The sequence below is a fragment of the Patagioenas fasciata genome, chromosome 13, assembly GCF_037038585.1.
Source record: "Patagioenas fasciata isolate bPatFas1 chromosome 13, bPatFas1.hap1, whole genome shotgun sequence".
NCBI classification, from domain to species: Eukaryota; Metazoa; Chordata; class Aves; order Columbiformes; family Columbidae; genus Patagioenas; species Patagioenas fasciata.
The window spans coordinates 19240580-19458404 of NC_092532.1; the positions used below are offsets into that span (position 1 = coordinate 19240580).

Genomic DNA, 217825 nt, shown 5'->3' on the forward strand with positions numbered 1-217825 from the left:
GACTGAAGCCGTATAATACATACCTCATGTCTCTTCCCCTTGGTCGTTCTACTCTCCTTCCAAAAACAGTGATTTAGGAAAGTTACCTGCATTGTATTAAATCTCAGCAGAAAATAAGACTCCATTCCTTAGAAGAAAAACAAAACAAACATGTTTTGTTTTATGTTATTTGCTACCTAGAACATCCTGTTCTCCCATCTCAGGATTTGAAAGAATGAAACTTCTGCACTATGCACAAATTAAACTCATTTGCAAGGTGGGTACAGCGGCAGCCAGTTGACATGCCAGCCACAGGCACACTTGGAGCAAGACCAGCTTTACTGCACACATAGATAATTCTGATTCTTTCCGCACTGCGTTTGACTCCGCAACTGAGATAATACAGACGTAGACCTTAATATCAGAGAGCAGTTCAGAGCATTTCCCTCTAAAACAACGTTTAACTGACCGTTACAGTCACTTATCTCCCAGTAGAACGTCTCTCTATGGTCAAGAACATCCTCTCTCATGTCCAAGGCCTCACTTTGCACTTTTGGCATCTTCAAAATCCCCGTTGCAGCAGATTGGGTGTACGAGAGAGGCAACACTGCAACACGTGATGGGATTCTGCACTGGCCAGATTCTTGGTCAAAAACCTAGTTTAAATCTGCCTTGTGAGCACACCAGAAGCACAGTAAGGGCTCTCAATCTTTACTCAAGCACTGAGCAGAACAATGTGCTGCTTCAACAGGAAAAACTCAAACCTGCTGAATGAGACAAAGCAAAAAAAGCACTTGAACACAAGCATCCCCTGTCCTGTTGTGTCCTTGCACTGGGGAGGAGGGAGTAACCCCAGTCCTGCAGTCTTGCTCTGAATCCAGCCAGTGTCTTTCTGAATGACATCCAGCTGTTGACAGTCCCAAGGGCCCTGGGGACATCTCCTGTCCCTCACCTCTGAGGCTCAGCTGTGCATCTCCACCCAGCTCCCACACACTTCCTACTCCTGCTCCTCGTGAGACCTTCTGTCTCTCCTCAGGCTACATACTAATTAGCCAACAGTAACAAAATTACCTAAGAAGCTCTTTTTATTATTATAAAGATTTAAACCAACTCAAATTCTCTCCCATAGACTTTCATTCACCTGGTAGAAAATACAGGAAATGCTGATTTATCAGCACAGAATTTTTTCTAAGTTCAGCTTGATCTGTTTTTCTGCTGATTATTCCCCCAAATTTTGGAAGCTGGAACATTGCTGGCTGAGATGCTCTGTGACCTTCACTTGGATGGGAGGGCTCTGGCTAGGCAAAGAACAACAGACAGAATTTGTAGGTATATGAGTGGAAGTATTTTATAGACCATAGAATCAGCTGTTAGTCCAAAGTAATTACACAGTTTCCTATGTTAAAATGTGTTAATACTATTTGGGTTTTTTCATTGAATTACTATACATAAATCCCTAGCATTTCATCATTGAAAGATACATGTGCTGCCTCTGTTTGACACAAGGGCCATAAGTCTTTAATTTGGAATTAAGATTACAAGGTCCCTTCAAAGTAACAGACCAAACAAAAGCATCTGCATTTGGCATTTTCATCATGAAACAATTTTGAGTAAACTTTCCCTCAAGCACCAAAATGTATACTGCTGTATTGATCTTCTGGATCTTGAAATAAAACTGTGATTTTCCCAAAGCCTGCTTGAACTAAATTATTATAAAAGACAAGAAAGGCAAAGCATTGCATTGCCTCATTACCCTCCCCATTGACTTTCACTTCAGAGTAAGAAAATCTAGTATAGTCCAAATGTGCCCATCAGGGATCGGACAGTCTCAGGTAACTTCTCCAGCTATTGACTGATCTTTACAAAATTTTACAGTTTTAATTTTGGGGGTGTTTTTTTTTTGCAGCTCCTTTGTGTAGACTATCATTGTTTCATTTAAATCAATCTGCCCATCTGTATTTATAAGTTGCTGCCACAGGAACTATTACCTCATAAAAATGTATTAAAACAGCATTATCAAAACTGCTTGGAAGACTTCTTTTTAGTGGTGGTTTTGGTTTGTTAGGGTTTTTTAAGAATTAGAGGCCAATGTGATGATCTCTGTAATGTTTCTGTAATATCTCTGGCAGCCTGAAAGAATCCATTTTTGTATATTGCAACATATTGCTTTCCTTCAATAAGTGGAGACTTCTCGATGGCTCTGAGTCTGTTTGATCATCTATTGGTTTTGTTGCTGCCCCACAGCCATGAAAGCACAGTACACACCTGTCTGTGTTCCTTTGCATAGTGCCCAGCACCATGACTCCTTGTTTTCCTAAGAGTTTTTTGCACTTGTGCTACATAGAAAATGTGATGTGAGTGCAGTTCAGTCATGGCTGATTGCCACGTATAAGAGAAAAGCCACTAACCTGTATTTTCTTCTTTATAACTCTTACTAGTCAGTGTGATAGATGGACATTTTTGTTTATTCTAAATAAGTTTTACAGAAAGTGCTGTAGTGAAATTTTACAAGACTGGGTTTAGGACATGAATGTAATAAGCATCACTGCAGCTGTTACCCCAGCAGCATTACAAATGTTACTCTGGACACAACTGAGAACAAAATTCCTCCGCATTATTCATGATTTATTTGCTTGGCATTACTCATTTTCACATGCAGAGCTTTTCGCTACAAAGAGGACTGGCACACTGGCTGTATTTTGAAGGGCAAAACCAAAGGTGATTTCTACCACCTTTGAGAGCAGAAGCGTGGGAAGAAGCTGATGAAGTCCCTGTACTATGTCACAGATTTCATCTAACCGGCATGTATGAACCTGTGGCCAATTGCACACTGGAAAAGCATCACTTATGATGCAAATCCCCCATGGTACCACAAATTTACCTGAACCCTTGCAATATATTGTACAGTTATAAAGCAGAACATGTTTACAAATCTTAACTTTCATTACTGTCTACATAATATGCTTTCCACCCAGCACATAACAAATCCCCAAACAAGCTTATAATATGCTTATGTAAATATTTTCTCAAAAGATTAATGCCTTCAGGTTTTTGCAGATTATGATTCATATCTTCACACTGATTTAAAGTCAGATTTGCCACTTTTTTGGTAAGAAAATCCTCTTTAATTATTTACTGTTTATATGGAAAGCATTTTCCACTCTGAGATCTTGCATTAAAATTTTAAGCCACTGGTTTACAAGGTCTGCATTTTGTCGATGATGAAGAAATTGCTCTCTCTTACACAGGCACATTGGAGTTATCTGAAATTAGTTCTTTCAGGCTTTGCATGAGCAACATTTCCTTTTTCTGCTTGAAACAGTCCTACCCTCTGTGCTAGGAAAGAAAGACCTAGTTCTTCTGATGCTGCCCTCTAATGATAGAAACCACCGCTTCTTCAGCTTTCCCTTTCTTACGCTGTTCCGTTGTGTGGCAACAGCGGGTCTACGAGGGCCGGGTGACAGCGCGGTTGCCATGGAGCTCTGTCTGCCACTACGGTGAACTTGGTGGCGTGGCTGTTCCTGGCCAAAAGTCACCCGTGTTCCTGCCCCAAAGTGCCTCCCAGGGTCAGCCCTCAGCGCCAACTGCGGATGCTGCGATGCACAACCTCCTACTCATACAAACCACTCATCTCCTTTGCATCCGACTGGAAATTTAACTCAGCTGGCTCCTGGCTCCAATATAAAACCAAAGTGATCAGCAGCTGACCATCAGATTATCTACCCCAGCTCAGGTCCCGTGGGTGCAGCGCTGCTTTGGTTGGGTCAGAGCGCTGATGGTACCCAGTGCCCAAAGCCCGCTCCCCTGAGCAAGATCTAACCTGGGGGCTTAGGAAGGAACGGAGGGGATTGTGCGACAACACGCTAGAGGACAGAGAAGAAAAAATCAAGAGCTTGTGAATCAGCAAATTCAATTATCTTTTGAACTGTAAAAAACACAGCTATTTTACACAATGGCTCTCTCACCAAAAGAGAAAATACAGCGTTTCTCCCAGGTGGTGGAAACTGTGTCAAAAGTACAAAGAGCCCTAAAGATGTTATACAATTCTTTGCCTTTTAATGAATCCACTAACTTTTTTTTTTTTTCTTTTAATGGGTCATATTGACAGGGATTTTTCAAAGACTACCAGTTTGATAAGAGTGAGACGGGGTTTATCGCACACATTCTGCCCTTGTTTCTGGAGCGTGTACCTGTCCGCGCTGTGCACGGCCGCCCCATGCTGGCAGCCTCCTTGCACAAGTTACACTGGGCACAGGTACCTACAGAGTGATTTGGATGCATGTGTGCCAATTAGGGTCAATGAGATTCAGCTTGGGCAACAAAAATAATATCCACAATCACCACCCTCTGCTGCCTCTAAATTCAAGTATCATCGTCTGGTTTTAACTTCACTCACAGACGTAGATGTGATTTCTTAAAAAAAAATGGTTATTTGCCCTCTCAAAAACTTTGTTTTGTTAAACTACCCTTTATTTCTGTACAAGTTTAAACTATTATGAGGGCAGCTTCAGTTGGCTTCCATCAGCATTAGCAGTGTTATTTTAATTTGTGCTAAGGAGATTCAGAAAGGAATCTCAAAGAACTTGTGTGGTTTAATTGCGTGCGTGTGTGTGGTATTTCGAAGCATCCTGTGCTTCAGGTGGCATCTGTCTGCATCCTTGAAATAAAAAGGCTCACACAATTTCACTAATGCGGTGCTACAGCTGTGCCATTTTTTTCCCCCTTAAGCCCTGACAGGCGTCTTTGTTTGCATGCAGGGGCTCAGTTTGAACCATTGCCTGGTGTCCTTGCTTTGTCTGCTGGCAGGAGAGGTGATATTTTTGTTTTGCTTTCATTTTCAGAAGATGTGATAACTTTTTTGCTACTATTACTGTTGACAGCAACAACTCTTCTAGTCCAGGCTGGCATCATATGACAGCCAGAGATAAAGAAAATAACTGGGTTCTTCCTGGGATCCAGCGCTGGGGAGACGCAGAGCAGCAGCATCACCCCAGGATGCTGTCGGGGTGCAGCAGGCAGCCTGCTCTCCTCCAGCCCCAGCTCCCTTCTCCATGAATATATTTAGCGGTTTATACTGAATACCAGGAGGCATCAAGAAGGTATAAACCATAGCAGCTCCAGTATTATGACACAGTAGTGCTAATTTACAACCTGAATTCATGTGTTGTTTTACTTTCCACTAATCGCATGCACCCTTTTCATGATAACACCCATCCCCTTTTGCATTGCATGGAGTAGGGCAGAAAACCAGTAACTTTTGTTGCTTTCTCAAGACTGAAAAAAGATAATTTTCACTTGTTTCCAAAGATATAAATAATAGAGAAGGAGAAACCTCTCCAGGCTCAGCTGTCTTTCTGAAATCACATCTTAGGCCATGTCAGTACCGTCCAGCGGCTCGGGGCTGCGTGCAGCTCCCTCACCACGTGAGGTTTTCCCAGTTTCACTTTTCTGCACTAAGTATGGGAAAGCAAATGTGAGTCACACTGCAAAACGGGCCTGATGACAGGCTGACTAATGGTGCTTTGACAACACCCAATAGATTTCACAGAGATTAAGGTCTCGTCAGAAATTTGTCAGCAGTAGTTTAGGAAATACTTACTGAAGATTTGCAGAGTTAACAACTCTGTGGGTGTTTGCTGTTTGGCTATCTACATAAACAAACAGCTGGCGCAGCTGGAATAAAATCAGCAAAGTTGTTACTAATTTAGACTCTTCGGGCACGTCTGCTCCAGGCACAGAAATGACTGTGCTGGAGCGCACTGGTACCCCAGCTATTTTTAAACCACCTGGCTTGGTACTGGAGGAATCCAGCTACAGCAGCACAGAGCTCACGACCAATCCATTTACCCTGCTTTTTTGGCTCAAATATTATTGCCAAAGAGATTAGCTAAGCCCTTTTAAAATCAGAGAAAGGAGATACAAAGGACTTGATTCAGCAACAGTCTGATTCAAAGAGAAAACTTCCAGTTTGCTGTGGTGGACAGTGAGGAGGCAGCGAGCCAGTAACACAGAGACTGCTGCGGGAAGGATCTGGCCTTCACTGTGAATCCTTTGTGTCATTGCAAACGGAAAATGTCACATGGAAAAGAAGGAGACTCCTATTAGTAAAGAGTCACTAGGGTAACGTGCAGTACAAGAGGAGGAGGGGTTGTGTCTGGACTTGTTTATCTGCAAAGAGCTTTATGTGCTGTGAGAGCTCTGACTTGCTGCTGCTGGAAGACTTTTATAACTTCAGTGTCAAAGTTCAAGGACCTTGTGACATCCCCAGAGCTAGCTGGCAGAACTGCCCCTTTGTTCGTAATAGTGTCTTCTGAACAGTGACTTGTTTTACGCGTGTCACTCTTGCTCATTAGGGGCTGGTCAGACAAGCAGGACGGGCAATTGCCCAAGGCGGCCGAATGGTCACCGTGTGATAACTTCTGGCTAAGAGGAAGTACATGGCCCCACTAACCTATTGACCTAACCCTAATCTTAGATTTATTATTTGCACAAGCTCGAGACTCAGCACGATAAAAAGTGCAATAAACAAAAACATAAAATATGAAATTAAAACATCCAATAAAGCTCAAACCTCCACCACCAGCCATACCGCCTGCCGAGATCAAAATCCATCAGAACAGGTCTAGCAGATAAAAAGAGTTTCTTGGAAAAGATTACCTTCTTGTTCGGAATATTTAGGGCCACAGCTGAGGCACGGATCAGAGCTACGTCCTCAAAAAACTAAGGTGAAGACTAAAGAGCCATACGTTAAGAAGCCTCCTAAAGCTATGCCAGCCGAGCCCAAAGGGTACGACAGTAGAAAATGTATCCAACTATTATAATAACTGGAGAGAAGCACAGTCCCTACAGAGCAGTGAAGAAAGAGTGAGCAATGCCATTGCCACGGCACAGCGCAAGCCTGCCAGACTCTAATGAGACAGGCTGACTAACGGGGGAAGGATATGGGAGATGTTCAGCAGGAGCAGGCCTCGACCTTGGAACTGAGCCCAAATTCTGTAGCAGAGAGCAATAACGAGAAAGGCAAGATCAGAGGAGACAGCACTAACTAAGAAGCGAATGGGATCGGTAAAGACACGCGAGCACTTACCAAGTGCTCGGCTTCTCAGTCCGCTGCTTCGGGCCTGACCTCGTGTTCTCCCGACTCTCCCATCATCTTTGTAAGCCCGAGCTCGGTGACAGGGACATCCCAGAGCTGAGCTGGTGCAGCGCGCTGTATACAGTGCGCCTGCTTGATGCATTCACAGCCATTATGCATGGGTAATTTTTATTACCCAGGGGCATTCTCCTTTACATATCCCTAGCTACAATTTTACTGAAATCATTTTCTTTTTTATTGGCCTTTTACATTGTTAGAGTGCCCATGATTTCCCCAAGGTTAGATGATGAATGACAACACATCATACAAAGACAAAATACAGGAATTTGCCAACTATAAACCAGATATTTTCATTTGATATGGTTCCTTTTCTTGTGCAACAATGATAAGCAACCTTGATGGGATGAACAGTACAAACAGAAGTTTAACAAGCTCTCTTTTGAACCTAGGATCACACAAAAAATAGATTCAGTAAAGATATTCGATTTCTACTAACAGGATGGACCTTCAGAAAATGGATTAACCATTTTAAAGACAATTTCAACTATAATTAGCTGGGGTCAATCCTGCAATTAGTTGTGACTGGGCAGCCAGCTGGGGCCTTGAGAGATTCCAGGGATTTCAGCACAACCAGTGGGCGTTTAGAAAGACATAACCTTTAATGTATACACAATCAAACACAGACCCAGCTCCTCAGCAGCTTAGGGGTCTCCTTTCCCCGTTCCTCTTCCCCAAGCCCTCCCTCAGAGCAGGCAGCACAGACACAGCATCCCCCTCCCCAACACACCTTGAGAGCATTTGATCGCAGCAATAGCTCCCGGCCAACCCCGTGCTGGAGGCGGCTTTTGTACAGACAGTATTTTCTGTTCAAACAGGCATTCCCAGCTGCTCCTGGGGAACAGAACATGAATATCATCGCTTTCCTGGCTGAGGCTATGTGATCTTAGCCAAGCTTCAATCTGACCAATTGGTCTTTCCTCAAAAAGCCAGGGAAGAAGCAAGCAACGTGTGGGTGTCTGCAGGCAGGTACCTGGTGTGAGAGAGCTGCCGTACCTGCGGACGGAAGGGGGTCAGGGATGCTCCACGGACAGCATTGATCCAAACGTGTGAACAGACCTTTCCTCTAAAACACATGCAGACTCTGTGGGCAGCAGCAACTTGACCTTAAAAAAAGAAACTTGAAGTCATATTAGGAAAATAAAGTAAAATAGAGATGATTGACACTATTTTAATATGTTAAATATTTCCAAAAAATCCAATTATCCAAGTCTCCGAGTGAACATTGTTAGGCTCACTGGCCTGAAGGTAAATATTTTGGTGGCAGAATGGTAAGATATAGGAATACCAAGTGTCCCAAACACTACAGAAATACTTTAAATCAAATACTATACATGTACCTATGCATACCTATATGTCTATCTATCCACACAACACCTGAGGGAGAGCAGGTAGCCCATTTTATCTTGCTTTCTTCAGTCGTGGCTTGTTGCCTAAACACGCATGCCCAGGTGGATGAGCTGTCACCTCAGTTACTCCTATCCCCCTTTTTCAAGACCTGATCCAAAACTCAGTGAAGTTCACTCAAAGAGTCCAACTGACCTAAGGCACCTGTTGACCATTGTACCCTAATTTCTTCTATTACCAGGATGGAAAAAGAGAGATTCTGTTGTTAAAAAAAAAAAAAAATTACCAGAAGAGAAAAAAACTAGCAGAATGGAGTTTCAAAGCATCAAATGTAACTAACAGGGTTTTAAAAAGGAGGATTAAGTAGAAAGCCTAAATAACATGTAACCCAAAAAGAGCTTAGAAACAAGCTATGTGCCTGAACTTTTGAACTCAATCTTTCCACCGTACTATCATATATTGAAATGACATGACTGATGGACTTGAAAGCTGCATTTCAAATTTTGCAAATCAGATTAGAGAAAACATCCAAACCATCCCTAATACAATGGAGGTGTTAGATTGATTATACTCTTGGATTAACAGATGGTAATTAGATACACAATGACTTTTAAGTCTTCAAGCAAAGAACCTTCAGAAGAAATAGCTATTATTTGGAAAGGCACTGGAGCAATCTACCTCATAAAACAGATAAAACTTACAGCGTAATATTGTTAAGGTTTTCAGCCAATGTACATATGAAATGAAAAATTGAGAATCAGATTGCTTAAGGAATAATGGAAAGATAAAGGGAGCGGCAGTTTTATTGTGTGAGGCACTGGTTAGATGACACAGACACTTCAATCACCAAAATGAGAAAATATTTCCACTATACCAGTAGCGAGCAGAGAAGGAAGAATGTAATTAAGAGCGTGCTCAGATATGCGGTGTCAAACCTCTGCTGTCACTTGGAAAAGCCACCACTAAATCCAGCTGTTCCAGGCAGGGGCCGAGGCACCGAGGCTCCCCGAGCACGGCACAACTCACACACCAGGAGTGGGACTGGGATGACTGTGTCGTGCAGTATTTGTGCTCTTCATTAAGACCCTCTGTGGCATCAGGCTAGCACAAAATGCATAGTGAAGCATACAAATACCATGTAACCCTTTTGCTAAGTTTTTCAGACAAGTTGCTAATGGGAATCCCCAGCATTAGGTGGCAAGTGAAAAGGATGCAAGTGTAGTAGCTATAAAATCTCACGATTGATCTAATGTTTCTGTGCTTGAAGTAGGTTTTTGTATCCAAAGTTCTGCCAATCATATATAAATTGCTGACAAAACTTTGAAAATCAAAACTGATGGTTTAAAAAGCCAGAGTTTTTCTTGAGCGATCATAATATTGATAAACAGATGGGCTGGGTGATATGAACGCACAAGCCTCCCCATACCAGGTGCAAGATTTCTGTTCTTGCCTACACATACATAACCGTGTTCATTTGATTAAAACTATTTATTTGGTATTTTCTAAGTCTTAATAAAAGCAGTGTATATGCTGTGGAGAAGCCAAACGATCAAAGTATTTGCAACAGCTACTACCTTGTGTAGTCTTGGAACAATAAATATTGGTCGTGCTATGATCTGGTGTTACCAGATCTGTGACCTATGCTGTGAGAGCTTCAAGAAAAGCAACGTTGGATGGGTTCTCAGAGCCAACAAAAAACAGATGCCATTCACTAGATTTTTTTTTTTTTTAATCTACAAAATAGTGCATTTTGTTCACATACAGCAGTGATTAAGAAATATTAAATCTTGAGCTGTTCGTCACAAAAATGTTACGTGATTTCCAAACCCCGCCCTATCCCTTGCATTTGCAGAAAAGGGAAGTCTGCTGCTATTCAACAGCTTCCACTGAAACTGGGAATCCTCCCGACAACCTGGTGGCACAGGAGGAGCAGGAGCACGTACCAAGGCTTTGTGTAGGGTAAGAGCAGCTCCTCTCCCACATGCGAGCTTTGGGAGTTTGGATTTGAGCACGGCACTGATTTGTTCATGCATGGACAAACGTGGGACCTGTTGAGAGAAAGCTGCCTGGAATAACAACTTAAAATAAGACCCCAATCTTACGTGCCTCAGATGAACCTCTTGTACAAGGGAGATGAAAGTTCAGACTCTTTTTGGGGTGAAGACACCACCACTTCACAAGAAGAAAACTCAAGTGGACGGCATCTTCCTGGGGACAGCCCATGGTAGCAGAGGACACCCGCGCAGACCTCGCCTGTCCCTGCAGTACGAAACTGTGACCCACGGTGAGACAATCTGCCTGAAAATCCTCCCTGAACACTCATTTCTTCTCGGATCACTCCGATCAGCTCCAGTCATCGCCGTGAAGGCCAGGGAGTTGGGCACACACTGCTGCAGCCTCCTGGAGAACTCCCAGTGAAGGACAGGGAACTGCTGGAGAGGGTCCAACATAGGGCAACAAAGATGCTGAAGGGAGTGGAGCATCTCCCGTGTGAGGAAAGGCTGAGGGAGCTGGGGCTCTATAACTTGGAGAAGAGGAGACCGAGGGGTGACCTCATTAATGTTTACAGATATCTAAAGGGTGAGTGTCAGGAGGATGGAGCCAGGCTCTTCTGGGTGACAACCAATGATAGGACAAGGGGTAATGGGTTCAAACTGGAACACAGGAGGTTCCACTTAAATTTGAGAAGAAACTTCTTCCCAGTGAGGGTGTCAGAGCCTGGCCCAGGCTGCCCAGGGGGGTTGTGGAGTCTCCTTCTCTGCAGACATTCAAACCCGCCTGGACACCTTCCTGTGGAACCTCAGCTGGGTGTTCCTGCTCCATGGGGGGATTGCACTGGCTGAGCTTTCCAGGTCCCTTGCAATCCCAAACATCCTGTAACACTCAGCGCTGAGCCCATCTGTCCCAATGATTGTCACAACATACCGCTCACAACTATGGCAACAGCAAGCGAAACACCTCCTGCTTCATATAAGTGATCTCAGCTCACTCCAGGGCCTGTAAGCACTTTGAGATGGAGCAGAAAAAAAGAGAGCTCGTTTTTATAAAAACTGCAAAATTTTAGTCCTAGCAGGCTTGCCACCAGGACTTACAATAAAAAACAAAACAAAACCCACAAAATCTTAGATGACTGAAACCGGTGCTTATTTTCAGTGTTGTTTTCCTGCCGAGTTGTCATTTAAATATGGTCTTAATACAATTTTCTCCCATAAAACAAACTCATGGTCTGGAAAATAAGGAACATTCTCCTCCTGCTTTATTGCTAAAACCAGACTTTCTGGAGACAGTTCTTACTTTGCAAGAAAAACCCATGTTAACATTGACAAATAAGACAAAGATCAATGTTTTATTAAGGACAGACTCCTGTTACAACCTGCACAGATTATTTTAAATCATAGCCTTTGTGTCTAAATTACAATTTTCATTTGAATAGCATTTTTGGATAGAAAAAGGGATTTGTTCTCAGTGTCTGAAATCCCTGTCAGAGTACCAAAAATATAGCAGGAGCTGTCAAGAAAGTATGCATTCTTATATTAAAGCTATTATTCTGACCAGAGCCCTATATGCAGCACAATACATATACTTGTAGCTATCTTTATTTCCATTTATATGTATTCTGTAGCAAAAGCAGCTTTGTCCTTGTAGTTACTGCAGTAGCATTGAAGAACATTTAAAATGGGACCAGACAGAAAGGATTTAATTATTGCTACTTCAGCTGCGTGTTCGCACATTTCTCTTTTGAGAAAACAAAAATTCTGCACGTACAGTTGTTTGCAAACTAATGCTTTAGACACATTTTTGAGTAGAAATTAATTTGCTTGCAAATCTATAGTAAATTTATAGCCAAACCTAAGTTTGGATGTCTTTGAACAAAGCAGCATGATTGAGAGAGACATCTATATCTGAAACGACAGCAGTTATTGAGTTCTGTGCACTCATGCTGTATCAGAGGGCAAGTTGTTAGAGCAGTCTGCTCAGTAGGAACCCATTCAACACAACATTGTACTGAAAAGCAGCACAGATTTCAGAGCCTAAAACCAACAGATATTTCCATTTGGATTTATTTCTAAAAACGCACCTAGATAACTATGTTTTAATATTTTGGATGCTAACTCTTCATGCAGTTGGCAGCATCAAGCCTCTGGTCTCCCGGTGCAGCTGCACTGCTTGCCTGAATGGGGCGGCTGAAGAACTGCCCGCAGAGCAGCTTGTGGTTTATTTTGGGAGATGGACAAAAAAAGGGGCTCTGCAAAAAAATGAATCATCCTCGAAGACAGAACATTTCACGTTCTCTGTTGTACTGCTGTACAGGTACCAAAACAATGGAAACGGCACAAACAAGGGAGACAAAAGGACCTGAGGGGCTTGGGGATGACTGGTCTGAAGTGAAACTGGAGTGGTTGCGTGGGGTTGTGGGGCCACAAATCCTCACTCAGCAGCAGGATGGAGTTGGAGCTGATGACCGAGCTGGAGCCTGGGCTGAACTCGTCCTTCGGCCAGTGACACAAGACGGCTTTTGTTCAAACAGCACAGAAAACGCTGGGGAGCAAGGCCATAGGAGGCCTTTTGCTCTGTGTGCAGATACAGCCACCCTGCCCTAATAAATAGGTGAGTGCATGCAGAAAACCTGGGAGTGCTGAAGCATCACTACAGATTATAAAAGCCTGGTTGCAAATTCTATCAGAATATGGAAATTACATGCATAAACTTAGTTTCTCTGCAAAAGCAACACATGCTGCAAAAGCCTCCTATTGACATGTTTTCTGTACTGAATTCTCTCAATCTTGGAAAAATTAGCACTCCCAGCCACAAGTTTCTGACTTCCACTCTGCTATACATGCTAAATTTGTGTAGATTATCATAAAAGAAAATTAACATTTTCAGAAACCAGAAAGATTGCATTAAGGTCATGCAACGGTATAACAACCACCAAAAATAATCACAGACTGTGACATTATCACACTCCTACTAGTCGGAGTGTGGAAAGTGGATAATAACATGGTTAAAATGTTCTCTGTGGAAGCTCTGAAGAGAGGCCAGAAGGACAGAGGAGGACGGTGAAACACAGATCTGAAGGCACAGCACATCTCGCTGTCTCCCTGTGTGAAGATTAGTGGCCCACCATGCCCCAGTGGAATTGCTTCCCAGTTTTATGCTGCACTAGGAGGCAGAGAACAAAGAAAATTAGGAAGGAAAGTGCCATTTGGATTTGTATAGTAGCAAATAATAAACCTCAAAAAGTTCATGAATTCAGGCTATAGTTCCACCTTGGATTATGATCATATGAATAAATAGTTCCTTCTGATCTCTCATGGATTTAAGACACCTCCAGCCAGGCTCTCGGGGGAATGAGATGCTCAGTGTGGGCAGTGAGGGGGTGTTCCCAGCTCTGCTGGTTATATTCTTCATGAGCTGCTTCTCCTTCCTTCCCCAGCGCCCCCACCCCCGTTTTCTCTCCTCCTTCATACATACACATGCAAGACAAACTTTCTTCATCCTCTCTCCATGATACCACATCGTTTTGCTACTTCTGTGGAAAGATGGAGGCCAAAAGTTTAGCTTCATTCCACAGCACAGAGATGAGGCAAAACTATAAATTTATGGCAAATCACGAAGAGTTATCCTGCAAACTGAAGAAGGTGCAAAGCGGAGCCATCTGGCAGTCTCTCCTTCCTCCCTCTGAATTGCTGTCACATTTCAAGATCAGCCTGTGTTTTCCATCAAAAATCGGGAACCCATAGGCCACAGGCTGGGAAATATCTATAGAGTAGGTGGAACATGGGGGCAGGAATCTTGAATCTTTACTTGATACTTTATTTTGTGTTGACTTCCTTCCAATCTGCTTCTTCCTCTTCTCCAAGGAGAGGGAGAGGAGCTGGCAGGCAGTGGGCAGGCAGTCGGTCGGCCCTTTGGCCACAAGCACCAGTGCTGGAGTAGTCTGGAAGCAGGACTGAACCCTGAGATTTCCTGGGTATCCTTCACTTCTGCAAGGTCACAAAACCAATGCACTGAGGCTACTGCAGGAGACCCCCCACTATGGGGAAAAAAAAATCATCCTTGCCCCACAACTTGAATGCTGCAGCTATGTTGACATTTAGCTCCATATCACTGCTTTTGAGCAAACAAGCTTCTGCAGAGAGATGGAGAGGAGCATGAGGACAAATTCAGCTCTTTTGATGGAAAGAGAATTTTTCTCTGTGTAGGTATGTGATTGTTTAGGCCACATCTGAGCAGAGTTCACGGATAAGTGTGGGTACCCATGACAACAGAGCGCACACAGGCCTGGATGTTCTGCACGAGAATAGATGGGTTAGGGCATCCACAACAAGGAGGATCTTCCAAATGAGGGATGACAGCAAATCACTTCCATCTGTGATGTAAAAGAAAACCTTGCCATTTCATTCTACATACTTGATCTCCTCTCAAGTACTTTCCCATTTGTCCTATAAATAAATAATAGCTTTACTTTCAGAATGCTGCTCTCACAGGTAAGTGGAAAAGGCTTGTTCCCTTACCAAGCAGGAGAAACGTATTGGCTATAGGAATGACAACAAGGCAACATGTGTACGGCCCAACAAACCCTGGGAAATAAAAGAAAAATAGAAAAAACTATAAACAGAGTGGCTCTGAGTTTACTTGGTTTGCTGTTCTTATTTTGTCTGCTCATTTCCGTTACCAATCCAAAATTCTTGAATCTTTAGGGGTAAAGTACTGGCTTAACTAGCAAAATAAAACTACACTGCAATCACAGTCCTGACCCAATTATTTCACTCTGCTGGGCAATCATGCCCTTCCATAGGTGAGGACTGCAATGTAAAAGAGCAGTAGTCTGGAGTGAACAAACAGCATGAGGACAGGATTACGCCCTTTTCCTGTATTTTTTCTTTTCCTATACATGCAACCACCAGAAGAACTGTTGTGATACATCCTTTGGTCCTTGTGAGGATACAGTACATGGCTTCATGTACTTCCACACATTTGCTTATGAGACTTCATTTATATCTTAGTTCCATATCTCTTCCACAGAAGGACTTTTTTACTTTTAAAACAAAACAAAAACCATAAATTCTTGATCCAAGTATTGTGCCTAAGTGGGGCTTGCTCTCATGTCAGAGACTGCATCATAACATGCTATGGAAATATTGCCCCTTACAAAGGTGCACAACACACCAGAGAATGCAGGATACACCTATGTCTCTTTTACTCATACTGAGATCTTTGAACAGTTCTACGGACCATTAGCATTTATTTGATTGAGGCAGTATTTACTGCAACATATTCATGCTAATTTTCAGGCAATTGCCTCAGTCCTATTTATGATGTAATTTCTTTTTTTTAAGCCATTCGTGCAGGCTTTTCATTAAAGCAGAAGAGAATCTATAATAGATCCAATATGTGATGTGAGGATTAGCTTTGAAAATAGACTTATTTCTGTCTAAGTCATCAAATATTACATGTACATGAGTCTAAGTTCTGAGAAAGCCAAGCGAAATAAGAAGCTGTTTCTTAAGATGATGATGTAGGTGTTGGGTATTAAGAGAGATTTTCTATTTGTACAAAGTCTCCTTTCTACTTCTGTACTCAAATCTTCCTTCCCAAATCGGTACATCCTCCCCTTCCACATCCTGCAGCCTCTTTGCCACCTCTGCTCCCCAAGACACCTTCTCCTTTTGGTGACCTCGTGTCCTCCACCAGGCTTGCCTAAGGCATGTGAAATACGGTATGTGGCCTTCCAATATTTCTGCAGCATCAAAACTGGTAACCAGCCAAAAACGTTCATCCTCATTTGGCAAAGCTTCCACTGAAGTTAACAGTTAAAGAGTCAATAAGCGATTTTGCCCGATTTGGCCTTAAACACTGTGTATTTTAAAATGGAAAGGAAAGCAAGGAGACACTGCCAGTTAGCATCCCAGTATTTGGGTACAAAATTAAGACTCAAAGTCTTTTCTCAAATCAGAGCAGACATGAACTCTTAAGAATAGGCCAGACCCTCTCAGCAAAACATACAAATGAGTTCTCAAAAGCTATTTCTATTAATAATGAGCCATCAGTCCATCTGGACAAGATTTTTAAGTTATCAGGGACATTTACAGGTTAATAACTAAACCAAATTGGGTAACAAGGAGATGAAGGAAAAGAAATCTTCAAGGCATCAACTACAGTGGAAGCAAATGGCAAGATATTCACATAAATTATTTTTCAGCAAACTGTTTGATATGAAGGATCTGCCAAGGGCATAAGGTGAAATCAAGCATTTCAGGAGTAAACCAAACGATGGCATACATCTATTTGGATGTCTAGCAATACGTAACCAAAATGAGCAAATTCAAGACGAATCTGAGTAGCTTAATAATTTGGCCTACAGAATTTCAAGGCCAAAACAACTTGCACCAGCGAGCCAAGCTAACGCTAATTAAGTGTAGTTCTCTAACAGGCTACTACAGAGGACTAAAAAATTGCTTGATTCATATTTGACAAATACTTGATCTGACAGCCTTTTGTTATTTATTTGGAATAAGGTGTGTAATGATTCGCCTTCTTCCTTCCCATCTTTTTTCAGCTTATAGAGCCGCATAAATAACTAATGAATATATTCATCGAACTTTTTACTGGATTGATTTTTCAAAAACGCTCATAGACATCCAATGTTTCTCCCTTTTCATTTTCTTGCTCATGCCATCCCGCTACACTGAGAGTTACAGATGGCCAGGAGCACAGGAATCTGAGCCTTGGGGAACCCTCAGCCTTCTTGGTTACAAACAGCAGCAGCAAGCGCCTCTTCATTAGCAGCCAGGAGAAGACTTACAACACACTGGCGGCAACTCTGACTCCATCCATCAGGACCATTCCCCTCTTACCCTAGGAATACCCAAACCACTTCAACACTCTCGTGAACAAGAGAAGTATATTTATATACTGCCAGAGCCTGAAGTCTTGTAGTGACTGAAATTCCAAGATTCTTAATGCTTGGCATTTATTTTCAATGCAACTCTGTGTAAAATCAGAACTATTCAAGTTCTTTCTGTAAAGATATCTCAGTAAAAGCCTTGCTGGTAAGATGAGAAGATGCCTGTTGTTTAATCCCCCATATCTTTGCAGTATTTTGCCTGCTGTTCTTGTTGCGCTTAGTTCCTTTGCTACTGGCTCAGAGCAGAGCATGATGCTACTGGTTGTTTAAATACATTTGAGGGAAAAAAGCAAACCCCCTACAAAACCCTAACTAACAGGATTGCTGTAAGCCCCGAGGAGCTGCGGCGTTGCCTCTGCACGTAGGTGGCCCGAGCACATGGTAAACACAGCGAAGCACCAGAAACCTAAATACTACCGCAGAGTTGAGGATCAAACTCAGTCCAAGTGTAAGCAAGTGTAACTACATCCAAGTCAGTAGCTGTGTCTGCTTTTCCCAGTACGGTTTTCTGCCAGAAGCGTGTACCAGCAGCACATCCCCGCAGCCAGGGCTGGCCAGCCTTCCAGAAGGCCCTGCTGGCCAACAAGGAGGGCCTGTGCTGGGCCAAAAGCTACCATTTTACAAACATTATTGTTCAGCAGTACTGTTATTGCTTCTGTTCATTGTGGGAAAGAGGTCTGTACTGCTTGGGAAAGGCTCAAAACAATCAATTAATACGCAAGTGATGTGTTTGCACGACATGGTTACATGTCACCTTCCCTCTGCAGGAAGCGAGGCGAGGACCAGATTAGAAGCTGGAACTTCAGTAACGAGCAAGGTCCCCTGAGATTCCCCTCTGAAGCCCTAGCACAGCAGGTACTTCATACAGAAGCTTGCAGGGTGCAGAAAATCAAACAGCAGTACAAACCTTATCAAAGCCCAGCTCAAAATTGGTGAAGATTGTGCCATGCTATTTTTTAAAGCTTTCTTTTCTACATGGCAGAGATTACAGTGATGTTGGGTCAAATCCTGAAGCAGATCAAAGCTCAGACTGACTGTTCTCATGCATACATACACCCTACTTCAAATAGAGAAGTCTGAGAAGGGGAATAAGTGATAAAACATGCTCCAAACGCCAAAATTCATCCTCTGCCCCCTGCTACTGCTGAGCCAGAGGCACAGATTAACTTGCCATGACACACAGGGAGCAACAGCATCACCAGGACAAGCAATCCAGCTTCGGTGTTTGATGCTGCTTAATCATCATGAAAGATGTTCGGCCCGTCTGCCATGTGTCCCCTCAATCAGACATTCTTCACACTTTTACAGCAGGCTTAGTCATCTTTCTTCCTAAAACAAATAATCTCTCAGTCTCATTGTAAACCGCCAGTGACACTTAGTATTCTGACCACGCCATGCAAGTCCACCTGGTATATAGTGTTTTAAATCCACGCGCTGTTAGGGCTATGCATTTTCACTAGCTTCATGGTACAACACAACAGCTCTGTTCAGTCAGAAGTAAATCTAAATTCCAATCCTCAACTGATGAGGTTTATATAGTTGGGTTTTTTTAGACTTTTACGCATCTTGAAACCATATCTGTCAAAACACATTAACTAAACAATGGGACACTTAAACACTCGTTGCAGTATCAAGAAGCTTTTTCTTCCTCCCATTCCACTGGTTACAAACCTTTTTGATCTTAAATGGTGACAAAGGATCATTGAAAAAGTCCCCACTGTCTGGCAATGTCTGGAAAACACTATTTATCCTCGACAGTTTATCAATGCATCATTTGGCTCAAGAAGATTCTAAAAAGGGATGAAACACATCAGCTCCAGAGAGACTTTCAGAAATCCTGACAACACCCCCACTTGGCTCCTGGATTGCCTGCCCCCACAGCCCTGCAAAAAAGGAGGTTACCAAGGTTCCTACCCTGCTGCCGTACGGGCAGAGCTGGGTGATGTGCCCTTTTGCTCGGCAGGGGATGAAATCCCCAACCCTGCTCCCCGAGGGTGTGAATGGGGCCCCCACACCAAGAGGGATCAAGAAGCACAGAGCACTTTAACCGCAAAGGGAAGGAAAGCACGAGGTCTGCTCCAAGGTCCACTGGCATCACCTGAAGTTTCTGCAGGGACCTCAAGTCCTTTGTGAACCTTTTTGCTGTTCTTTAAGCTGAAGTCATTGATAAAAGTGGAAGGATAGATGTGAGCCCAGGTCTGCCTAGCTGCCAGGTCTAAATGGTGTATTGATAAAACAATAATAATTCCCTGTAATCCCAGAGGCTCTCTTTACACCTAATTTCTCTCATTTACCACTGTCCGGCTGTCCTGGTTGTAGGTACTGCCCATACTTTCCCCATTAGCCTGTCTAGCAAAGAGCAAACTTTGGTGTCACATAGCTCCTAGGTGTGATTTATAAAGCTATCTAACTTGTTTTCTTCCTAGTGTATCTCATGTAACCTATTTGTCTTTTTATCACAGCATCTTATCTGCCCCTTATTTGTTGTAGCTATTTATCAAAGACTTACAATAATACCTATTCCTCTAACATTATTGATGCGGGTGCCTCCGCAGTGAAAACCTCCGCTTTGCCGGGGGCTGGAGAGCAGCAGCACCCTGAGCAACAGTCCCACAGGGTAACTTCACACACCTCCCAGCTCCACCTGGTCAGTTTGTCTGTGCACGGGGTGAGGCATCCTCAGTTTGCTTGGGACAGCAACAAGCACGGTGCCTTCTCGTTGTCCCCCACAGCAAACTGAGCAACTGCGAGTTTCCTCTCTGAATCAGGGTGTTGCTGAACCAAGTCTTTTCTATCTTCTTTTTCTGATTTTAAAAGGGTTTAGCTAATCCCTGCCCAGCAGGGCAGCCAGCGTGCACCCACCAGCGCCAGCGTGCACAGCCAATGAGGGTTCCCTTTGACTTCTGGAGACTGACTCACGCTCTCTACCTTCACTTGTCTATTGTAAATGAGCTATACTGGTATTTTGCTGCATGACAGAAGATTTACAAAGCTTAGATCATGCAGTATGTAAAGCCCTCTAGAGATGTGCTTAGTTTTATTACTCTATTGCCAATGCTATTGCTGTGATATTTGCAGTTATTTCCAATCAAATACCCTGCTGTTCTGCATCAGTCAGCAACAGCTTTTTGTGGTTGATTTTGGGTCTAATATGCTAGTTAACATCTGCTTTAAAGAGGTAACAAAAAGCAAAACGGTAACAAAAATATTTATGTTTAATACTCAAAAAAAAGTAATAGGAGAAAATGTTTCTTAGAATGCACGTATGTTTATATACATGCGCACGCATCTGAGGGTGGAGAGATGTATCAAGGTGCGTGGTCAGCAATGCATCTTCCAGTCAGAACGGCTTTGAGATGTGCACAGGGAGCACAAAGCACAAACTCCTTCAGAGCCTTATCCTGTGTGTTTAATACCGTGAGTTGTATAAAACTAAAATCCGTCTAGCTGTGTGTTCTCATTAAGAGATCCCTTGAAGCTTCTCTGAAATACAGAGATGCCAGTTTTACCATCCTGAACAAAGCCAACAGGCACGTGCAGCCAGGCTGCCCACAAAGCCCTACGGTCTCCAAGCAGAGCCTGCTACCAGCTGCTTATTTCACAGCAAAACTCCCTCCTCTCAGTGGTCATGAAGCCAGGGGGGTTATTTCTAAATTGACACACATGTTTATAAGTATACCTTAAGCACACATCTTACAAATTTCTTTTATTAAATCTTCTCTAATGGTATGAATTCTCATGGGTCATATAAATAAACTCCTCATTCCTTTTCCCATGAACATCACTGTATGTTGATACCCAAAGGGAGCAAGTTCAATGCACTCACAATGTATTGTGTTAAAAAAATATATTCCTCACATTATTGTCTTTCAATGCAATTTAATATTCCCATGTCCTATTATTAAAACAGTAATAGGAAGAAATTTGACTTTGAATTCTGATTTAAACATCAACTCCTACTAGTTTTCTTCAGAACTAGCTAGCCTTGACCTTCTGACCCTGTCTTCACACAGAAATTTATTTAATTATTAGCAATCCAATTCTCATTTACCAGATCTATCAGGTGCAGAAAAATCTTAAAATGAGCAAGTCACAAGCATGACAGGAGTAATAAGAACAAAAATGAGGTGGAGGGGTTATAAGTAAAGAAAGGTACAAGAGGTACAAGGAGAAAAGGTCAGGGTGAGAGTAGCCGCGCATTGTTAGTTGTAAAGGTTTTATTCGTTTTTTCCAGCTTGGGGACCAAGTAGCAGAAAGGAGACAGTGGAAGTAAAATAAAAATCAAGATTTGGGAATGGATCCTGGTCAAAAGAGCTTGGAAGTCCAGAGGAGGAGGAAAACATTTGTTAAAGAGAGGAGATTATGTTGTACCTCAGGGAAGACTTGGGTCCGGCTGCCCAGCAGACCAAGGTCCTACCCAGGGTCCAGGCGCTCCAGGCCAGCGCTCCCCGAGGAGGCTGCTCTTGGCAAGGGCAACGTCCCAACCACCTCCTCCCCCTTCAACACATACATCAAGAGTCACTTGTGGCCTAATGCTGAACCACGGGTTATCCCACAAAGAGAAGGGCTCCTGTAGGATGAACATCACTGGACTTCTATGGTGAACGCTTGCTGAGTAAATGGCCTAGTGCAGGCAGCAAACGCAGGCACAGCAATTCCAGAGCACCTGCCAAGGCCTGCAGGCTTTTCCATATATGTAAGAAAAGAAGTAAATATTTTATTTTTTAAAAAGTATATATATCAAAAAAATCCCCCCCATCACTTCCCAATCCATTCCTATAAGCCCTCAAGGACCAAAAGCCCATTTCAGTCTTGGGATATAAAAGGACTGACTCCCGTGGGAATTGGCTGCAATGCTGAGGGTGGCTCAAATATCGTCCAAGCTGAACTTCCCCGAGCAGCGCCAGCCAGGAAAGCTGGGGACTGGGCCGTCATCAGCACACCTGCCCTCTGAGGAACGCGATTTCCCACGCAGAGGGAGGCAGGGCTCCCATGGCAGATTTGCTGGAAGGAAGACGAATCAGACCGAACTGGGGCACTGCAGGAAGGACCCCGCTGCAGTTGTGAGAGGCCAAGAGCTGCAGGTAGAAGGAGGGTGTCAGGACCTGTGAGATTGTCTCCTTTAAATCCTCCACAAAGGCTTCCTCATGCACCAGCTGAGCCCACAAAAATTGAGGTATCAGAGAGATGTGGATGGCAGGGTAAGAGGAGAGGTCAGGCCTGAACAAGGGGAAACAAAAGGAACCATTTTATCTGCAGCAGAAAAGCAGCGGGATGCTTCAGGTACCGAGTGACCCAACCGGAGAACACAATAAGCATTATGAAGTCTGCAGTAAGGAGGCAGAATAATTCCTTCTTTTCAAAATCAAATTCAAGTAGAAGCAGCCTTAGCAAAAGCCACTTTATATAAATTAACACCACTCTTCCATATATCACAATGACCGGTTGGGCCAAAGGACTTTCATTGTCTGCAATTTCCTCCCAGCTGCGGAGCTTTGGCTCCGCCAAACACAGCCGCGTGCGACAGAAGCCCAATGGAGCAGCTCAGCATGAAGACAGGGGCTGTCTGTGATATTTACCAGTTGCCTTCTGCCTCCTAAATGCTCAAATGAGGGCCAGATCATCTAATTAGTCTACACTGGCTTAGCATAGACCTAGAACAAGGGATGGATGTGGCTCTAAGAGACAATTATGTCTGTGTGATGGCTGAGCAGCTCCGGAGCAGCAGGAGGGAGGCCAGCCCCAAATCCCAGTGCACCCCCAGGGCCTTTCCCTGCGCTCCCAGGCATTACAGAGCACCCAACCCTGACAGGGCAGCACTGACAAATGGCAAAGTGGGCTGGAGCAAGGGCCATGCAATCACAAAACTTGGTACAACTAAGAAATTGGGCAAGTAACTGAATAATTGGAGGAAAGCCCTGAGGGTCATAGTGCTGCTTGGCAGAGGTGAATGCTGATGATTTGGAGGCTTTCTTTTGAGCAATAATCTCCATCACAAGGTCAACGCCAGTGTTGTGGTGTCAGAGGGGATAGAGTTAATTTTCTTTCTAATAGCTGGTATAGTGCTGTGGTTTGGATTTAGAATGAGACTAATGATGATAACACAGCAATGTTTTGGTTGTTGCTAAGGAGTCAAGGAGTTTTCAGCTTGTCGCACTGGTCTGCCAAGTAGAAGGTGGGGTGGACACAGCCAGGAGAGCTGACCCCAACTGACCAAAGGGATATACCATACCATACCATATGATATCATGCTCAGTATATAAACTGGGGGGAGTTGGCCAGGGAAGGCAGTTGCTGCTCAGGGACAGACCGGGCATTGCTCAGTGGGTGGTGAGCAACTGCATTGTGCATCGCTTGTTTTATATATTCTTTTATCGTTGTTATTATTATTGCTTTTCGTTTCTGTCCAATTAAACTGTATTTATCTTAACCCATGAGTTTCACACTTATTTTTTCCCCTGATTCTCTGCAGGGGGTGGGGGCAGGTGAGTGGCTGTGTGTGGTGTTTAGCTGCCTGCCAGGTTAAACCACAACAACCATGTAGATGGTTAACAATTAATACCTATGATGGAAGTAACTATCGCCATCTACATTAAGGGAAAAAACAAAACCAAAAAAACCCAACACTAAACCAGACTCAAAGGTACTTAGGTCAGTCAGCTCTTTCTGATTGCTTCGGCCAACTAGTTTCTAAGGTAAATAGCCTGTAGGTTGTTAGGCAGAACCAGTCAGGGACATCATTAGGAGTTCACCTTCGAGAAGTCACAGAGGACGCCCAGGACAACTGGAAAATGACAGTGCCCCTGCTGAACATGGGGGAGGATGGCGGAGTGAGGAATGAAAGGGCAGTCAAGGATTCTGGAACAAATAAACAAGTGATTTGTAAGGCCACGGAGGACGTGAAGGAGATGAACAGCACCACACATGATCTGTCACATAAAAATAATGTCAAAACAGTATCATTTACTTCTGCAACAAAGTAGGAGACCTTGTGGCAAAGGGGGAAGGGTAAATGTCATATTTCACCTAGTAAGTCTCTGACACTGTTTCCCGTGCTATTTTTGTATCAGTTATGGACACAGAGTGCAGCTGAATCTACCGTAGGTGGATGCGAGAAAGACAGGGTGACTTAAGCAGGGAGGACTTATTGATTGTTTACTGTCAAATTGGAAGGATGCTCAAAACAAAGGTATTCCTTGGGGATTTGTCCTGAGCCAGCGCTGCTCAATGCCATATTACAGTGACCTGGAAGGTAGGATATAGAGTATTCTCAGTACACTTGCAAATGACCTCCAGCCAGAAGGGACTGCAAATGTCTTGGAGGATTGGATCAGAATTGCAAATGGTCCTGACAAGCTGGGGAACGAGCACAAACAATAGGGTGCATTTCAATTAGAACATGCAAAAATATTACACTGCGGAAATACGGGATGGAGGAAAATTGATTAGCTGGAAATTCTTTAGAAAAGGATCTAGCAATCACACTAAATTAGACTGAGTAGGAATCAGGAACACCACAGTTTTGAAAGAGACAAACATTCATACATAAACAAGGGGATAGTTGGCAAGTTGCGCAGAGCAACAGGCTTTTTTTTGGGAAAGTTTAGCCAGTCGGGGCATTGCCCTTCAGGAGAGACCTGGACCACTTGATAAGAGTCTGAAGGAGAGCAATGAGAAAGGGCAAATTCCAGGAAACAGGCCTACACGGAAACTGTGAATGAGTATTTTTGTTGAGCCCAATGTTGTGGTGCAAAGACAGAAGGAATCAAATGCTCTCTTTGTCCCCAGCTGACAGCAGCAGTGGGAACAGCATCCCCAGCTCCGCACAGAGAGAGGCAGCAGAGCTGGCTAACACAGCGCACAGGCGAACTCTTCTTCGAAGAAATAATAAACAAAAAGGGAAATAAAGAACCCAAAACCCTCCGATAATCTGAAACTAGTTTAGCAGGTGCTCACAGAACTACTTCAGACTTCAAATCATCAGTCCTATGATGAGAAGAGCATAGCCGAGATCAGCATACAACGATCAGGGAGTGTTAACTGCTGAGTAGTTGAGTTCAAGATGTGCCAGTCAATCAAGGGGAAAAATAATGAAAAACATATCCTACTTCATGGATTAAAAAAACCCCATGATTTCTATGTTCAGGTGATTGCAGTATTATCAGAGAGGTCATCACATTGAATATTCATACATTGCCTTAGGTAAGGGCTTAAAGTAGTTAGAGAAGTCTCTGACTGCCCAGCAATATTATTTTGTTTGTTCTTAATCAAATTTTAGGGTCAGACAAGCTTTTGCAATTGCACTTAAAATGCTCCTTTGCTGGACATCTAACCTGTTCAACCTCACCTCTTATTGTCCAGCCTTGTTTCTTGGGGATTGCTTTAGCCTTAGCTGTACAGAGCTTACTCCAAAGCCTACAGAAGACAGCTTCTTAAAGCACAGGTAGTGGCGGGGAGCCCTTCATTGCCATCCAGAGCCCCTCAGGCTCCTGCAAACCAGCACTTGGAGAGCCATGGTCTCCAGCTGACGCAAACCAGCACCCCGCAGCTGCCAGGACCCACCTCCAGACCCAGCGCCTGGGGCCGCAGCAGCTGCCAGGACCCAGCACGAGCGTCACCGCTCCGGAGCTGTGCCGAACCATCAAACTCGTCTCTACCAAACAAACCACAAAGCCTGGTTCACAACCACCTTGCTTTTCACTGCTCATAGCCATAATGATAATATTCACCCTGAGAAACTTCCACATCTTATTATGACAGCAACACACAGTACTGTAGCATTAATGAATTAGCAGTAACAGAAAACTGCTCATTTGGAAGAAGCTTCTGGAGCAATACGAAGCTGCAGGAAACCTGCTTGATTTGTCTTTTGGCAGGTGCTGCTACTAGCTTTAAATTAAAGCTGTGTTATCAACTGATTCTCTATAGGAACTAGTTGAGTGAACCTGAGCACACTTGTAATTGCATGTTAAAGTTACACGGACCTCAGGTTTTGTCTTAGAACAAATTAGGTTTATTTTTAGGTTTCTGTCTCCAACTGAATCCAAAGCTCCAACCACAACATTGTAACATTAAACCCACAAAGGTCAAAATTAGAAGAAAACTATTGCAGCAGTCCTTATGAAGTGAAACATGCATTTTACAGAGCTCTGCCAGTAATGTTTGTTCTCCTTCTCTGTTCTTTCACAATGCTCTGTGCAAAAAGACTCTTTTGATACTGGCACCATGTTGTGTGAGTGGTGACTGGGAACAACTTCAACTTACACAAGCTTTTAAAAATGATTATTTTTTTATTTATTTACTTTTTTTTGTATGATCTTCATCCCTCCCATGTCAACTTAGCAGTGATGGGAAAGGCTAATGGAGTTCTTTGGGTTTTCCTTACATCTTGAGTGCAATAACTGAGAACTATTTGTTTTGGCAGATTGGAGTGGTTTAAGAAATATTACAAAAGCTAAGGAAATTTTAAAGTTATTACAGCCTCTATAGTCTCAGTAATAGAGGATGAACAGAAGAAAACTTAAAAATGTGATAAAAGCTTGTAGAAATCTGACAACCTTAAAACTAAAATGAATAACTCATCTAACATTGCCCAAAACAATCTGGAAATCAAAGTTAACAAAAACTCTCACCCCAAGGTATCCATGTCTCTGTCACTGTCAAAACCTCTAAGGTATATCAGAACTTCCAGTCATCTCTAATTAAGAGCATTTTGGACACGCAGACAGAACTTATTTCCTCCTAATACTGGTAGCACAGATTCCATGCTTTCTCTCAGCTTTTCTTTATGCATCAAACTTTGCTGTTTCACCTACCAGCTTTGTGGTCCGCTCTCCCAGGCCCTGCTGTCCTTTGTGGACTCTTCTGGGGCTGGTGTTCACCAGAGCAGCCTTCAGAGAGCTTCTACTCCCACCGCCAGACCCACCCAGTGCTAAAGAAGCAGAAAATGGGGCAACCATGTAGATGTTTTCAGCAGTGTCTCCATTAGCAAGTAATTTGGCTCAGCTGCAGTGGGTCCAGTAGACCAAAGCAGCAGGTCCTGGTCTCACATCTCCAGCAGGTGTGGATCGTGGGTTTACTTTGGATTGGATTTAGCTTGATCACCTAGAACAAATCTTCCCATTGCTCAGGGAATCAATGATTTCTGAAGTTAAAAAGCATTAGGTGCGCTCTAAAATAATCTTGTCACCCATGGCACAGTTCGGATCCCAACATCCCATAAAACACTCGAGGCCATCAGAAGGCTCACCTCAGAACACACTGCTGCCCTCCCCAAACCACCATCTTGAACTACTCTCCTCTGTCCCAAACCCTTGGGAAGTTTCTTAAGGTAGTTTGGTTCATTTCTGGACAAATGGTGCAGATGCCTTGAAAATGGGGGTATCATGCAAACCTAACAATCTCAGTTATGAAGCGCCTTAATTATGCTCCACTGCTCTGCATTACATAGGTCTAATTCACATTTGAAATGCATTCAGCTTCCAGCACAAACATTAGATTCAATTACCATGTGATTTTTAAGAAATTGTAATGTTGCCAACTAGCAGAATTATACCTGAGCCATTTCGGCCAGTTTTGATTAAAGCAACAGCGCATGTTTCCCTTCTCTATGCATTACTAACTTCATCTGCTCCCCCTTAGTTACAAAGTTGACCTCTAAAGAGGCAAAATCCCCAAAGTTTACACAGAAAACCACCTTGCCTTATAATCTCAAGATATGAAGAAGTAAATTTCCAGTGTAGCGAGTTACCCACCCAGCTGCAGTTATTATACATTAAAACTCCCTGTGCACCAACCAGAAAATTTGCCCCTAAGCATTTTTAATTCTTTTTCCCATTCTGCAAACTGCCAGAATACTAAACAGATTTTTAGGAAATTGCTCTCAGTGGTAAAAATTCACCATCTGATCTCCAAACAGAATTATAAGCCTGAAACACAGAGGCCAGATACAGCCCTCTAATTAGGAGCAGGTAGGGACTTTCTGGCAAAACATGTTTTGTCAGATAATACAAATCAATGAACTTCCCCCTAGCTCCACCCAAAAAGGAGAATTTATCTATTTCATTGAAAGGCTCCCTGAGAAGAGCTTGGGTGCCAGCATGGACCTTTCCCCATGCCCAGCTCCCAGCAGAAACGGGACCAGGAGGTGTCTGGGCACCCCCAGCCTCCCATTCTCCCATGTGCCATTTACCAAATAATTAACTGTCCAGTGGCCCCAAGAGTCCACAGGGGCAGCCCAGCGGTTCTGCTGCTCTTGGAGGAGCAGGAAATTAGAAGGTTGTCTCCTCTCTTGCCCTACTTATAAACAATAGGGGCTGGGTGCTTAATACTGGTGAACTGGTAGGTGGCTCAGTCCCAGCATCCTTGCTGTGAAAGGCCAACTCAGTGAAATTATTGTAAGTCATCATGAGCTTTGACTAAGTACAGAGGGTAGCTTTGGACTATGGCGAGTTATTTTAAGCCAGTGAATAATACAGATTTGTCATTTCTTCTGCAAAACGTGAGAAAGGCTATCTGCCAATCTCTCCCCTACTCGCAGCACTATCAATATCCCACTCTCTTACCTCGACTTTAGCCAATATATCACAAACTGATGCTCATGGTTGAAATTCATTAAAAGAGATATGTCTGGGTGCTTCTTCTCCAGAAATGAGATTTTCCTCTGCAAACTGAAAGATGATAAAAATTCCCTTTGTACATACGAAGGTTACTTAAAACTTTTCCTTCTAATTTTCTTTTATGAATGCATTGGGGAGATTTTGTGGGGGGTGTCTGAAGGGACGGTTACAGCATGGGAAATGGCAGAAATGTGTTTGTTGTCTCCTGAAGAAGTCCACTTTTCATGGGAAAGCTAAAAACATTTTAATTTTCTCCAGCTCTGAACTGAAAATATTTATATTTGCAGCTTCTTAAGGCTTCTAGAAGAAATCAAAATTTTTCTTCCAAAAACTAATCATTTTGCCAAAACAGGCCAGTGTCTCCCAGAGGAATGAATAGCAAGCTGCCTGTTACTCACAGCTGTGCCTCTCAGCCATGCTCAGCAAATTCTGCACATCAGAAAGAGAGAAAGATGTGAGGAACTATTGATCACTGCTCCTTAAATGCACTGAAATTCTGAATTTAACAAAAGCAGGAGCTTGACACTGGAAACTTCTGTATGTTCACAAGACAAGCGAATTATAAGCATGTCATGTTGAGACTTGTTCACGGTGCCCTAAGTTTAGTTATTTTCCCCACAAACAAACCTGCCTCGATCCTGCTGCAAGTTATCTTCAGGGCCATCCAAACAGGCTGTCAATGAATGTTCAGCTTGGAAGACTTTTATCATGTCCATAAAGAATTAGATTGTGGCCACTGCACTCGCACACTGAATCAAATGGGAATGACTGAAAGGCTGAGGGAGCTGGGGCTCTGGAGCTTGGAGGAGACTGAGGGGTGAACTCATTAATGTTCATAATTATGTAAAGGGTGAGTGTCAGGAGGATGGAGCCAGGCTCTTCTGGGTGACAACCAATGAGAGGACAAGAGATAATGGGTTCAAACTGGAACACAAGAGGTTCCACTTAAATTTGAGAAGAAACTTCTTCATGGTGAGGGTGGCAGAGCCTGGCCCAGGCTGCCCAGGGAGGTTGTGGAGTCTCCTTCTGTGCAGACATTCAAACCCGCCTGGACACCTTCCTGTGGAACCTCAGCTGGGTGTTCCTGCTCCATGGGGGGATTGCACTGGGTGAGCTTTCCAGGTCCCTTCCAACCCCTGACATTCTGGGATTCTGTGATAAACAGTCAGAGCAAGCGTGAAGTAATACCTTGCTAGTAACCTAGCCGTATTCTTTTGATTCTCTCTAAACCTCTGTGCTCATGGAAATTCCACAAGAAAAAACCTAAATAAATGAATCATAATTATTAATGTTGTTTATGTAATTGGTAAATGATGCAGAGATAAGTGAGCACTGCTTATTCTTACACAAACACAAATTAAATATGGACACTGAACCCAAGATCTGCCCTCTAGTACTCCACATTTACCAAGGTTCAAAGACTAAAATCGCATCCCGCTCCTGTGATTTGCATCTCTTTCTGTCATACCAACACTTTCCACCCAAGCGTTCAAATACACCAAGGGTCCCAAGCTGGAATTGTGGATCAGGTAATTTCAAGAAAACATAAGAACCGCATTTTTCACATTCCAAGTGAGAAAGGAAAGGGCAAGATAATCCATCAGCAAACTGACCCCTTATGGGGATCATAGGCAGTCCCATTACTGCTATGACAACTAGCTCAGCTCTGTGCCAAACGCCTGGAAAAGGCCAGCCAAAAACCCATCAGTAAAAACTCATTTATCACCGCTAAAGGCAAACCCAATGCTGCCATCCGAGGCCGGCAGCCGCGGAGCCGGCCAGCCCTTCCTGCCACGGCCGGGCTGCGGAGCACAGCGAGACTTGGGGCTCCTCTCCGAGCTGCTCCCGACTGCAAACAGCCGTGTCTCTATTCAAAACTAAACCCATTAAAGCAGAAATAATTAGTGCTGGGCACGGTAATTTGCAGGGCTCAGAGGTTAGCGTGCTGTTGCTGAGTCACTCTGAGCCTGCCATGCAGCGAGGACCCGCAACGCATTGATTTTAATATTTTACCAAACGAACCTCAGGAATTCAGAAGATGGATTATTTGGAGGAGTGAGGAAGCCTATAAATACTAGCAAGCAGGTTTTTTGAGTGCATCTTAGCATTTTTTTCCAACTCTGTACTCCAAGGAAGCACAACGCATCTGTACCTTTCTTTAAAAACATCTTTTTCGGGGACTTCAGTGCTGGTGGAGGCGCTGGATTGACAGCTCCGGAGATTCATTCTGCTGTTTACCCACCAAACAGGCATAACACAGGCAGCACAAAGTTCGCTGAGCCTGCCCTACCAATGTGCCGTTGGCAATTATTAAAAAATTTAACACCCTCAAATACATTGTGTGCATTGCAAAGGGAAGCAGGCTGGAGTGCGGAGCGTCACAGCTGGCAGCAGCGACCCCTTCACAGCAGTGCTGGACACAGACCGACGTCGTACGGGATATCGTACGGGATATCGTACGGGATATCATATGGGATATCGTACGGGATATTGTACAGGATATCGTACAGGCCTCAGTGCCCCGCTGTGTTCATGGGAGCTCACAGGCAGCTGGAGAGATGCAGAGATACTGTTCCTCAGTATCACTGGTGTGTTGGTGTCAGTGCTAACGCACCACCAAGCCCCAAGGAGGGTTTTGGAGCAGTTCTTTGTTTGCATCCGACTAAGTGCACTGCAAGTTCCCCCTCCACAGACAAGGCTGGGCAGTATTCCTGTCCTGGGGAGAGGCAGCAGCGTCTCTTCCCCACTTGCCCAGACACGGAGCACAGAGGGTGCCAAGGGGCAGTGGTGGGATGTGGCCCCAGGCTGGGGGAACGGGCACCCGGCCACATCCCTGCCCCTTGTCCCCTCCTGCCTCCCGGACCTCTGCTCCCCACGTCACGCTGCTGCCAGGACATGTCCCAGGGCTGAGCAGGACAGAAGGACACAAAAGCCACGCAAATTCACAAGTCTTCATTTTCAGCAAGAGACCCACATCTAGCCTCTTTAAACTGGTGCCAGGCAATTTGCCTGAGGGACCCCGTACACAGCAAATTCTCAAATTCGCCATTTCTCATTTCAGCAGAAGACTGGCAGTCATTACAAAAGCAAGACAGTGATGCAGGAGCTGGCAGACAAGAGCAGGAGATGGAAGTCTGCTGTTTAAATATCCTCTGTACACTGTGTAAGCAGATAGAAGCTCAGCTTCCTCAAATTGCTTTACTAACCACATTAACCTCCGGGACTCCCCTTTGTTTCCTGGGGTGAGCGAGTAATAACTCAGGGATACAACAGTAATAGCTGAGCTCACTTTCTAGCGAGTAGCGTATGAGATGACTGGTACAGTATGCCCTACATCTGAAGCTGTGGATTTCAGAAATGATGTATTATTAGCGCTGCATCTGAAATAACCCAGTAATTGCTTAATGTTTTATATTTACACGGGCTGTACATTATGTTTGCTCTGAGAGAGGGAAGGAGAACTAAGCAGGAAAGGAGTTTGCAATAAACCTACAGTAAGCAATAACGAGCTATAAACGGTAATCTGTCAATAGCATCAGCTTCGCTGAGGGCTTGATTCAGGAAAAGAGAAGCATCCTCAGGTCCCAACAGATCTAAAGCAGCCCAAATTGGATGTCGTACCTAGCAGGATTGAGCCCTTCCTGAAAGATGAGCTATTAAATTTAAACATACATAAAATCTTATTTGAAAGATCATATTCATTATTAATAAGAGGAAAGATGATCTTTCAGATAAGGCTCTGCTGCGCTGGGACTCTGCAGTGAGCTCCGGCTGTGCCACAGATTCCCTGCTTCATCCTGAGTGACGTCCTCAAGGTCCCTGTTCCTCACATCTTTATCCTCTCAATGGGGATAATTCCTCTCCTTCCCTCTCCGTACTGGGCTGTGTTGTCTTTCTACGACCGTGTACAGTTCCTAAGTAAAAATAGGCCCTCCAGTTCAGCTATAAAGTAAATAATGATTGGTAGTAATAATCTGTGACTATTTCTTATTTCTTTCCATCTTGGTAATTGTTTCCTAAAATACTATACATCACAGTAATATTCTCTCACAGTCGACTGGATTTATGTGGAAGGAGAAAGGGGCAAAGACCCATTTTATTTCATTTGTGTAGTAAATTAATAATTCTGCAGAGTTCACCATATTCTCTAAGAAAATAAGACTAAACCAGCTATTTGCTGGGTCTTCATTTTGATCACAAAGTTGGTCTCTACTGATTTTGCTGGCTACATTTAAACCTCTGTCCCTGATAAAGGGCGAAGAACAAAGTCACGTACACTAACTTGCAGGTGTTCACCTGTTTTAAAAAGCAAAACTTCTGCAGATTTTAGTAGCAAAACTGCACTGAGAAACAACCAAACTCTAGTAAGTAAGCAAGTATGTGTATGTAGAGTAGTGGGAACACAAGCTGACAGCAGCAGTGGATAACCAACGTTTGCAATCTACTTGTTTTCCAGGTCTTCAGTCTTCAATTCCTGTTGTATTGAATGCAAACTGAAATGGCTCTTAGCTGTATAGAGTGGAGAACGCCTCTGAAGTCAGGTAGAATAGCTAAAAGCTATTAAGCTGGCGATTTTCAATGCATGTGCAATGTAGGAAAAACCCACCAGAGAGAGTACTCTGCATGAACCAGCAGCTGTGATGAAGGGTGGAAAGGCCGGTTAAGAAGAGGAGCACTACCCAACCTCCCACCACCTACACACTGCCATATGGTGTATGGTACCGCATAGAGAAACTGGCAGGTATGAGGACATAGGAAAACTGGGAGCTATAAAAGACATGATACAAGGATTACCATGTTATACATATTGCAGTCTACCATGGGCAAAAAGAAGATTTAAAAAAACAAAACAACAAGCCAAATACAACCCACACCACAAAGCTAATTCCCTCAATTTGCATACAGTTGTGTCTTGCAAATAAAATATGAAATTCAGCCATTCCCATCTTGTTGTTATTCCAAGAGAAAAGCTGCTCAAGTGGTACAAAGGTTGTGCAGGGGTGAGCAACAACCAGAGCAGAAGTAGTCCTGGTAAAAAGAAGAGTCTGGGGTAGGAGAGAGCGACGGGCACAGAGCCAAGGTTATAAAGCCCAGGCAGGTTTTGCTGACAATTGGCTCCTCAAGGGCCTGCTGCCTGTACAAACTGCAGCTGGGCTCCGTCTCCAGTGCTGCTTGGTGCTGGGACAGGAGTCTGCAGCTCACAGCATCCCTGCATCCCGGCGTGGTGTGGGCAGCACCCAAAATACACAAGCAATGAGCACGGTGCCAGGGCACAGCTGAGTAGCCCAAGAGTGATTCCTCGGCACTGGCTCACCTACTCTGGGGTTATCTCAAGGTACAAACATCCAGGCAAAATAAATTTTAAAACAAAATCACTTTAGTCCTGGTCTTTGCAGGGAATCTCACACTGATGTGCTCTCACCTCCTCTCTGCACCCTGCATCGCTGGAGGTGGCTCATGGGGGGTGGCAGCAGTCTCACACCTCCTCAGTGCCCAAGGGGCATGAGCCACCAGCAACACCAGCCAACACCATGCCATGGCCAGACTGTCCTTTGTGTGCTCGGGCAGTCCCCAGCTGAAATCCAGCAGGGAACATGCAGGACTTTGGCAGTACCAACCAGGAGTCACAGCCCTGACTTCCCGCGCATTGGCCATCAGGATAGGGGTGATAGCCCAACTGTGAAGAGGAGCTCTTCTCTACACCTTTTTAATAATTCACACATATGATGATGTCTACATAACATCCAGGGGAGGTGACAAGAGCCCCTCCTATGTGATCATGTGGAAGACTCCCACAATGACAGCAAGGTACACCACAGAAGGTAAGAAACCTTGTAGGAGATGCCACCATACCTGGTTACTAAAAGAGCTTTATCAAAATTATGGGAGGAAAGATTTAATGAGCAGTGAGTGGTAGGAGCAGATGAACTCTTTAAAACGGAAGACCTTGCTTTTATGCCTGTGGCACCTTGATAACAAGGAGAAGGGAAAAGAAATATGGAAAGTACGTGAGACTGATGAGAAATTATTTGAAAATTCATAGAGCAGGACTGGGCATTTAGTTACAACCACTGAACAAGAAATGTGTTAGCTGCTCCATCCCAGGAGCCACTGCACAGAGGAGCCTCTCGGGCTCCCCAGTGCCTTTGCTGGGGCAGGGGCTTTCTGCAGGTTTGTAGCGCAGACAAGAGGGACAGAGAACGGTGCCCGTATCTCTCCTTGCCAAGTTGACAGTAGCTGCAAATACCATCCAATGCTCAGGCAATGAATGGGAAACCATACCTCCCTGACAGGTCAAACGAAATCAATCTGAGCCCTAATAAAGTGGACCCCATTACAAACCACCCCAAGCAGCAACGAACAGAAAGCAAAGATCTCACTGACGTCAGTGGGAAACAGGCTGAGTTCCAAGTGGCATTTGCCAGAGGCAAATGAAGGAATATTTGCTCAAAACACCTCTTAGCAGAACAGTCAACAGGAGCCTGCACACACAACTGAAGGGGAAGCAAATCGGGGCCTTCATGGTGAGACAGAAATGGCCATATTGAAAACTTGCCTTCCCAGAGGGCTTTGGACCTTCACAAGGCTTCCTGACAGCAGTGGGTCAATCGACAGCAGTGGGTCAATCGACAGCACTGCAAACACTCAAGAATCTGGCTTAACAGAAGAGTAATTAATTATTTTTTTTTTCAATGAAAATAAAAAATAAGCCCATCCCACGCGAAAAAAAAAGCTGTAAAACAAGATACTATTAAAATAGCTTGAGGGAACATCTTCCAGTTGGTCAGCTCAACCCATGGATCTGAGTAGTCTGAAAAGTCTGAATATATTTAATTTATTATTTTCACCATGGAAACGCTCAACAAAACTGACCTTTTCAGTTTCAATAAAACTGGCTTTTCCTGTAGGTCCCCTGTCAGCCGCTGCAGTAATAAGTGGAAGCGCTAAAACCTGGAGTTATTAAAAACCAAAAAGGAGTAAAATGGCTCTCCAGCCCCGCCGCTCCCGGGCTGGGTCTGGCCACACTCCGTCTGCCAGGAGATGCGTATTCTCCTTCAAACGTTTCAGAAAAGCCAATTCCATCTGTGATTTTGCTGATGCAAATATAGAGCATCTGCTAACTTCCATGAAGTTAATCCTGGCTTGCTGGGTCCCACTTGGAGCAGGATAAGGCCATCGCATCTCTACCGACATGCTGCGGCTACTTTTATCTAAGGCATGTCGTTTATTGGGTACCTTTGGTACTGCTGATTATTCTGGTGTATTTATCCTTCCCCAGCGGGCTTTTCATTCCCCTGTTCCTATGCAGAGCACTAATGCACGGTCTGCAGACCCTGAGGAAGATGAGTCTTTGCTCTCGGAGATGCTGCTTCCCTCTGGCTGATCAAGGCAATGACGGATAAGGGTGCAGGTGAGGGACTAGAGCAGGATGGGTGGCAAGGGGGAGATGGAGAGGGGCATGGACAGAGATTCACAGAATTAATTCAAACCCCAAAGTTTCTTGTGTTTTTGCCAAGGAATTTTGGCATGCCTTTCCTTCAGACCACAACCAGTCTCAAGAGTGATATCTATAAAATATGGCTAGAAAAATATTTAAGATGTTTGTTAAGACATGTGCTTTGTTAAGTAACTATCATTTGGCAACAGTTGAACACAGATTATTTCCGCCTTGTGTTTAATGTCCTCCAGTGGCTGGGCAGCCTGTCTTTGTTTAGGAAGGTATCCTGGAGCCTGATGAAATCCAGCAGTTCACATCTAAGACACATCCTGGAACCAGGCGGTTTTGATGCATTCTAATCTATATTTCACATGTCACATTTTTAGTAAAATATAGATATGGGTGGACAAAATGTAAAACACAGCAGCTTTTAATAACCCTCTCAGATTCCAGGCAAATCGCGTTGTTAACAACAGCTACAACCATCTCCTGCCCCTCTGCGTGCTGTATTAGCTCAAAAGGCTATATTTTCTCTCGAGACTCAACACGAGTTGTTAACACACCAGGTGTACCTGATTTAGTTATTTCCTGTGTCAGACAAACACCATCTGACTCCAAACAGGAGCCACCGCACAGGAGCCTGTGAGCGGGGCGAGGAGTCGCTGCACGGCCGTGGGTGGCAGGGTCCCCGGGACACGGCCCGGTCCAGCAGCTCACGGGCTCCGTGTCCCCTTCCCCGCTGTAACACACATGAGGATGCATTAAATCAGAACTGCTATTTGCTATGCTTTCAGCAAAATACTGCCTGGCTATGAATGCAGTATATTACACGGACGAGATACAGCAATTACCAGGTATTAGCGATGACATTTCCATTTGAAGTGTGCTTTGAAGCAGGTTTCCCTGCACACTGCTTGCTTGCCTAGAAGAAAGATGCAGAACTGGACTGAATCTTTTTTTCTCAGCAGCTTTACAGCCCCTTTGGACCTTCCAAAATACGAAATCGTGCAAGTATCTGCTCTCACATCACTTTCCTTTTGCTTTCTGACAGAAGTTTTGGCTCTTCCCTCTCCTGCAGTGGAATTAATCCCTGGTGCCCCAGCCTCAGCTGAACTTTATTTAATATTTTTTGGCTGGGGCAGCAACAGCAGAACATGCGGCTCGTAGTGAGGGCAGTTTTCGACGGTGCCACCCTGCCCTCCCTTGTGCAGTGGCACGACAGGAGGAATTCCCGCCTTCTGCTCCCAGGTACCATGGCCTGGCCGGTCATGGAGCACAGCTTTGTCCATATTACCCTTGTCTCTCCTCGCTGCCTCCTGATGTCCAGGTGTCCTTGCCCTCTTTAGGCTGGGCACCCCCAGCTCCTGGCCAGGACCTGGCTGGAGCAGATTGCTGCTGGAGACAAGAGCCCCGGCAGGCACTTTCACATAGGGCTCTGCTCTTTCAGCTCCTGCTCCACCTGAGCATCTCAAGTTCAGCCTCTGCCTCAGTGCGACATTTTTTCCTTGGCAGCATGAGTAAAAATAACTTTTGTTGTTCTGAAGACTATCAAAAGTAAAAACCAACAAAAATAAAACCCCTTTTCCTATTTTCCCCACTGTCATTTTTGAAGAGCTTTACAGAAAAATGGCTGAGGCAGTTGGCACGGGAATAGCTTTCGGCGATGCTATTGCCTGAATGTCATTGTCCTGTCGCCTGTTGTGGTTACGTAGTGCACGTGCTGCAGCAGCTCCTAGAGCTGCGCGTGGGGCTGGGGCCACTGGGCAGGACACGTCACGGCTCCGTGGGATGAGATGGTCCATGCCCTGGAGAACGTGCAGCACGATGGTGTGAGGGCACCCTTGGGGCTGCTGGGAACCTTCAGGGAGGTCTGGCTTCAGAGAGGCCCAAATAAAAGTAACTTTTAGCAGCGTTAATTAAAAGTTTTAAGTTCACCAGAGTGAGTAGCTTCACACTCCCAGCCAAGAGCCCCATCTGCCAGCCATGGCTGTGCTAGAGAGCCAGCAGTGCCTTCGGTGGGGAGGCTATAAGGTTTTGTCAATACAGGGCAAAGTACCAAGGTAAGGGTTTAAATTATTTATTTCATACCCCCTAAACATAAAGAATATTACTGAAAACCCATAGCAAAGTCAGTTGAAGAAATAAGGAAATAGAGCAAGTGAGAAGCTAATCCTACAGTAAGGGTGAGCCCAGACACAAGCTCTGAGTTAGAACATTTTATTTTAGACCCTTTATCTGTTTTTTTGTTCTGTTTACTGGAGCTTTAGACCTTTGATCCTACCATTGCATTTGCTAAAGGCAGCACGGATGATTGCACCTGACACGTTCCCTCTACCGGTGACATTCAGACGCCTCTCGGCCGCACAACCAGCGCAGCTGCAGAGCAGGATGCATTAGGAGATTGCTCATCCTCTCGGAAAGTCCGCCTGGGACAGCCACGTGTCGCTAAAGCTCGCCTCAGATGGAGAGACCAGGCCATTTTCCACAAATCAGAAACTGGGTTTGATTGTCACGGTTCACAGCTTGGGCAGGCAACCCAAAGCATGAGGCTGGTGGTTCACACTCTGACAAGAAACATAAGAAACAACCCAGAGGTTTTCAAAATAGGCATGGCACCCCAGGCGAGGTCTGTGACAGAGATGTCCCGGCACCACATCAGGCTGTGTGCACTCAGAAAAAGGTTTATTGAGCAGCGCCAGCCTCTCTGCCTGGCAGAGACGTTAGCTCTGAACTACCTGCAGCAATCTAGCAAGTGAGTCAGACCTAATTTTAAGCCAAATGCTTGGGGGGGCGCGCGGAGATGGGAAACCTCTTCACAGTTTATTCTGCAGAAATGAAAGGTCTGACACGATTCTTTGTTTCAGCCCTGCTCGGTAAACACAGCATCTTCAGAAATAGGTTTCTTCATGCACTGGGCCAAATGCACTGCTGGTGCCACCCCACTGCCCCATGGTACCCAGCGGTGGATGTGGCTCCGCTCCCCCCCCGAGGCAACGGGCTGACTGCTGCCTTCCCAAGGCAACTTTATGCAAAGCTGGGCTAAAAGGAACCACACAGAATCAGTCTGCTTGGGGGAATTACACAAGCCCCTTTCTTCATTAAAACCCAAATCTTAAGGAAAAAACCTTGTGCACTGCAGACAGTCTGTTTCACAGTGCTAGTTCTTCAAATTACACATGTTCAAATACAAAAGGATAGCAGTAAACATTGCTTCATAACAGGTAGCAGATGAGATGTCATCCATACCATGCAATGCCATAAAATCTAAACAGATTTTCCTTACATTAGTTCTTCTCTTCCATTCAAGAAAAAGAAGGCCCCTATTTGCAGCTTGTCGTGGAGAGCTCTGAACACATCAGGACTTTTCCTTTGAGTTCCTCATTATTTATGTAATTTTCTAAGCACATTCCTTAAGAATCATCCATGGACATTTCTAAGCTTTTATATTTACTCCAGTTTTTCTCAGTCCCTGTATTCCCATAGGAATTAAAGCGCCTGAACACACAATCCTCATAGTTGATCTGTTTTGGTTTTGGAGGGTCACAGCTCTTTGTCCAGACAAAGAAGATAACTCCAGACCTTTGCTCTGCAAGCTCGTCTTTCTAACTCCTCTGTGTGGTCATTAGCTTGGCTGTTCTCTACTCCCTGGGTAAGTTTACCGTGCTGCACGGCCGTGAGGAGCCGAAGAGAGAAGGTTTATGTGAAAACACACATCATTATCGTACACAGGGCAGCCAGATTCACTGGGGCCAAGAGGAGCCCCAGGTGAGGAAGTCTGAGCCCTCAATAAATCCCATTACAGCCACTAACACGTGCTGCAGAAAAGACCCACACAAGGTGTCCGATGGTTAGTATTATGGGGTATTAACGTGTTAGCATAATACTGCCTCACCTATGCAGGGACTGCAGGGAAAGTCTTCCCAAAACCCATTGCCGCTGGGAGAGCTGCTGGCAGTGCTTGGCATCTCGGTGCCAGCCACTGTTGGGCACCCAAGCAGCCCCTGCGTCTGCAGGCACACACCTTGATGGGAATTCAGAAGCGCCCCAAAATGAAAGCTAACAGCTGCTATACCTATTTGCTGGCCTAGTGGCCACTGCTGTCCCGTGCCAGACACATGGGGTTGGCTCACTCAGACCTCACTGAAGCTTGCTGCCTTCTCTGCTTTAGCTCCACTCCTTCATTAAGCATGCCAAGGAAAAGACGCTTTCTTTTATAAATTAGGCTATTAGTTCAGATTTGCTTTTTCTCTTCACTTAATGAAAAGCAAGTTTCTACAGCATGCCAAATAAATAGCCTCTAAGTACAATATAGTTAAGTTCTTTCAACATATTCCATAGAAAACAGGGAGTTCTTACGGTAGGTCCAGCCTTGCATTTGTATCACAGTCTTCAGCAAAAGGACAACCAGCATCTTTGCATCCTGGTAGAAAGCAGCACCACCTCCCTCTTGTTACCAGCTTTCAAAAGCACCTACTTTCAAAAGTACTTTTCCTTTTTCCCCTTCAATTTACTTTTAGTCTTCCCCTCTCGCTCCTGCCGTTGCTCAGCCCAGCAGGCAATGCTCGAGCATCACGTCTTGTTCTGGTTCCCAGAGAGTCTCATTTTTTGAAGGGATGTGATTTCCTGGCATCCTCAAGCCACTTCATGTTTTCCCTTCTATTTTCTAGCATATGCTCTATCCCTTCATTCTTGCTCACCACTCTTAGCCCCTTTACTATTTTTACCCCATTTTTCTATTGATCCATTTTTCTCTTCTCCCTCTTCCCTTGAACTCTCTGCTTCTCTTTTTTATTCCCTGCCCCATCCCACTGAGGCTTTCTGGCTCGATGTATTACCTACTGTGCTGAGGGGAAGCAGTGCATCTGAATTCATGTTGCACTATACAAGAAAAGCAACGCTATATATACCTACAGAAACAGCAATACATAGTCTTACTGTTCTCCCCTCCCCATGTTAAATTCCCAAATCTGGAAGCCTCCCGTTATCAATTTTAAATACAGCTAAGGAGATAATTATGGAAAATAAACTGGGCATTTAATGCTTGATTCCAGAGCACTCGGCTCCTCTCACTTCAATAGCCATACCGCACACCTTTCATCAGGCTCCGGCTCTGCAGAGGTGTCTGTATTCACCTGCGTGTTCCCTGTTCTTCCAAAGATGATACAGACACCCTGTATTGCCAGATAAGCAATATGTGTCACTCTTGCTTGCCTAAGATTAAAACGAATATGTTAATTTATTTTCTATTACAGGCTGCAGCATGAACGAGAGCGGGAGAGGGAGCGTATTCTGCTCTCAGCTTTCTGCTCAGAACCACGTGGCGCCGCACAGACTGATTCCGCCTCCTGCACACACTTGGTCAACCAGTCCCTCGCTTCCACGGTAAACCCATAAAGTGGGTGTCAGTAAATAGCTACTACCCAAAGATTACACTGTTTTGTGCTTTTAACACCTAAAGCAAGTGAATCCTAACCTGCCTTCCACCTTCCATCCTTTTAGGACAGACCCCCACTGGCTGGAGGGGGCAGAGCGCATCAGGAGGACATGTGTTCCCATCGTAATCAATACAATATTGTCTGTCAAATAAAAGTGCTTTAATTGAAAGCTATGTCAGAGAGTGATGCCAAGAGGATCCTTTTTTTCTGCCCTAAAGACAATCATGAGAAAAATGTAGAAAGCAGTTGTTCAGAGGGTGGAGGAGAAATAGCTATAAGGAGATAATACTACAAGTTTATACATTCTTTATATTTTCTTTCCATTTTAATGAGAATCATTTCTAAACTGGCTGTCACCCACACATGAATTATTACATCAGGCTTGGGAGGCTGTAGATACAGAGACTAAACACACATGCATTGCACCCATGCATGCTGACACAGAACTCTGTTCTGCACTGCCAAATGGATACATAGGAAGTAACAATGAAATGGGTCTCTCACATTTAAATTAAAAGTCAGAAAAGGGAAGTCTTTTCCCCAGTGAAAAGCTCCATAATATTTATATATGTGTTCATATACATGCATACACATAGATGTACCTATACCTGTACACACACTGCAGGAGGGAAGGACGGAGAATGAGATACAGGAAAAAAACATTGAGACCTTCCCGCTGCCACCAAAACGCAGTAGTCCTGTCAATACGAAAAGATCAAACCCTTGCATACATGCAGTCTCTCAAGATGCAGTCTAACATATATCTCTTGCTTTCTATTTAGATGTACTCTTGAATTACTGAATTACAGATTTAAAATATGCAGAATCAGTGTAGGAAACTGTGGGGAAAAGCAAAAATAGGTTCCTCCCGAACACTCAGTTGAATTAGTCTGAAAAGATTAATTTAAATTGAATTCTCTTTTGACACAAAATCTCCTCTTTGGTAGTTCTTGGGATGTCTATTACCTAGTTCCCATTAGGAGATATTATAATCCATAATGAAATAAACTCCAAGGACCCTGTGGGATCAAACAAAAAGTTTACTGTATTCTGAGAGCAGCAGCAGCGAGGTTACAATGCGAGCTGGCATGCCTAATGAAAAAGGGTTGACATATTATCACTGAGTTCCCATCAGTGATCTGTATCATTGCTTTCTAAGGTACAGAATGGCAAATGATTGGGTGTTGTGTTGATGGCAAAACAGCTTGATTTGCAAAGTGACAACCAAGAGTCAGGTCTTCATTTGGTCTCTCAAAAACTCTGGGGAGAGGAAGGGATTCATTCAACCCTAAGAGTAGCTTTGTCACTAGAATATGAATTATTAAAGAAGAAAGGTCATTGACATCTCCAGCACACGGCTGTGCTTTAGCTGTCAGTATGTAGGGAAGCCAAGTAGGTGATCCCCTGTATTAGGTACACAACTGAGAGCATTTACATTGCAATCGCTGCTTCAGGTCTGCCGCGCTGTAAAATATTGCTTTGTGCTTTCCCGTATCATGCTTGGAGCCTAATGAGACATTCGACATACTAAGAAACCATCCAAAACGAACACGAGGGCGGAGTCTGGCCGTAGAAGTTATAAAGGAGAATTTCAGTGCAGTGTTAACAATAGCAAAAAGAGTCGCCAACCGCTTTCCCTGTACAAGGAAAATCAGTCTGAGAGAGACAGAGCAAACATTATTTGTCTTTTATTCCTGCACATTCTCCTTTTCTGGCAATTACAAAGACAAAATTAAATCCCCGGTGCCATAAGCCTTTGCCCCAGAAGCTGGCACTCGCATCAAAAGGAGAAGTGTTTGTGTGTTGGCTGTTTGGGACACCGCAACAGGGCCCACAAAACAGGTACTCGCCACATCCTAAATCTGTGCTTCCAGCTACACAGCCAGCAGCCTTGTAATGGAAACTTAAAATGTAAACACAAGCTGCTATTTTAGTGCAATCACACAAACGCAGCAGCTTGTGTTCTCTCCTCCTTTATTTCCAGAACGGACAGAAGGCTTGAATCAAATGATACAGATATCCCTTTTTCTTTTTTTCTTCTCCCTAAGTGCCTGGTCAATTAAATCTTGCTCACGCAAGTCATTCTAACTCGCCTTACTCCTACAATCAGAGTTGACAGTGTTCAGAATAAAGGATGCCAGAATCTCTTTTTCCCTAGATAGTAAAAATACAAACAGAAATCAAAACCAAGCAGACTAATAAAGGATTATAAGAACTGACAATGCTCTGTGAATTTGAAAGGTTACATTGCTCGGTTCAAAATAAAACTGAAACCCTGATTCCGCCCTGAGCTTTTTCTTCCCCTTTTCACAATGCTTAAAGGCATTCTTCCCTTTGTCATATGGATAGTTGTTCACAAAGGAGTTCACTGACGTCGCCTTTCTCAGCCAGTCCAGATGGCCAAAAGTGATGAAAATCCAAAGGTATTCCAGGAAGTGACCTTGGAGGTGCTTTTGTGATTGAAAATTTGGGGAAGACTGGTAGCCTGATTCTGGAAACATCACTGCTTTAGCTCTAAAGAAAACCGGTGCACCTAGGCAGCAGCTGATTTTTACAGGACAACAGCAGACTCTCCCCAGTTAACAAGACATCTGCTACAGTATTCCACAATCCCCAATTTACAAAGGAAATAAGAGCTAGTTTGCATCACATATGTCAATAGCCAGGATTTTTGCCTTCTTACCCTTCAGATTGTGTTACCTCTAATGAGATGAGAAGATGATGCCTGTTCAGAAATGAAAACCAAGAAGGAAGAATTGGGGAAAAATCTACAGGCCAAGGATAGTTTACTTATGTTTTTCTCAATTGATCTGCTAGCTTTCCTCTAAGAAGTTGGCCAAACTAAGAATCCTGGGTCTGTGCTGCCCTCGCCCTCTGTGTGTTAAGATAGATAGCACTTCTGCCCAAACCACAGCCAGCTCTGTGAAACAAAAATTAAATCAACAGGGTTTTGCCACACAAAAGCCACTGTCTTGCTTTTGCTGAGTACTGTTTGAAATAAAGATGGATCATAATGCAAGTCATTTATCTCTCCCCTCTGATGCATTCACACACACGCCTACCACTGCAGGGGGATTGAGAGAAGTGACCTGAATCTCAAGCGCCCTTGGGTTTGCAAACAAAACCCAACCAATGAGGTTATGCAAAGCCAGAACTAAATCTAAGACTTCCCCTTTACCTCCCGTTTTTCCCCTCCCAGTATTTCAGCCAGTGAAAGTACAAGAGAAACAAGACACAGTATAATATTATTAAATTGTGTATCATATAGCAGTGCCAGACTAAGATATTCCCATTTCACAGGAGGTACAGTCAAGTAAGCAGACTAGGTGAAATCCCAGTGGACTGCAATACTTGTAATTATTTTAATTGTTTATTGAAAACAGCACAATAGATGCAAAAGAATGATAGAACAAAACACATTGCCTTTGTTCACAGGCTCAGCCCCCTTCCGCATGAACCATGCACAAAATCAATTCTTCAGATTATATGTTTAAAAAAAACGCAAACAAACTAGAACTAGTAACATGAGAGGGAAAAGAAAGCGGGGAGATCGGGTCAAAGGCGGTTTTGTGTCTGCAGTGGGTGTGTGGATGGAGGTGCAGGGGCACGTTCCCCGGGGTGAAGGAACAGAGGCAAAAGAGACTGCAGAGAGAGAAGGTCCATGGTGAGGCAGCAGTAGCCAGGCCTAACCTGGGGCTAGGAAAAGCACCGGTGATTACACTTTGTAGTTGTTTTGCTTTGGTTGCTCCTCGGAATGGCTCTTCGGGAACAGGCTTACGTGCCTGCACTGTGCTCCCTCTGTGCTGAGTCATCCCACCAACGTGCAGAACACAGAGCGTCAAGAAGAATGAATGCAAGTGTCAGGAGATCTGCCCCTGTTCCTGGCAGCCTAAAAAGGAACTTGCTTATGTCACCTCTGAAAGAGCTGTGACACACTTCTTCAGTGGTGGAGCGATCCCACTAGGATCACTTTTGCTGGCCAGCGTTAAGCGTATTTTTGTCCAATTCATCTTTCCAGTATGATTAATTCCACTCATCCACTTGGAAAAACATGCTCAGGGTCATCCCAAATGCTGCACAGCAAATCCATCACTATACTGATAGATCAGGGTTCCATTTCGTGCCCAAAGACGGACAATAAGGAGCTGCATACAAGGTGCACACAAATTCTGTCCATGAGCTTCACTGTTTCTGGAAATGACAAAGCAAATCCACCCAGGACATCCAAGTCACTCCTAAGGAGCCCCAAGCTCCAAATGCCAGAACTGGGTTGGATTCAAATACATCCCATGGAGACCCAAAGTTAGAACAGCGCAGCATTTCACTTATAACAAATTACACCTTAGAGAGCGACACTTGCCCAACAGAACCAAGCCCTTCAGGTTCAGTCCTTCAAAGGGCCATTGGAAATGATCCATCTCAACCACTGTTCTTTGGGGACAGACAAAACAGGAGCACCTTTATATTATATGTTGTTGTGGGAAGTATCTCAATGTACATCTTTGTATGTCCTGCTGAAACAAACCCTTCCAGCACCTACTGAGCGTAATGAGGACAAAAGCTACAGCTTCTGGTTACTTTCCAAAGGGTAGTTTTGAGGGCGATTTTTGGATTCTGAGTCTGGCAGGTCTGGTTGTTCTCATTTAGACTAAATCAAATGCTTCTCAGGCTTCCCTGTCTAAACCAAAGTGTTCCTTCGGGCCTTTTGGCTATATTTTATGAAATAACTGATGTCCTCTGTCTCTAGGGAACAATTTGCTGCTGCTACCAAAGGATGAACTATATGATCTAACACATCTCTTCCAACCCTGTCTTTTGAGGTTTCTGTATTTTTCCAGAGCTTTTTATTTTGTTCCCAAATAACGGTTTGTGCACCCAACAGTTTGTCCCATAGATATTGCCTGGTCTGATAGAGACACGGCCTCCCCATACAAACCTTGCCACTCCTGTCTTTCAAATACTACACGAGCAGAAGCATTGCTCCAGGAGCAGAGCACATGGAATGATTTCATATTTGCTTGGTTTTAGTTAACTCCCAGAAAATTCACTCTTCTCCTGCTTTCTCCTATCCCTAGCACTATCTATCATTGTGCTTCTCCCTCTTCCACGACCCGAGCCTGACACTGTCCTGTTCCCCAGCCTGCCATGCTCACACTCACCCTCACTGCTGGCTGCATTTAGAAAATGATCTAAAGAAAGAGAAATTTAACTCTAGTCCAAGCATCTACATGGTTCCAGGTAGTTGTTCGAACCATAGTTTTACCAACCTGTAAACACCGATTTCAGCTGGGCATCAAAATGAAATGAGTTTGCAAACGAGTTTGCTCCCCTGTGTAGTTTACATAGGGGGCTCAGGTCCAGGTGCATCAGCATCCTGCTATGAGCTACTTTTTGTGGGAAGGAGCCAAAGGGAATGAAGGATTAGAGATCTGGGAGACAATCTGACCTAGATTTGCTTTACACTTTCCTATAAGGCTCTTAATTTGCTGCTTTGTTGCACTATTCTGGATGTAGCACTCCAGGAGCTTTATTCACAGGGTCTCTGGTCTTTCAACAGCACTGGGGATGAGGGGAGGAAAGTGGAAGGAAAAAATGAGCACTTGGGTTTTCCTGGCCTGAGGATTTGCCTGATCTCAGGAAACCTACCACATTGCAGATAAACATTATATTGATATATATATATATATATATACACACACACACACACACACATATATATATACACTTTTTTTTTTTTACCCCATAAACCTCAACTGCTTTTGCTGCTTCTAGAGGAGGCTGATTTTGAAACATCCCTTCTAAAGCTGGGATGGACGTTTCCAGTGTTGGGGTTTATTAAATTCCTATGGCAGCTATTTCCAAGGCTGCTTTGCTATATATTTCTTTGCAAGAGACTTTAAGAATGGTAGAGAGGCTTTGCAGATAAGGATTTGAATTGCAACCTTTACACTAGAAGTGTAATGGGAACATCAGGGAATTAAATAAAATTATATTTTTCCTAGATGTCTGCTTAAAAAGGAAATTCAGGATTTTACGGATGCCCCAGAGAAAAACTATTACATTACACTCCTTGCAGCTCTTATTTGAGCACTGTCTGTGTGAGCACCTCAAATAGCACAAAATCATTCATAAAGAATGGGCAAGAGAGACTGTGTCCCATCAATATTTCAAGCTTGGTTATAAAATCAAGAGAAATTCATGAGTTCTGCTACAGCTCAACATTTGCAGGTTTGATACCATTGTTTGACAGTTTAGGGGTTTTTCCCTCTGTATTCTCATTGTCTTTAATATTTTATGTAATCTTCCAACTGATGCTATTGTAATATTTATTTTTTTTACTTGGCTGCACTAACCAGTTTTCTCTTTTCTCTTTCAGCAGGGAGAAATTCACACTCATTTGCTATTTGTGGGGTGATGACATAGTGTGAAGAAGCAGTAATGATGACTGACTGATAGAAGACACCATATGTTCTCTTCATTTTTTCCTCTGTGCTATTTTCTGAGAGATGAATGAAGACTCAATATAAGATGAACTTTCCTACTATATGTATATATATATATATATATATAAAAATTTTACCTTTTTTTTCCTAATAACTGGCAAGATGGGAGAAACAATCTCTTTCCAAAGCATTCGGATAATATTGCTATAAATATCAGCTTCCAAATCACAGAGATAAATAATTTCCCATCTTTTTCACCAGAAATATTTTACATGTGTTGAAGCACCAAAACCAACTTTATGATTAATTTCACCCTCCCCCAAATGTTTTCCAGCCTTCTGTAGCAAACATTCTGAAAATATATGCTGCATTTGCTTATGGTTGAAAAAAGGTAAACAATTCCTTCCAGTTTTTAAAAAAGCAGGATTATATATAGGATTCTAAGTGACAATTTGTGATACACGATAACCAGCAATCTGGTTGTAAGCACAGTACTAGTATCACTAGATCAAAACAACAATACTAGTTTATATGCTGGGATGTTTCTTTACACCCTGAGTGTATGAGACTGCGCAACTAATAATACAAAAGCCTCCCGACAAGAAAATATTGCATTGGCTTTACCATGTTTTAGTCTCAAAATAATTTGAAATCTCATTTCATATGAATACCGGAATGGAGATCTTTTATTGTTATAGCATAAACAGTTACCAAAAATATTATTTTCTTACATTATTTTTTTTCATTCTGTCCTCTTATTTCATTCTACTCTCTAAAAACCAAGGCTTTTTGATTGTAGCTCTTCCTCCTAACTTTGTAATAGCCACTAACTAGCACCAGACCACAGCCAGAGCCAAACACTTATCTGCCCACGTTATTAAGCAGTCAGGAGCAGAAACAAAGAAGTAAACAAAAGGGATTCACGTTGCCTTCTGTTCCACTGAAACAGACAGAGGAAGGAGAAAGGAAAAAAAATCAATCCTCCCAAACACAAAAATAACCCCCAGAAATCATTATTTTGATATCGCTTCTTTTTAAATTTCTAATAATGTTTTGTAAGTAATGGAGACAAAAACTGAAGAAAAAACATAATTGTGAGTCCTGCAGGGAGAGGGGCAGAGAAGTCACTATAACCGGACCTAGTGTCAGGACTCTTATTTGGGCTTTGTTTTCAAGGTCATTCATTTACAGCATTTTTCATAACACAACCTGAATAAAGAGCACAAGGCCACGTTCTGCTCAGCCCGCTTGCAAAAGTGGCCACCACAGATGTAGCTGGAAAGTTTCCTTATACCACGCGAACAGGAGCTGGCCCTCGGAGTACAGTGCTCTCCCAGTCACCTACCATAGCAACAGATATCGAGGAATGCTTCACATTTATAGTAGGTAACTCAATGCACTTTCCCCAGTTAGACTTATTTACTTTTGCTGTTAAAGCCTATGCATCCTGCGTCACAAAGAATATGACAGAAGGTGCTCCAGTAAAGCAATGATTGCAGTTTTCATGTAAGGAATGCGTGCTATTCTTCCTTTGAATTCCAACTGTCATGAATGCATCTCCCCCTGGAAAACCGTACCACGTGTGCTTTTTTTTCCCTATGACAATAGAATTATATGAAGTCTGATCTCAAAACTCTCAATCAAATATTCCATTCATCAGCAAAGAGTTGGCTTGCTTAAAGACTATAGGATTGGGTCCCTAATCAATACTTTAATAAATAACACCTACTTAGTTGGAACAATTGATTGCTAGGGAGCAGACTAAGTATAATGTATTTCTGTTAATCTACACAAAGGATAAATGCCACAGTTTATTTATAAGACACACCTGGAACCATTCAGAGGGTTGTAGATAGGATCCATCCTGACATGCATTTAACACTATATGCACACAATGCCTTACGAAAGGTGGACAGTGGGTATGTTAACATAACGTGGCTGGCTTTGTCAGCAAGCCCCGCTGCCGCTCCCTCGGGCTGCCAAAGCTCAGCTCCATGATTCCCTGGCAGAAAAGGCAGCTCCTGGGACCCACTGCTCCTGGAGCTGAGTCGGTCCAGAGCACAGCGTCCCTCTGCGATGAACAGGCTCTGGGACACTATTTTTGTCTGACTCTGATGTTTCCTGATTTTATCCAGTGGCCAGTTCATTACATCCAGCAACAGCCAGGTATGCCACAGAGCCCTTTCTTGGGGATTATAGCCATACCTGGTTCTGCCGTTATTGGACTGTTCATCCTGCTGCACAGTTGTAGGATAAAAGCCTTCTGGTATTTTAGGGTGGAAAATAGCCAGCAGAGAGTGCAAGAGGCACCTTCTGCGCAGTTACTCCACAGTTCACATTCCAGGCTCTAGACAAGGCACCTTGGTCTCCACCATGCCCTGGGTACAGTGCATCTGCTCTGGTTTGAGAGCACCAGTTCTCTTCCCATTACTTCTACTTTTTCTACCCCAGGGTTTGTGTTCACAACAACCTTCTTTTGGGAGTAAGTACGGGCCACCGATCTTCCCAACTGCTCCCAAAATACATATATTTTCAATAACGCTGCTAAATTGCAGACCGGAGGAGGACATGCCGGCAGGATCCTTGTATCCACACCGAGGATGTGAGAAGAGCCTCCCTGCCCCGCTCCTCCCCACAACCACCCGGCAGCAGGGACACAGAGGCCTCCCCAGCGCCCTGCCCGGGACCTTTCCTCCCCCCGCAACTTCACATGCGGGGGTTGCGATATTTCGGTCAGCGACGCCCAGGCACAAGCTCACGATGCAGCTTCCCGGCAGGAGCCGTGTGCGCGCCTGTGCGTACACACACAGACACACACGCTTCTTTCGGCAGCCCCCTGTTCGGCACGGCGGTGATTTGCCCTTCAGACAATGCATAATTCAGCAGCCTTGAAGGCGGCCGGGGGGGCGGACGGCGCCGTGAAAACGTGTCAAACTTGAGAAGCGAACGGCACCTCTGGAAAAGGCGGCAGCGGCACCGCCCGCGCTCTCCCGGTGCCGCGGCGAGGGATGATGCGCCGAGGGCGCAGCGGGGCCGGGCTGCGCTCCCCGCCGGAGGCGGCCGCACCTGCTCCCGGAGGTGCGCAGGGGTGCGGGGCGGGGGCCGCGCTGCCGCCGAGCGGGGCCGGGGCGCGGCGGCGGAGGGGGGCGGGAGGCGGGGAGCGGGGCGGCGGCCTCCCGTCTGCGGGCGGGCTGTCCCGCTTCGCTCTCTCCACCCCACGGAGGATCGCCGGCGCGGAGCCGCGGCTGCGGCGCGCAGAGCGGCGGCGGGCGGGAGCGGCGCGGAGGATGCGCTGAGCGCGGGAGGCGGCGCGGGCGCGGCACAGGTCAGTGGCGAGTCGCCCCCGCGGGCCCGGGCAGGGCTACGTCCCGCCGGTACCCCCGTGTCCCCCGGCCGCTCCCCAACTTTTCTCCGCACCACTTCGAGAAAGTGCCCAAACTTGCGGAGGGGCCGCCCTGGGGTCCCTCGTCCCGTGTCCCCCCCTACCCGCTCCCCGGCGGCACGACCCTCTCACCTCGGGACTGACCCCCCCGTCGCGGCAGCGAGGCGAGCGGGCGGCGCCGTAATTAACAGTGCCGGTAATTGGGGTGTGGAGGGGCAGGTGCGGCGCTCAGGGCCGGCTGCCCCGGGGTTACGGCGCGTCCTCCCGCCCCGCTCCCTCCGCAGCCGGGCGGTGCCGGCACAGCCCGCTCGGACACGGGGCTTCGCGGGGCGCCGGGACCCCAACTTCAGGTGCGGGAGGGAGCCGGCGACTCAGCCGGGCTGACTGCTCATGGGTGCGGGTCTGGCTTGGGTTTCCGTACCGAAAATAACGGGATCCAAGGCAAACTAGTTGATGTATGCCAGCATCTCCATAGACTGGAAATCCAGTTCACCCGGAGTTCAGTCTGTGCGCGAGCAGGAGGGGGTATTAAGGCACTTTGTCATTTTTGGAGTTGATTTGTAGGGAAAGAGAGGTTTGCTTTAGGCACTGCTCCCCTGTAGGTGCGCTTCTTGGCACGTCCCACGTTCGCCTGCCCGGTGATACTCGGACCTTGCAATGCCCCTTACATCTCACTCAACCCTTATGAACGTACATATTGAAAACACCGCAAACATACGGCAAAGAGTAATTTTGTACAAGTGTGTTAGCGGTAGTGTGCTAGTGATGGGCAACCACACAGCTTGCTGACAGCTGGGATTCCCCGGCGTTGGCTGTGGAAGTAGCCAGGAACAATGTGATACTCGGTCATAGCTGCGTGGTTATTTTTTTAAGCTTTTTGAGGGGCTAGAAAAACCCTTTATTATAACTGTATTATAATGTTGTTTCTGTCTGTAGCTGACTTGTGGTGTGCGTAGATTAACATGCTTTAAAAGAACCCACAGATGCTAATTTTTTATGTTAGATGCTTACCCTGAAATGCTTGTATTTTATTGCAAGATTTAAAAGTTGCAGCTCTTCAGAGAACAGGCTGCATATACAGTACCAGTGAGGGAGAATGAATGGAAAACCCAAATGGCTCAGAAGTGAAAATCCAAAATTTAGTCGCTAAATCTATTTTGTTTATTAATGATGCCCACCATTTGATAAGAAAGCTATCCCCAGTGTATCCTGAGAAGATTTCATTTTGTCAGATGCCTGGTGTCTCATCAATTCCTTTCATGTCCCAGGGATTTTCTCTTTAGGCCACAGCAGCTCTCTGTGTTGGGGATAACCGTTAAGCTCTTCTTTTGAATTCATGAGCTTCCAAATTAAACTTCTGCTGACACCTGCTACCTAGCCTGGTTGAGCAGAATGACAGCGTCACCCAGGCTACTGGAGCTCTGCCACCAAGCAAAGTAAATCACAAACAAAAATAGGTGTAAAGTGCCTGGGCTCAGTCACACAGCGATTTAGGGGAGCTCTAGGAAACTGTGGCTACTGGAAATCTAATCAAAGTCTGCTTCTAATGGAGCAAACTTTCCAATGGCAATCGCGGGCAGGAATTAAATCCATAGAGCAGACAGCAACCGAGATTAATAATCATCATCAGTTAGCTGATGGAATCAAACAGAGCAAAATGAGGGTAAACAAAAAACTGGCTCTCCTTTCCCCTTGAATCTAGTCTTACCTTTATTTATCCAGTGTCAAGGATCTCTCCTGAGCGCTGGTTTCAAGTGCCAAAAAAATTAGCAGGTGTCATAACATAAGGTCAAGACTTAATTATTTATATGGAGACATCAATCATCGTGTGGGGATGATTTATTTATAAATCATCGGAGCTGTAAAAGGAGACAGACAATTCAGATTTTCTCCTGCTCGTTCCTGAAGGGGACTGGGAAGGTCCAAGCTGGGCTGAGTGACCTTTGGAGCCTGTGGAAGTTCTGCCTGGTCCCGCGTGGAGGAGGGTTTTGCTACGCCTTTTAAATCCTGTAACCAAAACATCACCAGGGAAATCTCATGCATATTTGCTGCATCTCAGTAATGAACATTTACTGATTATGGATTATCTGGAGAATATAGCTTTTTAAACATTATTCAAATTTTTATGTTTATGTAAGCTAATAAGACTGAGGAGATTCAGTAACTACTCTTTGCCTTATGGTATTTGAAAAGTATGTCCGTTGGGCTTAACTCAGCATCTTTGAGAATCACTTTAAAATACTAAAATAGAATTTTTCTGCCTGAAAAAAAAAAATCCCCACCAACCTATCTGTACTCAGTATAATGCTCTTTGCTCACAATTAATGCCAAAAATCAATTTGCTAACATGCTTTTTATGTTTCTGCTGATCACAAACAGGATGGCACAGTAAAAGCTTTTATTGCCATCTGATTAGTCCACAGTGGTGGTAAGTGAATAGCTTGGGCTAGTACGGCTGTACGACTCCCGTGTTGAATGCAGCAGGTACGGGGAAGAGCACGGGGTGTTGAGCACCAGGTGTAATCCTGCTCTCAGAGTCATTCAAATAAATTTATTATTATCAACCATATTAGCAGAAGCAGGATCAGGCCCACAGGTCTTCCAATAGCTGAGCAAAGTAACGAACACGCGTGCTTGGGACATTGCCAAACCTCCTGCTCTGGCTTTCTGATGAAGGGTTAATTACAGCCAGGGGTCCTCAGAGATTTTTCCATTTATTTATCTGTTAATAGAAATGGTGCTGCTGATCTTATTTACACGATTGCTTTTCAAACAGGGATGTGATTAACTCGGACTCAGTGAAACTGGTAAAGAAAAGGCAGGTTAAGGCAAGAGGGAGGTGGAAAGTTATGGAGAAAATGAGGAGAGCTAGGAGGGGAGGTTTCCTTTGCTCTCCTATCTCTATCTTGTAAAACTCTGTGTAGCACAAACCCATAAGCTTTACCATTAAAAAGGACTTGAAAGCATGCAGAGTATCCAGGGCAGCTCGTGATCCTTCTGAACTTCATGGCAGGACTCCATTTTGGCAAGAGCGAGTCAACAGGCTCTCCTGCACATCCATTATGCTGTTCCCACTCATCTTAGGTCCATTTATCACCACTTTTCAGTGACAGAAATACTAAAATAATATTTCACCGGGTTTATAAGAGGATGTAAATTATAGGTAAAAGGATGGATGAACTGGCAATATCTTCAAAGAACAATTAAGACATTAAGAGTATGGGAAAATATTTTTAGACACCAACCAATCGGTGAGAAAATCAGAATTTAAGACCTGATTCAGTTACGAGATGTTCCTCGAGCACCTTCTGGATCTTGCCTAGAACATGTGAAAAACAAAAGATTAATAGTATTTCTTGTAGGCAAGACCAGGCAGCTGCTTGTGTATTTTTATGGTATACTGGGTACATTTATAGCATTTAGTAATGCTAGCGATGTTCTATATAAAGAGTAACAGATGAACATATCATGAAACAAGGCACTGGCAAGGCAGGTGGGAAATGATTTCCAAAATATTGCAGTCACCAGGCTGGGAGAAATGTAGTAAGATGGTAAACATAATATAATAGACTTAGGGGGCTCTAACCAAAGCCAGGGTTAAAGGCTCAGGTTGAGTCTCACCGATGCAAGACTGAGCCCTACCCACACGTTCCGTAGCGGGGGAAGGCTGGGATTGCTGCGCGCGAACCCCAGCAAAGATGCCTTCAATACCGCTCATCCCCGTCACATCAGAAAGCAGAAGTGACGATGAAATCACAGTTGAGTGCAAAGAGGAGAAAATGACGGGAATGAAATTGTATTGGCTCAACTGCAAGAAATAAATAACATATTTCCCTAATCAGACAGATGATGCCTAACTAGGGCACAAAGTGAACCACAAAGGAAGGTGGCAGATTTCACAAATTAGTCATGGCAAAAATGGTGAATTTCACAGCTTGACGTGAATTCATGTTATAGGATGAAACAGCACAAAGTGATTAAGAGCTCTAACTGATAGAAGTAATAAGCATGTGAGCCTTAGTCATCACACAGCAGCCAACATTTCTCCCTGGCTTCAGCTGAGCCACAGGAGCAACACCTTCATCAGCCTCCTCCTGTTTCTGATGCTGAGCAGGAGCTGGTGGGGACAAGCACAAACAGATGAGGTCCCACAGGAGTTTTCCATCTCTGGGAGGCACAGCTGTGGCAGTCCAGCAAGAGCTGGATCACCACTCCACGGGGAGATGTTCTGCAGACACCGTGTCTGCTCCCCGTGCCACCGCTGAAACCTGGAGCCGTGGCTTCAGTGGTCAGGAACGTGTCACGAGCAGGGCAAGCCGGGGGACAACAGGGTCTGCACAGCATGACCCCACCAGTGAGCGGCAGAGCGAGAGGATGGCTGGGAGAGGTAGGAACAAGGGGGGACACTGCTGCAGCTCCTCCCTGTCCTGCTGGGGACAGCCTTCCAGCTCTGGCAGTGCCACTTTTGGAGCCATTAGGTGCTGGCACATGCCACCTCATGCTAACCACGCCACAGCACGTGTTCCTAATAGCAAGCAACCATTAAACATGCTATTCAATGGCTTTCTTCCAAAGGCCACCCAATTTCCACTGTTTCAGGGGATAAAAAACCAATGTCACAAGCCTCTCTCACAGGTGCTGTGACATGACTTCTGCTGGCAAAACATTTCAATAGCTGTTACAACAAGTTTTCAAGGAAAGCTCTGTTAACAGATACTGGAACTTTACCTTACCATTTGTATCCATGCTTACACGAAGACAAAAATCTGGAGAGAAATGCCACCATCGTATCTTAATTCTTCTGTTTCAATGTACACTTTTCTATTGTAGTTATTGAAAATCCATAGAGCAAAATGAATGCAAGCAAAGTGAGCTAATACCAACCAGGATGAGGCCGCCCCGGAGTATTCCTCCTCCAAACCCTTCCCCTTGGCACGGGCTGCCAGCCCCCGCCGGTCCCCGAGCAGAGTGGCTTTGCAGGCTGCCAGCAGGGTTAACAAACCCCGGCGCTGGCAGACGGAGCTGAAGCTGCAGCGGAGTCGTGAACCCTTCGGAGAGCCGAGCGTGCCAGCTTTCCTCTGTTAATTGAGGGTGTTCCAGCAGAGCCGGGTCCGCGGAGCGCAGCTGTACGAGCATCACGAGATGGGAAGCTGTGGAAGTTGCCAGGACCAAAGCCATAGAGGAATGTCATGGGGCAGTGCCAGTTCCTTCAAATCCCACCTGGCAGTTATTAGCCATCCGCTGGAGGCGGTAAAGCACCTGCATCCCAGAACATCAAATGTGCATTGTCTGCCCGGAGCCCCGCTGAACCTCTTCCCGACCCAGAGTGAGCAGGAGAGGATTTTAAATTGTACATCGAAGAAACACCCTAAGAGGAATTGATCACTCATGAATGAGGATGAGAAAACAAAGTTTGAAAAGAATTAGCATTTCTGAAGGAATGGCCTTGGACTCCTGGTAGGGAACTAGAAAGACTTGAAAAAAGGTGGGATGGAGGGAGAAGCTCTCTTCTCCCAAATTGATTTCAAAACTTGGCAGATTTAAGAAACCCTTCAGTAACATTTTGCAGGTCGATGCTAATTTGATGCATTGGAGCTTAGCACTGTGCCAATTCATTGTCAAACTGATATTAACTAGGCACTTTTGAGCATGTTTATAGCTCAAGGTCCATTAAATATGCAGACATGACAAATATTGCACCTCCCTTCAAATACTTAGTTTGCAATGTGTAACACGGAATCCATAAATGGTCTTTGACTCTCCATCAGAAGGAAGGCTCGCTCGCTCGGAGGGGCGAGTGCTGTGGGAAGGGGCTGGAGGCGGCGCCTGGGATGAGGACGGAGGCGGCACGGCGCTGATCGCCGCCTTCAGTGCTGCCAAAGAGCAGCACAACCACGATAAAATCTCCCAGGGCGTGATCTTCACACCCGAACATGCAGCAACCAACCTCGGGAAAGTCAGTTAGTGCATGTAAATGGCGCTCGTTGAGAGAGCAGCAATTACTCATGTTGGGAAAGGTGGCGGGAGCAGTTACATAAACTTTCTGAGTGCAATCTACTTATAGCCAGGAGCTAAAAACAAACTTGCTTTCTTTTTTAACAGTTGCTAATTTGAGCCAAAGCTGAATCTGGTTTTTGAATTGGATCCCTTTAACACCTGAACAGGAATAGTTTGAGAACTGCTGGTTTCTCCTATTCTGTGCAACCCTCAAATGCAAAAATTCTCTCCTCTGAGCTGGGAGAATCAAAGCAGTAGTTGGCTGGTCACATGTATATTTAGACGACTAACTAGGCACCTATGTTTGAATATTTGGTTTAATATGCCTTCATTTTTATATCCTGAAAGGGGTATACTACTTAGCTCCAAGAAGATAAATTAATTTTTCTGTTGCTTCTAAGTTCTTTAATGGAAGATGTTACATAAATAATTATTTAATATACTTTAACAGGTTGAGGGGTTTTTTTTGCATGAGTTGCTTGATCTGCTGAAAGCATATAAATCAGTAAGAGCTGAATTAGTGAAATAAATTCAGAAATCTAAAGGGTGCGTCAGAAATTAGACTAGTGCATAAGAAGGAATAAAAACTACGTTGTTCTCATTTGGCAAGAACCCCAAAGATTGCTGTTTTGTGAACCTTTGGACACCCCACTTCCTAGGGAATCACAAAATCCATTTGGGAAAAGATCTATGAAATAAAGTAACATCCTGGTCAATAAAATACACAAGTCTGCAGGCACACACATGGGAGGATGCTGTGAATCTCCTCTTTGTGTTGCGGTTCCAAGGACCAATTACTTTCTTCATTTTAGCAGATGCCAAAGGCTCAGAGAAAGGAGAACGCACAGCCTGCCCTTTCTTGCAGCAGAAATGTATATGCCTTGTTTCTCAAGGAAGAGAAGAGATAATCCTGTCCTCATCTGCAGTGACCAAAACCTGTTCATCTGGGGGTTATCACAGCATTGGGATATAAAACAGAGCATGACCAAGTGTTACTTCATCCTTGCATCTCCAGAACTTAGTCCACCCAGCAGATTTCCACACCTGCCAGCTCTAGGGAAAGTTCATTCCCTGCCATCTCAATAATGTTTTACAACTACTTTCTTTTTGTTCCAGCTTTCCCCAAAAGTATACTTGCATCCAAAAAAAAAACCCAACTCTCCAGCTACATAAGCTAATTCATTACTTTTCTGGCTTTTCTTCACAACAGCCATTCAGTCACACCGCATTGTTAGTGTTTCTCACTAATAGCACCTTCCTTGGTCGCAAAGCCCTGCAACGGCGTTTTAAAGAATCAGTTATAACTTACTAGCAAATTGTTCACATCTACTCATTAGTTACGGCTGTATGATCCATCTGAGGAAGCTGCTGTCCAATAAATTACTACTCTCGCCTGCCTTTACCAGCCCTCCCAAGCCCTCCAGCATCTCTCCACCGCCTTCCGTCACCTAGGTTAGTGCCAAGTGGAAGGAAGGCAGCTGCCTCAGCACTTAATGCCAGCGTTCTTCCTTTGCAGACAAGAGCGGGGCGATTCGCTTTCAAGCTGCCCCTTTTCCCACCGAGGCTGACAATAATATTATCTCGCATCTCTAAATACGGGTCTCAGAGTTAATGGTGCGACAACAAGATGCAGAAGCAGAGGTTCTACGTGTACGATACAGAAAATTTACATGGATCATTTCTTTTGGTATTTTTTCAACATCCAAAACCTAAACTAAGTTTTCTATCCTTAAAATGATGAATTCATCCTTTTCTCATAAAAAAACCCTATATTTCTTTAATGCTTTGGAACAGCCCTGCTCATATTGGTTTGTGTTTGCTGCAACTTCTGGAGAGCTCAGCATATCCCCACAGCATTCGATATTGTATATGCACTTAACACATGGGAGCCAATGCCCAAGGAGCCTATAGCTCATGTGAGGTTCTTCTAATTCTGCACCTTACCTAGGAGGTCTACAGCACTGACGGCAAGTCTGCAATAGTATCTACAAGTAATAAATCATCGCATTTACCTGCATTTACCTACATTGCTACTGACCTCCATTGCAGCATTTCTACTTCAAAATACTAGAAACAGCTTGTTGTTCAAACTTTGGTTTACACCGGGGAAAATCTGAGCTTAGGTTAATGCCAGGAGTTTATTTGAGGTCTCTGTTATAATACCAGCATGTAGCTAGCACAGAAATTCATCTGGTTTTCATAAATATTTGATAGGGCTCTATCATCATCCTCATCATCATTTTGGGCTGGTTGGAAGAGGATCCCCCCGCTATTACAACCCATTTCCGAGTTGTCATGGCAAGTCAGTTGGTGATACTTCAATCAGAGTGTTCTTATATTAAATTCCATTCAAATTCTGCCTGAAAGGGACTTAAGGTTTCATCCTGCTGCTTAGAGAATGATATGCTAAATGCAGCTTCCCGTGGGCTTGGCTGCAGTCCAGTGCTTTGTAATTTATAGTTCTCCTTCCCGCTTCTGGCTGTGACCTTGGGACCTATCTCTGAAGTTCCCCCGGCTGCCCGGGCTCTCTGTGAAGATGCCGTGGCGGAGCTCCCGGCGCTTCCCACGGAGCTCGTCCGGCAGCAGCGGCGGCGGCCGGAGCGGGGCAGCGGATCGCGCCGCCACGCGGGAGCAGGGAGCCGAGGGGAGTGCTGCCTTTCTCGCTTTTACTAATAGGAGCAAATCACAGAACAATGTTCTTAAGTGACAGAAATTATTAGCTAACTTCAAAGCATGAAATGCATTTACAGAGGAGGTTTAAATTATATTAGCCAAAGGCATTTTCTGGAGAGAGACACAAAACAGCTCTAATTGGAGATCTCCAAACAGCTGTTGTGCCCTATGTATTTATATTGAAAAAATAGCTGGAAAGATTATGTTAACATGTGATTTAAAAAAAAAAAGTTTTAACATCATCACTGATATTATTGATAATATACTGGGGGTGCCTAAGATGCTTTACTGAGAAATGTGTGTGTCCATGGCCAGAGGAGCTGACAACCTGGATTGTAACATATCCCATTTCTAACAGAAAAATTGTGTAATTGAGAGAAGTTATTGCCCCTTGAAGATTACATTCATTATATATTGTAACAGAGATATGTCTTTAGAATGGCTGTAGTTCCCTTCAGTTAAATAGCTATTCAGAAATATGATCGTTTGAGCTTATGTATGTAAGTGCGGATTGTTTTAACAAAGTTATTGAATGAAAGCGACTTTGGGGAAGGTGCAGCAGCCCCACGCAGCTCCTCTGTTCCCTTATTCTTTCCAGAATTTTCAAGGACGTATCTTCTGGAAATACTTGTTTGCACGTACCTACCTGGATTCCTTAGGACGGGGAATACTTTTAAAATAAAAAGCGTGACTTTTAAAATCATTATTTTATAAGTTTTTTATATTTGTTATTTCACTAGTAATTGTTAGGGATTTTCAGCAGCGAGTGATACAGATTTAGCTTTAAAACAAATAAAAGCAAAACTTATAAATGTTTTTGGTCTTCAGAGTACTGCATCTGATATTTTTAGTGCCTGGCGTTTACCATAAATGAACCTTCTCTGTAACCCAGTCAGACTCCTAACTCTACATAGATCTCTTTTGAAGTGCTGCTTCTATTACTTGTTATGAAGACATCAGAGAATCATTATATTAAGTAGTTCTTTGTAAATAAGAAACCAACAAAACCAAGAAGCTCCTTCTGCAAGATGCTCGTCACTAAGATACCACCAGCAAAACATTCATCAACTCTCTACATCTAAAACGTGGTGACTCTCAACTGGAGAACTTCAGCATAGATTCATTAGGCTTTTCCTCTTAACTGATAACACAACTAAAATTAAACTATTAATAAGGTACAAAATTGTTTCAGGTACAATGTTCCCACTCCAGTGGTGCTTCTGGACTAGCATTAAATACGCAGCAGGCTCATATTCACTGTCTCCTGTTTGCTTTTGCACAACGTGCTGCAGCCCTTGGTGCCTCCCCAGTCGTGCAAGCACTGGCAGCAGCTGCCAAGCAGCGATGCTCCGGGGGGACTTCACTGCCAAGGGAACACCCAGACAGGGGGGTCATGCAAAGAAACGTCTCTTTGGCAAGTTAGGGGCAATGCCCACAAGTGAGGTTTGTGGAAAGGCCCTTAGACAGCAGCAGTGCTGGGTGTGCAGATATCTTTGCCATGGTTGCCCCAAGGGAAGGGGCAGCAGGCAGTATTTGTGCAAGGTTTCTATGTAAGAGGTTCCTGTGCTGTACGCCGAGTGTTTGTTTTGGCAGTAGCTCTGCAATTGTGCTGTAAACCACCCTGGGTACTGGTTGCTGTGTACCCAGGAGTTTGACTAGATGCCAACCAACAGCGAGCTCTGTGAGAATCGTGTATCATTTTGCAGCGGCAGCCCCATGCCCACGGGTAGCAACAGCCCGTCCTGCATCCTCCCACGCTGCTCCAAGCAACCAAACTCCTCTCCAGGGTACCTGCTGAGCTGTGAACTCATTGTCATTCATTATTAGCACACCTCACAAAGTGTGCTCAGCACACGTTAGGAACACCTTTCTCTCACACGTTATAAAATTGGTATTAGCCTGTCTCAGACCCAGCTGACCCCATTCCCTTGCATTTCCAGGGCAAAGAGAAGCAACAGGGAGAGCTCCAGAGCTCACTGGGTCCTACTTACTCCTTTCTTCCAGGAAAAACCTTCTCTTCATAAAGTCCTGCTCTACCTTGGAAACGTCCTCATTTTCGCAATGGAGACCAACCAGAGGTGGCTTTTGAGGTGCTCTGAACAGAGGCAGCAGTTCGTTCCAACTTTTCAGTGTTGCAGAGAGTGTTTTATGTGATTATTGGTATTATTCATGCAAACCTCCAGCTCCTCTGTCACTGGGACAAAAAGCCAAACTCTGTAAGAGGGGAAGGCATGGAATCCACCCACGTTTGGATGGGAAGGGGGGTGCATGACAGATAAAGGAAACGTGTAAGAGAGAGCAGCAGCTGGGCTGGTTCAAAGAACCAGCTCTGCCGTGTAGTTCCACGTCGCGCTGTGTGACATTCCCTGGAGCACAGCCCGCGAGACCAAGCTCTCCTTCAGTCTGATCCGCCTCTTGTGTGTCTGATTAAAGGCCCTCTCTCTGTTTTCCAACGATATGCCATCGCACTGGTTGCATAAACCTGGCTGTTATGCTACGCTGAGCACTCTCCCTGTTTGGCTATTAAACTGCCCCGTAGCATTCTTTTTTCAGGGCTTCTTTTCCCCCCCAAATATCTCACCTAAACTTTTTCTTTCTTAGCTTCAGGCCATTGCTCCCTGGCCTACAATTTTCTGAGACTGTGAATAATTCTCTCCCTTCATTTCTGTTGTTACCTTGAAGGTATTTATAGACTGTGATCATGTTCCCCCAGAGCTGTCTCTTTCACTGGACTCTATGAATTTAGCTTTCTCAGCCTCTCCACATGTTCTCTAATTCACGTATCATTGCCCTCCTTTGTTTTCATCTTCTTCTTTTGAAGGTTGGTTACTAGAAATACATAGCACCATGGTTTTACACAGCCATTATTTGTATGGATTTACATGCACTTTCCTCAGTTATCTGTATTTTCTTATCCACCAAGAGCTATTTTTGTTTATATTGGTTTACTGCATGAAACATCTCTCTTCTCTCCAAATTTAATTTTGCAAATGAAAATATAAGAAATAACTCTCCATTTTGCTGCCAAGTTAGAAGGAGGCAGTAAGGGTAAAGAAGGCAACTGACTGTAGACTCCTAAGGTCAATTTTTGTTCGCTACAAAAACCTTGTTTTACTTAAGTGCAGCACAGGGCAGCTGCTGCTGTAGGAGGAAGGATTGTCCTCAGAATGATGCCTGTGCCTCATGTTAGGGCCTCGTGTCTGCCATTTTGGAAAGTAAAATCACCTACCTGCCCCCAGCCACTCAGTTCCTCCATCTAGCATGGTTTCCTCCCCCTTATCGCTGAAATACAAAAACTCCAATTTTGGTTTTATTTAAAATTAAAAGTCTCAGTTTCAAAACTTGTCACGAAATACAAAATTCTTGGGAAGGAAATGCAGTTTTGGGAAAGTAGAAATGCTCCATCTAGATATTTTTTACCTACCCTGGGCGCTATGATTGGGCTGCACTGATTCTCCTTGTAACCTTTCAGCTTGGTGCCCCATAGGAGCTGCGGTCCCAGCCCACCCCGTCCCCAGCAAACCCCGTAGATTATAACAAATCTACAAACTACAAATGTAAAAAGCAAAAAGCCTCAGGAAAGGGTCGTATCACATCATGGAAATGGAGACCGCGCCTAGGAGTGAGACCTTCATACAGGGAAAGAATTACACTTTGAGCTTAAGTTTGTAAAATTAGGCCATATTAAGATTTCTAACAAAGTCAAAGTACTGGAAGATGGAAAAAACCTCCTGTGCTGTGGCTCCTATGTGTGGCTCTGTGGATGTGCCCAGGATTGGATTTCTGCACATCTCCCATTCACTCTGATGCCTGTGTAGAACCCGACACTAATGATGTCCCTTGTAGAACAGAATAATCTGTCAAACTAACCAGTACTTCTCCACCTTCTTCCTTTTACTTCCCTTCACTCTCTACCAGCCCTTTGGTTTTACTTAATTCTTCATTTTTTGTCCTGGGCTTGTACTGGATTTGCAAATTAGGGTTTCAGTTCTGAGAGATCATGAGAAAAAAAAAGACCTGCAAGAATAATAATAATACTGTGTTTAAAATAACTAATTCTTAGTTCTCCATTAGTTTATTGAGAAAAACTCCTCCAATAAGTAATATTAGCCATATATATGAGGAGTGCTGTCAAGCAAGACATGACAAACTTTCTAAAAGACCTCCTGTCTTTATACGGTACAAATAGTTACTCTTCGCAATACTGCGGATTTTACTAGCACTTCACCCCGCTGGTACTCGCTCATTTTAAAAAGAAACCATACAGTTCAATTTACAAACATTTTGTAAATGAAAGAACCTAGCAAGCTTTAGCAAGAATTACAAGAAGTTATAATCTCTCGCCTTTCAGAGAATCAGTGTTTTTAATGGACACCAAAATGCAATCTGGAAATAGGCTGCTGCTTCTGTCATTTAGTTAATTATTAAATTCAGAATGTTTGAAATATGCATTGTAGGACTACTTTATTTTAATTTTCCCAGTAGATACATTGACAGCTCTTGCATGATGCTGCACCGAACTGTCCTCTTTAATGACATTTTCTCTTTAATAATCATTGATCCACACAAATTTGTCAGTTCCTAAGTAGGAGCCCATCACTCACATTGTTTGCGAGAGCCCTGTCAAGGGCTGAGCGTGGCACAGAGGAACCCAGCTATGCGAGTCTGCCATGCAATCACATGATAGGTCGGATATGATTTGGATCCTAATTTTTTGTGGCTGTTCTAAATACAACAGTGCACCAAAACACCACGGTTTTTTGTCCCTGTGTGCTGACAGCATTCAGAGAGGAAAGGTAAAATCCCACGATGGAACATAAGCAAAATGAACTAATTTGGAAAGCAGCATGTCCTGCCTGTCCCCAAGAACAAGAACCTCTTCTGTCCGTCTGTCCAGAGCTGGTGGAGCTCTGTGCCTGTGGGGCAGGAGGGCTCCTCTGACACGGGCAGGGGAGTCAGAGAGCACACGGGCCATGGCAAGACACTGATCCAGTAACTGGGTTTGGTTCTCCTGACCTCCTGTCACTGGACACTGCTCTCAGTGCAGCCAGTCCTCTGTCCCCTCCTGTCACTGGACACTGCTCTCAGTGCAGCCAGTCCTCTGTCCCCTCCATCACTGGACACTGCTCTCAGTGCAGCCAGTCCTCTGTCCCCTCTATCACTGGACACTGCTCTCAGTGCAGCCAGTCCTCTGTCCCCTCCATCACTGGACACTGCTCTCAGTGCAGCCAGTCCTCTGTCCCCTCCATCACTGGACACTGCTCTCAGTGCAGCCAGTCCTCTGTCCCCTCCTGTCACTGGACACTGCTCTCAGTGCAGCCAGTCCTCTGTCCCCTCCATCACTGGACACTGCTCTCAGTGCAGCCAGTCCTCTGTCCCCTCCATCACTGGACAGTGCTCTCAGTGCAGCCAGTCCTCTGTCCCCTCCATCACTGGACACTGCTCTCAGTGCAGCCAGTCCTCTGTCCCCTCCATCACTGGACACTGCTCTCAGTGCAGCCAGTCCTCTGTCCCCTCTATCACTGGACACTGCTCTCAGTGCAGCCAGTCCTCTGTCCCCTCTATCACTGGACACTGCTCTCAGTGCAGCCAGTCCTCTGTCCCCTCTATCACTGGACACTGCTCTCAGTGCAGCCAGTCCTCTGTCCCCTCCATCACTGGACACTGCTCTCAGTGCAGCCAGTCCTCTGTCCCCTCCATCACTGGACACTGCTCTCAGTGCAGCCAGTCCTCTGTCCCCTCCATCACTGGACACTGCTCTCAGTGCAGCCAGTCCTCTGTCCCCTCTATCACTGAACACTGCTCTCAGTGCAGCCAGTCCTCTGTCCCCTCTATCACTGGACACTGCTCTCAGTGCAGCCAGTCCTCTGTCCCCTCCATCACTGGACACTGCTCTCAGTGCAGCCAGTCCTCTGTCCCCTCCATCACTGGACACTGCTCTCAGTGCAGCCAGTCCTCTGTCCCCTCCATCACTGGACACTGCTCTCAGTGCAGCCAGTCCTCTGTCCCCTCTATCACTGAACACTGCTCTCAGTGCAGCCAGTCCTCTGTCCCCTCCATCACTGGACACTGCTCTCAGTGCAGCCAGTCCTCTGTCCCCTCTATCACTGGACACTGCTCTCAGTGCAGCCAGTCCTCTGTCCCCTCCATCACTGGACACTGCTCTCAGTGCAGCCAGTCCTCTGTCCCCTCCATCACTGGACACTGCTCTCAGTGCAGCCAGTCCTCTGTCCCCTCTATCACTGAACACTGCTCTCAGTGCAGCCAGTCCTCTGTCCCCTCTATCACTGGACACTGCTCTCAGTGCAGCCAGTCCTCTGTCCCCTCCATCACTGGACACTGCTCTCAGTGCAGCCAGTCCTCTGTCCCCTCCATCACTGGACACTGCTCTCAGTGCAGCCAGTCCTCTGTCCCCTCCATCACTGGACACTGCTCTCAGTGCAGCCAGTCCTCTGTCCCCTCCCAGACACGCCGCACTGACTGCAAAATATACGGAATAAAATCAGGTAAAGACAGCACAACGTGCAACTGCTAAAGGCAAGTAGAGAGGGATCTGGGCTGTCCAGAGCCTCTGGTGAGGCAACAGACAGGAGGCAAAGGAGGGAGAAGTGTGCAAGGAGAAGGTGTGAATTTGAGAGCAGGAGCTGAGACTTGAACAGAGGAGCTGAAAAGAGACCTGCCATCCATGCCCCAAGGGATTCATGAGACGGAGAACAGGAGGCTGCCCGGCAATGAACATCTCTTTTCAACAAGGGGAGGGGAACAGTTTGCAGCCATTCCCGGTGACAGGGACACAGGGTATTTGATGAGTTTCCCACAGTCTGAACCTTGGATCAGTCAAAGCATGGCAAAGCCTTGCTTCTCCCTCTCGCTGCCCTAGGTCTTGCCCTAGAGTCATCTTGAACATTAGAAAGCAAACACCTGCTGGAAATTAAATTGTAACCAGTGGTATAAGAGCACACATGAAGCCCTGAAAAACCATTGCTGACATTACACAATCATATCTTGGAGGGTCTGGTGCTAAGGAGCAACTGGACCTTCCAGCTGTTGCGCAGAGCCTGTGGGGCAAAATCCTCCTTTTTCTCTCTTCCACTTTGCCCTTTACAACTATGGGAAGGAAACAGATCAACACCGTAATGTGACTTCTTTCCTGAGTCCTATAGGGAAGAGAGATGGGGACTAAAAGGACTCTCAGTCCTTTTCCAGAGAATCCCCATGATTAGGAGAGAAGACTCCCTTAGGATAGCCCTAGAGACCACTCTTGGTTTTATTCCTTTGCCAGCAATTCCCCATAGTTTTCACAGGTTACCACTCACTTCCGCACGGTACTGTTTGCAGACACACAATGCTCCGTTTTCTCCTGTTCTTTCCCTCAGCATCTCCCCGAGCAGGAGGAAGGTTACAGCCCTTTCCCCCGTTCATTCTGCAAGCTGTACCCCGATCTCATTCTCTTCTGCTACACAAACAATAAACCAGGCACCGGAGCATGGCTTATCTTAGTAATATTCCATTTCTCTGTCAGTATTGAGGTCAGGTGGTAATTTTGGGTGAGGTATCATCTGCAAAGACAACAAATGCAAGAAACAATCTTTCTCCCAGCAAAGGATAAACTAGATGACCCAAGTGACTTTGTCTGTCACTACTTCCTATGTTTCTATTATGGAATAAACCGCTGGACAAGGAGAAGGATTAAACACTTTGGCTGTAGTGATGGATACTACCAAGATGCTCAGCTCAGTCCATCTCTTCGCTGCCTGATGAGGGGCAGCAGTGTCCAGCAGCACAGTGGTATCTGTCTGTGCAGAGATGATCTGCAGAGCACAGCGTGTTCCCCCTGAAGGGTACCACAGATTGCAAAGATGCTTGGCTTGGATGGCTCAGGTGTTGAGTATCTGTATGAACTTCAGAGGTAAATTTCGGCTTTCTTTCCTTATCTTCAGTCTTTCTGTGACATATTTCAGTCTGGAGCAAACTCTTAGGACTTGTGTACTCCCCATACAGTTCTAGAAACACTGAAGTAGGGAGAGGAGGGGAGAAAGGCACAAGTTACAGCATCTCCCCTCCCTGGAAGCCTGAGGATCACCTGAGCCCGAAGCACGTTCAGAGGCTGCCCCAGTACCAATCTCAGGACAGGAATAAAGTCAAACAGATGCCAGCAGAATACTCCTCCACCAAACAAACTGCTATTAAGATCCTGTTCATTATATGGCAAAGATCTTACAGTCAGTCTGTTGTTTTACTTTTCCAATGCGAATACCATCAGCCAGCTCCTACCAAAAGCGAGCTACCAGCCCTCAGCCTTGTGTATTTGCTTTTCTAGGCAAGTGAAGAAAAAACCTTTCTGAGTGGGTTTAACAAAGGGAACTGAAGATAATTATGCTTAGAGTTTATAAACGCAAAGGTGCCTTGTAGGTGTTTATGCTGCCCAGACTGAGAAATGTTGTTTAAGGGAACAAGATGTCTTGATCCTATAGCATCCTATTTTTTTTCCGTGAAGTGAAACTCCCCAGTACCAGAGCGTAAATAGCTGCATTATGCCCCTCAATTCTATTAAGAAATTCTTGAATATTATTTCCCTGCCTCTTTCCCTTTTTTTTTGTTCTGTTTCCCAGATAGAAAAACGCTTCACTTAAAGCTCCATTCTAGTGAGTGAGTGTCTCCAGCTGACACTGGATAACAATGTCATTATGATTTAGGGTTTCACTCATCGTGCTTTATTATTTTTGTATTTTGCAGAAGGTTTTAACTCTCATTTTATGTGTTCATTGAATTGTTTAAGGTGAAGGGGCTCTCAGTCTCCATGGCCATACTAAAAGGAAATAGAGGAGAGTTTGCTGTTATTACCGTGCAAGCTAAAAAGTCTGAACAGTGTCTCTTTTAGCCAGATGTAAATTCACAATTATAAATCACCACGGGAGAGGGAAGGCAATGACTGCATTTTAATTTATTGCCACATACTTTTCATATAAATATACTGACCAGAACAGGGAATTTAGGTGTATTTTCTGTGTCTTTATGCAGTAAACACATCTCTTCAAAGCACCATTTGTGCCAGAAGTCAAAAGAGCGTGTCTGAATCAGAACTACTCACGGAATAAAGACGACAGAGCCAGGATTCTGCATAGCAGAGGCATAACTGTGTAGGGCTGTATAATTTCTACATTACTTGTGTTCACGTAATGCATAAATAGTTTCCCCTGCTTCAAAGAGAAGGCCTGTCCTGGGAGCTACAGGGCAAGCAGAGTTTTAGATCCTAATTTTCCAGATTTCTGTGGTATTTTCTGCAAGTTATTTCATTGTGCCTGAATTTCTTCATCTGTAAAATAAATCCTTCAAACACAATTGGATCAGCTTCATACAGCAAATTACATCTGATGCTGAATCATGTCTTTTATCTCTCTGTCTGCGTATTTTTATTGTGAGCTCCTCAGGGCAAAGACGATCACTTGAAGTCTCATATATAATAAAAGTGTCTTTAGCACCGCAGATCCCATTCTCAGGGACTGGAAGCTTACTGTAATAAAAATAAACAAATGTGATCAGCTACTAGAATTAAAATAAAGCATTCAAACCAAAAGCAATCTAACTTATAACCCCCTCTCATGAATATACTGGCCCCCAAACCATATATACTGGTTAGGTGCATCCCTGGACAGATGAAAACCACTGGCTACACTTCAGCCTTTGGCCAATTGGAAGCGCTAAGAAAAGCTTTCTTGCCACAGCAGAGCCATCTAGGAATAAAATAATGAAGACTGTGGGCTAGGAAATGGCACTCAATAGTTCAATGACCTTAGCAAGAGGCTGGGAGGGAGCATGAATATTCCTGAACCGCTGTTTTCATTTGTGGGAACAGGTTGCCTAGTCTAAACAAACCCAAGCTGGAGTGCTTTCTTAGAAGATAGATAGAAGCTAAAAATCTTGTTCTTACTGAAAACATCATCTCCTCATACAGATACAGAATAGAGATACAACCCGAATAGGAATATGACAGGGATTGGGTCTACTGAGCAGTTTCAGAGCACGTTTACCACACTTCACCTGGTCAAAAAACTGAAGAATGGCAAAGATGGAAATATTGTCTCTTTTAATGCCTAGATTTGTTAGCTCTGAACGTTAATTAAAAATAAATACAGAGGAGATAGTGGGCTATGGAATCACTCCTGAAAACCGCAGCAGGCGCTGGATCGTTGTGGTCGGTCCCTTCAGCTTAACCGCGACTTTCTGCCCACACAAAACTTAGTGTCTCCCACCAAAGTTTGGCTGCAAGTCCTGAGCCCAGGGCTGTGCCCTAATGATAAGTTCATGATACATTCCTTGCTATTTTTCATACATATTAAACTCATTTTGTTCATAGAAGAGGTCTCTGGGGTCAGCAAATGCCTCATAATGCTCGTTCCCTTTAATGGCATTAACACCTCTATGTGGCAGTCATTTCTGCACCTCTGCTTGCATTTTAAAGAACATTATTTTACTTTCTTCCCCAAAAAACATTTCAGTTCTTGCAATCAGTGCTCATTTTTGTAAATTAAGGAATGAATTGTGCCAAATTGTTCTCCTCTTTTTCTCTCTTCCAGGGTTATTTGCAATGTAGCTTATGCTACTGTCTGTATATCTACTGCGTGCTTTACAGGAAAATGAAATCATTACACACAACACAAATTATGAGACCTCTTTCATAATCACACACTCTTAATTGGAATGTAAGCACTAAGATCACTGTAATACATGCAGTAAAATGTCTCTGACTCATTTTTTTCTCCCAGGTTTAAAGGTCAACGAGAATATTTTTCTTTAATTCGACAGGCACACAAGAAATAATGCAAGACTCATTTACGGTCAGGTAATGCACAAAGAAATCTATAAATCAAGCTAAGGGGAATATTAGATCATGCTCATATCTGAACCCATCTGGCTTAGTTCACGAAAGAATCAATATGAGGCAGAGAGCTCAGTATTACTCGTGATTTATGCTCTTGCATCTAAGGGGAGAAACATTTGCAATTTTTAAGTCGCTTCATCTGAAACAAACGGATATGAAAAAGAAACTACAGTTGACTATTAGAATATATGCATTAGGCAAGTAATTTGATGACAGATTATAGCTGCTGGAGGAAGGAATGGTTCTAGTGGTTCATTCCACTTAATGACTCAGCACATTGGTTTAGTGTTTGGATTTTCCTCCCCCAAGGTGCACAGTTATGGAGCCGTTAAGAAATAAAATTAGCCAGATTTCCATGTTTTATTTTTGTAACTAATTTGCAACTGATAGTTCTCAGGCACAGTACTGTTAGAAAATACAGGGCATCCTAACATACAGCTCTCCTTCATTACCTTCTTTCAAATACCACTTTCACCAATAAAGCCCACACCTGAAAACATATTGTGGCCAAATATTAATCCCACCCTATACCCTATCACACAAGTAAGCTTTTGATCCTGTTGTGAACATCCAGGATTTACGTGAAAGCTTTCTACCTATACCGTACATCTCTCAACTAAATGAAGTCTCCAGTTGGCCTCAAGTTCAGGCTCCCAAGAGGCAGGATGGAAAGCGCTGGGCTGCGGTGCACAGCGCTGCACCAGGGCCCAGGGCCGGCAGGCAGAGGAGGAGCGAGAGATCTCACAAAGCAATTAGAGTACAGAAACCAGATATTGCAGTGATGGGTGCCATGAAAGTATCAGGGGAACTGAGGCAAGTAAAACATCCATTTCAGCTACAGTGATTTGTTTTACACACGGCACTAAAATCCTTCATACAAATACCGAATGCAGCTTAACTTAAATCTAGAAAGGCATTTAGACTAAAGGGAGAGCCTGACTTATTTTTCTCCCAGCTAATGTGTACAAGTAGAATCAATAATTTTCCCAGGATATGTTGATGAATTATTACATCAGACATTATTGATCCAGCCAAAGAAGGAGGAGGTCAAAATAATGGAAAACAGATGGTTATGATTAGAAATGCTTGGGATATTCATTTGGAAAAGGTTGATAACTAAAATGGTCTATGAGCTTTACAGTTATTGATTTCATAAACAGAATAAGCCTTGCTGATCCAAAACAAGGTTGCTTGTATAGGTATTGCAGGGGGTTGTGCTACTGAAAGCCAGTCTATATGTCTTCTGTATGTGTTTGAATGATAGTTTAGTTCAGCACACTGAAAACATTCATTTTAAACATCTGTTTCATTCAGCCATGATTTTCTACTGCATTTTGCTGCTGAGAACCCTTAGACTTCATTCTGGTGGTAGGCTTAGTCCTCCTTCAAGTATTTACTTAAAAGGTTTTCATATGTTTGTGTCATTATGAATAATGAATGCGTTCATTAATTTACACATGCTTTACAAACACTGGGCAGGATCCAAGAGCCTCCCGTGTGAGAGGCAGTGTGTTGAGGCTATGCTATCGATTCTTTCATGGGTATATCCTTTTAGCAGAGAATAATACATCGGTGTCGCACCTTTCAACCCACAAGACTCCAAAATGTTTTCCAAAGGAGGAGGGCAGTGTGCCTGCTAGCAGAGATCACATCATCCATCCCAGGAAGGCACCAGCTCTGAGGCATTGTACGCAGCAGCCTGGCAAAGAGCTGCGCAGGCAGGGAGCAGAGATTGCCGTATCACTCGCTACACACAACAAAGGGAAAAGATAAAGAGGTAGAATGTCATTTACCTGAGTGGGACATGGTCAGGATACAAAATCCACAGCTTTCTCCCTGTTTGTCTTCATACCACTGGCATCCCTTCTGTTCCAGGAATCCCACTTGCCTCTTTGTTTCTTCCCTCACCAGCTTTACTGCCCAGGCACTCACTATTCCCCACCTAGGGCTCGGCTTCTCTTTTGCAATCACAGCCTTCTACTGCCACACTTTTGCTATTAACGTGGTCTCCAGCTGCCTCTTCCCCATCACACATCCCCCAGCCGGCAGCCCCCTACTCGCGCTTCCCATCTCCTTGGGGATGAACCGACCCTCCTGCTCTCCGTGCTGCCGTCTCTACCTCACGGCCTCAGCCAGTGTATCAGAGGGACTGGCCACAGAAGAGCTGCAGCAAAGACACAGAAGCAGCTTCATCCCACTCCTTGCAAGGGCTTTGAATGCTCTTGATAAGACTGATAGCAACCCGCTGGAGCTTGTAAGGAAGGAGTGGTGTAGAGTCTGTTTCACCTGTTCTCTCACAGGCGGCATTTTTCCTGGTACCCACAGGAGCAGGCTGGAGCACTGCCGTTGGGAAGGGTAATTTAACTGAGCGTATAATGCAAGTATTATTACCATAGCCCTAAATTACAAAAGAGAAGCAGAGCTCCACAGCATCTCTGGGAAGCGGTGGGGGTTGGTCACGTCTCATCAGTTTCAAAAGTCCTTCTAAAGTATGGTAACACAGGAAATGTGTATGTGCAGATATGGCTCATTGAAAGTCAAAAATTCTTATCGCCGTTTCTCTCCACGCTTGGGATTTTTCCAAAGTTTCTCTTGAGCATCAGAAACCACATATGCTTTCCTTAGAAGTCTTCAGAAACTCCTTGCTCTGGTTCTGGCATAATGAATACCAACTGACTGTTGAGTTGACACTAGTTACAAAGCCTGGGCCACATGGGATGGCAGCACAGAGTGAAAAATGAAAACATCCGTACGTACTTCTCATTTGCTGTGAGTAGAAGGTGATCCTGAAAATGAATTCTTTCTTCCCAATCATCCTTCACTGTGACCATGCCTAAAAAGCTGTTTGCTTTCCCCTGGCAGCAGCACATCTCACACTCATAGCAGCTGCAGAGGAGTTATATTGCAAGGGTGACAAAAGTCGTCTTCTAGACAGGTAGAAAATGATACAGGCTCCATAGCACATGACTGGATCTATCCTACCCGCTCTGCATTATTTAAGGGTATAAAAGCACCGCATAACAAGTTCTATTGGCTAACTCAGTACAGCAGCAGCATCGCCTCTCTACTGGGTTATAGTTATGAATCTCCTTTGGACAATACAATGCAACTGTATCTTCTGGATAAGGCCTGTTGTATTTGTTACCAGCTCTATAATAAGGCACCTGGACCATCATTCTGCACCAGCTTTATTGGTTCTTCTGCCTGACTGGATTCTGTCCTCCTACAACTCACCAAAATGAGCAGTGTTAGATGAGAAGGGCTGGGGTGAAATGGGAGAGAAACACTAGTTCCCCGTTCCCGTGTGTGCTGCAGCATGAAGGTCCTGAGGTGCAGCAGTGGGACGCGGCAAAGCGTTCTGGTCCTTTCTAGACAGCCCAGACTTTGCTGATGCAGACAGGGCTGTAAACTCTAAGACAGAGGGTGCTCAAAGGACCATTGCTAAACATTTCCTTCCCTTTCCAGGCACTAAATTCAGCTTTGGACATTTACACACAACAGTAGTTCAGGAGGAGATTAAGAAGTGCTTCAGTACCTAGGATTACACCCAAATTCGAGGAAGTCGTTTCAGGTCTCTGAGGAGCAGTCAGAGCCTAAAGCAGAAACACAGGTGTCCTGTGCATGGTGAGGTGCTGAGCACTGAGCACGTACAAGGCAACAGAGGGTAATTTGGTGTCCCTCACCTGAAATGAGATACGATTTCTCCAGCAGAGAGTCTGGTATTTGTACTATATTCAGGTGATAGTGTTTATGTATCTCTGTTAAAATGGCATGTTATTCCCAATGCTGATATCTTTTTGGCCACAGAGGCTAAACTACTATTTCTTGTTCATACCTTTTATTTATTTTTTTCCACTGCAAAGCTTCACTTCTTTAATGCTTGTTATTTAGAAACTTTGTGTTATGTAAATAAAAGCTGTGACCTTTGCCTTTCCAGGGACTGGAGCTAAGTTAATGTAGAATAGTGCCAAGAGACAGTCGGAGCAAACAGGGTTAGAGCACATTTAAAATGCCATTTTCTTGCTTGTAATTTATTCTTCCTACCTCTAGCGTTCCTCTGCAGAGATATTTATAAAAATAGGTGTTCCATGCACTGTATATCACAGGTTTATTTAGGAGTGTTGTTGAAGATTTACACTGCTCAAAAGAGCAGTCATAGCGGATAATTCCATTTGCAAGCTTCAACAGAATGTTCCAGGGAAAGCACTGTTATCACTGTGGAGAATTTTAAAGATGGCAGAGTTTACAGACAACTTATTTGGCAAACAAGGCTGCAGCAACAGACACCTCAGCAAGTCCTTTTGCCAGTGGTGGTTTTCTGCTTGTTGCTGCTGCCTGTCAAACACACTTTACATCTGCCTCCCAGCCCGCTCCAGAGACTTCAGAACTGCGCCTATCCTGCAGCACTAACCTTGCTCCTCATAAAACACCTCTCAGGAACTCATCCAAAGAGGCTGCTGAGCACCTCACAGACCCTGTTCTGTTAAGAAACTTCTTGTTATGTAAATAAAGGTTTTGACTTTGCCATTGCAATTAATAATAACTTTACTGCTCACATATTATGATGCAAGGTGACTACGGGAGAAGCTGGGTTAAGGTACCTTCTTCTTTCTAGGAGATGCCTCATTCACTATTACAATAAATTCATATGGTGCTTTAGTAATCTGTTACCAACTGTTGGAGGGAGTGAGGAAAATAAGAGCTTGCAAGCTGCTAAGTCCCCTCACCTTACAGTCCTGCCTGGACAGAGACCCTCTCTGTGCACATTTAGATCTGCAGGGACACTCCAGAGGGATGACAGTGATATCCTTGCTATATACTGCACATAACATATAATTACCACGTGCCATATATTTCACATAATATGTAGTAATAATAAAGCACTATATACTGCACTTTTCCAGCTTGGATTCCTTTCCCTGCAGGCAAACTGCTTTTCTGTGCCACAGCCCTGACAACACCTCGGAATCTGCTCCCTTGGCCACCTTTCGGTCTCCAGCTGCTGGTGCAGCCAGCTGTGCCACCATGGAGAGACACAGAGCGAATGTACGTGGCCTTCCCCGCACAACTGTTCACTGGCGTCTGCAAAAAGAAATCTGAGCTACTCCCTCTCATATTGTTCCTTTTCAGCACATACATTGTGTTTTGGTGCTGCCAGTCTGACACCCCTTCATTAGCACCAGAAGAGCTTGTGACCGTAATCCTGTGTGTACTGCACTGGAAACCTTGTAAGACACCACACTACTCCCCAGTGATTTTTTTCCTTTCTCTTGTTGCTTTTATGTTGTCAGCTAGAACAAAAGGAGTTTCAGTTAATTATCTGTGTATTTGCTGAAAGCACTAACCTACATCCCAGCTAGTGCGAAACAGTTGCTTAACTGAAGTTCTTGGCAGATTTGCACGCCTCCTGGTTGTAAGTTTAAAAAATCTATTCCTGTTTTCAGATTTGCATATTCAATTTCTTCTTATAGAAAAAATTAACATTTTACCTTTTCCATTATTCTCCAGTAACTAAGGAAAAGGAGGAGGATTCGGTAACTATAACGTTAACCTGAACTGTGGGAAGCCCAAACTTAGCCTCTTCTTGCCCACAGATTTCCCACTTCTCTAGGCAAGTTCTTCAGGTTTCTCTGCCTCAGTTCCTCATTTGTAAAACGGGATCAAAAACATTGTTTTCACATCTATAGATTGTGAAAATCTTGGCTATTACAGTGACAGGGACAGTGCAGGTGACTAAATAGATAAACTGTACTGCAAGAACAGAACATGGAGGGGTTTAATCTGATTTAGTGTTTTGAAAATATATTTATCTCCATAAATACAATTTTTTTTCAGTGCCATTCTCTTTTGATGGACCGTTTCTCAGCTCAATCATTTTCCTCAGCTCACTTCACTACTCAGCTCAAAGACATTATGTCAATGTAATGCAGCAGGCAGGACGAGACAACCAGAAGTATTAACTGCTCGAGTTGTACCGTAACCAAACAGCACATCACAGCCCTAGAGGTTCATGAATCATTGCTTTTTGCACAGTGGCACATGACATGGCTGGAACTCAAGAATGTTTCCACTGAATTTGCATGGAGCTGTGACCTTGCATACAATATCCGAACAGATCACATGCAAAGTCACAGCCACCTCATTGACAAATGGAATGTCACCATCTATGCACCCACCATGTTGTCCTCGCCCTTGATGGTAATTAAATGTGATTTTTCTCCTGCTGGGCAAAAATTAAACATCTGCAAGATGTGGAGATTTTATCATGGGTGTGGAGGGAGAGGGTTCAGATGTCTCTCTTCTTGCAGATAATTGCTCAGTTTAATGAGGAAGTTTTGCAGAATGTTTAACCATCGCTTCTGTGCCTTGTTTAATTATTTGCATATGGCATCATCAAGTTAAAAAGAGTGTGCATATACAGCACTTCTTCTCACTCCTGTATTAGACATTAATGAAAGGAAGCATGAGGATAAGTTTCTCACTAATGATGATGGAAAATTAGTTTCAAAATCCCAGAGGTGTCTTGAAAGACACACCAATGATATATAAAGGTCTAAGGAGAGAAATTCAGCACAAAATATTGCCTAGGCCCTCTTGGGCTGCTTCTCCAAGAGATCCCATTCCCACTTAGTTTTGTAGTTACGGGGGAGGGTGGCAGAGAGTAAATACGGGAGGATGCAAGGGACTGCAATGCACACAGCGAGTACGTGCGGCTGATAAACACAGCGCAGAATAGACACCGAATGCCACGATGGCATATACAGGAAAGGTTACATGCCTGGAGACCTACAGCAAAGACAGATTTATGGCTTCTTTGTTTTTAAGTCTCAGGCTAGTGAAAAGTTGAGTGTCTGGAGATGAGCAACACTTTATGCATGAGTCATAACATTTTGAAGGGCAGCAAATCCACAGTCGGGAGCACAGGGTGGGAGAAAACCAGTTGCTAATTCTTTTCCTCTCTCATTCTGCGAGATGCAGGCTCCAGCATCTGTCCGGCATCTCAGCCAAGCAACAAGAAGCCAGTTCAGAGAGGATCACGCTCTACTTACACTCTGTGCTAGCGGGTGGTTCAGCAGCTCACTTGCAATCTTGTGTATTTCTTCTCTGGTACGACTGTGTGAGTTTTATACTGGTTTTCAGAGTGCGGGGAGAGATGGTGTTGATCGTTAGGATTTAAGGGTTTAGTCAGTGGTAAGCAGTCGGTCAAGTAGGTAACACAAGCCCCGTTTAACAGCTTCACTCCTTCCTGCAGCTGAACTGGGAAGAGCTGGGGGAGTGAGGCTCAGGTGATGCTGCTGGCACAGCTCAACCCCTTCACCACCTCAGGCATCTTCATTTGGGGGGTTTGTTTATTTTCCCCATTGATAGACTCCTGTTTTTTTCCTAAGAGTGCCTGAATCCCTCTGCAGATAAGTAACTCTATGACAATAAGGCTGCTTTTCAGATACTTTTCAGAACAGTTTAGAAATAGCCCACGTACACTCGGCTTGAAAACTCCTCCACCAAGCAGTCTGCTCTCTGCCTACGGTTCCTGTTTGTCTGTGCTGTCTCCCAAGTCCCCTGGGTTATCAGTTTAATGTCTTTGACATTAAAACACTTTAACAGGAAGTTGCTGATTATACATGGGCAGAATAGCAAAAAAAAAAAGGGTGAGGCAAGCAGGAGAAAAAGATAAATGAAGGTGGCAAAGAAACTACCACTAATGGTTCAAGCCAAAACAGCTTGTTTGATGTTTCAGTAGGTCTCTAAAACACAAATACATCACAACCGTTGGCCATCAGATGCACAGTTTACTTATGTTAGTCTTGATGCTCTAAATTCATTCTGTTTTACAGATCTCTAGTAATATTTTACACACATTTTTGATATCGCGGTTACAGTATACTTATGTGGGAAAGAAGTGCTTTTAGTGCTTTCTTCACACAGTGTGTGCTGGAAGCGTGTTTAAACCAGAGCTAATGGTTTGAAGAGGTCTCAGATCCTCCCTGTATTGCAATGCAGCATTTAATAATACTGTCGTGATGCTGAAAAGAGATGCAAAAGTCATCTATAAAAATAAATAATAAAGAATATTAACCATTTTTTAAAAAGTAATAGAGCGGGCTGGCTGTAAGCTGGGAAAGTCCAGAATGAAGTCTAAAATGGCACACTTAATCCCTCTGTTATACCCGGGTATTTTGGGGTTCTAACACTGCGGTCCAGCCACTCTTGGGCACACGCAGCACATCGGTGTACGGGCAAAGCTGTAATTTTCACTTTGGTGGATGTACATAAACTCCAGTCACTGATAGCCCTGACGAGGGCTGCGGAGCCGAGACACTGCTGTCTGGAACCACAGGAGCTCCTCTAATGGCCTCTCCAGTTCGTCAGATTAAACTTTGACGGCAACACGTGAGACCCAGAGTGGCACAGCCACGTCTCAGTTCTAACCACAGCGCATTACGAGCGATCGGCCCACACACCGCTAATTACAAGAAGGACAGAAATAATGCGCAGCCTGATTTGACTTAAAAAATATTTTTTCCTCAAATCCTACGCTGTTTTTCCTCTATTGGAGTCACACAACCATGAGCTGTCATCTGATGAGGCAGAACACACAATCATTACAAAAAGGTAGATTTCGGTATCTGGATATTTCCCTCCTCCCTCGTGCCTGTCCCCGGGCACCGCACAATGAGCTGTCGGCCGCGGCTGCTGAGATTGGGAGGCATAAAATCTGTTGTGTATCCAAAATTGTTCAAGCTAAAGAGTAAGTGGCGACTGGGCAAGATCTGGATCAACCAAGGGGAAAATTAACAGGAAGAATATCCTTCCTTCCTAAAAACCAGACTTCTCTCTGCTGAGAAGTATCGTGGTTTGTATTTACTGCACCAAGACGATATAGCTCCAGGTTTTTTCCTGGAGGCTGGAGTCCTTATGAGTATTTTCTATGGATAGACTGTATTTCATGCAACACATGTATGCATTATAAAACTATAGTAATATTCACAGTATGAATTTGGCAATATAAGACACAGAACTTAACTTTGTCCAAGAAAGCACCTCTTACATGACAAAATTATGACCCAAAACCACATTTTCTGAAAGGTGCCATTTTGCTAAAAAGCCATTTTGGCAATGAAAATTGACTTGCTCTAATCAAACCCACAACGCTATTACAACGTGAAATAGCAGAGAGGTGACCATACTTTAATGGGCATCTGAGCGTAACATGGTGGAACAAGATCACCTGTGAAATGAGGGAACAGAAGGGCACGTGCTGTTACCTGCCCACTTGTCCACCCACAGAAGGGAGAAATCCCACTATAGAGCACCTTGTCAGGTACAGAAACATCGCACGTCATTTCATTTTTCTGTTTTACTGATTTCAAGTGTTCAAAATTCTTGAATGACGCTCTCCAAAATAATTAGGTTTAAAAATAGTAAATGTCATAAACGCTTTCTGGATTTTATTTAATAGTCAAAGTAATTGCAACACTGTTCAAGGTTAAGTGCCTCAATAATATTAATTATTCATTAGAGATGATTGAATTAAGGTCGGGCAGCACTCACACCAGTGCTGCCCACACTTGCAAGCTGGCTACTACCACATTCTTAATATAAGTTGCACAAGTCGGCTGTCTCCAGGGACTCCAGCAAAACATTAGCTTTTGTAACATGACTGGAAAGTCACCAAGTGTGGGTTATTTTCAGTTTATGTGGGAGTAAGTTCCAGAAAAAGAGCTGGTTGGGGAATTCTCCAGCAGAAGGATTTTCAGTAACAAAATGCCCTTTTCACGGAACTGAAGATTTTCTATGTGGAAGAAGAAAGTTTGGAAAAACACTTTTTTCCCTGGGAGAATCAAAGGAAGGCTGGCCCGGCTGCCGCACGCTCCTCAACTCCGCTTTTCGGGTTTAGCAGCCGCTTTCCCGGCTGGCTGCTGGGGGCTCACGGTCCCAGCCCTCTGCCCTCTGCCCCCCCGCCACAGCAAGGGCTGCCAGGGGAGAGCAGGAGGGTGCAGTGGGGGATATCAGAGCCCTCCGCATGCCTAGAAACCCCCTGGCAGTTCACACGCCCGCTGCACAGCTGCCTGTGTGGTTAGCAGCCAAGCACAATGAAAATGCCACTTAAGGGCTCAATATATTATTTTTTTTCTAAAAATCCATTTGGACGCAAGTCTCACTTTGACATTTTGTCCTGATTCAATACACTTCTTTTCCCCAGGGGAATGGGCTTCTGTTTGCAGACAGTTCTGTCCCCGGGCTCTCAGGAGTCCCCCGGCCCCGCACTCCCGTGTGTTGTCACGAGGATGCTCCACTGGAGTCACCTCGCTGGCCACGGCTGGAAGGGCTGTCCCCGAGATGAGGCTGCCAGGGAGATGCTGGGGTATCTGAGCAAGTAATTAGCAAACAGGCCTCGAGATTATCATTGAGATCAGAAGAAAAGCTCAGAACCCTCTATCAACAGAGCTATGAAACGTTCGTTCCAGCCGCAGCAAAGAAACGTGGTTTTAACGGCACTTAAATGAATTGGCATCTTACAGCATTCCTGGACATGAATATATTTGCCTCTTTGCTTAGTCGCAGGAAATTGCAGTGATGGATTGACACCATTTCATAATTGTATGCGATGCACAACCAAAACACAGGGCTCAGGCTGTGAGCTGCATTCTAACTAAATTCTCAATATTTGTTAATAACAAAAGTTCAGCTAGCGTGATATAACAACGGCACGTATAGGATGAAATATTAATTTACTATGCTTCAGTTGAGGTTTTTAAGGTAGTCTTATTTTCCTTGAATGCACGGGTTTATCATTATGAGCCTGAACACAACTAGCACTCTTCAAGGTTTCTTGCTAGAAAGAAATTGAGCGTGCAAATACTCTTTCATCATAATCACACTGGCTGTGCAGGGTAATTCATAAAAAAGCCAGAAATATATTGAAATTCAATATTGTTTTAGTCCAAGTCAATATTAATAATTGTTTGCATTTTTAAAGTGCAATTTAAAATTGAAAAATGTACAGAGATCAACCCATAGTTGCTAACACATCAAATTTTCCTATTAAACTTAAAGGCAGAGTAATTTTATTTAAAAATGTTTCTTATAAAGCAGGGGAAGGCATTGATCTGTGAAAACAGCTATCTATTATTTATATGCACAACATTAGAACGGGTTTTAATTATAAATGAGCTAAAAGGTCAGTATCTATTTTATTTTTAAGGTCTTGATTTTAAATTTGGATAGCTTAATACAAGAATTTACGCCCTGTGGGCTTAGCAATTTATTTCGGTGGTGGGACAGCTCACAGTGGAAAGTGCCCGGCTGCATCAGGCAAGGTTAATTCTCAGGAAAGCCTCAAACCTTCCCATCTGCTTCACTGGAGAACACTGCATCTGTGAAATGCTTCTTGAAAGGGTATGAAGTGAAACCATGAAGCATTAGCGGATAGTGCAGGAAATGCAAATAATCAAAATTAAGCTTCAGAGGAGTTTGCCAGTGTCAGAGTTGGGCCTAAGGCGGCTTAATCAGTTTGTAAACAGACAGACCTATGGTTTTGTAGGAAATTCATGTTAAAGAGAAAGGTTTACGAAGCACCAGACTGGGTCTAAGGTGGTTTTCTGGACCTGTGGACATTGACATGAAAACTGAATTTGATGGAACCAAGACTTAAAATTTTGTCGCTGTGTTTTGAGTGAAACCGCTGTCACTGGTGTGCTGATGGCAAAGCTGGAGGCTGCTGGGCTCTGCCTGCTCCTCGGGAGCTCTGGGTCATGCACGCCCTGTTTCTTTATCATGGAAATAATTACAGAGTGATAAAAGCAGAGAATATTATAAAAATGATCATTTCTTTATGAAGTCCTAGGAGGCCATGGAATCTCTGTGCTGGCTGTTTCTGTGGGCAGGTTAGTGAAGCATCTTTTAGCATTGGTTTAAGTGCAGTTGATGTAGTTTATCCTGGAGATAACTTACACCGTGGGCAAACCAGAAGAGCTCAGCCCCACTGGCACTGTTTTCCATTGTCTCTTTGTAACCATTAGCTGCTGACACTTAAGTTTAATGAAAGCTAAAGGAGACCCTAGATCTGAAAGTGCAGATATTTAATTCTTCCCTATCAAACTGTGCATGTAAGATGATAAACTCACACAGCCCCAGGAGCTCCGGCACCAGAGCTACAGAACTGCACCTTGTTTGGTTTCTCTGGGTAACACTGCTGAGGGCAAGGAGTACAAACCCATATGACTGAGCAAGAAAACCATTTAGCTATGTGCTATCATCGGAAAATTAAAGTCCAAACGAGATATTACAGTGATGTAGCCAACAAAATCCAAAGCTAAGCCGTGAGACTAACTTGAACCATATCTCTGCCAAACACTGGGAAGAAAGGAGAAGAATTAAATGTCCTTTAATTGCTACAAGAGCTGCAGCGCTCAGGGGGTTGCAGATGTGGAACAAGTCCTGCAGCATATGGAAGCACCTTGGTCCTTGTCTCCAGCCTTGACTTTTTGCTGGTCACCTCTTATATTACTGTAGTATTTGCCGCCTTTTAACCAAGGTTCCTCAGCCTTTGTAAAATTAAGAGTAGATCAATAGCGATGCTACCCTAGTAATACTACTAGTGGGAAATACTCCCCTCAGATACACATTTTGCTCTATATGGGGTTTGTATTTAAAAGCCAAATACTTGATCAAGCTTTTAGAAAAGCATAAAAAATAGTAGTTTAATTTCATGTGTCACTAATGAATTCATGATTAGTTTCCATCTGTGGCATGAAAAGCCAGCATCAGCTACTGCTTTCATAAGAAATATCCCGAATAACTTCATGCAAATCACATAATTCCCTGTGCAACAGTGCATCTATATGTTAAATAAAATACAGAATCAATGCAATTATTTCTTGCCATTCCTCGGTGTTGGAATAACCCTGCCTGGTACAGGGCTAAACAGCAAAAGATCCCTATTTTATATTATCTTTGCTGTTCAGTTATCTGAGCGTAATTCATCAGTACTAACATGCTGGTAAGCGTCTCATCAGCAGAGGCAGAGCACTGGTGCTGGGAATACCAGAACACCCTTTTTCTTCCTCAGGAGGATCCCTCTGTGTCACAAATACTCTGGCAATCATTGCACCTCCTGGAGCAGGCACCATTCTGCCTGTCTACAGCAAAAGAGGGAGTAAAGAACAGAAGTTTCCAGGCTGTGTCTGCCTTCCCCTCACTGAATGCAGAAGCTGAGAAGGGATGGAATTACAAACTGAATCTGATGTCAAATGCATCGAGTCAATAGAGTATATCCATTCCTACAGAGTATCAATGTAACAACAGGAACTTTCCCAGTGACATTTAATGATCTCCGATATTTACAGCACACAAGTATGCCTAGCAGCTAGTTGCCTTATCTGTTCTTATTACAAATCTGACAAAAGGTGCTTAAAAATAATTGAATAACAGCAAACCGAACAGTAATATTCTCCCACTCTACCAGCATTGCAGAACTGATTTTAAAGAGAGTTCATGCCTATTCAGGATTCTTATTACAGCTCAATATTGAAAATCTCCTTCTATTTAATAGGCTGAGTGGTTCCTCTGAAATCCATGTGTTTCCTCTGGCTGCTCTGAAATTTGGAGCGTCTGAAATTCTAGTGCATAGTAGCATACAGATAAGGAAGAACTAGAAGTGCATTGCACACAGGCATCCCAGTGCCGTGTACAGTGACCATCACACTGGTGTCTCTGCTCCTGTGTCACTGGGGACCTTGGTTCCGTGTCAGACAACCTTGCACCTCCTTCCTCACCCGGTCTTGCAGGTACTGCAACCAATGAAACAGCCACAGTTCCAAGCACAAACTGTGTCTGTCTCCTCATGCCTCTGTTGCCAGCTATACCCTCCTGTCTTTTAAAGCATAATCGGACTGTGCTGAAGCTGCAGGTGGTGTTGCAACCCCTCCCCAAAGCCGACCTTGCTTAAATGCAAAACTTTGGGAAGCCAAGGAGTGCAAGAGTAGGGTAAAAACTCACCACCCTGTGTAACAATGCTCCGCTATCACACCGATAAACACACCCCATGCTGCCTTTGCACAGGCACCGTGTTCCCCAAACTCTCGGTTGCTTCCCCAGGAAACTCCCGACGTGTCACAGCTCTGCCTCTCTGCAGCCCACCAGCTCCAGTGTGCTTGCCCTCAGTCATCACTACACAGAACCACTTCACACCAATTTACGTGACAGCAAAGCCCCCAGATATCTCTCTTCCCTAATGCGCACCCAGGAGATGTCCCAGCTTGCAGAAGGGCTTCTTCCCTTTGGTCCCGCACTGAGCTGGAGGGGCGCAGTCCCTGTCCAGACCTGCCAGCCCATGCAGACGGTGGCGAACCCCGCAGTGCCCAGCGCAGCTTCCCTTTATGTGCTGCAGCAATGCCACCACTGAATTCAAACCAAAAATCCTACTTCGTTTTGTTTAGAAATTGCACTTCAAAATAAAATGCAAATATTTGTTTCAGTTTGCTTTGCAATACATCCTGGGGGAAGGAAAACTGGAAAAAAAAAATCTAAGTAGTATTTTAGAGAAGAATAAAAAAATAGTTCTCTGCTTCTAGAATATCTCATTTCCATTAGCTGCTGCTGCATTTCAACTGCATAAATCAAGAACAAGAGGAAATAACTTATCTCTGATATACAGGCATAGTCTAAGTGAAAAAGTACCTTGACTAAACAGATGGTGATCTTTCATTAGGGAGAAAGCATTTGTAAAATTTCAATAAGAAACAAATTAGTCATCATGGCTAGAAGGATTAAGAGCCAGTATTGGGTGAAAACAGTCAGATGCACACCATTACAAAAGTTGCTTGAGTCAATAAAGGAACCCACTCCACTGTCACAGCAAAATGTTCCATTTCAAGGTTACGAGGGCTGTTTTCTCCTTCCTGAAGTAACCATAGTAGCACCACAATGAACGAGACACAGTGCGCGCCAGGAGGTTGTTTTCTTTCTGCTTTTGCAGAAATTTTGCTGTTTTGATTCCTCAAATGCAGAATTAAAACCACCCTTACTTGTGACAAAGGTTTTTAATTCTGAGCTTACAGGGACCTTTTCACAGTATTCTTGTTTTTCTTGCTTGCTTACGAGTCCTAGACAAAGAATCTCCACTTCAAATGCTTTTATCTTTTAGGAAAAGGAAATAGCATTGAGGAATCATGAATCTCCACACCGTATTACATGAACCGTGTTACATTTGGCACAAAGTCAAGCTGTAACGTTGGAGGACAGGGCCCCGTACCTATATGTACATAAAGCTGCTCAGAATTGTTGTTATAAATACTACTTAAAATCTCATTATATCAAGAGGTTTGGCATGTGAATAGAACTTTTACCCAATGGCTAGCAACATACTGTTTAAGTTTATATATACATATGTGTGTGTGTATATATATATATATATATATACGTATATATATAAAAGGAGTTCATAAAATCTTTAGGTTCTGCCATCTTTTTCTCCTTACCACATCTAAAACTGCACAGCAAATCCAGTTTCTAAAAGCAAACTCCAATGTACATTTGCTTCATACTGACATAAAGGAGAGAATATGTCTGGGGTAATTACTTGTTTGGTACCTCTGGAAGTCCAGCTCACTCCAGCTGCATCGTATCTTCTGAAAGAAGCTGTTTTTATTCAGAATAGCCAGGAAACCTACAGAAGAGACAAATGAAGCACCTTCAGGGATGTGCAGCCACCACCGTCATATGATGGTGCAGTCATCTAAAAAAAACCTTTGAAAATGTGATCATTACTTTAAATAGAACAGAGATTAAGGCAAATGGAGGAAGAGGGCAGTGATCCTTCCCCTGTGCTCTGCATTGGGGAGGCCACACCTGGAGTATTGTGTTCAGTTCTGGGCCCCTCAGGTCAGGAAAGAGATTGAAGTGCTGGAGCGGGTCCAGAGAAGAGCAACAAGACTGGGGAAGGGACTTGAACACAAGCCCTATGGGGAGAGGTTGAGGGAGCTGGGCTTGTTTAGTGTGGAGAAGAGGAGGCTTAGAGGTGAGCTCAACACTCTCTAGAACGACCTGAAGGGCAGTTCTAGCCAGGGGGGGATTGGTCTCTTCTCCCAGGCAGTCAGCAACAGGACAAGGGGGCATGGGCTTCAACTCTGCCAGGAGAGATTTAGGCTGGATATTAGAAAGTCATTCTTTGCAGAGAGAGTGGTCAGGCATTGGAATGGCTGCCCAGGGAGGTACTGGACTCACCGTCCCTGGAGGTTTTTAAACTGAGATTGGCCATGGCACTTAGTGCCATGATCTGGTCAATGGACTGGAGTTGGACCAAGGGTTGGACTGGATGATCTCTGAGGTCTTTTCCAACCCAGTCCATTCTGTGATTCTGTGATTTCAGACTGGGCTCTCACTAAAACCAAGTGGGCACCTGAAAAAGTAGGAACCTTTCCACTGTATTTTACCACAGAGTTCACTGCATTCAGCAGAATTTACTGTATGAAATACTGTAAGTGGGACAATACCCTATAAATCCGGCTGCCAGGCAGAGCCTGGGAGAGCCGGGCTTTCACCGCACAAGCTCTGCCATGCAAAGTGTTGCCTTCTGCTCTGCTGTGGAAGAAAGCCGGACACGTTCGTTCCTGACACTCGCTATTTACACTGTCACTGTACGGCTGCTGTGAGATGTTAATTTGAAACAAAGTGAAGGAGACTTTTTTCATTTCAAATGCAAACTGCTTCAGAGATTATACTTTAGCTTAGGAATAGCATTATAACCCCTCGAGGATCTTGGAGAGGTGTGTGTATTAACTTGCTAAGGAATGCTGCAGTACTGAGGAGATTAGTAACACATGACTCCTGCTACAATTTGCACCCAGAAAGATAGGAAAGAAATCTTCTCGACTTTGAAAGGATTATTTTGGTTATTTACTGAGTGCTGTCCCTTTTGGTCTTAAATTGTAGATGAAAGTGGAAACCAGGAGTGCCCGCTTCCTATTGTACAATGTGATGGAAATGAGAGGAGCAGCTTGAGCAGCTTTGCCGGGGGTTTTGGAATGGGAAAAGGGGTCATATGTTATCACTCTGACTTCAAGCACATAAAACAGTATCATAGCTTTTTGCAGTTATGCTAAAATTCAGGTTTTGGTACGTTATATGGGTGAATATACCTTCTGGTGTTGTGCAAGTACAAAGCACAAAACTGATACACATAACAGAGTAGAACTGGACCCACTGATACCTGACAGAACAAGTTTCCACCAGAATAAAAGAAAGCCTGTAAACCCCCTTTTCCCCACTTTTTGCAGTAAATGGATTCGCGTATGTGCGAGCAAAAGAGGACCCTATAATTTTCAGCACACTCTTCATGTCAAGAAATCCCCATTTTGCGTAATTGGAGGAGATGCTGCAAGCCAAAATGCATAATGACTTCAGAGACTGGAGAATAGGGCTGTTAAAAGGCAGTAAGTTCTGCTTAATTTCCTCCAACACTGATGGCGTGCGTTGGGTGGCACGTAATGTAGGTGGTCAGCTCAGCGTGTTCACCCAGGATCGCTGGGACACAGAACAGATTAATTAAGCTGCTGGGAAGAAGAGGCGCCAGCTCATCAGGCAGGGCAGTAGGTCCGATCCACCCGAGCGTCACAATTCCTGCCTCCGCGAGTGGTTCTTGGGAAAACAGAGAGCTCAAAGTGGCACTGCGTGAAATCACACGGGGCGGGTGTGCTTTTGTTTCTCAAATTCAAACTGATGAACTGGTCTGTGCACGCGGCAGCGCTGACGGGGGCTCAGGACGTACCCATTGGAGCTGCTGGGGCCGAGGGTTCACATCAGCCTTCAGACACGGGCGGTATCACAGAGAGGTGGGAGGGCTGAGCCATGTCTCTCCATTCAAGTGCTTCACTTCTGGTTTCCAAGGATTTGTCAGAGTCAGAGGAACCTTTAACTTTATTCGTGACTTCATCAAAACAGGTTTAATGCTTTGCCCATATGAAGGAAAAATATGAGTCCAGATTTTTTTCAGGAAAGAATTTTGGAGAGATTTCAAGGCCAGGGCATTTTGAACAGACACAAAATGTCTTATTTCAGCCTTCTTCAAAATACTTCTTTTTTGTTATTACACAAAGAAGAACATAATTACATATGAACTTGAACTAAGCCAGACTAAATATTTTGATTTGAAGTATCAGCTGGGAACAAATTTGTTCTTTCCAAAATTCAAAGAAAAGCAAAGTTTTTGTTCTACTGATAAAGGAACAAGAATACAGTGACAGAAACCCCAGCACCCAAAGATGAATGTTTGGTGAATGAAAACAGCCACAGGATGAATAGTTTCCTACTTCTTTCTATGTTGAAGAAGCCAGGGAATTTGGGGCATAATCTTTGGGATTCATTTGCATTTCCTGTTTCCAAGAAGAAGTGCTGACAGATAGAGAATAATATGACTTCTAGTATCTCCACCTCTAGTACAATACCTGCATTTGTAAAACTGCTAGAAAAAGTCAGTTTTCCTGGTGAATACAAATAATGTTTATAAACCCTTTTTTCTTCTGTAAATGTCATGACAAGACTGATGTAGAAGTCAGGGATAAAGCAGAGAGTGGACACTTGGGCGATGGCAAACTTAGTGCCCTGTGTTTGGGGGCCTTTTGTCTCTGTAAGGGCTTTGAAGCAAGGAAATGCACGTTTGGCTCAGCTTCAGAGATGAGAAGCAGCTGCTGTTCACACAACTCACAGAAACACTAATGTATCTAGGAGTGATCATTTCAGTAATAATAGCAAATCTTTTTCTAATATTCTTCTAGTAATAGTGTTCCCACTTTTTTTTTCTATTCAGTTAATTGCCCACAGTCACTATCCCAGTCTCTAATGATATTACACAATCTAAGTAAAATTATCTTAATAACGCATAAAGCAAGTGCTCCATTATGGCACTCTTCAGGAACACACAAAACAAAATCCAGTAGAGGACAGAAACCCATCAGAGCTCCCAGCTGCCAACAGCTCGTGGTTGAACTTCCCCAGATCATCTAGGGGAGTGCTGAAATTTAACGTGTCCTTTTTATTTCTATCAGGTAAAGATTGACTTATAAAAACATGTTTGCATTTGTAAACATCTCTCTCTGAACTCACAATACTGCCAGTCAACGCATGCTGTTAACTGAGGACAGTTTGCCAAGACAAAAGCTATGGGTGAGGCTGTGCCCATGCAGCGCCACGTTTCTCCATGCAGAGCCCGGAGAGGCCGTATTGCCCAAACCCCCCAGAGAGCTTGGCGGCACCACGCAGACATCCCGGTTTGCCTCCCGAGAGTGGAGTAACCAGAGCAGCAGGAGCTCCTGCCCAAGATAATCTCTGCTGCTTAGTGCCTGGTTATTCAACAGCACACAAAGCGCCCGGTGGGAACGCATCAATCCCTGCTTTCAGGAGGCAAAGATACCTGCGTGGTGCTGCCCTCCTTTGAATAAACGGGAGGCTTCGACTCCACCCTGAGCCGGCAGCCTGCTATCAGCTAAAGGAACGTCAGCCAAAGCTCACACAGCATGAGAAACGAAGTTTACTGTGTACATGTGAACTAGGCATTTATATTCATTCATAGGTGATTTGTAATTGTCCAATTTAGCAATCAGTAGATGTATGCAAACAGTTTGGTGTTTTGTTGACTTGCTGATGTATATGGTAATATGAACCTGAATCTGGTATTCGTTTGCATTCCTTGATTCCCTGGGAGTTGCACTGGCACCATTCAGTGAAGCCCCAGGAAGGGAGAGCATAAAGATACTCTGTGGTGTCCAGGAGCCGTACAGGGTCTCTGGCCCACCTTGATCCTTCCCTTGCCCTGGTTCCACACAGGAAACCTCTTCTGTTCTCATCTTGGCACAGTTCCTTTCATCTTCAGGCTAATTTAGCTGGGCTGTTCACCAGTGATCTGGGGGAATGAAAGCACTGGCACCCAGTTGCACAGGGGGTCGAGTAGCCTGGGTTCTACAGGGTCTCTGTTAGCAGCCAACAGAAAGAAACAAGGGGTGTAGCCACCTTGTGCCCCCCGATCCCCTCATTCTCTGTGAGGGACCAAGCTCTTGGGAAGCAGTTGCTGGTAGCGCTGTGGAAGCAGCATACCCTGACATCATGTTTTCCTGAGACAGCCAGTCTCCGATGCTCTACCCACGTAAAAAGAAGGTGACCTCAACTAAAGACTGACAGACCTTTGCCTGGGGGAGAGTTTTCTGGGGGAGAGTTTTCCTACCACTTTGCTCTGCGAGGGTTTTTTTAATTTTCCTTTGAAGCAAAGGTCACAGAACAGGTCATCCATCCTCAGTGCCATCACGTGGCACATACAAGACAACCAAGCGATCAGGCCCAGTCAGCACGGGTTTGAGAAAGACAGGTCCTGTCTGACCAACCGGATCTCCTTCTATGACAAGGTGACCCACTTAGTGGATGAGGGAAAGGCTGTGGATGTTGTGTACCTAGACTTCAGTAAAACCTTCGACACTCTCTCCCAAGCGTTCTCCTGGAGAAACTGGCTGCTCATGGCTTGGACAGGCAAAATTTTTACTGGGTAAAGAACTGGTTGGATGGCAGAACCCAAAGATTTGTGGTGAATGGAGCCAAATCCAGTTGACAGCTGGTCACAAGTGGTGTTGCACGGGGCTCAGTATTGGGGCCAGTTCTGTTTAACCTCTTTATCAATGATCTGGATGAGGGGATTGAGCACTCCCTCAGTAAATTTGCAGATGACACCAAGTTGGGTGAGAGTGTTGATCTGCAGGAGGGCAGGACTGCCATATAGAGGGATCTGGACCAGCTGGATCGTTGGGCTGAGGCCAGTTGTATGAGGTTTAATAAGGCCAAGTGCCAGGTCCTGCATGTGGGTCACAACAACCCCAGGCAGCGCTACAGGCTCGGGGAAGAGTGGCTGGAAAGTGCCTGGGGGAAAAGGATTTGGGGTTGTTGGTCAACAGCAGCTGAACATGAGCCAGCGTGTGCCCAGGTGGCCAAAAAGGCCAACAGCATCCTGGCTTGTATCAGAAATAGAGTGGCCAGCAGGACTAGAGAAGCGATCGACCCCCTTTACTCAGGAGGTTGTAGCATGGAGGGTGCTGGTCTCTTCTCCCAAGTAACAAGTGATAGGACAAGAGGAAATGGCCTCAGGTTACGCTAGGGAAGGTTCAGATTGGACATCAGGAAAGATGTCTTCATGGAAATGGTTGTCAGGCAGTGGAACAGGCTGCCCATGGAAGTAGTGGAGTCACTATCCCTGAAAGCATTTAAAAGACATATAGATGAGGTGCTTAGGGACACGGTTTAGTGCCAGAGTTAGTGCCTGATGATCTTGAGGGTCTCTTCCAACCAAAATGATTCTATGATTCTACTATTAGGGAAAGATCCAGTTCGAGATGGACCAAAGGCAATCCCCTGAGTTTCTGCCTAAGAATTACATCATACCCTTAGATTATTATCTTATCAATGCCATTCTCCACAGAGTTGTCAGCAGACAAGGGAGAGGATGCCATGTCCGCAGACCTTATGAGTGACCAAACAGCCACGTGCTGTCAGACACAATCCCGAGTGCAGCCCGGCTCTTTGTCTTTCTTGGACTGATCCACTATCATAATATCAAATTACTCACAGTAAAAATGCTCGACCGCCAGGCTTCCAGGCAGTGAATAAAAAAGCAGACCTACAAAGCACTGCTTTCAGTGCCACTCCTGGCAAAAGATTTAAATAAACCTTTCCCATCATATTGGTTCGCAGTAACTTTCACACTGCTTGGGAGCAGGGGGGAACTAATCCTACTTCTGTGTTTGTAAATAAAATATTAGCTGCCTGAAAATTTTGCTATAATATTTGAATATTTCCTACAAACATATTTGGATTATTTTTACCTAAAACTGTAAACCTCCTTTGCCTACAAGACTTGTTTTAATGAGGCAACACCCTATCCTACCCAATGCTAATACTCCCCCACCTCACAATTCATAGGAGTACTCTAGTGATTAATGAATGTCTTTGAACTGGAAAGTGCTATCTGAGTGCTAATTATTATCCACGTATACACACACTGCTGCTGCTTTCAAGGGCAGAGCATTCACATTCCATGGTAATGGGAAAGCTTAGAAAAACATATACTGATATCTAGGAGTTTGATCCACCACAAAAATGTAAAAAGGAAGAATAAATTAAAAGTTAGATGTTTCAATTCATTATTGCACGTTCTAGTGAACCGCTCTCCATCTGTTTAATAAGTTCAGGGCAGCTGAAAATGGAGTTTAGATTGGAAGCTGCTTGCAAACTTATCTTCGTGCACTCTCAAGTAATACTAATAAGAATTATAAAAATGTGCTATTGCCCATTGTGAGGAGCACAGTTAAAGTGACTGCGAATCCTAAGCGTAAGCCTATGGATTTGTCCATATTCTGCCTCCCAGATGATGGCTCCCTGCATGGATCAATCCAAAGCTCCCACATACAGCATCCCTCTCCCTCACAGGTCTGAGGAAGCATTGCCTGAAGTAACTGCTAGCTGATGCTCCACTAAGGTTTTTTTGTAGGTTTTTACTCTCATTCATCTTTAAAACGACGATTTGAGTGCAAACGATGTTTTCAAATGTTTCCTTAATGAGGATCTGTGGTTTATGTTTTTCAGTGGCTCTAACTGCTCTCACAGCTCCTCTGCTCCTGTCACTCCCCGACCAGCCTGGGAGGGCTCGGGGTGCACATGCTCCGCATGTATAAAACAGCCATTCCCATTCACGTCGCTCTCCTAGGACACGTTAATTACAGTCAACTGATTGAAAAAATAATTACAGGCAAATAGGGAGTGGAAAAGCCTAGAACCATAATTTAAAGATGTCTGAAGTTAGTGTTTTGTTGAGAGGTAATAATTTTGTCAAGAAGAACAAGGTTCTCTTTCTTTTTCCTTCTTGGACTCCTATATTCTCTCCTTGCAAAGATGTGCAGTAGCAACAGGCAATAAGCAGCAGCCTTTCTCTACAGTTATGCAAGTATACGTAGCCTTTTCTTATTTTAATATAGACTTTCATCTAGCTTTTTTTACTGTTGCATCTTGAGGTGTCTTGAAGACACTGCAGTGTTTACCTAAAGGGTGTGATCCTGAACACTCTTGTCCTACTGCAGCGTTTACCTAAAAGGTGTGATCCTGAACGCTCTTGTCCTATAGGATGTGGAATAATGTTAACATTATAACTGTTAAAAACTGCTGCTGTAGCATTCCTTACACTAATTAACAACTGGCAAGGGATCTTCTTTCTTGATGGTTCCTCTACTTCAAACAAAAACATCTCAACAAAAGAAAACCAGGGAAAAGGGTTCAGCATTTTAAACTAATAATAATTGTTTTAGAAACCCATATTTGCTCAACGGTATAATTCATTCAAATATGACCTTAAAACTCAGCGTTAGGCAAATATAAAACCCTTGTTATTTGAGAGTGGATGTTTTCACGCTGCTCTCTCTCAATTTACAACCAGCGTGGTGCTGGGGGCCCCTGGTGCTGTGCCCCGTCACCACCGCTCTGCACAACCATGGGCCAGACTCGCACCTCGCGCCGCTCCTGTGAAGCCGGGGTAGCAGCGTCCTCCTCCCCATGGGCGTGCAGAGCGCGTAAACGGGTTGCAAAAAGGAAATGTTTATATCAGGGAACGAAATAAAATTGTTAGAAAGCTCTGACTGGACGATTTTACAAAACAATGGTCTGATCTGGGTGTCGTACCAGCCTTGTCATAGGTGGATTTGGTTCTAAGAACCCAATTACGCCAAGTCGCTCAGTGTTTAGGGCCAACAAATTCTAGAGTGACCTAGAGACAGGGTGGTTCGTGTTCCCTAATTGCTTATAATAGCAGTGTTTGGAACTGTAACACAACTGCTTTGAAGGCTAATTCTCCTTCTCTAATCTGACTCCTCTAGGGCTTTAGAGTTAGCATTTGATGCCTAAAAATATATATATAATAAATATATGTGCAAAACGTCCATCCATACTACATACACATGTACACAACAGGCACTTGCACAGGGACCCGTAAGGATTTCGCTTTGCCAGTGCTGAAAAACTTAGTGAGATTTTCTTTTATTTTTACTTTTAAAGGGGTGAGAAAGGTTTAAGGGAAAAAATAATAAGAATACACAGTTACTGTCTGCCATAATTTTAACAGGAAATAAAGCTGAATTCACCTATGTACAGAGAGAACATGGCACTCTGCTTTCATTTAAGATACAAGCATCCACCAGTGTTCCTGGCCTGGAGTTCTGCTGCTTTGCACACTGAATAAACATAGTTGCCATTAAATAACTTTATCAATCAGAGTCACAGAAATTACTCCATCAGAACTGCGTAACTAGCGTTCTTCTTTTGGTGCATTTTAGGAATTTAGAATACCAGTACGCTGCAGAAAATTAAAAACCTGCTATGAAAACCATGGAAAGCAAACAAGCTGTCCCTCGCACCAAATATTCCAGGCACATTGAGAACAAATCTTTAAAGACTTTTCCTGGCATAACTACTTTGAATCATCATCCTTTCACAAACCATCCTCCCCGCAAACTAATGTTACACAGTCTTTCGGTACTTAAAGCCTCCTTTGTAAACAAAGACCACCTTCAAAAACCTTCCTTTAGACCAGGTCACATTTACAATTAGAAACGTGAGAAAATCAAAGTGATTGCCACCCCTGTTGCTGATCTCCAGCCTGAGCCCTTGTGTTCAACACTTTGCTGATAGGAAATCCAGTTATAGTTTTGGGAACCAGTTCCACTACTCTAATGGACCTTTTCTCATGTTACTGAGAAACACGGGACCAGCGTAGCTATGTGGCAAAAGCGTTTATTTAATTACGAAGCCAAGTAGCATCGCTAATGGTTTTCCTCTCCAATTCTTGCTTTTTGATGTGTTCAGTTAGTATCTTACCCGAATGGACACTGGTTCCAGTGGGACTATACACAGGCTTAAAGCAAAGTTTTTGCCTCAGGGCTGTGCTCAGGACGAGGTTTAGCATGACACACAGTGCACACCTGGGACTGGGGCTGCTGCCGTCTCGCTGAGCCCACACGTACCAGCAAGTGTCGGAGCGGCTGGGAGAATCCACAGAACCAAGGCCAGGAGCCCGCCGGGAGGTCCTGGGGAGGAGCAGCAGCGTCCATCGCTCCCACAGACACAGCCGCTCGCTGCCCGCACCCTCGCTCCTCAGCTTTCCTGCGAGCCAGGAAAAGGGGACCCAAGCACCGGGACAGGGATTTCCCTCAGAAATCAGTGCACCTGCAGAGCTTTTCCAACGCGTGGCACGGTGGCCTGTGGTGCGGGGTTTCAGCTGGAATATTGTTATCAAGGGTGAAGCAGGCAGCTGGCACTTGTTCGGCCTTCTCCCCATGTTCGACATGCAATGTGCATCTTGAGTGATCATTTCCCCCACATTATCTCACTTTATGGCTTTCACATTGTCTAACCAGTGAAAAATAGAAAGTGACACATGCTTCACTTGAAACAAGTAAGCTATTAATAGGGTTTTCTGTGCAAACTGCAGCCATGGCAGGACCGTTTTTCCCAAACTGCACTTTCTAATGATATTCAACTTTTCAACACGCTAAAACAGTAATATACAATTAAAAACGAAGTGATGGGGCAGGAATTGACTGGATGATTGCATTTAACTGTACCAAAGAAATACCAGAGAAATCAGTTATTTGATCTAAACAAGGACTTGAATCTACTAACCTGCCTGGAAAAAATAAATGTTCTATATTTTAAGCTGTAGTGGTTTGGTTTTTTTACCTCTTGTAGATGTGTTACACCAGACTTCCCGATGAGAGGATGAGACTATGAGTGAAGAGCATCCTGGAAATCGCATGCAGTGCTTTTCCTGGGTTGGAACCGGATTGATCCGAGAACAATAATTATGAGGCTGACATGTATGTTCTCCTTCATCTTGCTGTTTGGAGCAGCTGGGCTCGTTGTCTTCATTCACCTGCAGGATCCAGAAGAAATAGTTCATCAGCAGACACCAGGTAAGCGTTCCTATTTCTATTTGACTCACTCGCTCTTTAACGTTTAATATCTTATAGTTATAACTTAACATGTTATAGGTATTTCACAGAGGTTGCCTCAACAAAGGTATGTATTTTTTTTTAATAAAGGCTATTTTGAAATTAATTAAGAAAAAAGAGGAGTTTGCTTAAAAAACAGTTCCAAGAACCAATTAACTGGTTATGCAGGAATCCTTGCCAAGGTACACAGGGTCCAGCTGGATGGACTTAGTTTTCTGCTAAAGTTGAGACCAACTTCTGTTACCAGATATACCACTGTAAATATGAAAATTAGAAATGTTGCCAAAAGTTCAGTTCCTGCAAATATACGCCTGTGAATTCCCCTTTGTGTGATGCAATATTCAGCGTGTCATGAGGACGCAAAATAAGAAATAACTTCCATTCACACACGTGCCATCTTCCTATACTATTAACTTTAAACCATGTAGAGCCACAAAGACTACATCAATGTGATAACCAGAAAACTGCGGGCGGAACATTGGTTTCCTTTGAAACGAGGGCTACACAAGAAGTACAAAAAGGCACAAGATCTCTTCATTTATTTAGTCTCCTTCTCTTTGACGAAGGCTGTAATAAAGGCTGGTTTAAAGCTTAAACAAATGCCAGTGTGGTTACTCCAGCTCATAATAATGCCCCTGTGCACTGTGGTTTGGTCACTGTGTTTGCTCTTATATGCGCTGAAGTTCTCCTTTGACTAAATAAGTGCTTTATAAAAAGTCCGTTTGATTGACATCTTCATTGTACAGTGAACATGATCATGTATGTTTAAAAATATTATTAACATTTTTGAAGGAGCTGAACCCTAACACAGAGAATTCTTAAATCATTAGATTAAGTGCTGATTTCTGTGTCCAGGTTTATTAAGTGCTCATTTCCATGTCACTAAACAATGTGTACTTTAATATGTTTATAATTTAGTCCGACCGCACACCAATTTTGAAAGCAGACACGCAGCTGAATCTATAGAAATAATGAATCATCACTGCAAAGCAGAGACGAGCCAGTCCCTTCAGTGCTTTTGCAATTTATTTTGGTGTACTTGGATGCTAAAGAGCTTACAGATTAAAACTGGTGGTACTGGCCACATTCGACCAAAATTGGCCAGTAGATTGGGGGTGAGGAGAAAGACATATGGAAAGCAAATGCTCTAATGCATCTCAGAATCTGTAACTTTACATTGAAAGGTTACTTCTTTGCTCCTGAAAGTGAAAGAATTTCTAGTGCTGTCTCAAAACCAGTGCAATTTCTTCTCCATTTTTAATTTTCCCTCATCTTGACCTGTCGTACCTGCTCCCTCTGCCACAAACCTCTTGAACGCTGACTGCTGATTGTAGCACACTGGCAGGTGATTTTTGAGAGGGACGTAACGATAGAAGGGGACACTCAGCCACGTTCAAATTAAAGCAAGCGTGAACAGAGATCCTACCCCACAGGGGAACTCACTCCCTAATATCCTGGATTGCTGTGGGCAGGGCTAAAACACGAACATCCCAATGATGCCGTTACTGCCAAAGGTGTGTGAATCAATTGTTTGATTCTCTCATTCAGTTACTATTTATGATAATAGGAACCAGACTGTACCCTTGAGTAAAAGGTGCTCGATACAATTACTCTTATTTCTGTTTGGCTGATTTTCGTGTGTGTTAAGTGCTTTTGGCTCCCAGTGGAGTCGGAAACTCCGCACATCCCCTGCTTCTGACAATGATACCAGCTATCACTAAAACATATTAGGTGGCTTAACAAACACAGGAAAAAATATCCATTGATTTCATTACAGAGAGAGGTAGGCATATTTCAACACTAGACAGTCTCCTGTGCAAATCTGTCAATCACAAGTGACATTTTTGGCAAGCTGAGCAGTATCCTCCCCTACCCCTGTGTTTCTCCTTACGAGAACCTGTTTCTAATGGAGATCCGATATTGCTGTAATTTGCTTGCCTGATTGCTCCCTCAATAGAATTGAACAAGTGCATGTGTCATTAATCTACTTAGGACAACAGCTTCTGCATGGCAAAGTTTTATTGGATTAGTCTTTGCGTTTGTATTTCCCATGCAGTTATTATGTAGCAAAATGTGTTTGCCAGGTGCTGGAATCTCATCAGGAGAGCTGGACTAAAGTTCAGTAACATTTATTTTCCACTGAAAAGCAGCAGAGGAGAATTATGCGTTGTCCAGAAAGGTGTTTTTCATGGTTAGTACACTCAGTCATCTTTAATTTAAAACAGTACAACTTATGAAACAACATTAATAAAAATACTTCGGTACTTTAGTTTTATCGGTCTGTTCCGGAAATTGTTCCTGATTGTTTTAGTCCTAGCAAGCACGATGGTGAGACCTTGATGTACTACTTAAACCAGTATAAAATCCACAGTCATAAAACTTTAAGTAATGCTTACATTACTTTCACTGAGTAAAGTACTCCTGACAGTAGCTGTTTGTGTTGATTTGTTGCTATTCATTTATTCTTTCCCTGTGCTTCACACTGCTACCTAATTGTGATGCTGTACTGAGAAAGCAATATCAAAGTAATTTTCCACAACATTAGTTACAATTTTCTTCTGATCTTTCGAGTGAAACAATCCCATCCTGTTGGCTTCTGTGAGCATATAAACCTTGATTACATTTATCTGTTGGAAACCAATGCTTACAAAGTACATGTGCCTGGGATCGTGGCTGTAGAGCCTTTTTGCTGATTGACAAACATGCTGTCCGTGTAGTTTTATTTATATAATGCACATCGCTCTAAGCAGATGTATTTAAGACAGGCATTTAGGGTGGGCAAAACAGATTTTCCAAGCCAATACATTAAATTCAGTAGATATTCCTGTGGTCATTAAAGAGTGAGTTACAACAGTCGTTTTCTCACCGTCTGTGAAGAGTACTATTGCTATGGAAAACGCAGGGCAAAGCAGGGGTGTGGGTTGAGAAGTGGTATGAATGAGAGTCATACACCATACAGAAATGTAATGCTCTTCTAATCATTCTCCCTGCATAACTACATAAAACTTGGCTTCTGCAATAGTCATGCCATTATTCTTAAGCAGACACAGTAATGGATTTGTTTTGGGTAAGTCAAGCACACACACAAGAAAAAGTTAATACATATATCCCCATCCTGATGACGACCCTTCAATGTATAAATCTGTCTGTGACAGCGTATTAAACATGCAAAACTTCTCAGTAACTATATGTGCAGCCACTCCAGCGCTGTGTCTGTGCTGGAAGCAGCAGCCCGCTGGTCGGTAGAGGCTTCTTCAGCACGCTGGCTCTGCAGCTCCCTCGGGGTTGATGGTGGAGGAGCTGATAGCGCTAACGAGCACCCCTGCAGCCCTGGCCATGGCAGGGTATGAGATCCCTGACAGCACGGACAGCCTGGATTCGGGAGAGCTGCCCTGGGGTGACACCAGAGAGAGCAACTTGGACAAACAATGCCAGGAAGCGAGAGCAGAGCCCAGGGGCTGCAGCCCATCCTGGCAGCTCTCCAGGGCATCTCCATGAATGTGGGCAGGGCAGGTCAGGAATGCCAGACCACTGCCTCCCACGTGCACCAGGAACACGGTATCTATAGCTGTACTACAGTACCTGTAGCTGTACTTAAGACCATGTGTTCTAAGGACTTTAGTCAGAAGAGAAGGGATATTCTGAAATGGTATCTACTTTTCTAATGGGAGATTTTGCTAAATAAAAACCAGGGGAAGTATTGATGTTTCTATCCACCTATATTCAGGTAGCGAATTTCCCTCCATATGGTAAATAACTCTGTGGGACAAAAAAATATTCACAAAGCTGTATGTTTTCAGTTGGAACTGTAGGATGAATATATATGGATACACGCTCCTCTGGGAGCTGGTAAAAGGTGGAAAATACATCTCGAAGGATGCATGTTGTGAGAGCTCCAAAAGAGTGAAAACAGAAAGTAGAATGGAGATGGCTTCGTACTCTGACTGTATCGGAATTTTAAAGTCAAGTTTGAACATAACCAAGCCTGAAACTCATCTGAGATTCTGCAGTGATTGCTGTCTTTACCTCACCTACCAGGTCCTAACATAATACTGTCATCTTCTTTATTTTCTGCTTTACTACGGGTGTGATGGGGAGGAGCGGGAGGCAGGAGAGGGACAGTCTGAAGGGCTAGCATGCAAGTGCTATTGCAAACCTGACAGCACAAGGCAGCCACAGTGCAGAAATAGCCTTAGAGCAAATACCAATATTATAGCTATACTGAAATGTTCTTAATTACTTATTCAGATCACATACACCTTGTTTCTCACAAATTACAGTCCTGTGCATGTCTCCATGTTCACTGTACATTTCCATAATACTATTCTAGTGCACAACGTACCACTTTTTGTCACGCTGGAAACTTTTTATAAATACAACCGAAAATGAACTAGCATGGATATATAATTTCAGAAGTAATTTTCCTACCATTTGCAACTTCTCTTAATAAACTGGAAGCCATTTAATCTGCTTCTCAACTAACAGCATCAGCAGAAATGATGAACAAAAGAATGTGGTGACTGAAGCAGAGGCAAGTGGGCTCATCGACAGGCTTTTCAAGGAAGAGTAGCAGCTTCCACCCACTCAAGAGTGGATGAACCTTCTGCATTCGCATCCTCTGAGTCTTCTTCAGCTGAACTTCCCCCAGCAAAGAACTTCCCTGCATGCAGACTGTTTCTCAACAGACTGCAGTTATTGGGATAAAAAGGAAAAGATCTATTACCTTGTCTGCCGAGGCCAGGCACTTAGAAGGGCAATGTGGTCTTATGATATTCCCTTTTCTGTTGCTTGAAATGGTTGTGGTTTAGACTGACTGTGAATGTGAACCTGGTTATTTTTTACATTGGAAAAAAGCGCTGGCAATGACTTCATCAGTCGACTACTTATAAGAGGATCAAACGCTGTCCAGTGCAACCCTCTTCAAAAGAAATGCAGCCTAGTGCTGAAAGCAATTGTGTATAAGCTGTTTTATCACAAATAATATACAGAGGTTGTCTCCTACAACAATTTTTCCCTGCTTTCATAACTATGCCATATCCTTGGCAGTCTTATGAAAAATGCAGCATTTATTTATGACATGGTATTGAGAGTGCACCACCTCTTTTTTTATTTTCATTTTTTTTACAGTTTCTGTTAACATGCTTTAGCAGTTAGAAAGTCAGTACTTTTTCCAGCCTAAAGCCCATAAAAGCCAATACAGCTCTTAAGCTATAGCCTGAGTCACCCCCAAATAGGGGAACTAATCAAAGGGGGAGGAACTTGTGGATTGAGAGAAACACAGTTTCTTAAAATAACGCTAATATACAACCAATAATACTATATATAAAATTCAAACAGAGTATAGAATAAAAGATACTCAATGCAATTCCTCACGACCTCTGTCCACATCGAGCAGCCGGTCCCAAACAGCCGGTCCCAGAGAGAAGAGAGAAAAAGGCAGAAAGGTCCAGAGGCCTCTGCAAAGCAGCAGGACAGCAAAAGGCCAAACTGAAGACAGTCCCAAACAGAACTGCCCCAAACAGGTCTCTGTCCCGACTCCGAGCTGCCCCAAGACCGGTCACAAGATCCCAACTCTCCTTAAATATGAAGCATGATGCGAATGGGATGGAACATTCTTACTGATCAGTGTGGACATCAGCCAAGGGCTGCCCCATCTGTGCCCCCCTTCCCAGCTGCCTCGCACCTGTGGGCAGAGCTCAGAGGCATTTGGTCTCAGACCAGAGTAATTAAAAACACTACTGCTGTCCCAGGGTGTTGCCTTCTTGTTCTCAAACTAAATCAAAAAATGACTTCGCTACAAAAAATTAAGGTTTCTGACTGCACAAAGAAAATTAACTCGCTTTCAGTCAAAGCAGCACAGTATCACAGCCCAGCATTTACAGGACCAGTATGTCCTGTTGACCATGAGCAAGTGCTTCACAGAGTTGGAGCACTTCACTGTTACACTGGGGAACTGGCACCCAAAGCTGTTGTGATTTGTTCCTGTCCTGTCCTGCTGCCCATAGATTGTGCTATATTGTGTTAAATCAGGCAATTCACCTGATAAATGTTTCCCTTTCCTATTACCACAGGGGTTCTCTGCAGGGAATTCAAGGTACCCAAGGACTGCAAGAGCCCAAAACAAAAATGAAAGGCTGAAGCATATAACTGAGATTATCACAAAATGTAGTGCATTCCTGGCAGCAGTTATAATCCCACCACAGTGGTGCGCACACACATCCGATGACTGCGCTCAGATCCACTGCCCATTTATTTGATGGCATAAAGTCCGTGCCACCTAATCCCAAATATATTCAGCAGCATAAAACCAGAGTGATGCAGTGCTAAATCACTCACATAGTGCAGCTTCCACTTCCACAAATTTCCTTATCCTCTCTTCTTCTGTGACTGTGTCTTTGCAGATACTGACCGGTTTAAAAAAAAGGCTTGATATTTCTTCTAAAGCCTACTTTTAAAAACTGTCAGAGGTTGACACTTCTTTGTTGTGTCTGGCAAAATAAAAAGTGACCTGCCATCTCGGAGCTGCATTCGCTTATGGTGCTTGGCAACGCATGCCAGGCAAAGCTCAGCCGCACTGCGATACGTCAGAAGATGCTCGGAGTGGCAGCTTTATGAACGTGTATTCCTGGGGAACAAGCCTGGATGCTTCTCAGATGCAAAAGTTGATGAGCGGACTTTCATTTCACCTCAAAACATTTATTCTAAATATAAGGCTATATTGAATTTTTCATAGAAAATATGTCAGTGCTAGAAAGCTTCCTTCCGTATGTCAGCTATCATTCAGTTTACTTGATTTTTAGAACTTGATACCACATTGAGAAGCTTAAGCAAGTTTAAAATATTTTCTGGATTTTCTAAAGTTGATACCATTTTAAACATGTTTTATAATATATGTTTCCATTTCTCAAAGTTATTAACCTTCCTTTCAAAGTTTAAACAGAACTTCCTCTCTCCAGCAATATCATCCTTTTTCATTTAGTAAACATTAATTTTCCTTTCATGATTCTACTGGAGCTTGAAATTAAAGGTGTCTTTCTTCTCTATTATGGCTTGTTTGGTGTAGCAGCATCAAAACTGCCAGTTAACTACTGCTTTAGCAGCAGTCACGAGAACATAAAAAGCCAAATAACTGATCTTGTACAGGCCCTACACATGAACAACTTCCTATGAACATAATTACAATTTTATCCAAATGAGTAATCTATTTTTGAAAGTAACTGACCACTTTTGGATCTGTCAGCACTTGACATACTCAAGGTGATTAACTGATTTTAGTCTTGTCCTGCACAGGTCCTGTCCTACAAGATGCCAGTTCATAGCATCAGTGCAGAAAAGTACTTCGATATCAACTAAGCATCTCTACTTTTAGCTCTGCTCCACTGCCTGGCAGTCAGAATATTCTACATCTTGTAAAATTAAGCCCCATCTTTGTCCCTTTTTGGTCTCAGCCACTTCAGGAGACCTATGTGGTGATAAAGGGGAACACCGCTCCGGCGAGGAGCCGCTTCTGCACGTCAGGGCAATTCAGACGCGCTCTTTCCCTCTTCTTTCACAATCACTGCCCACAGAAATTGAGTCTTTTGGGGCTTCTCTTCCTGCCTTTTAGTTGGAAACCACACGTTTTCTCATAAAGCTCTTTGTAGGGACTGGATGTCTGATGTGCTTTTTGTAGCGTGTTAGCCAAGCGATCAGTGCTTACAGGCTTCAGGTATCCCTCAATGATGAAAGAGAAACATGCTGTGCCACTGCGTATGTACGCGCGTACATGAGAGAGGTTACATGGGCTGGGACGAATCGAGTCTCCTTATGGAGCAGTGGGACCTGAGCAGCCTCGGGAAGGAGAAAGAAAGCAGTTTGTGAAATTCTTCATCCTTAAGATGGAGCCTGTGCTCCAGTGCCCTGTTCCTTCTCCATTCTAATTCATTTACCTTTCTCCTTCCATTTGGCATAGAGCTTGGCAGTGCTGAGCTTTCTGTAATGATGGCACAGATAATACTTGGGACAAACAAAGGTATATTTGGTTCGGAATTATTTTAGGCTTGAATCCACAGGAAAGATGGCCTGCACCTGCTGCAGCTGGAGTGGCTGACATGGGAGCGGGGGAGATACACAAACACTTATTCTTGTGGCCAGGAGGACAGAAAGCACAAGCCTGAGCAGAGAAAACTGGTCATCTGCCCAGCGGCTGTTTGAGAGGGGTGGGAGGGAAGATTCCTTTTCTCAAGCTGTAGATAGTGCACAGTGGCCAAGATTTCAGTTTCCAGCTTGTTGCATTTTTCTTTCTTGACTTGTTTGACTTGACTTTATTCGTTAATAAAGTTCTGCACAGCTTAATGCCCATAAGTCAAACCACAGGAGAAATTATAGACAGCAATCACTGCTACACAGTGTGAACTGAATTCAGTTTTAATTGGGTCCTCCTAATTGTGCATGCAGCTGCTAGGAAAAACATGATGCCGCTCATCTCACAGAAGAAAACAAATTCCTCCGACTATTCCATTGTAAACAAATAAAAACGTGTGTATTCAAACAGTCACAAAAGTAAATGTATACACCTGCAGGTAGATGCCATTAATTTTATGCCACAGCTAAGCAATTCTGTACTCATTGAGACTTTAATGTCGTTCACTCTAATTGTTTCAAATTCATCCCAGAGACTTGGGTGAAAACTTAAGCAAGGCTGGGATACCATTCACATGCCCAAAACAAACATCAGCACCTCGGCCACCAAGTTCACTTAGATATTGTGGACAGCTGAGATTAATAGTGGAAACCAATCAACAAATCTTTTTAGAAGCTCTTAAACTGAAACCTGCCCCTCCATTCAATTAGCTCAAGAGATGTTATTACCTTGTAAACAGGAGGCATCCTTAAGTCACTACCTAATTAAAATTCCAATTATTCTACATTTATGAGCTGCTCATTCTCATGCTATCGGAGGGAATTAAGTTACTCAAGAATCTACAATGCCAGGTATTGTTTAACACCTATATATTGATGATGTGTTCGGTGCTGCGTGTTAAACCAGCCATGTCCCTGCCTGTTCCAGTAGCAGATCTCACCAGTAACTGCACAATGCTTCTTGGGAAGATTTATATTTTGTAGGAGAAAAAAGCCTGACAAACCATTATAACAACAGCAATACTAAAGAAAAGCATGTAAATGGGAGAGGAATGAAGAATGGTAGGAAAGGAGGTCTGAGAAACTAAAGTTGAGATGGCTTCCTTTTCTGTTCTTCACATTTAAAGTTATTTAACGAAAGGAGCTCTGTGGGGTTTAGTAGAAAAAGATCCAGAGAGATTAGTTCTGCTAGATACTTAAAACATTTTTAAATGGAAAATAAAAAATATATATATTATTAAAACCAAAATGTTTAATTAAGTTAGAATGTAATAGAAAATTTACTGCAGTTTTATAATTCACGGTAATAGACAATGGGCCCAAAATCAGCGTGACTGAAGTTCCCAGGGGTGCTAAAATGGAGAAAAGGCAAGTAGTAAGGAAAATGAATATTTACTATGGTAAATATACGGTAATTAACGTAGAAAAAACTTTAAATTTTAAAAAGCACTAAATATTCCTAACAAACAGTAATGATCTAATTATATTATACTTCCATACACAAATCTTTGAGATATAACACATTCTTAATGTCTACACATTTGCACACCATATTTCTCCTCTTGCTTGTTTCCAGAGATCAAATTATATATTCAATATATTCTGATTGTTCTCTGCCTTTTCCTCTAAAGGCACTGGCTTCACTTCTTAATTGAGACCCAGTGGAGATAAGTTCACCACAACATAATTTAATGAACTGTGGAAGAGTTACCTTTTGCTGCATGAAGTATCAGGCTGCATGACAGAGTATTTCCTAGGTGATATTTCAGTAGATAATAATTAACTAAGACTACCCACACAGAAATGCAGCCCTTTCCTCTTCCGAAATTGGACAGTGCATGAAGCCAGTTAATAAACCAAGGACACAGTTCCTCAAAGGAATTCAGTGACACGATTTCTTTCCTCCATGAAATCACAGATTCAAAATCACAGACCTACAGTACGCAAGCGTGTATTTTACTCTATTCCCCTTCATCTTCAAAGGCTGAGTTGTACTTGATTTACCCTTCACATTAGGCTTGGATGTGCCATCACCACAGTCCCTCTAAGTGTGAAGAGGCTTTTCCTTTTCAGTCTGAGGAGGTGAGCAGAGGAGCTCCCACACTCACAGCTGTCATCGTGACGCCTCCTGCCCCCTTTACTTTGGGGCTTTGGGGAGAAACTTGTGCAGCATCGGCCTCACTGTATTGGTTGGTTATTTGCTTATATTGCTGTGTAGGGCACAAAACTGACTTTCAAATGTCTCCCCTGAGGCAGCCTGGGGAGCAGGACCGAGCCTCCCTCCCCTTCCCTCCTCACCGCCTCATCCGAGCGGCTTCCAGCCCCGTCCCTCCCTCGCACAGCAAAGCCATCCTTCTGGCCATTGATCTTTGTATACTTTTCTTGCAATTTAATGATAATTAGATTTCAAATTCCCCAAATTAGGGAGTGTGACTCAAATGCTGGTTCCTACTGAGTTCAGAAGAGTGCGTTATTTATAGGCATTTTTACAGCATTCAGCCACTTTGATTACAGCCCTCCACACCACCACTAATAGATAGGCATTTGATGATAATGAAAGATGTTTCACAAAGAACTGCTGAGACAGCATTTCGAGTATCGTGAATATTTTAATATTCATTAATTAAACGTTTCTGAGTTTCTGTCCTTTTAGCAACCAAACATTGATGGTGTAAAATCATTCCAGAGAAGGCCCAGCTGTTAATATTCCAAGAGAAACCCTATTTGCTGTGAGAGCAGCTCTAATTAGCAAGACAAACTACATTCTTGTAGTCCTTTAGAGGAATCAGAAGCAAGCACAGCAATGCTGGTCTTGATAGTGGCAAAATATTCACCATCTCCTGTGTCAGTGGAGAAGGTGCCCTGGGGGGGAGTTACCTTGGGAAAAGGCCGTTCTGTTTCCTGGCTTTGACTCTCCTTCCTAAACAGAGTGCTCATTAGATCTGTTGCACGTAACAACGCATTTTCTTCGCCTAGTTGCCTGAATCTGTCTCTGTTTCTTTTATCTAGCAAGCTGAAACGTTCTTTGGCAGGAATTTCACAAGGCAGATTTCTTAATGCACAGCTGTGTTTGGGCTGCTGTGTCCATCTCCCACAGCTGCAGGGAAATGGACCCCAGGTGTGGGCAGCCAAGCAGGTGTTCTGGACAAATTCACAAGTCACTCCTCTGATAATGTTCCTGTCACAAGGAGGAGAAAATTGGTATTGACTAATAAATACAGACTTCACAGTGAAAGCAAACTCACTGCTAAACACCAGATTGCAGCCCTGGGGTAGGAATGACCATTGACTCCTGTTAGGGCTGCTGCTGCAGATGAAAACCAGTGTTCCATGGCCAGCTGAAAAGCAACATGGTCTGATAGTCTTGTGGGCAGGAGGCATCACAGCATCCCATAGCTGCTCCACGCTGTCCCGTAGCTATGCCACAGCGTCCCATAGCTGTACCACAGCAAACAGCACAGCATTCACGTTGCTGTGACATTTTGCCCTGGGCGGCACATGCTGCACCTGACATGAAGCCAGTGAAAGCCTCTCCAGCCAAAGCCACCGAGGGGTGGTGGACAGGTTGGGTAGAAAACACATCAGAAAAACAGACAGGAACAGCTCTACGCTACCTTTTCAAGCTTTGTTCCATGCTATTTTAATTTACGGAGCTAAAACATCACCTCTCCCTCACCAGCAGGCCTGGGTAGTGCCCAGTGAGCTCACTGAAGGGAGCTGATGGATTCAGCTGGTTCCTTTTCTCCACAACAGGTTTAATAATTGTACAGTTCTCTGGGCAAGATCAGGTCCTAAAGACGACAGGGGTTTTATCCCTCAGCATAGGAGTGATAAAAGCAGCGGGAAGTCTCCCCATCCTCCCAGTGGTGTCAGCGTCAAATATAACTTAAGAAGACAGCCAACACCAGCAGGATTCTCAGTGGTGGTGAAGGTTCTTTAAATTGAATCTGTCTTGTAGTTTATTTGTACTAAGGAGAAAACAACTTTTCTAGTTTTTTTTCTTTGCATTCCCTGGACTTAATACATTGCTGTTTGGTTTTTTCCAAAATGAATGCTCAAACGCTATTGAAACATTTTGCAGTCAGTATCTTACCCAGCAAGGCTGTATCATGACTTCAGTGTGTAAATGCCAAATCGCTTGTGTCACTGGCTGGCCCTGATAAATCAGAGTTTAAAACAAATACCACTCAAGCTTATCTACCCATATTACTACTTATATTCAATCAATACCCTGGGGCAGTGCCATCTGATAGTGCTCTTGTAGTCCAAGGGAAGCTTTCTCACCCCTCCCACTGGACAGCTAGTGAACGTTTTGCCAAAAATGATCTTTCCAAACAAATATATTTGAAATCTAAACTTTGCAAAATTTTGTTTCTTGGAAAAAAAAAAGAAAGAAAAAGAAAGGTTAAAACACATCCCAAAACAGGAAAAAAACAAACCAAAAACATTCTCTTCCCAACTTGTTTTAGTTTAGCTACCAGTTCAAAATGATGACCTAGTCTAGTTAAATGACATTTCAAGGAAAAGCAAGTATTTATAAAGTAAATGCTCACTGTCTTTTAAACACAGCATTAAATACCACCTGCTCTCCTGCTGTGCCAAGCTCTCCTCTCTGTTTCCCACAATGCGAGAGCAATTAATGGGGGGCCCTACCTGATAGGAGATGAGAGATGTAAAAAATGTGATTTCTTTTTAATTAGAGAATTTTATTACGGTAAAGATATTATCCCTTCCTCAAGCATTATAGGCCTAAACAAAGTAGTTCCCATCAAAGAACGTTGTTTGGGTATTTTTTTCCCCTAAAACAAGCATAGCAAAGGACCCACCCAAACCGCAGCAACCACAAATCATATTGCAGGATAACCCGCCAACCCCTGCACCTTCCACCACTGCCTGTGTTCAAAAGCTGAACACACCAAACCAGCACACGCACATATGTGAAAAACTAATGAACTCCAACATACAACCTCAAAATGTTTATCCAGAGCTTAATAGAGAAGCTCAGTGCCCGTGGCTGAAATGTGCATTTCCTAAGATACATATCCATTAAAATTCTCTGCACCTTTCTGTCAACACAGCATTTTGCAAAAATGAACCATTGAGACTACAGTTTAATCTGATATAAAATCAAATGATCCGTGTTAACAAGACAATTAAATAACTGTCAGAAACTAAAGAAAAAATTATCAGAAATTCATGAGATATAACCTGGTTTTGAATAATGTGAAAGCATAACTACACAGCATGCGAACTGCAAGTTGTTGCTGTGATTAGAATAATATGTGTGGTAAATTAGATACCAATTTTATTATGAAAAAAGTCTAGCTCAGGTGATTCAACAAAGAAAGTAAACCTGCAAATTACATGCTGTTTATGTTGGCCTATTTAAAACTGCTGGAGAATGCATTACAGAGAGGTTAGCATTTGGAAAGGTTATTTGAAGGCAGTAAAACTTAAAATTATGACAGCTGCCCTTCTGCTGGACATGGCAAACAAAACGATGCACTATATATGTTACCATGGAGGTTTGGGAGATACTGTTTCCCACAACAAAACACTACCATGCGATGAGTACAAACCATGGGAATTAAACCTTACACTTAAAATTCAACAGCTTCTAGCTAGTAATATTGTGTACCTACAGTGTGAAAAGGCAGCATAGGGATTGCTCCCCAGCACGATTTCATTCTAGAGCCAATGCGTAAAGTCTGGTACAGCTCCCTCATAGGTACCTCCGTCAACTTTTGCAAAACCAGCCCAGCCGTGGGATGCTCAGAAACACAGTGGAGCTGACCTGTGAGCACCCCTGGCATCCCCGTCTCTGCTGCTCCACAACCGCTTCAGTGCAGTAGATGTCAATAAGCCAGGGTGGTCTGTAGACCCCTGGAAGTTCATGGATTGCTTTTAAGGTAACGAAAAGGTCCAAAATAATGCTAAGGAAAGCAAGCTTACACCTAGCAGACCTCAATACAAAGAGGTTCGTATGTCCACAGAACAATTTTGAGGCTCACAGAGTTAATGAAGGTCGGAAGTAATGTTTTAAGGGTATAATTGCCAGAAATGCACCTAAAGCTACACATTTGGTTTGAACTACAAAACAGAAATGATCTCTCCAAAAGGAGATTGAAGCAAAAAACACACTATGTGTGTAATATTAGGAGTGCTCTCCACCAGATACAAATAACCATACAGCTGAAGAGGTGCATTATCTCACCGGGCCAGTGCAGTAGCAAGGTCAGCAGAAAATGTGCCTGCACTTAATGCCCCTGTTTGCAAACTCGCTCAGCTTCAACGAGAAAAAAATCCAGCACCGTACTTCTTCAGAAGCCACACGGTATTTGTTTTGTCTTTATTCGAGTAACTTTAGAGGATGACTCTTCATGTAGCTCTTCTGTTCCCCTCCCTGTGGTTACCCGCACTGCTTGTCTGTCAGCCCAGAGCGAGCAGTGCTGTGTGCAGTTCCACGGGGCACACACAGAGAAGCAGCATGTTAGATACACTCCACATTTAACCCCCCTTGCAAAGGTAAATCTTTCCGATCTTTTACTCTAATATTTAGAGAGCGAAAGATATATTTTGGGAATAACCAAGGCTTCAGAATCACCAGTTCGGTTTAAAATGCGACTTCCCCAAAAAAGGATGCAGAAGCAACGCCCGTGCCTCTGCTCCCGCTGATGGCGACCTCGGCCTTTAAGCTGCAGCTCGGTTTAGCACCGGCCCTCTGCCCAGACAACAGTGCAAGCTCTGCCGGAGGGGAGCGTGGCTGGACAGGAACAGCACCCAGCAATACTCTAGGAACATTAGAGCCTTCCCAATTCAACACCCAAAAGCACCAGTGGTCAGTCTCAGCAGGTTCCAACGACACCTCTGCTTCCAGCCTTTGGTGCGTTGGGCACACAGATCTTTCCAGGATTGCTTCATCCACCCATGCACATAAACAGCTAATTTGCTGAATGATTATGTTCACTGCTAACGCAGGTGAAGACTTATGTGCACAAGTGTTTTAAAAATAGCTTTAGAAAACCTGATTCAAAGACCATTGAAGTCACCAGGAACTTTTACACTGACTTGCTTTGGATTGTGTCCCAAGTACTTATCAGTTCCTTCAGCCCCTTTGCTTCAATAGAGTTGAACTCTGCTGACTAAAGATGATACTCTGCCTTTTTCTTATTGCTGGTTAAAATTCATATTCACAGTGCAGCACTTTGAATCAGTGGTTTTCCCCAGATGCTTCTGATGCTTATCCTCCTTTGTTAAAGAGAATGCTGCTTCATATAACAGAACTGGTCGCCTCTATTCAAACTCTGCCATGCTACAAAGAATGATGTTGTCAGACAGACTGATCTTTCTCCAATAGCTTTTGCAGCACTTTTGTTATAAAGATGTTAAAGATAACATGGAAAAGAAAAGGAACAGATTTAGAGTCTTGGGATAACAAAATACAAAGCATGACAAAGAATCATAATACTGATACTCGTAATTGAAAGAGCTACTGCAAAAGTGTATCCTGGGCTTCAGGGAAGAATAAGGGAAATAAGAACAATGTAGGCTAAAAAAAAATATATATATATTTGAGAAAAAGGACAACTAAAATTTTTGAAGGATTGTTAATTGTTTTGTCTCATTGTTGTAACTGAGATTCATTTGTGGTACAGCACACTTTCAAGTGTCTGAACCCCCAGTTCGCAATTAAGTTAATCCAGGGACTATGAAGTACAATAAAAGATCGGAAATACCATGGTATATCATAGGAACGGAGATTCACAGCCGTTATTCTAGCTCTGTGAGATAGAAATTATAATGTACAGATTTTAAAATGCATTGATATTGAGAGTTCTCAGCAACCTTACACTAATTTCACCTCAGGGTGCAGCCTTTAAGGCCAAATTCTACTTGCATGGTCAAGGTTTGTATGTAGACTGTTAGGTGGCATTTTCCAAAGTAACAACAACAACAAAAGATCTCAATCTCCCACCATTAAACTGCTAAGTCTACAAGTTGCAGACTTAAGCTAGTGCTAAATAATAGGTAAGGGTTCAAACACTGAAGAGTAGAAAGCCACGTAAAGAAGAGCTAGTTAAATATACAGGGGACAAAGTACAAGATTTATTATGCAAACTACATATGCCCAAAGGCAGCTTATGCAAGAGTGGAAGGGATTCTTCTAAAGACACCACCATCCTTCATGGAAATTGTTCTGTGCTCCAACTAAACAGGAAGTACAGGTTGCCCTTAACTCATCTTACTTTGGTTAGATGTCATATTTCTTGGAGTTATCCCTTTCCCTGTTAGAAAGACTAAAACCAACCGAACAAGACAGTAGCTGCTGTTACATAAAACCTGTGTTTCCTCATTGCTGGGTAGTTGGGGTGATGGGCTGGATCACGGCTGAATGCACCCCAGTGTGCAACCAGGCGCTGGGCCTTCGCTCCTGCGATGTTTCTCTCTCTGCTACGCCTAATGAACGAGTTTAAAAGGATCAAAGCACCAAGTGGATAATGTACCTGGGGGGCTCTCTCCAAGTATCTTTTTGCTTGCTTTCTACCTTCATAAAAAAGTTTAAAATGCAGCAGAGAGAGAAACTGGTAGTGACACTTCAGACCTTGCTGGCTTTCCTACATTACCGCAAGCTGTAAAAAGCCACTCCGCACGGCACAGAAAAGTATTTATGCCAATTAAAAGGGCTGGAGTAATAATTTTGAAGTAGCAGATGTCTAACTTGTCATTTTTAAGTGAAGTCTTCTAACGCAATTTCTATATTTTCTGGAATTTTTGCACAAAGTATTGTAGCCTGCAGAAGCCTTATAATTAAACACATATCATAGTGAATAGAGTGAGGATTAGGTGATCTTATTCCTGTAATAGGATTTGCCTGCTAATTGTCACTGAAATGACAGCAGTCTCTGTTAGTAGGAGCATAAGAATTGCCGTAGTAATTCAGATCAGCAGCCCGTCTATCCTTTAAAATATTCTGTCTTTAGCAATGGATAGTATGATAAGATTTAGAGGAAAATGCAAGGTAGCCTGCTGCAGAAAACTGTTCTCAAGTAACGTTACTTCAATACTCTCATTAGCACTCATATTACTTACAGAGCTCCTTTTACTCTGGCAAAGAAATGCAATCTTTTTAATTTCTCTTCATAAAATTGTCTCTCCGTGACTCCTCAACAATCTCTTAATTCAGAACTCATACAGCATGATGCCTCTCCTTGTTCTTCATTTGAATTTGCTTGCAGCATCACAGTCATACCCAGAGCAGCTCACGGTCATTGCATAGTTAGGACTTCAGGGAGGGAAAGGCCAGAAGCTGGTGGGTTCAAACATGGTGGTGCAAAAAGTGAGATGCATAGAGAAGACACTTTCCTACAGTGTGTTGTTGAGATAATTGAGCTTTGAGATCAGTTCAAGAAACCTCAGAAATCACAACCACAGTGGTGGAAACAGCAACTGAATGCAGTAGTAACTCCTACTGACTAGGGGAGAACCACCCAAGGCAGGGCTCTCAAGAAGGATGTGAGCTACAGTAGCTTCCCTGGACATAGCAGTAGCAAGGGATCCAGAAGGATCAAAGAACCACCTCTGCTGCACCAGCACGGTCCTGCCCCGTCACCCTGCAATGGACACTGAGGAGGAACAGGAGTGGAGGTGGGTGGTGAGGGAAGAGCAGCGCTCGGAACATTTGTCTCATCAAAGCTCAAAACCATGTCTGCCTCTGGGCCGGCTTACAGATCAGTCAGGGCCTGACTTCACTTGTAAGCTGGGGATCTGGAAATCTTGTTTCTTTATACTCACAAAACCAAGTGATCTTTCAGAAAACTCAAACCACGACTTTTCTGTTATTGTTTCTACATCAAGAAAAGAAAAACAAGCTCTGAAAGCAATACGCTGCAATATCAGGCAATTATATCGCAATACACTCAAGCTCTTTCAAATAATTAGTTAGTCAAACATCTGCTGTAAATTAATATTGGGCTAAATTTGTCTCTTGGGTAATTCAATGGACTTCAGTACCATTAGGTAAGGGATGGTCTGTTCCAGCACTTTTACTGTCTGTGGATATTTTGCTCCGGTTTAGAGCTTCTTCCTTGCATTGCTATAGCTTGAAATCCTCTCGCACTGCAGTTGCTATTTACCAGCTTGTGCTGATGCATCCACTTTTTCTGGCTTAACTCAAGAAAATTCAAAATGCACACACTGCCAAGGAAATGAATTTATTCAATAAGCCCTGCAATGTCAACTCTTACTAATTCCGTAATACTGGAATAAACAAAGTCAGAAATTATGCTTGGCTTTCTAGCCATTAATAAAGCCTTACAAATCTGTAAGGACTCATAAATCTCACTGTACAAAAACTGATATTAAGGCGAATCTTAACTCGGAAAATTCACATTGCATTTCAACCAAACACCAAATGAAGCTAATATGTATTGACTGCATTAACAATTCATAAATGCACAGAAAAGAAATAAACAGTCTCTACAGTGTTGCAATGTCTTTGAGGCATTGATTAAACCCTGTAGATGCTGGTCTGTCACTTCAGCAGCTATTCAATAAGTCCGGTGTTTGTCCATCAATGTCTTTTGTCATTGGTCTGGCTGTCCTGCTCCTGCTCAGGTTGGCAGCGATTTCAAAAAATGAACTGTCACCATGGGATAATCAATTAATCAGGCATGAATTGCTTGACCGAGTCTTTTAATGAATGTTAACATGTAAACACTTGTCAGGCACTTTGCAGACCAGAGGGTTTGTGTGGTTATATTTGTGTCAAAGCCCCTAAGCACAGACCTATCTCATTGTGTTAATAATACACATCGCTTACAAGTATTTCTTTAAAATATATTAGCTACAACCATAATGATGTTATTGATTTTATAATATTTTCCTTTTCTATGGAAAGTGAGCTGAATCTTTATAGGGAGAGGTTGGTACCTACAGAGGGAGGTGAGGCCGTGTTGTCTCATGCCCTGGTGTGAAAGGTCAATGCGTTTTCATGAGCCGTTACCTCCTCTCACGCACAAGAGCAATTTATATCCAAACCCTACGATCACAATACTACTTAACACCCCACAATTCTATTTCTGTTTCAGTTATAAGCCTCATTGTTAGCGATTACATTTGTCAAATTAATAGTAAAACTATGCAGCGGTTCTCTGTGAAGATGTACATTTTAATTACTTTGTATAATGCAGTGGTTTAAACCACTTTGGCTGTTATTAGCAAAAGAGTGGAAAGTAAATATTTCAGCGAGCGGTATTAATTGTCTGCTAAGCTATACAGGATGCCGAGGCATGCTAAAGTATCCATTCTGTTCCCTAAACTTATTCTTGAACCTTTAAATAAATCACTTTATTGCTTAAACTGGTGAACAGAATAGGTTAAAGAGATTTTTAGACAAACGAAAGCATTTTATTTCTAAGGTAACTGGATTTCAACAACCAAGCACTAGATATTGCCCCTCAGAAGTTTTGCTTCTGCCCTCTCCCCCCCCCCAAACCTTCAACAAAACCCACAAAAGAAATAATAGCAACACAAAACACAATAGCTTCATGTATAAATACACATCTTTTTGGAGCACGTCTCCTCCTGAACGATTCCCGCTAAACAAAACTGCACTTTTTAAAACAACACCACTTATTTAGATGAAGGATTATGGATTTAGAAGTCCAACTTTAGCCAGGATGGTTGTAAATTCAGAGCCTTTTGTTGTGTATTTGTAACTATGGGCTTCACAGTGCCAGTTCGTGAGCAGAACCAGGACTCCCCTCTGGTTAACACGGGGAGGTGCTGGAGACTGGCTGGGTGACACAGCCAAGCAGCAGCACGACTTTGTGTATAGAGAAGATGCATGTCCATTTTAAAATTCAAAATCACGATTTATGGACAGGAACTTCCTTTTCTTTTTATTCTAAATACTGCCTGTGGTCTGAGCGCATTTTTGAAGACACACGAAGCTAATTTAAACATGCGAAATGTCATTCTGTACCTCCGTGCCACACGTCACCGCGAGCGCGTCTGCAGGAAAGGGCGCCCGCTGGGGAGGGACCGGCAGGATGGGTTCCCGTCTGGTACTGGCACACACGAGTCAGGCATATGGGAATGTGTGCAGCCCACAGTACGCACGTTAATTGGGAAGATCTGACATTTATGAACTTGGATTAAGCTGCTTCTCCTGATGACACACGCGTGTTCCTGGATGGCTTTAGCGGGAGCGTTCTGGATGGAACCCCGCGGGAGTGTTTCCTGAGGCAGCAGAATGGCAGCCGCACGCCTCGTGTGGCTCGTCTCTGGTTTCTGCGAAACCGAGAAAATTACACGCAGCAATCGTTCTAGGGAAACGCCATTTCAGCCATAATAATTCTTAATTAGAAAATTCCATTTATGAAAACGGCCTACTGTGGAATCACGAGCATAGGGCTCCTTTACGTAGTGAGGACTCAAGTAATGCTGCATGGGAATAAAAGCAAGGTTGCTCATAGATACGGACATTCACAACCTAATTCAATAATTCTGAAGAATTTAACTAGAGAAATAGCCAGAGAGACAAGTTTACCTACCCATGTGTTGGATAAATTGGAGGAGAAAGGAATATGTGGTCTACAACAATACAAAAAATACGGGAAAAAAAATTAAATCTTTGTTTCTACCTTGTGATCCTACAATTGCCCGTTAGTGACAAAATACTTTGAATGTGCTTTTGTGAAAATCATGTATTGTGCAGGGACAGATCTGAGGCCAAGACTGGAGCTCAGTTTAGGAAGCTGATCCCAATGAGATCCGTGCTTCTGCCTCTCTACCAGAGATCACTGGCCAAACAAATTTCATTCATTTTCAGTGTTAGGAATGAAAAATAACTGTATTTTCCCCTGGGTTACGATAAGGCCGACTCACTTTCTCCAGCTGCTTCCCCCTCCTAGAGATTTTGGGTATATTTTCAAAGTCAGCTGCTTGAACCAGCCGGGTTCCTGGTCACAAAAGAATCAAGCAACAAAATGAGGGCAATGGCTGTCTGGACCCAGCCCAACCGTGCCTGGGGCTTAGTTTAAACTTGCCTTAATTTAAGCCACAAATAAAGGTGCTTTGAGCCGAGATGACTGAATTCACATGAAAACACCTGATGCGGTCAAACAAAAACAAATGGATAAAGGGTAGCAGCATCTTAAAATGCCACCGTCTCTAGCACTTATCTGGCGCTTTCCAGAGGTTTCAGATAAAACACTGCAGTGAGTACATGGATTATTCTGTTCTGTATGTTCTTTTACGACTCCCCCATCACAGAGTTATTAATCTAATATAAAAAGCATCAAAGAATGAAAATGGCATCTGAGACAGTACATATCATGCTATATACGTGCTCCTAAAAGCATACGTTTAGCACTGAAAATATGCAATCAGTTGTTTTAATGCTGATTACCCTACATATTTCTCTTTTTACTATATTGTTGTAATATAATATTCACCTACAATTACATTATTTCATTCATTGCAAACACCTGAAATCAATTTCCAGACAGAGATTAAACTTGTAAACCTTGGGCTTTATTAACTTTCAGGTTTCCAAAGCCTCAAGTCAGATCAGCCAATGTACAGCTATTTTGTTTTAATCAAAATTGATTTTTTAATGTTATTGCCACTTGTCTTGATTTTCTGGAACCACATGAGCGATAGGGCAGAGCAGTATGTTTCATTCATCCCTTCGATTACAGTTCGTAATGTAAGTGCCTCTTCTGAATATCCATGAAATTAAAATATATATGAAGCAATAGTTATTTTCTCCGGAAAGAAAAACGTCTTTGGAGGAGAGGCAAGCAAGAAAAATCCCACCCAGGTTGCCTAAAATGCTCTCTACTTGTGCCCTCTTGAGCGTGTTCTTCAGAATAAAATGAAAAAGAGAAAGAAGGCATTCAAGTGTAACAAAAATGTATCAGTTAACACAGCTATCAAGTGTAGTTCACTTAACGTCATGGAGTATGATTCTCGTTTATGCTTTTCCACTGTAATTTATACCCTGGGAAAGTTCATGTAAATTGCTAGAAAGTATAGAGGGGCATTAATGTAACCAAAAATAAGGCTCACGTAATGTCATTTTTTTTCATAGCACAGCCTGGAATCTTCAGACATTACTTACAGGTTTTATGTAAGGAACAGACATTTTTGCTACTTCTCTGGCTTAAACAAAGTCAATAGAAAGTATACATAGATGTAAAGGACTGAAAAGCCATTCCCTAAATTTATGAAGCCGGGGATCTCCCCACATGGGGTTCTCAATCTTTTCAAATTCCACGATGGTATTTCTGGGTTGATAATAACTATTCTACAATATAGTTCAGCTTTTGTTTTCAAGCCCATTTTAGTTTGCAATATCTGTATAGTCGAAAAAATAAAAAAAATAATAAAAAAAGGAAAGGCAAATTGTAGCAAATCCAATAAATCTGTGACTTCAGTGGAGCCACACTGCTGTACATTAGCACATAATTTAGCCCACTGCCTCTCTCAGATGCTCTAACCAGGCATCACTGCACATGATTTCCTCTCCCATCGAGGGTTCACTCATTTCCAAGCAGCCCCAGCCCGCACAGATGGATTCAGGGACCGCAGTTCACCGCTAGGTTTTAATGAAAGATGGCCAGATTAAATGTGCATGAAAACGACATTGCGCTGATACCTGAGAGTACCATCTATTTCCAGCAGCACTCGCTTTCCTTCGCAGAAGAGCGATGAAGTTTCTGCCACACGCTCTGTTGCCATCAGGACACTTTTCCCCCTGTTTCTCCCAAAGCAGCGGGGCCGGGCGTTCCCCACCGCCTGCTGCTCCAGCTCGAGATGAGCGATTCCAACACCACCCCTAAAGCACCAACCCACTGGGAGCTGCTTGGGACGTTATTGCCCCTCAGCCTCCTGTATTTTCTTATCCAACAAAGACACGACTTTGGGGAATCTGTGAGGTGTATTTCATACGGCTTCAAATCCATTTCTGTACCTTCTAAAGTGCTTTAGCCACAGCACATCTGTTATTACCTAAACCAGATTGCAGGGATCGTTTTGGAAAGACAATGCCTGAAGCACTGATTTTGCAAATGCAGTCATACCTTAATCATGGTGGCTCCTCCTGTGGAAATCAGTGACACAATGTATTTGCTTTATACTTAGTACACAACAGAGTGGTATAACCAAGACAGAAAAGCATTTCAGTGTGAACAGACCTAAGGATTGGGAGAAACTGACGCAAAGAAACAATATCTACACTTCTCCCTTCCTCACTGCAAAAGTTCTTTCTCTCTCTCTTGTTGTATTGGTGTATATTTCAGCTTCAACTCTTCCAAAGCTCTTTTTAAAATTGTTTTAATTTAAAAATGCTAACTGAAGATATAAAGAACCTATAGCATCAACATTTTGAAGGCTATTGGAACTTGCAGCATCAATTTACAAGATTTTTTAATTATTTTGTATTTATGTGGTTAATCTTAACATAGCAGAGGGTTTTTTCCTACAGTCACCTCTAATATCTTTCTGTTAATATGAAGGCAGAGCACTTAAATAAAATGAGAACTAATCACATAATCACTTGATTGCAAGAGCAAGGGATTTACAAACAACAAAAAAATTGAACTAATTTTAAAACTCATGTTTAAAATGACAAGTAGGGATAATATTTTTTAAATTTATTATTATTATTAAAACCACCTTCCCCCAAGGCCAACTTGAGCGCTGTTGTGGAGCCCAGTTTGCCCAGGCCTTGAGAACAGTGTTTGGTGGCTCCCAGTGTGGGGTGGCGAGCAGGGCCGGCAGTGCTGGGGTCACTGGGGAAGGGGCAGCACAGGGGCAGGAGGGACGCACAGCCTGGATCAGTCCTGGTAGGGCTGATGTTCCCCTGCTGCTGCACAAAGAACGTGGTTTGCAAGGAGCAAGGGTCACGCTTCAAGGTAAAATGGGAGCCCAGCCGGCCAGGAGGGACAACTGCAACACCAGCAGCAACTGCAGTGAAATTCTGTCCCTCCAGCTCCAGCCCAGCAGCTCCTGATGACTTTGGCAGGCAGCAACATCCCCGGACTCCAGGAGCTCACCAGACTTTAATGTCAACTTTCTACTCTTCGAGATAAATACAGCAATGCTCCTTAATCCTACCAGTGGCTTAGCTGTGCTTTTTCACCACCTACAGCTTACAGGATCAAGCCCGGAGTTTTTAAACGATCCAAGAGACATACATTTCAGGATTTTCCTATCTTTGAGCTTTGCAAAAAGGCTATTCGTGATAAAGACAGTGAATAATCATATTTGTTCTGTGTTGCGGTTTAACCCAGCAGGCAGCTAAATATTGCACACAGCCCCTCACTCACTCCCACTCCCAGTGAGATGGGGGAGAGAATTGGGGAAAAAAGGTCAATCTCAGGGGTTAAGATAAAGACAGTTTAATAGGACAGAAAGAGAAAGCAGTACTAATAACAACAATGATAATAATAAAGAATACAAAAACAAGTGATGCACAGTGCAATTGCTCACTGCCCATCAACCAACAACCAGCCAGTTCCTGAACAGCAGTCTCCCAGCAAACTTTTCCCTGGTTTATATACCGAACATGATGTTGCATGGTATGGAATATGCCTTGGTTAGTCTGGGTCAGTTGTCCTGGCTGTGCCCCCTCCCAGCTTCTTGTGCATCCCCAGTCTCCTTCCTGACAAGTCCTTGACTTGGTATAAACATTGCTTGGCAATAACCGAAACATCAGTGTATTATCAACATTCTTCTCACCCTAAATCCAAACCACAGCACTATACACACTCGGAAGAAAATTACCTCAGCTGAAACCAGGACATTCTGCTATTAAATGGCCAAATGTTTCTGCTGCTGAGTGCCACCATGGCCACCTAAAGACAGCTGGGTAGACCAGCTGGGAGATGGAATTTGCCTCAAGTGCAGAGCTGGGGTACAGGCTGCACCCGATTCATCCACAGAAACTCATCTCTAACAGTGACTAACCTTTTACTGGGAGGGTATGTCACAGAAAGCAATGGATGGAATTCAGTTTTCGTTAAGAAATGCAAGATTCCTGCCCCACTGATGAGACACACATCACTGCAGCCACTGCTCTCCTCATACACGGTCGTCCCCACCCGGTCAGTCACGCACCTCGTTACCCAGTTGCATTTTCATTTGAACGTACATCGGCAGATCGAGTTTAACATTTACCTGACATATTACAAATAACAGGATCAGATCTTCAGTTACTGTAAATCTGTCAAAGTCCTTGCTGGAAGCTAAGGAGCCAGGTACCTGCTTGATTTCTCTGGTTAATTAAGTCTTCCACACAAAGTATTGTTTTACAGACGGCATTGCACTCATGCTGAAAGAGTAATAAACCAGTAGAGCTGTTCATGCTAAGTGTTTGTACTACTTGTACTTTGTTAAAGGAAGTGTACATCTATTTAGAAGAGGAATAATTGCTATCATACAGGAAATTAGCTCAAGGATAGCTTATTTGTCAACTAAATATATACCTGTCTATCTCCCTCTCTCCCCACATAGAGATATAAAAGGATGAAAATAACCCTCTTTCTGGGTTTTGTTCTTACTTTAAGTTAACACCTCTGTGCCTGCCTAAAAGGAACACCTGGTGCAGTTCATGAGCTGGTACCATGAATCTCAGGGGTGCTGTAGCTTTTTCAATTCACAAGTGCAATCCATGCCGCCCAGACCCATTGATCAGTGAGCAATTCCAAATGAAACACAGATTGTAATACCACCTGATTTCTTTTGCTTGTTTTGTTTCAGCAGTTAAATCCTTGCACAAATGCAATTTGAAGTTGCTATACAAGCTCAGCTTTTCCCTGGTCTATGTGTTCAAGGCCAAAGGAAGAACTCCCACTTTTTATCACATCACAGCAAGGTCATTCTGCCTTAAAACTTTGGATAGAACATATAAGAACCAGGAATCTAGAAGGCCTATCAGTAGCATTAGGAGACCTTCTACAAACCTAATATAAATTTAACTTGGGACCCTTATTTTCATAAATGTCACAAGTGGTATAAAAGGCAGGCTTTCTGCTATATTGAACAAACAGCACATATAGGCACGCTGCCAGCCTTCACGTGGGCCAAGGGACAGACAGTAAATTCTTACAGCTTTAGTGTTTACTTCATGGCTCCTTTGAAAACAACAGTGGCTAACTATGTGGATGGAAGTCTTGCCTGAGGTCCCTGAACAGTCATTGAACTCTTAGCCTTCTGTTCAATATAAAATGACATGCTCGTTCTGCATTTCTTTCACTGAGCTGCTATGGAGGAGCCATGATTCGATTGATATGCCTGGCTCGAGCCCAAAAATGATTGCACTGCACTTTCCTGGAGCAGGCTGTCAGTTCACATTCAGAAAGCCATACAGGATGCAATTGTCTGGTCACCGAAAATAGCTCTGGTGCATATTTAAGCCATTTCAATGTGGCAATATGAGAATTAATTCTCTCTTCTCCTTCTGGAAATTCATCATTTGCATGGCGGTGCTGTTCAGCGTGCACAGAATCATCGCATCCCACAACATATTAATATTTTAGTTTGTTATCTCTTAAGTTATTTTTAGCAGCCAATTGTCCTTGTGTGAAGCTCAAAACTGCAGCAAGATGTGCGTGGTCAAGGACGGATTGCCATACATCTGCTCAGCAGGCTGCAGCCTTGTCTATTATTAAAGTAATCTCTGAACTGCTACTGTAACACATGTAATCATCAGACGCAGGATGTCTTTTCCCACCTGCTCGCTACTTATTACCCCCTTATCCCGCAAGTTTTAACGGCAACGTGCATTTTAGCTGATAAATACCTAGAACTGAGAATCACTATCACAAAGCACGGAGAGTTTTGTGATTTTCTTTCTTTGGGCTACTAGAGCATATTCTCAGCTTTTCAGTATGCATTTCTATTTTCAGCGTTAGTTTAAGGACACAGAAATGTATAATGATCAAACATAACTAAATATCAACATTCTGGATTTACAGGCGGGAATCCCATTTAATAACCGAGTGGGTAACATGTTCTATTGCTTTGTCTTTTTGAAAAAGCACAGGCTTTCTATAGGGCTGAAGTATTAGAATATCAGTTTGGAAATGGATTTATGCAAGATTTTATATGCTTGAAAGGCCAGTGGTCCCCAACTGAAACCTCTGCTGCTTACTGATGACACAGTAAAGGGCTCAACAAGATCTACAATGTGTTAACAGCATATATTCCCTGCCAACATATTAACTATCTAGTTTTTCCACCTCTTGAGAGCAGAACTTTTACATTTTGGCTAATTTAGTACAGTGCATGTAGGTATTAAGGGATAAATTAATTTTATTATTTCCTGCCTTCCTGTTCAATGCAGAGAGTGAGAATGAGCAGCTGAAACCATCAGCAAGCATGGACATTACAGCTTCTGAATTTACTAGGTGTTCTCGCAGAAAACAAGGGAAATAACAATGTCACTGGAGGTGCATTGCAGGCTCTCAACCTCTCGGGCTTCACCTTCAGGAACCAACACTTGTGAAATTGTGGCTTGATTCATTTAGCTAGCCTGCCCTCCCCAAACAACTGTATTGCACTCATGCCATGCTCTGAAGGTTTAAAAAAAATATCAAAGAGAGAAGATTCCAACTTTCTGAGAATACAGAAGGCAAATTCTCCTATTCACCTTCAAAAGAGAAACAAAAGAACAGTGGAGAGCTGTCTCATGATTTTGCTAACATATAATTTCTGCCCAGTCCTACTGCTCTGCAGTTGCCATTCCTGAGAAGAGGAAACTTTCCAGCCAGTGCAGATCCCAAGCACACCCCTCCCATCCAACAGCAGCCCCTGTGCAAACACCCGCTCCGTGTTGCACTGCAGCATCCAGACCCCGTGTCCCTGCCCACGGGCAGGGCTGTGCGGACACAGAGGGAACTGGATAGACTGGAAAAATGGGCTGATTCCAACAGGATGAAGTTCAACAAGGCCAAGTGCCGGGTCCTGCACTTTGGCCACAACAACCCCCTGCAGCGCTCCAGGCTGGGCACAGAGTGGCTGGAGAGCAGTCGGGCAGAAAGGGACCTGGGGGGACTAATGGACAGGAAGCTCAACATGAGCCAGCAGTGTGCCCAGGTGGCCAAGAAGGCCAATGGGATCCTGTCCTGTATCAAAAATAAGCATGGTCAGCAGGGCAAGGGCAGTGATCCTTCCCCTGTGCTCTGCATTGGGGAGGCCACACCTGGAGTATTGTGTTCAGTTCTGGGCCCCTCAGGTCAGGAAAGAGATTGAAGTGCTGGAGCGGGTCCAGAGAAGAGCAACAAGACTGGGGAAGGGACTTGAACACAAGCCCTATGGGGAGAGGTTGAGGGAGCTGGGCTTGTTTAGTCTGGAGAAGAGGAGGCTTAGAGGTGAGCTCAGCACTCTCTAGAACGACCTGAAGGGCAGCTCTAGCCAGGGGGGGATTGGGCTCTTCTCCCAGGCAGTCAGCAACAGGACAAGGGGGCATGGGCTTCAACTCTGCCAGGGGAAATTTAGGCTGGATATTAGAAAGCAATTCTTTGCAGAGAGAGTGGTCAGGCACTGGAATGGCTGCCCAGGGAGGTGCTGGACTCACCGTCCCTGAAGGTTTTTAAACTGAGATTGGACATGGCACTTAGTGCCATGATCTGGTCAATGGACTGGAGTTGGACCAAGGGTTGGACTTGATGATCTCTGAGGTCTTTTCCAACCCAGTCAATTCTGTGATTCTGTGACACCATGACACCTCCACACTGTCCCTTCCCTCCCACCATGTCACCCCTGCTCCTGGGTACACCAAGCAAAGCACCATGGCTGGAATTCTCGTTCTTCGGCAGCGGTCGGGGCCGGCTGACAGCCCCTCCCTCCCCGGGACAACCGGCTGTGGGAGCAGCACAACCAGAAACACTCACACTGGTTACCCTCTGTGCTTTAGAGCAGATTTGCATCGCCACTAAACCAGAGACTACAGCACGTGGTTTACCTGATGGTGTTTGAACTGGACTAAAGGACAAGGGATGAGCAAAAAAGACTCAGAAAACAATTTCTAATTCATGTATTTCACAAAACAGCTTTATTTCACTGGGAAAACCAAAGTGGTGGGTCCCACAGGTGTTACATGTTGTAGAGACTGCTATATGTAGTAGAGGTTAGGTAAATATTTTATAGAAATGCTAATGAAGTATTTCTTATTCAGCTTTTGCAATTCATTTTCAGCCAGTTTCTGGGGGTTTTATTTTTCTTTCTTCAGTCCCTGCTCTTACATACATACTCACGTTCAACAACTCACGTGGTATATGATGCCTGAAGTTTTAAAATAAATATATTTTGGCAGAAAAAATAGATGGACGTCTTATGTCTGTAGTCATTATGTGAAACAACCAATACTGCAAAACAAGTACAAAAGGAATTTAAAATCTTAATTCATTCTATGCAAATCAAATAATATGAAAGCTCTTCCTGAGCAAATCATATTCTCTAGGAAAGAGACCCAGATCTGTACAATTTCCTAATAATTCTATAATCATTCTATAATTCTGTAATGTATTACAAAAATTCAGAGGCTAAGTATCAAACTCTCTGTTCAGAATATAAGAAGCATATGAAAAAGTATTTATACAATTGACTTAGGACAGTAGTTTTCAGGGAGGATTTAAAAAACATAATTAATTGGTTCATCATTTATTAATAAAAAAGTAAGGAGGTGGAAGGGGTGGCTTTGTTTAAAACACCAAGACTTCACTGTAACCACATGTTAAAATCTCAGCAGGGCTGCTTTTAAGAGGAAATGGGATAAAATCACATAATTAATTAGCTCCTAATTTATTCATGAAAAAGGAGTTGGAAGAGACAGCCTCGTTTAAAACATCTAGACTGCACTAGTACCAAATATTACAACCTCAGTAAGACAATCAAGTCCTTCTACCCAACGCGCAAATGGTGGGGTGTATGTGCACACAGGCTCTCTGCACAAAAGAGCTTATACCCAAGAGTCCTACCTGCATTTAAATGACAAAAGGATTAATAGCACTCCCTGGAAAATGAAGAATGTGCTGTGGTACAAACGCAACCAGAACGTCCCTTCCCTCTGCTGTGATTCCCAGGTTGTGACAATTTGTTAGGGGTGCTTGGTCAGCCAGGGTATCAACATGTGAACTGTCCCAGGAGTCTCCGGGCTGAAAGAACGGGGATGAGTGCTTAAACCCAGATAAAAAAGCAGAGCCTTTGGTCATTCAAGTGGACAATGGCTGACTGCAGGTCTGAATCTAGCAAAGCACTTCTATGCATGCTAAGCTTGAAGTAAGTAATTAGTTTTGCTTGCATGCTTAAAAAAAAGATAGGTGAATGACTTCTATAAGTAGCAGCAGCTCTGGAAAACTAAGCTGAGGCTTACTTTGAAAAGATAGATCTCTAAAAGCAACCAGCAGTTTTGTTTCCCTCCCTTTCTGCATCCCTTATATTTCAACCTCATTGTTAGGTCTTATATGGCAGATAATAATATAATATGGCACTACCTCCAAACACATCCATTCACTGTTTAAAGTCACCGCGTGTCCTAGACAACCTAATAAACAAAAGGTTTCAGGCGCTCGGCAACAATTCTCAGGGTAAGGCTTGTAATGAGAAGAAACTACTTGTGTGGCATCCTTACTGGGTAATGAACCATCAAAGATGGGTACAGCAAAAATACTCCTGGCTGCAGCCTTCAGCTAATTGCAAAAATCAGGTTCCATTGTTGCGAACAGGTAACAAAGCGTCAGAGCCCCATCTGAAAGAACAACTCTGTCACTTCTTTCCTCTCTCTTCTTCTGCCAGAATGGCAGTGTGCCATAGCTGAGGGCTGTATCAGACACCTGGAGTGACACCAGCAGTTTGAGCTCTTCTGTTTGAGGGTGGTTCGGGGAGTAGACAGAAAATGTCCTGTGAAGAAGGGACAGTGTTCCCCACGGCTTCACAGAATCACACACAGAATCACAGAATGTTAGGGATTGGAAGGGACCTCAAAATTCAGTGGCTCGTGAGCAATGAATTCATGACGGATGAGCAATATTTCACACAAATGTCATCTGCACCTCCTGAAATCATATGCACATGCCATATATTGTCCAGGGAAGTGTTTAGTATCTACTTAAAAGATTTAAATATGATTTAAACAGATACTAATGGAAACAGCACTCACTAACAAAGGCCGCCCTGTCCATGGCGTCTGTGGTAATAGTCAATGAGTAAAGTGATGCTGTGCTTTTCTGTGCTAGCCAGATGGATCTCATCACTGCACTGCAAAGCCTGTGCTCACATTCACGTTGGTAGAAAATGTACACTGAGGCTTGTTTTCATATCTGACTGCGAAGGCAAATGCCACAGTTCACACGTTCCAGCACGGGAAAATCCAAAAGAGCCAACCCCGTCTCTGAGTATGACCTCCAAAGAGCTGTTCTAACCTTCAATGTCACAGCTTTAAGAGAGTATCTATAATTAATGAAATAATTAAATTAGACTTTATAGAGGCAATCCAAGACACCAGCCCCAGATAAATGGGTCATTCATCTAAAATGACTAATCATGAGCACGGTGAAATGAAAACCAAACCGGTTCCCTCAGCACACCTGTGCCCGGCCACAGCCAGGGCCCCACTGCCTCCCAGGAGGGACCAGCCCCTGTCAAAGAGACGCCCAGAGCGCTGCCTGGGCTCGCTGGAATGAACCGCCCTGCTTTCTTTCACGTACTGCAGTTATTTCACATTTTGTCTTCAGTACAGTCCGAATTAAACTCCACAGCCCTAACTAAATGCTCCCTGGAATCTGGCGTCCTTCTGGTGTTACTGGTGGGGTGTGTATATTTGTGATGGAGCACGGGCTTCTACAGAAGTTTCACTTTCTGATATTTATTTCCAGAGTCCTGTATTTCCCACTGACTATAACGATTCACAACACCTCATGGTAACGTATGGTAAACTTGCAGAGTTTTGCAGCAGGAGCTAAATGAAATAGTACCATCAATGCATGTTAGTGCAGGGCAATCAGTGCCACTTGTATTAAATAAATGGATATTAAAGTTCCTCTCATCTAAATAACTGTAAGACAAACTCTTCTACTGCATAAATCACATTGGTATCAGGGGGTGGACATGCAGTTGGATGCTGTATTAGGAACTAAATCCCAAAACAGCCAAGTTAAAAACATTATAATAGGAGATCCTTACTGTTTAGAAAACACAACCAGCTGGCAGTAGTATCTGGTAAAATAATACATTTCTTTCAAAACCAGCAAGCAGAAAAGTAAAAGGAAATATAGTTTTTAAAACTTTTAAATACTGGTATTCTTGCTGATTTAAAGGAAAAAGAGGCTGCCTGACAAAAGGATCCAGGTTGCCTGAGAAATGGAGCAGTCAGGAGAAAAACATAAACCTCTTCCCTACCATGTGCTGCCTGTGGTAATGGGAATTAGGCGCCTGCATTCCCTTTCCCCAAATGGCCAAGCCGGTCCAACCAAGGGCAGAGATGCCGCTCCAAGGAGTGTTAATGGGACACATGGGGTAGTTTGCTCAACTAAATCCCTCCGCTGTTTCCCACAGAGCCCAGCCCTTGCCTTTGACTTTTTACTGAAACATAACCCAGGTAAAGGGAGACAAGAAAGGGTTAAAAAGAAAATCTGGTCCTCATACTTTTTTGATTTTGTGAGCATGAATCTCTTTCATGGAACAGCTGTCAAGTCAGGCAACGAAACAGGTCTGCTTCTGTCTCCTGATAATACCAACTGCTGCTGTTCATGTATCCTCGGTGACAGTAGCAAGATGAAAATCGAAATGAATCGCTCTACAAATGAGACACTTTTCTGCTTTGACTTTCCAAATGTGACAGTGTTGTTTGTTTCCTCAGTCAGCAACATTTAGAGATGTCAGAAGACTCTGGTGTCAGAAAGTTGCTCAGGGGGCAGTTCCAAAATACCAGAGAAATCTGCATAACAGTTCCCTTCGCAATCATGTTCATATTCCTGTCTGTTAATGCTGCTTCCACCAAATTGAACTGCAAAAAATTCCTAGCAATACGAACTACTGCAGTCTGAGTGGCAGCCATTAACATTTCCTATCTCTCTACAAAGTATTTATTCAATATCCTCACTGTGCTACAGATGCAAAATGTTGGTTCTCACCATACGAGCTGCTGATCAACCTCAGCTCCCACTGCCAGGCTGCAACAGCACAGATGCAGCAGCTTCTGTCCTTCTGCTTAGGAGCAAAGTGTTTTTCAACAGATCACAAATTACAGAGAAAAGATATTGAAAAGCGTTCTTTCTTCAATATGAGTTTGAATTATGAATATTTGCCCTTCTATCCACAGAGCTGAAAACGCCCTCCAAATACAAATGAATTCAGGTTCTGCAGGATATGTAAAACAAATATTTGTTTCCAGCTTGCGCAAGAAGAACCTAAGGCACAGGGTACCTGCTGGAACTCATCAATTACTCTCTTGTTTACTGCAATATGTAGCTAGAAACAAAAATTAAGGTTGTAAAAGACTGAGGGTTTTTTAACAGTTGCATTAAAACTCATTAGCCATCTTGAAACACTGAAATGCATTCCTACAGACCCAAATGAAACCTTACTTTTCAAATGTATCTCCATTGCATAATTCTCCTCCTCATCTAACACCAATACAACACCCAATACAAGAAGCACAACCCAACGTTTAGATCTCCCCACATTTCTGTCTGAGAGCAGAAAAACCTTAACGCTTATCCATTAAAAAAACAAAAACAAAACCACCAACACCAAACATCACATGTATTTAAGCACATTTGGCTTCAAAGGAACATGGACCTTCCAGAGTTATCCACATCCTGGTTACAGACCGCCTGTTAGAACCCATGCGCTCAGGGCAGCACTGCGCTAACACACAGAAAAATGTCTCTCACCTCAGTAGGGTTTTGGGGTACACTGAGGGGTTGCATGTGGATCTACCCCAGTTATACAGTGATATCCCAGATCTCTAGAATATTTTGGAAATGTTACTCTAAATCCACTAAGCCAAAACCTGTTCGCAGCCCATGAACACACCTCCAAAACTGACCCTTGCCAAATAATCAACTTTAAAAGTTCCTGTTGTGTCAAGCAAGCTGCATTAGAGGGGCTGACCTTCCAAAATCCCTGGGTGTGCCAGTCCCGGCTGTGAGCATCCGCAGAGCACAGTTATCATTTAATAATTAATATCAGTACTATGTCCTAACAGCACTTTCAATCTGAGAGTCTCAAAGTGCATCACAAATACAAATTAAGCCTCCAAACATGCTGTGAGTGTCCCCATGTTACCAATGAAGGAAGCGATACTCAGTCATTTGATCATTTCATACAGAAAATCTGTGGAAAAACAAAAATAGTATCAAGAACCCCATAATCCCAGTCTTGTACTGTTAGCACAAAGCCATATTTTCTTTCTCATCATTTGGTTTTTTTAAACTATTTTCTGATTATACAAATTTTTCTTGAACCGTATGGGTAGATAAAGCAACTAGGTCCACTGTTTCTCCATCTTGAACCAAGTTATTTACGATAACCACATTACATTGCACGAAGAGAATTTTTGGAATCTGGTCTTCTCTGAAACTGAGGAATAAATGAAGCTGAGAACCATGTCACTGCAGTTACCCAGCACTGCCTTATAAGATCTTGTACTTTAGCTGCTAAACTTAGAACCTATTCTTTAACATTTTCTATGCTGGGAATGGCTAGTTGGGCTGATTCCCCTCTCCCCATCAAAATAAATGATCCAGCAGTCTAAAAAAATAGGTAGAGGGAAGAGGCAATTTTGCCAAGTGAACATTTCCTTTTTTGATTTCAGCTGAAATCAGGTTTATATTCTGCTGAACAAGTGTCCATGTTGCTGGTAAAGGGATAGTGCTGGTGTGATGGATTTGCATTTCATTCTTGTTGAAGGTACTCACATATTACCCCTTGCTCCCATCAAAGACAATTTCCTTGCATGTGTACGTCGAAGTCCTGAGGACAAGGAAACATGCAGAACAGACAACTAACAGGATAATGAATTATTTTAAATCCTTTTCAAATGACTGGTGATATTCCTGGTAGCATGTTTTCTCTTCTTGATTTTAGTCCTAAAGCTTGTGCATCACAAACCTCCCTCAGTCCATCTGTAAAGGATGCCAAAGCAGAAGCATTAAGTATTCTGTTTAGGCACTCTGGATTCATGTATAAACAAGCACGAGGTAGCTCAATTAACAGGACTGCGCTCCCAAAAATGTGAGATACAGAATAAAGCAACAAGCGATTCTGAAGCGTACGCAAAAGCTTTCAGTGCTGATCAATCATTTCACATCCCTTCCCAAAGGAAACAGAGCCGGTGCCACCTGGCACAGCACCAGCTCTCCCAACTGTCACCAAAATAATGAGCTCACCCATAGCGTCCCCAGTCCTGCACAGACAGCGCTGGCAGCAGCTCCAGCCAGGCCAGTCACGGGCTGTGGCACCAGGGTCACCACCGCCACTCTCCCGGTGGCTTCAGCAAGCTACTCTACAGGCAGCACAGGACATTTAAATAAGCAGCCAGTTGATAGGTAATGCAACAGAGTTTAGTTCTGGGATTTCTGGCAACACTCAGCTGAAAACAAACAAAAAGAAGTAGGAACTTCCTTAGCCAGTAGCAATAGAATGCTGCTCTCCTCCCTGGCAAGCCCTGCCCCAGGGACGCAGACATCAAATGAGCAATGAGCTACTAAAGAATTCAGCCTATTCATATCAGGCCACTGCTTCCCCCTTGCAGACAATTCCCATGTGCCTTCCTCTCCCTCCTAAACCTCGCACAGCAATAACCTCTTCTTTTTTATACCTCTAGCGTTCCCCCTAGTGCATGTGGTCCTTTTCCACCTGAACAGCAATCCCAGCCTTGGGATATCTTTGCACTTCCCGCACCAGCTCAAGCAGGATCAGCAATTGCAAATTACTCTATTGTGCCCCAAAACCGGCTGCTTCCTGATGTACTGTGCTACAGAGAATGCCCTCAGCCCGGCTGCCCATGTACCCACCTATAGCCGAGGTGAAAGAACAAGCCTGGCCAGAGCCGCTCTTCTACTAAAGCTCATCAAGGGCATCCCAAAGCAATCGCCCCAAGGACATCAGGTTTGCCAGCCTACTCTATTCTAAAATACCTGTGTTTTCATAGCATTTAAAATGTACAAAGAAGTTGCTGCAGCAGAACTGAGTTGGGTTTGGGGCCACAAACAGGAGGAAATTTTCACATCTGTCAGGTTAATTTAAATAAGGTTGGTTAGTCAGAGCAGTTCAGCGGTTTGGAAAGTCCAAATAAGTCCTTAAGAGATGAGTGAGTCCTCAGGGGAATTGCTAAACATACTTATCAGTGGGCTATGCAATTTACTCTAACATATACATGAGTGTGAATGCCACGTGTGTCTCTATAATTTACATGCACACGCACACATTCCCAAATTGAACTTCAAAGAAAGAATGAGGGGTCTTTCGTCCCTTAATGTATGAGAGCTGGATGAATTTAATCAGCAAGTTTATAAATGATAGGCATGTTAGATTTGCTTAAGTGCCAGGGCACAGATTTTGTGCAGCGCATTGCAGTGTCTCTGGACCATGAATGGCAGAGCCACCACGGCACTGGCAGCCTGGTCCTGTCCACACGCAGCCAAGGGGCACAAACTGGGATCTGTCCTGCTGTGCGCTCCTTTGCTCACTGCAGGATGCCTCTCCAATTCAGTGTAGCCTCTAAATTAGTCCTGCCTTAAGAGTTTTCACACCATTTGAATGTCTTGAACTAGGTATACGTTTGAAGGATCTACGTAATCTTATCTTTTATGTTGTATATATGAGCTACAACAGAGAGATGTAAAATTGACTCCTTCCCAGCACTTTACAGTGTGCTTCGGAAACCCAGGATGATCTCCTTTTCTATTCTGCTTGAGCAATTCTTTTTCAACCCAAGTGCTAGTGTGACTGACTCTTCTCCATGTAAAACCACGAAGAAGTGAGTATTTCCAGAATTACAAAGCAGGTACATCTCAGGGTTCAAGCATCAGCTATTGATCTTTGCTCTTATGCTTTGTTATGGTATTACTGCAGCCCCTAAATAACACACAACAGAATTGCTAGACCATAAACACACCATTTGTGCAGATTCTCTGCAAAAAAGACCCAAATTACTGGTTAATTCAATTACTCCTAATACTGCATAGCTAAGATTGTGATCTCTTTTAGAGATTATCAATCTCTAAACTGTTGCACCAGAGGTCAGAATCTGATGCACTGAGCACACACGGTCGCCCTTGTTCATTTTCCCTGCACGGGGGTAACACAAGGCCCTCTGCAGCAGAGCGCACCGCGGGGCAGGGAGCGGGGCGACGGGGGTTCCCATCCCAGCCAAACACAACTCCCGATGCGCCTTGGTTCAGATTATCAGAGAGCTGCTGACCAGCGCTAAAATCACCCACAAATCATTAAATTGGAAAGACTTAGTGAACGTGGTAGTAAATTTTGTATGTTACAGCAAATCAAACATACACAACAGGTGAATCCTCTGTTATCTGGATATATTTTAGATGTGACTTCATTTTAAAAATTGTAGACATTAATTGTATAGACAGTCTATATAGTGCAAAAAAGTTTCTGGCAGTGTAAGAGGCAGTGATTGGAATATGCAGAAGATCAGAAGTCATTACTTTTATTGTTATTCTCCTAATTTGGTTTTGCTATTGCATTTTACTTTGCTTTTGACTTACACCATGTAAACTAATTTGCAGTAAAAAAACCTACAAATAAGCGAGTGCCTCTGAAGCATGCTAGAATACATCACCTTTATAGTCCCTATCTCCTTCACAAAGGAGGTTTTTCTGGGCAGCTTCATTTCTCCTGCTTGCTGCTTTACTATTCTGTTGTTGCTGCACAGAAGTCGTTGTGGAAGTTGTTCTGATAGGAAACTGGCTTTTGTCCGTACACTGCACAGCACACTTTTCACACAATAAATTTAAGAGAAGGTAACCTCATTATGCAATCATTCTTGTGAACATTAGGAAAGCTATTAACATTTGATGCCATCATTTATCACAAGCACCGTTATTACAAATACTAATACAACAGATGTGATTATAGTTTACAAGTCAGTGCTACAAGAGAGGATGAGATGTTGGCAGTTGTTATTTGTCACACTTGGCTTAGAATTAATTAATATTAAGTAATATTTTAAATGCATCATTTCAGTTTTTCCACTATGCTCCCAGATGGATGTTTGTCTTATAATTGCTCACTGTTTGATTTCCTTAAATAGGTGTAACTTCTAATGTTAAAATGGGTAAATTACTAAATAATGCCAAATATTACTGCTCTGCTTGTCAAACAGTTTGATACAAAGAACTGGTTGTGCATTTCCAGAGTGCTGGGCACATTGTTCAAGTTAACCAGCTTTACAACGAAATGTTCCTTCTGGCTTCATACTAGAAAATATTTCCGCTGAAAGGGGTTTATTTATTATTTTAAACAAAACCCACAAACACCAATCCTACCATATGGTTTAATTCAGATATGCAATGTCAGTCACACATGCTCTGCTAGCCAACATTTGCCTGCCCTGTGTCATCTATGCAAAGCTTTGTGTTCTGTGTTCACATTTTGAATAGCTCCTTTTAGACATACGTACTTGCTAATCTCAACATACTAAATAAAGTAATAATACATCAGACCTTGTGCAAACAGTGAGAGATTGGGTGTCCCAGTGTTAACCAAGCCAGTGATTGACAGTTAATCGTTTCCTACCTCGTGATCTACAGATCAGTTCATTTTTGCTTTCATCTGAATACCAGAATATATGCAGATAGCATCAGAAATGGGTTAATGGTTGGACTTGGTGATCTTAAAGGTCTTTTCCAACCAAAATGATTCTATGATTCTACATTGTCATTTACAGTAACTCATGCACTCAACTGATCCAACAGCCTCATTCATAAGATTCTATCAAAATATGCAGCTAAATAAGAACACTTCATGAACTATCAGAACTAGTTTCTAACGCCCTAATTGTTATCTTTAATTAACTACACGAGCAGAAACATGATCACTGTCAAATATAGGCAAATCAATAAAATTTAGCTTTTTTAATGCTTGGTTGTACCCATAATTCAAGCAGTTTCCTATCCTACACGTTCTACCCGGTTTCCAAAAACTGTTGCAATGTGCAAAATGCATGCACAAGCCTGCATTGCTGATAGAAGGAATTCTCTATTTAAAAATCAATCCACCAGTTCATATCTTCTCCAGCTCATCAAGGGATGAATCATTAACTTCCCCATCTCTCCCCAGCCACTTGCTGGTGTTCCCACTCATGGTTGTTACCTTCACATACGCCAGAGCTTACAAGATCTGCACAGAAATATAAGCACAGTAAATGTTAACAGACTTAAATTCATAATGATTTATGAAGCAAATGAAGAGGTAGAGCTAGGCCTCCTCAGTTTTCAGTGAAGATAAATCAGCTCTAAGGTTTTATACTGTAAATCAATTTTAAGGCTGTAGCCAAATATTCCTCTAAATCTATGACCACAGGAGTTAGAACTTCAGTAGGTAAGCTGCTGTTTTCACTTCTGACAGACAAACAGTGGAATAAACCACTCTTTTGTTCCACCCCAAATGACAATTTTAGGAGAAGACAGGGCTGAGAAGACTCTATGGCTTAACAGGTGTGGCATTCGCTTTGAATACAGATGACCTACGATTCTGTCCTTGCACCAAATTAAACACAACAGGAGGTTCAGTCTGGATTTTGCACATCCCAGTCAGCCATATGCTTTGTGACTCAACAGGTATTTAATTCTTTCTGCAGAAGGGAACCTGCTGTAGCAGATGAGTTTGAGAGCAGGAGCCTGCACTCGATGGACCTTGGAAGGCAAGACAGGCCTGAATGTTCACACCATTAAAAACCAGGCAGGAGCGAACCAGAGACATTAAAATATGTTTTAATCTACTCTGTAGGGCAGAGTATATAGCATGCTTCCCTAGAAAAAGCCACAAATACTACACACAAATGAAACTGCACTCATTTCCAAAGCTGCGTGTTCTGCAGCGGCTGCTCATTCACGCACACAGCTCAAGGTGACTGTTTTGGCCGCTGTCCACACCCACGCACCCTGGCACCCACCCGCTGTCCCTCCCTTCTCCCAGCTGCCACCAGCTTCTGTGTCACCTGCCGGGTGGCTGCACGGCCAGCCCACGGGACAGCCAGAGCCACCGGCAGCAGCGCTGGGGGTGTCTGTCCTCCTTGAACACCCCTCCCTCTGCCTCGGTAACTGCTGGGACAGAGCTCTCCCATCTGCCTTCAGTCCAGCTAATAACATCTCTGCTGTGCAATGCACGGCTTGTGGGGCAGGGCGATGGGCACGCTGCCATTGTATGGAAATGTTATTAAAAGCCTTTTCAAAAGTTGCTTCTGTGGTAAAAGAGGAAGGGAGGTGAGTTTTGTTAACAAAACAAACCCCCCTGAGACACATTTTATTTGCCAAGCAATGTACACAAAAATCTGATTAATTTGAAGTTACATTATATATTTTAAACAGTCTTGAATTATTCATTTCCATTTCAAAAAATACATCCAAGCACAGTTGCTTCAGTTATAAATTTTTAAGATGGTGGGACATTTTACATCATGCTGTTCTCCAGAGACCTTTCTTAGCATCTTGGGTTGTTCATTAAGCCAGGCATAGCAGCGTAGGAAGAACTGTACCATGCTGAGCAAAACATTTCTGGATCTGGACAAACATTGGAACCAGTTGAAGAGGAAAGAGGGAATCGGAGGCCTCGGGCACTGTTGGGTTGGCACACAGTCTGGGATCACGGGCCAGCACTGCACCGCAGGGATGCCCACAGCACGGCCACTGCTACAGGCGGCTGCTGCACTTGCTGTCTACGCAGAGTGCAAGCTCAACACAAAGTTCATTGGCAAAAGCAGAGAATTCAAATTGCTCTTTGTCTGCTTTGCCGCCGTGACCATGGAGTGAGCCTCCGAAGCCCGGGTCTCAGGCGTGCCCTCCTGCCTGCGGCTCTGTGGACAGAGAAAGTGTCCCCACCACTGCTGCCCTAAGAAACTGTTTATACCACAGCGATGTTGAAAAGAACTCACCTGCCTAAGCTAAGAGGTACCTCACATATAAAGATTCCCTACTGTTTCAGTGGACAAATCAAGCCACCCTTTCACAGGACAGCATCTCTTGCCATTCTACAAATGTCCAAAGCAAGTATTACAATAGACCGGCAAGTTACAAATCTGCACAGAATTTTTAATATAATGATGCACAGAGCACTTTACTTTTCAAGCTGCAAATCCAGTGGAGTTTTACACGCTTTATACAGAAAAGCCTTCATAGGCTGATTTATTTTTGCAATTTATTTTCAAAGATTGGGGACAATAAAAAGCATCCAACCTGTCTCTCCCCAACTCCACAGAGCAAGCAGAATGTGCAATGAAGCGCTATGTGAGTTGTACTTGACATGGAGTATGGCTACCAAAGCTGAAGCTTTTGACAATTAGAGCTCTACCCTGCCATCCTTATTCAGTGAAGCTGATGGGACTTTTGCCTGAAATTGGTTCTGTGAAGCCAGCAATGTGAGACTGCCATGAATATTTTAAAGTAAAGGAGCTAGAACACTCTAATGATCTTATGTAAATCTAGTCTAAGAATTTCATTGGAAATTTTTTTGAATGGGTCATTAGGCAGGGGAGAAAAGGTTGGAAAGCAGACTGAAAAGGAGAACATTTTCAAAAGCCAAAATACTCCCCGCATTCTTTGGAGCCATCCAATTAGCCCAGCGTGGGGAAGTCAAAGAACAAAGTGCAGAGCTTCAAGTGCATCAGTAACTATAGACAAACCCTCCAGTTTGTCAGGAGACAGCAGAAAGTCAGTAATATGTAGTTAGCATCCTTGAACGCTAAATTTGAACCTTAGATGCGTTAAAAAATTCCAAAGATTCAGCATTTTTCTTCTTATCATGAGCACTAAAACCAGAAGTCCTACAAAAATTCATGATTAAGCAACAGTAAGAAGAGCGGCGGTGATACCAGTGGGGAGAGCGAAGCGCCTCATGGTCCCCTTTGGGCCACGGCACCTGGCTCAGCCAAGGCATCCACCAACACCGAGGCTGCTGCAGGACACCTGCTGGATTTGCTGCTCAGCTAACTCTTGTTTTCTTGCAAAACAGCATAAAGTTTTCCTAAGGAATTGTGTTTTAAAAAAAACCAAACCTTTCCTTGGCAGCTGAAGGACTTTTCATGGCTGATTTCCTTACTGTTTATGTGAATGTATACTATTATTTGTAATGTGGGAAGAGCATATATATGAATATTTTTGGTGAAGAAGCAATTAAAGCTACATATGCACAGTAGGCAAACATTTTTACAGTATGTGTCTGGCACAGCTCACTCATTAAATCTCATCATTTTTCTGTTGACTTTTCTCTTGAAGATTTATTCCAGAAGCAGCACTATGTCAGCAGCATCTATGCTGCATTAACAATTAATTATATGCATTTGGAATGTTGCAATGAATAAATACCTAGCCAGCACATTCCCAGGTGCTATCGTAGGTTTTTTCTCAGGTTCATAAGTTTCAAGCCAAGGATTGATGGCACCTTGCATCTGGTTTTAATTCTGGTTGCCACCATTGCTTGTTCAGGGAGCCAGAAAGCATTGGGAACTGGGATACATTTAGGACATCTTCTTGCATATGGACACAAGAGGATATTTTTCTCTAATTTCTCCTGAAAATGTTCTCTTCCTATCTGATCCCCATCACCACAGCACAATGACCAAGCTCCTCACAGCCTCCAAGATGCCACCTTTACTTCCATGAGGTAAAAAAGAGCCATTATTCTCATTTGGTGGTGGGAAACTGAGGTTCCGCAGGGTTAACTGTCCCCACCAAGGTCACAGTGACAGCAGCACATCCAGTCCACATTTGGCTGGTCAAGCAGGAGCCACATAACCATTGTAAAAGTGACCACAGAACATTAGTTGTGCACAGATTTAGGAGCCCTCCCTCTGTATTTCTAGCAATCAGCAAATTTTTCAATGAAAGACTTGGATCGTTAGAATGGATTGCTTATTACACACCCTGAATTAAGTGAATACCTGAATTATCTTCAAAGTGGTAGATGTCTTTGAAGCAATGATGCTACTATAAATACCAAATGATTTTTAACAGGGGAAAAAAGTTTTCGTGGTTTTACTAGAGGTAGTGCTGATGCCCGCAATTCTGGGAAAAGACAAGTTTGGGTTTATGTGACAAGCAAATCTTCACAAATTACACAGGCTGCTTTGTCAGAAAACGATGACCCGCTGAAATCATTCACACAATGTACAGATAAGGTCTGGGACTATTCCAGTGATTTAATAAGTCAAGGACAATGCCAAGTACAACAGAAGTAAAGTTTGGAAAAAAACCATCACCATAGCAGTTGAGCCTCCTGCAAATAGCTAATTCAGATGATTAGACCAGAAATCCTTTAAGACAGATATCATCCCTGGTAACATACCTAGAGACTCGACAAAGTACTCAAAATACATGGAAGATGGCATTTACGTGTGCTGGAGAGAGAATTGATATTCAAAGATGTGCTCATCATAGACAAAAGTATTTAGATGGTTTTCAGTGAGAATTAAGGGCTCTGGACTACTAAGTGACACTCAGAAGGGTGAGTAATAAAGGAATTTCAATGACATGTTGCAAAGAATAACTAAAATGGGTCAGAAAAGGTTTATATAAACCACCGGTTACAGAGCAGATACTTGGGAACGTCGTTCTCTGTGCTTCTGGTTGAGGAACCCTAATTCCTCTCTGGTTCTTTTCTCGATAGCGAGTGTCTGCTTCAGCCCCTAACAGAACACTCTCCCAAATGAGGCTCATAACGCAAAACACTGCCCAGCCACTCCTCAAAAGGTAAATGTGTAATGGGAGATGGCAGCTGAATACAAAATGAATACAAAATGCAAAAACGTCTAATAAGTTCCCTGTATAAATACTATGCATGAAAATACGACACCGATTAGGAAGTCCATAGTTTCACGTGTTATTAAGTGTCAGAATTTTTGCTTTCATTCTTATTAGGAATTAGAGAGTAGAAAATAATTCTCTATACTATTGATAGGGATGGAAACTGCTGCCTATATTAAGACATTACAATAATCTCCCTTTCACAATCCTGTAAGTAGGTCAGCATGTGTATTGGATATTTATAAACCGCTTCATTAGTTGATTGCTTCTTCCTTCCCTCCCATATCAAGTTACGCAAAGAATGAACCAGAGCAGAAAAACTCACCTAGGGCCAAGGTATTATTGATCATAATCAGGACATTATAATGTCAACTCCCTTTATTCACTACTACACTAAATATTAATAGGAGTTAACTCTAAATTATTGGCATTATTACAGAAAGAAATTGGATATCATATTTCCATGTAAATTCCACCTTCCCATCCTGCAAATATCAGTGTATGTTAAATATTGAATTTTCACTGCATTAAAGGTTCTGAAGTTCAATGGTAATTAGCGCAATCAGGTGCCAAATTATTCGATTCCCAGGAGAGCAGTATTATAGAACGAACTATGGCAAAATTCCAGGGACTGAATCTATAGTATAATTAGTATAAAACTCACATTTTTAGCATAATGTAATAATTACATAATTTGTTCTATGGCCTTTGCAAAGCACTACCTACGAAATAAATTTTAAATCACCTTAATTTGACAAAAAAAAAAAAAAGAGTTAAATTATCTTATAATGCTGACATTAATATTAATATTTGAGGAAGAATGCAAATTACCTTAGGAAAAAGGCTGGTTAGTTGGGCAGATGTTATCACAGCACAATTCAGAAATCAAAATTACGTAAATGTAACTGCTGTCTAATTTTCCTTAATATTTACTCTAACTCTCATTTTCCTCCCACCAGACTCATTTCTGTTTCACGTGTTTGATAATGAACAGGCTATCAGCAAGAGGTAGCACTTCAGAAACAAGAGCATATCTAGCTATTAAACAACAGAAAATAACTGAACTGTGTGCAATACTTAGCAGCCATCAATTAAAAATCTAATTTTAGATTCTTGATTCTGGAAAGCCTGACAAATAGTTATTTTCTCACTCACATGAACAGCACTGAGGGATCATTGAAACAACATAGTTAAGACTTGGCATATCAGGAATGAAATATTTCTGGACATTATTGTATTCCAAAGGTAAATTCAAAAATCCCTAGTGCTTACCTCTTATTAAAAATATATATCTCCAAAGACAATATTTTAATCGAAGCAATATAATTTTCTTGAATACACAATAGGTGCCTCTCAGCATCTCAGACGTGGTCCATTCAGATGAGCCTTAGATAACAGCGGTTGTGTGAGGAGCAGCTTTGCGAGAACCAGGATTAACGAAACTCTGGTTTCCTACAGATTAGAGTGTCATGGTCGACTGAAGAACTGAGCTGCTCAGGCTGAAGCTTTTCTAACAGTTGGGACATTTATTAAGACTTTCTGCCTTGCAAATTCTTGCACACCCTGTGGCAGGAAAGCTCACACCGCCACCTTCCCTTAGCACAGGCATTTATGGGGACTTTTTACTCAGTTGCCCATTTCCATGAAGCTGCTAAGAACGTAATTATTGCTGGGACCCCTTCTGCTCCTTTTATTTGATACATGCTAGTGGGTTCCACAGTTACTGAGGCAGGAGAACGCACGTGTGCACACAGTACACTTGCCTAAGTCTTTTCTCCACATAAAACTAAGTTTTTGAAACAAACGGTTGTGTGGACCCATGCACACAGTGACAACAGCAGGGAAAGACTGCATGGGGTACTCCGGTTTGGTGGGTACAAATATTGTCCAGCTGCTTGCTGTCAGTGTTATCACTGGAAACACATAACTAACAGCTTCCTTCTGCCCACCTCCCATCTTTATTCAATGTTAGTTTTGTCCACTGTGGAACCTTTGAATCCTGCTGATTCCAAAGCACGTTAGAGTTCAGCCATTCCCCCCAAGTATACTCAAAGGGGAGATGTCATTACCATTTAACATAAATAATGCACTGATAAAGGTTGCCTTCACCATTTTGTATTGCTGGGACCCATTTTCTTAATCTTCCTCAGGAGGAGCTGACATCATGTTACATCAAGTTAAATAATCACCTAATCTAAATGAAAGCGCAGGGCACCCACACTCAGTAAACCACTGAGTTGTTTTCCCCAGCTGAGAGAACCAACGGGGTGTGCACTGTGCAAAGCTGATTAGTACTAAATACAAACTAACCTGAACATATTAGTTCTGTCAAGAGCTGCATTTTTTATGAGCAAGTTTCACAAAACATTCATAAAATATGATACCTAAACTGCAATTTGTTTGATTGATAATTTAGTATCTTTTAGGATCTTATATTTTTTCCTCCTGAAAAAAGTTTACCGCTTCTAATGAAGTATTCTGTGCTTTTAATCAAACGTCAGGTTTGAACATCTCAGCTCAAGTCCTTTGGTGGAACATGTTTGGCAATTCAGGGCATGTCAAATTGAATAGAGCTGTAACAGTCTAGTGGAGGAAGAGAGCTCCCAAATATGTTCTCCTGCTTCAAGGTTATCTCTTCGATTGCAGATTAGATGTTCATTTGCCTTGGCTTATGTCAGGGGGTGCTGTCCCAGACTTCAAGAAGTATTTCTGTTCTCTCAAAGCGCAGACTGTACTATATTTAAGGCTGGAATCTTGAACAAAATACATAACTTGGGGAGAAAGGTATTAACTAGCCAGTGTTTCCTCCCCACATCCAGATAGTTTCCTACCACTGCAGCACTTCAGCTGAGTCTCACAGTAAAAATCTCTCCTTCTCCCAGAGACTGTTTATGTAAATCTTAATTACCGCATCACAGTTTCAATATTTACTGACATGCTGTAAATCCATTGTGTACAAAGCAGACTACGATCCAATAATACAGAGGCATTGTTTAATTATACGTTTATTAGAGCAGCAAAACTAATAATCCTCAGTAAAATCTTCGAAAATTATCCAGTCGTGATAGAGTAATCACTCCCCTTTCAGCGCAGGATAAAAGCACAGCAAACAGACATTCTGGATCACAAAGCTGTATCAAGCACAGTTACACGGCTCCCAAGCCCAGTTTCTACTGCCAGCCTCACACAATCAACGTATGTAAAAACACGCATCAGAAAACCAATCAAATGATTTTGGTGCCTGTATCAATTATTTAATTTCAATGGGTCGCACTCAGAATGGATTCTAGAAGCTCATTTTATACACGCAGCCCTGATCCAAAGCCAGCAACAGTTAGAGGAGTCTTTCCATTGAATCAGCTGTCTACAGATGAGGCCAACCCCAACAAGGCCCCTCTGGGGCAATTCAGCAGCTTTCTGGCAAGATTTTTTTTCAAATGCACAGAATACGCCCCAGTTCAGACCGAATAACATAAGGGCATTTTGCTTTCTCCAGGTTTACTGTGCATATGTCCTCTCAGCTACAGCATCCCATAGTGCATGAAACAACACAAGGCAGTCATGTAAAAGAGAAAATGCACATTTATCACGGGCTTTCCCTATAAATTATTTCTAATGGGGAGGAGAACACTTAATACAATGTGCATGTATTTTTCCATGTGGAGATAAAGCATCAATGTCTCTCTATCCGCTTGTGGGTTAAGAAGCTGTTCTTTAGCTTGTGGGATGTGGCTGTTGCTAAGACAACTGCGGTGCAGCCACTTACAATGTCCATGATCATGCACCACAAGCTGTAATTTACCCACAGGTTCCTCATTTATTAGAGCACAGAAACAGCAGGACAGTTGCTGCACCGTGTCCCACATGATGCAGCACGGTACGAGTGGCTGCCACTACCTGCTCCGGGTCTAAACTGATGCTGGATTTGAAAGGAAGCCAAATACTGCAGTAAATGCTTTGTCAAAGCCAAGTGTAAGTTCTGAGCCTGGGCAATGAAGGAAAACTCTATTACTTTGCAATTGATACAAATAAAATAAGACTTTGCACATTATAGACTTTTGAAGGACAAGGTTTTGGTGCACACCTGTAATGAGGTCCTTCAGAACCTGGGAAAACAAGCAAAAACCAGCAGTTTGGGGCTTTACATGTGGTCACTCCAGAGCAGGGCAAGGAATAGGGTAATAAGTAGGATTCCTGAGCAGAACAGACAGTACCTCAGGTAGTCTGCCTTACCACTTGGCACGATGAGGTAACATCAAAACTTTGCTCTGTGGATGGTCTGCACTGAGCTGTTTGCTTTCTGAGAACACCTTCAGGATCAGTCACCGACACTGCGGTGTCCAAACTTGTCACAGGGAGCTCTTCTACAGTAAGTTCTTACCTACTACTAGTAGGTTTCCACAATACACAGAGCTAATTTGGCCACTCCAGTCTTACGTTCCTGTGCTGGCTCAGGTATAAAACTATTTGGGGGGCATTTCTAAAGTTGGTGTGTTATAAACCTGTGTCCATGCAAAAGTAAAAGGTAAATCACTACTATTACCAAATGTTCATAAGGTCAAAGGATGAGGCTGGGTAAGCAAACACCTACTTTCACAAAGGCAAGACTGAAGAAATGTTGAGCCTAAGGCTGGAGAGAAAGGCAATGGGAGAGGCTCAGAAGGCAAGAGAAACAGCAGAGCACATGAACACAGATCCCTGTCCATCGGAGCAGCTACTGGGGCAGCAGCACCTGCCATGTGAATTCAGTAAAGCATCTTAATATATCTGAATTTCAGTTTTAAAAGCTTCACAGCACTTGCAGTGCACAATGGTGTCATATCGTCACCGCAATGACACCAAGACATGCAGAAAAAGCCGCTTCTTGTCTTGTTTTGTATATCCAGTCTCAATAGACACGCACCTTGTGTTCAGTAGCGTGTCAGCGCTGAGCAGTCATGTCTGCATTACTGCTGATAACAAGCATCAGTGAGGAGAGAATTGAAAGACAACTATAGAAAACAACTGTGAAATGCATGTCAAATATTCATTTCCTTGTAATCCGGTACTTCCATTTCAGAGTCCCACACACAGCCAAGGCATTTGTAAGTACACGTTCCTACTCAGATTTTCATGTGCACAACAATTAAGCCAGTCATGTTATTCGAACAATGGTTCACGCTCTGCGCTATATAGGTCTTTCAGATTCTTCTTCCTTGTTCTGTCACATTTATTCTGTGCATGACTGTTTTAGTTTACTGCAAAAAAAAAAAAATCCATTCTCCTTAAGGCACATTCTCTAATGAACAAATAAAAAAATGTTATTTTGTTCGGAATGTGTTACGAACAGCTTAGTATCAATTTTAAAGAAGTGTGACTAGCTTCTTAATGGCTTGTTATTTCTAGCTGCAACTAAGCCAGAAAAATGCTTTAAAATCATTCTTATTAAAGCATTTTTGAGAGGTTTTTAGCAATGCTTAGATGCGCCATCAGTGTAACATTTAAAATAACACACCTAAAAATAGAACTATTTCTAGAGATCATACAGGAAACATGCCCTAAGGGAAATATGCTTATGATAAAAGAGTTCTTATACATATACTTAGGTTCACAGAGACACTTGAGAATCCCAGCTTAGAGACAGAAAAGTTATGTAGCTTAATCTGTATTTATGTTGCTTTAAAATCAAACTGATCTTCCAAGCTGCTCATGTTTAGATGCTCCAGTTCAGTCCATGGATGTTGCTAAAGGTTCAGCACTTTGAGAAGACTCCTGTCTTGGAGCACCCCAATTTCAGACTTAGCTTTCAAGTATTATTTTCCATACTTGGAGTCACAGCAGAATCCAATATATCGGAATTCAAGTAACGAGCCCAAGTGTTCATGCAGTGATTCCCAGCTCCTAGGCTTCAACGTATACTTTGGTCAATCTTTTCATTCCCCGATTTCATAATGGAGTTCCCCAAACCCCACTGAACTCTGTGGGATTGCTGAGCATGAAGGAGACGCCAGAGCAGCGGGTGAGGTACGCACATCTGTCCCACGGAAAGTCTTCCTCCTGACGCTCCTCCCTGCATCACTTGCCTTTTTCCCCAAGAAACATCCAGTAGCTTAAACGGGTATATGTTAGAGCAATACATCACTTAGAACTGAATTAATCCTATTTTGACTCCATTTGTTTCAAATGTACTTGTTACAATCAGCTCTTACAACGATGCAAACACGCAAATACAAGGAGTGTTCCTTATTGCTCTCTATGTTCTTTGCAAATATAGTAGTATAGGCAATCATTTACTCGTGTATTTTCCTGTCACCACTGTAGCTGAGCAACTTCTACAGAAAACAGACAGGCAAGTCTGTTGGGTTCCACGATTACCTGCTTCTTATTTTTCGTAGTATGGCAGAACCCTGTTGTTGTCTACCCAGCCAGGAAGAACTACTTCAGTAACGCCTGTTAGTAAATGAAGACCCAAGCATATCCCCAGCATTTCTGTTCCTTACACTCCCCCAACAGCCTGTAAGATGATGTATCATGATGTCTGACTATACCAAACATTGTCCAGAAGACTTCAAAACACAACCTTTACAATAGAATTTGCAACTGTTCAAGAGCCTGGGTCAAGCTCTCCTTGAAATACAACAGAAAAGACCATATGAAGCACAAGTAGTAGGCTGTTCATGTTCCTCACAACAGTACCTATAAATGAGTACTCAGCTCAGCACTGCTCTTAGAAAGAATGACTGCTGCCTCTTCTACCTGGTAGGACAGCTGATGATGATGAATTTTGGCATGGATGGTATTAATAACAGTCTATTTCTAGAAAAAGACAAAAATCTGAGTCCTGTCTGCACCTGTATTCTGAGATCACAGTATATATTGCTTCCTTCTTCCTGAAGAAAAAAACCCCACAACTTGAATGTGTGTATTCAGCTTTCTATACACCACTCTTTATTTTTTTTAATTTTAAGCACAGTATGTCATTTCTATTTATCAACAAGTTGACTTCCCTTCTAAGGTATTACATTTAAAAATCCATTCAGGAGTGTGATCCATAATTCAGCTTGACAAAGCATGATGGTGCACTAAGATATTCCATTAAATCCTTACAAGAACCTTGTCTGTCGGTAAAAAAGAACTGAGCATTATGCTGGTGCATCCTGACTTCCCACCTTCTTCCTCTCAATCAGAAAGGAAAGAGTTAATTCCAGTACAGAAGAGCAAGGTCTGCTAATTACACTCCCTTCTTATTGACTCATTCTTTGGTTTAAATCAGTTTAAAGAGCAGGTGCTTTGTCTCAGGGATTGAATCACAGTTTCTCTTTGGAAAAGCAACCCCCTGTCAATCTCATGCATGTGAAAGGGGTCGTGAAAATTCATATCTGCTTGGATTCCCTATAGGGTGATATTTATATTTCTCTGTTGGGTCAACTGCAGAAGTATGCAATACAAAACTAAAAGGATGTTAGAAATGTCAGTAAAGGCTGGACCAGGAGTGGTTAGAAATAAAATGAGATTAAATGGAGCAGACAGCCCCCAAAAGTGCAAGATTTCTTTTTATCATTATACAGACGAAAACTGTGTATACACAAATTTGTATTTGAAGGGTTGTATTTATAAGTAGTAAGTAAATAATTCAAAGAGGTGAGAGGTTGCAGTGAGTAACTTGGAAGACCAGACAGCAGAGACCGAAAGATCTGTTGGGCTGCACTTCTGACTGATGGAAGCATCGACATTTTTCAGGAAAGGAGGGAAAAGTAGATTCCATAACTTCTCCAAAACAACGAAGTATCTTCACTTCTCTGAATAGTGAAGCTTGATGGTACCAAAAGCAATATGATTATTATTAGGTGGGGCTGAGTGTCTCTGTTCCCACCCATCGCTGCCCACCTCCCACAGGCTTCATTCCTTACTCATAGCACCTCAGCAGGGAGGTGGCAAAGCAGGTCCCTGACAACAACAAGAGGAGAAGGGAAAGAGAAATAGGAGTTTAGAAAAAAATAAATTTGACTTACATATGACCCAAGAAAAAAGTTTTGTGGTATGTTTTTCTTTGTTGGTAATATTGGATACAACAATGTTCAGTTATCATAGCAATATAACACGGCAACTGGCAAATGCAGGTCAAAAGAAGGATGGAGAGGGCTGGCTAAAAGGGAGTTCAGGCAACTAACAGCCACCAAGGACAAGTCATCTCTCAAGACTAAACCTCAAACTTCTAAAGGCACCCAAATTTCCAAACTTAGGCATCTATATTTATTTCAGTCTCCTGTGAAAATACAAACCCTCTTTCTCGACAGGAAGGATTCTTTAGATGCAGCTATTCTGGTGAGTTAATTATTCATGGCATCTAAAAACATGGCAACATTGGGGTTTCCTCCACAGGTAAAAGTGGTGCACCTTGGTGGAAGAAAGGGAAGAATAAATGCCTGTGGTAATCTTTTACCATCTAAGTGCCTATGGTGAAATTCTATCACTAACAAAATCCACATCGAAGAGCTTGCTATGTGTCTGAAATGGCCTAAATAAAACCAGATTAGTTAAACTGAAAATCCTTGAATGCAGTTAAGGGTCTTCACAGTTCAGTAAATTACCCCACTAATGGAGAGACTATAACAAAACCAGCCTAAATAACTTTTCAATAACCATCACTTGTGAACTTTCAAAAGGAACTAATTTTTAAAATGTCTTAATTTGAAAACAAATATAAACCATTTCTACAGAGCAACTGTAGGATTCCTTATGTCTGTCATGCCTTCACTAATGAGGGAAGATAACGGAGTTATTATAATTTTTATGAAAGTTCTTGTCATCTAATATTATTAAACTGGACCAGCTTTCAAGGGGCTCATAAGCAATTTATTGAAACTAAATTAAAAGGTTCATGTACTGAATTATAAGTGGTGTAAAATTTTGGAACAGAAGCACAAAGAAAATTTCTGGCTCCCGTTATTATGAACTAGGCAAAACGTGTACCTTGTGTTACTCATTTTTATATTACTGTGTTACACTAGAAAGAATACTGACTCCCATGCAATAAATGGCAGTCAAAATGCAAGAATTGAAGAAATGTATGTGTTCATAAGAAAGACACAATAGATTAGATTCTGTTGCTTGAAGAACAAGTCTATGCTTATAACATTCAGAAAAGTTTATTTCATGCATTCACCAAACCACAAAATATTAGGTATTATTTCAAATAAAGGCCAATATCTTTAATAGTTATTTTTGAAAGTATTTTAAAAATATATTTATCATCAGTATTATAGGAACTTGCTCATACACTGAAATGAAGAAAATGAAGAAAAGCCTTCCTAGATTTAGTTAAGAAATACTAATACAATAAATCAAATGCAGATAGATGAGATATTCTCAGTGCAGACTGCACAGTAGTGATTTACACATATGAAGAATGGTCACATGGGATGAGAACTATTTCTGAAATGGTTACTCTCTCCTGTTCCTGAAGTTTACAAGTAATCAATGAAAAGGTTTCACTGTTTTGGTGAGGTGTCCTTTTGTTATCTCAGTAAGCGGATAAGCATTTTAACAGCAGCATATTGCCATTTCTTTCAGGGCAAGTAACACCAGAAGATAAGAGCAGTGACATATTGCACATTAGCATCCTTCATTAGCATACAGAAAGGGAAAATCCAGCAGCAGAGCTGCAATTTTGGTTATTACAGATTCAACAGATTTCTGTTGTACTCACAAGGATTCAGTGAGAGGTTTTGGTACCAGTCAAATTCTCTCCTCTCCTGCCCCAAAAGCAGCTGATGCCAACCAGCTTACCATGTCCCATCCATCTCCGACCTGTCAGACTTCTCTACCATGACCTGGCCCACACAGACTTTACATTTCAGCCAACCAAGCTCAGGAATACTATCAAAAGCTACAACCAGGACAGTTTTGTTTTTTGCTATTAAAGCTTTGTGCAGCTGTAAGAACATAAAAACATCATAACATACCTATAGCTTTATAATGTTTTAAACCCAGCTATTTTTCAGCTGTATGTTGTCATGTTATCCTGCTCTCAACTTGTGTATATTTTAGTGACTTTTTTGTAAGGAATTCCGTGTCCTTGATGAGTAGTTTCCTTTTTTCCCCATTCTGCTTTTTTCTCTCCCCCAAAAAGGTGTGCAGTTTAATTTATTGAAAGCAGAAAAATACACCTGAATGGAATTCTATGGGGGTTTCAATTTATTAATTTTTTCAGGAGAGTCAAATACTGAGCCTTACTAACCTTGATATTGTCACTTTAACTTAAGATCTAGAAGCAAAGTGGTTGCCTTGCAAACAGCACATATGGGCCATTTTAAACACAAGCTCACACAGTCAGCAAACACATCCATCTGAAATGAAACCAGTGTCTAAAAGATGCTGGTTATGGAAAGAGCAATTTCAGACAGCAGGAGCCAGAAGAAAGAGCGCTGTGAAGGTACCTGCAAAAAGGGGGATCTATAGTACATCCATTTAGCGAAGCCCAGTATCCCACTGCTCCTGGAGTGAAAAATTTAGACACACAAGTGGAGGCCTGGCATGCAACCACTTTCAGAAATGACAACACTGGGTTTCAAAGAAAATTATTAAAAGGGAAAGGTAGCTTTTAGCACTAAATAGCTTGATTTGATGTTAAAGGTCTTACACTCCACTGCAGAGTCCAAACAGCAACACTGCCCAGTGTCCAAACTACAATGCCGTGTACATACAAACATCTGAGAGTTCCGGTTTTGAAAAGACCTCGGAGAGAAGAACTATAATCAAACAGTGATTAAACCATTCCTAATTACTTCAGAAGCAATACCAATGGTGTAGGAGAGACACTGTGAACTGATTAAAAAGGGGACGAGAGAAGAATAAATGTAAGCATTTGGCTAAGTATTTTAACTCTCTCCCCACACACGCTTCTCTATCAACATAAAGGATACAGCGTGACTTCTTCCCACGATTTAGCCTATAGATCAACCTCTGAGCAAATTGGATCACTCTGCTCTAAAAGGAAATGGAAACGACTTTATTCCCTACACTGAAGGTGATAAAATTTACCCATAATCTGAATCATTTGACTGATTCCAAATCTCCTAGCCAGGCATTTTTACTGATAGGATAAGGATAAATATTTCTATTTAAGGAATGATTGTAGAACCTGTATCAAACAAACAAACAGCATACTGAAAGAAAAACCTATTTTGTACCATTCTGTGGAGCACTATGCTTTGTTAAGGTAGGAGAAGCCAGCAGTGGCAGCACTGGGAAGGTGGCCTGACCAGCATTGGCTGCCTCAGAGTGCCAGCGCAGCCCAGCAATGCTCCCCAGCACAAGTCCCTGTGCTTCCCCTGCACCACAGCCCTGCTGAACACACACCTGAATGGGCACAACCGCCTGGCTACAGAAAGTGGGGGGGAAGCTTCTCTGATATCACAGAAAACACAAGGAACTATAACCAAGACAGAGAACTCTTGGCCATCACCAGCCCTGCTTTGCTGTGATTTTACCGCAGGAATCAACAGGGCAAAATAAATATAAACTCATGAGTGACAAACCATACACCCAGTGGATTCACCTGAAAACAAAACCCCATTTGTATGATATATCTACCAAGTCAAATGTGATTTAAACTCCAGGAATATGTGGTTTTGCAAAATCATACTTCCAGGATGTCTCATTCCTCATCTTACGAGAGGAAGAAGGGAGAGGAAAGTGAGCAGGTCCCCGGGATTGTGGGCTGGTGCCCACTGGTGTTGGGTGTTACACAGACACTGTACGCGAGGATTCACAAACCAAGCCAAGGCAGACAAAAGGTGTGCCCAAGGAGCTGAATTTGCCTTCATTTTATATAGGGGAACTGGGCCACTGGAAAATTATATAACTTGTTCTTCAAACAAGGAGTGTGCTCAGAGCTGTGATGAGAAATTAAAGGCACCGAATCCTTCTCCTTCAGAGTTTACCCGCAGAAGTTTCTTTCTAAATCCCTTGGGTAGCGCAGGTATTTTTCCCTTTATTACATTATTTGGTTTTCTTTACACTAGAAAATTTCTAATGAATTGAGTATCCCAACCAAACCTAAAGTTTTGATATGAAACGACTGCGTTAAGGATTAAGTGAATTATTTTCTCGGGCGCTATGTGGCACCCTGGCATCAGCATTACCCGTGGCTCTCACCCAGGGCACTCTGAACAACTGCGCTCAGGCCAGGGCACGTTGTAGTGCAGGAAAACTGAGGAGCCACAAGAAAGATAAAAATAGGTGGTCTTTGGGAATGATTTGGGAATCTAGAAAAACAGCGCAAAAGCTGTTACTGTTGTAAACACAAGATCCCTCTGAACTGTGCCTAAACACCTGGCCCTACCGAACCTGGCACCAGCCGCCCTCCTCTGGCTGCACAGCTCAGACAAGTAGAAGAATTAGAGCACAAGTACAGCTCCTGACCCTTGACATAAAATAAAAGGTAGAAACGAAAACAAAAATGCATTTTCCATACTGACAATACCAATGTATGTGTGTTTAATCTAAAGGCACACAACACGCTTCTAAAATGGAATTGGGGGAGTGGGGTTAAAGGGCCATAGATGTGAGTCTTTTCCACTATGCACCCAAAGAGCTGAGCTGGTTTTGGAAGCGCTCCACGTATACTTTCTCTAGTATTTCCAAAATCTCTTTCCTTCTTTCCCAAGATGCTGGATGGTCACACAGAGGCCAAGTTTTGAAAATTACTCGGAAAAAATGCTTGAATCTGCACTAGTTGTGTTTACAACAACAATAATTTTACATCTGCCAAGATTCGTAATACTGCAAGAGGAGAAACGCCTGGGTATTTTAAAATAGAAAAGAAGTGGCTGCATACTTGACACTCAGCTTCTACTGCAAAACACATTGTTTTTAATGCCAGCTTTTTTACATCTGCAGCATTTGGTGCCAAGTTATAGATGGGATAGAAATCATTAGCCAATATTATGTCATATTACTGGCTATATTTCATGTTTTCTTTTAATTTTAACACAATCTCTGGCATTATATTTCCCGTTTAAGAGTAATGCATGTTTATCTTTCCTCCACAGTTCATTACAAAGAGCATTCAACAATTTTTTGTTGTATTACTGGCACTGATCTTACCAGTTCAGACTGTTTTTATGAAAGGCTTGCTTTTAATTTCAATTGGGATAGATATTAGACTACAGCAATCTCAAAAGCTTTCATGACAATGGTCAACAAAGGTGCCAGGTTGATAAAACCAGGAACTGATATTCTGTATTGATCTGCATGAAAGATGCAGCTGAGAAAACCTTCAGCATCTTCCCTATGCCACAAACTGTGTCTGCAAAACTTACCAGCACCCAAAAGCTGAGCTCAAACTCAAAACATTAAATTTAGACTTTTGTCTACCAGCATTATTTTAAATTGGTGCCCATTCAGACATATTTTGAGAAACAACGAAAAAGCAGCTGGGAGACACCTTTCAGAGATATGTGCATAATGAAAATATCTTCATTTGGGCATATGCAGTCAATTATTGATGCCATGTGATCTCTTTTTACTATAGTCTGGATAAATTACTCCAGAGGCATTGCTGATTTGATTTGAGGAGCAATTAATTTACAACTTGTGAAGCAATTTATGTTGCTCAGTTTTTATCTAAGTGAAAACTACACAAACAAGAGATGAGGAAACCTGGTATCTCTTATAAAGCCAAACCACATATCACTACGAGGGCATTTCAGGCTACAGCAGGTACCCTTAGCAGATGGTGAGTCGCTGACAGCTTTAGATGTTCTAAATTAAATGAATCAAGATACCACTTGTTCCAAGTGAGTGGGTGGTTAATCACATTCACCCTTTGTATTGTTGACAGATAATGTTGATTTTGGTAATAAGAAAACTGGAAATTTTGCAGAAAATGGAAATGTGTTTGAAATTCAGAACAAAAGGTTAATTTTCCACTCGTAATCAACTCTTCTAACCTCCTACTAAACCGCATTTGAAATAAATAAAAAAAAAAGCATTCCACAAGGTAAAAATATCTGTGGTTTTCCACTGCAAAGGTCAGGAAATAAGTTGTTAAAAGGTTATTTCTGTTACTCAGAACTACAGCACAAATTACCATCTCAGATTTCAAATCATTAGGCATGCCAATCCGTGTGTCAAAATTCACATGACAATGGAAATAATATCCATTTTCCATTGCCATATGAAATATCATGGCACTCATTTGTTCACATCTATTTCATTACTCATATCATTGATAGATATTTGAACAGTAATCCTTCATATTTTTAGCTTGCATCACGGGCCTCCATACGCAGAATATGAACCCAAAGTCTCAATGAGCAGTTAAGTTTCAATAAATCAAACATTTAAAAAAACCACATTATTTTGGTGTTCGCATGTGTTCACATACATGAAAAAATTAAGCTATATTCATAGAAGTCTTTGGCTTGATTTAGGGCCCTAAATAGTCAAAGGAATCTGGTGCATGATAAATAGCACTAGGAGCACAGCAGACTACACACGGCTATTCAGAATTCTCTTAATTGGGTGTTCCTCAAAGAAAGCAATACTGTCTCATGATACTGACAGCAGCTGCCGCATGAGCACGACAGCATTATCAAATATTCTGCTTAATGGTGACATTTGGTCAGTATTGAGAAGTGATGTTTTACCAGGTGTTGATTAGTCATGAAATGTTTCTCTCGTCTTTTATCAAGTAACCTACCCTAAAAAGATTAAAAAATACAAAACAAAAAATGAAGTGCAGTGAATATTTTATGGTTTTACTTTAATTGATATTATGGAACAGGCTCCCCAGGGAGGTGTCACAGCCCCAACCCTGACAGTGTTCAAGAAGAGACTGGACAATGACCTCAGATACATGATGCGAACTGTGGGGTTTCATATGCAGGGACAGGAGTTGGCCTCCATCATCCTCATGGGTCCCTTCCAACTCAGGACATTCTATGACTCTGTATTTTGCCTTTTTAGACTTAGCAACTGCCCATGAATTCTTCCTACCGCATGCAAATGTGCTATATTCAAAACTCTACAGAATAAATCACTTTCCCTCTGACAGAGATAATTGGTCCACTGTGGTGTCCCAATTAAGAGAATTCTCACATACCAGTTTTATGCTTTCTAATTAAGACTCAGTTATGGCTCTAGGAGGCTGGCCTGGTATCAGGTTGAATGGAAAAGTATTTGAACCACCATCTAGGTCAGGAGCAGCCTGCACATGTCCCCGGTGCCCACTTGCAGGCGGTGGTTACGCCGCAGGTAGGGCAGATGTTGCACAGCTGTAGAGCACACTCTGCTGAGCCGGCCCACGCTGCCTGCTAAACCCACTCATGTCCTCTGCGCTCTCTGTGAGCCTGAGCCCGGCTCCACCAGCACCGGGACAACCAATCCTTGCTGACAGGTTGGGCCCTGGGCACCTGCAGTACAAGCAGGACTCCCAACCCCTTGAGATGAGCTCTAGAGAGGTGAAATAACCCCTTACACAGATAGAAAAGCTCATGCTTTCCCAGTGATGTTATTCTAGCCGCTAACCTTTTTGTGGTAAGAGACCAGAAACGAATGCAACATACTCGGGAAAAAGAGAAAAACCAAGTAATCTGTTTGCTGTCACTTCCGTGTAATGGTCTTACCACTTTGTACGTTGCTGAAGGACTGCCCAAAATACACCTGCTTTGCGGTAAGAATAGTAACAGGCATTTACAATACGTCTATATTGGATACAAGGACAGACACTGAAGTAAACCTTCCAAGGACTTCACTGGTTTGGAAATGTGTCCCAGGGCACCACATAACTGAAGCTGACAATGACCTTGGCAGCAACAGCAGGCTAATGTTTTCACAAGGATGAACTAACCGTTCCTGAACAAACCCTCCAATGCATTAAGGCACAAACAGGCACTGATTCAAAATCAGCTACCTGTGTCTTCAGCTCCAAACTCTTCTCCCCAGCCGCACAGATTTATGGAGGCCAATACAGAATGTCACTGACCACTCAAATTTGGGTTCTCCTTGTTCCTCCAGCAGCACTGAATATTATTGCTAGAGGACACATGCACATATGTATTGCGCATATAAACAGACGCAATACACATTTGGTGTTATGGAGCCACAGAACAGATCATCCACATTGATAGGTCTGATAACCCTTTCAGCATCAGCAAACATTTACTGATCTATGTGACGCTAAGCAGAGCTCTGGAAGATGAGAGCATGTCCTCCCCAGCACTCTCCACATCCACATTTCCATGTGCCTCTGCAACTGCTGCAAGAGTCATCATCACCGAATGTCTGAGTGGCCTCCTGTGCCCACAAGACTCATTACCTCCTCCAGCAAAGAGCAGAAAATACCACAGGACTAGAACAAGAAAAATGCGAGCTGGTAGAATTACAACAATTGGGTTTATTTAACTGAGAACAAAATCAGGTTTCCTGTTAGGAAAGACAGAATGAAGCAGCACAGTTCCAAGCTTAATTTTAGCCCCTTCTAGAAAGGCTGCGATGGGTCTGGAGGAAAATGCCTCCCTTAACGAGCTTTCTCCTCTTTCAATTGAAATTCTAGCAGGTAGTCTGGAAGTATGCTAGAGAGTCCCAACACATTAATTTTTATTTTATGTTATAAATAAGTAATACTATGAAAGAAAGAACAATGCAAGCTGAAATGTCTGTTTACAGTGCATTTGTAAGAATTCGTGGGCAAGAATAGAGAAGCTGTCAAAGCATGGCAACACAGATGCACTTCTCTTGCTGTGACACCTTCATTCTTGGAGCATGATAGCAGGGAAGGCAAAGTAGCACAGGGAGAGAAAACACACTAGTTATTACAGCTACAGTTCCGATAAAAATTAAGTACAATAAGAATTTAAGCATCCAGAAATAGTAAATGTCTGGTTTCCACGTTGGTATAACATTAAAATGAGTACAAACCATAACATAATCTGGTAGCTTTAAACCTCATCTCTGCCACAACAGATTCAAGGGGCAGTTTGCCTTCTAAAACTCGTATTGTTAGTCCTGACTCCAAGCATCTACTTGGGGGGAAAAAAGAGCTCTGTAATTCCACTAATAAAAACCATGGCTCACGACTCCAGTTTTTCACTGGGCTTTGTTTTACTGTGGATCCAAAGCAAGGTATTCACATCATCTAATCCACCCCTCTCTCTTCCTTCGATACACAGAAAGAAGTCTAGTTTCCTAATGAAAATACTTAAATTGGCTACCTAAAGACAGACAACACAAAAATTTCCTCAGCTCAAAGTTGTGTTGGTAACTTAGGTCCTTGGGAGCAGCATCAAGCACAAAAATATCCAGAGGCAAAGAAGTGATGTGCATCCTGTCTATGAATATACAATATAGATTTTCCCCAAAATCTCCATGCCTGCACTGAAACTTTTGTGGTCTAGATATTAATGATTTTCTTTTAAGATTTTAAACCTGCCAGAACAGACCTTTCCTTGGTCCCCATGGGGCTGCTAGAGGCACAACCTCCACTGATTCTGTGCAAGAAGATCCAGCTGAAGGTTAGAATGCAATGTGGTGCGGGCAGAGAGTAGCTGCAGTTTTTGCTTGCCTTGGCTGCAGAACAATTTACATGTTGCAAAATAACTGACTGTGAACTGGATTCTCAGAAGCATCTTACTGACTTTCAAGTCAATGGTACTTGTGGTCTTAAAATACTTAAGCACTTTCGGAAAGTCTGTAAATCAGATTTGTTCTGTCCAGTTTGCCCAAGAGGCAGCACTTTCAAGTTTTCTTCCAAGTCCCAGCATCAGTATGCACCACAACTAGTTCTTTATTCTTAAATACTTATGGGTCACATACAGAAAGTGAAAACTGTCGGAAACAAGAAACCTGTAATACTCAAAACGTCTGAAACTTATGACATCTGACTAGTTTAAAAGTTCTTACTAAAAGCAGTAATTAGAAACAATTCTTTATTAAATAAACAAATTGGTATGGTCCAGTTCAAAACATTAGCTTTCCCTTGCTGGGGGAAATCCATCGCTAACTGGAGAGAAAGCAATATTCCCATCCTCGCTATGAGCTGGAAATTCAGTTACCATCTGCTGCTGGTGCGGAGTGCACCTGCTCTCTTGGGCAAGTAGTCGGAGCGCGGAGGGTCCCAGGAATTGGACTGACGTGGAGGAAGTTGCTTTGTGGTCTCACTTTCTGGAGCACATCAAATACGAGCAGTATTGAAGCAGTCAGTTGTATAGATTTGGGTAGGATGGCTACAATCGCATTTGAACAACATGCATGTTCAGGTTGTGATGAAACGTCCCATAGTTGAATACAAAGAGGGATTTAAGTGAAGGAACTGGATATTCTTATTTTCTATTTTCTTATTCTAGATTCTTATATTCTATTTTCTATTCTATTTCAATACACCTGTACTTACACCATGATATTTTATTTCATCTGGGCCAAAATGCTCAGGTTTTTGCATTTCTAACATGACAATCAATCAGACAAGAGCTTTTAAAACTCTTTAACTGATTAGCACCTCTGTCTGCCTTTGCAACTAGTATTTATATGTTTACAGCTATTTTTTCCTACTGGAAACATTTTTTCTGAGTTCAGGTTGCCTCTGGCCTCAAGACTTAACTTGCCCAGATTTACTTTCTCTAGAGGATTTCTCAGCGGAGATAATGGCCACTGTGCCAAGGACAGCTTGGTGTAGGCGACCTCCACACAGGCCGTCCCCAGCTGCTGAAAGCCCCGCTGGTCTCCAGACACTGGAAGCAAATCTGCTCTTAACTGATCTCAGAGGTCAGGAATCTACCCAAGATGTGCCAGAAGCACATTGAATTTCAAATCTGTGTTAAAATCATACAACATTTTCCATTAATTTCCAAGGACATACAACTAAATAAATGCTAAATTGATGCCTACGGCAGCACTGTGTCACCCACCATTCTCAGAGCGCTCCCTGAGTGCCATCCCCCTTCACACACCTCTTACCAAAGCATGGGTGGCTAATCATGTGCAGCTACTTGGAAACATAGGTGCAAAAACCATTACAAGAACCAGGCTTCAAAATGCACTTCTAAAATTAGGCCGAAACATATGAGATTAAGTCTTCCATCAGAATTCCTACTGCTCCTAGCAAACAAGAGAAAATTACTGGATTATAAAAGCAAATTACTAAGAAAATTATGAATGGAAACCAATAACTATAATTACATATGGGAGAAAACAAGCTTGCAAATACATAGGTATACTATATGAAGCTTTCTTTGTATTTCCTTCCCTCCTTTTCCTGGTAATGAAGAAGCTGTTACTGGCAGATGGAATTAAGCACGAGCTGCTTCAAATGCTTTTAGTCTGTCACTTGGCTTTACACTCAAGGGCTGACGCTGAAAGTAACTCCCTTCTAATAACTCTGTGACATATTTCCCAAGTACTCCACTCTCTAAGCAAAAATGTGGCGCTTTCCCAACAAAGTCTGACGGACCTCAGGATCACAGCAGCACTTTAAATACAAGTTGAACAAAGTCTGTCTACTGCACATGAGCTTTAGGGAGACATAAACTTCTGTTTTCTCCAGTTACAGCTTGTGAACATTTAAAATCAAGTCCACAATGTTAAGATAGTCACGAGCACTATTAATCCTAGCTTCTTGCATTTGTGCACTGACATAGTTTCTGTCTGTGGAATTCAAAGCACTTGGAAAACATTGATGGGGTCGGAGTCCAACTGCCTGCCTGCACTGGTCCCCAAGAGAACCTCTGCATGCCTTTGAAGCCACCTACTGCTCTCCCTTACCCACATACAGACCTCGGCAGGGACGTGCAGGACTGCTGCACTGGCTGCCTAGAATTCAGGAATGTGCCAGGTGAGCCCTACGCTAAGGCAGGCAACACTTCTGCAGTATTGCATCTTGGTTTTTCGGGAAGGTTAACTAAAGTGAATACTGTTAACTGCATCCCACAGCCAAATCCTGGAAGAGGGAGGAATAGATCCTGGGAGTTATGAGTTGAAACCAGCCCAGCTGTCCTCCTTTTATGTTATCTGCATTCAATTCCAATTTGATCATTTAACATGCTATAAACTAAATAATCCACACCACATTGAGAGAATAACTGCATTTTCTTTAGCTTCTTCCACAGATTTGAGACTTCATAGTACTGTGTCATCGCCTCCATGCCTCAACCCCCAATTTCAGCAAAGAGCCATTATTTTTGTTGGAAAGCATATACCACACATGGGTATAAAAGCCTTATTTGAGAAAGGCATCTACAGTGTATCTCATTTCATCAGATCTATTTTTCAGTCTATGTATTTGAAAACATTATAAAATACATGCAACAGACACTGTAAAATTCATCAGCGCTCAGGAAAATAAATAAGGTTTGCTGTTGTATTTCATTTTGATTATTTCACATACCTTTCACCTCACATACTCATCAGCCTTTCAACAGCTGCAGGGGTCTACAGGCTCCACCAGTAGCTCAGCTGGTACCAGAGGTGCAGTTTACACTGCAGTGTTTGAACACTGACCTCTACCTGTAGACATTTATGTGCATCTATGGGTACCTAAATATTGGGGGTGTCATGGTGAACATGAAGCTGAAGGAGAATTATTTGTTTCCACTCTTTTCACATCACAATCCAGAGACCTTCCTGTTAATCATTCAGTTTTTGAAAAGTTTTCTTGCCACAAAACAAGTCTGGAGAATTTCAGATCCATTAGCACACAGCACCTGAGGAGGTGAACCCTGACATGCAGCATAAACCTGGCCTGCTGGCTCTAAGAGTGGGGTTTCCTTTGCTGGCCAGAAGCTGATTTGTTGACCAGTAATATAAAGGCATGGTCTATCACACCAGTTAAAATTTCACAACATCAAAGATGTCAAGAAAAGACCTGTAAGGTTTTCTAAGCTATCATCCTCAAAACACTGGGCTGCTCTTGGCAGTTTTTGACAAGCTAGTTTTAAAAGAACAAAGTGATGATGTTCTTCAGCACTTCCTCACAGCAGAGACAGGAGTCGGGATCATCCCGCAAAGGGCACAGGAATGGCCAAGGTCCTTCACAGTGCGAGGACGCAGCGACACGGCCCCGCAGGACGGCGGCAGAGGATGGCAGAGGATGGCACAAGCTGCCACCACAGGAATCCAATTAATAGTTTTCACTGCATCAGTGAAACTTCAGCCAATGCAAATCCAAATATGCTGCATTAACTGCCATTCTGTCAGGGGTTTTAATGGCTTCTGAGTGGAAAACAAGGACAGAAGATAAAAATATTCATATAATGGGAAATTAACTGCAGAAAATCTTACAATATGGTAATTGCTAACCATATGACCATGTACTACCTACTTTCTAAGACAATTGTTTTCAACCACATGCAAAGCAAACAAGAATGCCACACTTTTTAGATACTTTCTTGGGTACCATAGGTACCCTAAGGTAACAGTATCGAATTAATTTATTAGAATTTTCAGCCACTTGATGATCTCGTGAAAGGAAAAATGTGGCCGCACTTCAGACTATGCTGCCAAATTCCATAATTTTAACTTCAGCACCTTTCGAATCAAGCCTTTGTTTCTAAAGGTGTCGTAGGTGGCCACTTTGATCACCACCTGCTTGTGACGCTCCTTTGTGCATTCACAGTATTGTTCTCCAGTACAAATACAGAAGAATTGGTAGCTTAGAAATAACGAACATTGTGCAGTATGGGGAGCTGATGTCAAAGGAGACTGAATAGGTTTTTATCTAATACTGAATTCTGTGCTTCCTGAAGCTCCCAGCTCAAGGCATAGTAATTCAATGGTAAATTAACATAAAGTAGACTCATAACAGACTTTGAAAATGAGTATTATATGCCTCCCAGCACACAGACAAAAGAAATATCTTGCTGTAATATGTGAGATTTTCCAGCTTTGATACCCTGGTGAGAAACAAAAAAATCCTCGCATACAAGCGAAGTAGCATCATAGCTTAGCCATGGCACACCTGAGCATGAAAGAAACAAATACCTCTGGCAGGGGGTGAGCTTTAGAAGAAAAAGGAACAGGATTGACTTGGACTTGAAAAATGTGGAGCATTATTTCAACAAGTAGCAAATGTATTGGTAATTCAGAAATGCAAACCCCCAAAGAGGAGTGCAGCACAGGTACAGCCACCTGATCAAGGCATCTGGGCTCCAGAAAGTGTTTAATGGATGCCCTGGTTGAGAGAACACAGAGAGCTGTGGAGTTCAAAACACTTAAACAACTAACAATTACCAGTCAAGGGAAAAACAGTATCTTCCACCTCCATAGATGATCAACAGGAGTTCTGCAATATGGTGCTAATATAACTTACACTGCTGCAAACAAACCGCAATCTGGTCTCCTGTCAAACCTCCTTATGTATATCTGCTCATGGAATGCAAGGACTTACCAAGCCCTTGGTTTCTGATCAGAAAGAAAGCTCCTGGTTTGGAGCATAGTCTTTTCCACAGCTCCCTCTTGCAACGATTCTTTCCCCTGCTCCACAACTGCCCGGTGGGGGCCAGGCCAGCTCCCCACAGCTGCTGTTTCCCCATTGAGTAGCACCAGCCCGGCAGCCCCACAGCCCCAGCCTGTCCCACGCCACCGCCCTCCCAGCCGCTCTCTGTCCCACCAGACCCCGTCCTCCCCCACCACCTCCAAATGTTTTATGCCCATAGCGTAAAGTTATGTTGGAACCCTAAAAGTGCAGAAATAGCAAATTTGTGGTGTTAGTTTTGTGTGTGATTTTGCAGTCTCCAGTGTTTGCAGCACACGTCGACTGCTTCTGCACACATCATTAATCGATACGACGAGCAGGCTTAAGGCAGGACTGATCTCTAAAGAACAGTAATTGCCATCTGATAATATCCCTTTTAACAGGGTCTGTTGCAATCTTCTCCTTAGTTAGTTCCACACACATATTACAATCTTTGCATCGATTGTTTTGTGTCTTCAAAAAGGAGAAACTGCATGTGTAGGTATCACACTATCAGCAAATAGCTGCTTATCTCTCATTCTAGTTTTATTTATAAACTGACTGGCAGGTGGGTTAACTGCCTATAAAATTACAACAGATACATTTTAAAAAAAATCCTATTCCTAATTTGTGATATCTGCAAAACCATTTTGTTGTCCATAATTTTCAAGGTGGCTGCCATTGACAGTGCTTCCACCAACACGGCCAACCTTATTTCTCATTTAAACTTACTCTGGAATCCCTAATCCCATATTTGAAATTCCTATTGCTGGGTGCTCTAATCACAATTGACTTGGCAAAAAAACATGTTTACACAGCTCCACTCTGTTCGTGCCAACACAGTCACACACTCCATCAAAAATAAGCACCTTTGGGTCAGGAGCTACTTTTACACACACACAGATGGGCGCTCACTCACAGTCAAACAATCATTAGTTGCAGTGTCCCTTCAACCAGTAGTTTTTCCTGCCAACAGTACAAAATTGGGATTTCTTGGGAGTTCTAAGACATTAACAGGAAAGTCAAAGACATTAAAGCATTATTTTCTTGTTCTTTCTTTTTCACCTGGACAAAATCTCTTTACAGATTCTTTTTGATGAATAAAAGTTAAAATAAATAGGTCTCTAATATGCGACAGCAGTTTTAACTTCATCTTTCCAAGCAGAAACACCACTATATAACTGCATTTGACGTGATTTAGCCACTTCTAAAAATATCTCCTGTAGATATCTCACTTTTTCCTTCTCTTCACACACCCAGAGCTTCCACTCAGGCTGTTCATTCATTCATTACCTCCCTCTCTTCAGTACCATGGTCTCAGCTGAATAGAAAAGATATTACACCTTTTCCAAACTGCTCCATGCATTTAACTTTTAAAACTGTTGATTGATCTCAGCTCTTATGCTGGAAATAATTGAAAACGTCCTTCCTGAACAAGATGACAAATATCTAAGTTACAACAAACTAATTCTTCTCTAATTTCATACTTGCCCTTTCCATGAAGCTCATTAAGCTACCATACAGCACCTCAGCCCTTGTTGAATTTACCGATCACATCCACACTTCTTCAGGTAAAGGTCATTTTACAGGTTTGCGTCAGTCTTTATTTAAAGGAGCTGTTCCTCACAGCTGCTCCACTTCACTGTTAAAATCCAAAATACCAACCTTGATGTTGTTTCTCTGTCCTGTTTCTCTTTCCCTCTTTGGCATAATTTTCAAAGCATTTCACTGTGGAACTTCATGTGAGAATCACTTTTAGCATCTGTAGGGTTCTGCAGGGAGTAACAGTAGGGTCAAGTCTTTTAATCCTAACATTAACACCCTCACCATCAAATGTCTAAAATATGAAGTATTCACGTGTGTAGATAACACCATTAAAGTGCCTATCTCAAACACACTCTCTCCAACAACACAGGTGATCAATAGTTGACTTAATAATTGGTTACTCTATTCCAGTTCATTGGTACGATGAATATTTCTTTCTGTCCAGCAGGTACCTGTACAGTATAAACTGAATATTCTCCTTCAGCCTGTGCCACACACCTTAGTTCAACACACAGGCTGTTTTTCCAGGGAACAGTCAGAGGAAGATGCAAAGAGTGTATACTTGAACAGAATGTGAACTTGACTCCCTTGATTTCAAGCATCAAATGAGGTGGTTTTTTTAGTTAAGTATGCTTTCACATAATAGATCTACTACATTATGTACTTAGAGTCTTCATAATACAGCATGCTACCTATATATTATTATTATAACCATGCTGAAGTGCCTAACTGTGCATAAAAAAAGGAAGAGAAAGATGGTAGGGAATTTGTTTTCCTGTTTAAACAAAACATTTGCTCATACCAAAAGAGAGATATATCATATGGCAAAGCTACATAAGCAATTCATTTGCTAAGAAGGTTTATACTTAACATCTAAATGGGGAGCAGAGAAGGTCATCATTCATTAGATAAAATGACAGAGGGAAAATTCATCTGATTAAAACATTAGCATATAAATATGATCGGAATCCTGAACCTCAATGAATTCCAAAACCAACCACGAGTTCTTAGCAGTACAAGTCATCCCTGACAGACACAACACAGCAGCAATCGAAACGGCTTAGATTTACTAGTGAGAAGAAATAACACCAAGAAAAAAAAGATAGCTTTAACGTAAGTCTTTTCCAAAACTTTGTGATACACCACTGGAATGCATCATAAATTCCAGAGGCTGTTAAATATATTGCCTGAGAAGAGAAGTGTACAAATACACAACTGAAGTACAATTGAATTACAAAAGCTTTATAAATTACTGCTCTTCATCTCAGTCACCATGACTGCACAGGCTTTTAGTCTAGTCCGGTGCACTGTCAGCCTCAATAAGGGTTGTTTCAGCAAATAAATTTCAGTTCACCATTGCCATGTCATGGAGTGTGTCCAAAGGCAGCAACAGCAGCTCAGCTGAGAACAGGAACATGGGAAAACACCATAACCTGGTCACAGGTAACTGCGCTTCCTGAAGGGGATTTGCTATGAAGCAAAGGGAAAAATATCTTAAGTCTTCCTGATATGAGACAGAACTTGATAAAAGAAAACATCTTCCCTTACCCAAATCCATCTTCTACTTTATATCTAGTTGGTGACAACAGACTTAGCTGAAAACACAGTATGTAATTGGTATACATGAATCCCTGATAAGAAAATCTTAGTATTATAGTATCTCAATACTCATTTGTTTCACAATGGCAAATTTACTGTTGCTAAAGGAGGCTGGATGTGAACTATAATATTTTCACTAAGAGGTCAGAAACAAATTCAGTCTCAATTTTTATTATCTTACATCTCTGCAATAAGGAAACTCATCCACAGACTTCTGAATTCTGCTTCCTAATAAGAGATTAGGCAACCTAACAATCCTCACATGCAGTAAGAAAAGGTTTTAATGTCTTTATCCACAGTTCTCCAGCTTTCAGAATCATTCAAAGAAAAAAAAAGAATTCATCTGATATAACTAAAACTCTCCATAAATCCACCCCCACAATTGCCTTAATTTAGAGATAAAGAAATAACCACATTGCACTTTATGATCACAGATCCAGAGATTGAAATGAACTCACTGAATAAGCAAGCTGTGGTTTCCTGCCCACCGCCAGCCAGATTCCTCTTCTGCTTAAGGTATTGCCAGGGCTATCATCTATTATAAACTGAAGATACATTAACAGGAATGAGATAGTAATCAATCTTATAATTTACAGAAGAAACCGGTAACAGACACATGCTGCTTTGGCTGTCACTGGACAAGGACACTGCCAATGTAATAAAGTGAATTAGAGAAATTGGGCTGATGTTATTGCAAATAAAGCAGAAGTAGTAGGAGGGTAATGGGCAAGAACAGAGTCACAAATTCAGTATAACTGCTCAGAAAGCAACCCTAAAACTTGACATTAAAACCAGGTAGCTAAAATGTAAATGCTGCATTCATTTCACTAGGTTATTGTTCAAGTAGAGCTCTATTTCCTTAGTTCCTGGTCCCAATTCAACGCTCATTCTGTTCTGGCAAAAGAGTCCTCAGATGAGCAAAGCCAAGTGAAACAACCGCACAGCCTTGCACGAGGCTGTGGAACAGAACAGCCACGCGGGAACCCTCCACATGCCCTGCAGAAACCAAGGTTGGTTTTAAGGAGATACAACAAAAAAGGTTGATCAGCAGAAACCAAACTCAATTTCCTGCATTCACTGGGAACAAAAAGGTGAGAGTAACCCAATGACACTGGTACATCCCACCTAAAAATTCACTGCTAGGGTTTGCCACTGATTGGGGTTTAACTCTTATTTAGTCACAGCCTTATATAAGACACTGTCTTTTCTGTTTATTATTTTAATGTGGATAGGCAGCTTGTGTGACTTGTCTGTATCAGAGGTTGCGTCTGGTTCCATGCACAGACTTCATCCCCACTCACTTGCGCACTACTTCAAAGCAGCTCCTGAGATGAAATCATTACAGAATATCATAATAAGTTTCCTTCCTGAATAAAAACAAAGTCATCTTTCATCTTCCTCTCCTTTACGTAATTAAGTAGCATTTTTCTTCAGCAGTTAAGTTCGTATCCAAATTAATTTCTTCAGAAATTAGAAGGCGGGCAGCCTCTGCAAGCTAGAGATTTTTATTTCAAATATTTCATAGAATGGGTACAGAGCCAGAAAACACATTTCCTCCACCTTTCACGGATTCAAGCCAAAGGTCTTCAAAAGCTTCTCTTTTTTCATATTTGTCATTTACGAAACACCATTCAAAACCACAGTCATGGGGACACTTCAAGTTTCTGAAAATTAGACTTTGAAAATAACATTACAACTATGGACCAGTCTAAAGATGGAGCCAAATCTTGCCTTTGGTTTGGGAAGGACATCGGTTCTCCTCAGCATTGTACTAGAAAACAGTAATCTCAAGTGACCTCATCACCAAACTGAATTTCCACACTATCCGGTGGGATTTTACAACTGTAACAGAGGCTACTCCATTATATAATGTGATTCTTTTCAAGTAAATCATTATTTCCATCATTTACAAATTATGTCAGAGCAGAAAGAATAGTTGAGTCACTTGGGAATTACAGCAAGCCGTCATCACTAAAGATGATTAATATTCTAAATGGAAAAAAAAAAAAGCTCTTTATTTTAATAAAAGATTGTCAGTCAAAATGTGGGTCACAACAATTTTTAAAAAGTGTTTTAAAGTATTTATTCCAGCATCTGTTGATATAAAACTGTTCAGTGGGATGATAACTACAGGAGCAGAGAAGGAACCTGCTCTCATTGTTGAAAATTTTAAGATTTAAGCATAGTAAACTTCATACATTATTAATTATTTAAAATATCTACTCGCCATATGGTACACAGAGCCTACCACTGGCACTTGAATGCTACAGAGAGCAGAAAAAAAAGCAGTGATAGAAAACAAGAATGCTTTCTAACTGACCCTGTGCAAAAATGTACTTTAGAGGAATTTCCTTTGTTCCTCAACTCTGTTCTCGTATTCAGCTTATTGCATTTGACATCTCTGAACGTTCATAAAACAGAGAGGAAACAAACTTTGAAAATAAAACTAACTTCACAATGAGGTATTCTTGTTAAGACCAGTTCCAGAAGTGAGGGTGCCAGAGCCCGGCCCAGGCTGCCCAGGGGGGTTGTGGAGTCTCCTTCTCTGCAGACATTCAAACCCGCCTGGACACCTTCCTGTGGAACCTCAGCTGGGTGTTCCTGCTCCATGGGGGGATTGCACTGGGTGAACTTTCCAGGTCCCTTCCAACCCCTGACATCCTGGGATTCTGTGAAGTGAACATCCTAATTCAGTAGTTTTTATGTTTAGCTAAGGAAATGTTCAACAGCAGCCATAAGGGGATCATACGCTCACCGATCTGACCAAACACACAAGACACCCGCGACACTCCTGTTTCAGTCACTGGTTGCCAGGACCGGCCACCCTAAAGATGTGGAGTCTAAGGGGAAGTTTTTCTTCTTGGCTTTTGGGCACACCCTGTCAGAGCAAGCAGATCAGATCAGAACAGGGGTTTCTAGGAAGTCAGTAAGAATTCTAAAAGCTTTGGGAAAAACGCAGGAAAATTCAAAGACTCAGCTTTTTTTTCTTTCATGTAGAAAACAGAGGATCAGAAGAGGACGTGAGATGAATCATCTTAAATGTAAAAGGCCCTTATTAAGAGGGAGTTTGATGAATTATTCTCTGTGTCTGCTGGGGAGAGGACAAGACATAATTGGTCTAATTTTCAGTGAAAAGGACATAGATTGGGAAAAACTCTACACATCAAAAGGTAATTAAAATGGAACAGGGGGCTAAGAGAGGTTATGGAACCCCTGTCGTTCTTCATAGGCACAGGTTAGGCAGACATCTGTCAGGCGTCACGGAGGAATATCCCATCCTCTCAAGAGCTGCTGCTCCTCAACTTCTTATGTCTAGAAAAACTTCTTATGCATACTAGATTTCAGCTTGGCTCTAGGCCTGCCACGTGACCCTTTCCAAAGCATTCTGAAATTAAGACAGTATCAAAGAGGGATGACCTCATGGGCCTTGCAGGTCCCTTTTTGCAATCTGCACATATCAGGAACAAAAAAAAAAAAAAAGAAAAAAAAACCACAACAGTAAGATCTTGCTTGAAGCTTCAAGAATAGTGATTGATTAATTCTGCTGATGTCTTTGGCTTCCTCCTGTGTTGCCCATGGTCTGGGGGGCTGTGTCTGTGGATGGATCACCACCTCCGCTCTGCAGGGATGGCTGGGGGGGTGCTCCAGGCTCCCCACCCTGACCCTGCACCTTTCCAGCAGCAGAAAGGAAACATAAAAGATAGGAACCTATATTTTGTTCAAATCATGCAAGGCCTCAGGTTCTTTGATCATCCTACTAATACGCCACTAAATACTTTAAAACTTAGCTCTGCATTCCTGACCCGTTTCCCTGCATTCCCATGGCATGAAGCAGGAGCAGTGCCCTCAGCGCCAGCCCCCGCCTGCACCGCTTCGCTTTCCATCCCGCTCCGCTGCATTCAACTGGGCATTTCCTCCTGCCTTCAATGAGTGGATGAGCATTTCATGGTTTTAAGTCAATTTAAACTGTCTGGTTGCTCTTCAAAACCTTAACTCCTAATATTCCTGCTTAACTGAATACCACAGAAATAATGATGGGTGAAGTTGTAACTTTGTCATATCCATTGGGTGTCGCAATATCAGACTACACAGGGCCAGCGATGAGCTGCAGCACAACAGTTATTTGTATTGCCCCCATATAACTGGTAGGATTTTTAAAATTATGGATTAAGTGCATATGATATATTGTACTAAACACTGGTGATGTACAGAAGGAGCCCTGCCAGGTACACCAGTCAAACTGATAGAAAAGGAGAAGCTTCATTTCCTTGGCATTCATAGATTTTATATATATATATATATATATATATATATATATATAAAAATAAACCAAAAACACCCCCCAAAAAAAACCATAAAACACCACACCCTGAAGCTCCCATCCAACTAGGAATTCAAATTCATATCTACATGCAACAATTTATCTTGATATTCAAGGGGTAGGTTTAAAAAGAGCATTTAAATAACAGCCCAGTGAGTAATGATACACATGGAACTGTAAAGTGATGATATGCAGTGATGGTAAAATAAGAAAATAAAGTCATATTTTTATATTTAGTTACTATAATGCACATATACTGGTAAAAGCGCATAAAAAAGGATTGTAGTTTTTCATCCTTAGATAAAAATGACTACAATCTACTTTACTGATTATCCATTGTCTGAAGGAGGTCATGCTTATAATGCACAGATAAGAAAGCTCATTTAGAGCTATTGGTAAGAACTGGGATTTACACTCACGTCTCTGGCAATAATCACGGCCACACACTTACCCTGCCACATGTAATCTATCAGCTGATTATTACTGTCCACCCACTGAATTTTAGTGATGCGAAATGCATCTCATTACCAAGAACAACAGTAGGTTATTTGATAGCTCTTGCTCTCAAACCAAATATCTCTTACGAATTGCTTTCATTAAGTCAGTTATTTAGAAATTTGTAACTGTCAGATTAGACTTTCTGACAGAGCAGCTTGGGTACATCAGTGCTACACCACCTGGAGAGCGAGCCAAGGAGAAGGGGAGAAACGCTCTGCAGACACCCATCAGTCACCTGCTGCGCTCAGGATCAGTGCAACCTCAAAACTTCTCCTCTCCTCCATGAGGAGCCTTGCGCATCAGCCCTGGCCCTGCTCTCCTGTCTTTTCATTGATCTGTCAAGCACGCGGGAAGCAGGAAGGCTCTACACAAATGACCCGTACTGCGATAACTAAGGAAAGAGCAGTTTTTAACCTGTGAAAGAATAAATGTTTTGCCTATACTCAGCTAAAGGAGCTACTTAGGAACAGCAATATAGGGATTGTTTTCACAAGTCTGAGAAAGCCCACAGAATCAACTTGCTTTATGCCAGCAACTGCTGTTTCCTGTCTCTTCTCGCTGTGCCATGGGGTTTGGCCACCAGCATGCGAACAAAGGCTGAGGTCTTTTAGGCTCAATGTAATCTCTAAGCCCAGATCTTCTGACAGTGGACAACTACGGTCCATGCAAGACCTTCTGGAGATGGAACTCACTGCCAGGGAGATGTCACAAATATACTGTGTTGCACACCAGTCCATTTGGAACAAGGTGACTGAACTCTGCCACCACTACCAGGTTTTTAAATCTTCTTCACTTATAAGATAAAGCAGTAAAAGTTGAAATTCATCAGAAAACACAAAGTAGGCCCCTACTGAATTCTGGTCATCGGGACCTCTTTTCCCCTCACTTTATCAGACTTCTCCCTCACCTCAGACTAATTAATGTCTCTTCCCTCTAGTGCCCCAGCTTTACAGTCTCCATCCCTCTTCATTCTGAATTCTCCTGGTCTGACCCAACAGTCACAGATCCCTGATTGTTTTCCTGATGCTCAGCACTCTTTCCTTGCTAAACCAAGGTACAATCTTACATACTAAAGGACTCTAAGTAAACCAGCCTTTAATGCTGCTGGATCTTTGAGATACCAGTCCAGAACAGGAGTGAAAAAAGAACAGAATAAGAGAAAGCAAAGATACTGCACGTTCAAAATAGAGTGTACAGACTGACAGAGAGGCACACAAATTACCTCAGTATCACGCAGTATCCATGAGCTGTGAATTTCCTAAAGCATTAAAAGCATCCTCTTAAAAAAACTGAGCTATAAAACTGAAAAATTAACAAATATACTGGGAACAGTTCTCATAAAGTAAGACAAGTCTATTTTAAGTAAATTTGGCATTGCTATAACAAATAGCTCACACAGGTGCATAACTGAAATGGTGATATCAAGTATTTTTACATGTGTAATCAGTTATGGCTGAACATGACACACAAGAGGAATATAAGCTCAACACTTGCAGAAAATGGTCTTTACAGGGCTTCTCCTTGCACCTCGGCAACACAAGAGAAACTGCCTAGGATCTTCTCTAATTTGGAGAGATTCTAGAAAAGAACAAGACGTAGCCCAGATACCCTTTCCCAATACAGACACTGAAGGACAACAGTTCTTACTTATCAAATTTTACTAAATGATAATAGCAATAGCTGTGCTGCTTAAGCTATTTTGGAGTTCAGCAGGAGTCAGGACAAGCTGACACCCACGGAGTACTAGTAAGGGTTAAACATGTGGAACGGAGCTGCTGCCAATCTAGGGCAATAACTAATGTTCTAAGAATGTTTCATTTCATCTCTAAATACCTAGAAAAATGTAGGGGACAGGAAAACAAATCTGCAGGTGTTTTCCTCCTGTAAGTGACTTTCTTCACCTTCTCAAGCATCTGAATCTGTCCTTGCCTGAATTAGAAACCTGTTGCTGGATTAATCTTTCTTAGCATTACCTGGGTTGCTTCTTAGCAAAATTTCACCTACGATCTACCCAATCCAATGGAATAATTTATTTCTCATCTGTACCAGTGGCGTTATGTTGCTTGTGTCAAACCTTCAGGTTATGGTTCAGCATTTAACTCACTCCTAGAGAATTCTTTACTGTCATCTTCAGTGACAAGTGGGTGCAGTTTTCATAATCACAAGCAAAAACTGTAGCTGAGAAAATAGATGTGTGACTTCAAACCTACAGAAAGAACATCTTGACATTTAAATCCAATTACCCTTTCTCCTTCTTGATGAAAATATGATATCAACTTGTGGGAAATTGTACTAGACAAATATATCGTATTCTCCAGCTTATATGAACTTTCAGCACCACTTTTGGTATTACACATCGCATTCTTTATCAGTAATTTTTACAAAATAAAGGGTTACAAATGTGTAGTAATTGATAGGTGATGCCAAGAAGTCCATAAAAAACTTTGTTTGGAAAGTTTTCCTAGAATGATGATCATCTCCCCAGTTGAAATCATTAATTGCAAAACTGGAATGAACTCCAAAGACAGACAGACTACTGCTCTTTGTAATAAATTAAACTGTCAATCACTCAAAGCACCCTTAATATCATCCTGTTTCCCCAAGCTCTTAAATTACAGGCTGAATTTCATTTATCAGCTTGCTGTATGTGAAAAAGGATTAATTAAATTCATTCCAGTATTACAGTAAGGCTCTATTTCTCTTAGTACTAAAGAATAATTGACTCCAAATGAATTGGAAAATGGGTAAGTAATTGTAGTTATTATTCTGGTGTAAATATTAGTTCTCTTTTGACATTTCAAAAGATTTAGTAGAGGCACTTTAGTGATAAGACAGATCATTACCCTGGCTAGGAAAAAAAAGATAGCATAGGGAAAGTGAAATTACAATCATTAGTTACTATACCTAAAGAATACTCCTGTCATTTTTTTCATACAGCTACATACCTTAGAGCAATGGTGTCAAACTCATGTCCACCCAGGGCCATATCAGCCTCACAGTTGCCTTCAAAGGGTCAAATGTCATCTTAGGACTGTATAAATGTAGGAGTAGTTACATTTACCCCTGCCTTAGAGTACATTTTCATTAATCGTTGCTCCTGATTCATTGTATTAAGCATACTGCAGTAAAGGCAATGCATTATATCCTGCTACTTTGGAAAGAATTCATAGGTAATACAAGTTCTCGTTTTGAAAGAGGAATTAGTGGGAAGGTTGTCCCACAGACAGTCATAACTCAAATCAACTGATTGCCATTGTGAATGATTAATTGTGATGAAAAAAATTATAGCAACAGACACACTGAGCAGCAAGAAATCACCTTTTAATTGAACAATCACACCGGCTCAGACAAGAAACAGCAGCACCTGTAGAATAAACAAAAGGTCTGGGCATTAAGAATTGTGGGTAACATGAGATCACCGAAGCCATCTTCTAAATATAGCAACGCCTGACATCTGTTGAGAGATCAGGGACACACATTCAACAATAAAAGCTAAATTTTGGGCTGCTAATTCTGCATTTGAATTTAGGGATAGGCAGACTGATTTCTGCAATTCCTTGACAACTGAAGACTGTTTTTTAAAACATTCTTGTAAAGCTAAACCTGAAAAATATACCTGAAGCCAAAGCCTCTGAATCTGTTTTTTTAAGGTTTTGCTTCTTTTCTCTTTTTACTTTCAAACTTCTCTGTAGTTTTGATTTTCAGCCTCTCAACAGAAGATCACAAGAGAACTTCAAAGCAGTTTGAGCAATCCAGCCTCTTGAGCAGTGATTGAAATGTAGCGTTTCGTTGCCCAAGATGACCTAGGACCTGGCTGTTTAGACTGAATTATCAGCACAGGTTCTGCACTTTTCAATTGCGAGGATGAAGCAGCAGTTTAGACAGAATTTGCTCGTTATTGTTTATTTCCTGCTCTGCTTTTTCCAAGCTAAAATGGGCTGGTTACCTCATAGAACTTTAAATAAAAGTTTCTTCCCCAAGTGCACAGCATACAAACCTGCCAAGGAATGCAAAGTGTTCCAGACAGTATTTAATTGCTCTGAGAATGTGTCTGTTCTTTGAAGATAGCCTTTTTTCTTTATTTTTCTTCATTAATTGAAGAAAACTCTTCAGCAGTTTGGACTAACAATTTTACATGTCTCTGAGAGCAGAGCATCATAAACCAGATAAAGCAGAATACTGGGTACTGCCAGGCTTTCTGGTGGATCATGTACAATAGGAACAGGTAGGTAAGTGCAAGACAGCTTTGAATTAGCATAAGGATACCCAAGGGTAAGTGGAACCAGAAAACCATTTAAATCAGTGAATTCAGCTACTCAACTAGCAAATGAAGACTGTGCAAAAGAAAGGCCTTGCGCAATCAATGATAAATGAACTTCAGCAACAGGAACATTCTTCTTCACCAAAACGTAAATATAAATGCAATGTTTATCAATAGCTCAAAACGGTCAAGACATAATTAAGAATAAATACCCGATTAGTGTACTCAAGTGGATAATGAATTTATTTCCCACTAAACTTTAATATCAGAGAATTTTGTGCTTCCTTCTTACAGGTTTGTTATGAACTACTGCATTTTCCAGATGCTAAAACTGAAACAAAGTAATTTTGTTCATATTTTGTTGTACATTGAGGTAGCAGATCAATGTGGCCACTGAAGCAAAGTGATTCCTTAAATTAAAAACAAATGTGTCTAATTTGGGTTTTGCCACTACCTTCCCCACCCCCCTGGTCACCAATGAATTGTTTCAGACAGACACCTGGATACAGCCATCATGAGACAATTTACAAACCTGGCTGGAGACAAAATAACTCTATCCTCATTACTCAGTTAATTCCCTCAAAACATGGAAGTAGGCAAGAAGAGAAATAGATTACAAAGAAAAAAGTTATCAGGTTATTGATAAAACTGCTGTAGGACAACTAACTCCATGGAAAGTTCAATATCTTAAGTAAACCTTTCAAAGGGTCATTTAAAACCTTATAAAACCCCACTTATTTAGCAATGGGTGTCTACTTCAAAGTACAAACCAGAGAATCAGACCAATTTCACAACCTTGCACAAAGGATCATGAGCTTTATATAAATCTGGAGCACTCTGTCAGAAATCAGGCATAATTCTTATTGTGAAGAACAAGGAAATAAAGTGTAAATGCATAGCAATCCCAGAGAAAGAGATGGACTGAAAAATACCACTAGCCAAATGAAGTTGCACTCAACATGCAGATGTACAAAGATTTGTACAAAGGGCAACACTTCCGATAAACCAGTCAGCACTTCATCAGTGAAAGACGATGGATATTTTAAAAAGTGATTTAATCTCTAGGTGCAAAAATTTGCCTGATAAAGTAAAGAGATTCAGTATTTTGCCTGAATAATATTTACTGGCAAATAATATTTATTTCAGTGACAACCAGTGATAGGACAAGGGGTAATGGGTGCAAACTGGAACACAAGAGGTTCCACACGCTCTCACCTTGGCCCATCACACCCTTCTCCCTTAATGTTATACCCTCCTTCTCCTACCCTTAATAACATAGCAATATTATAGATTGTGTTTAGTCCAAATCAAAAAGAAAGTACTCTTCTTCTTTTCCTTCAACAAGATGCAACTCAAGCTAATTACTAGCATGAGAACTCATTTAGATACTGACTTCAAAAGTCCAGTTCTGTATGTGCCTTTTAAAAACTGAATGCCAGGATCCTGCCAGGACCTGAAGGGCATCATTCCCTCACATTCAAGATGACCAGTCTGCCTTTACAAAAATCATTTTGGTATTTCTTAGCACACATCTGAACTGGTCAAATCAGGGTTTCAAATGAGTCTCTAGCTGAGCGTGCACTGCTCGCTTTGCAAGTGACCCGCGTTCAGGAAACAGAAAGGCAAAGGTTTATCTATAGGGTCATGGGCACTATGAAAAGCATTCCCAGTACAAAAGAGTCTGCCCAGTCCTATGCTAAAATATATTGCTCTGTAAACTAAGAAAGTCCATGACACAACAATGCTGTTTCACTCTTCATCAGCGCTGCAGACACTAATGAGGCTCCCCCGTTAAAATTCTGCCCACTTGCATGTAAACTTGAGGTTACTTTTCTCTTTCATGGACCCAAACCCCTCATACATCTAGGCTTCCACAAGTAGAGCAAAGTCTTTTTCAGGGAAAATTCTTATCAAAATATTGTTAGTTGCATGGTCCAGTTCCTTAATATTGTCACCGCTTTGAAGATTTCCCTGGCAAGGCTGTGGTGTTAAGGAATCGCTAGCGGGTTTGCCGCTCCTTTCTCGGCTCTAACCATGCTGGCCATAGATAACATGGGTCGTTATTACCCCAAAGCACTCGTTTGAAACCGGCACAAAACAGAACCACTGAACCTTAGCTGGTGCTCAAGTCTGTGGCACTGCTACCAGTTCAGTTATGTCACTGACTGGTGTGGGTGATGTGGCCTGGGAACTGCTACAGACTGAGCACCAGAAAAGGGAATTCTATTCTGTGAACTGTTTCATAAGTGACGTTCCTTCAAATGGCAGAGGAAATAGAACAAAGTTAATTGGATAGAAGAGAATCTGGACTGAAATATGCATAGCAGAGAGATGAAAGAGGACAGAATGATACAAAAATTAAATTGTGAACAAAATAGGGGAGGCGCACTGATGAAGGGGTCAGGAACTGTGTGTAGAAGGGTATGAAGACCAGAGGGTAAAAGCTGATTAGCTGTTAATATACAAATAGATCTGAAATTATGAGGTAATTGTTTTAGGAAGCAAGACAGACTTAAAGCAGACATACAGTAATGACACCGACTACAGAAAACCCTTTGATTATTTTTTTAAGAGAGCTTTATACAATAAGAAGAACTAAAAAGGGAATGAGGCTGTGATGGAAAAAAGAATTCAGAAATTGCAAAAGGCATCTGAGCAAAGGGAAAGCCACAGGAAAAGATCAAAACGTGCAATGCATTTAACATCAGCTGCCCAGCATCTGCAATGTCACAGTATTGATGTTTGGTGTCCTGGAGCTTTTCCTTTAAACTAAAGGGGAAATCAATTGAACCTCAAACAGCAAAATTTTGGCTCTGCAGCACATGGCTTCAGGCAGCACTTATAGGCAAAATTCTTGCAGAAAGGAAACAGCAGACAGGTAATTTAAATCATGATCACACTGAAATGAGTAAGTGAGCACAGCTTCAGAGCAAACATCTCTTCAGTACTAGGATTCAACCTACATTTTTCTTTGGAATAGTCTCCTGTATTCACCTGTTCCCACCAACACCCACCAGCTCTCTAAGCCCAGCCAGCTCTTGTAGCTCTACCCAAAAACACTGTTGAAAGTAATTAATAAAATCCCTTTCTAGTTCTTTTGGGAATCACTGGGAAATCACCTTAATGTTTCCAAAGGAAGGCAAAGTGTTTTACTGTGCAGTTGCGAAAGGTAAGCATTAAGCAGTACAAAATACGAACAATAGTAGAAATGTGATGACCTGCTAAACTGCAAGGGTGTCGCAGAATCACAGAAAGACTCAGGTTGCGAGGCACCTCTGGAGGTCTCCAGTGCAACCTCCTGCTCAAAGCAGACCAGGCTTCAAAGTTAAATCAGGTTGCTCAGGTCTATTCTATCTCCATGAGAGATTACCACAAAGATTAAGGATAAGCAGATATTCCTAGGAGCCAATTTTCTTCCCGTTGTCTCTGTCAAATCAGAAATAAGTGTCTCTGAATTCTGCAAAGCAGCCTCACACATCAGAGAAAAATCAGACTTACCAGGGCAAATGTATTCATTCCAAGTAGATGATGCTTCATACAGATGAAGCAATAGCCCCGATCAGTCCATGGCATATGGCCCTTGGATGAAAAGCAGTGTGGGCTACAGCATTGAATGGAGGCTATTATAGCACTTCCTGCTAGGAACTCATTCAAAGCTATGCACCCGTTCAAGAGAACTGAAAATTGCATTGTATTGACATTTCTGTTCGGAAGAAGAAAGTGAAGAGCTTCTGACCCCAACAGTTTTGTAGAAACTGGTTCTCTCACAGATAATGGATTCATTTGTGCTGCATAAAGCAATGTCCTCATAACTAACAGGATTTCAGGGGAAGAATAGACAGGAAGAAAAGGAAGCTTCACCCCCAGTAACCATCAAAATCCTGGTGATGTTAATAGGCTGCTTAAACCACAACTAAGACTGACCTCAGTGCCTGAATGTACTAGTGAACCATACAGGCACACCGAACCAACGTTTCAGCCCAGCACCAGAGTCCTGGAAACTAAGAAATAGCACAGATCGGTGTTAACAGACCTGAGAGGGAAAAGGCTGGGGAAAGGAGAACTGTGGCTTCGGGAAACATCCCAGCTCCCCACACTAAATAGTCACTGTGCAGAAGAACTTCTGCAAAACAGTTACTAGTTCCTGGGAAAATAGGTTAAAAATAGGTCTTATTGAACCCAGTAAAAGCTGAAAGAGTTCTTTTGCCTCCAGTTTTACCAAAACTTCAATTAAATGATGCTGTCACGCAATTATTGTGCTGTTAAATACAAGGCTACTGCTGTGCTATGTCTAAAGGCCACTAATGCATATATTAGCAAACAGGCACTAGTTCATTGTCAATGCTGAGGAAATCAAAGAAGAACTACAGTCTTAGTCAAAACAGTATTAAACTTCTAGTTACCGTTGTTTTCATAAACAGTAAAAAACAGAAATGGAAGCGCAGTGGCTTCTACCTCATTGTCAGAACACCTGGCAATCTTAAGTGTTCTTTTATAAAAGAACAGTCTGAAGAATCATAGAATCATTTCAGTTGGAAGAGACCCTCAGGATCATCAAGTCCAACCCTAACCTAAGTCTGGCACTAAACCATGTCCCTAAGAATCTCATCTAAACGCCTTTTACCTGCTTCCCTGGGCAGCCTGTTCCAGTGCCTGATGACCCTTTCCGTGAAGAATTTTTTCCAAATATCCAATCTAAACCTACCCTGACACAACTTGAGGCCATTTCCTCTTGTCCTATCACTTGCTACTTGGGAGAAGAGATCAACACCCTCCATGCTACAACCTCCTTTCAGGTAGTTGTAGAACCAACGTTCAAGGCTTGCTAAGAGGAACCTGAACATTTCTCTGAATTTGCTTCACATCAAGTGATTGGCATTGTTTAATAGAGAAGTACAAATTACAAACTAGTCTCAAACTTGCAATGACATTTTTACACAATTGGTCCCTTTACCAGAGTTCACTGTTCTAATTTCAGTCCTCTGACCTGTGTCTGTGTTTTAACCCGAGGAGTTAATGCAGCCCCTCTGCAATATCTGTGGAGAGCAGCACAAGTGAGCCCCCTGCTTGCCTTGGCTTGTGACAACAGGAAATTCCTCACTTCACCACCTGGGACCGGGTCAATCTGGCTTCCACAATAAACTCTGGGTTAGGAAAGAAGCTGACCGCAGTGCTCAGATACACAGTAGTTGAACATGCAGGTTGGGACAACCTCACAAGAGGTTCCTCCCATCACTGAAAGATTCTTATGAAAAATTGCAGTGAAGGAAAAATGCAAAGGGAGCCTAATAGAACAGCTAAAGGAAGAGAGTTTAGAGAAGAGGAGACTGAGGGGTGACCTCACTAATGTTTAAAAATATGTGAAGGGTGAGCATCAGGAGGATGGAGCCAGGCTCTTCTCAGTGACAACCAATGACAGGACAAGGGGTAATGGGTTCAAACTGGAACACAAGAGGTTCCACTTAAATTAGAGAAGAAACTTCTTCTCAGTGAGGGTGGCAGAGCCTGGCCCAGGCTGCCCAGGGAGGTTGTGGAGTCTCCTTCTGTGCAGACATTCAAACCCGCCTGGACACCTTCCTGTGGAACCTCAGCTGGGTGTTCCTGCTCCATGGGGGGATTGCACTGGATGAGCTTTCCAGGGCCCTTCCAACCCCTGACATTCTGTGATTCTCTGACAAGCATCCCTCGCAGCCAAAGCGAGCAGAGTTGGTCTGTAATAAGCCCTGCTAAGAGATCCACACCATTCCTAACTGCAGTTGTTCGTCAGGAAGTACAAATGCCAGTGTGCCATTCAGAGCTCATCCTGCAGGTACCATCATCCATCTCACGGGTCATGATGGGGAAGACACCAATAACAGCCATCAGGGAACATTCCTGCCCCAAAGGGGATGAGACTAAGCAAGGTGTATTTTCTTCCCAGGCTACCGTGCTGTAGTAGTTCTCCCAAATTTAAAATGCTTTTGATCAGATAAAGCAGCACTACAAGGAACTGTTCCTCGCTCATCAACGTCTCTAGAAAACATCATCACAAATGAAAACAGTTTAGGCTGTCAGAATGGTCACTTTCCTCTGTGTTTTATTTAATGTAGATTTATTAATCCACATTAACAGTGAAGTGAAAACCTTTTGTTATGTGAGAAAAAAAGGATACTGGAAACCTTTCAAGCTCTTATGAAGTCTACTAAACACAGAGCAATATTAGGAAAGCACTTACTTCACAATCCATAAAAAGAATTAAGCTGTTTTGAATGGGAACCTTATTAAACTTTTTCATTATTTAACACTTAATGTGAAATAAACATGTGCTTAAGGCAAAATTGTATAAAAAGAAACACTTAAAAATATTTGAACACGAATCCATGGCTCTCTTTACAGCAGCTTTTGTGCAATGGAGCCATCCTTGCCTGCACTGAGCCTGAGGATGCTCCCCCAGGCTGTGGAGCGGGACAGCAGCGTCCTCTGCTGATGTGCAGCATTTCCCACTCCCCTTCTTGGCTCCTGTATTTCCATTTTATAGCCCTGCAGGAGCGTGACCAGCAGCAGAGCATGAAATGGCTGCCTGTAACCTGCCTTTCCTTCAGAAACACCACAAATACGGACAAACCCCTTAGAGCAGCAAAGGTTTGATGCTGGGCTGCTGAGCACCTGTGGTTTGCAGAGCTCCTGGGCCCCACTCCCACACAGACTTTGGCAAAACCGCACCAGTCTGACTGTCTGCAGGGTGCCTGGTCCTTATCAAGCTTCACTGTCAAAGCATCGTTCTTGACTTCAATTTAAGGCTTGGACCATTTTTAGCTTGGGCAAAATGACCCTGGTAAGTTACACAGTGTAACAGAAAAACACAAATTGCTTTGTTAGGCTCACAAACACTGACAAACACTCAATTTCACTCAAGTCTATCATGGTCTCTAAGACTCACTGAAATCTTCCCAAACACATCACTCCCTTCAATCACACACAAACAAGGAGACACTTCAGCTTTTCCATAACTCTCTGTTGACTGTCAGAGATTTCTCCTACACCAAGTTAATTTCTTGCGTTGGAGCTACAGAAGAAGCCGCTCACAGCAGCCAAATGTGAGAACCTGACCCTCCTCACCTTCCTCACAAACACACACTTTTAATTTGCTGAACTGCAGCAGAGAATATGCTGGAAAATCATAGTGCTGCGCGTAACAAGGGAAACCTTGCTGTTCGATATTTTAATTAAAAGGCAAATCTAGCAGAAGTGAGGGTGTCTACTGTCCTACACCTTAAGACTATTTTCTGGTTATGCAGAGTAGATCTAAAAACATCACCACCTTGCGCTGAGAGCATCGCGTGTCTCTGCACAGGCATCATTGCCATACAAAGCAGAGAGAGGGAATCGAGCCCAGAAAACTTCTGCTCAAATTGTCATTTGACACGAGACTTGGCAAGTGCCAAGTGCTCTTTGTGGAGCGAAGCAAGACCTTTAACTGTTCAGAAGACGTGGGAAGTGGAAAGTCTACTAGGCGAGCTGTAAAAGCTTTAATTCCGCTTTGCACTTTTCCTGATCTCAGTGCAGTCTATGAATGCATTTTTCTGAACAAGTAAGCAAAGGGAAATATCATAAGGTTGTCCAAAGTTAAGCCAAGAATCCTGTAGCAAAGACAGGAATACAACCTCAACGATAGCTAAGCCTCCTGTCTTAGCCCCACACTTGAAAGTCAAAGACATGATGTTCTTCTGAACCTCAGCCCTATGAACTTTAACCCATCGTACTTTTTGTGATCAACTTTTGTAGCTTGAAAGAAAATTCAGGTTTTGAGTCCTTTTTTTCCAATAAAGTACAGACAATAAAACATACTGCAAGTCTACATTTATTAACCTCCTTGAACTGACACACAAATCAAAATAATTCAGTTACAAGAACTGGGTTTATTTCTGTCTCCAGCAGTTGCAAGATGTAGGTATATTGCAAAATACATTCTTTAATTTGTTTTTGGAGTTTAATCATGATCTATCATTCCCCATTTCAGTGGCATTTGGATACTACCATGTTTCTGTAATATTAATATCATAATCTTCATTAGTATGCAAATCTATACCATCTGACAAGCTCTTGTTCTCTTCCATGAGCTCCTTTGTTGTTGCGGTCTCATGAATTTCATTATGAGACTAGATTATTATCAAACAGTGAGAAGGGGGGTGGTGGGAAGAATGACGTGGAAATTATAATCTCTTGTTTTAATGATGAACCCAGTTTCATATTGCGGTTCGTTCTTGCACCAGATGCTGCTGTGAGAAAAGGGAGCAGAAGGAAGGAAACTCTTACAAAAGTGCTTCTGCACAGTGACCTTTCCAGCAGCTGCCGCTGGGGGGTGGACTGGAGGGAGATGTTCCCCAGCCCTGCGGCTCATTTACATTTCAGATCTCAGCCATGATTCTATCCATATGTTTTTGCGATTCATAGCTTTGCAGACAGTGAAAGAAAACAAAAGAATTCCTGCCATTCAAAGACTGGTGGCCATTTCCTCTCCAGTTAAACTGATATCAAACACAATCATGAGTCTTAGTACACAAACAATAATTATTTTAAAACCACTAATTATTCTTGGAGCAGGCTGTGGCTGTAAAAATAAGTACAATTTGACAGAATAGCAAAAGGCTGACAGGAGTGCAAACACTCCCTGTCTGAGGACACCAGGGCCCCATCTCCTGGGCCAGGCACCGCTTTAGGAAGCTGTGCCACCCCGGTTCGTCATTCCCATCTCCACCTCGGTGACCTCTGTGTCTTGCCCAACATCGAGTCCTTTTAGGCTGCAGGGGACTCAGGGGAAAGCTACAACAGGAATAGCACTATTAAGCTGGAAAATAAATGGGACTCACTAAACTTGTTTTGAGATCTAATATTAAAACCAGATATCTGTCCCTCCTGCAAAACTGTTTATTCTACCCGAATTATTTCTTAGGTATTATTAATACCACAGTCATCTCTTTTATTAAAGCCCACAATGCTCTCTACAAAAGGAACACATGTAGAACATATTTTTGAGGTTTAGCCAATTGTAGCAAATCTGATCACCATTAAGTATGGGATTATCTTCTCCTAATAAGTATGATTACGCATCAGTTAACTTGATCTCATGAATTTAAGTACGACTAACTGCCGTTGTTTATTAAACAATTTGTTAGAGGTCTCCCCTTCTTAAAGCTCAGCTTTGAGTACTAGAACAAGACTTCTCTCCAAAAACTCCATGAATTGTGTAATTATTCTAAGCTATTTATCACCCACAAAATTCACAGGAAAGCTTAGTAAACTCAACAAGAATGCCAAATTTTAAAAGATATTTTGTATTATTTATCAAAACTAAGTGTGAATTAATACATTATGTGACCTACAGAGTGAGATTTCTTTGGCTTTTTTGCTATTTAAAACATACAAGCATCTTTTATATTAGCTTTTGAGTGCATTTTAAAAATGCAAACTAGCAATTCATAGTTACACATTAATTAAGCCACTTTCAGCTTTCCTATTTTCATAGTGAGGGCTGTCAAAAATCAGACCTTCGGTCACACTGAAGTCACACCAGCACGCTCAGAGTTGTTCCCTTTGTCCTCTTCAGTAAGGAAAAACCTGTCATTAAGAGAACTATTTAAAGCAAGCAGGGAAAGGTGTTTGGACTTTGATTACGGCAATTAAAAAAACCCTACTAGTCAAAGACGCTACTTTTTTATTATTTAAATAACATTTCACATTCTTTTAAGACATTTTACTAAGACGACTGTTAAGTTTGGTGATAAAAGGTTACTTTTGTCTTTGAGGCTGAAATATGTTACTATTATTTCTTATCTGTCTAGAATTAGAAAGACTTCATTTATTTTAAAGGACTCATTATCAAAACTCACCAGACTTCATAAAACAAACAACTGCTTTACTTCCTGCCCTTGTTTAATCCCAGCGAGACAGTTTCTTCTGCTTTTTGAAAGGAAGATTCCTTTCAAGGTTTGACAGAGTAATATCTTTTTATTTTGAAATTGCAGCGAGTCTGGTTGAGGAGCCATAACCACCTTCTTTTCAAAGCATGAGAAATGGGACAGTTGGCAGGGATATATTTTAAGAGAAAGGCTCAGACAGAATAGGGTAAAGAAAAACAATGTTCTGTTGTTGTTCTTCAAGCCAGAACAAGGCAAACATGCAACTCAAAGTGGCCAAGTAGGTCAGATCACAATGCAGAAGGAAGTACCGTGACAGAAAGCCTTAATTCTCTTTACCATCTACAGATTTGAATGTTGGCAAATTATTCATATTGCACATGCACACACACAAATTTCAACTGGCTAGATATACAGAGCCGAAAAATCCTACGATTAATTACATTTTCATATACTTTCAAAGTTTTGACAACTAATTCATCCTGCTGGAATTACATCATTTCAAATCTGTGAGCAAACTACCGATTCCAGTCACATCACACTAGTCAGAAATACTCAGCAATATGTGACTGACAACTACGCCTTTAGCCAGTAGGCTTCATTTCAAACATAAACAGTTTTATTCATTTTCTCCCTCCGCGTTTTATCTCTCCAAGATGATCCACTGTCTTCTTCTGAAGACTGAACCATCCCCAGTGCAATATATGGAGAAACCAGTCCAGAACTCACGTTTTTGCCCGTGCTGCTTTAGCATCTAAGAAGTCTGAAGATTCAGTCATGAAATCGTACAAATCAAGATATATTAAAGTTGAAAGTCTCCAAAGCCAACTGGTAGCCTTTATTCTAACTGTTCTAATGGACTCTGAAGCTTATGTGACCCATAGCACATTTCTGCAAGCTTAACTACAGGGACAAGGGCCTGAGTGTCAGAAGAGCAAGAACTGGCACACAAGTCTGAAGAGATACTCAAAAGTTTAAATTTATATGATTTTCTGGCACTTGTTTCAGAAGTCATATTTTCAACCTCCTAAGGCTCACCCAGTTATAGCTTTACTAATGAAAAAGAAGATAAGCTAAACTACTTTTCAACCATATTGGATACAAACAAGGATCTGCAAAATACATTAGACCATTCTACCTTTCAAACTTTATGCATTTCAAAAGCATAAACGGTTTGGAATTGCACTTCAGAAACACAGTCCCTTTTAACAGGCTCTCTTCTGTGCCTTTAGGTTAAATAGGAGTCTTCACATTTTTTGTTGGCTCCAAACAAGCTTGTCAAGCTGTTATATTTCTCTAAATACTAGCAAGCTATTTTTTCCCCTTGTGCTTTAATTAAAGGACATCGACCCTTGTAATAGATATTTAATAGCAGCCACATTTTTTTTTTTGAGATCTAATACACTAAGGTTGTCTTGCAGAGGTTACACATTCATAGACACTGAATATTACAGAGCTCTGGTAAATAGGATTATAATTATGACTTAATGCCAAAGAACTACGGAAAATTCCTTGAAAGGCATTATTTAGTAAGTGAGGCCAGAAATACTCTTTTAGAGTTGTCAAAACTAAAGAGTTAAATCAAAAGAAAAGAAAATATTTGTCTTCAAGAACTCTCTCAACACACAAAACTGGAGCCTCAGTACCCACAACAATAAGCCCTATGGCAATTGCACAGGAAGTCCTAACAGATATATCTAGTACAAAGCTATTTTGTGCTGGGAATAGCAATTAAAACCACATGCACAGATCTGCTATAAGGCTAAGAAAATCTTCTATTCGCTCTGAAATTGCTGGAATAAACCCTAAATTGATAAGTAAAACATATAGTATTGTAGTTTTGAAAAGTAATTCACAATTTAGGATTTAGTAATCATAAGTATTACCATCACTCTGATGTACTTCAGACTTGGGCCAATCAATACAATGCAAAGATTTGAACACTGCAAGTCAGCAATGACTGACTGGTAAATACCGGCAGCTTACGAAACCCTTTACTGAGCTGAAGTCATAAGTGTAACAGAATTGAGCAGTTAATGCTGACATTTTAGTTTTCTGTAGTGTTAGACACAGGTGTATAGATATATATATAAAAAAATCACTTTCCCTCTATCCATTTAATTAAGCACTAATATAGTGCCTATAGCACGATGTATTTGCAACCAGGAGAAGCAGGGAAAGGAACTTAAATGGTATTTTATCAATTATTCAGACAATTACCACCACTACCGCACAGTCTGCCCATGTACACTTTTTTCTAGTACGTCTCATCCCACCTATTTCGATGTTAATTATTTACTAGAGCGCTCAAAAAGGAACACCTAGTGGAAAGTGAAATGTTTTGCAAAATTGTGTCTGTTTTGCCAGAAGAATTTCAGAGAAAACCAGAAGACTTCAAAACGTCCTCCTCTGTCTTCAAAAAATTGTTCCAATTTTCTCCAATAAAAATAACTCTTCATTGAAAAGTCTCATCACCTCTGCTTCCTGAGAACATGTTGTGTAGTTTTGACAGCTGCAGATGTGTTGTACTTCCAAGGGAACAGAAATCCAGCTTGGGGTGGCTTTTCTATTCCACTCCATGGTGACCTCTGCTATACAGACAGCTGCCCATGAAACCGGGCTGACACTGGATTTGCAAGCTGACTGCTCCTATTTCACAGAGTATTTCCGGAGATGTTACAGTAGGGGACAATGAAAAATAAGCCTTAACCAGAACAGCTCGAGCTTGAGAAATTCTGCCACGCTTTATCATAAATTAATTTCTCTTTTGGTTTGGGAACAAAAAGTAATACAGTGACTGTTTTCCAGCCTGTCGTTGTTTCCACTGTCTCCAAGTTTCCTATTAGTAAAGTCCACAGAGAATGGCCCCAACTCTTGGTTGTGCCTGGATGTTCTAGTACTCCAGAAATAATATCAATAGCTAACAGTGTTTAAAGGGTTGCTTACGTTGAAACAAGTATAACAAAGTTCCATGCAAAAGCCAGAAGTAAAGAATGGCACCTGGAGCTATAGCCAATAGGTCTTTCAAATGGGCACCTGAAGAGCTGAAACCGAGAGCTCTGGGAATGAAATGACTCAGTATCAGACTCCAGAAAAACTGCTGGGAAATCCTCACATCTGCTCAAGGATGAACATCAGCTGGTTTTGGAGAAGACATTCTTTTCAGTCAAACCACAAAGAGTTTGCTTTGGGAATTCAAAGCTAAAATGTAGCTTGGGATTTTTGACTAAACATTCGTACATTTCTAATAAAAAAAATCTTTGAGCAGTATTTAAACTTATTTCAATAAACCAGCTCTTAATATTTTTCTCTCTTCTTCCATTCAAAAGAACACTGTTTAATAAGCAAGACATCAGTGAAAAATAAAACAAATTACATTTCAAATTCAAGGTGATGCATACTTTAAAGAGAAAAATTACTTCCTTAGATATGCTTAGAATCAGCTCAACACCACTATCCAACAGATCTCCTTTAAACATTAATCATAGTACAGTGCTTGTTTGCTTTCAGATTTTTGTCTCACGTTGGCTTTGTTCCCTTTTCCCTGTTACTTCCAGAAAATACAATACAAAGACTCATAACTCCGTATCAGTGCAGTAATACCACATTAAAGTTAACTGGCTAGTTACACTTGTACAAAACCTTCAGGTACCTTTTCCTTCTGCTTAAGGTAGATGTAAATCTGTCCCGTTTTTAAACAGTGGCCCATTATATAGAGAATGTGAAATTTGGAGAAAAATCTAGTTAGCAGAAGTCACCTTGAGATGCACAAAGCATCAACTTAATCAGCAATTCAAAGATGTTGCTGCTTCTTACCTCATCACATAACAGCAAATGAAAATGTTTTTAACTATGTAATATTGACTATTTGTCTAAATAGATTTTAGAAAGCTTTTATGTCCATTTATTTTCCTGTTTCTTGGGAGAGTAGAAGTTTTCTGAGTCATCACTACTTCAGATACAGCCATTACAACCATCTGGAAAGCTGATAAATAAGATACATGTGAAGATTTCTATTTTCCAAAGTACACTTCTATTCCCCTCTCTTACATGGCAGCACTTTAGGAGCTTCCTCTCTTAGTTCATTGCAACACTATAGATTTCTTACAGTATTTGCCTGCTTCAGGATAAAATTCCGCAACTACTGTTAGCTAATAGATGCTTCAGAATTTCCCTCCTATTGCAGAGATGCAAACCTGTCCTCCAGAATACTGCCCCACTAATGGATTTTGTAAAACAATGTAGCTTCAAAATGTCATTATTATTGACTGGTACCCACTTTCTGCAGTACACAGGGCATCCTCCTGCCTCACAGTCCTTCCTATGCCCAGTCAGAAAAACCTATTTTTCAAATATCTTTCTTTGTCCTCATCTCAGTTTTGTAGGCAATGGGGGGGAAGGGGGGGGGGAAGCAGGCAAAGAAAAGGGGGAAAAGAGAAAAGAAACGCTTGTTGTGATGCTGAACTCCCAAGACTCCCCTTACACAATATAAAAATCTGAAATGCATGTTACTCTTGCTGGTTTTTATATCTATAATTCATTTCATCAGGCTTTCTTTCATGTATCTGTAAAGTGATTCAAACAACAGAAATGGTCGGAGTAAATACAGAGTTGGTTTTCATTTTATGCCTGGAATGACTAGGCTTGCAGATATGAAATTTCAGTTATTACATTTAACACAGAACTATAGCCTTTCAAACATATGAAGTTATATTAATCTCCAACAAATGAGACTTTGGCTCTCACTCAGGGTCAATCATTATGCAGTGCTACTTCCATAATAGCTTAATTAAATCTGGTCCCTTTTTGGTCAGGTTGGAAACCACAGAAGGGCACAGTTGGCTGTCTGAGCCTTTTGGCTATGACAACACTAATGGCCAAAGCATCGCCCAAGCCACTGTCAGTTTTTAATAAGCCTTGCTGAGGTCATTTCTATCCACAGTACAGCAGCAATAGTCTAAAAGAAACTTAACCAAGGATAACGTATTTATTTGTAGCTCGCCAAGTGAAAAGTGCATTTTGTTGATGCACCACAGGAGAAACAGCAGCACTGGATTGCTCTGCTGAGTGTGAAAAACATGTTTTGTCTTAAAACACAGCTAACAGAGCTACCACCGATCACGGCTTGTATATAGGGGGCTTTCCACCAGGGGCCTAATCTATGTAGCCACTTCTGTATACTCATATACTCAAAATGGATCTTGCTCTCCTCACAAATGAACCAAAGTCTATGTGTTCATATGCCATCATAGCTTGGATAGAAACCAGATTTGGTTTGCCTCCACGATCATCCTCCCCAGCCAGAATCCAGTTCAGGACTCAGTGTAGCAGATGTTGGTTAAACAGCTCAAAGTCTCACTGGCCCCAAGATTTTTCCACCTGAAGCAGAAAAAGAGCCAAACAGCAAAAGAATCATTCTTCCCATTTGCAGAAAGGAATGAATTGCACAACATCCCACAACCAAAACTCAAAGCCGAGCTTGCTCCATCATCTGCCTGCAAAAGATGGTGCAGACATGATACCACTGTTTAGAACTCTCTGAAATTAAAAGCATTTTGACCCCACATGGAGTCATAGAGATTCAGTACCCATTAGAAATAAGAACTACATCAGGAGGACTGCAGAAAATAGAAAGAAAATGCATATGCTTTTCATGGAGGTTGCCAAAATAGCTTTTCCTTTTTTAACTATGCTGCGGAGCTCAGTAGGAAAGCTGATTTATCCTGTGAGTGCGCAGCAGTTGCTCCCTGCTAGGACTGCTGTTTAAGTTTAATTGGAATACACAGCACTTTTGTAACATTAGATAACGGAGAACATTGAAGAGAAGCAGAAAGACCCTTTCAGTTTGATGCACTTATTTTTGTTGTGACCCACACCGAACCCAAGTGGAAATAGGAGCCACAGAAGGATTTCTTTGCTGCCTGTTCCAGTCAGGAACTCCAGCAGCAGAGGCGGCTGTTTGCAGAGGAGAAACATGGGCCAAGAGTGGTTACCACAGGGGACTGGCCATGGGCTGGGAAGCCTTTCATCATCAGCTCCCTGCTCCCAGCACAGGGTTGCACCAACCCAACCGTTATTGCCATCAAACGGAGGTTCAGTAGAATCACTTAAATGGCTGCAGCTTCATACAGGCATTCACAGCAGAGAAAGCATTGGTACAATTAGAACTGCACAGTCACCAGAATGAGGGAGCTGCTGTATTCTGTATTGCAGTTAATATTCCTGATTTTATCAGGCACGTTATATAGGTGCAAACGTTACGGCAGAGGTCACACTGTTATTCAGAGTTTAATAGTTAAAAAGATGCTTGTGCTAAATAAATTGGTGCAATTCCATTGTGAAAACTCTGCGTTCAATAGGTCTCATCAAATCCTGTTGCCTAGTAAGCCCGGAACGGTTTAATAGCGTGTTCAGCTGTAGAACAAAACATGCAGGGGCAACAGTTCAAGAGTCTTGCTCAGTCCTTTTCTCCTCTGCAGGTACATATGCTGTTTCTGCAGTTAGCACACATATGCTCACTGGATTCCTTATTGATGAAAAGATGTTTCTATTTATGATAATAGCTCTGCAGAGTAGTCTGAGCATTATGCAATTTCAAACCTTATGAGTACTCAAATGTAAGTTTTTTTTAAACAAAAATTACTGCAAATATTTACATGATGCAAAGAGATTGTTGAAAAGCTAGGAGCATACAATAATAAAAATGCAATATTCCCCCTGAAACTTCCCATGCTTCACACTACAAAGTGCTACACATCAACGCTAAAAATATGTTACGCAGTTAGAATTTAATTCAGGGGTATGATAGGTACCTGAGTCCATAACAGTCACTCCAGGAAGCATCCATTTAGGTGCATCCACAAAAGCAAATAATGCCTTTCCTATTTAAGAAGAAGATAGAGACTACAAAAGAGCAAACCTCTAGTGAATTATGTGAATGGAAATCCCAAGGTTTCTTTTAGAAAGATATAGAACTATTAAAGGAAGCTGGGATTTTGTAAAGGTTAGGCTTCACAATTCTCCTTTTTGATCGTCTTGCAATAAACGGCCCATTTATTTGAACTTTTTGGTTTCTTGTTAGCATATTAGTTAGGTGCACAATGTAGTTTAACCTATAATTCTCGACTCAGCAGCCAGGCATGTCTCATGTAGCCAGTCTTCTTCACATTTACGTATGTCTGCAGAACTAAAGCCAGTTCTATCGTATGAGCCAGTAGGTATCTAAGATACCTACTGAATTAAGCAGTTTATATCAAGATGAACACCCAGTATGTTTAATACAACAGATACTCCTTAGGCCAATATATGGCAGACAACTGGCACGCTTTCAGTACATAGCAATGTAAGGATTTTGTGGGCGTTGACTCTAGAGTAAGTTACCCAACAGCTCACATATATACGTTCTTCTATTAATTATGTTAGCATAGCCAAATTATAACATGACCACTATATTCCTCACTAACGCTGCCATAAGGCACGCAGCTGATGCACGATGTTAGCCATGTGGATTCAAGAATCATTTACAACAGCCATAAGTTTTGGAAGGGTAAAAGAAATGTGACTTAAAACTAAACACTGAAATGAACAGTATCAAGGGATGAGATAAACACCAAGGTTACAAGGAATTAAGGATACATGAAACTGCAACTTTTTGCTCTCTGAGTGATCATGCAGATCCGGGATATCAAACACGGGTCAAGAAAGCGACACTTGGAAAAATCACAAAAATAGAGCAGTTAAAAAAATCCTAACACACAAAAATGTCATGATTGTATCTTTGTTAACACCCCACACCCAGGCATCTAATGGCAAGTGTAACACCTGAGTGCCGTTCTCCTTTGATCTATAGTTTGCTGTCTAGAGCTGAGCAGGCCATAACTTAAGTAAAGTTCTTTTCTTGTCAATGGGTAAAATACCTCAAAGGCAGGAGAGCTGTGTGTATTGATTAGAAACTCCTCAGGTGTTTTAGTATTTCCCACTTCATACCCATCAGGCACACATCTCACAAGCAGCAAAAGTGTCAAAACAATGTATCTACATCCAAAAATTCTTCATTCATTTCACACTCTGGGAAAATGGGAAAATAACCACCATTTTCTGAGGTACTGAAGCCTAATGTTATAGAGCAAAAGGCTTATTTAATGCAGCCCATTATGTGGTCTAATCCTGGCACTCTTATGACTGCACACAACAAGCACGGTCCTGAGTTACAGGGCTTCCCTGTCTGATGCATGAGGGAATACTTGGCACTCTGCTACAGTCAGCTGAATTCCTGAAATAGGGAAGAATTGACTGTGCATAATCTCTCTCATCATGTCAGAATAATCTTAATTTTCCCCTCAGGTTGCTTCAAAGTATTCGGTGAGAGAGAAAATATTCAGCACTGTAGCTGCCTCAGCGCTGTTACCAGCTCTGTGGCCTGCAAGGCAAAGTGTGAGCTGGGGGCACAATGTACAATTATATGGCGCATAGGAGTTTAGCAGCTGTTAAGAAGAGTTAGGGTTGTATCAGTAGCCTTACCACCTTGTTCTCTGTGAAATTCTGCTGGGTGAAGCTGAGAAAGAAGGCAGGGTCAGGAGAAGGAAGAAAAAGAGCAAGACCCTGCTCCAAGAGAACTCATTATTTCCATTTTCAAGTAAGCATATTACTGCATTCTCCAGGGCACCAGGGAGCACACAAACAATAGCTAGTGTTGAATTTCTCATAAAAGCACGATCAATAATTGAGCTATAACTGTGGTATGGTTTGTACACTGCTTGAGTGTCAAACTCGGTAATTACTTTAGATCACCCATCACCAGTTGTTCACCATTTGCAAGTTTTCTTATACTGTCAGCACAGCAGGATCCCCGCCTCTTGCAAAAACAGGCTTTTCTAAAAAACATTTTGTTAGTCTTATATTAATGTATGCCTTAATTGTATCCTATAGTAAGAGGAACAACAAGAATTGGGCTGCAGGTCAGATGAAGTACAGTCAGGCACCCCGAATTTTCCCCTGCTACATGCATAAATAGTAGATATACTGCAGCTGTACGTAGAGTCACTTGCTAATACTTAAGTATTTATGATTTCATCTCTTTGCCAGTTTTACCCTGCATACTGAAGAAGGTTAACTGTATTAATCTGATACGAAGACCTATTGTTTGGAAAAATAAAATCTGTCTTTACAAGATCTGCATAGCCATCTGAAATACTGTTTATTTAGCCCTTCAGTTCTGTTTAATATTATTTGGGACTACAATATACCATTTAAATGCTGCATCTCAAGTGTAATACTCTTCTCCCTGTTAATTGTGGAAAACGTAGATTCTTGCACCGTATCAGAGAATGAAAGAAGGTCATGACATTCTAGTGGGCTTTTATATGCTTTATGAAACCTTCAATAGACTTTTAGAAGACATGGTCTTGAGTGGCTTGGGAGAAAGCAAAACCCTCAAAGTGCTTCTGGGGAACATCACTGTAATTTATTCCCTTTGAATGCTTTTTATGGTGCAGCTCAAGACAGATGCATGACATGATTCCAACATCCACAAACCTGAGGCATGAAGTAATTGAATCCATAACCAGGAGCTGGTAAAAGGGTAGGCTTATGAGTTATTCTGTAAGTGTTACATGGAGAACAGCTTGCTCCACAATCATTATTTTGCTGTAGTGCAGAAATCACGTAATGAGGACTCCATGCTGATAGGATCCTAACCCTCAATTGTTAGAACATTTCAGTCATATTAAAAAAATGATATATTGCAAGCAGACAGGGAGAAAAATAGTAATTGGAAGCTCAGCAGTGGGTTAAAGCCACAATTTATTTAGCATTTCCCTCACATTAAATGAAACATTAATAGGATTATTAATAAGGATTCTGTATTGGGTTTGTCACACAGTAGTAACGTATCAAACTATTCTGCTGCCAAAAGCGTGTCAGTATACTTAAGGCTACAGAAAATTTTCTTCTATTCTAAAATGACAGAAAAATGTTAATTTTTATACTTGCTTGAATTAGAACATGACCTTTAAAGTAGAGAGGCGAAAACAATACAACCATCCAACGATACTGATTTCTCAGTTAAACAAGGTGAATGCATTATGGAAATTGAATTACAAATTAAAATTCAGCACTGATTTATTAAAAATAAGGTGCTGATGAAAAGTGATTCTCTTTACAAGACGCTTTTCTAATTTCCATTGCAATTGCTATCACCATTGTAGTCATTAGATCCCAGAAAAGATGGTTCTATTTTTGGTCGTCTAGTTCGAATTTAGATTTGTCTCAGGCTTTTTTTTGTGTTACTTTCCCATTTAATTTAGCTTGCTTCCTTGGTCTCTGACAGACACAAACCAAACACACACAAAAAACCCCATCAAACAAACAAAACCAAACCACCACGCTCCTTCACCAGATGCTCAGGTGCCCAGAGCAATTTCAGAAATGGGAAGGGGAAAAGGGCACAGATTGGTCTTTGACCTCTGCAAACATGGGCATATTTTGTTGTGATAATAACTCTTAACAGTTCACTTATGCACTGCTTGACACTTGGACATTAAAGAAAACCCACTGTTTCAGGATAAAAACAACAAAAACATTCCTCTTAACTATCTCAGGTGAAATCAGTCAAACTGATTCAGGCTTCTGCCGTGGCAACTTCAAGAGAAATAGTTTTATTTTTTATACACTCGAGATGAAATCATTATAGAAACTATTCATTTTAATAGTTCCTATACTAACCGAAAGACAAGTTCATAAAAATAATTTGTGTATATGACATAATTAAGTATAAAATATCCCCTGTAATTTCAGCTATTCACAGTTCATTTACTCAAGAGAAATGTACTTCGGAACAGATTTTGATCTGTTACTTTTATATATATCTATATACGGCTTTTTGAAAAGTACTACACCTTAGGTCAGCCTCAGAACATGAACTTCAACTCAGCTGCTGCAGATGATTAGATGAAAAGTCACAAAACAATAAACAGGAAGAGTTCTGATCTCAGGTTCGGGATGAGAAGGAAGCAGCTTGCTTTGAAATAATTATTTTACTGCAGAGCAGAAATGGCATAATGAGAACTTCACACTGCCAGAAGCTGTAACCCTTGATTGCTGGAATACAGCTGTCACATTAAAAGTGACACACTGCCAGTAGATTGGCATAGCTGCAGTAATCATAGACCTCACATCTGTGCTGCACTTGGTCAATTAGGGAAGATCTTAGTGCAAGTCTAAGCCAAGGTTAATGAAATTATTTAACACGCTTTGTCACCACAATGTTGTTCAAAGAAATAAGTGGAAGAGTACGTTAAAACTCAGTATTCTGATTGACAACGGAAAAACTGGAAAAGCCAGAATCTGTTGCTCTAACAAACCATCTTTAAGAAACCAGCTATATACTTTAAAGATAAATGCTTAAACCAAACCGAAAAGTTTTCATCATAAAATTCAGCAATAACTGAGATAACCACTAAAATTAAATACCAACACCACCTATCAAGATGAAGAATTTCTGTAGTACTTGTACTGTTCCAATAACATAGGCATTCTAGCACACAGTGAATTAAAAAAAATCAGCTGCAGCATAACTGGGTGCAACTAGAGTAATTTTAAAATAATTTAGGCTTGAACCATTAGCCAGTACCAAAAAAAAAAAAAGCTTCATGAAGTAAGGAAATTCACCACAACTATGAACGCAGTCATTATGATTTTAATGGGTATGAAGCCATTTCCACCCGTACAGACTTTGCTTACTGCGCAGTTTCATATTTGCATGCTCCATTAAAGACACACACTTACAATTTCCAATTGCAGGGAAAACGAAGATATTTTTAATATTTCATTTTGTAAATAGCTCAACCTATTGCATCAAGTTGTATCATGCATTGCCAAATAAAACTAGTATTATCTGTCTTTATTTGATGTACTGCTATAAACAAGGCAGTGCACAGAGCACAAAGACGCTGGCACTTGGCTGCTGTGGTGCCCACAGGGATTCACGGGGCAGGTTTTCAGTCACAAGAATTTGTTAAAAAGTTCTTTAAAATGTGACAAGGAGGATCAGCATTAAACTCCATGTAAGAGACATTGTTTTCTACAAGTTCTATTCCTATTACTTTAGTTTTTCCTGTCTTAAGGGTAGAGAAGGCTATCTGGGCAACAAAGATTAACAAAGGAAAAGAAATAAAGATGCATTTCCAATGTTTTGTTATTAAGCCTTACCAAAGAATTTAATAAGTTGAATTTTCCTATTAATGCAATTGAAAATTTAATGAGCTTCTTAATTTATGACTTCACTAGGCCTGAATTATAAAACAATAACACAGTCTGTGCTCTAATTGCCTGAGTATGTCTGAAGATGACAGCATGTTTAGGTTTTCACTTTAGCATCTAATCTAAATATATTAACAAATAGCACAAAAATCATTACGGTTGTTCAAAGAGACAAGAAATAATTAATGATTTTTGTGACAAACAAAACCGCATTATTAAAGCGTTATCCATACTGCTATATTCCACATTGTGGCAGAGAAACTCCAAGCTCTTTGCTTCATATTAATAAAGTTTTGTGGCACCCTTGAGAGCTTGTTAAGAAAGATTATTCCCACTACACCAATAGCCGGAAACAAGACCGAGCTGGTAGGATCACGAAAACGTAGGGTCTGAGCCAGGTTTTAGAAGGTACTGACTGTACTCAGCTCTTACATGCACCTGGAGCTGTGAACACAGATCTCTTCAGAAGACAGAGTCTGTTCTGTGATATTGCAGCCACCTTCCAGAGCGACCTTCCCATTCATTTCACAGCTTCTGGGGCTACACAGGCACCAACAAGGTCACTGTGCTGGTCTGCTGCACATTTCACCTGCAGTCCCTGCGCTCCAACACAGGGCAGTTCATGCAAAGTCTTAAGCTCTACCTGATCTACACTGCACAGCAAATAAACGCGCAACCCGACCCCTGGGCTCAGCTTGCCCAGGCCAGATCTCAGCCCCACTGCAGCAGACTAGTCACAAAGGATATTTTCATGACAGTTTAATAGCAGTGTTCACTACCAAATTGTTATATTACATAAGAGTTGACATGTTCTGTTAACTTTATTTTTTTTCATTTTCTTCAAAACAGAAAATACACAGAGAAAACTAAAATGCCTCATAATGCATTAGTAGATTGGAGGTTTTAAAACTTATTGTGCGTTTATACTTTTGATAGTAATAAAAATTATATTCCAGGAAATACTATAAGAGAAACCAAATACTCCCAAAATGAAAGTTTCCTGAATTAATCTGGTGTCTTCATTTCACTAAAAGTTACATTCTAACCTTGAGTCAAAATCCTGCTTTTACCTGGATCTTATCTGAAAAAAAGCAGTACAGTAAGGATGTTATTTTCTCCTTGGGACAACAGGGTTATTGCTCAATTACATCTACCTTTGCACTCCGACACCTGGAATAACACTATGCATAAATGTGAGTTGTTATTGTACCTGTCTGCCAGTCTTCCCATCAGGTGGTGCAGACTCGAGTATTTCGGAGCTCAAGTTCATTCCAGCCCAAGACAAATCAGCTGCTTACGTGACATGTTAACTCCCCCTTCTTGTACGGCAATAGCTCTCTCTCCAATAGGACAGGCAACTGGTAACTTTTTGCCACAGAGGTCTAGGAACTTTAAAAAGGAGCAGATTTCTGGACTTTCTGGTTGCTGTAAGGTGCACATCACTCAATCATACTGGCTATCTTATCAGACAATTTGTTGCAATAATACATTAAACACATTGCAAGTGATCTCAATGGCACAAGGTATTTCCTACTTCAGGAGACAATCTACCTACTCCAGACATTCATGCACATCATTGTTGGAACTAAGTGATCTGGAAAGCTGCAAATCACTAACTGATCATCTAATGTTTCTTAATTTTTTAGCAAACAAGCAAACAGTTTATATCAGTAAACTTATTAACATACATATATATGTTTGTTTATTTTAAGAGGGCAGCTTCTAGTTTTTTTGCAGGCAGGCTCAGAATTTGAAGAAAGGGAAGAAAAGGAGGATTCATTTATGGGCATTAGTATTCAAAGCATCTTCCCCAGCCTGTCCCTTTCTCCTCCTCCTCCCTCTAAAGAAAATGCATGGGGAGGGACATGAAGAGAAGTGGTTGCAGTGTCTAACAGTGCCATTTGTCACTGCCAGGATTCATCAGTGATACAGGATTACAAGAAGGAACAACTGAAAGGTTAAGGATTTATCTAGAACATCTGAAACAGATATTAAACTGAGATTTATAGCAAAGTGCTTAATGAAAATTAATGTTTACTGTCTTAGCCGTTGTAATGCTGGAAACAAAGAAATCTGTTCCTTTCCCAAGAGCCACCACTGACATCTTCCCCTGGCCAGCGACACCTCAGAGCAGGTACCTATGTTTAATGCGTTGTATTTTGAATCTACTAATCAGAAGCTTAGAAAAGATCTGTTCGCAAGAGTGGGGCACTCTGAGTGTAGGGGCAAAGGCTTCTGGAGATGCATCTGAGAAACACATTTTAAGTGCCTAAATGTGGTTCGCTGCATGCTGAGACTAAGATCCCATGAGCAATAAAGACTTTTATGAAACCAATAAGGGCAGTTTTATTGGTTTTGTAGGGCCATCATCAGCATTTTCCTTTCAATATCTATCTAATGACATGCTGCTTAAAAGAGTTATAGGCTTGTAAAGATCAATGAAAAAATAACAGACCATGAGCAGAAGCATCACAATCCTGACATCTTCCTGCAAGAGCTGTCACGCAGGTCCAGGTTCACCTTCACTGATGAGAGATGGCGGCACTACCGCCCAAGCTCAGCTTTGGGAAGGGAGCCACAGAACAGACAGGGTTTGAGCTTTCACTACATAACCCACTTGTGAATTGGATCAAGTTCTACAATAAGGCTTTTTTTTTAAATATGAAATTGCAAAAAGAAATGCTTTTGCGTACATTTAAAACAGCAGCTTCAGGTATAAAAAGAGAAAATCATTACTGCTTTCTGTGTTGTGCTTTTTGCAGTAAGTGTACTTTATTTTTTTATCTGAACTCGGACAATTAAAATCAACTAAAATATTTTCTGCTCTTATTTAATTATGTTTAACAAGATTTAGGTTCTTAATGCTGTAACTTACTCTCTAAAACACTTCACAGATTTTTATTTAATTTGAAATAACTTTACTTGAAATGAAATCAGCAGTGTTCTTAAGAAGAGATAGGATACAGTGCGTTCATTAATAGCTCTCACTTTCAATACAAGTGATGCAAAGAAGAGAACTTTTATTCTATAGTTTTGAACTAGTAGCAGCATTTTACTTGTCACAAATATCTGGATGCTTATTTGTGTTAAAGGAAACATTACATACAGATAAATATAATTAAATCCAATTAAAACAAATGGATTCTTCACTTGATCCAGGACTTAATCTAATATTCAATATTCAAAATTCATCTAATATTCAATAATTCCCTAATTCAAGTACAAGTGAATTAGGGTTCCTCAATCCCTGTATAGTTTTAAGGTGAGAGAAATCTCTATCTGGAGTTTTAATTATTTGCAAGTTTATTACTTGAACAAAGCCACATGCAGATAGGGGAAGGCAGAAAAAATGTCCAAAACACTAGAAAATCATATCAGGCACTTTTTCTCTCTTAAGATGTTCACATATATTCATTTTGGTTATTATGATCCCTTTAGGGTGTTGAAAGAGAAGAAAGAACTCCAAGAACAAGGAGGCAGGACAGTCCTATGGGGAAAATCAGTGCACAGCAGTAAAACAGACTAATTCCTTTTGGAGGACTCACAGAGGAGTTTGGTTTAAGCAAAGATACTACATCTAGTTTTAGATCTCTGTAGCCTTGACATAACAGAGAATTTCTTCTCACTATTTTACTGACAGAGGTGAAATCATAGAATTATTTTGGTTGGAAAAAGACCTTAAAGATCACAGAATCCGACCGTTAGCCTAACACAGTCAAGTCCACCTCTACACCACGTCCCTCCATCTCTACATCTTTTAAACACCTCCAGGAGTGGTGACTCAACCACTTCCCTGGGCAGGACTTGTCACTAGAAGTTAGTGGAACAGGCTTATTTTAAACAGTGTTAGTTACGCAGCTTTTCAGAATATGACCAGAAAGCAGTATTTCAAAAGCAACATTAAAACCTCATAATAGCCACACATCCTGTCCATATACAAATCGGTTTGAAACACTCTGCAGAACCAAATAAAGCTTACAAGCCCCCACACTAAAAGAAAAAATAAAATCATCTAACTTTTGCAAGGAATATTTCTATCCTCTACATCAGTTATTCCTGGGTCAGACAGGATGAGAGGCCAAACAACAACTGGATAATGATATCCGAAAAATCTATCCCATCAAAGGAGCATGCACAGGGAGAGCATTGGGAAAATGTCACTGTCAACAGTGAGCATGTCCATCAACTTTAATATAAAACCACAGACAGAACCTGGAAGAACTCCAAGATGAAGATGACAACACAAAATACAGCAGGAAAACTTTTTGGGCAGACATGAGAAAAAAAAAAGTCATTCTTTGTTCAAAAGCACTGCTTACAATCAGCAATGTAATCCTCCATTAAGGAGACCACCATCACAACGCTTGCAGGGCACCAAGCACTGATGTTCTGGGTCAGTCAGTTGACATGCTCTGCACTCCTGTCAAGAAGGCACATTCTTCCTATTTCATAGCTGTGAAGACTGATGTAGAGAGATTTAGGATGAACACAAGCCTACAGACCAAGACAAGCATGCCAAGCTCAGCATTTTATGTCACATAGACTTTGAAACATACCACCTTGCAAACTGTTGAAAACTAAACCCGTTTAAAACAAACAGCAAAACAAGTGTTGCGTACATTAAGTAAGAAACTCAAATTACCTAATCCATACTTGTCATTTACTAACAGTAGGTTACTTCTCCTATTAATTCACTCCAAGACAGCATCTGTCTTGTGATTTAACAGAATGCATTTTTAAGAAACACACCATTATGAAATACAAAATCAGTCACTACAGAAAGATCTCTTGAGGACCCAGTGTTGCAAAAACGTGTTCAGACTTTATACCAGAGGTTGTGTCTCTAAACTTTCAGGATATTATTGCTTCTCCATCAAAAAAAGAAGAATGCAACGAATCTTTCAGTCTTTCAGAGACTAATGCGCCACTACAACGCTGGAGCTGGCCGGTAGCTGATTTCAGTAATCGGCAAGAAACAAGTTTGCTAAAGACCACACTGCCTATCTGTACCACTGTGTATTTCTGTTATTGCTAATGTAGCTGGCAAGCCTTGTCTGAAGAATCTGACAGCGAGGAAATCACTCACTTGCTTCTTCAGCACTTGCTGTCAACAGCTTGGCAATTACCACCTTCCTTAATGGGGAAAATTGAAAATAATGTCAATTGATAGTCTGGAGTCTTATTAGTTTACAAGCAAAACAAAGCTATGGATCAAAATTCAAAACATAGTAAACTGAGATCAGATAAAGTTTCCTCTCATTTTAATGATTTGATTTTATTCATGCAAGATATATTCTTTTATATAAGTATCAGCCCTGCACCACACATAAACCAAACAAGTCAAAATGTAGGTGTCCCAAGTCCCTGTGTGTAATCAGCAGGAAAGACTGAGGAGCACACTGAAGAATTACACTTTCATGCAAACCAACCAAATGCACAAGCAGTTTTGGGAAGGGATTCAAGGCCATGCTACTATGTCCTGCATAGCAGAAGGTATAGAAAAATCTGAAATTGCACATGGTACCTTGGCAAGGTTCAGCTCACTTCAGCTCCACCAAAGGAGGTTTGAAGCATCTGTGAAAACAGAATCTGAGATTGCATGAAAAGCATAAAAACAGTTGCAGGCAGAAAGCCTTAGTTGCTTTAAGATAAAAGAGAAAATTTAAAAGGGGTTTAAAAAAAGCCAAGCTAGATTTGCATCAGGAAACAGACAGACATTTAAATTCATTCTAAACAATGACGCAGAAAATTTTAGTCCTTACATTATAGTTTTTGACATCTTCATTTTTTTGATAATTAAAAGCTTCTCCTACAGGGCATTATGACAGTCACCTGCAGTTACAATGAAGTCACAACTTTGACTGTGTTTAACATAATATCAGAAGTAGAAATGAAGACTGAAATGGATTGACTTAAAGATAAAATATTTAACTTAACAATTGAGATAAAGGCAAAAGATTGAGACCCAGATACTACCTAGTAGAGTTGTATCTACTACTCTCAAAGATTTCAAAACAGGTCTTATCTAGTGTTTACATGTGAGTGCAACTTGGATGCACTCTCAACAGAACATCAATGATATACTAAGTAGCTCAGTAAAAAATCCACATCTGAAGTGAAAGAGTTGCATTTCAGGTGAAACAAGCAGTCAGGTAGGCAAAGTCCTGTATGCGCACAGTTTTCTGCCACTACCTGGGGTTTAATCAGTGCTAGAGCAGAGTCATAAAAAAGTTAAAATATCCAATTACCCTGTGTAAGCCATACACCCAGTGATGTGCTTTGTCAGGAAATAGTTCCATGTGCAAGACAATTGTCTCAGAAGACAGAATTAGAGTGACAGATTACTTTAGCCAATGCAAAATGGAGAGAATGAATTGTATATAACTATATGCAATGCACTGAGTAAACCATGAATACGTTGAAATGCTCTGAACAGTGATCATCGTAGAAGAGCTTTCAATGAAATCAGACACATTCACACACTTTCATCAGCTAAAAGTTCCATCCCTAGCTAACCACATTCAGCAGCCAATTTGCTACTCACTGTTTGTATTCACTGACTTACAAAATCAAATGATTCAATTGTCATAGCAACTGTGTCCCAAATTTGGGTTGTCAAGGTAGATGCAAACAATTCCATCTCTCTGTTCATACGGCTCCTTCTTGGGCTGATGCACCATTCTACATTGGGATACTAGAAAAATTAGGAAGTGCTATTATGTGTGAACAGAAAATGCAGATGTGGCCATAAAATGGCAGTGGCAGAGGAGTTCTCACTTCAGGTACTGCTGATGGTTCAGGGGGCCAGAGAAAAGCAAATACACATGAGGCTGTGGGCTTCATGGGAGGGGGCACCTGTAGGACACAGGGAAGAGTCACCAGGGGGCTGACTGTATTTAGTCAGGGAGCAGGGCAGTTCTCCAGAAAAACTGTAAACTTTATAATTAATTAACAGCCACGTTTTCTAGTTTTGTGCAAAAAAGTTCAACTGCCAGTTCTAAAAGTTTCAGAACATCTTAAAATGGCCTACACTTATGCTTAAAAAGTCTCAAGTTTGCTAAAACTCAAGACTAGCACCTTCACTCTTCCTATCTGGGTCACTGAGAAATGACTAACAGAAAATCACCACCGTCCTTCAGTTGCTCATTAGTCCAGAAAAAAAGACCCAGATAAGAGTTCCTAGAACTCTGATCTCCTGCTTGTTTCTCACATAATGTATCAAAGTCTATCCAATTATCACTCCTTTTGTAGCTAAGTTGCAGGTGTTCACTTTTTTTTAATACCACATATTGATCTCATACTAGGAAGACTTGTCAGTAATTAACTATGAGAACAGGAGAAAGGGAAACTATCAGTTCAGGCTGGCTAATTGTAACATAACAGAATTGGGATGTACATCTGTGGTGTTTGATCCAGGGTCAAGCTATCAAACTCACCACACTGATGCACGCCTGTGTAGATCTACCTCTTAACTTTTGCCTGCAGCCTCCTCTTTGCTTCTGTATCTTCTCTCCTAAAGAAGTGTCTCTACAGAGTGACATGAAAGCAGCTCAGAATTCTACCTGCATTACTTTGTCTTCCCTCCAATAGAAAGACCATTGAAGCTTCAGTGCCCTACTTGCATAACTTCTTGAAACATTTTTTGGGGTTTAGGTGAGCTATTCTGGCTACCTGACTCCTCTACTGCAGTCACAAGTTACATGAAGTGTTTGCTTGAGATTCATTGAAACTCCTCTGGTCACCCAAAGATTTAGTAGCCTGTAAGAACTATAAGAGCAGTGCTATATGTTAAACTTCTTAATAAACCTGCATAAAGTGTAATGTCCTTCTCAAAGTCATGCTATGAAGGCGATGTGCAAATATTAAATATGAGAATGGAAAATGACTGAAAAGTATTAAGTAGAAACTGCAAGTAACTGCTGACAGTGCCTGAAAGCTAATGATGCTAATTAACAATGTTACCAGGGGTAGGTCTACAGAAGCAATGGGGAATGCAATAGCACAGGCTTGACTTTTCTGTTTGCTTAACAGAATTCTTATCAAATACAAATTAAGTCAGAAAATGGCACTCCGTAATTAGGATGGCTAAATAGCAAAGAGAAGACAAAGTAAACAAGTAGTGTTACCTTTCTCATAATAAATTCACAAACAGCTTCTTGTATTCATTTGATTAAGCTTGCAATGTAAAGATACCATGCATTTCCCTCCACCAGCTATGGAAGGAAACAGACCAAGTGGAAGTTACGTGATTGTTTAGTCAAGGAGATTGATTCAGTCTATTTTAGAACATAAGAACATTATGAAAAAACATAGTAGTATGTGTCTTTCTTTAAGGGTTCATATACCTGCTCTATTAGCATGCTGCAAGTCAAAGACATATGAGGGGTTTTGAACTGCAAGTGATACAAGAATGATGACATGGCAGCAGCCACAACTCTGAGGTTTGTGCTTCAGAATGATGATTTTGTGCAGTTTTGCTTGATTTGGACATATAGGATTGGCTACTGATACCACAGATGAACTGGGAATACCAAGTTCTTCGACATTATGAAAGCCCTCAAGTGGCACACATTAGAAGTCCCTTAATGTGTGTACTGATCTCTACTGTGGTTCCCCCATTTGTAATTTTTTCTTGTTCAAACTGATAGATGAACCTTACGCTTCTAATTATTACCAGGGTATGCCCTTCAGAATTGCATTGCTTTCCCCGTATTTGGTACTTCTGTCCAGAGACTCCCTTACTTCATTAAGATGGAAAGTCATTTCAGTCACAAAAAGCCAGAGTAATAGTGTTTTAATCAACTGAAGTGCACACAAGCTGCTACCATCGTAAGTACTCCATGACACAAACAGCACAACACCGTGATGCCTGCTGCCTGTGGGATGGAGAAACTGCAGATTTGGCTGACTGAGAAATACGAAGCCAATGGTTTCACTCAGATTCAATGCCTACCTCTCTGAAGCTGACTCTGATTGAAAAGCACAAGATCAATATGAATAATTCAGTTTGTGCACTATACTAGCACTGGAGATGGGAAAACGAGGGTGAATGGTTCTCTCTTTGGGAAGTATTCTACTCACCACAACTGCTTAAGAATAACCCACAAGTCAAAGTTAAAAGTTACCCGAATAGATTGCATTTGAACTATTAAAAATTGCATGCTTGGCAAAGTAAGATTGAAATGAGAAGCTAAGAACTCAGGAAGAATGAGTTATCTGATTTACAAAGGAATCCACATATGGAAGGAGGAGATAAATAAACTCTAAGCCTCGGTGGTGTGGCAAACTTCTCATGCCTTCCCAAAACAGGGCAAAAAATAAAAAAAGCAGTCCTTTACTTAAAGAGTCATATTTAACTACTTAGAGCTCCAAAGGGCTACTTCAGAGACTGAAAAATAGCCACGGTACCATTCTATCCACCACCCTGCGTACAAAGGAAATAACTATCACACCTGACTTATGTCTTCAGCTCCTTTAAACCAGCAAGATGGACTTCAAGAATCAGGTTCTTCATCACAAAGTGTAACGGGAGACAGATGTTGCATCCCAGAACCACAGAGGCGTAAGAACATGAGAATATTTGAGTTCATAATTCAAAACGTGACAAACTAAAAATTTGATAAGTTTGGCAAATGCATCTACCAGCCTCTGCTTCTCATCTGGAATAGTAACAAATAATTTACTACTCTTTGCAATGTGAAGTTAAAAACAACCACCACCAAAAAAACTCACTACCAAGTACATACTGTAGCAACAGAAATCAGAATAAAATGTTCACAGTAGCACCTAGGATCTTTTTTTTTCCAGAAAAGCCGCACTACAGATGAGTTCCCCAATAATTCACTCTTAAAATTCATAAATAAAAATAATTCTTGCCATATATATATATATATATATAACTATTCTGCAATCAAATACAAAAAGGTGCCATAAGAGTAAAAGCTGTTATGGAGACTGTTTGACTGCTTTCAAGAATGACAGATAGGTTCTTTGGTCAAATTGCAGGAGGCTCAAGGTTTTCCTGCATGCAACCTGTCATTCATAGAGAACACAGTAAAAATTGTTTGTGTTATTTTTACCACTGCAACAATTAGTGTGAAACAGATGTGAAAACAGACACTATGTGTCTCAGAAATTCATGACTTCTCAGGTCTCGGTAGAACACAATGGCATGTGCCCTGTCACTGAGCATTAGCTTTGACAAGAGCCATGCAGCCTATCGTTTACCCAAAGCAGTCCCCATGAAAGTGCACCCATCTGTGGGAAATGACAGCACATAGCCCCACTTTCACGAGGGACTCAAAGAGGTGAGATTATATAGATTCACTGTATAGGTTTGCTTCTTTCTTGATGCACCGTTTAAGATGTGCTACAGCTTTGCTAAACCTTCACTTTGCCTCATTCTTTTAGTTTGTATTGGAGTGAGACACTGTGTATTTAACTTACATGGAGGGTTTGAGGGGGTTTTCCCTAAACAAACTATAAATTTCAGATATAAAAAGGATATACACATAGCATACAATTAAACCAGCTACACATATGAAGTTTGTTCTATTAATTAGGCTTCAATTTCAAGATAAAAAAATTTCTATCAAGAGGCTTATACATAAAGTATTCCAAATATGTTCACTACATATGTATTTTATATATGCAAACCCAAACAATTTACAATGCTAGCTATATTAAAAATAATTATACCTATTCAATGAGCACTATTCATTCAAGTAGGTAAAGAATTAGACACCAGAGTAAGTTAGGATTGGAAATGGGCAGTTCCTTTATACTGCAAAAGCTAAGAGTTGATTTTAAATTACAAAAAGAAAACCCAACACACTGGAAAAATATGATCTGACCCATACTTTGGGAAAAACCTTTTCAAACTAGAAATTGTTCATGCTAACCAGAATTCTGAGTACTGGTTTACTATTGATTCTGTCATGAAGTACATGTTGTTGTGTGTGAGCAAAGACCTAAGACTGCAGCGCATGCGGATAGGACACGACACAGATGTTCATGCAACAAGGGTAACAGCCCTTCCAGAGCATATTTCACAGATCAGGATGAAGCAAACGAGCATACACTGCTCACAGACGCCCATTAAGGGATGGAGTCACAGATGCAGACTTGAAGTTATCATTTTTATTAAAAAATATTTCAGCTGTGGTGCAGTCTCAGAACACAGAACAAACACCAGAAGTAAGCCAAAATTAAGTCCTGAAGCAGAGAGAGAAGGCAGAGAGGCAGAGCTATATAATGTTACACAGAGAAGATGAAGACCATTTTATTATGTTGCTAGTAGCATTTAAAAAAAAAAAAGCACACAACGGGTTTGACTATATGGTAGGACTGGATGAAGCATAGGGCTCGTATTTCAGGAAATACAACACAAGCAAACATAAAGCATAGGCCAGGCTCAGGTCTGCAAAATCATGGTTGCACAAGGAGAAAAGAACACCATGAAAAGTGACACAATGTACAATTGATGGAATGGTTCTGCCTCTGAGCACTAGTGAGATGTTGGTCATCATCATGCCTGGCACCAAATATTTAATGATCACTAACATCACTTGGGTGCCACAGACACCAGCAATTTTTTTAGGGCAAAAAAAAATTACCATTTAGGCAATAACATCTGAGAGTTCATAAGTAACATGGACAATAAAGATGTAGCATAACATTAAATGTAGATTTTTATTAGTATAGTAGATCAATGCAATATAACTTCCCTGAGTTCACTGCACTTGAGGTTTTTTCCACATGTAGCTTTAAATCTGAAGTGACAGACTGTATCATGAGAAAGACAGCTAAAGGAAGCCAACTTTGGATGTCACAAATTCAGAAAACATTGAAGAGGACTGGCAAGTGCTTCACCAAACATTTACATTAAACATGAATTGTTGTTCTGATTACATCTTAAAGCCAGTAAATGAAGAATCATTTCTATAAACGCTTACTCATCTCTTACTAGCATTTATTTTCAATTTTTTGAAGCATAGCATATCAGTGCAAAGTATTAATCTCCAATAAGTTCCTTTATGAAACACTACTACAAAAACATAACCAGTCATAATTAACCATGAAAAGATAGATCTCGAACCTGCTCTTCATACTTCTGTGGATCTTTTAAATAATTATTACTCAAAGCAGATGCATACCAACTTTAAGAGGTAATTATACAAAGTGTGTGGTTTTGCTACAAGCTCTTAGTGCTACCACTGGAATCAGGACAAATGACCACAACTAAACAAACCTGGGGGAAAAAAACTAACCCTAACTTTCACATTATGATTTGGACACAGCAAATGCTGCAATATTTTCATATGTTTCTGTTCAAAACACTTGCTCATTTTTCCAATAGTTGACCAATTCTTTTCTCACTGATTTAAGTCTTCAATTATGAAAAGCTCAAAATGCCTTTAGAAAGGGAGTGGATTTGTAGACATTACATGATGTTCCAGGGCAGGCTGCACAACCATTCTCCCATCTTTCTATGATAGGTATAACTAGTTCACAGTGGGAGAAACATTTAAATACATATATTCTCACCTACACATGTTGACACTATTGACAGCCAAAGTAAATCTCCATGATCCAAGACAAAGGAGGAGGAATGACTTAACAGTACTCAATCCAGGTTAAAGAAAGATCAAAAATTAGATACTTGAGAGGAATAAATTGGTACTTAACAGAATGGTTAGTATTATCTGTAATAGCATTATTTTAGGAATTCCTAAGTGCATTATATTATTAATACACAAGAAACCAAAAGATATCCATAGAAAATAAGCAGAATTGACCAACCCACACAACAAGACTAAATTTCTTAACCATGTTATTGTTTCAAAATCCTCCAGAATCCACACAAGGAGCATATAGATTAGCTGTTTTCTCTTTAGAATACAGCTTTCTGATGTCATTTTGCAACTAAACACTTTTGAGAAGCAACTAGGAAAAAGGCTTAAGACTCCTCCTATAAGGTGTCTGGAACATATTTCTGATGAAGTAAAAATAACATGCCCTCTGCTTTTAACAGACATAGAATCACAATATCCCCCATCCACTTTAACTGGAGTTTATTGCTAACAAATTGCCACAGTGGAATTAAATCTCAAACACAAACCAGAAGAGTAATGAGTATGGCTAGATGAGATGTAACAGCACAAATAACCAGAGCAATTTCACTGAAACTCTACTGTAAACACCAGTTTGTAGATCCAATTAAAAAAAAAAAAAAAGGATCATAAGCTGGACTTGTTACTTTAACTGCAATAAGGCGCTGTGTGAGCTATGTACACACACTCTTTCTGAGACCTTTCATAGTACCATAAAAGTTGAGTTGATAGACCGAGCTATCCCAGTGATGCTTTCACTAATGCTTTGCAACACCTTTACCTCTAATTGTCCTCATCAAAAGGCTGTGGATTCATAATGCAGACTCCTGAAACAGAAGCCTTCAAGCAACTGAAGTTCTCCAGCAAAAGTGCCAGCGATAACAACATATTTATAAACTGAAAAGCCCCAAACTAATTTAATTATTAAGAAGCATTTCCATTATACATTCTTGTATTATTAACTTATACTTAGTAGAGGTTAGGAACAGTAAAGAGATCCTACACATCTCCTAAAGCTGCCTTCTAGGATTGTCATATCTTAATTAGTATATTTTCAGGTAGACAGCACTGTAGAAGCCAGAAGATTTAGCAAAACGCAATTCTGTATTGTTTTGTCTCTCCAAAACTCCACAAACATTACCTCACACACAACTCTGCTCCGTGCTGCTGTGGTTTTACAGCAAAGGATAATACTCAATGCAAGTTATTACTATGATTAAGTACCAACTATCTAAAGGTGGAAGGGCCAGGGAGGCAGAGAGAAACACCAGCTTTAGGTAAGTACACAAAGAACAGCCATTGTTAGAGTTCTAACCTGGGATCATGAATCTCAGCTGCTTCTCGTTCTGTTCCTGGCCTTTCAGCTGAGGTTAAGCAATCACTTTTCGCCATCTCAGTTTCCCCATCTGTAAAAGAGAGGCAGAAACATTCACTCCATTTCACAATTGTTATGACATTTATAAATAAAGAGGCCTTCCAAGGACTATTGTTACTATGAAATATACATTAATTATGATTCACCACTGGTCTATTTATCATTGCATTAATAGAACTTGTTCCTGTTTTCCTTTCAGTTACTGAGGACACATCAGTCCAGAAAAAGAAAAAAAAAGAAACTAATGTTTTTATTTTTACTAAATAATGACTTCAATTTCTTTCTTTGTTTAGGGATAAAATATAACATGGGATTCCAGCAACCAAAAAAAGTAAGTTTTCAAAAGTACATAAGGAGAATTGTACCCGAATCCTGAGTACAGAGCACATATAGAGATGGCTCAGAAAAGGGCACTACAGTGGAGATGAAGCACTGACAAGGAAAAACACATCAAAGCTTTGCCAAGAAGTGTAAATTTTCCTTTTAAAATATGAATTTGATAAGCCAGGCAACTTTAGTCTTATGAGCTTTTTCCTAGACTGGATATTGCTAAAAGATACTGTAAGCTTTGCATATGTTAATATTCTGTATGAAATCATACTGATCAATTGAATGTCTCGAGACATGCTTAAAAATAGGCTAAAGTAAAATCCTGGTGAAATTCCTCCATCTAGTGGCTGTCAGCGCACCCACAGCAGCAGTAAGGGTGCTGTGGGCTGTCAGGATTTCATCGTTAAAGGACAAGTGAAAAATATGCAAAGGAACAACTGTGCAGCTGCCAGCTGTTCCCCAAATGCCATTGCCTGGTGGAATTGGCGTGATGCGAGCGACATCACCACATCTCTGCAGCTCCAGCCTGACCTTCTGGATGAAGAGTTACACTGACAGAAAACATTCACATCGTGGCATTAGGGTTTCCCAAAAACTGTCTGTTCATCACCACCAGAGGTGTGAATATCAAGGAGATCGAAGATTGAATTTCAGCCACTCTGTAAAGGGTAATATTTCAAAATAGCTGAAATTTTACATAGACAAAAACTTCAATATATCATTCATCAGAAACAACCTCTGAAGATGAGAGCACTCCCAACAACTGAACACATAGTGTCTTGTACGATAAATTATCAGTTGGTTTCCTAGTCTGCATATCATGTACCCCTTCCACTACCAGAATAGCCAGCAAAACATTTTATAAACCCAAGTTCTGCAGCAATTTGCACAGTACTCTAAAAACTGTGTTTAATATTGTTCTGTTCTGAGTTTTACACAGTAGTTACCAATTTAAGCAAGTCACCTACAAAAGAATAAGATTTTTTCTTTTGTCACCAGTACTTTTGATAATGAATACCAAGTCTCTTTTTTGAAACTTCTTTAAAATCTCCATAACAGCACAAGTTTGTTACTTACATCATCGCTTTCTTCAGCAAACAGAAAGACTTGCAAAAAAAAATCACTATGAAGATTTAATCTACCACCTTGAAACAGCATTACACTACTACTATACACCTAAAAAGTCCATCCAGTATCTTATTTTTTGAACCCACTTTAAAATACTATTAGACAGCAAGTAAAGACTGAAAATATAAATTAGCAATTTATAAAACCTCTAAACAAACATTAAGTATTTGGGGTAAGCAATAAACATGTTACAACTACATCTGCTTCCTCTGCTGAAATACTCCCTTATAGTTCATATGCCACTCATTTCCCAGGTGAGATCTCCAAACAGGGATGACATGCAGTTAAACAGTGTCCAGAACCTCATTTCAGTCTTAGAGGCACAGATGTGTAGACAAGGATGAAATTCGGCTGTTCTGAGAAGCTGGCAGTAGCGGAGCACACCTGGGCTGTATGCCAGAAGCAGCATTAACCACTGAGAAGCACCTAATGAAAACAAGCAGGTCCCAGAGACCCCTTACCACAGCCCCAGCTTGCTTACAATGTTTTCACTTGTCTAACCCCAGCCAGAGCTTCATTCGCACCCTTCCTGCTTCTCATGAGGTGTCAACTGCTTTGGTGCCCGGCTCACCTCACTCAAGCCTCCCTTTGGGGTCTCATCTCATGCTGCTCTCAAACCCCCTTCTCTGCAAAGCCTCCATGTTCTCTCTGCTGCCCTTTCCACTTGCTTCTTCCCACTCTGGCTCCCTCTGCATCTTCACTCCACTATAAACCTCTCTTCCCTGTCAGGCTTCACTGTCCACAGCTGCCCTCACTGCAAAGAGAAGCTACAGAAAGCTGGGGAGGGCAGTGGAACACATTTGGGTGACAGCAGGCACTCTGGAATTAAGTCCTCAAAATACTCAGATACCTTCATAGATACATTGTCTTTGAAATTCCCAAGACGAAAGTCTCTATCAAAGTCTGGGTACAGGCACCAGCTAAAATATAATTAAACCCAAATCTGAACTGGAATTTAGGAGTTCAGGCTCATCTCAGCATTTGAGTTTCACATAAGCACAAAACAAGATGACAAGAGAGAAGTCATTACCACAACACAGACACATCACGGTGGACTTGCAGAAATGCATTTCGTTGTACAATTTTGCTTGGTGTATGAAAGAGCCACATTAAGTTGTACAAGCTGTTAGCAGTGACAAACACTCATTTACTAACATCTTTAATCTATTTTTCCCATCAGGACTGTGTTTCCAGCAATAATCAGGGTAGAAGATTAAGAAAAAATACTGCAGATGGAGTAGCAACGGTAAAGCAGGACGATTCATTACACCTATCTGAAGATGTGCCCACTAAGCTTCAAAGCACAGACAGACGGCAAAGCAGCATAATGTTTGCTATGAAAGATCAACAAAAAGGTGAAGAAATTAATTCCATCAGGCTCCATAAACGGAGGAGGAGATTTATAATTAAAAAGAGTCCCATTCTGATTTCCATGAACAGCTCCATTCTCAACCTGCCCACGCTTAAATCTGAGGATAGAAACAACAGTAAGTGGAAAAGCCTCTACCAGATCCAAAGAGAAAGAAAGCGAATTATGAGGGAAACTTGTTCTAAATACAAGAGTAATAATAGAAGAATAATCACTCCTTATCACGTTTCTAGAATATTTGTAGAAGATAAATACAGAGTCTTATACTGTGAAGTACCAAAAGCCGGCTGCTCTAACTGGAAACGGGTGCTCATGGTTCTTAACGGGCTGGCTTCTTCCACAAAAGACATCCAGCACAACACAGTGCACTATGGAAACTACTTAAAAAGACTGGATGGCTTTGATCACAAAGGAATTTATCATAGGCTCAACACTTACACAAAGATGCTTTTTATTCGTGAGCCTTTTGAAAAGCTAGTGTCTGCATTTCGGGACAAGTTTGAACATCCAAACAATTACTATCACCCGGTTTTTGGAAAAGCCATCATTTCCAGATACCGCGTCAACGCCACCAAAGAAGCATTAAGGACAGGCTCTGGAGTCAAATTCAAAGAGTTCATTCAGTATCTCCTGGATGTTCACAGGCCGGTGGGTATGGATATCCACTGGGATCATGTCAACAGGCTTTGCAGCCCATGTTTAATAGACTATGACTTTGTTGGGAAATTTGAAAGTATGGAAGATGATGCAAACTTTTTCTTGCACTTGATTGGTGCTCCACAAAATTTAACTTTCCCCAAGTTTAAAGACAGGCACTCCAACGAAGAAAGAACTACCACTAAAATTACCCATCAGTATTTTGCACAGCTTTCTCCTTCTCAACGACAACGGAGCTATGACTTTTACTATATGGATTACTTGATGTTTAACTACTCAAAACCTTTTGAAGATCTATATTAAGCTGGGACACTTCCACAGTCATATCAGTCAAATTGTATAACAAATCCAGGTGGCTTCTATTTATATATATATATGTCTGTTAGTAAACAATCGACTGAAGAGCAGGAAAAAACCCAAAACAGAACATAAACTGCTAGTGATGTTTACACCTTCACCTTAATTGCCTCCTTTTTCAAATCATATTTTTTCTATAATTTCTCCATATGAAATGTATGTACATACATGTATAATATGTCAGGGCTCCCAAATAAAGCACATAATTTTCTATGCTGGTGTGGCCTGTGTTTGCATTGGGAGCATGGTTTGAAACTGGGGAAACACAGCTGACAATTCTACAGTGGACCCAGTATTTCAAAGTCTTTACTATTTAGAAAGTAAGTCTGAAAGTGACAGGATATTAAATTACGCTGAGTAATATTTATACTTCATTGAAATTTGCAACACATGAAGCCATAGACTAAACAGGGACCATGTATCTGAAGGTGGTCATACATTGCTATTTCCTGATATTCATATGTTAGTTGGGGACAAAAAGTTTATCACATACTGTTCAAAAACACACTGGTGAAGGCAACTAATACTTAATGACCATGTGAGTGCAGTATTAAACCAGATGTCGCAATTGAGAGTGAGGATGTGTTCTCCCCCTTCAATATTTCCCTTATAGCACATTCATCTGAAAAGGATAAAATGCAGGAGAGAACATTTGCATCTTTCTAAATGTTATTAAGATTCTTTTAATCCTTTGCATTAACATAAATCTCTAGTTTAATCTTTATAGTCACCAGGAATATCAAATCTTTCCTTCATAATAACAAGTAAGAATAAACGCAGCTTCCTGCCCAACAGGGTAGTTCTTTTCGTTGCTGCAAATAATTTGCACTTGCGTTTTTCAGTAACAATTAGATCTGACTTAACACACAAAATAAAATTACAGGTGTTTTAGTTCAGTTGTTCATTTCCTATACATAGGAGAATGTTTTCTTTCATCCCTAGGAAAAATATCTTACAAGAATCAAATACTGGACCTTCTAGTAGTTTCATAAATCTCCACACTAATTCTGTATACAGTATCCTTGTTTACATGCCATTTAACCACTTGACATGATGCCATCTAAACTGGCCATATTGGAATGAGTCTCAAACTCTACACAATGCCAAACTTGAACTCCCCAGTAATTTCTGAAGTTCGTATTTCACAGCTTTTGCTGTCCCGGCACTCCAGGCTGCAGCTCTGTCACTCCATAGGTGCTTCAGCACAAGAGCTGCACTAACCAGTCACTGTGCCCAGAACACAGCCAAGTGAAACATCCTGACCAGTGCATCCTGGTCTGGTCTGGGGTTAACTTTCTTCCAAGTAGCTGGTATAATGCTGTGATTTGGATTTGGTATAAGAATGCTGATAACACACTGTTTTAGTTGTTACTAAGTAGTCAAGGATTTTCCAGCTTCTCACACTCAGGTGCACAAGAAGTTGGGGAGGGCACAGCCAGGACAGCTGCCCTAAACCAGCCAAAGGCACGTTCTATACAATATGACATCATCCTCAGTATATATGAAGTATACAAAATAAATTGTTCTTGGTTTCTTTGTACAATAATGCAAATTACTCGGGCCAACTCAAACAGTACCAAGTTATCTGGAATTACCAGACAAAAATGGAAAAGGGGTTTCTTTTTTGTTGTTATTTTGCTTAATTATCATTGACAGACATCCTTTTCCTACCCCCAACAAGAAACTACAAAGGAAGGTGGGCACAGTCCAGCCAGTCATTTGGCAGAAAAACAGAAATGCACAAATGTCATCTGTTCATTTTATTTTCAATGATACCAGGACAACAGCATCT

General features: G+C 42.0%; 1 protein-coding gene across 3 annotated transcripts; it reads left to right on the forward strand.

The window, feature by feature from the left end:
• The first annotated feature begins 51085 nt into the window (after positions 1–51085).
• CHST8 (carbohydrate sulfotransferase 8) lies at positions 51086–216230 on the forward strand. Of its 3 annotated transcripts, none has more exons than XM_065848038.2 (4): positions 51086–51399; positions 97023–97246; positions 212486–212523; positions 214831–216230. In XM_065848038.2, the coding sequence occupies exons 2-4, from the start codon at positions 97138–97140 to the stop codon at positions 215977–215979; spliced, it is 1296 nt and encodes a 431-aa protein (XP_065704110.1). In that variant the 5' UTR covers positions 51086–51399; positions 97023–97137; the 3' UTR covers positions 215980–216230. The 3 variants fall into 3 exon arrangements, with proteins under 3 accessions (XP_065704110.1, XP_065704109.1, XP_071670430.1); XM_065848037.2 differs by lacking the exon at positions 51086–51399 and adding an exon at positions 51520–51646; XM_071814329.1 differs by lacking the exons at positions 51086–51399; positions 97023–97246 and adding an exon at positions 200266–200340.
• Positions 216231–217825: the final 1595 nt, after the last annotated feature.

What these genes read in the sequence shown, in the direction of transcription:
- CHST8 (XM_065848038.2), top strand. Translation starts at nt 97,138, where the DNA reads ATGAGGCTGACATGTATGTTCTCCTTCATCTTGCTGTTTGGAGCAGCT. An exon ending in AGTTCATCAGCAGACACCAG is followed by an intron (nt 97,247 to 212,485) that starts GTAAGCGTTCCT and finishes TTCTTTGTTTAG; the next exon opens with GGATAAAATATAACATGGGA. An exon ending in GATTCCAGCAACCAAAAAAA is followed by an intron (nt 212,524 to 214,830) that starts GTAAGTTTTCAA and finishes TTTTCCCATCAG; the next exon opens with GACTGTGTTTCCAGCAATAA.